Below are 224,403 nucleotides of genomic sequence, written 5' to 3'. Positions count from 1 at the left end.
AGATGATGTTTGATAATTAAGGATGTACTATGTGAGAATAAAAATTGGAAGCAGTCATCACTCACAGGCAGAAAACAAGGGGTCATTGATAAAGGGATGCTAACAATAGCTGACAGACGAAACCAAGAGAATATTTGTAAGAATTTTGTAAATAGAAAATGTATAAAGCACGAGGCACCTTTATGAAATTATGCAGAAATTTGTAAATGCAGTAGATTTGTCGTCTGTTCTAAACTACTTAATTTGAAGTAGAACAGACAACAAATCTACTGTATAATTGAGACTACCCATACGACTTTTTGTCATCATTACAATTTTATAGGTTGCCTCTGATGTGAATTCAGGGTTAGTGCAGCCTTTTTGATCTGCAATCTCAGCTGACTTGAAACGTAGCATAGATATTGGAGAGATGTGGCTGCATGATACACAGTTAAAATGATAAAGCCAAATTTTTGTTGATTGCAATTGTACATTTCCATGTTCCTGCGAGTGATTGGTTTCTCTTGTAAAATACAGTAATGGTGAAAATGTGTATAGTTAATGCCCTTGAGGTTTGAGACAGTTCAGGTTACTGTTGCTTACTTTATTAAAGTATTAGTTCTCTATCTACCCCTTTAGAAGAATTTGGAAGTTAGGACACTACATGTGTTGAAATTAGCTTGCACACATCAAGTAATACAAAAATTGCCTTCATTAGTAGCCGATTTTGTTTACACAATATTTGAAGCAAGCCTAAAATCTGCTCTATTTGTCGAAAATGCTTACCTTTAACCACAACTGGATATTGTGTGGGTCTGGGATTCTGGCCTTTGGTATAAAGCTGCTGATTGGACATGAGGTGTCGAAGCCTTTTGCTAATGACCATGGTTGCCCCTTCTTCTTTGCTTCATCTTGGAAGTCACGGGCAGTCATGTCAAGAGCAAGAACATAGCCCCCTATATAGTCAAAGGCTGATGATTCACTTATGCCGTTTCCTGCACGTTCAATGACCACTCCTAGTTCTACCTCATGATGCATAGTTGTACAGCCTTTAGGCATCTAGGAAAGCAAATACATCTTCTGCATTAGTTTTCCACTAGTATGCAAGTACAAAAGTTCTGTTGGATACAGGAGAATATTGCATCAATATACTTCCATTTTGTATTCTCTGATGATGGATTTTCTGGGATCTATGAACACATTGTTGGTTTTGTAAACTTGATGTGTATAGTGTATGCTTTAGTCATGTTGTCTCTCAGTGTTCTGCATGCCATGATAAGAATCTTCACGAACTGTAGTCTCTGTTCATATGCAAATTATTCTAACATTCTGGAGGACCTCCATTTTTTTAATTTTATTTTGTTGTGTTTCTATGAGACCACACCATATTGCCAAATTTAATGGGGGATCTTTTAGGGATGAGAACAATATTCTAATTACACCTGGGTCAAGATGTCAAAATTACCTTCCAATGATTTCTAGTACTAAAGTAGCCTTATTCCAGGGGTGCCCAACCTAAGGCCCGCAGACCATATATCTGGCCCGCACATTTTAACCAGACACAGCATAATTTCATTTTTAACATCATGATTCTGGCAAAACCACCATATGTTCCGGCCCATGAGATTTTATGGCATGTCCAGTCCAGATCTTAGGTAAGAAAAGATTATAGGCACCACTGCCTTATTCCTGTGAAATCGTTATGTAATCAGCAAATCTGACCAAAGTCAAAAATTTTTCTGGGACGTTTACTTAAAAAAAAAAAAATCCTGCAGTTTGAAAATATTCATTTTCACACAACCACACACCTGGGAAAGATTTTTTTTTTTTAAATCTCTGACCATAAAGATGATACAAATAGTTTGTCATTCGTTCATGAGCAAAACCGTCACAAAATTGACTTTTTAGTGTAATGTGCTGTAAAAATTGGTTTCTTACAATTTTTTGTTTTAACACATAGCTGAAACCAACAAATCTACAGCACTGACGTCCGTGCCGTGGAATGGCAAGCGACTCCAGAAGTTTGAAGGAAAATAATTTGACAAAAAAGCCGAAGCCCACTATAGCTCATCGCGCAGTTGACAGTTCGCACCTTCAGCAGAGTACCTCTGAGCATGGAAGTGAATACAAGTTCGAGCTCTGAGACAGACACCTCAGACTTCGAAGTCAGTGTCTATACTCTCGCGCCTACTCGATCCTCTTGGCAAACTATATGGCGGTTTGTCAAAGAGATGAAATTCAGCGCGATTCTCAGCAGCGGCTGTCGTAGAAGTTAGAGACCTCGAAAAGTGTGATGGAACTGCTAATGCTTTTGAGTCTTGTTCGATTCCACTTTCGATGGAAGGGACGTGTGGTCTTGCGTTGGGCGATAAATGTGGCGGTGGTGGAGGGCAATTCGACATTGGCAGCAGGTGGGGGCCGGTTACCCCCGTATACGTGTTAAAACATACAATTTTAAGACACCATTTTTTTCCTCATTAGTTAATTTTGTTAAGGTTTTGCACATCTCCACTGTGTACACATGGCACAAATGTTTTGCTGTTGATAATGAAATGACTGGCCCCTGTATCTCACCTTTATTTTTTGCCCCTCTGACAAATACGCAGTCGTTGGCTTCAAGAACAAAATAGGCTTTTCTGGGACTGGGTTCCCCAGCTCTACTGCATGTGCACTAAATAACAAAAATAAACCCACTCTTAGAACACGATAAGAACGAGTTTACGAACACGCTCTGGTAACTGTTCGTCCTAGCATGGATGTGTACAGCAATAAAAGTTCGTGGTCCTACTACAAACCAAGATCTGTACACACACATATTTTAACAATTTCGACGCATATAATCAGGCATGATGTCTCAAATATACAAACCCATAATTTCTTCCGACACAAACAATTTTCTTTCCAACTTCCCGAAACTTTGCAGCAACAGACATGGTCTTAGAGGTACGATCAAAGCGTGGACGTGATCAAAGGTTGTGTGTAGTGGAGTGATCTACCCTGACACTTGTTTTGTCGTCTGCTAAAAGTTATTCCTGGGTGTTGAAACGCCAATTCGTTTGGTATAATCCATTTTAAGTTTAGTATAGTCCTTAAATTGTTACTCCTTGAGGAGCATAGGGCTGTAACAACACCTCGCCAGCAGACCCGGTTTTGGGCAGCTACCTTCAGTTGGGCTTCAACTGTATTTTCGAATGAAGTTAGATTTTTGCCTCCTTTTCCCCACAAGGATGTTTTATTCCATATGTTTTGAGATCGGCATTCAACAGAAATTTCTGTGATGTAGCCAAAATCCACATGCATCGCCCTCATGATAATTTATAATCAATATACCTTATATTTCATCAAAGATAATTTTCACTTTTCGTTGTAAATACCCCATAAAACTCATATTATTATGTTTGTATGTAATTTTGTCAATTTGATTGAACAAGAAACAATTCTAATAGCAGTTTGTAAACTGTGAAAAAGATTTTGAAAAATAAAAAATCAGGGAGGTAAAGGAAAAGGGAAAGAGGAAAGAAACCACCAGTTATTTCAGAAATTCACAAAAAAGGTGGACAGCCTAGAAAGTTGGCATTAAGAGGAAACAACCAAGCTAAAAGTATAAATTAAAGTGCAAGCATATGCACGCGCACACACACACATTCCCCCTCCCAAATAATTACATATGCAAATGCATGCATATAGACATATGCCTTCCTAGGTGATTTGATGTCATACATGTTAATATACAAATGAGGATTTCATGTACTTGAGAAACTGGTATAATTTTGTAAATGTATCAAGAACTAAACAACACAAGTACATAATTCTTGTCTTGCATTGAGTGCCAGATAAAGTTTCTAACTATACAGCACATTAAGAGTGCAGCTTGCAGTTCATGGCTTTAATAGCAACAGAGACTTCAATTACAAGAAAAAACAATAAACTGCCTTTGAATTAAAATCTATAAAATCTTGCTGAAGCAAACATATAATTATCAAAACCAGGTTAAATTATGGATGCAGCTAATATTACAGCAATATTATATGCTGGATCAAATAGGAGTTTTGATTTTTGTCCTCTTCACAAAAAGACTGATAAAGTCATAAGGTTATTAGGTTTATTATAGTCATCATAATGCACTGATGTGTTATTTTCTTCTAATTTGTATTTATTAAATTCATTTAATTAGTCTTACAAAGACACTCAAAAAACACCATTCACATACATTTTAAATAATTTATCCATCATTCTTTTGCAAGCTTAAAAATACTGGTCTGAGGCACTGTTTAAAATTTTCTAACACTCCTTTCAAACAGGATCAAAGTTCTGCAATGCCACAAGTCTATGCCGAGGAAACTGCTCACGACACAAGGGACATTCAGGCTGAAACAAAAAACATGCATAATATAGATCTGTGATGTCATTTTAAATCCATTTTCAATAATCAGTTTGTTTTTACTTGTCCCAATTTATGAGGCAAGTACTATGGCTATAAAGACACAGTCTGTGAGATTCATACTCTTTTCTCTCCCTGTCAAGAGCTCATTTGCTGCAGGGTATTGATATTAATGACACTGCACTTTGCTGATTTGTGGAGCTATAGATTTGGCTGTGTATACTGAATCCTGTCTTTAACTATGTTTGTTCAACACACCAATGAGTTCCTATTACATCATTGATTGCTGAAGCATAGCAGATATGAAGATGCTGGGACACAATGATCAAGAAATTATGAAGAAGATAGTAAATGGTGCAGCTTGTTCGATACTGTAATCTCTTGCCTTGTTTTTCAACATGTCTTACATTAATAACTTCTTAAAACTTAAAATGTTTACTACAATCTATTTAACAGTTTTAAATGTGAGAAATATACATTTTATTCTCAAGTCAAAAGTATCAGTATCATGGAGCAAATGTTTGCAATAGCTGCTACAGAAAATGATGCAAAAATAAGAGAAGCCTTAAATTTCCTACCTTACTTTGGAACCATTCATGAATGCAATTCCAGCAGAAGAGATGGCCACATGGGGTTAGCGTTGATCTTCGTCTCAGACCAGACACAGACAGCATTTCATGCTGGGATGAACAGCTTCATCTGAAGATCTATGGAAATTAATAAAGTTCTGAAGACTCCTGCAGCATATTTTCTTCCTATTCCTCCCTCACACAGAATTATGATCCATAACAGTGAATAAATCCATCTTATAGAGTTAATAGTTATTTACTGCATTATTACTGAAGACCAATGTATTAAGCATGAATGTTTTCTCTACTGTGTCTGAAATCCTTTGTGATAGGCATGTCCTGTCAGGAGAATTTTTCCCCCTTCCATCAGGCCACCAATGAAAGACCAACAGATTCCTGAATGTTACTGTGTGTGGATGAATGCAGCTGTATGAACTATGAAGATATGAGTCTGTTTGGCGGATGCAGATATGCTGTGGTATTGTTTTGTGCTTTCATATCAAGCTGCCCAGAATTGCCCTTTGGGATAAATAAAATGTTATCTTAAAACAACCAGCACAGATTCCTGCAGACTCACAAAGTGTTGGTAGAATTACAATATCCTTCAGGCCTACTGGAATAAGTCTTCCAGAAATGATATAGGTTTATAGTTAGACCTGCTGCAAGCTGTGATAAGGCGAGGTAGCCAAGGAGGCGAAATGGCTTTGACAGAGCAGTATTTGTTTGCTTTGACATGTAGCGCACCTGCAATAAACAAATTTATCCAATAAGAAAACAAAGAAATCAAACTCTTAACTCAGTTCTCTCTCTTTTAAGCCTGCGGTTTCATTTCACAATATGCATACTTCTACAGACAGCAGAGTATTTTTATGAACAGAGATAATTCAGACATGACTGAAAAAAATGCAGCTTCAGAGAAACATCTCAGCATCCCCATGAATTTAACACAAACTGGAGACTAAATCCAGATCATGTAAGACATTGTTAACTTGTTGCTATGCTTCAAATCATAAAAGTTAACAATTAACATATTTTTTTATTCATACTGATTTTTACATGAATAATGCATCATTCCTTGATTAAACTATAAGCACAACACAATTTTAATAGAACAGGCAAAATAGCTGTGAAAATTAGTATGAATAGAAAAAATATGTTAATCATTACCTTCAGATAAACTCAAAAAATGAGATCTACCACTTCATGCTGTACCCAGATACAAAAAATATGCTATGAGATTGTCCTATTCTGTAATGTATCTAAAATATAGAATAAACACGGACACTTTAAAATGTTGACAAAATGTTCTTAACATAAAAACTCTGTAATACAAAATGGCCTATTTTTATAATTTATACAGGCCAGTTTAATATTTCTATGAGGAATATTCAAAAGAATGCACTTACATAGTGTATACCCGTAAAGTGTTTAGACAAGTGATAGAAAACTCCTCTGATGTAGAAGATGGACAAATGAAGCCGGTGGATGAAATTTACTGCTTGGCGGAGGACTGGAATATATTGCAACAGTTTTTCCCTTTCAGTCTCAGTGATGTAGAGTGGGAGCGGATCCGTTGATTGCAGGCGCCTCTCAAGTTTGTCCATTAAAACATTTAGAATGTATGGAATGCAGACTTGAAGAAAAATCATCAGTGTCCTCCTCTACATTCAACAGATTCCAAGAGACTTTTAAGTGCATACATCGTAGGTACAGTAACAGCGAGCAAATTTATTGGAGAAATTTAAACATCAAAACATTAGGTTTAAGCATGATTTATTATTAATTTGATAGCATGCAGATGCAGACATGCACACATCCACAAGTACAGCTTCTCACATGGGAGAAGTTTTGTGGGCTGGTGGCTAATACCCTTGACTTTGGAGTAGATTATTTGTCTGTGATGGGTAAACTACCCTGCTACCCACACAGCATACAGAAACCTTACTTGTTCAGGATGGTAAGAGGTAATGATATAAGAGGACTGGCCTCTACTTTCCACATCCAGTGGCATAGGAACCAGGGAAAGGGCAGCCGTCCCCTCAAAAAAGGCTATTGAGGGGACAAATACTTGAATGTTGTTCACTGTCAACATGGAGTTTGCCCCCTACAAAGCTGAGCATCTTCCACTGACATCATGTATCTCGATACCCTTACCACCACTAAGCTATGTAACACTACATTTATTTTGAGAAAGATGCTACCCACAAATTATTGTCAGTTTCTATTGAAAACCCACTGATACACTGAAGTTTACTCAAATTAATTATTTCAAGGTATTCATCAAATAATTAGAGGCTATGTAATATGATAATATACTGTCACATCCTATGAAAAATCTGATTCTCTATATGCAACTCAACTCTTACAGAGAAATTTTGATATATCATGCTTAACAACATGCATGTTTATCAAATACTTTTTGCTAATTATGTCTATTGTCACACATTTTTAAAATGGTTCAAATTTGCAATCTGACATGATGCCATTGCAGAATGAAACAATATATATATGTTTGAATGCTACACTTAAATAACTAAGTAAAATAAATCAGTTAAAGTCATTAATCCTTTAGGAACATATGATTCTGTAAAGGACCATTAAAAAGAATTTTTATTGTGTGTACAGAGATCAGGCTTTGTCACAAGATACCAATTCCCAAAATATGAGTGAATGACCTTTCATTTGTAAAATTCAAGACTTCAAACATTCCATTCTCATCCATGTAGAGAAATGTCATGTTAGGCCATATCTTACTGGCTCCACATATCTTAGCGATGTAAACATAGACATATTCTAGCATGATATCAAAGGTGTAATCTCTTTCTGTGCATGTTAACATTGGAAGGTGAATATCTCACAAACAAAAAAGGAGGTGTCTGCTCAGATATGGAGGAGAGGAGGGGGTTGAGGTGTCATGTCAATGGTTATACCAACACAAAATCACTGAAGAAACTTTTGTCTATGTAAAACATAAAAAATGAAGGGGCCCTCACATAAATCAAGGGCAGAGTAGAAGTAAAGCATTAGATGTGTTAGATGCAGCTTTTGGCCTCTCATGTATGAAACAATGGATTAGGATATGAAGACACGAGTCCTAATAGATGGACTAGAATATTTTAAAAAATACCTATCACCAAGACTTGCTGTTTAATGAAGAATCTACTTATAATGCTATTACCTACCCATTTAGAGGGAAGAGCTCGTTTGGTTTCATCCACCATTATAATATTCACATATTCTTCCCCAATTGTCTGGTATCCTGAAGTATATAATGAATACCACAATAGAACCTATTAATATTATTAATTTTAATTAAGTAAAATAAGAAACAAAAAACCACATGCTAATGAATACTCTTATTGAAAAACTAAATGCTTTCAGAATGCACTAGTGCTTTGTTAGTCAGCTAATGCACACTTCTTAAGTGCATTTTCAGGAATAATGAATACAAGAGACAGTTTTGAAACATACTAATAAACTGACCTCAGACAAATGTGGTGATTTTAATGTACCTATAAAGGAAACAATCTTATTATTAAATTAATTGAAAAATCAGTTTCAAAGTCTCAATGAAAATGGGAATAAAAACCTCCAAGAGTTGTTAGGGCAAAATACAGCACATCAGAAATTGTATCCAGTTCTTTTCTCCACTGAATCCATCGCAAAGGCCCTAAATAAAAATAAACATGATTTCATAGTTTATTCTGCAATTTTCCTATTTTTATAATAATAATTACTAAAATAAAAATTAATAAATAAGATATTAAATAATATGAAATATTGTAAAATAATAAAAAGAAGTTATTGCATCATGAAAGTGTGTTGCAGGACATGCTTTCTAAAAGCTTTAAGGAGGAAAGCTTCATGATCATGGTGTTGAACTGCAACACACTCACAAAACTTGCTATCACTTCTGTTACTTTACATTATTTTATACTTGTCTTCCTGTACTGTGATGTGCTACATTTGTCACTATTTCTTACTATGTTTTTGTTTTCTGTGTGTGTTGGCAGGAGGCAGAGGAAGGGATGCTTGTGAACACCCCTGCTGACTTTTTTTTAGAATAATGGATTAAAAAAAAACACTTTTGAAATTCACCCTGGGAGCTTGCATGATTTTCAGGTATTAATAGTGCACTGTTTGCATTAAAGAAAATAGATGCCAGTGGTCTCTTGGTTTTACCCCTCAAATAAATATTATTTTTCCTTGTCATCACCATGGGCTGACCAGGTGAAGAGCGCCTAAACTCTAGCAAGTCTCCAGTTGTTGAATAGGCAGAAGAGGAAATTTTCCCACACAGAGAGGGAATCTCTAGGAAAAAGCTCTCTTTTACTACAAAACTCCACAAAGAAGATACTGATGTGGCTTGTGTCCAGCAGATGCAACTCATAGACAACCTCTGCTTAACTGTAAGAGGCTACATCTTCCAAAAAAGGTACTCAAACAGATCTAGAAAGGGCAGTGATCACCTTGAGTGCCTCCAAAACATTTACCCACACAAACTATGGACTTATATATACACACAGACAGATCAGACAAAGAAGCCATTAGAAATGGAGAAGTGGAGTCACAATCTAGCACAGGGAGGGAAAGGTGAACTTGGGTGGTATAGGTGTGTCTTAACTTTAATCTAGTAAGGACCACCTCTTCCCAACTCACGAAGGTAAGTGGTCAGAAAGAAAGGAGGGGAATTGGTGTTTTACACCGTGCCAGCAGATGAAGCTATATTATGGCAAGGCAGCCAGCCCTGTAAACAGAGTCAGAAAGAAAGGGAAGGATGGCATGTAGTTTATTTTGGCCCAGCGTGTCCCAGTGGCATTGCCATAGGGGCTGAACGTAGGCCAAGTAGATTTACAGTCTGATGTTACCAGCGAGTGTAATTTGCCAGGAGACTGACATGCAGCCTTGGAAGCCTGATCTGTTTAAACATTGCCTGAGATACTAACATGGCCAGAAGCCCAAATAAAAACAATGTCTTTGTTACGATGAATGAGTGTTGCATGAATTTTATGAAATCGGACCACAAGAGGGTAGTTAAAATTGGAAAGAGCTTGGAGGGCAGAAAGGGAGTCTGAAATAATCAAAAAGTTGTGCTCCAAAAAGCGGTGAATGTGCTGCAAGGCTAGCAAGATGGCGTGAAGCTTCATAGTGAAAACAGGACAGCCATCCACCAGTTCTAGGGTGAGATTTTAAACGACAGACATAGGATAGCACGAGTTTCAGATGACGGAGAAAAAGTGGAGGCTCATCAGTTTCTAAGTACAAACTTTGTACAGAAGTGGTATGGAAGGCACCCAAACAGATGCAGAGCCAGATGGATCCATAGTCTAGATTGGAGCAGACCAGGGCAGACAAAGCAGGACTCTTAACAGTCTTAAAATGGCATCCAAATCAAGAGATATGCTGGTTTGACCATGTGGAAGCGCCAACCTAATTGTTGGGAATCGGTACCTGACTCCACAGAGGCTTGGAAAGGTAAGGAGAGGCGGATAGGAGATGGGCATTGGCCTGACACAGACTGATCCCAAGAAAAGTAAAGTCTCTAACATCTCACTCCCAAACAACCTTACAAAAAAATGGTTATGGAAGACTGGAAAAGGAGGGAGGGAGGTTAGCTTAAGAGACCCCCAAGGTCAGCTTTACTGAGGCCGACAATAATTAAAGCCAAGCAAAAGAAAAAAAAATGGCTCCAGTAGAATTCCTGCTTTAGCAGTCAGTCAATATGCACTTTACAGGATAGAGAGAGAAAAACAAGTGACTATCATAAGACTGAGAACAGGTCACTCCAGATTCGGACATCAAATATTTGCCAAGTTTTACACTGCAGAGTCCCTAAAGTGCACCTGTGGCATTGCCCCCATTGGCAGTGGCCGACCTCCTGCAGGACGGTTCAACCCATCAGCAACCATGAGTAGAGACAGGGCCATCATGGACATACATGTACCAGAGAAAGAAATCTTCAAATCCCTGCAGAGTCGGCGGTATTATTGTCTGAATGTTCAAAGAAGAAGTCAGCTCTCTGGTTAGTAGGATAAACATGAGAGCTGAAAAGAAAACACCCAAAAGCACACATCTGCCATTTGTAAGAAAATTGTATATCTTGATTCTCTTCTCTCCAAACTATCAATGCAATATCAAGCTGATGTCTTAAAACTGGTTAACTAATCTTCTGATTTCAGATGCTCTTCTTATACAAAAGGACTGTATTTTCTCTTGAGCACTTTACTGGCTTTTCTTTTGAAACCTACAAGTGATATATGTATTTTAAAATAGATGTAGCTAACCTTACACCACCACCACCCCATCTCACACGAGCCCATAATAATACAAGGATTCTTATGGCATATAGTTCTTTTTTTAACTACTACAACGATGCGCTGTAGATAAGCCTATTTCCCTTCTGCAAACCATCTTGCATCACAAGACACAAAACCTTGTCTAAACCTGCGATGCGGAGAATGACGTCTCCAACAGAAGAGCGAAGATACGAACGGTACAACTCATCTTTTTGATGTGACCGTATAATCTCTGCCGATCCAGCTTTGCGAAACATACTTCGCAGAAATTAGGGCTTATTTTAAATGGGAATGGAAATAAGTTTAAATTTATATCCTTCCTTCTCCAAGAATATACTCGAGTCACATCATTCTCATAGCATCAGGCAGCCGCATACGATGTGTTCAAAATACACTCTTTCTAGGTCTAGAAACAGTTTCTGTAAAAAGTTTTTTTTAAAGAATACTTGAGATGACTGTTTTCTCCAAACTGTGGATAGTTTTGTTTTACATTTAATCCCAATGACTTATTTTCAGTTTTCATGGGCAGCAGAGGCTTGCAGGGGAAGTAATTCTCTTTTTCGTTCGAAGTTCTTAGACGAAGTTAGTTGTAAAGTAAGTAAAATGTCATACTCTGTGTTTGTACGACGTTTTTTATGGCGTACATCGGCACTTTATGGACGGAAAAGTGTTTTTGTGTCGTTGTCTTGTCGCCGACAAATCTATATTTGTGGAAAAAAGTGTCAGAGACGTGATGGTCCTCGCAGTCTGAATGAAGACACGAGCAAACCTCATGAATTGACTGTAGAGGACAAACATACCACGGATGAACAAGTTCCGCTTATTGTAAGATTGCTGCGTAAAAATCAACAGCATGCGGATTCTAACCATCCGTCTACCAGTCAGGAAGTAGATAAACTTTCACTCGAAGATCTGAGAACGTCACTTGAAGACATTTCATGGGACACTCAAGCAAGTATAAGGCGGGGTCACTTAGGATCGCTTGAGGCTGAATTGCTGGAGGATGAATTAAATGAGAAAGAAGATGAATCTGACCAGCAAGAGTCATTTGTTAATGACAGTAATCCAGAAATGTCTTTCATTGAAGACATTTATCTTGATGACGATGTAGCAGAAACTAAAAAAATTTCTAAATCAAGAAAGGGTAAGCATTTAGTGAAAGGGAGCCCGGATCCTTCCGTACCCAAGAGTGGTGTTCCTTGTTCTGGATGTGGGGCAGACCTACATTGTCAGGATCCGATAATTCCAGGGTATATGCCTAGTGAGAAATTCAAATGCCTGACTAAAAAAGAGATGGAAACTAGCAGGTGTCAACGTTGTTATCTCATCACTGTGCACAATATGTATCTCAATGTGAAGGTCCCAGCCAACATATACCCAAAGATCATGAGTGAAATCAAACACACTCATGCTTTGGTCCTGCTGGTTGTGGATTTGTTTGACATGGAGAACAGTGTATTTAAAAACCTTCTAAATTATATTGGCAAGACAAGACCTCTCTTTATTGTGGGTAACAAAGTGGACTTGATTCCCAGGGACAGAAAGGGATATCTTGAAAAGCTCAAGGAGAGACTGTTCAATATATGTGACTCAGCTGGACTAAACCCAACTAAGAAAAACATCAAGCATGTATGTTTGGTCAGTGCAAAGACAGGTTATGGGATTGAGGAGCTGATTACAAAACTTATGAAAGAGTGGAAATTGAAAGGTATTAACTCTTTCATCACTAAGAGACTGTCTTTTGATTCATTTGCAATATGAGGGTATTATAATTACATATATTTTTTATGCAGTGAACGAAGCCATCATCCCTGGAAAGTTGGAATGTACAAATTCCAACATGGTAAAAAGGAAACGATTGCAAAGATTGTATATTGTAAGACAAAAGTAACACACACATGCACACACACCAAAAAATCACAGTGAAGAATTTGCAGTGTATCTTTAAATATTGCTTACTTCGCTGAAGTTAGTTTTTAAAAAAAGCATGCATGAAAACATAAAGATATGGGAAGAATGAGAAACAGTTGAAATTTACCTCTTCAGCCCTGATAAGAAAATTGCTAATAAAATTATGCCCCATGTTATATCTTCCATCATGCACAAACTAGACTGAGTAAGCTAGCAGAGAAGACTGCATGGCTTAAAGGTCAGCGGAAAGAAGACCGAAGTGATGAGAATCAACAAGCAGGAACTTTCAGGAATTTTCAGACACCTAATATCAAATCATGTACATTTTCAGGCACTGTTGATAAATTTTTGGTATCGATTTTGGGGTTTTCTAACATGATTTATGCATGTTTTTATATCATTGTAAACCCAGCCCTAAGCCCTAAACTCCAGTTTGAAGGATTGGTGGAATCTGAAGTTTTGTATTGCAGTGCATAAAACAGCACTAGCAATAAGATCACATCTGCTCAATTATACAGTGAGAATTATAAGAACATCTGGTTTTTTTCTTTATTTTGTGCTTAGTTGAATGTAATATTTACAACTAAAAAACAGTTTGAAAGAACTAGTTATGTCAAATAGTTTGAGAGAACTAGTTATACTTATAAAATGTTATGCTCTATATAAACAGGAGACGTATTTGTAGTGGGATGTACAAATGTTGGGAAATCCACACTTTTCAATGCCTTGCTGATGTCAGACTACTGCAAGAGTATTGCTCGCAGCCACATAAACAGAGCTACAGTCTCGGTTTGGCCAGGTAAGACTATTATTTGATATTTTTCAACAAAGTTAATTATTCAGCATTTGGTTTTTGACATTTTTGGTCATAAGAAACAGTAAATAATCATCTTCTTTGCAGGGACAACTGAACTTGCTCAGTTTCCTATTGTGAATCCAGAGCCTTGGCGATTGATGCTAAGAACTGCAAGAGTGATGAAAGACCGTGCAAAGTTTTCTGAAGAAGAATGGATGCAAAATTCACAATCAGATCGTAAAACTTCAGTCCTTAAAGGTAGAATCTTGTTTCCTTTTCTGCCTTACCTTGTTCCTTTTCAGTTGTTTAATTTTTTCTTTGTAATATAAAGATGCAGATGCTGTTTTACTTGTAAAATTATTGTTATAATTGTCAGAGACACACTGAATACAGACAATACACACCAGCAAACACTGGATCCCACTCATGTTCCTTCTCACAGCAAATCCCAAAGATCTGTCCATTGGCTTCATGTTTACTATTGTCGGGAGTTTTGAATTATCCTTAAGAGAAGGCAAGAAAAAGCTACTCTATGAACATACCAGTAACAGCTAATGAATAACAACAGTCCCGGCATTACACATCCATTACTCTCACCCTTTAAGTCATACAACCTCTACATACTAAACTTAATTCTCCATTACACATAAATTCAAATTCTACTGATTCTGAAGGTAACACCAACCTCCCAGACCAGTGTTCCAACACAGACAAAATAACAAAAGATCACGTTCAAGCGAAGTCCCTGTCCAACCACACACTCTCACATACACATATTTATCCCCTTGAATCTTTCCGCCAATGCTATCCACTTCCACAGCAGCTGGTGCTGGCTAAGCAGGAACTGCAGACTAATGAAGGTGATGTCACGACTTCTGTAATTCTTGACCGCTGGTGCTAGCTGTACAGACACTTAAGACTGACAAGGGTGGCTTTACGACTTCTAAAATCCTCTCTGTTCTCGTCTTTGCCTTCAAGTAATTCCTGAAATCCTTACAACTCAATGAATACACAATTTGAATGCATGTCTATTCTTCGTTACCACAGAAAAACTTTTCTTTCAATAACAAAATCTCCGACTAAATTTTAAGATTCGACCTTCTTTCACTGATCGTTACATAGATAACCATAATAATAATAAAGAAAAATACATATCTAGTACTTTGTCTAGGCAAGGAATCACTCCCATCAACCCTCTCATTCATACAGAAAATCTTTACAGCGTCTTCCTCCACGACTTGTTTGGGAATGCCAAAACTAAGTTCTCAACAACTACAATGAACATTTCGTTCAGTCATGCGCTCTTCCATAAGTCATGCTCACTATTAAGCATTTCTAATAGCATACATACAAGGGCGGCAACTTATGCTGCTTGAAAAATCAGGGGTGATAACCCATGTCCCTGAGAACAATATTTTACAGGTTCTGATTGTCTGTATTATTTGGTAGGTTTTGTACGAACTATTATGTGGAGTTTTTCGATAGAAGAAGGAAAAAGGGGTTATAACCAAAAGAGAAGAAAAGATCTAGTCATCTTGTACAAAATGAGTCATTGTTTTTCTTTAGGTCATGTAGGCATCACCGACTTCCGTGGTAAAAAAGCTATTGCAGAAGATGAGGCTAGAATGAAGAGTGAGACCATCTGTCAGGATATTGTCAGCTTCAGTCTTGACAAGGAGGGGAAAGTTCAGGAAATATCTGGCCAGAAACAGATTAAAGGTTTCAACCCAACAATGCCTGAGTACAACCCTGAGTCAATGAAGCTGTATTGGGCTTATGATACACCAGGGGTTATTAACCCAGAACAAGTGAGAACAAAAAGGAACTTTCTGATCTTTGCCTGAAATAAATGCTTAAGAGAGACTCTTGTATCACAAAATACTTTGTCTTTAGACTGTCAGAACATACTCAACTGTCTTTGGTTGGTTAAGAAGCTTCAGTCACTGGGAATGAAAAAGAATAGAAGACCCAAGTATCCAAGATTTATAGCCATCAGTATTTTTGTTTCTGCATGACCTTTTCTGTCTTTCATTTGCCGGTAACATACTATCATAAAGGTGTATGCTGTTTCAGTAAATGGCATCCTTGTAGTAAAGATGTTCATATCTGTCTTTTAATATTAGTCACTTTCTTTGTAGATCATCAACCTGCTGGAACCAGAAGAGCTGGCTATTGTACTTCCAAAGTCCTTTGTTCAGCCACGCTGCTTAGTGCTGAAGCCAGGCCAGGTTTTGTTTATTTCAGGAATGGGTCGTATTGATTATTTCAAGGTGAAAAAAACTGTTTGCATATTTTGCTATTTTGAAGGCTAGGGTCAACCTGGGAGAGGCATCATTACTGAGTGATTAGTGTTTGGTCACAGGTTTGAGACCTGCTTAGGCCTATAGCTGGAAAACATCTTGCCCTCCCAGCAGCAGAAATGGACATACAGAAGGTAGAAGGATAGGACAGAGTACCATTTTCAACAATTCTCTCCCTTAGACACAGTGGACCACATTCGCACTTATTAGATTTACCTTTTTTTTTTTTTTAAGAGTAATCTTAACTGAGTATTTTTTAATATATGTATCACTGCGTATGTCAATTTCTGATTTCTGATTTCATTTTGTCCAATTTTCATAATAAATTTGTTTAGTTTTTCTTTTTAATGATAATCATTTTAAGTTTGCAGGGTTTATGTGATTGAGTAAATGTATTGCCATAAGTTTCAGCATCCAGACATTATGGCTATGCCTTGCATATTTTCTGATGAGCTAATTATTAGTAATTATTGTCTGCTGTGGTGTACTAATTATTAGTACACCACAGTAGACAACTACACAGACACATGCATCACCACCAGTTGTTGATTATACACTGCCTGTGAGAGTCATAAATCAACAGTTTCATAAAGACTTGTGACCTACTCCTAAACTGCTGATAGCTGGTTCTGTCATAAATTCAGGGCAATACCTCCATCTACCTGACTGTTCATTGTTGCAATGAAATTCCACTTCATGTCAAGGATGGTCATGAAGCAGACAACTTCTACCAGCAGGCATGGGGCAGTAGTCAGCTGGGCGTGAGTGCCTTCAATTATTTCTCCTTAAGTTTTGTTTTAATACACTTTAATGTGTATATTAAAAATGCACAACCATAAGCAGCAAGTAATGTTTATGGTGGTGGTTTTACATGGCAGCATCATGCATGAAACTAAATGAAATTGATACTAAAAGAAAAGGTCCTTTGCAGTTTGACATTGAAATATATGATTATTATGTGTTGCTTTGTGAAAGAATATTTTAATATAGAGAAATTTTGTTGGAAATGTGTTCTCATCTCTATCCACAGGTGCCACTGAGACATAATGAGCACCTACTGAAGATTCCTTCGCTTGTTGGTCGGGAGTTTGAAATCACTGGCATTGGCTGGAAACTGGCTGCTGCTGATATTCACCTTTCGTCATTAGGTATATTGACAGACCTGTTTATCTTCTTTGTTAGCAGTTGTCATTTAATCCTGAGCCAACTTTTCTTATTTAAAAGAAAAAAATTCTTATTCAGGCAATTGATGTAAATAAACTTTGACAATCTGAACAAATTATACATTCTCTCACTGCATGAAGAACAAACAACATAACTACTGAATTAAAATTTTCTTTGTGTAGGCTGGGTGTCAGTTGCAGCTGGTCAAGGGATGGGAGTACAACTTCGAGCATTTACACCAGGTGCTAGAGGCCTTCACTTGAGATCTCCATCATTGTTACCCGAGTTTACTGGCTTTCGTGGAAAACGGAAAGGAAAGACTCCATTTTATAATTTTCCAGGAGCTAGACATAATAAAAGATGATGGCAAATGCAAGAACAATGACTGAATGTTACAGACCCTTTTTGTAAAGCTACATGGCATAGATGCATATGGTATTTAGTTGGATATCATGTGCATATAATTTGTTGCTTATGAGTGCATTGAGAAGAGAAAATAAACATGCATGTCAATGAAGTGAGTAAAATTTACTTTCTTTCATCAGCTTTTCTCCCTGATCTAAGACTTTTAATTTAGGGTTACAGCTGCTTCCCCCCTTCTTGCCATGATATAGCCTTAGTTTCTGGCACATGGTAAAACACAACCAACCAACCAACCCTTCCTCCTCCCCCTTCCCTCTTACCCCTAGCTGCTGTCGTTCACTGTATTAATACAAGAGCCAAGGAATGTATTAAAACAGTTTATTTTCATGTAGCAGTCATACAAAATATCAACTGTAAACATAGCACGATATGCACTGTCAATTTTCTTCAGAGATCACATTCAATCTGACTGGTTTATATAAAGGGTGGAATTCTGAGATCACAGGCACACGAAAAGCATTTACAAAGCACCTGTTCTTGTGATGACTTTATGATGTCTATAATTCCTTTCTCCATCCCCATTAAGTCATGAGAATCCTTTCTCGTGTATAGAACTAATTATTAGGTGCCAGAAGCTATATATGTTTCAGTTTTATTCTTTAGTTGTCAGAAAATGCATTGATGTTAAAGAAATTTAGATATTTTAAGCTTGAACAAATGTTAGTAAATTGAATAATAATAACCCTCTATATCAACATCATGCATTCATTCTACTTAGTTAAAAAAAAGGAATACACGTTGCGTTAAAGTATGTGGAATACACATTGCTAAATGCTATTCTAGATAATAATTACTGAATATGTAAGAATCCACCAATTATCACTTTCCTCTTTCTAATGCAAAAATGCAAGCTTCTATTCTTTTCTTCTGTATAGCTAGAAAACATTAACTAATGCGACTGGGTAAGAAATTTTTAGATGAACTGTTTTTAACATAAAATACAAAAAATGTCATTTCGTAATAAAAACGAAAGACACACCCTAACAAAACTAAAGCAATAGACATGTAGAAAGCAATGTACATTTTTCATAATTGAAGATCTTTAACACTGTTAGGCTTCCCTACACAACCACCGCCTCCCATCTTGACCAATCGGTGCTTGTGCAGTTTTGTCTTTCATCATCTATACAATACAATACAACTTTATTAATCCGCAAGGGCAATTACTATATGTTGATCCCCAGTCATATCTGCTTTTTGGGGGGACCACACTCCTGCTTCTTGAAATATTTTACAGGAAAATCCTCAGTACTTAAATTTGACATTTTTTTATGCTATAACATGCTCATATATTATCCTTGAATACCTTCAAAAACTGAAAATCATCTGCTTGGTGATTAAACAACCATTACATTCATGATTCAATGTTCACTAGGAAATAAAGCAAACATACATATAAGCTCAAATTTCTATGCTGCACACCACGACAGCTTAATTTACGTGAGAAGGCAACAATGTCATGTTCAACAGGTATTACATGTGAATGTTCACAAATATTACTTAGAACCAAACTTTTTTCCAAACTGTAAGGAACAAAATACCATCAACACAAATAAGTATAGAAAATCTAAATCTTGGAATGCATGGATTTGAAAATCCCTAGCAAAATCTCCATGTCTAATTATAGACAGGAAATTTGCTCAAAATGTAAAGTCCTCAGATAAGCAGGTGTGCCCATCAGAGATAAATGGCTGTTGAGAGCAAGGAAAGACCCAATCACAGTAATGTATAATGTAGTTCTTTGATCTAAGTGAGGACACTATAATGATTAAGCAGTGCATGGTAAAGAGCTTGTTGAACACCTGACCAGCTATCTTGGAAAAATGCTGGAAACAAGTGTTTGTGCTCTCCTTTCAAGGTGTTTGTTCTGTTGTCGGTGGAGGCGATGCTTGCAGGTAAAGTTGCTTGCTTGGCTGGTGGTGGTGTTGACACCTTGAATGTAAGAAATACTATGAGGACTGAGGCACGTGCATTCATATGCACATTCATGTGTTTATGTACTGACAGGACGGAGGCACAAGTTAATAGGAATGTTTCAAAACAAAGTGCACTTTCATGCACTGGGACACAACAATAAGATGTTGGATGTTGCCATATCAATGAGTTACACTGGCATAGAGGAAGAAGTATAGGCACTCTAGCACCTGCACAGCAGGACAAAGGAAATACTTATGTAGCTGTTGCCTGATTATTTGCCATCAGCTCTTTTCACATCTCAGGATTGTCAATTGCAACCCATTCTGTGTGATGGTGGGTGTATATATCAGCCAGGTGAGGCATTGATTATTAAAAAGTCCTTTACATAAATTTAAATTTCCTTCAACATAATCTTAAATGAAAATATTTTTTTAAGATATATTAAATTTCTTGGGATAGAATTTGTACATTCAATGATATGGAGAGAGTCTTGTGAAATGTTTGATCAGTTCTTTAAAGTTCAATCAGGAAATCCTTTGATAGTAAAATTTGATTTATGTTGACTCTCAAGTCCAGTATTCAGAAAAAGCACATTTAATGGTGACCTGCGACCTCTTCGCCCTGTCACATTAATGCCACTGGAAAAGTAATCACTTTGTAATAAATTTGAAATATATGGGCAGTAATTGGTTGCATCATATTTGCTGTAATCTATCTGGTCATTTAGGCATAGAAACACATTTTTCTCGCAATCCTTTCAAAGACATTTCCTTCAAAATAATTGTCATTGTTATTCTGCTTGTTGATGATTTTGTGAACACTGTAAGATAAATAACTTACAGGCATAATGTTACATAGTTGCACCACAGTCACAACAGCAAGGAATGTTGACTGACTGCACAGACTTAAAAGTTTTGCTGCTTTTGCTTTTAAGTGGGTCTAAGATTTTTGAGGGCATTGTATGTATTTTTTTAAAAATTAACAATGAGGGAAAAACATAAAAGCAGTAACAGAACTATTGCCAAAGAGAAGCGATTTCCTGTCATAGTACTAACAATATTACTGTATCCATTGACCGTGATACATCTACTTAAATCTGTGTTCATTATCAAGTATGGCTATGACAGTCAATGGTCCTCCATTGAAAGACACAACTGTCACCGTGTCAGAGTTTACATGACTCAAGCTATGTTAGCCTTGAATGAATGCAGAATGAAATTGTTTGTTTTTTTACGATGCCACCCGAGTTCACAAATCTCAAATCATCGGTCAAAATTTTTGTCTTTTCTGCCAGAACAAAAGGAGTGAATCACTGAATTTTGTCTTTGTTGGGATTTCGTTCAATGGCCTCGTCTTTCAAGTAGCCTACTCCGTGGGCATGAGGGCCCATATTTTTATCAAAGATGAAGTCCCAGATAACTTTGACCCATGAAGAATGGTAGGGAAGGTTATCGTAGTACTCGGGTGCCAAGCGCCGGACGTCGGGCAGGCGGGTGTAGGGGATGTACGGGAAGTCGTGGTGCTCGTTGTGGTAGCCCACATTAAAGAGAATGAAGTTCAAGGGGCCATAGTATGAGTGAGTGGCTTGTCCACCGCTGAAGAGATAGTGTTCGGAGATAAAGTGGCCCGCCAGTGGGTGCAGACCCAGGCCCAGCATGGTCCCCGCCACCAGGTAGACTAGCGGCTTGACTCCGAAGGCTCGCAGAATGAAGTAGTCGAAAACCAGTTGACATGCGGCGTTGATGGCCTCCCACCCAGTGATCGGTTTGGGGCTCTTATAGAATGGCCTCAGGGCATGAAAAAGCGGGTGAAAGAAGAGCCACACCATCTTGGTTAGTGGGTGGCGGAAGAGCCAGGCCTCCAGGCGGGTGGGGATGTCCACGTCCTGGAACTCTTCGCCCAGGTAGCGGTGGTGGTCGGCGTGGTACTTCTTGTAGCTGATGGCCATGGGCACAGCAATGGGCAGGTTGCACCACACACTCAGCAGGCGGTTCAGCCAGCCCCTCCCGTGGCCGAACGCCAGATTGTGGCCGATCTCATGGATGGCGCTGCCCAGAGAGTGGTTCAGCGTGCCACCCAGACAGTAGGCCAGGATGAAGATGACTGGCCAGGACGCGTCCTGAATCATCCAACAGACGAGAATCTGCGCTATGACCTCGACTGAGACTATGTATGCGATTCTGTAGTCATAGCCCATCAGCTGCTTGATCTCCGGGTGTTTGAGAAGTATCTCCTTACGGCGACATGTGTGGGGTTCCTCCGTGTACAGCCAGTCGTCGTTGTCACACCCAACCTTGAAATCCAGGGTCAGAAAGTTGTGGAACCACTTGAAGGGCTGTTTTACGTTTCCTGATGTGAGTGCTGTCTTGGCTGCGGTTTCCGCCATGATGTGTTCTTTTCTGAAACAGTACAGAAGGATAAGTCAGGCACTCACATGGCTAAACATGGACAAAACAGTAGGGGTTCTGGCAGTAATATGTATCACTTTTAAATACCTCACGGTAACATTGGAGAATGAAGCCCATAGCTTACCAAAAAGCAAGCAGCTGACATCTGGCAACAAGGGTAACAAATTTTTTGAGCGAAAATTCTTTTAGATAAAAATCTAACATTCACGACCTTAGCTCTGGCATGGAAGGACCTACTGGTTGTTTGCCTGAGACAGAAGCGACTCCATGTAAAGTGCAATCACCCACAGCTACATAAAGCTTAGTTTTCTACCGAAATTGCGTCTCTCTACAGCCACTCGGTTGTTTATAAACAAGTCAGTAAAGCACCCAGCTGGCGCACAGACCTCGGTTCCGATCGTCGTTTCGAGAAACTGAGTGGTTGACGGGTGGATTGACTGGGGATATCACGGTAAGAAAAGGTTTGTGTTAACAAACAATACAACTGAATTAGAAGGATGGTTGTAACTTTGCCTAACAGTCAACCAACAGAGAGAAAAACGAGCAAACGATGTAAAAACAGTAAAGATGAATGAGGAACCAAACAAGAAAACAACGAAAGACAAGGAAGGGCTCAGCGGCCAACTTTACAAACTGAACCTTTAATATCAGTTACAGAGTTACGAACCATTAATATTATTTACAGAAATGCATCAGGTAGAACAAACCTGAACAAAGAAACCATAAAAAAAAACTTCTGGCGCACCTGCTGGAGGGCGGGAAAGATAAAATATTTATTGAAGCACAACCGTTCTTTGAACCAAACAGGCGAGGGGTGGAGTGAGGGTATCACTCTTTAAGAGGTAATAATGAGTGGCAAATGTGTGTCTTTGACAAATAAAAACTCGCTGAAAAGGAAAGCAAGATGGAGAAAGAACAAAGTACCGTGTGCAAGGCTTTCTTTGCTGTCACGTCCAGGTCACTGGGCGATCACCTGCAGCTCAGGTACGGTGTAGGCCGCCTCCTTTGGTCCTCAACAAACGCTTTCTAGTCAGACAGTCTTATTAACCCGAGACATGCTGTGAAATATGTGACTACAGTTGGCAAAGTGGTTTAAAAGGTCACTGATTAAATCTGTTTACAAAGCGGTACATAAGAGTCTGCGTCTGGATACTCATCAGTGTTGCAAACGACAAGAAGGAATTTTTTTTCTTTCTTTCATTCCTGTGTCTGTCAGCAACACTTTGTTCATTGTCGCAGTGGATGGGAGGTTGTCTTCGGTATGACAATAGGAAACAAGAAGTACATGAATAACATGAATGGTCATTAAGTGCGTCGTTGCTGGCATACGGTTGATGACGGCTGCTGGGAGATAAAAGGGAGCAGACAGGACAGTAGAAATGGCTCTCAACATCTCCGTATATTAATGTATTACTGTCTTATCCTGTTTATCATGGCCCTGGACTAGTGCAGTACACTCTTATCCTGTTTATCATAGCCCTGCACTAGTGTAGTACTCTTTTATTCTGCTTGTCATCGTACTAGAGTAAGGTACTCTTATCCTGCTCACCATAGCTCTAAACTAGTGTAGTAGTCTCACCCTGCTTGTCATACCCTGTATTAGTGTAGTACTCTCTTGTCCTGCTTGTCATAGTTGTGTACTAGTGCAGTGTACTCTCTTATCCTGCCTACATGATGTGCTAAACATTGAAGTGACAAGTGATCCCACAGCCAGCCAGCTGCACGCTGTTGATGACTGCACGTTTTGCACATAAACAGATAAAACAAATCGTAAATCGAAACAAGTACTATTATCGAATGACAGAACTACTGGCGTTTCGTTGTCGTAAATCGAGACAGACATAACTGGCGCACGCAAAACAACTGCAATCCACCCATGCCACTTCTTCTATCACGACTCTTTCCTCTCCAATCCCGTGGAGGAAAATCTAGTTTGTCCTTCTGTACTCAAACTATATAGAATATATATATACTACCTTCTCACAATGCAATGAAATGCAATGCTGTACTTAACCGATGGACTAAGTACATGAAGGAACTGTCCAACTTACAGATGAAAACCGACGCTCACATCCTTCAAAACAAACAGACTAGAAAGTGAACCCACAAACCTACCAGTCTTATGGGAAGAGGTCGAAAGAGCTGTACACAGTTTAAAGAGAGGAAAGTCGCCAGCCATTGATAATGTGCAATGTGAGCTGCTCAAGCAGGGTGGGGAAAAAACTACAAAGGTCCTCGGTGTCCTGTGCCAAAGAGTCTGGGAAATGCAAGGAATGGACCTAAGAATGGGCACAGTCACTAGTTATACCTCTCCCCCAAAAAAGGAAACAACAAACAGTGCCAGAACTACAGAACCATAAGCCCTACCAGCCACCCGAGCAAAGTCATGCTTCAGGTCAAACAAAACAGCATCAGCAACACCGCAGAGGAACTGCTAGCGGAAGAAAAGGCTGGTTTCAGACCACGGAGAAGCAGATTTTGAAATGTCAAATCCTAAAGAAAAGCATCTTCAGCATCAGCGGGACCTCTACCACAACTTCGTTGACTTTAAAAAGGCATTTGATAGAGCATGGCACGAGGGGCTATGATATGTGATGCGAAAATTCACATCAGGACCTGCTGACTATCGTCTACAATAAGCCAGAGTCGTTGACCCTGTCAGCTGTCGCGACCATTTATGTGCTCCTCCCTCCCTTCTCCCAACGACAGATGTCGGCCAAGGGACGACCGATTATATATTCTGAAGGCTGAAGCTTACTGTTTGCTTTGTTGAAGGGATGAATAGTCTCACTACTTTTGAAAGCAAGCCAACGTACGCAGATCGATTTCACGACCCAATTCTGTAAAATGAAAGCCGCACACATGGTACCCAGATATTTATTTCGATATCCAGGTTTATAACAGCCGGCAATCGCCTTCCGTTGGTGAAAACCCTCATGCATGTGAACGCCTTCATCCAATATGTCCACGCCACGTGCAGAAACTCTTGATACTCGTGGCAACAGCTGTTAAAACATTTGTTCTGCCAAGATAACACAATCATTTTTAGCAGATCAGCGCAGTCTATTTACACAAAATATTAAATTCAGTAACACAAGCCGCGCAGGTCTTCAGCTGACAGCAATGGCGGAACAGGTCAATCCAATCTGCAGTGACATCAAGGACTATGCATGATATTGTCAATGAAGCAGCTACTGAAGATCATATCAACTGGAATATACTTGCCCTTTGGGGCCGAGTGGGGTGGCAGGGACATTTTCATTGCCTTATGCTATGGGCAATGTCAACCCATAAACATGAATATCGGCCCCCCAGAAGGTAAGAATTGAGAAACGGTTTTCCCAACACTCAGGTCGAAGAAGATGATACTCTAGCGTCGAGAAAGCTGTTCAGAGCTCGATGCTGCCAGAATAACTTCCGTGCTGAAATGGAAAAGAAATGCTAAGCGAAGTTTCTGTGCAGTTCATCATCATCGCGATGCTGCCACCCGACTGAGCCGACCTGTGGGCTGATGATGTGGACAAGAAGACTGAACGGCAAAGCTCGGCGTGAGAACAGCAGCACAGAGACAGCCTCGACACAGACACAGCAATGTAAATTCCAGCGTCTTAAACACAATTGCTTATTTCTTAATTTCAAATTTGCGATTCGCACCTATGATCAACTAGTCTTGGAAAATCCCACTCCTGCGCGCGATTGTCGTGCTACATCGTCTCGTGTCTCAACGAAGGTATAATGTTTGGTCTCACCTGTCCACAGCGTGACGTCACACGCGGCTGCAGATTTCAGCGGCTGTGGGAACTCGTCTTTGGATGATTTTTGTTTTGTTTACTGTGTTTGTTTGTTTTTGTTGCTGTTTTTTGTTTCGTAGTTTCACGTTCGAGGCATTAATAACTGATGCGAAAGAAGTATTCTGAGCATTTCTGTGAAATGCCTTAAATCTTCTGAGGCATATGAATTAGACACATTAAACCAATAATTGCTTACACGCGTATTACATTCTTGTAATGTGTCTCATTGTCACTCTAAATTAGTGCCCGGCATGTTTGTTATTGAATTGAATAAGCTTAACTCAAATAAAGTGGCGGCACATGCACCGTCAACAATAAAATCACAGCTGGAAGGCTTCGAGGAAGTAATGAAACTTGTGGCAAACAGTGGGTGTGATGACCTCACAGGAGGCTCTACCACGAGCTGGAGGAAAATACGTGTGGCCGAGGTGAAATCTGATCATCCGTCCCACGATCCCTTCTACGCGATAAGCGGTATCCCGTTACGTCACCAGACCAGGCGGTGTTAAGCTGTCATCTACCGGATTATTGTCACAAGATTTGTCCTCACTTTGCGTTGATATCCTCCATATTCCACATCCCGATCCCAGGTTTATGTGAGGTTTTACCATGTCACCTCGTTGGAATGTGCATCCGTCGGGCTCCCGTTGTGAGTTAATGCGCCATCGCGTGCACCAAGCATGCAAGGACCCAACGTCACGTGACTGCCTTGTGATGGCTTCATTTGTTGGTGTACCCTGCCTACGTGCACCAACTGCGCAATTCTCCCTCCCTCGGCATGAAGCCATTCCCTACCCATAGGTATCTTCGCTGTCAGGCGACACTGAAATTTATGACATAACCCTGGCACAACAACGGAAGGGAGGGGCCAGGTGATGGAGGAGGGAAGAGGGTTATCTTTCGCGGTCAAACAAGCCATTGTGGTGACACAGGTTGAATGCACAAGGACTCTGTGTCAGAGAACCTTATTTTGATCTAACAGGATCAACCCTAGAAACCCATCCCACACAAACACCTGCACCATTATGCAACATTTATAAACACCCGTAGACACACAGAATGGCGCCCGCGCCCACCCCACCTCCACACGTCCTACGTGCCAATTCCAAGGCCAGCTCAGGAATATAGCTATTGATATGCTTCACCTGGTTTGTGAGCATTAAGCCCATTCACCTTATTCACGCCTCATTCTTCAGGCTTTTCAAAAGGAGGCATTGAGGGCATTATGATCATGGCCGCGAGCTTCACAAATCAAGTCAAATCACGCTCCAGTGGCGTTTAGTACAAACGCTGACAGGTCATGTGGAGGCCGCACTCTTGCTTCCTTTGTTAGTTGAGTGTGTGGTACACCTGTATTGCTTTTGAAAACTGTTTCAGCTTAAGTCAGTCAAAATAACTAAACATGCAAGCATAGTTGACGACAATTATAACACAAATAAAGTGTTTGATTATTTAATAAATGCATGCTCTGCATATAACACATGGTAAAGTAGGGCTATGTGTGTCAGCCTTTGCTGACATTTATTTACACAAAATGGTAGGCTTGCAGTGAGTAAACAGCAAATCTAAATATTACAATTGACGGGTCTCATTTTTTTTCTGAGAACTACCTTGAGAAACATTTATTTCATCATTTGTAAATATATTTTCTGATCAATGTGCAGACTCTGAAAATTTCTAACAGTGTGAGTTACTCGCACTGCAGAAGTGCTACCACCTACAAAAACCAAAACAATCCTCACACCAACACACTACAACTGTCACATTTATTTACATCGATGTAGGGAACCTTTTTTCCCTCCAATGGTTATTTTGATATTTATACCATCACTCGAGAGCGGTAGTAGCATTGTTTGTCCGTAAATAACACAACGGATGAGACACTGTTAAGGCAAAGAATGATCGTCTGTCAAGCAAACACCTTTATATGGTCTGCTGACCAGATAGCGAGCTGAAACACGTTTGCACAGCAGAAAGTCCTGAAAGAAAAAGTTGTTTTAAAAACTGGCTGAGCTCTGATTCACCAGCACGGTTGCATTTTTTAGTTTATTCTGTGTCATCTCCATAAGTTTTAACTTGTGGGACAGCCTCAAACGAATACAATAAGAACAAACAAAGGCCGGGTCATTCAAGTACAGTGTACAGTCACATTTAACAGTTTTTAGCTCATTCCTAATGTTTTACTTTACTACAGCCTTTCATTTATATTCCATACCCCAAAACTACAACAGGTCCTCAACGGCTTGTGGGTAATAAACACACACACACACAAACATGTCCATCTATATATATATATGTACAAGAGCCCAAACAAGTTTTTGCAAGCATTTAATTCTAAATTTAAACTGTCGTGTCCCAGTCGTGCAGAACTGGCTGTTCAACGGATTTCCTCCCGCACTGATCCTAGGCCTGTATCCAAGCTGAAAGAAACCTTCATACAACATCTCGTAGATCTGAGCCTCGTTTTGGATGTCAAGGACCCTCAGGATAGTTCTAGTATTATAGTTGATACCTGCAGCTATAGTGCTATACCGATACCTGAAGTTTTACTGATACCTGTCAAGCACTGATCGACGTCCGAACCCAAAGGCGCGCCGGTTCGTACCCCGTGTGGCGCGGCAGCCTTCCCCAGTCGCCCCAGCTGGCGGGAACGTGTGCGGACGTTTTGCCGACGGACGTTTCACCGCCGGACGTTTCGGAGCCGGACGTTTTGTCGACCGGCGTTTCGCCGCTGGACGTTTCGGAGTCGGACGTTTTGCCGACGGACGTTTCACCGCCGGACGTTTCGGAGTCGGACGTTTTGCCGACCGGCGTTTCGCCGCCGGACGTTTCGCCGCATTATGTCAGAGAGAGAGAGAGAGCTTACTTACTTCTCAAAGAATGAAAGTAACTACTAGATTACACAATAATTCTTTATTTCAAACAAATTTTACACACAGACTTCACAGACAGTTCACTTTGATTGTCACAGATTATGAGCAACAGCTTTGAGAAAAAACATTGATACAATGGCGAGAGAAATGTGTGAGCTAACGGTTCACATGAGGAGGGATAGTGAGAGAGAGTTCACTGATACATTGATACAATTGCGAGAGAAATGTGTGAGCTAAGGGGCGTCACACACTTGACTTCGGCTAAAGGTCCCGCGTGAAATGCCGAAATGAAGTGCCCCGCGCCGAAACGTCCGGCGGCGAAACGCCGGTCGGCAAAAGGTCCGACTCCGAAACGTCCGGCGGCGAAAAGTCCGTGTACCGGCGGGAATGGTATCTGACTCCATCGAGGGTTAGGGAAGGTAAGACAGCTAGGGAAAGAAGATGTATATCACCCTCACATAAACCTGGCCCAGAGAAAAGTGAGGTTTCTAATACCTCACGGCCCAACGACATTAAAAGATTAGGGGGACGACCTTTACCTTACCTGCTCTTTCTCTCTCTCTCACAGGCTTCAATCATTTTTCTCCCTGAAAATAAACGTCTGCCTGTATGCCTGCTACTCGATCCATTCGCCACACATATGATATGCCCGGATTACTCCATTTCAAGATGACGTGTTATTTACAGTCGATAACCATCTCGCACACCAGATGTGTTTTATTCTACTAGGTTAGTTTCCTCCTTTACTTTTCTGTTCTTTTATTCTTCTCTCTTTTTTATTACTTTATCTCTTCCCACATTCCAAAGTCCATATATCGCACTTACTGCCGATAGAGTGGGGGCTTGACTAACTGGACACGTGTGGTGATGTATTTAATTACTCACCAGTCCCATGGTGATTACTCACCTCATTATTTGTACTACCCCACACAACCACAGTAGTGGCCAGAGTCGTGTTGATAGCTGTGGCTACCAGCCATGGAGACGATCTTCGGAGCCCGACACCACCTACTGTGCGAAGACGACATAAAAGTTCTGACGAACGTCTTAAGATACCGGGTACTGTTGTACCCCACTGACTGTTGTACCCTCCAGTGCACGAGACACAAAACCTTCCTAAAGTACTGAAGTACCTGTCCGTGCCGCAGGGCTTGAATAACTCGAACAATGCCACCTGTCTGACACTCGCCCCAAGTGAAACAAGAAACCACCATAAACTGTATCAGTGTATCTGCTAACTGCGTGAAAACTATTTGCTGGGAACATAAATCAAGTCGCATCTACGGCGCAACGCACACGGCACCATCATCTTTCAATCCCGTCACGTGGACCCGCTAATGAATTTCCGTTATAGCCAATCTGAAAATCATTAACGGACAAAAAAGCCGCACCAGCGACCTCGTGTGTTCTGTCTGGACTTTGTGAAAACTGTTCCTTGGTGAACTTATTTCCATTATGGCGACCTAGCAGGACAATTAGCTCGGTGAAAATTGTTGTCAAGGGTCTGACCCCAAGGGTCAAAGACGTCATTAGTGGGTAAAAACACACCAGAAATGTGCATGGATACTTTTAAGTTGTCAAGGCTACAACCGATGAGCAAATTACCATATATGAATTAGGCGGTGACTTTTAACTCTGTGTGTGTGTGATATCTCGAGAAACTGATGAGGTTTATTTTGCATCGAGCTAAACTAGGCTCACTTGAAAAATATAAAAATATAAATTGTACCCCGCTAGACTTTTAAAGTTCGGTAGTGAGGCATGTCCCACAACATCTCCTCACAGTTACAATAGCAAAGATCAGCATACAGATGATCTGATTCACGTGATCAAAGAGAAAAAGACAGGAGGGACGGAGTCTGTCGCGTGCTGCAGGAGACACCTGTACCTAATGCACTCAACATCGTCACCAAGGAGCACACTGCAGCCTCACACCTGGAGTGGGTACAACTGTTTAATCTGCTCTCACACTCTGTTCCTCCACCCGTCACTTACTCTTCTGTGTGTGCGCGTGGGGGAGGAAGCTTGCGCGCGCGTGTGTGTGTGAACCCAAAGTAAACACGACACAAAGAAACCTCTCTTGTCTTTTAAAAAAAAATGATCCTAAGGTAGAACAAACGCTAACTACTGTCACAGGCAACATCATTCTCTCTCTCTCTATGCAGTTCTACCTGTTTCACTTGATAGATTTTTTGGAGGGAGGGGGCGAGAGGGGGAGGGAGAGGGAGGGGGTAAGATAAGGAGAGATTAATTCTTAATTAGCCGCCGACACAAAGCAAATTAAAAAGGGGTCTCGCACAAACAAGAAGAAAATCAATTCACAAGTCACACACATGGCTGCAGGAGCATTTTTTATCGATAACGATCTCCGGCCTCAATGCTGCAGCATTTATCCGTTGCCTAGCAGCCGGTTACTTCCGTTGATAGGCAACGCGCATACAGCGCTCCTGGTTCTTCCGATTCTCGGGTGAAAGAAGTTACCATTTCCATGCTGTCCATGCAATGTAATCCTGCTTTAAAATCGTCTTTATTTGTCTTTCCTCCCAGCGATGCTTGCGCTACCAACCTGTCTACAAACTGAACATGTCGCGCCCTAGAAGTCGTTAAACAAGGTGAACCATCTGCAGTGAACTGATCTCAGCACTCAAAGCATTACTCCGTTGCTTGGCAACACCCTGCTTCTTTTGTCTGGCAGTGGAATTGATACAGCGTCTGCATGACTGCAGCAATTATACTGATAACCGTTTTTTTTTTTTTTTGAAAGAAACCACGTGATCTACTTTGAATTGAGGAAAAGTGTTGCAGAGGTGGGTTGTAAATCTTCTGCAGCTTACTGAGGTACACAAGACAATATTTGCTGCTTTATTGACATCGTGATCCCCGACAGAGGGTGGGAAAGTGCCTCGAAGGCAGGAGCTACGGTAGCTGTTGATGTTGCCAGGGCAAGATGAACCTGACATCTTTGTTAATGGCACAGTATCATAATCATAATCATGCATGCCACCGCACACTTGCCAACAATGAAGAGGCTGACAGCCTTGGAGCAAATCAGGCGGAGAGAACTGGGGCACAAGCTGACAGGGATGTCCGGAGGTGATGCGTGTCATTGAGACTGACTAAACAGATGACAATATGGAGATAAGAATATGGCGTGTCACTGACAGTGACACTGACAAAACAGATGACAATATGGTGAGTCATTGAGACTGACTATACAGATAAGAATATGGCGTGTCACTGAGACATTGCCATGATATAGCCTTAGTTGCTGGCATGACATAAAACACCAAAAAACAAACAAGTGTCACTGAGACTGACTAAACAGATGACAATATGACGAGTGTCACCAGATGACACTTGACACTTGTATGGACACGCTTGACAAGGGGCACGTACGACATGGCTCAAGGAGCGCATCAAAAACCACTCGGACCACTCGTATGGCAAGAGAGCCCTAAAACCTGACACAAACACGAGGTAGTTTGCGGTACCCCAGTGAATAGTGCAACAGACTGGGGTACCTCAGTAGGTGGCACCCCAGCTCACTGTTAGCGGTAACACAATACATATCCTTCCTGACAAAAAGAGAGAATAAAAGGTATAGTAGCACTGAGGTTGTCCTAAAAGACTTGACTACCGGCCTCAGCCAGAGCAAATAATTGTAGAGAGAGGATAGCAAAAGGCAAGACACAGTCATCAACTGGAAAGGGAGTGAGAAAATGGCTTTTACGCCGAGACAGCAACCAAGTCTTATAATAATATCACGGCAAAGCTTCAAGCCTTGTAAACAGGTCACACAAGGCAAAAAACAGTGAGCATCGGACGAACTCAGGGTCACCTGATCTTCACTGTTTTTGGTGACAAGCGCTTATCCCTGGTGTCATCAGTCTCCCCCACCCGCCTAGGAGGCAGCCAAAGTGTCTCCTCGAAACTGCGAGAGACGGTCGACAGGATCTTGTTAAAACACAGTGTCGCATGAGACAAGTTCACGTGTCGATCTGAACATGGCGGTTAACATTTGCCCACTCTGTACCCAGCCAGTTAGCCCCCATGTGGCACTTGCCTCCTGTCTACATAGCTAGTTAGCCCCTGTACAACATGTTAGCACTTGTGGCCTGTACCCATCCAGTTAGTCGGCGCATGACATCTCCGAATGCAGTGAGCTGATTCAGGTAACACGAATAAAACCGTTGCGCCTGACGACGGTGAAAGAAGCAGCCTACGACCTTTTGCCACGCCCTATACATTCTAAACATTCTCCTTTTATTAACGAAATCTTGCAGGACGACAGTCTACGTATTGTGCAGTCGGGTAAAGTACTCGTAAACTCTCCTACCCGGCGAAGTCGGTTAAGCATGACGACACCCATTCAACGTCCATGAAAGCAGTGAGACGATATTATAGAATAGTGCTGTGATAGCACGAAGAAGAGATATTGAGTAAAGAGCACCACTTCGCGAGGAAAGTGAGGGAGGGGAGAGAGAGAAAGACATGAAAGATGCAACTGCATGCAAAGGGATACCTCACTCACCGTAAGACAAGCGGAGGCCGTTTCCCACGTTTGTTAGTGTCGTCGCCCGTAATTCCAGACCACCAACAGGTGAGAGGATGCCAGATGGTCTGTACAGATCGAACGTTTCTGTAACTTTCGCCGCTACCTGTAGCGTGGTCCCGCCGCGCTGCTGCGCCGAGGACAGATATATGCACCGTGAGAAGCTTCTGCCGCTCACCTCTGACCCCAGGTCGCACAAACGCGCATGTCTCGTCTCGATTGAGCGAGCTAATCTCAAGAGACAGATCAAGGAGTCCGGTAGTACGTACAAAACTACCTAAGTTGTGGCGGACATACTGGGGCTGCGATTGGCTGGCTTTTTTATTTGCGATGCAAGTCACGTGATCCGTCACCACGCCGATACAGACGGCACGGTTGCGTGCGGTAGGATCGAGCGACCTGCAGGTGAGGTACGTTTGTGGCAGCTGGCTTGCAGTACATTCCATGGTCGGGTACATGTACCATTCTACCCGGTTTCAAATAAACGCAAGAAGAACGAACATGATGGTATTTCTTCTTGATGTAGCAGGACAGTGAGCAAACTTTATTAAGAAACTTTTTCTGGGCGAGCGCTTTAATTACTATATAGTATACAGTGATACCTCGGTTCTCGAACATAATTCGTTCCGGGAGGACGGTCGAGAACCAAATTGTTCGAGAACCGAAGCAATGAAACCCATAGGAAATAATGGAAACTGGATTAATTCGTTCCAAGCCCCACAAAATGCCTATTTACTGGTCTAATTTGTATATAATATGTAGAAAAACATGAGTCTCAACAAGAAATAAGAAATAAAAGTGTATTTATTAAAGCAAAAAAAAAATAAATAAAATGTACTGTACAGTACAGTAAATTGTGTTTCATTTACTGTACCTGTACCAAACTTTATGGCAGGAGGGAATGAATGTGGAGGGAGGAGGGAAGGGGGATGGTTATTGTCACTGATGACGCAAGCAAGGCGCGCTGGGCTGAAATGAACGCCATTCGGCTCATCTCGGACGTTCGGATGTTCGAGTTCCAAATATTTGTTCGGATTCCAAGACAAAATTTTCTCGAATTTCCTGGTCGAATACCGATTTGGTCGAAAGTCAAGGCGTTCGAGAACCGAGGTATCACTGTATTAGGAGTTCTGCTGATGACATTAAGGAATTTCTTCATTGCCAACAAATGCACATTTTCTATTATGCTAGTATCTGCACTCAGATCCCCAAGAGATAGATCATTATGGACTTGATATCGTCAATAAATGTTTCTAAATAGGATGGATTATGCACATTAAAGGGCCAAAGTATCTTGAGCATACATGCACAGACAATTTGAGCTTCAGAAGGTATTGTAGTGCATGTATAAAAACACATGTAAAGTATGTCAAGATATTTTTGTCCATTTATAGCATTTCCAAAGCTTTCTCCCCTCACATAACCGGTTTTCCTTTTTGCAATGAAACCACTATGCCTGACTTATTCATATTTATTGTAAGATTTGAGTTTCTGACAATACGACAAACATGCACTTTCTAGCTGGTTTTGAAGTCCAGTAGAAGGTAAAGGTAAAGGTCGTGCCCTATTTTTATTTTTTTTTAAGGTCGTTGCATGAGGACTGAGGTGTAAAAGACCTCACTTTTCGCAGAGCCAACTTTATGTGACATTGGCGTAGGATTGGGTAGGAAGATGCTCGGCTTCTTGTTGTTGTTGTTGTGAGGGGAGGGGGAAACTCCATGGTGACACAGTGAACGACGTTAATTGGCACTCACACATAACGGAAACAATAAGGGGGTGCGTGAGTGCAGCCATGCACACACATGTGCGTACTCAGTGGTAACATCACAACACAGCGACAAGACAACTCTCAACAAGAAACAAGACATTGAAAGAATGATTCATCCGATTATCGTGATCACAAGAAAGTGAGTCATTCAGAATAGGATAAACTTCATAATCATATTAATCACATTCAAGATTTGCAAGTCAGTGAGCAACCCCCCCCCCCCAAAAAAAAGCGTCTTCTTTGACACGCCTTGTTTTTACAGTAATCTAATGTTTCTTTTTCCTTTCTTTAGATCGGGGGCTATGTTTAAAAAAAAAAAACAACCTTCTTTTGTTTATTCTGCTACCCTCCCAAGTAAAGAGTTGTCATTCGTCTCTTTCTCTCGACCTAGGTTTATCTGGAGCCAGGTACCCGTTCCCGATAGCTGAATCGACTGGGGAAAAGTTTGTTGCGCAACACAGGATACCGAACCGGCGCGCGCCGAGTGCTGAGGTAGAGAGACCGAGAGTAGACAGCCATTGCATCACGTCGCGCCGCCCTCAACAACGTGACCTACATAAACACATGCAGCGTGCGTTGCTAGGAGACGAGTGACCGACATTTGATAGCAACCATAGCTGAACTCTCCCGCGTCTTCCGTCACAAGCACGTGCTGTTGATCCCTTTCATGAGAACGCGATTACATTTGAATCATTTGATTGCCTCAGAACCGCGTGATGTTAAATTTATCCGTTTGCCGTAAACAGGTGCTGAGAAAACAATGAGTTGCTCCCAGACGGACTTCCGTGCTCCTGGGAAATATCGATTCACTGCCTCTTTGTAGAGAGCGGCGCAGAAGCATGTATTGTTTATCCGCAAAATAACACTTACAGCAGACGACGTATTCGGTCAAAAGAACGATTGTCTGTCAAGCGAGCACACCTTTACACGGTCTGCTGACCAGACAAGCTGAAACACTTTTGTATAGCACAAAGTCCTATATATAGCTGCTAGCCTGGAAAAAAATGTCTTAGAAAGTCGACCGAGTAGCTTCAATAATAGAGGGAAGGGTCTCTCAACGGCCAAAGAAAAGAAGGAAAAGAGCGTGCGAGAACGAGAGCGAGAGCACAACGAGAACTAGCGTGATCTTCGAACGAGAGCGAGATCACTGCGAGAACTAACGCGAGTTTACGAGGTTCAACAAGTGAAGAGATTTAGATCTTCTGCTACATGCTCCTCTACGTCGGTATATAAATAATAACAACAAGAAATTGCGTCTCCAACGAAGGATCGAGCTATCAAAAATAGCAACATAAACAGCCTCAGATTTAATTAGCTTGTTCACAGTTTCCAGAGGTGACACTGTGCCTTCTACCTTATTTTCACACAGGTTTAGCAGCATCTGAATGTTTACGGCCTGCAGGATGTAATCATGATAATGAATACTACAAGATGGGTCATAGTGCAGCAAGGATACTCTTGTTCGCATACATATTAAATATAGTTAATATATTGATATAGGTAGAACAGACAAAACACACACACACACACAAACGATTAAGTATAAAATACAGAATTAGTGCAAGAAGACTATAAAAAAATAATTTGGTCTATACGTTGGGTCTACTAGGGTTAAAATAAAAAAAATAATAATACATGCAATAAAAAGACGAAGATCAATGTAAACAATCTCTTAACCCCTACTGATGGTGTAGGCCTATGTTTATGTGTGAGAAGGTGTAGATGTGTGTTGAATTTACACGATTGTATGAGAATGGGGCCTGTCTATGAGATGAACATTTCAGAGCTGTGTACACATGAATGGTCAGTGCATCGCACTCCTTCTACAGAAAAAAATCCGAAGAGTGAAAAGAGGCCTGACATGTCCCCAGTGGAAGTAAAAAAAAAAAAAAAACATTTAACTGCCAGTAGTGTTCGTAAAATTTAATGAAAAAACAGCCCGCTGACTGGCCTGTTACTTTCCACTGCGGCCCACAAATTGAGTTTGACCCTGGTTTAGACCATTCACCCTGCTGCATGTGTCACAGTCGTCGCAGATTTGGCTACAATTACTGGAGGCAGCGGTAGTTCTAGTAGTGGTCGTCTACAATTCTTTGAAGACTGATAACTTTCTTTTCCTTTTTTTTTTTTTTTTTTTAACCTCCTGCCTTTTCATTTTGCTTTTGCGTTCAAGGCTTGTGGTGGTACATGAGTAACTGAGATATTACAATAACTCAGAAAAAAAAAACTGGAATGAACAAAATTAAATAAGTGTATTTTTGTCTCTTTATATATTATAATATAAATATAAGAAATAATTTAAATCATAATCTTATATTAAATCAGACAGCAGCCATATATGGGTTTGATATTGGCAATTTGCATAAGTCCACACATTTTGTCTAACTCCAAACAAATTTGGACGGAGGTGGACTATCAGGCAAACAAACATTACCCAAATAAAGGCAGTACTCAAGCTAGTCATGAATGTAGGAGGGTGAATGAAAATGAGTCAGCTATAATTTACTCATGCAGGTCATATCACCGCGAAGGAGTAAAATCTATAATAAGAAAGATTTCTTATCAGGCCTGCAGGCTCTTTCACAACAATAGAAAGTCCTTTCATTTTTAATTCATTTAGTAAAACAGCAGCACACACACAAGCATGCACATCTGGACTAAGCTGCCTCCACTAGACCCATTAATGCAGAAGTTTTTGATTCATCCAACCGGCTTCACATTGGTGCACCGACGGTTTTTGGCGAAGCAAAATTCGTGGACTCCCTGGTCTCCCTCCCCCATCAGTTACCAATTCATATCTCCCTAGGGTGCTGTTCTCTGTATGCTCGTTCTAGTGTTATTTTTTCTTGTGCAGTGTTCTTATTTCATGTGAAATGTTTTTACTGTTGTTATAGTGCTGCTACATGGCTGATTTTAGTGTTATTACAGTGTCCCAAGACGCGATCTGAACCCAGAGCCTCTCGATCTTTACAGTGGTGACAAGCGAGTGTTTGAACCACTACACCTCCGCGCCCCCCGTCTTTCAAGGAAGAGAGTAAACTCGAGATTCAGCGCGATCTAGGAGTGGTTCATGTGATGTCAATGAATAATAGGGTGGATCCCGATCCGTGCTGGCAGACACACCCACCCGGGCGTGAAACGACCGGCGTTGCTAGCAGTGAAGGACAAACACTTGTAGGCCGCGTGACAAGGTCGATTTCGCAACCGACTCTGTTCAGTGCTGGCTGAGTACCCGGGGTACATGACTATACCCTCTTGTCCCGTCGGCCGGCCGTACCGTCTTATGAAACATTGTTGGAGTTTATCGATTTCTGACCGCGGATTGTGCAAGAGTAGCAGTCTGCTTTCTTGCCGATAGTTTGATAATGTGACATTCATGCTCTCTTTTGCTCACAAAGCGCACGCGAAGATAATGCAAGCCTTTCAGCATGTACCAATATTGTGTGCACGTGAGAGGGAAACGAATAGGAGAGAGAGAGAATGAGAAAAAACTCCACTGCACTTTATTGTTTTGACCTTTGCTCCATCACGAGGGATGTAGAAAATGGAGTCTGCTGATAGCAATGGGAAAACTGCATAAATAATAATAAATCGTAAGTAAACAAGATGTCGAAGAAAACAAATATGTTGCTTTTCAGGCGGTATAAAACAAAAGCAGCCTGAGAGATATAAAAAGTGAGGAGAGAGAACGTCTCTTTATCACGGGGAGGTGAGTAGAAGGAGGGAGAGACATTTATTCTTCAAATGGAGGACAAAGTGGGTCCTGTTGTTGATTTTGTTTACCTTAAAAAAATTGTATTATTAAAAATCTCATATCTTCCCGTTTCGATCTTAATTTTAGATATCGTGACAATAGGGGTGCAGGGTGAGAATTCTGTCATGTTTGTCTATGTGAAAACATCCGTCTAGAACGGCAGTTGACAACCATGTCTCTACTTCTATAAACTTGTTTTTAACACATGCATGTTGCGCGTGGAGCACTAGCATGTGTGATGACCTCCACATCCGCTATGTTCTATCCAAATCCCTATCTGTAGAAAGAATAAGGATAGGAGTGGGTGACCTGTGTTCCACTTAGGCCGCGCTGACTGGCTGTGTGGGTCAAGAGTACGGTATATAGTTCTGCTAGGTATTAATGTATTAGTGTTTGCGTGTCTACAGAGGGAGTGATCTTTCAGATTTTACAAGCTACACAACTTGTTCAAAACAAAGACATGTCTACCATCAGAGAGTGCACAGTGCACTTAATGAGGGGTCATTCAATGGACACATTGCGGCGTTCCTGGAAGTAAGAATGGGGGGAAGGCTAGTCGATTTAACTCAACAAGTCAATTCTATCACAGCGCTAAGTCGATTCGATTAAATCATCACTATGCGGTATTTCGGCCACGAAATAAGTGAATTTTGATGTTTTTTCCCCCCTTTTGGTTCACACACTTACATCTTGCTCTGGGAGTGTCAATATAAATCAGTTTTCACATTTTGAAAGCTTTATGCTTTCATTTGAAACATAGATGTTTTTTTCCCCTTGTATATTGTTCTGAGGTTGAGTCATGATTAAAGTGACTGGTGCATGTGCGGCTGAATCCCAGAATTTGTAAATGATCAAATTGACTGGAAGCCTAAGAAAGCACCTGTCTGCATTTGTTTCTAGGTGCAGTGTTGTAAACTGAGAGATAGAAACAGTTGTGTGTAAAGAAAACTCAACAGGAGATAAAATGACACATGTACACCTTCAGCAACAGCTTTTACAGTCAGGTAATATGTTCCTACATATATTTACACAAAAATAATCCAATCTGTTTTTCAGTACATTCAAAGACTGACACGTATATGTGGTTACCACTCTCATGTGTCATGCTATCAAAATCAAAAACAGGAAAATTACAGACTGGACCTGGTCATAGTAAAAGGTCCCATAATAACAAACTAAAACCCCTATATTTGCATTGGGAATTATATTCTCTAAATCAGACCAAGCCTTCTTAACAATTCTGATTTAATACATTTCTATGCAACACCACAGAGAGTTTAATCTGATTTGGATTGCAGCACTTCTTCTATGCAATAGGAGATAACTGAATAGAAAATTTTAAAGATAACTTCAAGATTAGCTGCTGGTAAGCAGCAAATGCTGAGCACTTAAAGAGTTTAGGACCGAATGAAACATCCTGTTTCTTCCATCCCCTCCACAACCTTAAACACTCTAGATAAGAAGTGAATGAAAACAATAGTCCAGTCTCTGTTTGAAGTGATGATTGGTACATCACAAAGTCAACTCCCTCATCACTTTATCAGCTTCGCCATGTTGATCATGATTTCAGAGCATCCTGTAGTTCTCCATTTTCTTTCATCTCCTATACACAAAACAACAAGGATCTAGGACAGTAATAAAAGGACTACAACAGAACACCAAAAAGGAAAAAAAAAGGACGCAAGCTGAAAGATGGTACATAAAATAACAATAATAATCATAATAAAGTTAATTTATAGAGCGCTTTATCCCACCATCAAAGGTTAGCTCATAGTGCTTGATAAAAAATATAAACAAATAATAATCCCCATTATTGTGTCTCAAAATAAACTTTCTCCATAAACCATAACCATGAATGCAAATGCAAAATGCAGTTGTCTCACCTTGATAATATCTAGCCCACCAAGTAGTTCTCCCTTCACATAAAGCTGGGGATAGGTGGGCCAGTTTGAGAATGCTTTCAGCCCCTGTCGAACCTCCTCATCAGCAAGAATATCAAATGTGTCATATTTCACTCTGTTTGAGAAGCAGACAAGATTTTCACAGACTAGGGCAAAACAAGTGTTAAGCAGCAATGCAACTTTGTTCACATACTTCTCACCTTCTGTTGTCGGACATAATTCTAACTGATGGGAGGAGATATAAAGGATATGTAAAGATCTTAGCACTATAAAAATATTTACTTTATACATATCCATGATCAACATCTCAACTAGTATAGCAAATCACGGAGGAATATCAAGAAGACAGCTAAAAATTCCAAGGGTTTCTGGCCTTGACATTTTTTATCTTTTTGTTATAGCAGACATCCTCATGGCTACCCTACCGGTCTATTATGCAAACACGGTCCACAAAATATTCATTTGAAAGCCTGTGTGTTTTTTGAAATGAAGGTTATGTGTTTAAAACTGATATGCTTTTTCCTTTCTACGTTGAAAAGAACTTATAGCCAGCCTTTTATTGTACCCACCCTGTTTCATTCAGAATCCCCACCATGGTTTTGCTGAAGCCACAGCGAGGATTTTCTGGACTTCCCTTCATAAACAGCATGACTGAAGCCCTGTTTGTGAGATCTTTCAACCTGAAAAAATGCACCCAGAAAACCCAGCAAATGAGACAGACACAAGGATAACTAATATTTATTTTTTACAGGTTAATTTTTCACGATGTAACAGGCTCATTATCTTACAAGATGATCAACAAACAAGATAATTTGATTCATGAAAAAAACCCGTTTATAGCTCCCTTCTTGTGCCTCTGTCTGAAACGAATCACCCATCATACAGAGTGCAGCCTAAGCTCATGGACAGGCATACCTTGCATTCAGATCAACAGAAGCAGGCAAGATGGACTTCAACTCTCCAGACTCTACCATCTCCTTAACAATGTCAAGCCCACCTATTAGCTCTCCATTAACATACAGCTGTGGGAAAGTTGGCCAATTGGAGTATGCCTTCAGTCCTGGAGAAATCACGTGACGGGTGATTAATTTACTTATTTTAATCTGCAATCTCTGATTATAAGGATTCTATATCAATATCCTTGGAGTGATTATATCAATGGGATATTTTCACTTGATAACATAAAACTATGGTTAAACTGCAGGGTCAGCATATTTGACTAGCCCATGAATGCTACTGGAGTGAGATCAACTTTGCATGTATGTACATTTATTATAATAATATACAGCATCTTTCCAAAGATTTGCTCAATGTGCTTTACATAAATCATACATAGACTAAATTATCAACAACCGTGCACCTATATTCGCAGGTGTGTTTACTTTTACAACATTCACTCATACACAAAGTAAACAAAGAATGCATTATTGAAAGCTTCTACGCAGTAGTTGAAAATATGTTTAAAACTATAGGGACAAAATGTTTTACAGAACTAGCAAGTTGACATCCCATTTACAATCTCCAATCTATGCTGTAGCATTCAACCTTGACCAAGTTTGCAGCACTGCTTTGTGACTTCTGATAATAACAGGTGCTTTCTTCAGCAGCAGCAGCAGACAATATACCCAAGAATTACTGACAACTTGGCCGTTCCTATATCATCAGTGCTACTCTCGCTTTCTTTTTAAATATATTTATACACATACACAAGGCAAGAGTCACAACCTATAATAACACTGAATTGTGACCACTGACAAAGATGCATAACTTCAACACCACTAAATATACTGCATGCACTATACATCAATTAAATTTCAATCTCCTTGCACTAAATAATCTATCCCACAATGTTCACACTGTACATTGTTTTAAAAATTCACCAAAAGATAGCAAAAGGGCCATTACCTTGTTTCGCTGTCATATAAAATAATATAAAATGTGCACCACCTTATATATTTACACACCTTGCCGAACTTCTTCGTCTGCCAGGATATCAAAGGTGCTGTACTTGATATTTTGCTGATTCAGGAGCTCCACAATCTGTCGGCTAAACCCTGAAATGCATTAGTTCTCTTGAGAACATATGACTAACTTACTTAAGTGAAGACTGGACCAGAGGAGAAGTGGATATTGAAGTGGTTAGAGTACTGCATTCAAGGCTGAAGAAATGAACACTATCTGGTTTGATACCTATGTGATGCAGTGTACCTCCCCCAGTTGACTGAGCCGTTGAAGAGGTACTTTCTCTCTGAGAGTTGGGGAAAGGGAGAGAAATGAAGGAGGGAAGCAGGGCATAACTCACATAAAATAGTTCTAAGGTTAGTCCAGTCACTAATACATCACTAACATTAACACATCACTAAAACTAACATATCACTAATAGCTCTTGTGACCAAAAAGGTTAGCTCATTGACATCAGACCGGAAAAATGTTATGGCAATACTTCAGCAATTATCAAGTTTGTGTGACCCACCTGATCCATCATATTTAATAATTTTATTTTACTACAAAACTAAATAAAGAAAAGGAGACAAAATCCAGTTACATGGAAAGGCAGATCACATTGGTAAAAAGATGTTCATTTAAAGATTTAACTTTACCATCTGTTTAGTTAAAGTTACATAATGAGCATGCATGATCTGCTTAAATTTAACAACAGAGAAAAAAAATGATAGTGTTACCACAGCGTGGCTGTTCTGCACTTCCTTTCATAAATAATATAACAGGGGCAGAATTAATCAGGTTCTTTAGTCTTGTATTCAAGTCCTGGTGACAGAAAATGCAATAAATTTTATAGAAGAAAATAGACTATTTCAATGGTGGATGTTAAATGGAGTGATTAACAATATGATAGACAAACCTGTCACTGCTGGCTATTGTAGTTCATGTGGCTTTCATATTAAAACACAAGGACTTGAACACTCTTCCCACTCCACACACACATACACATAAACATAAATGCACATGCGCAAGCACATATACAAAACACAATGTATGATGTGTACCTGAGCAAGTGAAGATCCAGTAATTGGCTGAGGATCTTGTTTGGGCAAAGCAGTGGCATGTTTTCCCACCTTCTCTGTCAGTTCTGCAGCTTTTGCTCCATCAAGCCTATCAATCTGAACTTTATCCTGTCAAGGAACAATCCTAGTAAGTACATTATTAAATACAACAACTAAATCAACTATAATGCAAGACGCAACCTATAGGAAGTACTCGACTTTGTAGCCATTTGCATAGTATCTTAAGCATTTAATCAATCATCTTCATCTGTTTAAGTTATCATTCAGTTTGAGGTATCTCATTTATCTGAAACAGAGAATAGGTTAATTTAAAAAAGAAAGAGTAATCTTACATATGACATATTAAACTATTAAGATAAAAAAAAGGTTAGCATACCTTAATGAAAATGAAAGTTGGAACAGCAACAATTTGGTATCGATGTGAAACATCTGCCAGGTCTTCTGCTGCCACCTGTTAAAAATTATTAGTGGCTTATCAAAAATATTGTCTCTTAAATTTGCTGAAGATGCAGTAGATGCTACTGCCTTTAGAAGGGAGATAATTACTTTTGCATGAACATATCTGAAATGAATTATGCCTGTAAAAGAAATAAAATTTTTAAAAATCTATCTAGTTTTATATTTCACATGTCCTGACAATGCATACTGCCCAGGGCTTAAATGGACCTTCTTGATGGTTACAATCTTTAGGCTAAAACACATAGCCAGCTATTTCACTTAATAATGTTGGTAAAAAGCAATAAGTAATAAGACGTAAAAATGATAATTAAAATTGTGTTTATAAGCTGCTTAAAATATTTTTGTCAGAGCTATGTATTTTTATTAAACCTAACCATGACAATAAAGAATTGTCCTTATTGACATCATTTATATGAACTGATTGTCATTATATGCATAACTTTTTTCCTCAGAAAATTAATGCTGGATTTAAGTAGATCTAAAAAGTGCCAAATTCAAAAAGCATGAACAGAGATTCAAATGTAACACTTATACAGTTATTAACAGGTCTGTATAAGAATATGACATGCCTGTAGGAAGTTGGCCATCCTACCTTCATAAAGATAACATTGACAAACTGCATGTCACGAGCAAGTTCCTTCATCACATCATCCATCTGGTTACACTGTGGTGCCCAGTCGGCCCAGAAGTGAACCACAACTAATTGGCTAAAACAAAATAAGTAGGAAAAAAGTAAGTGGAGTGCACAACTTAAAAGTAAGTTGCAAGTTTCGTAATCAGAACATCTGATCTGATTATCATGTAATCATCAGATCTCTTGTGCCACAATTAATAACGCTGCACATCCCAGAGCTCTTGACCACATTGTGAATTATCTCACACATAACACAAAATAGCCCCCAATGATGACCAAACAGATATGCTCCTCTGCAAAAAGAGCTGCATTACTTACTTCTTTGATGTTTAGTGTTAAATGTCTCAGATTTATAACTTATGTTTGGGGAAGGGGTCATTTGGGTAGAACTATAGAATAAATATTTTCTGACATCTCAGCAGGATGGGCTAGACTGGCTAATGAAATATGATTCTTATGTAAAATGTTAGCAAGATGATGGTCTAGACAGCATCATGATGCTGGCATAGTCAGCAAGATGGGCTAGACTGCTAATAATTAAGTAAAGCATCAATATATCATATGTGAGCCCTACAATTAAAACCCTAGCAATCTATAAGTTTTCCTATCTCTAACATTAATTTCATGAGAGTTTTAGCTGACTTTTGTTTTAATATTAAGTAACTAAAAATGTGCTAGCATGACACAAAGCTGATCATACATTAAAACACTTTCCTTTCGGCTCTCCAAGAAATATATAACACAAAAAGCAGAAGATACTCTTTTAGAATCTTAAGGCTTGTAAGCTGTGTAAGGTTTAAGCACGACTTCTTTTTAGTACAAGAAATAAAGAAGTAAGATAGTCGAGAGTGAGCCCAAGAATTTTATTTCAAGCCAAGGAGAATCAGTGAAACGGAGCGGGGTATACTAAACCAGCAGAAAATACTTGATTAACTGTGTTTACTGCTACATATCTTACCTTCTTGCACTGACAAGAAGGTTGTCAAACTCCGCCACATCTTTGACTATCTTTACGCCGGCCATGATGAAAGTACTAAGAGTAGTTTCCCCTTCAATCACGAGCTACGTCGCGTAGCGTTGTTTCTACGAGGACGGCGGTCCCAGTGTCTGTGATTTTTACTCCATTCACCCAAGTGTGTTCAGTTCTGATAAACTTTGTTTTACAGACAAGTTTCTTGACTATCGAATTGAGGTGTTGAAGATTTCTTTAAAATTAATATTCAGATTTATTTCAGCGACGTCTCTTTTTTGTGTGTGTGAAGAAAATTATTTTTTTAATTAAGTATATGGAACTTTACTACAAAGTGAAGGCTGTTATTAAACATGTGACACATCAGTTTTACAAAATCCCTCTGAGTTAGAGTTATCAAAGGAAATCAATTCAGGCAATCGTAAATAATATATATATATGGAATGGGTCAAGTTTTGACGATACAAATTGAAAAAGGTCTCGTGCAGCATGCAGTCCTCTCAGTCAGATGGATCGACACGCCCAATGCATGTTGGGTTAAAAATAATCATGATTTCTACACAGGCACAATCAGTTCATAGTGTCAATGAGTTATCGTTCTCGGGTCTGATAAGGGGGACGGCGAAAGAGAAAGAAAAAAAAAATCAAAGAGAAACAATTAGGATCTATTCAAATAAGTAGAGGCTAGAGCGTCAAATGCAGGTGGTTTCTAATGTTAATCGATGTTATGTAACCAACACTTAATTCACTCTTGATCTGATGGTTATGTTAGGGGTGGGCTAGTCGTACAAGAACACAACAAAGATCGAAATTGCCGCACAACTGTAGATTTTATTCAGTTTCACTCGTCGGCTGGCCTGCCGTTTCTCACTCTCACTTAATTCCAAGTCAAAAAAGCCTTTCTCAGATCTATCTCCGCCGAACATTCCAGGGCCATACATCCCATTTTTCCGCGGTTTCCTCACAACCTTTCCAGCGCCCCCGTGGTGCCCAGTGGTCACACCGACCCCAGACTGACAGGTCTTTGTGTTCCCAAATGGCTCAGGCAATTGCGTAACTTCTGGCGTAACATTATAATAGGTCAAGTCGTCATTGGCCGCGGGTGGGCAGATCAAGGCCGGCTATTACACAGCCGGCGTGAGAAAGGGACAGATATAAGAGTAATCTCCCGTGTAAAAAGTTTGTTTTGTGGTGGAACCACGGACGAATATTAGGTCGTTGTGGAACAGTCCGAAGTTACTACAGTCGCGAGCTCAGTCCAGAGCAGTGCAACCAGTGTTTAGTCCGGACTAGCAGGGGACTAGCTGTAAGTATTCGTGATCGTGTAGCTATAGAAAAGACAGGTGTCATAATAATAATAGCATGTTTTTGGTGTATAGGACCATTATTGTATTTCTTTGAAATAGTCCTATTACTATTTTAACTGTTTTTTTGCCATGAGGTTTTGCAGCTCAGATACTCGTGCTCAAAATGTATATTACCAAAGTTATGTGTATCACTGCATGGATGTGTGGCTTTCTTAATTAATTACTTTTTCCATTTTTGTTTTGTTTGTGAGGCTTTACGATAAGTAAACATGATAAAAAGGACTGACCACAAAAGTCCCGAATGGCAAAACCACAGGCTTATATAAATTTCATACTGAAGATTTTGTTGAGTTTTATGTTCAGTATATTAGATACTATTAAACTACATTGCCTCTACTAAAGTCCTAAAATACATAAAGGTTTCCTGTTCAGTATTTATCTGGAAGCTGAATAAAAGATTTTTACAAGTACAGTAATCCTTTGCGCTTCACCTTTTGCGGCTTCACTATTTCGCGGTTTTTATAAGAAATTAATGGGAAAATAATTCGCGTATTTTCTGCAAGATTTGATCAGTGGAAAATATAAATATATTATGAATTTTTAAATGAAAAGAAAAAGCCCAAAGTGTATCAAAATATAGCACTATACAATTTTTTACTTGGGTGTTTGGCAGAGGGATTTTGTTGGTTTATTGTTCTATTACAAGTACTGGTTTACTGTACAGTACATATTATGAGCTTGTTTTGTTTGCTGTAAAGGTACAATACATGTGCAGAACAGTGTGGGAATGGTTATTGAGGAGATGGAAAAGGTTTATTTAGCGTAAAAGTATGGGGGAGGGTTTATAAAGCCTGAATATAGTATATAAATAAATATACTGTTTCTAGTTCTTGGATTTTCGGTTATCGCGGGTGGTTCTGGTGCGCATCTCCCGTGATAAACGAGGGATTACTGTATACTGCAAGGAAAATGCAATACTGAGTTTCAAATTTTGTAGATAAAGATAATGGTAATACTTAAAACTCGGATCAATATGATTAACTTGACATTACATTCTTGAAATGAGGACAAGTGTCATAGCATAGGTGGCTTAACAACTCAGTCAGACAAATTCGCATTCTTTCAAAACACAATAAAACGATTGCCTGATGCTGCCCAGATCTTGCTGACAAAGGAATGACTGACATCCAAACATCTTTAGTTCTGTGTTTGTGGTAGATTAAAGGTTTTGTGGTATGCAAAGCATTTTTTAGCTTCAATCTCAAAACTCTAGATTTGATGAATGCTGTCTAACATGTTCACTATGTTTCGTTTTGCTCAGGTCCTTTGAAGAGAAATGGCTGGAAGGAGGCATGAATATGCTGGCCTTATGAACTGGCTGGCCTAAGCAAATGTTGCTGTAAAAGTTATGGTGGCTGCCACAACAAGCTATAGGTGCCATACTCAGTAGTTAAGCAGTGGGCCTATATTAGGGACTTCAACTGCAAGAAAAACAACTGCCATCATTAACCACAGTTAATCCAATTTACCTACTGTTGATCCGGCACCAGCCTGGTATCAAGGTCTGTACTGGAAAATGGATAGCCATGTGGCAATTAAGGTTAATTTCTAAGCAGGCTTACCTGTCAGCTAAGCCAAACTGTATGTAAGGAGTTTGCTAGTCCTAGGATAAAAATCAAACTTAAGTAGTTATTTCCCCCTGCTTGTTTCAAACAGACCTGCTTGCTGCCTAGGAGTTTTGAGGCATTTGTTGTAAAACGTTTAACTGTGGCACAAAGAAGCCTAATGAAGTGGCAGTTGGTAATGGCCTCATTGGCAAGCATTGCTGAGGAGTTTGGACGAGTTGGGATGGTCTTTAAAACTGGCTGAAAGCGCGCTTGGAGCATGTATAGTCCTACTGATAATATGTGTGGTTAAGACATTTTGACATATATTATGCACTTCAAAAAAAAAAAAAAGGTACATAATTAAATATTTGTTCATCAACTTTAGAAAACATTTAGTTGGTATTTCCAACAAATTCCTCCAGTGAGACAATTATTTTGGGGAGACATTTTACAGGAAGATTAAGTTTAAAATTTAAATTATTGAGTTGGGGTAAGAGTGGGTGTTTGATTCTTGTGGAATAATTGTGAAATGCACTTATTTGATATTTGTTGTATTTGTCATCCTTGCACACACAAATGTTTGGTTGTATTAATAAGAGTAGATTCATAGAATAATTCTGTTGTTTTAAAGATGCAGCAGCGAAGTCATGAATCTAGTGACGTCAAGAGCCTTATTAATGAGTTGTCTTTGCGGATAGGTGAAGCTAGAGAAAGGAAAGGTAAGCAGATTTGAGAGTTGGATGTTCCTGCACCCTACTCATGGTTACCTTAATTTTCTTCTGACAGTTTGTTGAGATGGAATGTGTTGGTGGATGCGTTTGTTAGTACCCCATTAAGCTAAAGTTATTCACATAATATGCAGCACTCCTTTCATTTTTTTGGCCTGTGTCTTTCTCTTAAGTGATGCGTAAACAGAAGAGAAGATTAAGAGAAGTAAATGGTTTGCTGATTCCCAGTCTGTAAGTGGGTAATTACTCGTTCCTCCTGCCCTTCTTCGTCATATATGCAGTTGCTTTGATACAGTGAGAAACTATCTTTGGCTGTTGTTATAAGCATTATTGTAATTCTGCAGATGTAGCGGGACAGCTTACCATCCAATCTTGTCCAGGGAATTCAGTAAATGGAGTTAAAAATGGCACAAACTGGTAAGCATTTTGTTTGTTTGTGATGCTAAATATGTAATGTGGCTGTAAAGCGTGTTTGAGGAAGCCGATATCTGTTAGATGCACTGATGTCTAAATTTGAGAGGCTTACACTTGATAAAGAAATGGTGCAGCAGGCTTGACCCAGCTTTCAGAAATTTGGTAGAGAGTTGGGAAAGGAAATAAGGGAGATGAGATGGGCTCTGCCCTCACTTTTTATATATTTCCATATTAAATGTGAAAAGGTAAGTAGTAATTTGCATGTTGATTAAGCTCTGTATTAATGTGTGTAATGGCTTTTTAGCAATATTTTCATTTTTCTGCATAGTGCTTTTGCCGCCTTCATCTTGTTAGTTCTGAGTTCAGATTTTGTTTTTGGGCATGATGTTCGATCTCGCAAAAGTTATACACATCTTCACAATATAAACACAGTGGCTTTAGTTTAATTTTCAGGAGATCGTTTTGGGGAAATATCACAACATTCCCATGCAAATGCCTTATTACTTTTTATTTCGTTTAGAAAGTGTCTGTCTCTTTAGTTGTAAATTTTGTTAATTTTTAGTACCGATCTTTTTCAGGTATAATCAAGCTTTTCCACCACTCTCAGAAATTGGCATCAAAACTCAGACTGCTTGTAGCTTGGATACTAAACATAGTGTTTGGTACTCTAAAACACCGCCAACATGCGAGCCTATAAAGGAAACATCACAGAAAAATGAAAGTTCAAACGTAACACAAACTGCAGAGATGTCCCCTAAGAATGGCCTGCTGCACAAAAGATCCAACAGACTACCCTGTGAAGGTAAAGAAAATGAATTGCTGCCAGGGAAAGGTGAGCAGAAAAAGAAAATCTCTCAGTCCATGAAAAAAGAGCATGCATGGCAAACACAAGGCAGAAAGTCTGTAGAAAACTTTGTGGGAAACTATAAATCTTTCGTCCATGATTATCTTCGCCGTACTTCAAATGAGAGCTTCTGTAGGAAAGCAGAACAAGATTGGATGAGTTTCATGTACAGTAGGCCCAAGTTTTCACCTAGACATTCACTCCAGCCTCTTGGGCAAAAAGAAGACAAAAGCTGGTACGCAGTACCGGTGGATAGTCTTCTATGTTGACAAATCCAGCATCGTTTGTACAGAAGAGGTGAATGTTATTCTCATAGCAGTCCAGACTCTCCTATAAATTGGCCTTCAAATCAGATGGCAATGAATATAATCCATTGACAGTGGCGTAGGAAGATGTTGGCGTTGGGGGCAAACTCCCTGCTGACAGTGAACGGCGTTCGCACTCGCACATTACGTAAAAAAGATGGGGGGGGGTACTGCACGCACGCACGTACACTGAGGTAGCATACAAACGCTGTTATTGTTAAAGGCAAGCAGAATTAAATAAGAAAAAACAAATTAAAGAATGACTCCCGGCTAACGCTTCACAACGCATACTGGCCAGGGTAGCCATCGGGTGGAAAAAAGGTAAATATTAATTAAGCCTACTCACCAACGGCTCGTGACACGCTTTGTTCTATCTCACAACAAACGCGGGGAAATGGTTGCTGGAACCCTCTTCTAGACACCACGCCAGTTCCAGCGACAGTACAACAGCACGTGGCAAACCGACTACTCCCAGAGACGGCACAGGTCTCCACCAGCAAAAAATTCATCTTCCGCCCGCCGTCTTCCCAGTCCACATATACCTGTGTGGCAGGTTTCTATAGCTTCGAGAAACCTCCAGAACCTTTCCCTACCCACAGGGCCAGCGTCCGCGAGATAAACACGTTACAAAGAGGCACAGCCCTATACCTGACTCGGTGTCCACACACCTGGGAAATAGCCCCATCCACCTCAAAGAGAACCAAGAGACCAGAGAGGAAGGGACGCAGGCTACCGTATAATTAAGGGCCATAAACTGGCCAGACCACCGTGGCCAGGGGACGAAACTAGGGTGGGAATGGCCGCAGGGCCACCCCTTCCTCGCTCCGCTACCCGACGGTGCTGAGCCAGCGATGCGACACGTTCTATGGCCATCTACCAAAAACGGACACATATATACAAACCAAACAGTATAACACAGATAACTTATGTTGAGTACCAGCCACAGTCGTTGATGATAAAAGAGTGCCCTTGTGTAGTTTTAGAAATGTTACTTTTGCACTTCCCCCTGAGTCGTAGATAGCAATAATACCAGTCTCTCTGTCTCTAAAGAAAACTACCAATATAGGGACTCGGAGTCTTTGCCTTACTTAGGTGAAGTCAAAGCCGTCAATTCGCACTAAACCGTTGGTGTCTAGTGAGATGGAAGTCCTCGTGCTTCGCTAGCTTTTCACAAAGTGTAAGGGTTCCTGTCTGATTGGCAAGACTGGGGTATTGGTATGCAACTAATTCGTTACTGGCTTTCTGTGTTCCCCATGACCAGTGCGGCCCCTATGGTTGTAAGCGATAGCAGATAATTTTAGGGCGACAGCGAGTGGGTGGGGGATGTTTTATGTTGGTCAAAGGAAAACCGCCAAAGAAAAGGCGTCGCATTATGGGGGAGGGGGAGGGAGACCACACTCGATGTACGTGTACTGTCCGGCTGCTTTCTTCGCTCAGGCTTCAACACAGCCTGCAATTAGCATGGCAAACAATACCAACGGACTGTCCCGATCTGATCGTCAGAGGTGTTAGAGCCTCCACTTGCCTCAGGGCCCGCTTTTGGTGACGGTGATGACCGTCTCCTCTCTACGTTCCCCTACCTTTCTTTGGTTCTTTGCTCTTTGTGAGGAATTACGTCTCAAATATTGGGGGGGCAAAAGGATATTCCTGCCCCCCCTGTATTTTCCTTGGGGGGGCGGCTGCCCCCGCTGCCCCCCTGGTTCCTACGCCACTGATTGAGTGATCAGGCAGATGGAATATCATTAGTGAAACAAAACATCCCTGACATTGGCAAAGAGCATCAACTGCGCTGCAATAATTTCGAAAGTGAATGGTTTGAAAGGACTGGAGAATTAGACGTGAAGGTAGTTCCAACAACAACGATTAAAGCTTCAGTGGATGAAGGTCATGGAGCAAATCTATATGTTGGAATGGAAGATGATGCTGTTTTTAAACAACTAAGAGCAGCTACGAAACCAACTCGCTGCAGGAAGCAGCTGTTCACTACTCAGACGAGTCGTGAGAGATCTGATCAGACCATGCCTTCCATTTTTGCAGATGATAAAACAGATTTGGTTGGCAGTTTACATGGGCTTACCATCCCTTATCTCTCAACAGATTCTGTATCTTCTTATGAGGATCACATACTGGTTAAGACTGATGTATTTGAACAACTTGATTCATCTTGCAGGTTGAATGCATCTGGCAGAAATGGCATGGATGTGTCAATACATCCAGATGATGCTGATATAGAATCTGTAGATGGGCCTTTTATGTTTTTAGTGCATCCTAATTTTCTTGGTGCCTTCGCCTAAAAGCATTGGATATGTTTTTTGTTTCGGCCATATTGGCAATATTACTGTACATTTTGTACTCTGATGTTTCTTTAAATAAATATGTATATGTTTGTGTGTGTTTTCTTTACACTTAATATACATACCCATGCAAATTTTTTCTTTTTATGTAAGAGGCCGGGTTTCTCAGATGAACTTCAAAACCTTTAAGAGCATAACGCCAACAATCTTCTTTTATAGAACATGTTTCATCTGAATACACCCCCTACTTTTATGTGAGCAGTCCGGTGGCGCAACGGTTAGCGCCTGTCACCAAGACAGTGAAGGTTGGCTGCATGCCCAGAGTTCATTTCTCGTCTCGGGCACGCTGTTCTTTCTCTGCACGTGGCATCTGTTTATAGGGCTGGCTGTTCTCCGTAATATAGCCTCAGTTGCTGGCACGGCGTAAAACACCAATCCCCCCCCCCCTACTTTTATGTGACACTTATTCTGCTCGAATGCCATTCTTTGCATGCATTTGTTTTTAATAATCGTTACATAGTTCGTCAGACATTTAAAAAAGTCTTCCAAACTGACAACAGAAAATAAAAATGCAAAAAGGAAGATATTTAAATGACAAAAAGTATGCATAGTAAGAATAACAAGAACGACGAAAAAAATTGGAAATAAACTATTTAACGTGTGCTCGACACCTCGTGTTTTCACAGATAACCTGGAAGCAATGTGGACATTTTTTTTCTATTACCCCTGACACACGCATGCTTATATCTAGATATACTTAATATATAACTAGATATATAACCTTATATATATATAATCCCCCTTCCCTACACAAACTTTTTTGCGATCCATTAGTTAACACAAGCATTTGACTGAACAGCACGACAGTTGCATCTCGCACTAACATTGGGTCATCCATACCAGCTCTCCGTGGCAGTGCTGTTCCAAATCCCCATGTCTGCCCTTAATTGGAAGAGAAGAGATTCTTCACCTCACATTCAATTGTAGAGGGCAGAGAAAATTTTTTATAAAACAGATCAGCATGACCAATATATTTTGTAGGCCTTTGTCTCACGTACGTTTGGATGATAGAAGGGGAGGGGGGAATGGTGTTTTACGCCGAGCCAGCAACTGAGGCTATATTACGGAAAGGCAGCCAGCTCTGTCAACAGATGCCACGTGCAGAGAAAAAAAACAGCTAGCGTGCCCGAGACGAGAAATGATCGAAAGTTAATAGTTCCCTCTTTAAAAGAATAATCCACCACCCACCCACCTACCTCTGTCTAAGATCGCTGTGTATAGAAGTGGGTCTTCATGAAATGGTTGACATAAAATTGTTCATATTAGAGAAAGAATAACAAAACAAAAAACAAGGTGCATAAAAAATTAGCTCCACCTAGATTTTAACATAGTCGATCATGTCAAACAAATGGTTTCTTGAAACTACTAGATTATATGATTTCGCTTGGCAGCCAATAGGTTTTCGTGAAAGGCTTGATAGAGAATTGATCATATTAGAGAACAAAAACATCCCAAAGCAAAACGCAAAAACAAAAAAACACACAAACTCCAAATTTTGAACAAACCAACTGTCAATCTTCAGGCTTCGTTCGTAACCACTACACTACAGAAGCATAGCTCACGATGCTCTCTAATGTAACCTACTTGTAGTTTAACATCGTCTGTGTTGTGTTGGGCCCTCATTTATTTTACCTTTACCTGTCATCAGTTTTAGGCCTTGAGTTATTTTGCCTGTCGCAGTTAACTTTATGCAGCCCTTCATAATGTTTAAAAGTTGTAGAATTAGCACTAGAACAAGTTTCATAGCTGGCAAAGAGCGTTGGCTTAGCACTCAAGTGTGCAAGGTCGCTTCGGAAGTTTTTCCCTTCAGTCAGACGTTTAGGAAAAAAAAAAAATCAGGATCATTTCTTTTTGCTGTTATGAATTTAAGCTTTCTTGGCTATTTTTTGAACTTTTACGAGTAGTGATTTGTGTATGAAGAAAGTGGTGAAATTCTTGAAATCTTGGATGATAATTAATTATAATAATACTGTAAATGCAAAATTTGTAAAGCACATAAGGAGCTATAGTATGCTAGCTCTTAACGCTTAAGAACAGGGATGCACAACCTATACGGCCCGCGGGCCATATCCGGCACGCGAAACTTCTGCCCACAGTGCAGGAAATCGGCATGTTAGTAATAAAAGAAGACCTTTAAAAAACGAAAAAAAGGAAGAAGAAGTATTTATCCCCACGTAGGGGCGTCTCTCAATCTTTTTTTCGATGGACGAACATTTCGATTCAGTGCTCTGACTTGGTGTCTCTACGATGCTGCCGGACAGTCAGAAGTTGGTTTCGGGAAAACAACTTCAAATATCCCACTAATTACTACATAATTAATGGTAGGCACAACTTGTTTCTAACAAAAATGGTATCTGCTCTATCTTTTTTTCCTTTTTGTATTTTTGCGGCGAAGTGGCCCGCGACACGGCTGTCCGAAATGGATATGGCCCGTGACATGGCTGTCCGAAATGGATATGGCCCGTAGGCCGAAAAAGGTTGGGCATCACTGCTTACGAACATGAACGAAACTTGGACAACATACGAGGGACATTAAAAACAAACAAAAAAAACAACAACAACAAAAACAAAAACATATGAGCTACAAAAGAATAAACAACCGTACTAAACGAAGAATAAAATCAAATATAGAAAACACAAAGAGGAACCATGCAAATATAACAAGAGCTGAGATCTATGTATGCGCGTCTTATTGAAAAGAGAGAAGGAGGATGGGAGGGGCATACCAAAAAAAAAAAAAAAAAAAGTTGCGACAGACGACTGACAGTTGTTGTCGGTAGTCAAATTTGTGTGGTTCGATAGAGATATCTAGTACGATCACACAATAGAACCTGCATGAGTGGGTAGGGCGTGGAGTTGTGTTCCGTTAGTAAGCTGCCTATAATTAATGAACCGGGTGATAGAGATATAGTTCAGGTTTTTTTTATTTTTATTTAATCGGTCAGAATGAAATCCAAGAGCTTATAAAACTAGCTTGTGACTAAATTTGAAGCTCGGCTCAGTTTAATGCAGACCGCTGTTTGAATCACGGACGTGATACTTCTCCGTAGACGAATGGAGTGTTGACCGCCGGGTCACTGATGTTAAATTATATAGTTCCTGTTATCTTCTTCAGCCCGGTTAAATGGAATGTCCTCTAAGGTTAGCATAACGATATTCGTCGCCGTTAGAGCAAGCCTATCACTTCTTTAAACTTTTGAAAATACGCATGTGCTTGTTTTAATCAGTTCTTTTTTAATCGGAAAATCTACAACCGTTGCAACGTACAGCCGGGTACTTAGCAACGCTACCTATGATGTTCCTAAAGTATAAAATAGTGCCCGCTATAAAATTATTGCGCTAAATTTCTAATATCTTGGAAACAAAATATTGGCGCAACTGAGACCTTAAAACTATAATGAGATTTTGGAAGAAATTTATTAATCTGATGTTTACTAAGCATAAATTAATTAATTTAGACCTTTATCTTTAGCCCTATATTCATCTCGCTCTTATTTCCGGTGTAAGCACCCACTCGTGCTCCAAAGGTCATAAGCTAGCGATCGTGTCAGTCGAAACTACACTTTCGCTGTCTTAACTGTAGTTTCGACTGAAATAATCATGATGGATCTGCTACTTTTCCATTACGTAAGGCTGTGAGAGGTGAAGATGAACAAGAAAACTGAAGGAGTTTTGGCAGTCCTCCATTTCCCAAATCCAGACCAATGTCGGCCCCACTAGTGGTAAGTTGCGTCAGTTATGTATTTTACGCTATAAAACGTCTAATGTGTGCTTGTAGTGTTCACGATGTAGTTCTGATTGTAGTTCTCACGATGCGAAGTATTAAAATTAATTTGTGTTTTGTCATTTGAACTTAGTTTGCTCGGTTTGTTTGCGCTCCTTCTGTACCGTTTCCATGTACTTATGCACATCCTTTTGCGTAGTCTGATCAGAAAAACTCGAAACATTAAGGCACATGAACACATAAAGTCTATAGTTTACCACAAAAATATTTGTGTTTAAATAAGTAGCGAGTGTGGTGATGTTGATTTTCTTCTTGTTTTATTTGACAATGTTTGGTTATTCGTTTCTGGCAAAATACTGACCTTGACCTTGCATTAGAAGTATGGCGTCTATCCTTGGTAGATAGTCACAAGGTCTGTAAGTACTCGTGATCGTGTAACAATAGAAAGACAGGTATCATAAATAATAAACTACATTAAAGTAAATAGCATGTTTCTTGTGTATAGAACCATTATTGTTTTTCTTTGAAATAGCCCTATTACTATGTTAACTGGCGTTTTGCCATGAGGTTTGGCAGCTCAGATACTCGTGATAAAAATGCATATTACGCACCAAAAAAAAAAAGAAAAAAACCCCCATTAACATTTCAGTCAGCTGTATCACTGCATGGATGTATATGGCCACTCTAATGCTGGTTTTTCCATTTCTGTTTTGTTTGTGAGGCTTTATGATAAGTAAACATGATGAAAAGGACTGACCACAAAAGTCCTGAATGGAAATACCACAGGCTTATATACTTTTCAGACTGAAGATATCGTTGAGTTTTATGGCAAAGTTCAGTATATTAGATACTGTTAAACTATAATGCCTCTACTAAAGTCCTAAAGTACATACAGGTTTCCTGTTCAGTATTTATCTCACAGCTAAATAAAAGATGTTTTATAGATTATATGATTGCTCTCTCTTTATATAATCAACAAGAACAGTAATCCTTCGTGCTTTACATTTTGAGGCATCACTGTTTTTCAGGTTTTTTATGAGAAATTAATGGGAAAAATACAATACTATACAATTTTTTACATCATGTGTTTGGCAGAGTTATTTGTTTTTTTATTGTTCTATTACGGGTACTGTATTACTGTACAGTACATATTAATTGCTTCTTTTTTTATTTACTGTAAAGGTACGTGCAGAATAGTGTGGGAATGGTAATTAAGGATATGGCAAAGCTTTATTTAGCATAAAAATATGGGGGAGGGTTTATAAAGCCTAAATATAGTGCATAAATAAATACAGCTGCAGCAAAAATAACTGCCATCATTAACCACACCTACATACACTTTCTGTTATAGTTAACCCTTTCCTATCTAATTTTTTCATACATTCAACATACACTTTTAGTCTTTGAGTCACAAAAAGGTTAAATATTCTGAAAAACACGAGAGGCACAGACTGGTCTGTGACAACAAGTATGACCATTTGAAAACTTGGAAAATAAATCTTTACATTTCACAATCAAAACTGTGCCTGCTGTGTCTTTTTGTATTATATGTGCTTTATGTGTGCATTTGATCAAGCTTTGTATATGTAATTATAGCGACTACTCATCAACAGTGACAACCTTTGACAAGCACATGCCACCTGTACTAAGCAGAGTTTCACATACAATATTTTGTCCATGTTCCAGCAGACTGAGGCCATTTTGAAGACTACATCGTTATAACTTTAAATGATATAAGAAATTAATAGAAACTTATCTAGCATAATTCTTCTTCTAAAAGTTGATATAAGGCTTATGCAGCATGTGGAAATCTCAACCTTTATTATAGTATTAACATTATTAATAAGATGCAATTAAGGCAGCGTTTCTGACTGTTACTGTAAGTCACCAGCGATATGCCCGGAATGTGTGGTCTGCAGGAAATAGTGGTGTGTTTTTAAAGGGGGCAGCCAATTTATAATAGATGCTAGAACACTGCACTCTTTTGTGGTGGAGAAAGATGAAAATGAACACTACAAGGGCTTTGGTCTTTGCAGTATGCCTGGCTGGAAGCCAGCTTTCAAATCAACTGTTGCTTACAGGAAAGACCCTGAGAATTGTTTTATATATATTCTTCTAGCCTCTTGCCAACAAAGGAATGACTGACATCCACACATCTTTAGTTCTGTGTTTGTGGGAGATTAAAGGTTTTGTGGTATATAAAGCATTTTTTAACTTCAATCTCAAAACACTAGATTTGATGAATGCTGTCTAACATGTTCACTATGTTTTGTTTTGCTTAGGTCCTTTGAAGAGAAATGGCTGGAAGGAGGCATGAATGTGCTGGCCTTATGAACTGGCTGGCCTAAGCAAATGTTGCTGTAAAAGTTATGGTGGCTGCAACAACAAATTATGGGTGCCATACTCAGTAGTTAAGCAGTGGGCCTATATTAGGGGACTTCAACTGCAGGAAAAACAACTGCCATCATTAACCACAGTAAATAAAATTTACCTTCTGCTGATCTACCACCAGCCTGATATCAAGGTCTGTACTGGAAAATGGATAGCCATGTGGCAATTAAGATTAATTTCTGAAGCAGGCTTACCTGTCAGCTAAGCCAAACTGTATGTAAGTTTGCTAGTCCTAGGATAAAAATCAAACTTAAGTAGTTATTTCCCCCTGCTTGTTTCAAACAGACCTGCTTGCTGCCTAGGAGTTTTGAGGCAATTGTTGTAAAACGTTTAACTGTGGCACAAAGAAGCCTAATGAAGTGGCAGTTGGGAATGGCCTCAATGGCAAGCATTGCTCAGGAGTTTGGGACTAGTTGGGATGGTCTTTATCACTGGCTGAAAGCGCGCTTGGAGCAACTGAATGTCCCAGAAAGTGAGCTGCATCTACGATCAATTGTCAAAATCTTTCTCATGAATCACAAAGACCTGGAGGATGAAGAAACACATAGTGAAAGGAACAAAGTTGTTCTTCCTCGCAAAAAATCTGCCTTCAGATCTTCCCGTTCCATTGATGAAAGTCGCAAGTCAGTTGCTGAGACCTACATTAATCATCTCCTTGAGAAGCAGGTAAGAAGTAAAGAAATTTCTTTGGGAGCCTTTTTACCAGATGTTAAATATATGACCATTTTTTTTTTAATGACCATGAACATTTACCATACATGTATAGTCCTACTGATAATATGTGTCGTTAAGACATTTTGACATATATTATGCACTTTAAAAAAATGTACATGATTATAAATATTGTTCGTCAACTGTAGAAAACATTTAGTTGGTATTTCCAACAAATGCCTCCAGTGAGACAATTATTTTGGGGAGACATTTTCCAGGAAGAGTTAGTTTGACTTTTGAATTATTGAGTTTGGGTAAGAATGGGTGTTTGATTCTGTGGAATAATTGTGAAATGCACTTATTTGATATTTGTTGTATTTGTCATCCTTGCACAGACAAATGTTTTGTTGTATTAATATTAATAAGAGTAGTTTCATAGAATAATTCTATTGTTTTTAAGAGACTTTTCTTTTAAAGATGCAGCAGCGAAGTCATGAATCTAGTGATGTCAAGAGCCTTATTAATGAGTTGTCTTTGCGGATAGGTGAAGCTAGAGAAAGGAAAGGTAAGCAGATTTGAGAGTTGGATGTTCCTGCACCCTACTCATGGTTACCTTAATTTTCTTCTGACAGTTTGTTGAGATGGAATGTGTTGGTGGATGCATTTGTTAGTACCCCATTAAGCTAAAGTTATTCACATAATATGCAGCATTCCTTTCATTTTTTTGGCCTATGTCTTTCTCTTAAGTGATGCGTAAACAGGAGAGAAGATTAAGAGAAGTAAATGGTTTGCTGATTCCCAATCTGCAAGTGGGTAATTACTCGTTCCTCCTGCCCTTCTTCGTCATATATGCAGTTGCTTTGATACAGTGAGAAACTATCTTTGGCTGTTGTTATAAGCATTATTGTAATTCTGCAGATGTAGCGGGACAGCTTACCATTCAATCTTGTCCAGGGAATTCAGAAAATGGAGTTAAAAATGCCACAGACAGGTAAGCATTCTGTTTTGTTTGTGATGCTAAATATGTAATGTGGCTGTAAAGCATGTTTGAGGAAGCAAATAGCTGAGTTAGATGCACTGATGTCTAAATTTGAATGGCTTACAGTTGATAATGAAATGGTGCAGCAGGTTAAATTTGAAGAAATATGGTAGAGAGTTGGGAAAGGAAATAAGGCAGATGAGACGGGCTCTGCCCTCACTTTTGAAATATTTGCATATTAAATGTGAAAAGGTAAGTAGTAATTTGCATGTAGTATAAGCTCTGTTTTGATGTGTGTAGTGGGTTTTTAGCTATGATTGATCTAGACAGCCTTTTGTAGCTTTTGTGTGAGACCCACCAGAGTGCAAATATATATTTGTAGATTAGCTTAGTTACTAATTACCTAACTAGTAAATAATCCCCTTTAGAGAGCTGCAACACTTGAAATATTGGTATTCTTATCTTAGCAAGTCAATAATTTAATAAACATTAATGCACAGAACAGCACGGGTGCTAAGGAGCATTCTGAGCATTGATGGCACAAAATGCTTAATGTGTAGCATCTTTATAGATTTAAGTACAAATAAAAAAGCACTAGGATTTTCTGATTGAATGTGGGTTTTTTTGTTTTTTGTTTTTTGTTTTTTTTAGAAAAAAGGCTTGTAAATACTGGTTTTATATTTTTCTTCATGGTGCATTTTTCCCCTTCATCTTTTTCACTCTGAGTCCTGTTTTCAGAATTTGTCTTGGGCATGATGTTCGTTCTCTGCATGTGGTATCTGTCTACAAGGTTAGCTTCTTTGCTGTGATATAAATTGCTGGCTCAGAATAAAACACCAATTCTCCCCATCCCTCCCTTTATTAGCACTGATACAGCTGCAATTGTGAGTCTTGGTACAGTGCCTGATTTCAGTAGATGACAAACTGCAAGTGCAAAAGTACAAACACACTGGTAATAATTGCCTGGAGTACAGTGGTGGTCCAGTGGCACAACAGTTAGTGCCTGTCACTAATACAGTGAACGCTGGCTGTCCTGGGTTCAGTTTAATTTTTTTTTTCTCTGCATGTGGCATATGTTTAATGGGCTGGCTGCCTTGCTGTGATATAACAGTTTTTCTGGCTCATCAATTTCCCCCCCCCCCTCCAATCTCTTAAAGAGAAATTTGCATAATCGTGAGAACTGTTCATTTCTCAGCTCTTCGTCCGTGCATGTAGATTATGTCATGGTGTCATCTGTTTGCTGGGTCTTCTATTTCTTGCTTAGTTGACTGTTGGTTCATTGTAGTCTTTCATGTGCACTCCATTGAGCTTGCATCCTGGGGGATGATGTGGCTTGCAGATTCAATTTGTACTTCATGTATGTAAGGTTTTATAGGGATTCAGGAGAATTAGAAAAGGTAACAATTATTATTGAGTGTTCTTTTGTCATGGGGAGTCTTTTAGGTTTAAAGTCTTTCACTAGAAAGAGAGGTTAGAGTGTACTGTTAATCAACAATACTTTCAATCTGTTGTCTGGGTATTAAGTCTTATCTGAAGTATTCTGGCAAAGGTTATAAAAAAATCTTCACAAAATAAACACAGTGGCTTTAGTTTAATTTTCAGGAGATCGTTTTGGGGAAATATCACACCATTCCCATGCAAATGCCTTATTACTCATTATTTCGTTTAGGAATTGTCTGTCTCTTTAGTAGTAAATTTTGTTAATTTTTAGTACTTATCTTTTTCAGGTATAATCAAGCTTTTCCACCACTCTCAGAAATTAGCATCAAAACTCAGACTGCTTGTAGCTTGGATACTAAACATAGTGTTTGGTACTCTAGAACACCGCTGACATGCAAGCCTGCAAAGGAAACATCACAGAAAAATGAAAGTTCAAAGGTAACACAAACTGCAGAGATGTCCCCTAAGAATGGCCTGCTGCACAAAAGATCCAACAGACCACCCTGTAAAGGTAAAGAAAATGAACTGCTGCCAGGAAAAGGTGAGCAGAAAAGGAAAATCTCACAGTCCATGAAAAAGGAGCATGTATGGCAAACACAAGGCAGAAAGTCTGTAGAAAACTATAAATCTTCCGTCCATGATCATCTTTGCTGTACTTCATATGAGAGCTTCTGTAGGAAAGCAGAACAAGATCTGATGAGTTTCCTGTACAGTAAGCCCAAGTTTTCACCTAAGCATTCACTCCAGCCTCTTGGGCAAAAAGAAGACAAAAGCTGGTACGCAGTACCAGTGGATAGTCTTCTTATGTTGACAAAATCCCAGCATCGTTTGTACAGAAGAGGTGAATGTTATTCTCATAGCAGTCCAGACTCTCCTATAAATTGGCCTTCAAATCAGATGGGCAATGAATATAATCCATTGAGTGATCAGGCAGATGGAATATCATTAGTGAAACAAAACATCCCTGACATTGGCAAAGAGCATCAACTGCGCTGCAATAATTTCGAAAGTGAATGGTTTGAAAGGACTGGAGAATTAGATGTGAAGGTAGTTCCAACAACAACGATTAAAGCTTCAGTGGATGAAGGTCATCAGCTGGAGGAACATACTAAGCAGTTGTTAGCAGATATTGGTCAGCAACTGGGGAAATGTACAGGCAGTTACCAATATGGAGCAAATCTATATGTTGGAATGGAAGATGATGCCGTTTTTAAACAACTACGAGCAGCTTCAGAACCAACTCCATGCAGCAGGCATATGTTCACCCATCAGACGAGTCATGAGAGATCTGATCAGACCATGCCTTCCATTTTTGCAGATGATAAAACAGATTTGGTTGGCAGGTATCTTGGCATTACTAGCCCTTATCTCCCAACAGATTCTGCATCTTCTGATGAGGATCACAGCAACATACTGGTTAAAACTGATGTATTTGAACAACTTGATTCATCTTGCAGGTTGAATACATCTGGCAGAAATGGCATGGATGTGTCAGTACATCCAGATGATGCTGATATAGAATCTGTAGATGGGACATTTTTGGGTTCAGATTACATCTGCAACAATACAAAGCAAGGGTTTAATCCATGTATTGAAGTAGATGTTGCTAAGCAGCACAGCTTGTCTGCAGATAGTGGAGACACTTTGGCATGTTCTGTGAATTCTGCCAGTCAAACGTTTTGCTTTAGTTTATCTCCAGGTCCTAACTTGGACCACCAACATTTACTAAACAGCACCACATCATTTTCATCTAAAGGTTCTAATGCTTGCATAGCCTCTGAGAGTAATGGAGGCTTGTTTGGATTTGATGTTTTAAATCATGCATTGCCCTCCTTTTCATCACCTTACATTGTTCAGCCAGTACAGTCAAGCCCACTAACAGACATCATTAAACCAGTTTATTCAGAAAAACATCAACACCCCTTCAGCTTCTCCTGTCTTGGATGCCTGAATTTGAACTACTGCATGTGGATACAGAGGTGCAGGGGTTTTGGTGGAGATGCAATGCACTTTTGGACCTCCTGTGCTTCAGGGTGCCTATACATTCCAGAACTTGGTCCTGCAATTACACAGTGTGTACATGACCATTGTTACACAGTCAGAGAAATGTCACCAGACAAGGAGACCTGGACTGAACCACCTACAGTCAGTAGCATAAGTCAAGAAAAGCAGGAGCAAATGAAGTTTTTGATAAGTGTTGGCAACATAATTTTTTCTCAAAATCCTACAGTACTAGATCAGGCACAGGAAAAAATTGAAGACTTTCATTCATTCAGCATTTACTGCAAAGGTTGTGTGAGTATGACTATGTATGAAATGTCAGTCCGTGGGCAAACAGTTGAATGGGGTGAGGTCCAGTCATTTTTATCATCTTGTATATCTGGGTGCTTTTCAGTGGAAGACCAAATGTCTGTCTGCACTCAAAATCAAAACCAGTTGCTGAGGCAACTTTCCTCCAAAACACCAACTGCTGTGAACAGTTTTTGTTCAGAAGGGACAGATGCAGTTTTGCTTAGTTTTGACTCAAAGGAAAATGTGAATAATCAAGAAGCACATTTACCTAGGACAGAGCTGCTACAAGATGGTGCAGATCACCAGCAGATTTCACAAGATTTGCATCTTACATCTTCTGATCCATTTTTTGTGCAGGATGTTTACAATGCCTCTGGACACACACCAGACAAAATCTTTTCCCCTACTAAAACATTTCATCCAAGTCCATTTTGCTTAAAGCCATTTGATCTCAATTCATGCGATATCAGAATAGGCAAAGAATCATTTCCAGTAGGAAATCGTGAAACTGCATCATCAAATGAATGTTCCTTTTGTGCGGTGTTCCAGCAAGAACCGGAAGACAGTTTAATAGCTTTTATCAGACAGCCAGAGGAAGCTGCCACCAACAACAATTTTTTGCATTATTTTCCTTACCCTGCATTTAGACATTCTTCGCAAGCTTCCTCGGGCAGCACCAGAGATCACAGCCCAGAAGTATGGAAAGATCCACGAATGTGTCTTCCTGCAGTAGAAAATAGTATACCTGTAATCCATTCCTCTGACAATTCTCAGAGGTATGGTACGCTAGATTGCATGATATCCAACCAAGACATTGTGGAAGGCAGTAATAATCGTGTTCTTGAAACAGGATGGGGAGCTTTTGGAGAAGCCCTCGCATGTCCAGTTGCTACCTTTGCAGAGTCTGAAAGCCAGGGAAGCACTGATGTACAGGGTTGTAACCATTCTTGTCCTGCCTCGCAGTCTTGTGAAGCATGTACATTGTATATAGACTCTCTTGTCACGGGGTATTCATCGGATAGTCTTCCAGAATTATCTAATCAGAAGCAGCATAGTTCCTGCCATGAGTGGAAACCATCTGTCTGGCACACATCGGACAAACTACAGAGCAGACAGCATGAACATCTGAATAAGTCACGACATGTTTATTCACCCCTAAACTGTGTAGAAAATCAAGATAAACAGTTAGTTCCTGAAACTTTATATAGTGAAATGTTCCAGTGGATGTGTACACAACTGCAGTCACAAAACAGTACAGCAGATTCAAAGCAGGACCATAATGTACCAAAGTTAGGAAGTTTTTCTCACCTAACACCAAGAAATACATGGGAAAAGATGGGATGTCTGTCACATTTAGGGTCAGATGATGTGTGGGAAAAACCAGCATGTTTTTCTCAATCGGAAGGTACGCTGGAAAATCCAGAGTGGAGTTTTAGTCCAAAAGGACAGATGAAGAACATGAAATCAAAGAAGTGCAAGGAGGCAGATGATATGCTTCAAACAAATTCATGTAATTTAGCACATCCATGGCAGGAGATATATAGAATTTCATCTCATTTTCATCAGCGATGCATCTCTGACAGCAGTCTTGTTCTGCCTTCTGAAAACTCTGCCTTCAGGGCTTGTACCCGAGCCCACAGCACTCCAGCCCTCACCCATGATTCCCCTTTCAGTATTGGGGCCCCACCAGAAATCCTTGTGGGTAAGAAGCATGACAAGAGTGCATCTTTACCCCTCAGTGTACCCCTTGATGTCATTGTTGGTGCTAAACAGAAAATAAATCTGCCAGTCTATCAAAAGCTTAAGGAGAGGGCCGAGGCTCGAGGTCACCATTTTCTTCCCATTCGGGATGACTCCAAATCAAACAGTAGAGCTGCTGAGGAGGAGATTTCTGTTGCTGCACCAGGAGATATATTTGGTGTTCCTCCTCCTATAGAGCCCCCACCTTGTCGGCACCAGTATCACTCTTCACATGCCAAGCATTCTTGCAAAGGAGCCTGTTGTTGCCCAACTTTCTTTTACAGTGGCAGTGACAAGACCACACAGACCTATGAAAACCATGCTGGAAATGAGCAAGCCCTCTACAACCAGCATGGTCATCTTGATAGTGGTGACGAGTCACGCCTACCAGCTTTCAGGAGCATTTGTTCTGTGGAGGCAGGTGAAGACTGTGAAGTGAGACCTGCAACAAAGAAATATGAAGAGAAGGACTGGAAGATGCTACAAGATGTGCCAGATGAAGAGGAGTTGTTGGAAGCAATATTGAGTGGGAGACAGGCTTCATACATGGCAAGCTTGAGAGAGGACAACTACCACCATCACGTTGCCAGCCATAGCTTGGATACTGGAGGTGACCAGATAGCTGTCTTTGAATTTTCACAGGTGAGCATACCCCAATACTTAACTCATGTAATTTGGGTGTATTTATGCAATTGTTGCAAAGTCTCAAAAGGAAAAAAATATAAGATTAAATTGTTTGTAAATTAGCAAGTTCTTATTTGAGTGGCATATTTGAGATAGGAATGGAGATGAAATTAGATCTTGCCTTGTATGCAGGAAGCCCTAATTGGACTATTATCATGATAGTGAGCGAAAATTTAGATGCCGGGGCCCCTGTTGCATCATCATATCATACAATAGCCGGTTTTCTGGAGCCCCTGCACCAGAATTTTCACTCCCTATTGTTAGCTTCCTGCATACATGAGGTCTGATCATTATTTGAAAGTTGTCAAGATGTTCTTACTTCATCATAACTGTAAAGCTAATGAAATAAATTGGTTTAAACCAGTACCATGAAACTAAGTGTAAGGAAATAATAAATTTAATGTCTTGCTTAGGCAGTCATTCCCAATGTGTACAAGGAGAGCCCGGTGTTTTTAATGCACAATTCATGTAAAGAAAAGTTTCAAAAAGAGGGGTTTCTACTAATTTTTAAAAAGTGCTCTGATAAACATTGGCAAGAGATTTTATTTTATGAAATTACTGTTACTACGACACTTGTGGATGTTTTAGGAGAGTGCACAGTCTGGTGGTCTCCCTTACCCAGAGCAGGCTGTTTACCTCGCAGAGGTGGAAGAGGAGCTCCTTAACAGTGCAGCAGAACTTGCAAGCACCCGATCAAGGCGGCGTCTTTGCAAGAAACCTCCAAAAGGTATTTTCTTATTACTAAAGCATTATGGTTGTTGCTTAGTGGTGAAATTTCCAATTTCTTTGCTGTCCTTATTCCCCCTGCCCTAACTCCAGTCCCTGCAGTCCCATGCTACAATAATGTAACCAGTAATATTTAAAAAAAAAACTCTTTGGAGTCAAGATGGACAAATATGTCTGCTCCTGTACGCAACTATTAACTCCAGGGTACCCACCCATGTTCACCATGTTAAATAATTTTTTACTCCAAAACTATAATTAAAAAAAATACAATTATTTAACCAGGTGTATTTATCGCATTTGAATTACATTCCTTAACATGGTAACAAGAAAACATTAATGTAGATTTGAATTTTTACATTTCTTCATTTCTACATGGTGTGTGAAACTTAAAATCCATAGAATGCAGAGTTAAACATCACAGTGATAATTGGGATCATCAGTTGTATGTAAGCCTGCATTGTTTTCTTAGAAATACAGTTGGATGTACTAATTTCGTTTGGATTTACAAGTGCTATTTGATGACAAAATGAGGTAGAAACTGTCTTCTCTCAACTTTAATTATAATTTTGTGCTTATGATTTAATTAGAAACTTCATGTCATGTTAATTTTTTTTTATGAATTTAAAAAAATTCTCGAAATTCATGCATATCTGGGTGTAAGAGGTAAAAGCCAAGACAGATAAGTCAGACAAAATGCTTTGATCCCATGAAAACAGTTCAGAGTGTTTAGAGCGACTGAACTTCGTTTTAGAGAGGTGAAAAGGGGAAAGCAGGTCAAATTGTTAATGCAAAATTATCTCTTTTCTTATGATACCATCTAAAACAGGTGTGAGATGATTTGATTAGGCTGCTAATTTGTGTTGAGTGACGTCTTGGAAGCGTCATATGCAAGAATTGTCAATCTCCAGAGTTTAGTTTAGTCCCTGTTACTCCTCGAGGAGCATAGAGCTGCAACAACACCTCGCCAGTGGACCCGTTTTTGGGCAGCCCCCTTCAGTTGGGCCCATATGGTTCCGACATCCTTTGCCTCGTTCTCTTCTATTCTTTTCCAAGTTTGCGTTGGTCTCCCAAGTCTCCTCTTCCCCTGAGTATTTCAGTCAAGTGCCTGCTTGACAATGGCGTCCGCTGGTTTGTGCAGGGTGTGTCCTATCCAGCCCCATTGGTGCTTTTTGATGTCTTGGCCAGTGGCATTCTGGTTATTTTTTCCACAGGCTGCTGTTGAAAATCTTTTGAGCCCAAGTTATTCCCAGAATATGGCATTGGTTGGTAAAGGTCTGGAGCTTGTTGATGGTGTTTTTCACTCTCCAGGTTTCAGAACCATACAGTAGGACTGCCTTCACATTGGTGTTGAAAATGCGGGTCTTACTGCAGACGGAAAATGCTCGGGAGTTCCAGATGGAGTGTAGGCTGTTAAAAGCATGCCTGACCTTGTTGATGCTTTTGGTGTCATCTGCCGCTTCACCGTCCTTGTTGACAATGCTTCTCAGATACGTGAAGCAGTCTCTTTCCAGGATCCTCTCTCCTTGAAGTTGGATTGGGAGTTCCTACTTGTTGTTGATTCTCATCACTTCAGTCTCCTTTTGTTGACCATTAAGCCAGTTTTCTTTGCTTCCTGCTACCTTACTCAGTTTGGTTTGTGCATGTTGTTGCTGTAATTCCACACCAATTGCTGCACTACACACCAAGATCCACATCTTCAACACAAATGTAAAGTCAGTCCTTCTATATGGATCAGAGACATGGTGTGTGACAACCACCATCACCAACAAGATTCATTCATCAGCAGATGTCTATACCACATCAGATGGCCTGAGAAGATCTCCAATACAGACCTGTGGGAGAGAACCAACCAAAAACCTGCCAGCCAAGACATCAAGAAGCAGAAGTGGGGCTGGATCGATCACACCTTGCAAAAGTTGGCCGACAATTTAAGAAGCTCTGGGCTGGAACCCACAGGGGAGGCGCAGGGTTGGGAGATCCAGACAGACATGGAGGAGGTCAATCCACAGCGAGGTGGAGGCAGCTGGCATGACATGGTCCCAACTAGAACCGGGTCCGATGGCGTGGCATAGTTGCAGCCCTTTGCTCCACTGGGCGTAATTAGGAATAAGAAGAATGTTGTTGCCGATGAGATAGGAGACTAATGCAATCTGCAAAGTCCAGGTCCTCTAGCTGTTTGGATAAGGTCCACTGGATGCTGGTGTTGTTGTCTTGGGTTGTCTTGTGCATAATCCATTCTATGACCATCAGGAAGATTGTTGGTGATAACATTCAACTCTGTTTTATGCTGGTCTTCATTACAAAAGGTTTAGTGAGTTTGACATCGTGAATAACTTGGCAGGACATGTAATCATACAACCTCTGAATAATGTTTATGAGCTTACAGTCTCCAGAGTGGGGGCTGTCAAAACACTGGCATCATGGATTTAGAGGTCATGCATCTCAGTGGTGAAAAAATGTATAAATTCAGCATTAACAAATGAATTCAAGAGTACTGAGCTATCACATAGAGGAATTATAAGTCATTTTTCAGTGTCATAGAACAATAAGTTTTGGTAATAATTAAGAACTACTGATAATGAAATTAAGGTGGGTGAAAAAATATTGGGAGTAAGATCAAAATGACAATCGATACCAGAGTAGATACTGGAAGTTAGGATCAGGGTTGTAGAAGAGAAAACCCGGAACGACAATTAGATCTAGAACCCATAAGATGGTGGGAATGGTAACCATTAAAATCCCATGCAAACAGAAAATATGGCAATTACCAAACAGTTGATCTAAACAAAAGAAAGGAACAAGAATGTAGCATGCAGCCAAAAGAAACCGGTTAATACAAATAAACAAATGGTGCTGCATGAAGAAAACAAAATTTAGAGAACAAAGCACCTCAGTCTGTTAAGTGCAGCCTAGTTTCCACATGTCATGATGGACAGGAAAGAGTAGCTTTCTTAATGAAAGTTGCTCATGTGTTGCACAAACGCACAAACTCCCCTATACAGAGTACAAAACAGATGGCATAAGCCAAAAGTGATTGGATAGTTTTTTTAACATGCGAAAGGTGTGATGATGTAATGTTGGCACTGTTTTTGTTGCTTTATTTTGAGAATTTCTTGATTCCTGCTGCAGCTAATGAGCTCAGAAATCTGTAATGAAACATAAATATATGGATGAAAGAACACACATAATTATTACTGTAATTGCATAATAAATTTTAACTTGTACAAAACTGGTGTGATTTGAGTGTTAGTAATACAAAAATGAAGTCTGTGCAGCTGCAGTGTACAGTGGATCTGGTTTGATCACTATATAGATAATGGGGTTTACAGGGTCAGGTTACTACAATAAACCCTGCTCCTTCTACCTGGAGGGCCAGTGCTATCGGGCAGATTGCAAGTTCTCACATGACACCTCCTCCATAACCTGTCGCTTTTGGGAAGAAGGACAGTGCTTCAAGGGCGACCTCTGTCCTTTCCGTCATGGCTACCTCAGGTAGAAACCCACTGCTTTCTGGCCAATTGATATATAAATCTTGCTGCAACTTCAACCCTTTGCAACTTTGATAGTTGTATGTCTTCTTTCCTTAATCCTTTCCTTATATTTCAACTTGACGCTTCTACGCATGAGTCAGATATCCAAGAACATAATGGCATAATCATGTATATGAAAAATAATCCTTCAGACACAAATCAAGCAAATGAATGCTACCATACCGTTAGTGTTAAACAAGCAGAAGCGCGCTTCCTGTCCTCTAACAAACTCGCCACCACCTATAAAGTAGTCCCTATTTCCCCTCAAATATTGCTAATTGTAGAAAATGCACTATTATTGTCTGACTTTTCCTATCTTTCGTACAATTTTTGTAAGATTTGCCGTATAGAGAGACTTAGAGACAGAGAGAGGTCAAATTGTTTTTACTGCCATCTTTGTGGCAGGGTATCCTGGAAGAATTTAAAACCTTGAAATAGTATTAGAGGTTAAGGTAATGAAGTTGTTTTAGCAAATAGTTCCCTTATTAAGTGGTCTTACTCCACTTTTTGCACTTTCTGTATTTCAGGATAAATTGAAAAGGGTATACAAGTTGGCATGAAGTACCACTTTTATAGCTGTACAGAGCACAAAGTATTGGTACAGAGTATTAAAATAGGCATTGTTTGTGTGATGCAATCTTAGCTTATCCCCTTGATTTGCAATGCAATCCTTCATTTATCTGCATGCATATAAAGATATAATTGGCCTCTGGGATAGATAAAGTATCTTATCTGGTTTCAGCCTGGTACATGAATACATTTACATTAACAAGTTATATTAAGTGCAGCCATGTTCCATCTCAACATGGATTTAACCTGTGTCTTTGGGCATTTTTATTTTGTAATGAAATTAACAATCATAAAGAAATCACTTTAAATTAATTTAATTTTTATTTTTAAACAATAGATGTGATTGGAATGTATCAGTAAACCCAAGCACTATTTTGTTTATCCCAGTTCCTATGCATGTGTTATTTGTTGGTGTGCTGTATCAAATTAATGAGGCAAATGTGAGATCTTTTTAATTACTTCTGTGCTTTGAATTATGTTATTATCTTCTGGCTTTCCACGCAACCATCCCTCAATCCAGGATGCTTCATTTCTTTTCATCCCTTGAATTAATATAATTGGTTTTTAGGGAATGTGAAGATGTTTCATTGCTGTATGAATTTGCTTGGTGTGAGGAAAAAAGGCATAAAGTTAAAATAATAGGGGTCATCATTAAATCATGAAATTTTTAATTAATGAGTTTATTATTTTAGCAAGGCTTGAGTTAAAGGCATTTAGGAACTTTTGTGCTGGTTGCAGAGAAGATACAGGAGCAACAAGGAAGCAGCGGGGATCAGATATACAGTTTGAACTGAAGAAGGATGACTTTCCTGCACTGACCAGTAGAAATAAAGTAAGATACATTGTTATTGGCTGGTGTGGTTAAGAAGTGTTTGTGTGCATGCATGTGCCATTGTTTATATGTGTAAGAAAGAATGTGCTGATCAGGCACCTGCTAACTCAAAAAAAGCTGGCTCAGTGTTGGATGATATTCTGTGCAGGATATTCGTGATCACAGTGCTCCTCCATCGCGGAGGAAAAAAGGCGTAAGAAAACCAGTTGTTAGACATCAACCACGTGGAAATTAGACTCCATCATTGAACTGCTGCTTCTTTTGCCATTGGATCTTCTGTGTTGGCCATCTTCGTATTTATTTATTGCATTTCCAATTGTGCCACAAAGGGTTCATTGATGATGTTTTAATCTTAAATGTATTGTTCTGAAATCAAGTGAAGTCTAGTTGCAGAAGTATTGTAGCATTTAAGGATTGTTTTTATGGGGGGGGGGGGGGGATAGGGTGGTTGGAAATAGGTGTGGCTGTTGAAGGATATGTCCTCACATGTAGCCTTTTTTTTTTTAATGAGAGATTAAAATTATATGCATTTCTTGAAACAAAGGATATTAATACTTTTACAAAATTTTTACAGAATTTCTGTACTTTCTCCATTGTTGCCATTATTGTAGACTGAATTACCTTCCTCCAACAGTTTTGTTTTTAGCAAGACATTTAAACAGAATTGCACGTCAGAACCAAAGGACTAAGATCTTGAAGAAGAAATGGACTTGATAGTCAAACAACTTGTAAAATGATATTTTTCATAATTTTTTTTGGCAATGGTAATGTGTTTCATCTTGGGGAGAATGTTTTATTGAAAGAAGCATTACTGCCCACTACTATGCATCTTTATGTTTTATGAAAAGTATTTTGAATGTTATGTTTTATGGAAGAATTGCATTTTCCTGCATGATAAGAAATTACCAAAAGTTTTATCCCTACCTAAATGAGCCACGTGAATTTAAAGTTTGGAAAATTGTTAAACCACAGAAACTAAATAGCTAAATATGTTCATAAAGTAATCTTTTTTCCTCTAGTTCTACAGTAAAAATTTTTAAAAACAATTAAAAGAATCTTAGTTTCTCTGGAAACCTTATATAAGTTGTCATTTGTCATACCTGTTTTGCTATTTCTTACAGGACTTTTTGTACAAATAAGACACCAAGCTGTGGTAATGGTGTAGAGTGGTTTTTTTTTTTTTGGTTACATTATTTGTTTTTTTCTCTGTTAGGATGTTGACTGTAACAATTTTTTTTTCTTGGCATTTTTCTTCACCAAGAGCTTTTTAGTTTCTGCCCTTTATGTTCTGTCACTCTATCTGTGAAGTTAGACTTTCTTGACGAAGATAGAACATGATATAAGAGTAGGAAGGAAATATTGATCATTTTGCCATTTATGAAAACATTTACAGATGTTTAGTTATTCTAAGCATTAACTGATGACTACAGTGTTTGCACACTTTATGGTGTTGAAGGGAATGAAGAAATAAGTGGATTGTTAAAAGGGAGAGATGTTGCAACACTGGACAGTAATAGTTCTTTATGTGTAGATTTTATTTTAAGTCAGTTGAGCAAAATTTTAGTTGTAATGCTGATAACTAAGGCCACTAAAAACATGAGCATTTTTTGTTTTTGAGTTTCATACATTGCTTGTGTATGATGTTTTAATAATAATAAATGCAAAATTTATAAAGCACGTACTCACACCCCTAAGGTGTATGCTCTTAGCACTTAAGAACAAGAACGAAACATGGACAGCATACGAGATACAGAAAACAAATAACACATAAACTGTAAAAGAATAAACAACAGTTCTAATGAAGAATAAAATCAAATACAGAAAACGAGGAACCAAAGAACAAGAGCTGAGTTATGCTTTGAAGATTTAATTATAGTATATCTCTTGTCATCAGCATACTTAATCACCATTAATTGTTCTCCCACTTCTTTCACATGTTTTAGAAGCAAGAACTGAAAGTGAAGCAGGTGAGAAGGGAAATGTTTACAGGCTTAGGAGGAATAGATCGCAGAAGTGCATGCATTGCTGTAATTACGTTTTCATTTCTCTAAATAGCAATGGAGCTTTTGTGAAGTTTGATGTGTTTGAAAGCAAGCTTGCTGGTAAACACCTGTTAGACAAGAGTGTTTTCAGAAGTGATGGCGATAATAGATGCTTCTTCACATTTGTAGCGATGTTAGCTTAGTCACAGCCTGCAGTACTTAGATGTGTTTTTTCCTCAGATATTCTGGCATGGGTGTTTTTCTGCTGTTCAAGTTATAATTTGGGTTTTTTATTTTTTTTACTTTTTATCTGGCTCATTGAACACATTTCTTTGCAGCTTTTCCATTAAACCAAAAAACATTGTTTTAGTTCTAAGGCACATTTCTTCTTTTCCCATGCATCTGTGAAGAAAAGGCTGAACTGCCTGAAGATGGGAGAGGATGGTTCGACCCAGGAGTGAGAAGCAACAGTGGTGACCCACTCTAGGGGCCTTGGTTTGCTAATTGCTTCTGTGTGATCCAACAAATATCCTTGACTTCCTCCCCTGACTCAAACCATTCTTTCCTGCTGGACAGTGAAAGTTCAGCCTACACATAAATTACGTAAACTCTGATCACCAAACTACATACTGAATACATTGTCATATGTCAGGTTTTCCTTGCAGAAGTCTTTACCAAAGATTACTTATTTGATTTCTCTTCAGAAGTTGCATGCTCATACTCTAGTGAAACTTAACCTTCATCCTCCCGAACTTGCCATTCATAGTTTTTAAAAACTTTTATATCAATTATCATTAATTTTATTGGTTCATTTGTTACATTCCATTGATGTGGATGCTGGAATGAGGGAATGGGGCTTTTTAAAAATCAAGTTTTAGAATGCATTATGTGCAATTTTTTTTTTAAGTTTCATCCAGTTTTTGCAGGTTATGTTAGCCAGAAAACATTACAGTAAAGCAGCCAGTTCTGGTGTAGGTGCCACATGAAGAAAAAGACTTCTGGTAAATATTTTATTTTAGGAGGTGAATCATTTTGTAGTCAATAGGTTTTTAGTTTGTATCCCCACACCCTTTAACACAAGATTAATTTGCTGTGGAACCTGTTGTAGCACTGAGTCTCAAATGTCTATGACTGATCACCTTTGCTTTTCTAAGAATTTTTTCAGTACACATAAACCTCTTAAATCTTTTCTTGTCATCCCAGCTGTATACAAGTAAAGAAGCTGCATGCATTCAACTTGCAGGTTTTGATGTTTGTTTGTTTTTTTTCTTGGCAGGCATAAAGTAATTTGTGTTCCGATAAAATTACACTTTTTTCTGTTAGCGATTTGTTTTTTTCTGTGAAAGATATGTTAGTCTAAGACTTTTATTGGGCAAATTTGAAGTCTAGTGTATCTTGTGAATGTTGAAAATGCCTGAAGAATGCGCATGTTACGTCATGTGCCTTTTTTTTTTTTCAGTGTTCAGGAAAATTGTATTGTGTGGTCATGTACATGGTAAAGAAGGCACCAGTAGCTGGTTGGTATGGAGATTATGAAGATACAATTATGAATGAACTGGAATTACTAACAGTCCTGTTTACCTATGATATATGGGGTATTTCACCACATATTGATATGTATAATTCAGAACTGTGTGTATTCTTAGAACAACCACTTGGTTTTCATATTTTATGAAGATTTACCATGTGGTCGTGCACATTTCAAGTTTTTAAATCAAATAAACTTGGCATGGGGCATAAAGAACATAGTACAAATGTAGACTTTTGCATAGTTTCCATATGCTTAAAAGTTCATGATGAGAAATAATCTGAAACACCATAATGTAAAATGTTTGCTCTTCTGTAGATGTGTTTTAGAAGGGGACTTCTGGTCTGCGACTAGCTCTATGAACCAAACTAGAATAAATGGCTAGGCTGTTGTTTTGTGGGTGATGACAGAAAATCTACTGCTTTTTAACAGTCTGCAGGCTGTACATTCTTGTCTGATAACTGCATTTTCACAAGTCAGAGCATTGGAAAATACTCAACTTCTCTCATTTATACATTTTCTAATGTTTTGCTATCTAATGTTTGAATGTTATCATGGGCTATTGATACAGTGTGGGGTACAAGGTTCTTTAAAAACTATTAAAATAAAACACAGTTCTTAAAAATACTCTGTACTAGGATGAAGCTGATCATAGAAGGAATGCACCCCTTTGGATTTTGCTAGAGAAGTTGTGGGAGGGGAGATGAAGTGGTAGCAAAGACCTTGTCCAAGTTAGTCGAAAGGCTTACTCAATTTGCATTTGAGCCTACTTGACAACCTTATGGGAAGATTACAACTATGTGTCACTAGTGTGATTAGCTAAAACATTTGTAAATTTGAATCGTACACCTATTTTTAAATTTATTTGTATATCCAGATGAAGGAATAGCATATGAAGTTACCAGTATTGTAAACAGGTCTATGCTGAGCTCAGATTAGGAAGGAACTTATAATTTCACGTTTAGGACAAATGCAGCATATATAGCTTAGGCTGAAGTGTCTTAAAACAGCAACCAAAAACCCTTGAAAGGTTGGGGAGAAGGGTGTTTGGCTCTGGTGCCTTCGTTTTTTTTTTTTTGTTTTTTTTTTGATTTGGAAGAAAGGGTAGATCATAAGGTTTAGCACAGCTGTCTTTGAGAAATATGCATTTTAATGCATTAGTATATGTAACAAAATGTCAGTAACATTTTTGTTTTTGTGGGAAGGGGTTTGTAATCTGTTAGTCACTGTTGCATCTTTTTTCCCAACCTTGTTGACACAAAGTAGGGTGATAACCTGTTAAATTAAATATAATTTAATGTCTCTGTCCTTTGTATGTTTGAGGGGGATGGCCGGAAGAAGCTTTTTTCCCTCTTTTGTAAATGTGTGGCTATCCCAAATACACACAATGTAACATGTGATACATATATCTATATTTATACAAATGCTCATGCCGCATCATTTGTTTCGAGGCATAGTAGCATTCATGTTGAGAAATTGGTGCTTCATTGATTATGAAGCTTTATCTTCACTAGAGGAGTGGAGTAATTCTGGACTTAATTATGCATCTTTTTAAGATAAGCAAACTTGTGAAACCTTTGTATGCCAAAATAACCTTTTGGTATTTTTTAAAAAAAAAGGTGATTGAAAGTCCAGCACCTATACTACACTGGTTGAAGTTGAAGACAATATGTAGTGTACACTGCTACAAGTAGAACATGTCTCATACTAAAGAGATTTAGAGGTGGCATTGCAATAATTACAGTTGAGAATGTTGCAAATGTCATGATAATTGGCTACAGAAAAGGGCTAAGCAACAGTCAGAACTTGGGAAAAATGCATGGGAAAAGAGGTCTGACAAGCATTGAACATTTCACTGTCAGAAGAAATGTTAATTATTTGAACCATATTAAATGGTTATTGTTGGGTTGGTTCATGACTTCAGCTTAGCCCTAGAAAACCTAGACACCATAGCAGTACAAGTGAATCGAAGGTAAAGCATGGACCTCTAAGGCCTGCCATATACCAGCATCAGAGGTCTGCAGGTACCCTCAGGGACTCTGCAGGTGATCATAATTATGCCTTTCTGGGACTGCAGCTATGGATTTAAGGTGTTGGTATCTTTTAAGGAAATGAGAGCTGAGTGGAGTGCTTGTTTGACAGGTTGGAGAATGAATTATTTTTACAGAAGTGTTCCAGTACAAATGGGACTGTGCTTAAGGTCTAGGTATCCTGCAAGACAATGAAAGCTGAGTGGTTGTTTATTCAATGAGGCTGGAGAATGTTGATTTTTTTTTTTTCAACGTAAGTGTTCCATTATGAAGACTTTGAATTGAGATAATTAGTCTATCATAACTCTGTGAAACTGTTTTTAAGTGTGTCGATAAACAAAAGGGTGTGTCAAGAGATTAAGGTATCACTTTACTGGTTTTAGATGCAGACACTAGGTTAAATCTTTCAACGTTCCTTTGTCTTCCCCTTCGAAGTGGGATGTTTAGACTTTGCTTTGTTTGAAAAGGTTAGATGAGTCAGTCACAGATGAGCTTTTGCTGAAAGACAATGACACACCATGGATGTCTGCATTCAATTATGAAAACATAAATATAAACACCATCGCATGTATGTTGTTATGGTCTGTAAACTGCTCTAGAAATAACCGGTCCATAATAGTGACTGAAGTTTTGTTGTTTTTTTTTTTTAAATAACCATCTGTTATTCATGCTTTTGTAGCCATGCAGATCTCAAAAATGTTTGACATAGCATCACAGACTTTTTTTAGGGGTTTTCTGTGTTAGCCCCATTTAAGCACCCCATCCCCATTTCCCCCTCTCACCCTTAATACTTCAGTATATCATCTTTTGACTAAATGCATGGAACGGGCAGAGTAAGATGTCCTCTGATTATTATTATTGATTATTGTTTAGTCCCTATAGTATAAAGTATGATTTTGAAAAAAAAAAGAACGGGGTGGGAGAGTTGCTGTGTTGTGGAAAAGGTTATTGATATTTTTATTATTACTAATCATAGCCATGTGCGTTCAGCTTAAATATGTGCATACACTTGTGAAGTTTTACTCCCAATGTTTACAAGCATGTACATAACAAAGCTCTTGAATGCTTCACATGCCTGCACATTCATGTGCCGGCCTGATGTGTGGCTGCTAGTTTAACTGCCAACAAGGTACCATCATGTTGGGTAGGACTTGCACTGTTCAGGTCTTTTATGACCCTATTAAACGTTAGTAGAATCTGAAAGCAAGCTGTGTTTTATCCTCCATTCCCAAAGATATGGAGTTGTAATCCCAAAGAAAGGTCTTTTAAATTATACTTGGTACAGATTGTAAACAAACACTTGATATGAAAACACTTCATGATATGAAACTTTGTCATGAATGGATACATTATATTGAAGATCTCTGGTGCACCTAATAGTGTTTGAAATATTCAAGTGTCGAGTCCAGTTTTTATTTTTGGATGGTAATGTTGACGATGCCTACCATCAATGTCATTGGAAATAATTGCCAGAAGCAGTGAACCTACAAAGGATGTTGGTGGAATAATCAGTTCTGTTTCTGGCATGGAGGGCTTACAAAATCCTATTACCAAGTAAAATGTCTATAAAATGATAAGTTTTCCATGCATGGTGAAAAACTGATTCCATTCTTGGCATAAACAGATCTGGGTAATTCCAGTTGCCAAGGGAAAAATTGTTTCACAAACTAATTTTTGACCAGTTATAATAGCAACTTTTTTGCATCCCTCCCCAGCAGCTGTGTATAATCAGTTTCATGGCCATTGATAGCAATCATTCATGAAGTCCTTAGAACATGCCATGTCTTTAAAGCACAAGATTAAGATCGTCAGAAACTTCCTTGCACAGTGTGAATTGTGCTTGCAGGGGATACAGTGTATGGTATTGTTTGTTGCTGTAAGACTACAATAAACTGATGTGGTGCAGCTTCACTTAGACCTTATCGCTGCAGTTTGGTTTTTGAGAAATTAAGATGTTTTCCTCTTTGAATCCAGCAGGTTGAAATTTCCTTGATGGCCTTATGGAGATTTTGCTCACCAGCATTATTGGTTGTCGTAATTGCCCTTTTGAAGTGCACATTGATATGTATATGATCAGCTTAGTGACCTGCCTCTTGTAATTGACATGGTGGGTGTTAAGTTGGTTGTGTTGCACATGGGCAGAGATTTGAATCTGTGGAATTGTATCAAGAATTTTTTTCCTGTATTTCAATGGGGATGAAACCAGAAAAAAAGTGGAAAGGTCAATAAAGGATGGAAATCCAAAATTTGAATCGTTTTGGGAGCATGTGTGCACGTCTGGAAAAATCACGACCGGTGTATTGCACAGAACTGATTTAGCAATTTACTATAACTAAAGTTTATGAATGTAAATTCAGAACATTTATATCATAAAAAGCAATTTGCTCAACATCACAATTTGCTTCTCCACAATAGTTTATTTTCTGCATACATTTACCTTATTATAGCGATAAATGGTTTCAAAAACAATGCCACCATGCTCAAAATGCCAAACTTAAGCCATTCAGCAGAAAAGAATGCTTCAACCCAGGGGAGGGTGAGGGTACTTGGGCTTGGTGGCAGCAGTTAGTGAACCATGACCATTATGGTTGCCATGCCATGTTTCTCTTCACCTCCCTCCATGGGTCAAACCATTCTCATCCAAATTTTAGGTGACAGTGAAGCAGTAACATCTAGGTGACATTTTAGTCAATAGAAGATAGTTTTGAGTTGGCTTTCATCACTGACTCCAAAAGAATGTCATAGAATTTTATTGTAAGAAATCTTGCCCAACACTGCATGCCTCTTTTTCAGTTTTGAATTGTCTATCTTCTGCAGATGCACAAACTGATTCCAATTTTTATTTTCATATCAGTTCTTATGTAGCAACTGCTATAACATCTCAAGAAAATCAGTTCATAAAATCAAATGAAGGGTACATGATCCATTGAAGGACTATTCCGGAACATGTTCTAAGACTGCACAACCACAGATTTAAATAAGTACATGCTAAAGGTGTATTTTATAGAAATGTTAATACATTTTCTAAAAGAGTAACATAAATATTACTTTCTTGTTTGCTCTTTAAAAAATATACTTTGAACAGTGAGATGTCTGAAAATGCCATGTTTCTGTACACATTTTCACCAGTCATTTGCATATATTACGCATTAGTCGGACTGTCAAAGGTTACTGATGACATGCTAGAGTAAATCTGTACAGGTCAGTTGAGCACAAACAGCAGAAAAACTATATGTACTTAGCAAATGAGCAAGAAACTCGCAACCATAAAGAGTTTACATCATTCTATAAGCAACTTTCTTGAATGTCAAAAGATGTCCTGTCACATCAACAATAGTATTCTTCATTATTACTGTTCAACACATTTTTCTTAAAGCTGCACTATTTGCAAGTAACTGTAACCCATATTCTGGAAAGGTGTTCAAACAGGATACTTTGCGAAAAAGAGCTTTCTGGGCAAAGGACTTGTCTCCACCCGCCAGTACATACAGTATTTAAAACTGAGTTAATATTAGAATATTGCCCATCCTTGGAAAATTAATTCCACTGAGGCCACTACCCTCTCTTAAAACACTGGCATAGTAGGGAGATTTGACTGTAGCAAGTTGGGCTTAAAAACAATAAAAGTTGACTTTCTGAATTGTTTCCACTCAAAATTTCAGGTAGCAAAACAATTGTTTACTTACAATTATTTCTAAATCACATCTCTTGGGCAGTACGAGGCTGCCATAATTATTTGGTCAAGTCACATCTCTAAATCCGATAAACACTTTGTCTCTAGCAGTCGAAATGCTGACACGGAGTTTGAGCAACACTATTTCAAATCTGAGAACAGTTAAAAAGTGTGAGGACATGCAAAAGGCTGCAGTTCTACATCATGAGTTAAGGTCAGAAAAAGAATATAGAAATAGCATGTGGCCTCTGAGAATCGGCTCACAACTTTGTTTTTAACATTATTTTAAGCAGATGGTTTGAAACATGAAATTCTGAAAGGAAGTGATTCAGAATGTCCATATCTATCATTCCTAGACCATGCTACAATCAGATGAACAATTCCAGACTTTATCCTGGATGAACTTTATTCGTTTTGTCTGCACAGTCATCCGTGATCGCAGCAAAAGATCGAGTCTTAGGTGCTCATTCTGCAATTATTGTATGACTTCATTTTTTGTCAATTTCACTGTTTATAAATTTGATGTACAGCAGACTACAGTGAAAACAATAATCTCAAGTAACTAAAGATGTAAATCAAATTGAACACATATATCTCTTTCTTCTTATTTACTGATATGCCACCATCTTCATTACTAGTTGTTGCTGTCATCATTTCCCTAGGTTACAGTTGAGACCAGCTCTCAAGATGAAGCTGGCAGTCATCTGCAGAGTATCCATTGGCCCATACAACTTGGGTCCAGGGGCGCTGGCAACAGCAAAACCTCCGCCCTTAGTTCGTTGTGAAACCTACACTCCTGTAGGATACACTCTATGGTTTCTTCTGCATCCCCATAAGAACACATTAGGGACGACACCATGTGTAGCTTTCAGTATAGGTGGTGCATTAGGTTTCCAACACTACTCATTACTAATCATCTGAACTGGGTAGCCAAACACAAAGTTGCTAATTTTTCGTTCTCATTTCATGCTTCCTTTTAACAGCCAGTATCAGAACCCTCCAAAATGCTTTACTTTCAGGTGATACATTACTCTATTGCGTTTATCATTTTTTTTTTACAATGTGGGATTGTAGATAATATCTGCTGTTCTCTATTAAAGAATTAGTTATTAGTTTCTTAAAAACATCAAACTATATTAACTTTATAAATTCTGCATTAAATGCTCACACTATTGATTTCTCTGTCCAATGTTATAATACAGTTCTGTATTTAAGGAGACACTCTACTTCTGCTTAGCAAACTTGACTATGTTTATAGCCCCAGCCTTACAATGTCGTAATCTTGTAAACTTTGCACTCTTCAGCCAGATCCCAGAATGAGTCACAGCTGAATGAAGTATGCATCATCAAAGTACAAACAAAAAAGAATGTACTAATGCAAAAAAGAGACATTTAAATCAGCATAAAAAACCATCCTAAATCCATGTATCAATTTCTGGTTCTTTAAGAACAACATGCATATTCACTTAAACCCCTTTAATTCAGACTTTGAAAAAAAAATTAGCTAGGCATCATTTTTGCCAGTTTCCTTTTTCCTCAAATTTAATAATTTTTTTTAAAATATTGACTTTTCCAGGCATGGGAAATCCACTGACTTTTCAAGTTTTTCCTGATCCATACACACTCTGAATTCATTTATACCCAACTTGCTAAACATTTGCCTTTTTCTTTTAAATAGGACCACTTTTTTTATATCATTAACAAAAATATAGTTTATAAAATGTAAGAACATTGGATTATGTTATCCTCCCTTGAGGTCTTGTGCAGCTGAACGAAGTAGGTTGAGAAGATTCTCTCTTTGAACCTGCAGATGAAAACAAAACCAAAACTGTTTCTGCATGCTTCTTCTTAAAATTGTCAGGAAAACACCACTGATAATAGTCAGCCATTTTGTTTAATCTGCTTTTTTGTTTGTCTTTGTTGTTCTTCGGTGTCCTTGCCTTTATATTTGTTTTTTTCCCCTCTTTCTTTTGGGTTGGTCGGCCACATCCAGTGGCCCCCAATAAACATGTTTTATATCGTTCTTATGTGTGTATACTTATTCATTCGCTGAAGAGTGATTGGTTTTTCTGCTCGCGTTGGGCTTGTGAGTATCTGCTAGTGTGACTGTGAGTGTGCCTGTGAGAGCGAGTCCCACAAAACCCCATTGCGCTACGTGACAGACACTCCCACTGCCTTGTTAAATATGTACATTTATCTACCTACCAGACAAACTAACTTACATGTGCATGCACATATCTTTTCATGAATTTAGCATGGTTAGCTTTTTCTTCCTTTAAATAGTGTGTGATGACAAAAACACTAAGTACTCTAAACACACCTAACATCATAATAATAATGAACATTTTTATAGCCCTTTCCAATGATTTGCTTAGTGCGCTTTACAGAAGTGATATACAAACCGATCCAGTAACAGATACGCTCACTTTTACATGAGACATCTACTCAAACAGACGTGTTATGCCGCTCATGGGCAGGATATGGTCGCAGTGAAGTCTGTTTTGAATAAAATGCATCCTTAGTCTTAAAAATCAGACTGATGAAGGTGATGAGTAATTTGTTCCAAATTGATGGGGTTTGGTAGGAAAAAGCATGTCAAAAGAAATCTAATATATCAGCAGTAAAGGACATCTCTCACCTGACAACCAATAAATCGTGTTAATGCTTCAATTGTTGTACTGCCAACCAGTTCCTGAACCTTCTTGACAAGGTCTGCTTTCTCATCATCTGTTAATTCTTGTAAAACTGTTATAAGTGAGTCATAGTCACTGCTGAGTCTGTAACCCAAAAATGACCCTGAAAACAAACATCATGACATCAGCAAGGGCACTCCTGGAGATAAATGTGTGCATAATTTAACACCTTCACTGAACGATCTTAAACTGTGATGAAAACAATGTATATATAGAGAGAGAATGACTTTTATAAATTTTCAGATTCTCTGAGTAACCACTCTCCAGTCAGATTTAACTCATAACAAGTCCACACAATGCTAGTCCATCTTCAACCTTCCCTACTCATCTTCTTCTGCAGAATTACAATATCTTCAGATCTTACCCAATTCCTCTTTGTGTTTTCTACACTAGTCTTTTACTATTCATCTTTCATCAGCCATCAGTACTGTTTATTCTTCTGTCCTTCATATGTTGTGCATGTCTTGTTCTTGTCTAAAGCGATAAGAGTATGCTCCTTACAAGTGCGAGTATGTACTATATAAATCATGCATTTATTTATTATTATTATTTTCTTCCAGTGTCCTAGGCTACCCTTAAAATTTTTTTCTGGAACATAACTTTGTACTTGTATCTAAACTCTGAAAAACATATTTCCTATCCGAAGTGTAAAATTTTCAAGTGGCATTTTTTTAACCCGAAAACAGGAGAGAAAGGGACACAAGTGTTGCAATTACCATCCATTAATGCATGAAAAAAATTACCACAACATACACGTCAGAAGTCAATGAAAGATTCGATAAGTTTATCTGTACCTACTAAACCACCAGCCATAGCACCAACGGGTCCTCCTACAATGCCTCCAACTGCTGTACATCCAGCAGCCCATGCTACTTGTTTGAATATACCTGACCAAAAACAGAGATGAGATGACACAAAAACTGCAAACAACACATTTCTAAATAGTTATTTCCCTTTCCAATTTTCTTTGTATTGTAAAATTATTATACATCTAAAAATATTCAGACATGGAGGAGATCGGTCTACAGCAAGGAGGTGACAGCTGGCATGACATGGTTCCAACTGGAGAGGGACATCCAGAACCGGATCCGATAACAAACTTGTATTACTGGACTGCTGGCAGATGATTTTTTTCCAGTTAACTGGTAAAACAACGGATGCTACTACAAAGCTTCCGGTTTATTCCCATTCTTTGTTTAGGCTTGCCGAGACTAACAGCGAATCACTTCACAAGAGGCTAAGCGTTGGTGTTGGCAGACAGCAATCCACCTATACACATCCATGATCTGATGGATTGGTGTAGTTACTGCCCTAAGCTCTAGTGGGGGTGAATATGAATAAGAAGTTAGAAGAAAAAAAAAAATCGAAAAATAAGGACCATTGAAAGAAATATTTTTAATGAATAGGTTTAGTACATTACAGGATATTCTTAAAATATGAGCATATCACTTCTTTCCATTTACAAACAGCAAGGCTTCAGTTCCTGATGTGCACAGAAAGATGTTTAGTCCAAGACATTACTATACCGGCAGATTTACTTAAAGACTACAGTTGACCAGAGAATAGGAAACAACTTGCAGGCATATCCATATACTACTGTCAGATGTTTGAGCTCTTTCTGTTAAGAGCTCAGTTTTTTGAAAAAATAAAGTCTTTTTATGGCTCTGGCTATCACTGTTATGAAACCTATGGACTTTCTCAGTCACAACTCTTCCAGGTTTCCAAAACAAGGCCTCATGGTTACAAATAAGAGTGCCTGACAGCTTCACCAAGAAAGTCAAATTGCACAGGCATTTCTGTTTCTCTTTTTTTTCACAAATGCCAACAGGTACGATACAGCAGCTACACTCTCATTTCTTTTGTTCACAAGTGATGATAAAACTTTGAAAGCTTTGAACTTGAAAATATGGGGAGACAACGACACATACTTTTAACTTATGTGCTGAATGTAGGGCATGCCTGTTTTTCTTCTGTAAACTTTATGTTTAAATCAATTTAAAATAATTATAATTACAATACATGCAAGCATGGTTAAGCAACTCAACAAGAATTTAAGTTAACATAAGGTTAAAAGTTATTTAATAAATGCATGCTATTCATGATAATGAAGGCATTAATGTGTCAGCCTTTTGTTAACATTTACATATTGTGATAGGCTTGCAGAGAGTAAACAGTAAATTTAAAATCTAAATGTTGTAATTGTCAGGTTTCAAGTTTTTTTCTGAAAACTACTTTAAGAAACATTTACTTTTTCATTTATGAATACATTTTAAGATCAAAGTCCAGACTACTTTTTGATCAAAGATCAGTGCTCATATGTTTTAGTAGCCAATACACTTATTAGGCCTCATTCTGGTTGCATGATGGTGCTTTCATAAGGTCCATGGCCATAGCCTAATAAGACTAAAGTGCTCAGAATCACACAGTAAAAATCCTGTAACCAGTGTGTTGGGGTGGGGTGAGGAGTGTTCAGGCTTCCTTCTCATTTAAACAATTTCTCATGCTAATAAAGCCCTTATTAGTAGTCAAAAAATGTACATCTATGATTTATTATATCTTCTATCCTCATAGCCAGTTATTTTACAGATTTTACTATCCCGTTTGAGAAAATTGTGATGTGAACCCGACGAATAAAACTAAAAGCTAAAATTATATTTATTCACAGGTTAAAAATAGAAATGGATTTCTGATATTTCCAAAACTTCTTTGGTGACAGCAATATAAACTGGCTGGTGAACAGTAAAATAAAAGAAGTATTTGCCCTGACCTTTTGCTGTTTTCCTCAACTCTGGGTTTGTCTTTAGTAAATTCATCAGATGATTGTAATAGGGTATGAATGCTATCCCCAGCAAGTCAGCTGCCATCGTTACTTCTCTGCATAAACAAACGCAATACCTAAATAAACAAACACTGTCTGAAGTATTGAAATGTTAATGAATTACGAATTCGATAATGTCACTGAACTTTTTCTGATCTAGTTTTAAACGCTAATCGTGTTAGCATAGTAACCTGATAAACAAGAAACTAACTATACTTTTAGAAAGACCAATACATCAGCAATTAATAGTAACAGCTAGGTTATAAAAAGACTACGTTACACGTCAGTGATGTAAAAAAAAATTTAATGTGATTTAAGAAAAGTGGTAAAAGGTAAACTATAAAAATTGAAAAATAAATGAGAAAAACATAATGGAACTAGAAGAAAAGTTGACTAATAAAACGGTTATACTTTTCACAAGATGACTGAAGCACGAAAATCGAAAGCACCTTAGCGAAACTTCCGATCGACCTTTTCTTGTTTCTCGACGGAGAAGAGTGCTTTGCTGTAGCAGATGTTGTCATGAATGGTCCACTTGACTAAAGTTCAGTCACTTTTGAGTCACAATCTTATCCGTCGGCACCATTCCAAACTAAGGTAAAGTGCCGGATATCTAGAGACAATAAAACGTGATCATTTGGGTGTTGCAAAGAGCTATCCGCAGCAGTTATCTGATGCAATGTCACAGCTCGTTAGAGTTATGCCCATGCTTACTCGGCACAACTGTTAGGTTTTTCGTTTAACATGTACAACTACAGAAAACTGATAGTCGCTTTAAGAAATTATGAATTCTTTGAGTGACGTATTCAGTGATGATGTTTAACTTGGTCATCGTAGTCGCAACAGCATTTAAGTTAGATTATTTTTTTTCCTTCTCTCCAATTTTACGTGACAGACTGTATCATTATCCCACCGTCGAAAATCAGTGACATCATTGAGTACATCACTCACCAAGACCAGATTGGAAACAGCGCATTAGTCCTGAAGAAGAGTTGTGCAGGGAAATGTGTGTGTAAGAAAGGCAGAGATAAAATGATTGGTCAGGTTAGGTATAGGGGTTGTGGTGGTGGGAGATGAAAGGTATTATTGGTGTATGGAAATGGGTGTGCAACCTTATAATATTTTCTAGTATGTCTTTGCACATTCATATATGTGTATATGAGACATAGAATTACAATTGCACAACTAATTTACAGTCTACATTTTGCACAATGATATTTTATTATCATGCATGTACACACATATTAGCAAAACTTTTTCCATATATTTCTGTAACTTTATTGTTAGTGTGCTTGACATTGGAAAAGGCTGCTATTTCAACGTTTATGTGGGATGGTGGCTGGAAAACTCACTTTACCTACCCAGCAGTGATAGGTACCTAATTTATACAAGAATGCAAAATGCAGAAGAGGGAAAGATATGACAATACTTTCCGAACAAGTTCAATATAATATAGAAGGCAGGCTTTCTAGGCGAGCGGAAATTACATACCTTAGCCAACCTGTGCAGTAGCAAATACTGGGTGGCCTATGCAAGTCATTTTTCTCATCTGCTTCAGTCCTCATCTGTCTCGTGCACCTAACTCTAACTGTTTTCCAATAATATCTTTTTACTTTCAACATGTTATTTATTTTCATATTTCGACAGTATTTACTACAGGATGTATTGGTTGACATATGTAACTACCACCGGGCTGCAAAGCCAGCCTTCTGTGCTACATCAATGTTGAGCTCAGCTCAATATGCTTTAGTGCAGATAGTGAACAACTGGAGCAGGGGTGGGCAATTAATTTTCCCAAGGGGCCGCAAGAGAAATTGGGATGGTTTTAGAGGGCCGGACTAATATAGTTAACTCAGTTTTACCCAATACTATATATATAGTATATATACTGGTGGGCGGGCCGGTCAGAGACAGGAGGCCGGCCCACAGGCCGGCCTTTGCCCAGGTCTGAACTGGAGTAATGGGCCTTTACCATTTACCTTTCTTTCTCCCCTCCCCCAGTTTCCCACCCCCCTCCTCCCCCACCTACAGATGATGTACCCAATGGAGATCCTTAAAATATGATTTTCATGTTTGTTTCAGGTATTTAGGCACAATGGCCAAAGTACACATTAAGCATGTCTTTGAGAATGATGCCATCTTACGTTCAGAGAAAGACAACCGTTTATATCGTGGTCTTGAACTTAACAATGGCATGAAGATTTTGCTGGTTAGTGATGCAGAAACTGACAAGTCTTCTGCAGCAATGGATGTTAACATAGGTTAGTGTATGAAAAATGACTGAACAAAACCTGCATCTTAATAATAATAAATTTAATTTATACAGCGCTTTATCCCATCATCAAAGGATAGCTCTGAGTGCTTGACAAAAAAATATAAACATGCAGACAGATTAAGAACACTTGTACAGACACACACAATATAAAATGCAAACATTATGTCTATAAAAGGATAAATTGGATGATGTAAGGTATATATCTATCTATCTTAGACATATTTCAGACATGTCTGCTTATGTTAACAGTATACCCTATAAATTTGATGGCAGTACATTTTTTCTATTGTCTTATTATGACTGAAATTACATAGTATTTAATATCTTCTTATGAGTAGCTTCTATCTAGAATCAGATGCAATAGAGCAATTATTATGATTATCGTTTTGATGTCTTTGTAGAGGCTATTTATTCATGATGGATTGTAAAAATGTGATTTTGTTAAAAACCAGGACACATGAAAGATCCTGCAAATATCCCTGGTCTTGCTCATTTTTGTGAACACATGCTGTTCTTAGGGACAGAAAAGGTAAGTAAAAATAAACTGGTATAGTAAATTTTGATGTTAATATTTTGATACTTTTTCTTAACTTGGTTTAATACAAAATGTATATGTACTCACTTGTAACTGATGACCAACTTTATTAATCCAAATGGAGAGTAGTAACTTGGAGAATATGCTTAGTTATGAAACAAGAACAAGACGGAACAAGTAATGGTTACACAATAAGACAAGCGGTGGATCATGTAAAAATGCAAGCTAGATTTTTAAACCCACAATCTTAGTCTCGCGTCTAAAACCATTCTTAAGACAGGCACCCACATGTGTTCTCATGCACACACACACACAGAACAGAATTTCATCTGCTGTTGAGCAACTGAACTGCTGAGAGCACAAGTGATTTCATTACTTCTGCATGCAGGCATCATGTAATGTTTGCCTGAATTCAATAAAACAAATTTTCCTGCGAAGACATATTCAGGTATGGACAAAATGCTGGAAGCTTTTCTGACAATTTGCTGATCAAAAGAAGCCAAATCTATCTACTTGACACCAATGACCTTACAACAAATATGGTTAGTACTGTTCAAACTGTTTCTAGCTTGGACAGACAGACTCTTAAACCAGCAGACAAAGGAAAAAGATACAATACTTTCTGTGAATGCTGATCAAAACTTGTGAATGTACTGTTTCAGTATCCTGAAGAAAATGCATACAATAAGGTGGGTTTGAATTCTGTATTTCTTGGAATGTTCCTTCTGATCTTTATTCTTGTTTGTTTTTAGGACATTTAAAATAAATTAACCCATTTACATATCAGTTTTATATATCTGTTGAATACCACTTTAGGACACATAGTAGTGTCATACCAATATTTTCTCATAATGCTTATCAAGGAGCAATGATGAAATAAGGTTAATGAACAGTGATGTATCTAGGGTGTAGCAGGTATGGCACATGCCCTGGGGACAACTTGAATAAATATGCCACTGAGTAGTTTCTGTGATAATTGTTATCTCATTTTGTTCTGTCTATTGTTTCTCAATAATTCATTTGTTATTTTAATTTTAAGTCATGATTTTGTAATTTAATTAGCTGTTGTCACCTAGGACTGAAAGAGTGAATGACGAGTACAGTGGCTGTGAGCAGCTAGTTAGGCAATGCTGTAGGTATTACATGACATTATCAACCAGAGAAAGAGCTTGTGTAAAGGCTCATATACATTATTGATTAGAGAACTTGTGTAAAGGCTCAGAATCAATTTAGCGCAACCCAATCCTTACTCAACATATAAGTAAAACCTGATGGCCGCCACTTTAATTAAAATCATCAGTCACAAACTTGCAGCTGCCTCCACCATATGCACACCATATGTACACCTTTGTTTACAGTTTTTTAAATTAAATGCGAACATTATTCCCCGACCCCACCCCAAATGCATTGTTTATCATAGAGGTATCAGTTATGTTGAGCTATGTGCATCTGTTGTCTTTTCTCTAATTTCAGTTTCTGAATGAACATGGTGGGACTTCTAATGCCTTCACATCATTAGAGCACACTAACTTTTATTTTGATGTCTCACCTGATGGACTTCCTGGTGCCCTAGACAGGTAAATTTGTGCCATATATGGATGTTACACGTGTTATAACAGATGTTTTTTTGGTTGACAACATGACTGTATTGTGTGTTTGAAAATAACAGCTTGTGTTGTAAAAAAAGGTAGTCATGACTGGGGACTGGAGGGGAAAGAGTGTCATCCTCAAAAAGTACTTTATTTATTGCTGTTATGAAATAAAATTTTCAATTTTTAAAAGCCTTACAAACATGGATGCAGACAGGTAAAACAGAAACTGTACTTGTGCTAGACTGGCTTTCTGCTACAGCAAAGGCCACTTTAGAGAACCTTGTCAGCTGAAACATCCATCAAGATCTCCCTGTGACCAGTTCAGGTCAAGGGACTGAACTCAACCATAAAAGGGGAGGAGGAGATGACTCAGAAGAATCAGTAATATTTCATTTAACGACTATTTTGTTGTTGTTTTCAGATTTGCACAGTTCTTCTTGAGCCCACTTTTCACATCATCTGCCACGGAACGAGAAGTTAATGCTGTCAATCAGGAGAATGACCGTAACCTGCAGAATGATGCCTGGCGTCTTTTTCAGCTGGATAAATCACTTTGCAGACCTGGACATGACTTTGGAAAATTTGGCACAGGTACAGAGAGTTTTAAGAGTTTTTAAGAGGTTAATTGCAGAATAATTAAATGAACAAATAAAAAATTATCAAAAGGGATATAGAAAATGTGATGCTTGTACAGTGGAACCTCGGTTAACGAACTTAATCCGTTCTGGAAAACTGTTCGTTATCCGAAATGTTCGTTATCCGAAACAATTTTTCCCATAAGAAATAAAGGAAATAGATTTAATTGGTTCCCAGCCCCTGTTGACTCGCTAATATTTGAAAGTTACAGGCTGTATAGGTATGTTTTAATGAGAACAGTTATAATGCAGTTTAAATGAAGTTAAATATAAAAACATTAACGAAAGCATTTAAACATCAGAAAACTTGCCGTCTTGACGACGTGGATGGAAGCAGGTGTGGGGAGGAAGGGGTGGAAATACTGCTTTGATTCCCCCTCCATGAGAACACGTGACATTATAAAATCGGGGGTAACCTTTTTCTGTAGCTTTGAGGTTAAAGGAAAAAAACTTGTCCAGTGTCTGTTCCTTCTGCATTTTTTGTAAAACTCTTGGGTAAGACGACATCACATATCCGACAGACGACTGCCACCTTCATACTTTGAAATCATTTCCTTTTTCAATTCATTTGTTGGCCGCTTCCTTGTCATTACCTCACTACTATTAATTGCTCTTAATCTTCTTTGGAATCATGATTGAGGACTATCTTATTAAAATAAAGCACAACAATCACTAAATAAGAAGGGTGCGCATAGATAAGGAACGACTGATCGTAACTGTTTCTCGAGCGCGAATGATGACATGCTGGTCGGTCACGTGTGGTTCACGTGGCTGTTCGTTATCCGAAATTTTGTTCGCTATCCGAGACAAACTTTTAACGAAATTTTTGTTCGTTAACCGAAATATTCGCTATCCGAAGCGTTCGCTAACCGAGGTTCCACTGTAGTCTGAAACAGTTTTCTAACTCATTTAGCCAAGCATTTATTCCATCAGTTCAGTTATACATCATTTAAGCATCTCATCTTGGCTTGCTTTATTATGACATTCCAGTCATAGCTCATTCTTATATCGCAGTCATAGCTGATTTCCCAATTCAGTCATTATTATAAGAGAGAATTGTATTGTGAGATTCTTGACTTTTGAGACATTAAGAAGAAAGGATGTTCTGATGCTTGTTTTATGGGGCATTTGCCTTTTGGTATGGAGGCTTATTATAATCATCAAATGATTATTTGATCTATTTTTGTGCAGGGAACAAAGACACATTGCTGACACAAACACTTGCAGCAGGTGTTGATGTGCGTAATGAATTGCTGAATTTCCACAAGCAGTATTATTCATCCAACATCATGGGCCTCTGCGTTGTGGGAAAAGGTATTAATAGATACATAAATTACATAGTCTTTATTTGATGCATTTCTCATTTTTGCCTTCATCATGATTTGTTTGGGGAAAGCAGTTTTGATGTATTTGTCAAATACATGGTGATATCTTGAACAGAAAAATTGTAAGTGTAAGTGTTCCACTTTTTTCCCACTTATGTTATTTGCCATAGATGATCAATGACTAATTTATAATAATTTTTGATGAAATACCAGAACTATTTAATTAGAATGAGTAGTTGTTTTTGTCATTTATTTTTCATTTCTTTGTTTTGCACTAAATAATAATTGAATTCTTCAATTATGAAAAATGTTTTGCACTCTTTTTGAGTTATAGCAATATGTTTACCATGTTTTTAATTTATTTTATTTGAAACTGTGTTTGATGCCTACCTTTTTCCTGTTTTTCGTATCAAAAAGCAGTTTTCTGTTTTAGGAAACAAACACCTGTCTCTAGATTTATTTTCTTATAATTTGGTTAAAGCCTACTTTGATACAGAACTGAATATCAACCATCCTTGTATCACTATATCTCAGCAGTTTTTTGGCTGAATAGTAAGGGTGATCTATTGGTGTATGCAATGAAGACAGGAAGGTTATTTTTAAATAGGTGAATTTATGATGATCATAGACAAACTTGAGTTACTTCTTGTTAAAAAAAAACTCAAATAGCTCATGTCTAAGAAAAGTTTTTGTGACAACAATCGCAGTGTAACAAAAGATAGGTAAAACACATCTCAGTGATTTATTTGAAAGATGAATTATATGATAGGAAGCCATGTACTCAGTGACAGTTTTGTGTCACAGAATCACTCGATGACCTAACAGAAATGGTTATACCGTTGTTTTGTGGTGTGGAAAACAAGAATGTGTCTGTGCCAGAATGGCTAGACCCACCTTATGGTGTGGAAGAGTCCAAGGTAACAAATATTTTGTCCATCTTGAGTAGGAAAGCTAACATGTATAGCTTTACAATGTAACAAGAAACATAATGTTGACTAATATGTAGCTTTACAACATAGCAATGCCTCAAAAACATGCTGTAGTTTTACATATAGTTTTACAATGTAACAATGGCTCAAAGAAAAAACAAACAAACCAAAAACTGCTGACTTATCACTGCAGCTCCATCATCTCTTTTCCTGTTGACTAGAATGTTTGCTAGGTCTCAGTTCTTACTCCAGTTCCAATAATTTACATTTAGCTATTTGTGTATGTCAGTAAATTTTATACCAAGCAAGTAACATATTTCAAGGATTTGCTGATATGTGCAGAAAATGGTAACAGCTGTACCAGTGAAAGATGTCCGTGACCTTGCAGTGTCTTGGGGAATTCCTGACCTTCATTCCTATTATAAGTCTAATGTGAGTATCATTTGTTCGTGATCATTGTAATTAAGAAAAATCATGTGTTTCATGTCGTGGCAAGCTAACATAAATATGGTAACTTTTTCCCAGCCTGGGCACTATCTTGGACATCTGATTGGACATGAGGGACCAGGCAGTCTCTTATCAGAGCTAAAAGCACGTGGTATGTTTTTTATATAATTACTTTGAGTGCCTTTCATGTTAGTGTAGAGCTAGGTATTTCAGAACTCTTCATGTACACTGTTTGATACATGCTTTAGAATCTCTTTCTTGATGCTACCTTAAAATATAAAATGTGTTTTGCAGGTTGGGTTAATACTTTGGTAGGAGGGCAAAAACATGGTGCTAAAGGTTTTGGTTTCTTCATCATTAATGTGGATTTGACTGAGGAAGGACAAGGTAAATAGATTCAGTAGTTTTGTTCCTGATTGTTATTCATTCTACCTAAATAATGTTCCTGGATTTCTATGAGGTTTTTTCTCCAGCACTTGAAAAGTTCTACCTGTTCTTTGGCTTCTTACCAGTATTATTTGAATTTCATTGTGTTTTTTAAATGAAATTGGTAATTTTCTGGAAAATTTCTTCAGTTCTTCTTTCCACTGTGCCAGATGATGTGACTTTATTGCAATTAATCTACTGATTACCTCAATTCCAGCTGACCAATCCTGTGATTGGTCAGATTTGAACAAGGAGCACACAAATTTAGCCATCATAAGAGAGCACTTTTGGCAGAGAGAATTCTGGTGTCTAATATTATTGTCTCGCTTTTGTGCACAAATGTTATTTGTTTCACAAAAGGTTTTGTCTGATTCTGTATTCGAACACTGTCTTAGGTAAAGATATAAGGGGAGTTTACTCATGTTGTTCAATTAACAGTCTTTGCTCTCTCAGTGGGTGTGCCAATTCTTACTATTTGGGCTGAATGCTCCGGCTCACCGATGCTAACATTAGTGGTTTATCCTGATAGGGCCGGGTGGGGTGGTGGGGGTGCATTGGTTGGATTTGTGTGCTCCCTATTCATTGGTCAAGTCTGACCATTTGTGAGTAGTCAGCTAGAATTGAGGTAGCTAGAAGGGTGATTTGTCATATGGTAAGTACTTGAAAGAAATCTTACTTTTCTAAAATTGGTTTGTGCCTGTGTGTAGATTAACTTCTTCTGCTAGAATGGCACAACTGTTTTCAAAAGTCCTTGTTAATTTTTGGAATATATACAAACATAGTTTGGAAAAGGATCTTACTCAAAACACTTAAATAAAAAGCAAAGAAAATCTTTGATCATTTCTAGTTTCATATGATAACAATGTATTTACAGAGCATGTCAGCGACATTATTACACTTATCTACCAGTATATCAACATGCTTCGTCGTGATGGGCCACAGGAATGGGTTTTCAATGAGTGTAAGGTGAGGCAAACAGAAGTAAAGGGAGCTTAAATTTGTGCTATTAAAAATTTGTGCAATTTTTATACAGCTTTTAAAATGAAAAAGGCTTGTGGTTTTGTAGTTCTGGCTCTATTTGCTGTTTACTTTTTTGGAAGGGGTATCAGCCACCCAAAGTCATGCTGAAGGTCATACAAGCCTCATTAACACCACCGCAGAGGAGCTGTGAGAATAACAGGCTGGCTTCAGACCACACAGAAGCACAGTTGAGCAGATTGTCAACTGTTGCATCCTTATAGAGAAGCATCTTCAGCATCAGTAGAACCTCTACCACAACTTTGTTGACTTTAAAAAGGCATTAGGCAGAGTCTGGCATGAGGGTTATGGCATGTGATGTGAAAATTCACATCAAAGAAGGCCTTGTTCAAGTCACCAAAGAACTATATAATAGTAACTATATAACGAATGGAGTAGAGCTGGAGGAGCTTACTTTAGCATCACAGCATCCATTCCAGATATCTGCTTCAGGATTGAGATGGTAACAGCGGCAATGGCTGAGGTAGATAGGATCTGGCATAGCCATAAGATAAGGTTCACTTCCATGTACAAGCTGTACAAATCTTGGTAATACTGATTCTTCTCTATGGATGTGATACGTGGACTCTGCTCGCCAAGACGAAAAGGAGAATCCAGGCATTTGAGAACAAGTACCTGAGGAGGCTGCTCTGGATCTCATATAGAGAAAATAGCCCACAATAGGCAAGAGTTACTGGCCCCGTCAGCTGCAGCGCCTATCCCTGGGCTCTCCCCAGCGACAGGTGCTGGTCAGGGGATGACTGAAAATGAAAAAAATAAAACATTTTCACTCTTAATTGGTCCAGATGGAATGGATCTGTCATTCATTCATTTGTCATTTGATCCACAGTGGATCTGTTGGTGTACATATAAAAATACAAGATGGGAGTCATTAGGTGTGAAAGGTTTATGAAAAAGTGACTTATTGGAAAATCATGAAGTCAGATTTTAACTATATTGATTCCAAGGAATAATTTTTGAAAGATTAGTTTTTACTATTTTTTCCTCAAAATTTTAGCACTTTTTTTTTTTTTTTGAAACATAGACAAGAAAATTATTGTGCCATTTTGTTCCCATCGTAGATACTTATTTGCAAAAGTTACAAGTTTTGTAAAACTTTATTTTATGAAAACAATGGATGTTTATGAATGCATTTAGTTATTGGGCATGAATGGCTGTGAATGTGAACTATAAAGCATTCTTGTGTATACCAACCTTAGATTGAATTACACTTTAAATATTTAAAATCTAGGCTGCTTCATCCTGCATAGAAGGTTGTATTGAGCATTTATGTAATTTTTATCTATGATGGAAGTTCCACCAATCAGTACATTCTGTTACAGGACTTGAGTGCCATGACATTCCGGTTCAAAGATAAAGAAAAACCAAGAGTTTATTCCTGCACACTAGCAGGTGTTCTTCATGTAAGGAGACTGATACTTTTTTCACTAATGCACTTGGTCTCTAAAACACAGCAGAGGAAGGGAATGATACCCACTAAGAGTATTGTTTTCTGTGAATATTATATGACACACGATCTAACAACTCTTATCAGAAAGAAAACTGGCTGGCTTTTATATAGCTGATATATAGGCATTATAATAATAATAATGAGGATTTATATAGCACCTTTCCAAAGATTTGCTCATAGAGCTTTACATAAATCATACATGGACTAAATCAATGACAACCATTCACCCACATTCACATTTAACACACATGCTCACTTCTGCGACATTCACTCATACACAAAGTAAATTAAAATATTTATCGGGCTGCTGCATTAACAATAATTGCTCTTAGAGGTATGACGATCTTTGCATGTTGTTCTGCCTATTGTAAATGTAATAGTTGCGCTTGATAATTTTTAATTATTTTAATTTTGTTTTAAATTAATGCACAGGAATACCCTATACCTGAAATGTTGAGTGCTCCTTACCTCTTCAACGAGTTTCGTCCAGACCTTATAAACATGGTGCTGGATCATCTGACCCCAGACAGGATGAGGTAATGAACATAAATGGATACACATATTTAAATAAAGTACTTGAGTCACACATCATACAAAACTTTTTATTCTCAGAAATATTGACTTGTTCACATGACATAAAATATAATCATATGAAAGGCATCTTTACTGTACACGTCTTCATATTATTAGAGAAAACTCCTGTCAAAATTTTGAGAACATGACTTTGCTGTAAAGTACATTTTTAAACATTGGCTTTATTTCCTTTTTCCTTTAAAGGTCCATGAACATGGTTTATCAACTACCTCAAATACTAAAATTTTTTATGCCTTTGAAAGTACACATTGTCTTGTAATAATTTTTATTAAAATTTTTCAAACTTTCAACCAAATATGCTTGCATAATCATAAAATGCAAGCTGTTTCTCACTTAAGTGTTGGCTGGTTTGCGTCATGGATAATCTCGCCACATGCGCAGTGACTGATGACGTATGCTTGCAGGAGAACAATCTGACTCGGCATTTTTGATCATGATTGCTGCATATTTCTGTAATAAAAGCTTTCTGCTGTATTAAAACACCAAAATGCCACAAGGATGTTCTGCTAGCGAGTGTCGGGAGTTTGCTATCAAAGGCTGTCCTTACAGTTTTCACAAGTTCCCAAGAAATCCGGAACTTTTCCTGCAGTGGGCAGTAAACATAAACAGAAAAGTACTTAGGACGAGAAAGCTGTGGAGGGTTTATGAGCATGAAAAGAAGGGGAAATCACCTACTTGTCACAATGTTCTTAAATTTTAGATAATAAAAATAACATTTTACATCTTTAGCTAGATTTTCTTTGCAAGAGACCATTCAAGCCTCACTAATTTTATATTCACAGAAATCATTTCTTTTGATTCAGTTTTCTAGACTGTCTAGTAGATGACTCGCGTTCATTCGATCAATGACTCCCCGCAATCTTTTGATTTCTTGCAAACAAAATCTTCACTTCACAGCATGAGAATCTGCTAAATAAATAAGGAAAAAGAGCATGTGCATACTTTTTAAAATTTAAGATTGTAATCCAACTTTCTAGGGCTTAACACAATCACACATAATATTGGCTATTGCGTAGTAAAATGAAAACGAAATCAGAAAATAGCTGCTTTGAGACTGATAAACACAATGTTTCCAAGATCCAGCATGCTTCAAGAAGGAAAGTTGCTGATACAGGTGTAAACATCAAGTTAATTGTATAATAAATGTATGAATGAAATGGATTTTAATGATGATAAGTGCTTTAGGCTGTGAATAAAGTATTTTAATAACTAGTCTTCAGAGAGTGCTATTACTGATGTGCAGGGTGATGGTGGTGTCCAAGAAATTCCAGGGACAAACAGACCAGGAAGAGAAGTGGTATGGGACACAGTTCAGAGTTACATCTTTGGATCCCACACTTTTAAAGGTCAAGATCTTGGTGGTTTTGCTTGATATGTTACAGTTTTTTGCCATTCCATGATTACTGATGATTTCATCATTATGCAGTTTTTAATTGAATAGTTTTTGAAACCTTTTTAAATATTACTAATATGTAATTGATTTCAATGGCTGACAGTTGTACGTTGCTTACAGGACTGGGAAAACTGTGGTTTCCATGAAAATCTAAGGTTGCCTGATCGTAATGAGTTCATTCCCACAAACTTTGAGCTTGTTCCACGAGAACCAGAGGTGAGAACTATCTTGAAATATTTAATAGAAAATTAATCAGATATAAATTATATCAGATTCCTTGAGTACTATCACATGGTCAGTAAATGAATTCTTATTCTTAAAAGTTATGAATGAAAGCTGTTATCTGGAAGCTTTGGGATTAAATAAAATGAGATTTAATTTGTGAGAAGACCTTTGAAGTAAGCGAAAGATGGCTTGATGCATGAACAGTAAGACAAAGTAACTTGCTGAAGATCAGCTCTGCATGGAAGATCAGTAAAGCACATAGGAGATTAGCAAGGGTAGCTTTGATGGTCTATCAATGGACAACATGTTAAAATCAAAGTTGCATATATAGGTTTTATTTCTGGTATACTTTGCTACTCCAAGGTTTAAAACATTAGTTCTGTGAAACTTCTGCATGTTTGGAATTTTATTTGATGAACTGTGAAGATATATTTTTAAAATGTGCTTAATTACTATGTTATTATAAGATTAAGACAAATGGTAAAGTGATTTCAATGAGATAACAATAAACAAGCATAGAACTAATATGCTGTTGCCTGCTGGTGGTCTGAGACATGATGTAAGCTTTTGAAAAAAAAGGTTAGGCAAAACAGCATATTTGTGTGAACCAATAAAACCTTTATAAATGTTTTCAGATTTCACCACTTCCAGAAATAATCCAGGTAAAGATTTTGGTTTTTCTGTGCTTTTCACTTCTTTTGTCTTTCTTTCATCTTTAACCACTGAAATAGAAAGTGGCTTTCATGGTCCTTGAATTCTTGTCCTGAATGAAAATTCTTTTGTTGATTAGAAAAATATGACAATTGCTTTTGATAAGTTTTATGTATAGGTTTTAAGTATATGATAGGTTTTATGGTTTTGAACCAAAAATTTCATTACACCTGAAAGTATGGCTCTTTTGGCTTCTCAAAGAAGCCAAGAAGTGATACAGCCCCTCCTTTTTTCCAGCTCAGATTTATCCCGATGAGTTCATAAAAATTAAACAGTCTGAAAGATTATTATAAAGATATTGACCATTCCAGTTTGCACTGTCTTGTAAAGAGCAATTTAGGGACTTGGGCTGATAACTTTTAAATACCTTTTTCAGCATCCAGCAACAAATACTGTGGTTATCGTGAAGTTTTTATGATTTCAGTTTGCAGTAGTCATAGACCTCATATATGTGAAACAGACAAGCTGTGTTTTCACAATTTTTATTTCTTGTTTTGGATACTGCAGAGTAGTGCCATGACACAACTATGGTATAAACAAGATGACATATTTCTGATGACATTGCAGGATACTGCCATGACACGACTATGGTATAAACAAGATGACATATTTCTGAAGCCCAAAGCATGCATTGGCTATGATTTTACAAGGTAAAATTTTAAGTGTCTTGTCTTTAGCATTAATTATCTTGTAAGATTATTTTATTAACGAAAGATAGAAAAAAAGTAAACAAAAATAAAATAGTGGAGAAAAAGTAATAAGTAAAATGGACAATTTTTGCAAGAACATTTGTGATTAGGCTGTTTCTGATTTTTTTTTCAGTCCATATGCATACATCGACCCTTTACATGCCAACTTGTGCTACTTGTTTGTCAACCTCTTCAGAGATGCACTCAACGAATATTCATATGCAGCTGAAATAGCTGGCCTACATTACAGTTTGGACTCATCACCTTATGGCATATATGTAGGAAATTGTGTTTTTTTTTTTTTTGTTTTTTTGGTTGTTGTTGAAATTCTGCATTTTTCATTGTAAGGCTGTGTAACAAATCATTAATGTTCTTTTCAACCTTTAAAACTGTATTAAAAATTTAAAAAGGTATTGCAAATTATCATTTAGTACATTGCCTGCATTTCACCACTTAAGCTTTAAACTTCCTCTGCACTCTTCCAATAATTTGCACAAGTAAAGTGAGGAGACTGTTATTAAATAATTTAGAATTTATTAATATTTTTACTAATGTACTCTCTCATCACAACTAATTAACTTAATAAAGACTAGTTTTAATTTTGAAAAACTATCAGGGAATTGCACATAGTGAGGAAGATTGGCAAATAGAGAGTTGCAGTAATCCAGCTGGGACAACACGAGCTTTTTGGTGGATGTGACCGAAGGTCGAGGAAGATGGGTTTACAGACTGCATTAATGTGAAATTCATGACAATATGGTCATGCTGTCAGTCTGCATTTGTGCTACTCCAGCTGGACCATTCCAACTCTCTTTCATTTGTTGAGCTTCTTAACAGCCTGCTACACAAGCTTCAAAAGACTCTTAAGCCATGCTGTCCACACTGTCTTATGTAAGCTCAAATCCAGTCATGTGACTCCACTCCTTAAGTTGCCTCTCTGCCCATGCTGACTACAAAGTGGTCTCACTGCTGCCGTTGTCTCCATGACTTGATTCTTGTTATCTAAGTTATTAACACCACATCAGCCCAGTCGGTCTTTCTGATCTGCTCAAACTGGCTGCCTACATGTGCCACATATCAAATGGGATAAGTTTGGCCACCACTCTTTTTCTGGCTCAAGTGTTTGGAATGCTTTGTTGCCATCACTTTGCACATGTATCACCTTTGATACTTCCAAGTCTGTCCTTAAAGGCCGAAGTTTTCCTATCTGAAGGAATTGAGTGGTATCGCCCGTGCTAGGAGTACAGGTAGGAGTTGCGGACTGCCAGCGGCCAGTCGTCTTCAATTACAACCCGGACAAAAGGCGTGGACATCACAGGCACCGCCGAGTAGCTTGGCCATAAAACCCGACCATTGTACTAGCCGCAGGCTCTGAGCGCTGCGAAACGACTTCTATCTGACCCTACTGTCAGAGTTAGGACTGAGTGTATTCTTGAACAGCGCAACTGACACAAACATAAAACAACTGAATTTTCAAACTTTAATTTTATTGCTTTTTTATCTGTCTTTTTATCTCTTATCTTTCTTTCCTCATAAGCGGGGATATCAATAGTCGGCTTGCCAAGTTTTGAGTGCGACGTGCATGTACACTAGTGTTCTGTAGTATTATTATTTATTTTCCGGTTGCTATGTACACATTGTTTCTTACACTCTCCATCTGGAAAATGACGTCGTGTCCATCTCATGAATTCCACGTCCTTTCAACTACACCATTTTCTTACCACACTCTGCACTACACACCGCAGTTTGGCTCTGGTGTGCATGTCATCCTCCGTTAGGACAACCAAAGATGATCAACACATGTCCACCCATTTTTGAAATCTTCATGGAGACTGAATGCGTATGCACGTGTGGGACCGTGGCCGCTGTTGTAGATGGTGAATGGCTCTGTGTTACAGGTGTGAATTGTTGCCTATTTGTAAAGGTACGAACATTGCACTCAGATGGTCAGTCACCAGGGGAAAATATTGAATATTATCATCCCTTATCAGTTATAGAGAGAGATAGACGAAAGCATTCAAAATAAAGTTTTAAAATGCGGTTGTCTTTGTGTTTGTGTTATTTCCGCTGTTCATCTCTTTCTCCTTATTTTTATTTTTATTTGATGGAGAATACATTCAATTGTCGGTCCTAACCCTGACAGTATGTTCAGTTGTTTCACTCCACCTTTCTAACCGCCAACACCAAGAACTCGGCTGAGAAAGACGGTTTATCGCTTGCGATCTCCACTTTGCCTCGGGCCAGGGTAGCAATTGACTGACCGCTGGTACTGACCCCGTGTACTCCTACCTTCCCTCGCACGGGCGAAACCATTTGAAAACACGCCCATTTCGACACGCCCTTTAAGACACACCTTTTTCAGGAATACTATCTTCTCTCTTTCCATATTTTCTATTCGTGTTTGCACGTGTCTGCTTTTTATGCAGGCACCTGTGTGTGTGTGTGCATGTGTGACAGAGATATTGTTGAGCCGATTGTTTATGTGAAAGTGCATCAAGTTTGCTGCTGGCAGGGAAACATGCTATAGAAATGAGTTTATTATTGTCATCTAATAGGACTTGAAGAAAGAAAATTTGCTATAAAAATTACATTTGTTTTCACTCCCAGTTGGAGGTTAAGGGTTACAGTGACAAACTGGACATCCTGTTGAAGAAGATCGTGGAAAGACTGACCACATTTGTCATTGACCCTCAGCGCTTTGACATAATAAAGGAAGCTGTAAGTGGTGATGCTTTTGAATTTTTTTTTTCACAGTTTAGAAACAATTTTTACACTTATTTAATTATTAATATCTGTGCAATAAACTATTGTGTCAAAGAGACATAAATTTAGAAAAAGACAAATACAGTAATGGTGCCCTTAAACAAAACACTAGTTGTTGCAAAAAAGCATATACCAAACAGGCTTGGCAGTTTTTTTAAGGATTATTTGCAGCAGTAACTTATTTCATAGTTGGAAATGTGTAGGTTATAAGTATTCTGTGCAAATATTGGTGTGTGTATGTGTAACGTTTGGGTAGGGACAGTTTTTGGTGTCAGTTTTGATGAAGTTTTGTATTTCAGCAAAATCAGACTGAGATTGCAATAAAGGGTTCTTACACTTTTTAATTGAAGAAATATGAAATTTTCTTTTTTTTTTTAATCCCTAAAGGTTTAGCAAAGCCTTTTCCTAAGACTGTAGTTTTTAAAGGCAGGTGTGGCATTTAAACATAGTACTTTGATGTTAGAGGTTTTATTTTACATTTTGTTATAACAGGATGTTATAGAATGACAGTAATTTATCTTCCACAAAGACATTTTATACCTTTGTTTCATACCTTTGCTGATAGTATGAACGAGGGCTGCGTAACTTCAGTGCTGAGCAGCCTCACCAGCATGCAGTGTACTTCACATCTGTACTTATGTCGGAAATCATGTGGACAAAGGAGGAGCTGCTCATGGCTTTGGAAGGTATTTGGGTTCACTAGTCACTTTCCTCCTCATAAATCCATCCTCATGAAATAGTGTAGAATCTGCCTTCACTAAAGAAATGGTCAGTTTATTTCTTGGAGTAGCATAAGATGGAAAACAAGTGTTTTACCAGAATCAAAACAGCAAAACGTTTAAGAGTTTTTTTGTCATGCAAATTTTCTGACTTCTCACAGACTCTTGTGATAGTCTCCCTTACTGGATTTAAAATGTTTAATTTATACCTGTTAAACAGGTAACATTATTACAATGGCAGGCAAGCATGCAGACTTAACAGCAGTCGGCACTTGTATTTAGACAGTTGCTCAAACAGTTTTTTCCTAAGTTTGTAGGTGACCTTCCTGAATTATTTTATTACATAAATTAAGGAATCTTCTTAAGCTTGCCTATTTTTTATTTTGTTATAGTTTGTTAAATATTTTACAAGTTGTCATCAACAGTGTATGGGGTTTGCAGACATTACGTGTGAACGATTACAAGCCTTTATACCACAGCTTCTTTCATGCTTCTACATCGAAGGATTAGTTCATGGCAATGTTACCAAACAGGTAAATATGAGAATTTTATAAACAAACATGCCTGCCTGCTTATTCATATGTTCACAGAAAGAGATCTCCAATACTAATATACAATTGTTTTTTTGCTTATTTTCAGATCATTCTTAATTTTCTTGTGCCATTTATATAGTTTGTTTTTACTCTTTTTTTTTAAACTATTCATTATAGATCAAGAAGAGCTAGACAAAGCTACTTTTCTGTAAATATTGTGACTTTATATCAAAAGAAATTCATTTTCTCAAGTTTGATTTAAGGTTGCAATTATAATTAATCTATCTATTATTTATCAATTTATAGGACTACCATGCTCAATTTTTGTGAATGCCATTAAGCACTTTAGTGTGTGTGCTCTAGAAAGCACTGGAGATCACAGGAATGCTGGAGACAATTCTAAAAGGAAACTGCAAGACCAAGACACTGGTACCCAGTCAGAACAGGCGATTCCGTGAGATTCAGCTTCCAGATGGTCAGTATGCAGCTCTAAGTTCTGAATAAAATGAATTTACAAACTTAATCAATGTTTATGAGAGACTTTGGTCATATTCTGATTTTGAGTAAATTGATTTTGTTTTCACTGAACACGATCATAAGGGAAGTCAATATTTTTAGTTATGATTTCTCTGTTTCTCCTTATAAAGTTATTAGCATTTGTAGAAATAAAAGGCAGAACACAATGGATGTTTCTCAGTGTCTTGATGTAAAAACCAGATCGAATCTATTCTTTCCTGATGGATGGTGAAAGTTTGGCTTTTAAAGGATAATGTGGGATAGATGTCAGACATCATGTATGTTTGTATTGAAATTTGTCATAAATTTAAGTGCATGTTGCTTGTCCATGACATACATGATGATGATTCTTTTAGCATGTTGTTAGTATGCCCTGCAGCTCTTTCATGCCAATTTTTACTAGTGTAGTATACATTGGACATGTCATTATGACTCATTTCTATTCCTAAATTTCCATGATGTTTATACAGGCTGTTACTATCTACATAAACGCCAGAATCTAGTGCATAACAGCTCTTGTATTGAGACTTATTACCAGTGTGGACTGCAGACCACAGAATCCAATATGTTGCTGGAACTGTTCTGCCAGATCATTGGGGACCACTGTTTTAACATCCTGCGCACTCAGGAGCAGTTAGGTGAGTGCAGCTTCTCCGTGTACGCATAATCTTCTCAGTACTTCTTCACAGCTATTGCTGCATTGATGTTTGTTGGTGTTTCTAACATTCTTTTGAGATTTGTGTTGTTGCATGTTATGCTTAAGATTTGTTTCCATGGTATACGTGGTTCATGTATCATGGTCTGGGGTATACTTGTGTAAGAGAAGAACATTCCTTTGTGGTACTGTTTGTCAAGGTTGCATTGATTGGGGTTCTGTTTGTCAAGTTCACATTCATTGTGGTATTGTTTCTCAAGGTTACATTGTCTTCAGTGGAGTGCGGAGGTCAAAGTCAGTGCAGGGTTTACGTGTCATTGTACAGTCAAATTATCCCCCCCATTATGTGGAGGGACGAGTGGAGGCTTTTCTTAAAAAAATGGAGGTAACTACATGTTTCTTGTAACCTTACAGATTTTTACCCCTGAATTTAACATTTTACCTAAACACTATATATTTTCTCTGCATTTAGATTCCCAGATCAGTCTACTGAGTAGAGGAAAACAAGTAAATCTTAAATTTAAATTTTTTATGTACTTTTATATTATTATTTGTTTCTGATAGGAAGAGATTGAAAACCTCACACCAGCTGAGTTCCAGAAACACATTTCTGCTTTGGCTACCAGGCGATTGGAACAACCCAAGCGTCTGTCAGTTCAAAATGCTAAATTCTGGTCAGAGATCATGTCACAGCAATACAACTTTGACAGGGTAAATTCTTATTGTGTTTACAGTGCTATTTAATATACAGGAAGAACAACAATCTGGAAAAGATTAGAAAGCCTATTTTGAGTCAGCTAGTTTGAAAATTGCTAGTAATTTAGAATCCAGAGCAAAGACGAAGAAGAAAAAAAAAATCTGTTCTGTCTAGGCCCTAGGGGAAAGTCTGATTGAAAAATGCAGTTGTAACAGATCAGAGGATGCTCTGGTAAAAGGAGATGGATCTGAAATAATTATTTATGAAGTTCTTCAAGGGATTGACACATTTGGTTGTCTTTATTTTTACTTATTTCTCAGAGAATATTAAAAAGAAGTTAACAGAATTTCCTGTAACATTATGTTTGTGTTTTATTCAATTTTCAGACAATGTTGAAGTTGCATATCTTCGAACACTAACCAAGAATGATCTCTTCAAATTTTATAAAGTGAGTTTTTAAATGATAGTTGATTTAGTGATTTTCAGTGGGAAAGATTGTGAAAAACACATCACCTAAGCTTGAAACAAGCAGTTTAAGAGCGAATGTTGCATCTAATCCCAATTACCCAGTTTTCTACCTGCCCATAAGGTGTTTAGTAACCAGTACATCTTTATGTCTTTTAAACTGCTAAGTTTAACAGTTCTGTATTAAAATCCACCTGGTTCATCTGAATGAAACATTGAAATATAACAACACAGTCTTATAGAGCACATTTAGTGTGTGCTTATATGTGTATGTTTGCATTAGTATAAAGCAAAGTTGTGATCAGATTTTTTTTCATTGACATATGGAGTAACACACTAAAACATAAGGTATATACTAGTAGATATACAGTACAGTGCTGAAAAAAAGTATATGCAGTCTGAAACATTCTTTTGTTAAAATAGGTGTACACAGGCAGAAAAAAGATTAATTTGTTAAGAGTTAAAAGAGGATTCAAGCTACCTAGAAATGTGACACTGGTCTTTTGATATATTTGATGACACTAGTGTGTATATCTTCTTTTAAATCCACATGAGGTGGTTGAGAATCTCTCCTCCTGAAGAAGAGCCCATGTAATGATCAGTGTAGGACTGAACAGGAAACGTCGGTCATCCCTTCAAGCATTGTCAGAGACATACATAGCACACAAGCAGACACTATGTCCATAGATATTTTTCCAAACAGCAAAACACAAGCCATTAGGCTTCTCGAGTTTTATGCTTCAACCCAATAAGTAAATTTTATTTCTTTGGACTTTTTTTTCCTGAATTAAGTTGGTCTTTACTCTTATAAACTCATGTAAAATGGGTGTTTTTTGTTCCTAGGAAATGATTGCACATGATGCACCAAAGCGTCGTAAGCTGTCAGTGCATGTCATATCACAGACACCAGACCAGGTTTCATCTGGAGTGACTGTAGATACAACTAAAATACCTGATGGGCTGCTACCAACGCCCACCATGCCTCAGGTGAGGCCTGTTTACTGTGTGTTTGTCTGTCCACGAGGATTTGTCATCTGTAGAGAATAAGCTTACCATGTTATTGCACATATTTATGCATGTGCATGTGCACACAGGTGTACCGTAAATTTTGGTCTATTGAGTTCACCTGTTTATAAGCTGCATCCACTAAATTTTGTTTAAATCTTTTTTTTTTTTTTTTTCACAAATAAGCCGGTTTATAAGCTGCAAATGTATATAGCTTGAAAGATGCATCGTAGGCATTTTGTCTTGTTTTTGGCATGATAGGGTGTGTGCTTAGCAACTGATCTGATTTCTTCAGTTGTATAAGGCTTTAATTTAAAAATATGAACAGCCAACACCGTAACAATGTTTACAGTTAGTACTTTAACCTTGAGCTCTTCGAAAAATTAATCAGAATCTGTTTAAGCCACAAGGTTTAAAGCTGGGGGAAAGAGTCACAGCTTCTAGTCCAAAATTTACGGTATATGCAAATGTAACAGACACAAACTGAAATGCTTGAATTATTTAAAAGAGGTGGTGGAGACAGTAAAGTATCCCAAATTTATTTTCTTTTAGGGATTAAATTAGGTTTGCACACATTTATTTCAGTGAGTTGTTAGCTCAAAAAAGATTGGCATAAGAAAGATTTATAATACCAATACTTATAGTAATTTTTATTTAAAGTCTAAAAAATTTATAGTCACTGTAACTCAAAGTAAATCCAAACATAACAATACTCTTATAGTAGTTTTATCATGACCTTGAAGATTATGTTTTAGTCGGTGAGCAAACATGTTTTTTTATGCATAAGATTTATATCATTTTATGTAAATTAATAATATGCTTCTAATGTGATTGATACTTTAAATATTTTGCATTCATTTGCATATTTATTTTATTGCAGGCTGTGATTGTAACAGATGTTGTGGAATTCAAACGGAGTCTGCCTTTGTATCCCCTTGCCAAACCATTCATTGATCTCTCCAAAGCACGCTCCAAATTGTAAATTTTCAAGGATTATCTTCGGATTCTTGTTCAAACATTGACTTAAAAAAAAAAAATATCGTTTGGGTGGATGGGAGGGAGCCATTTAACTGAACAAGCAGTGATTCTGGCAATTCTAGAAATGTCATTTTGTTGTATTATAAGATGGTGAAATTGTGTAATCTCATCACATGTGTAAGTACTAATTTTAAGTTGTTTCTAAAAGAATACTTGGTGGTTTAAAAGTATGACACAAAACCGCTGTGGTGTATGTCAAGAGCTCAGGGATGTAGGTTATTTCCCTTGGGAACTTTTCATACTTGTCTTGCAGCTGTGATTACAGTAAAGTGTTATGAAGCAAAGGTAGTGCCCCTTCCTTCAACCACATAAAATGAAACAGTCTAAAAGTTTCAGAGCCTGCAGTTAGCCTATATTTGTTGCATCACATCCTCTGTAGAACTGTTTTCAACAATCATTGGCCCCTACAGGGATTGACTGTTATGCATAACTATCTGTCCACAGAACTTGAAATGCATTTTCTTCTACAACAAAATGATAGCAGTTTAAAAAGTTTTAAATTTCCTGTATTAATGATTTAAAAAAAAGACATAATAATTTGCTTACTGTGAAGAAGTCAATTATTAGCTTCATGAGTGATTTTGGACTGCCTTCTAGTATTAGGAGAGATTTCTTTTATTGTAAAGTGTTTCACTCAAATCAGGGTTTCTATGTAAACCATACATCCTTTTAAGTTTATGTATGCAGAAGCGGACAGATCTTGTAACTTCATTAGCTTGATATTGTAGAGCTGAGAGAAGCACAAGCTCTAAATGCAGGAACATTTTTTTGATCATACAATAAAAATGTTTGATATGTGTGTAGGTGTGGTGTGTGGTGTGTGTGTGTAAATTCTGCAGCAAGTTTTAAAAATGTTAAAAAATGCACTTTTTTTACTAGTCCATGGCTTACCCAAATATTAGATGTACCTGGAGAAAAAACTATGTTGAAAGTTCGTTTGAAATATGGGGAAAGGGTGTCTCATATTTCCTTGATGTTGCCTGTGAGGGTCTTCATCTTTATGGTCTTTATCTTCAGTCTTTTCTTTTTGCAGCGGGCTGTCTAAGTATTTTTGTTCTGATTCAAAAGAAATAGAGAAATATTAAGAAGTAATCTAGTATCCAAGATAATGAGTGCTTTGGACTCAATTAATTGTCTTGACAATATGACAGCCGAGTCACAGTGGTTCTATTCTAAAGAATTAGATGATGTGAGACCTGATTAGAAGTTTATATTTACCTTTCTAAACAGATAGAATTATTTTGAAAGAGAGTAGTTTAAATATTTAGATATTTATTTTGTATTTATGTGGAACATTGGGAAGGCTGCCTAGTTGTTAGGGAATTCACTGTAGAGGTCACTTGTTTAAGGCCGGCTTGGACATGTGGCTGGAAAATTTCCTCTGCCCACTCAGCAGCTGCTCTACTGAAATGACTTGATTTATCAGGAAAGGCAAACATGATGGAAAGAGAGGGCTCTGCCTTCCACACACCATGTACTATGGGATTTACCTTTACTTCCGGTGGAACAGCAGATCCTTTTATATCTTTTTATTAGGGTCTTTCATTACTTTGTCCATTTTAATTGAGTGAAACAGGCATTAATCACAGGGCTGCAGAGAAAAGACCAGCAAAATGCAATGATTTTTGTGACCAGTGTTCACTACCTCAGTAACATTGCCTTGTGATGTAATGTCTGTAACTTTGCTTGTCATAATAAGTGTCATTTCGATGATAACCATTTCTGATTTTTGCCCATGCAGGTATTATTGTAAATTACTGTTAAACATACATTTGTTAGAACTGTAGCTGTACAAGAAAACATCACTTTTAGTTCTTGTAGGAGTAGTAGATACATAATGAAAATATGCAAACTATTAATCTTGATGTTTTTATTGTTGGGTTAAGCCTACGACTGAAAAGAGAATTTGCATCCCACATAGTCACCAAGATGTGGCAACTTCTTGTCTGGAAAAGTTCATCAGTTTTGAGATGATATTGTTTTGACAAAATCACGTGATAATTTTTGGTGCAGATTCATTACAGCTTTGAGGGCCTTTCACACTAATTGCAGTGATTAGTACAAGATCACAGTATAATAGATTGGGCAAGTCTGTATCTAGAGATATAAACTGGCCATGGGGACAGGTCCTAGTTAATGAGCAGATAAGATGGCAGATACAAATGGAATGAGAATATTTGTGTTGGTGTCCGTGTAATGCAGCATTTAATGCTTGTTTACAAATGTACTGATGCTCACAGAGACTGGAATATATTTACTTTGAAAAGACGGCTTGTCAAGTGCTGAGCACTTTTTTCCCCATGAGCAATAACGTCAATGTATTTGGTTGTGGCACCGACCAACAGTGTATAATATTTTGTGGTATGGCATATGTAAAACGATGAGTTTGTTTCTGGCTGCCCGTTTTTCGTTTAATCGCATCAATAATAACTTCTCCACCTCTTCCTCATTTGAGACCTTTGCTTTGTTACCGCTGTCGCTCCTTTGCTGCATCAGCTGTTTGAATGTCATTGTCTCATTAACTTAAGTTTGAATACTGTCGATATCACCGACATAACCATGCCTTACCGAATGGCTCATTCAAACATGTGGCAAGTTCGTACTTGGCAATAAGTTTTTTTTTTAATTCAGTTGTTATTCTTACTGTTTTCTTCTTTCCTTCACTTTGAGTACCAGACATTTTCTTGGGTGCCATGATGACCGTATTGCTTATGTACGTTAAAAAAAAAAAAAAAAAAACCAAAATAAAACAAAACAAAACAAAACCCCAAACCCAAGAAATTGTGAAGACAGACCCAGGACAAATCTTCACTGCCTGAATGCGGCACTCAAAGCGACGCTTTCCGTTATTTCACTACCAAGCATCACAGGTAAGCGTGACATCTCATGCAGGTTTTATGACGACTGTAGAGTGGTCGAGCACCGTAACAGAATTCTCTCGAAACTATTGTTCGAGGACCGAAGTGGTCGAGCACAAAGCAGTTCGAGTGCCGAGGTACCACGGTAGTGTAAGGGCAAGTGAATAACCGAGTGATTAGAGCACTGGCGTCAGAACCGAGGGGCGCGCCGGTTCGATACCCGTGTGGCACTACAAATTTCTCACAGTCGACCTAGCTATCGGAATGGGTACCTGACGCCATAGAGGGCTGGAGAAGGTAAGGCAGCAATGGAGAGATGTTCACTACCCACACATAAAGCTGGCCTGAGAAAAGTGGGTCTTGCCTCACATCCCAACAACACCATCCCCCACTCCCCCCACCAAAAAAAATAAAATAAAATAAAAGTTACAAAAGGATCAGACGACGTCTTTCAATTTTTGTTAAAACAATAGTAATACATTAATAGCTCATTTAGTTACATCTCAACCAAAGCTTGCGTGAGCTTTGTTGGCCAAAGTTTGCCAGTACTCTGCAATTGTGTAACCTCATAATAAGATTTTATGAGAAACCAGAGGAACTGATTTTTTTTTTTTTTTTTTTTTTTTGGAAAAAAAGAATCATGAAGGATATTTTAATTAGTTCTTGGGACAATAAGTGGAACAAGAATATAACAATAATTATTGCAGGAGTAATCGTAGTATGCACAGTTTGTAATTTTGTAGGAACAACCCTATAATATCCATAACTTGTATACAAAGAGAGCTTACTGCGCCTGTTTGCTGTCGCTTAGTGTGTCTTGGGTAGCGTCCCTTAGACGACACCGTTTTGGCGTATAAGGTGGGAAGGATAAAAAGTATATTCACCTATTTTGTAAATGAACTGTTTTGAAATACAGCAGGTCGCAGATAACGACTCTGTGTGCGTGTGTGCAAGCGTGGCAAGGTTAAAGAACTCGCCCATAGGAATAGAAGAGGTCAGATAGTGAAAGCAGCTGACAATGACCACAGGCTCTGCTACAATTAATAGGGAGAAGTTAAGCATCCTCGTATTCGGAGAAGTGGTCGGAGGCGTGATAAGGTGGACACTCACTTCCAGTCACTGGTCGTACCTGTGCAAAGTCTCGCAATGTCACTGTTGTCCAAGTTCACGCTCGCATAAACCGATGAAGCGAGGAGTTCTATGATTAGCTTATAAGAGTTGTCAAGGCAGGACCGAGGAAGGACATCTCTATCGTACTTTGTGAGCAGGACACCAAGATCAGACGCTTACCGACAATGAAAGGAACATATTTGACCTAAGTGAAACCAACGGCAGGGGTCTAAGACTCTGAGAGTTTACATAAAACTATCAACTCACCATGGCCAAGTGCAGCTAAGGATAACTGGATTGAGGTTCAGTGCCATGTCATAGAGGAGGGAGTGGCAAGAGGTAACAGCAACAGGCCATATCAACTGCTAAACACCACAAGTAAAACAAGTCAACACAAGACTTCATCGAAGATAGCAATGGCCACCTTCAAACAGAAAACATGGTTGTACTAAACCAATGGACTGAATATTACAATCACTTGTACAACTTCCAGTTGAATACGGACGCCAAAGTCTCCCAGGGAAACCTGAACGTGTGAGCAGACATGCGAATCATATGAAAAGAGGTTGAGAGAGCTGTACGCAGTCTGAAGGGAGGAGTGTCCCCGGTTGTTGACAAGATCCTCGCTTAGAAGAAGAACAAAAACTCTAACTACTCTGTAGCCAAAAATAAAAACTGGGAACGCAGAGAATGCCCCAAAGAATGGACTAGTCATACCTCTTTCACAGCAAGGAAACTTAGGGCTAATCAGCCACCCAAACAAAGTGATGCTGAAAGTAATCCAGACTACCACACTAGCACCATCGTTGAGGAACTGTTTGCAGAACAGTCTGGGTTCAGACTGGGCAACAGATCTTCAACTATCGCATCCTGATAGGAAATATACAAGCACACATACGCGCGCACACACACATATACACTTTAGCATGTACTGTACACAAGCTATTCCTCGAAACGACAGAAAAACCTAACACAACATCAAGACAGGTCGGTGTCAGTGATTTAATACACGAAAGAGAATTGAAAGAAAAAAGATTTCAAGATGAAAGCACAAAGAGAGTGAGTCTATTCTGAGGATGAATTAAACATAAAGGAAAATAACCGGAAAACAGCAGAAACAAGGACGTAAACAAGATGGGACTTAATTCGCTAAAAACGAAATTAATTAAGAAGCTAAAGTAAAAGAGAATTTTTCAAATATTTAACGAAAAAGGGTTTTCAAGTTCACATGGGTCATTCTAAGAGATTTTTAATATCATCCTACACCTGTTACTTTTATACTCGTATCTTCGCTGCGTCTGAAGATTTTCATTCTTTCAGCAAATTTTAAAATGTTAATGAGGGGTCGAGATGTTTTCCGTTTGCTTTATTTCAAGAACATGCCAGCTAAAGTCGCTAAACTAGGACAAAGTCGTTTCCTGGCATCAAGTTTTCACGTCTTTTCATTGTCTTCCGTTTCTACAGCTTGACCTCACATGCAGTCTGTAGCTTCAGGCTTGACCTTACATGCAGTCTGTAGCTTCAGGCTTAACAAAAGATTTCTTTGCTGAAGGATACATTGGCGACATAAATTAAGTAGTGTGTCAGACGACGAAGGTCGCAAAAGAGTCGCTTTTAATCGCGACTAAAATGTCCCTCTCAGGCATGGAGGCCGCCATGTTGTTTTGTCGAGGGACCTTCCAGACCGAGACACCTACCAGCCAACGTTTAAATGCAATTGCAAGTAACTGTTTCTTTTTCCTCTAAAAAGTTTGAATAGAAAAGATTGAGAATCTGAGTATTCGTCGTTTAATCACATAGTTTTTGACGTAACTTGGCTTTTTAAATATAATTTAGAAAACTTTGATTGGCTCCTTTGTGTACTCTGGTATAGGTTGAATGTTGGTCATTTAGCCGCAGCAGGTCTGTTACAAAACTTCAGATGATGTTATCCACGGTATAGGTCACAATTGTAGAGGTTTTCTAATTGTTTTCTTGCAGCTGCATTGTTTCACAAACAACGACTTTGAAGCAAGTTATACTTTTTAACACCTCCCCTGCAGTCACCATGGCAACTCACGAATGCCGAGGAGCAGCGCTGATCCCTGTACAAGAGTGTTTTGAAATGTCGAAGCAAATAAACTACCAGAACTGTAAGTTTTTCTCAAAGTCTTCTCCAGTGCTTTCTAAACCAGGCAGCAGAAAAAGTAAATTTGATTTTTCGTTCTTTTATGAGTTGATATTTTTAGAACATCCGCCTTCATTCCGCACGAAGATTTGCCTCGGCTTCTCTCCACGTGTTGTTTCCTCATTCCCGACCACATCTTCTTTTATCTTTTGTAACATTTACTGACTACATCGACATCCCACGAATCGTCGTCAGGTTCCAGTATTTAGCTGTTGTTCGCCATTTATGAATCACATTTTGATATTTAAAAAAAAGAATCCAGGGTTAGGGGAAGAGTACCTTCTACCTTCCTCTGCTGAGCACTCGGATCACTTGTGTAGCAAGTCGGAGTGATTAGAGAAAGGGAAAAAAGTCTACAAACTTTGATCTCAAAAATTGGATCCGTTATCTTTCGATAAATAAGGTATAAACGGATAATTTAGAGAGTCAACAGGTAATAATAATTGTCGAAGCCTTCAAACAGATGTTCCAGACGAGTGTGTGTCTAACGAGAAAACTACGAACAAGCTGCTTTAACTCCAGTATAGCTCTTACGGTTTTTTTTTCTGATTAGTTTCTAGGAGTAGGTGACAAGAAAAAAGTCGATACAAAGTGGACAATGATCATTGATCAAGCTCTGTTTATTAACACAAAATTAAACACCCAGTGATAAAAAAAATCCAAATATCACAGGCTGAACTATCAGCATTGCTCTTTGAAAATTAAGTATCCCTATGGAGGTTGTACTTTATAATTCTCGGATAACACAAATGTAAACACAACCAAATGTTTGGTCACTTGTAGTAGTTCTGCACGTACTACAGCTACACGAGTGGCCATGCTGATTAGACAGAAAAGCCAGCCATCATTTAGGAGAACTCTGCCAGCAGCATAATAATTTACGATATGACTTGCGGAAGAGCTTGCTGGAGAAATCAATCCCAGGCGAGAGAGATAGAGACAAAAAAAAAAAAAAAAAAAAAAAAAAGAAAGAAAGAAAAAACTTTAAAAGCCAGTTTCTTCGTCGAAGATTGTTTTTGAATGAGGAAAGAAATTTGTATGAGGCGTTCACCGGAAGGCCTGAAGTCCCTCTCACGCTTCTTGCTTCAAACCCCTGCACACCACTGGAGCGAGAGTTAATAGAGCGGAAGATGGCAAGAGCTTGGATTAGACATTTATTACACTGGGAAAGTGTTTCCTTCGCAGAGTGATCTAATGATTTCCGAATTTGAATTGTATACTTTAGAAACAGCATCATCAATGTATCTTTCTACTTTAAGGTTTGACTTGTTGCTGAGTACGTATCCTGTGGTGGAAACACTGCATTGCTTTACACAGGAATAAATACCACATTCAAATTGTGTTTGACATTAACATTTAAACATTTTTTTCTCATTTCCATTACCAGGCCTATCGGGAAATAAGATATGCAATGCTATTGAAAAAAATTGAACCTTTTTTCTTTTTTTGTTTTGGTCGGCGGTTCCTAGTGATTAAGGTTTGTTGAAGAAAAGATCCTACCCACTCACCCACCCACAAATCGCTGCACACTCATTGTCAACATTGTGCAGCCATACCAACAATTTACTGCCAGGGCTGAAATTCATTGCATATACAGATGGGTTAAACCGATAACCTCCGTTCTGCAAATATGTGAGCACCAGTTGTTACCCACTTTTGGCGGGTACATGAAGTTGGGTACAGACCCGCTATAAACTGCGGACCTCACACTGAGCTTTTGTGATCAAAGAATCACAGGAATGAGGACTGCCACAGCCTCATTTTGCTGTGCAACTCATTTGCTGTAGTTGACCGGCTGCCTCATTTTAAAGCTATTTAAGGCGGCAAAAGAACAAAAGATAAATCGGAAAAGATCAAAGTCAAAAGCTCTTTGAGAACGAGAAAATCGTCTGCCCAGCAGAGGACATGCGCAGGGGGTCTGGAAGGCCATCAAAGAACTTTCAAGTTTCTCGCCCACTGATTGTTTAATAGCTATCTTACTCCACATTCTGCTTCAGCAAGCTGATTAAAACACAGGACATTAACACAGACTATAAAAGTGCACGATGCAAAAACTTAACCCACCGGTTTCAATCACCAACTGACACTGAATTCCAATTCCAGACTGCTTTAAGCACATTCATTTCAAGACATCAGCTTAAACCCGTTGAATTCAGTGCACAAACTTTATGTTAAGAAGGAAGATTACATTATTTGGACGATTTCAGGAGTATGTGTTACTGGACACAGCCAGACTGTGAGGGATTTCAAGCTCAATGTTGTAATAAACTCTCCATTTCGCTTTCTGTCATATTAAAATTTTCTGGGTAGAACTCAGCTCAGTGTTGTTCCAGCAAACATCGTGGAGGCCAAACTGGTTTTCTGCTGTTGATCTGTTCGTAGACTTGATATTTGAAACTTAATAACCGGAAGGTGAACACCCGAAACCAGGGTGATTATGTCATCCATATTTCTACCAATATTCACCAAAGATCAAGGTAATTATTATTTTGTTTAATTAACTCTTTTTTGGCACTTTTGAACATATCTATTTAACCTCATTTTAAATGAGATTACTTGATAGCGTCGAGAGTAACCAATGGCAACAGAATTGTAATATGAGATCTTAGAATATCGACTGTCATGTTTTTATTATTGCTTGTCCTTTATGTCCATGTCTTCTGTTTTTATCTATGTTAGTTACTAATGAATATATTAACAGGGTTCCCAGGTCCTTGCAAGGTCCTTTTAAGTCCTTTTTCCTTGAATTTTCGCCAAAAGGCCTTTTAAGTCCTTTTATTTGCCATGCGGTCCTTTCAAATTCTCACACAGGTCCTTACATTTTCTCTGTGACCCTTTTAAGTCCTTTTATCGATAAAATATTACAACAAATTTATTTCCGGAGTAGACTTTGGCGCAAAATACCGACGATTTTTCGCTGCATTGCTATTTTAATCACATGACTACCCAGTCTCGCTCGCGGCGGAACGTCCGTTTCGGCCTTTCGCGAGTTCACTCTCGTCGTGTCGACCACATTTCTTTGTCTGCTTAACAATTTGAAAGATGCCGGGGAAGTGCTCTTTTCAGGAGAAGTGGCTAAAGGAAGACAAGTATAAAGATTGGTTAATAAAAGACTCGAGCAATAAACATTTGGCACGATGTGCTGCCTGCAAATATCTCTGAATCTTTCATCAATGGGCGAAAGTGTTCTGAAACAGCACATGGTTACCGAAAGACACCAAAGGCAAATAAAAAGTATTTCTGAAAGATGCGCGCTTTGTGTAACTGATTACTTTCGTCATCGAGAACATCCACAGCCCGCTCAAAATCAGACGGCACCGACCAGCTCTGCAAGTGTGTCCAGTAAGTTGACAATTATTTATCTTTAGCGATTCATTTAGTTAACGATGTGGGTACTTAGAAAAACACATTAAATTAAAGCGTGCACAACATTTTGCGGTTTTTTTCCACTCTTTATTAAGCCTATCGTCTAATTTACGGTGAAGCCAATAGCTTAAAGATCAGTAAATAGCAAAGAATTATTTAAATTAAAAAGTTGAGATTTTCATTTTCTCATGATTCGAACTACAAATAGAGTTTTATACAATCACGAATCTTACTACAGCTTTGCTGCAGAAAATTGATCTGAATTTTGGCATCTGATCAGGAAAGATTAAAAAGAAAGTATAATTAATAATGTATGCTTATTATCCTATTTTACCAGCAAATACATTATTTTTTGGATTTTTAAAATCAAACAATTTAACATTAAAGCTAAATCAGTTAGCTGAAAATAACTTTCATTTTCAACTATGCTGCCATCTTTATACTTTAACTTAGTTTAGTATTATTTATATTATCATGTCATTAATTATTGCTTTTTGAAACCTGTCTTTTATTCAGACAGAACATAATGTTTACAGACATAATGGTAACTTAAATGTTTTCTTTGAATAGGTTCGTGATGAGCAATGAACGATTGAAGGCAGAGATCCTGTGGACTCTCAGATTGTGGAATCACACTACAGTTTCAGATCTGCTGAAAAGTCTGCTGAACTGTTTCGACTTATGTTCCCAGACAGCCAAGTAGCTGCAGAATTTAAGTGCGGTCAAACAAAAGCCAGTTATCTAACTTCATTTGGGCTTGCTCCTCACTTTTCGAAATTGCTTCTGGACTGTGTAAATTCGTCGCCTGAGTATGTTCTTTTGTTTGATGAATCTTCTAACCATAAGACTCAAACTAAACAGCTGGATTTCCATGTTCGTTACTGGAGTGACAATGCTGTAAGGACTCATTACCTGACCTCGGAATTTTTGGGTCATTCCGCGGCCATAGACCTTCAACAAAAGTTCAGTAAGGTAATTAGCGAATCAAACTTCAAGCAAGCTAATTTACTTCAAATTTCTATGGATGGACCTTCTGTAAACCTAAACCTTCTTGAGAAAATTAATAACGACATGATTACCAATCACAATGTTGGTTTGTTAAATGTGGGCAGCTGTGGACTCCATGTTATGCACAATGCATTTAGGCGTGGGTGCGAGGCTTCTCAATGGGAGCTTGAGTCATTTCTTACATCTGCTTATATCTTGTTCAGAGACAGCCCAGCCAGAAGAGAAGATTATATAAAAGTAACTGGTTCCACATCTTTTCCAGCCAAGTCTGTGCTCACCGATGGCTTGAAAACAATTCTGTTGCTGAAAAGCAATTGTTATGCTTCCATACTTGGAAAAATTTGTCAAAGCTGCAATGGAGAAAAAAATAACATTGCCAAAGAACAAATCTTTTGATATTGTAAAAGCTGGAGTCTTATCTACCCCTTTGCTTCATGTCGTCTGGCTTTCTTTAGTTTAATTGCCAGTATACTTGAACCTTTTTTGAGAAAATACCAAGCTGATCAGCCTCTTCTTCCTTTCCTTTGTTTAGACTTACATGACATGAAAAATCTGAATGCACAAATTTATCAAGTCAAATGTACTTAATAAATGTGAAACTGCCTCCAACTTGTGCAGGTTGATATATGCAACAGTTCTAACCATGTCAATCTGAGCATGATCGAACTTGGCTTCAGGGTTGATAGACTACTGGCTGTAGCTAAGAAACAGTCATCAGTAAACGATGGAACTCTCATGGCCTTCAGAGCTGAATGCAGAGATTTTTTGAAAGCAGTTGTTCTAAAATTGCAGGATAAATCTCCACTGAAGTACACCCTAGTGAGAAACATAACTTTCTTAAACCCAAAGACCATGGGGGAAAAAGACAAATCAATACAAAAAATGAAAAAGGTTTTGTTGTATTGCCAAGGTGTGAAAAGGTTTGATGATGTGACTTGTGAAAGGTATTGTCAGAGTTCCGTAATTTTCTTGACAGTTCTGCAGGTGAGTGTGGTAGTAAGGCTTTTGACCCTATGACACAAAGACTGGATAGTTGGTTTTATGATGCCCTTGCTGGAAAAGCAGAGTTTCAGGTGTTGTGGTCTGTTGTCAGACAGTTACTCCTACTCTCTCATGGTCAAGCTACAGTGGAAAGAGGATTTTCATTCAACAAAGAAACAGTAGCTGACAATCTTAGTCAGACTGCACTAAAAGCACGCAGAGTAATTCTTTGATCATATTCACAGTGTGGGAGGGTGGAAAATGTTGAGATCTCCAAACCACTGATGATATCCGCTTCTAGTGCCTATGGCAGGTATGAACGTTACCTCTCTGAGCAGAAGCAGCAGAAGGAAACAGAAGAAAAGCAGGTCCACAGAAAGAGATTAGGAGATGAGCTGTAATACTCACAAAAAGGCTAAAGACCACCAGTGCCGAAGAACGACACCTGCTGGAACTGGCTGACAGACATAGTTTCCAGGCTGAAGAGCAAAAGTTTTTCACTTATTGAAAGATCTAACAACATGCGTTTGTTAGCCAAAGACAAGAAGAAGGAGATAACAAAGATTCAGTCAGACATTGATAGATTACAGGAAGAAATTAAAAGGTGTTGAATTGTGACATTCAGAATTAATGTTTATTTCAGTTTAATAAGCCTGCACAATTCTGTACATGTATGCTATGGAACATGTTAAAAAACCAGAACTATTTAGAGGAAATTAGGTTGTGTAAAGAAATTGTATTGTTTAGTATTGGTAAAGCTGTAGGGGTGACAAAGAATTGAATTTCATCAATGAAACTTTTGCTTATAGTAGATGGATTGCTTTGTCATTTTGTAATCTTAATCTTATGTGTATTAGTATATCATGCTGTTTATGTATATGTTTGCATGTGTTACATGTATGTGTAATAAGAATGCTTAAATAATATCTCAAGGTTAAAAATAAATGGGCTGTAATGCTTGACAGTTTCGACTCATTCCATCTTTGGTTTAGGCATTAGGATCACACTCTTTTCATTCCTCATCTGATCCTCCAATCCTTGGCATTCCTTGTAGTCACAAGAAAATGTTTGGTCTACACATCTGTACAACACTAGTTGCCCCTTCCGTATTCGCAAAAAACGCTCTTTTTTTTCAAAAGTTCTTTAGAAACTTACTCTTTCTTGAACTTTGATCTTCTAGTACTACTGTGCATAGCTCTATTTCTATCTCTCTCTTCCATTAGAGTGTGTGTGCGAGAGGAGAGACACGTGAACTGACTTTTGTATTACACCAAAGAATGGCTTTCAGGTTTTGCAATTATTATTACTTAGATTTCTAGAAAACTTGGAACATTAACGGTGTATGTTATCAGCGCGCTAAGGACACTTTTTAAGTTATCTAATCTAAATATGGCAGACAGGCATCAAAATTAACTCTTTGATTATTTATTACTAGAAATACATGTATTTTGAGAACATAGAGAAGACCACAGATTCATAAATAATACATCTTTCCGACCACACAAAGAGAAAAACTTAAGCATTGATGACTGTCACTTAGGTCCTTTCGAATGCATGAAAGGTCCTTTTAAGGTCCTTTTAAGGTCCTTTTTTGGCACCATCCCTGATCCCTGGGAACCCTGATTAAGTTATTGTCTCCTTACTGTCAAATATCCATTTGTGCTCGTGACTTCAATCTATGAAGCGACGGCCTGTTGAACTTATTTTCAGAACCTTACATGGCGCCAAGTATAATTTTAAATATAAATTTGACACTTTCTGTAGTGAAAGAAAATAAATTATAGATGGAGAGGCGTCAAGACGTCCCTTGACTGGCACCTGTCGCTGGGGGATCACATGGAAAAGGTTCGCCACTCTTGCTTTGGAGGATAGTCAGCAGATCCTGTACAGGACGACCCCAGTCGTTGACCTTAGTAAGCCAGTTCTTCTTCTGGTCACCGCGGTGTCGGCCACAGACCAAGGTACCTTGTAAAGTGAAGGACGATGAACCTAGGTGTTTGAAACTGCATACGGGGGATATCATGAAGAGTTTTGTTCATCTGGAGCTGTCTCATTATTGTCACATGGTAAATAAACTCAGTTGGTAATGCTGCTGTTTTGCGTTCTGTGGTCATAGCCGATGATTCAGACGTTTGGTGTTCGATAATCACAACGGTTGATTCCGACAGACGGGATCATACTGTGTTATGTGTACAGAATGGTCTGTATCGATTCCTTTAACACTTTCTCCTTCGTCATGATCGTACGAGTGAGGCAGTGGGAGGAGAGAGAGGAAGAATAAAACACAGAGATGGATTTCTTGACTAGATTCTGTAGCCCCTTCTGATATCAAGATCCATAACCAATGTAATCTGTAAGAAAGCATCCCAGGAGACTTCTAATTCATTTACTGCCAGTGGCTTTCCCTGGACATCCTTATCTCACGCCTGCACGTGTCCTATGACGAGGCGAGGCATGGCGTGGGTTGTCGAGGGGACCCGAAACAGTTGTAGTCAATGGAATTAACTGGCTGATTGATGTGTACGCATAGGGAGGACATCAAAAGACCCAGCAGGCTGCAATCGTCCATTTTCCATCTCTCTTGATCACAGAAGACACCACCATTGCTTCTCCTCACTGTGCAAGCCTCGCCCCTTCATCACCGTCAATGGCGGAGACCAGTTGCCCCGTTGCCGGCGTTGGGTTAACGTGGCTTCATTTCACCCTCGTCTGAAATATTCTGTGCCGAAACTGTTCAAATTTGCTCTCACGAGTATAAACAGACGGAAAAGACTGTCAAGTAACAGTAAAGTGTCAGTGGTTTATGTAAGGATGTATTCCAAGAGGTTAAGAAGTGCCAGCTGCATGTCAGGTACTGCCGGTAGGATTTGATGTTCAAATAAGATGTTGAGTAGTGTCATTAGGATGTGCAAATAGGATGTCATATAGTGCCAATAGGATGTTTCTTATTTGCCAACATAATGTTAAGATTGCCAACAGGATGTTGTGTACAACTAGTGAAGTAGGTAAGAATCGTCAGTCAGCCATTAAAAAGCGACGATGGAAAGAGACAGCAGGAAAAAAAATTAAAAAGCGAAGAAAATATACGCCATTGAAATAATATATTAAGTAAGGCCAGTGGTATAAGATCCATTAACGACACTAATGAAGATTATTAATAAAGTAAGACCATCAATAGTGACAGATGTTGATTATAGATTCATGTTGTATTGTTATAGACACAGTCTTCTCCCCTCCCACACATACTCAATAAAATAACGGACAGCCTGCACATTACATACAATGTAACACACAAATAACCATGCTCAACATAATCACACTCAAGATAACCAATAACAAACACAAACAATAATAATTAATAATAATGAAGATTTTCCAATGATCTACTCAGAGCGCTTTGCACGTTATGCACGCTTGGGGTCAGGACAGGGTCACAGTAGTCGCGGTTCTATCTTAAGTTTGGACTTAAAGGTGGTAAAATAATACATTCAAATACAAACTAATCTACATCAAAGACGTCCGTGTGAGGTGTAAAAAAAAATTCCTGAATAAATTCTTTCTCTCTCTCCCTCCCTCTCTCATTCACTCAATCTTTCCTGCTCTCCTAACCGCGCCTATTGCTATTACAAGCTGCAGCATTTAAGGACAAACAATGGAGGGTAGGATGACTTGCCTGCCGTGAGCTGGTTTTCGTGTCGCCCTTAGTGCCACATAGACTGAGTGACAATACCACACCACGGGTGGGTCGACACCGAGAGGCGCTGAACGACACAGAGACAAGAGCCGCACAAAGGTAATTCTGGGGAGACAGAGACGCCCACGTGCTCACGGTCCTTCTACAAGGCAGTGATCAATAGCCATGAGTTGCTTCTCTTGTTCTAGCCTCATGTTCGCTGCAATACAACGTCTCCTGAGCTAATGTTTCGCCTGAGTTCTAATGGTCAGATGTGGACAATGTCTCCGCTTTCATCACCCAGTCCGCTCTGCCTCCAGTTGCTGTTGTTATTTCCTGTAATATCCCTTCCTGGACGATATAGTGTCGTGATGAATACATCAATGTTGTATTAGTTGTTTTTTTTTTAAATCATTTGCCAGTCAAATGATACAATCAACGTCCCAACTCAGTTTGATTATTCGCTTGTTAAGGACACAGTAAACAACCCAGCTCGGCTTATTTTGATTATTTACTGGTCAAAGAAAACAATCAACTTCCCAGCTTGCCTTGCAGCCATTACTGCGCAACACCTGTGGTCTCGCGAAATTTAAGACATTTGCTTTTCCACCCACTCATCAAAAAATATTTTTACATCGATTGACAAAAATTTCGTGAAGACTGCAATCTTTGCGAGACAATGTATATAGGAAGTCAACTAGGTCAGAAAACTATTATGACAGATTTTGGGTAAAGTAACACGAGAACACCACACAAAAAAACTATTATCCATAAATGGAAAGTTTAACGAGAGAATGACATTTGAAAGAATTCTCAGCAAAAATAGACAGAATAATCTGTTTGGAAATGTGAACTTACGATGTGGTTTTAATGACTTCTTCTTGAGCAAGTACATTGTTTGGTTAGTCGCCTTGTGGGGGTATATCAGCTCTCTCCATCTCTCCCCTCCTCTCACCCAGCAACAGCCTCCTCCCCGCCTTTCCCGCCCACTGATGCCAGGAGTGACTGACGCCCACTTCACACCCGACAGCTTGTTGAGCGGAAATACTACAGCAAATAGTTCCAGCAACCAGTCGTCCACGAGGAAGAAAATTATCATCCCGACACTGTGCCAGCTGTCAGCTTCCAGTGACGTCAACTCCAGCATGGCGGAGACAGCTGGCAATCACGTGACAACTGGCGACCGCTGCTGCGCGTCACGGCACCGGTGAACCACTCTCATCGATGTGACGTGCGTTAGTGGCAGTTGACTACCGCCAGTCTTCTCGAGCATCCACTGTCTCATCTGCTCCTCGTCACCAGCGTCAGATGATTGATCCAGACAATCGACTCGGCTCGACCGTTTTTTTGAGCAGTTGGCGAGAGCTCACGAGCTTAGAGAGAACGACAAACATAAAGACTTGTCCCTGTTCATAAAAGCAAACATGGGACAAATTAAAGACAGCAAGAAAGTGTGTGTGATGAAAGAAGAAAGAGAAAAGGAGATAAAATGAAAGCCTGGAAACGACTTTTACGAAGCTGGAAGGTCAAAGGCCACGTATATTACTGTGTATACTTTTTGTCCATGGAAAGATTAACGACTGTATATCGTGCTCCTGAGCAGAACTCTTTTTCTGTTCTGATACAGAGCCAGTGGCGACTCATCTGTAATAGACGAAGCTTGGCAACATCATCATTAAAAAGGTTTCCCCATGAAAGGGAATGAGGAGAGACAGCGAGACAGAGGCATCGGTGGACACCACCTTAATATATTCATCTCCTCCTTCACGAGAAACAATGGTTGGCGTGGCTTTGCTGTATGATGTTTCACATTAGCAGCAGTGAACACTGATCACTGACAGTCCGACAGGATACAGGACATGACTGGGTACCTTTGGTAATATTATAATCACACATGATGTCAGCCATGCTTACTGCGAATCATAAGTATAGACTGACCACAATCATCAAGTCCAAGACTAAGCCAACAATACTGTTCCCACGCGTTTGAGTGATAAACGGCTGAACTCGTTCATTCGAATGTTTTACACTCCAGTGCATCTGTCATCCAAGCCCTGCGACATGGCGGGTGCATAACAAGCGGCCCCAGCTATTCCCTTGATGGGGATACATTCACAGAACCATAACTCAAGTATCCAGCAAGTGTTTGCAACAATGGAAGGTCCAACTTCAATCTTTGAGGACAGCCGATCTGTGATGGAGAAAATATGGTTTATGAACAGAAGATAGCTAATCCGAAAACTAGAATTTTGTAAGAACAAAATCCTCTTTTTGTTTTCTAAAAATGTTGATGGTTTACATCGGGCTTCATCTTGTGTCAACACCTTTTTCTTTCACGGATTACTTGTGAACATGTAACACTCCCTTCCTCCTCTGTCTGATCTCATTCATAAACCGCTCGCTATATTTGGAACGTTTGCGATTCAGGTTACAAAACTAATAACTGTTATTTGGCAGCTGCTGTACACTGTAATTGGTCAAACATAGATGTACGAGGAATTAATTATTAGCAACACCTTGACGAGCCCCCGCAGACGAAGGGAGAGGAAAGTGGAGACGACTGGTATTGAGTTGTAGTCAAGATGGAAGGTGGAGACCGTTGCCCTTCATTCGTTGCCACGAAGATGGAAAGTGAGGGCAGAGTGGTTCTTATTCACAATAACCACATCTACTGCATGTATATGAGAGATGAAAACACGTGGCAATAATGAAAGAAGCCTCTAGAAGCTTGAAGAAAATCATGATCATATAAAAAGTTTAAAAAATGTGATGGCAGCGGAAGTCTCTTCTGTTCTTCAAGATTTCGAAAAACGTCTCTGATGGGGTTTAACTTCGGAGGTTATTTTATTTCTTTCTCTCGCGTTTTTCATCTCTTCTACTGACATAATATTATGGGATGTGAGGAAAGGATAGGATCTCTGCTGCTGCTTAAATTTGTCTCTGTCATTAGCCGTTGCCTTCTCAGCCGTTGAGTAAATGAGAAGGAAGGATGAAAAATGCCGTTTAAATACGCTTAAAATATTTTCTTGGTTGAAATGGAGCCAAAACTTTAATCTTTGATAGAACTACACCTCTCTCTGTAAAAACTTCTACATTCCATTACACAAAGGACTTTCAAAGTGACTGGCAGACACTCGGTCTCCAACTCTACAGACTATACAGGTCACACGAGGGTCATGAAAGGTTGATGTCTTTAGTTGCCATGAATGACTCTAGCTCCATTTCTCCTGATGGGTTTCTACTCCCAAAGTGATGGAAACTGACCTTTCATAGACCATCTGGCAAGTTTCATACTCTGTCTTTCTATGTGCATGCGATGTTCATTGTCCTACACTGCAGCCAAGTCTTTGTTCTTTGTCGTTGTTGTCGTCTGTTTTTTCCTTGTCTCTTCTTTCCGTTCACAGCTGAACATTAAGCCAGTGACCAGACTCCATGAACCACAACTCGCAAACAACCAATCTCTTAGAGGAAGCTGGGGCCGAGGCGGAGAGAGGAAGAATTGGCTGCCAAACGTGAGTGAAAAAGTGAATGAATGAATTGCTCGTTCTGTGGAAAGCCTGTTCACCATCACACGAGTGTGTGGATTGTCTTGTCAGGGCCGAGTCTATCCAACTGTCTTCCCCCGACGACTAGAGCCGGTGGACCAATATAACCGGTACGAGTTAAAGGGTGAATGAATGAATAATTTCTCTCTTCCGTCTGTCGTTGGCTATAACTGCCGATTATTTATTATCACTGCTATGCATCAGGCCTCACAACACTTACTGTCCTCACGTGCTACCTCATATGAAGAATGAAAGTTTTGAAAACGTGTTTTAACAAGTTAAAAACTTTAAAAATTGAAGTAATGCCCACGCGTTCGATTCCTGCTGTTGAAAATAATGGTATCCATATGGAAACACACAGTCTTTATTTAAATTGTCTAATCCGATATTTGGAGTACAAGGTCCAGCATCTTCTACAGGCTCAGTGTCATATGAGTTGAACTTCACTTAGGTTTTCAAGAAGCATTGACAACCAAGAGCGAAAAATTCACAATCGAAAATAAAACTTTAAAACTCAAAAAACAAGGAAAACAGGATTTGCAAACAGGATTGCAGAAAATGTTGCAGAGTATGTCAGAAGCTAAATGAAGCGAGGCTGAGAAACAATGTCAAAGAAAACGTGTTTGCGAAACACCATGTGACAGTTTTCACAGCCATGTTTTCTGTTTGTCTTCGAAAGCTTTAAATCGTAAAATCAAGACACAGGCCGTGAGTGAGAGACAAATGAAGACGGAGAAAGAGACTGCCTGCAGTTCTGCTCTCGACAGGCGGCGCTGAGTTGTCTGCCGCTACTGTGAGATAACTCGCCAGAACGATTTGCCTCGTCCTCATTGTTTCCGTTTTCTCTAATTCCTTCAGACAATCCGAGCAGTTACTCCGGAAAGCCATTCCACCTCTCGTGGGCATGGCCTCGACAAGCACATCATTTATCAAACTTCATTTCCCGCCTCCACTCATTATCCCACAGTTTGCGAGGAAATCCGAAGACAAGCTATTTCTGACCAGCTGGGGACTGAAGATTTTTTTGGGGGGTTTTTGCTGTGTTTTCCAAATTCCTCTCATGGATTTTTGAAAATCCACAAAATGAAGAAGCCAGGTCATGTGAAACGTGTAATTGCTGGAGCTTAAAACAGAAAGGATGTTATGCAAATGCTCCGAATAGGGAAAATTTGCCCTCGTGAGGTCGCCACAATTCTGTTTTTATTGTTTTTCATGCTTTTCAATGTTATCATGCAATGTTATCAGAGAGATCTCGAGAGTTAAACAACCGACATTGGACAGACAACAAAGTCCATTCTGTGTGCACGAGCAGTGAAAAATCTCGGTTTTGCACGATCTCAGAAAAATGTTCTTATCGAAATTGTCTTGTACGATCTTACAGGTTTGTTTTCATCTAATTTGTCGTGGAATCTCGCAGGACTGAGATAGGATGATAGAGAAGAAGGGCCTGATATTCCACCGAGGTTTCATTTAGCACCATCCGTTGGGAGAGAGGAGGGAGGATAGATAGCCCATGAGATCATCAAACATCCACCCGTGCGTTTCATGTCTGGCGTGAGGTCTTTGTTTTCTCCCCTTGCTTGCATTGAGTGTGTTTGAGACTTGGGAACCCTGACATTTACAGGTTAGTTTGATATCGCCTTTAACTATCGATGTCTGCCAAAAAAAGCGAACCATTCTGGTTACAGTTGCCCTCGGCTGTTCGCGCATGCGTTCAACAGGTCAGTCGCCCAGGTCAGTGCAAATGGAAGTCGTCTTTTTGTTCACAGATGATGATTGTCCACTGAAATTTCTGCAGCTCACCATGGACATGCTCCAACTGACTATTTTTATATTTCCTCTGTGATGGAAATGAGCTCGTAGGAAGGACGTGGCGCTCAAAGACGTGAGACACCATTCACACGCCAAACAATACAAGCCCCTCCACAACTCCCCACAAACAGACAATAGAGAGAATGTTTCTACCATCACTCACTTCCTGGATTCCCAATGAGGGAGAGGCTAATCAGGAGCAAAATGAACGTGACAGCAACAAAATCCTGAACATCAGAAGCTGAAATCGATCTATAATTGCCTCCCTTTAGAAAGGAAGGCAGAATCGCTAAGGGAACTGGAAGGGGGAGCTAATCACCACGCGGTCTCAATTCAGCGCTCTGTGTTTGCGATGCAAGGGCAGCGAACTCAACAAGTCAGGCGTGATTAGACTCTCAATGCACAGGACAACCCACAGACATGCGCAGAAGCATGTTTTTCATCGACTGGGAATTGAAGGACGGGCGCACTCTTTACTTCATTAACCGCAGCCAAACGAGTCGTGTCGGTGTTAGCCGAGGGCGTTAGCAAAGCAGACGGTCAGCAGGATTGTCATGGTAGGGTCAACAGCATTGTCATGGTAGGGTCAACAGGATTGTCATGGTAGGGTCAACAGGATTGTCCTGGTAGGGTCAGCTCACTTGGAGATGGAAGATGGCTAGCCATTCAATGAGCTGTTATATAAGCTTTATATAAGGACACAGAGCTCGACTAGAGTAGGATATCGGACTGGTTAGTGAGCGTGCCTGCGAGTTTGGACTCCGTTGCTGTGATCACTAGACCATCAGTTCCCTCTACGTAGTAAAGGTATTACACAATTTTCTCAGTGCAGATCGATACATAAATAAATAAACACGTGATTTAATAAATGATCAAAGTCATCAGCCAAAAAAAAATCTTCGAGCAGCGATGCGTTCTCCTCCCTTCGCTCTCAGCCGCATGTGGCACAAGATGGAGGCTCCCACTTCAAGACTACCATTGCAACATCGCCTCGTAATTATTTCCCTAATGAGCGCACAGAAAAATTCAAAGATGGCCTTGTATTTATCAAGTTAAGCACCAAATTCTAGAAAATATTTAAAGGACAAAGAAACAAGCACATCTCCAGTGACAATCATTAGTACTGGACAAAAACAGCAGAAAGCTGGAGGAAAACGACAGAGAGACAACCCGCACCCTTCTCCTCCCTTCATCTGACTTTGGTTTTCAGTCTTTGATATGTCTGCGATCGCCGCCAGGGCAAATGATTCAGGTTCGAGTCCTGTCAAGGCAGCAGCTGACTGATTCCATCAAACATCGGTTATGAACTCTGGTAAGAAATACTAAACAGTCAAACTGGACTTGTATTTTATTCAGTTTTATTTGTTTATTATTTAATGCTGGAGTGGTTTGTCTTCCTTGCGCTGGAGGCAAGACGGACAGCATGGTGGACTTCCCCTCGTGTCACCCATACACCATCCACACATTGCAAATATCTTAACTTATGTTCCCACACATGACACATCTGAAGCTCACATTCCCACACCATCAACCCAACTAACCCACATTTCAACCCACGTGCTGACAAATCTTCAGCCCACGCTCCGTCAGAGAGAAGCAAAGGTCCTTTAATAACGATGATGAAATCAGTCGGATGCAAGAGATTTCAAATAATTTGTAGATGTTGCGGAATAGGATTGATTCCATAAAAACTTCTGTATGCACAGAAAAGAATTCTTCTCTTTTAAAGACCCAGAAAGTTCCTCACTTTTTTGTTATATCATAGAACAGTTGTAAGCAAATTAAGTTTATCGTTGATGATTAAATTTTGATGCGATTCCATCTTGTTTTATTTTCTTTTATTTTAGGTAAAAGCAGTTGGCATACATTACCTCACACATACACACACATACACATAAACACATTAAAATCCTTCCACTGACTGAGCTTTTTAGAGCTTTAAACTCTACTTTCGTAATAGCAAGCTTTTCTGTTCTGGGAACAATATAACAGAGTTTTTAAACTCCGAGCGACCATTTAAAACGAACATTGTGATCAGGAAAAGGGTCTTCAAGAAAAAAAAAAAAAAAAAGGAAACAGCTTAAACTTTCCTTTATTTGAAACCTGAACAGTCTCGCAGCTCCATTCGTCTTTGAAAGCTGATATTTAGGACACGGACGAAACCCTCCCCCTGTCGGCCTCTCCAATATTATTGTGTGATCTTTTTTTCGCGGAGAAAGACGGGAAGGAAACAGTCCTGCTATTGTCTTGCCTGCACATCGTGTGAAAGGCCTGCACACAAACTCCTTCCTTCGCGAAAGTTATTGTCCTTTGAAAGCTTTTGTAGCAAAGAGCAGGTGGTGTCAGGTTTATTTCGAGCAGAAGATAATTCTAGATGCAAAAGAGTTTTTCCTGCTTTTATGAGAAGGTCTATAAAATACTTTATGGGATCCTGCCAAATATCAGACGGAGACATACAACAAAACATAAACAATACTGAGTGCTGTCATAATAATAAAAAGACCAGCTCCGTGTTTTTACTCCAGTCAAGACTGTGAAGACACACGTGGACAATTTGGAGTCTCTTTGTCACTAAAATCACGGACATTTTTTTGGTTAATCCCACTATTATTCCTAACAGTTGTATATCTTCTGTTTCTCTAGGTGCATTAATTTTTTTGCAAGTTCTTAAAGTCGAAAGGTAACACCGACATTTCAGGACTGATCCTGAGATGAGATCGAGTTGCATATTTTTTGTGTGTTTTCAATGGAAGGCGAGGTATTTCGTTCCGTAACTTAAAAGGCTTTCTCTGTCAGTTTATTGCCATGGTGATAGGTGATAAATGGAGGGGGTTGTCTAGGTAGTAGGTGGTTTTACATCCTTCTCGGCTGTTTGCTGTCTCCCAGCCTCCTCCCGTCTCCCTCCCAACGCACCAAGTAGAGATTGGAACAGTCTGTTACACCAAGGACATCTGTTACATACCAGTGCTCGCATTTACTGATTGATTAGTAGACTAAAACAGTTTTGAAAACAGAATTGCAGAACACTGAGCTGTATACCCTTATCTCAATATATCAAAATGAGAATAACGGCTTATACGACATCACAGGGATTTACGGACCTCGTGTTTTACCCAAGCAACCAAAAGGAATTATGCCACAAATAATTAACCTGGAGCAAAATTCATTTTGAGAAGGAACTTCATGCAGTCAGAAGTAGTATCCAAAATTCACGGTTTGGAATAATTCCTAAGACCTGCTGAAAATAAATACAAGGTCCTGTAAAAGAAAAAAATTATCAGAACCAGGGAACCATGAAGAATAATGTTTATAATTCTCGGATGACATTAAAGAATTGATTTTCAAATGAAAAGCTGTTGATCATCTCTTTTTCAATGACGAAAAATGCCCCAGGACAACACATTGACAGTTTGAATTGTAACCACTCTATTGATGCTGTAATGTGGTTTTTCACAGATGAAGACAGTTTATCCCGAACTGAAATAGTTTTAAACTTTTTTTTACAAAGACAATCATGTATTTAAGAAACTTCAATTTAAACGTGTTACGAATTTTTTTTTAATAACAAAGAAATAGAAGCATAAGAGGTAGAAAGAGGAGTTTAAAACATTTTCAGATTTTCAAAACTACAATTACTCTTCTACATTTAATTTATCTGTACTCGGAAGACATTTTAAGGCAGTTTGTATCCTGAATCTATTTATTAAAAAATGAACTTTTAACTAACCTGCATATGTTCACTTAAAATTTATTATAGGAATGCGAATATCAAATACTTGTCTGCGTTCCGTACCCAACAGGTCAAGAGATTCCTTTCATAATCTCTCATTATTTTATTAATGCATAGAAACTTTTTAAACAATCGTATCAAATACGAGGAATGACATTTGAGGAAATTTTTAGGACAGCATTTTTTTAAATTCAGGGTTTACAGTAGGTGTCCCTGATGACAGTACAGGGAATGAAACAGTGAAGCACTGACTGATGTTGAGAGATGTTGACATCGATGTGAGAGAAACAAATTCACTGTATTTGTCAGGTTTCTTTCGTCTGCCGCTTGTGGATTAGGTTTCAAAGAGTTGCTTTCAATCCTGTGTGGGTTTCCCAGCATGCCTCTCGACAACTTGAATGTCTAGACAGTGAAAACATGTTTTTAGTCGCTCACTAAAAGGTGATTTTCATCGCTACATGAGCTCAAGATATTTTTATTCAGTAGATTGAGCCCAGGACAAGCTGTTATCTTCACAATCGTGGGTGAACAATGGCTTTGTGTTCGCAAAGGTTTACAAATATCTCCATACACAGACAGACAAGTCTACAAATATCTCCATACACAGACAAGTCTACAAATATCTCTAAACACAAACAGACAAGACAAGTCTACAAATATCTGCATACACAGACATTCAAGTCTACAAATGTCTCCATACACAGGCAGAAGGTGAAGTTAATGGCCTCACCATAGTTTAGGTATGTGGCTGAAGCCATGACAACGTGAATATCTCTGTGTACAAGTGTGACTGGTGTGTCTGTCACCTGTGCTTGGTGATGTCTGTACCGTGCATTTCGAGATCACAGGGAGTGTATCCCCCACAGTTGTCTCCTATTGACATCTACCACTTGCTGCGCTGTAGGAGACTTCAAATACCAAATGCCACGTGTGCAGCATAATTTGCAGCACAACAACACCTCTATCGACCTTTGTGACCCCCGAATGTAAATCACGAGACCTAAATAGCAACAACAAGTCGCTGGCACAAAAGTCCAAAGAAACAATTTTCTGCAATCGTTTATTTCAGCATCTGTTTCCATCGCCGACTTCACTCAGGCTGTCACGGGGGAGCATTTACAATGCGAGCCGAGCTTTTAAAAATTATTCTTTCATCCGCTCCACGGGGAGGATACAAGATTGAAGAAATCTTAAATGCCTGCAGGCACGCGCGTGCACATGCACAGTGGAGCCTACCCGTGCTGTGAGAACACAAACGTTGACATCAGTGTATGTAGTCCTTGAGTATTTTACCCATGATGCACGTGCACTCTTTATCAGTTGTTGATTTTACATCCTTACTTTTCTGTACCAGTGTCTGCTAACTCACAAGTCGCAAACCACTTGCCATCGAAGCCAGACCTCATTACAGGAACTTTCATGAAGCATACCCCGGGTGGGGATAGGGTACCATCATACACAAATATACAGGAAGATATTTTGGGGATGCTCAGATTTAGGAGTAAATCATGTGCAATGCGACATTTATGTTCTACATTTTGTCAACAGTTGACTTATCAAAATTAAATACACGATGTGAGTTTAGTATTTCATTTTATTTCCATCCACTAAGCCAGGCGGCTTGACACAGATTCACGTCAGGAACAAGCACAAGCCCTACAACGGTGTCACGTGACTGAAAGCCTTGACATGCGCAGTGTCTGAGGGAAATTTTCGGGGTCATTAGGGCGGGAGACGGCAGGTAGGTCAGGAGTGGAAAGGGAGCGCGTAATAATAATGACAGGTGCGAACTCTAGAACCTTCCCGTCCCTCTGGCAACTTGCCAATTACGTCGTTGCCCGTTGTAAGGTCATAGGGCACTTGGTGTCGAGGCCATGGACTGAGGGATATCTTACTGCCCTCGAAGTTTCTTTCAGTGAATCCTTTGGATGAGTCTTTATTTTGTTGTATAGTGACTTCCGGGACAGTGTGAAATATGTTTATTTATGCTTTTCTCAATTCGTCGCAGCAAAGCATGAGACACAAAGAGAATCTTGGTGGTGCCCGCCATTAATGGCGCATAAACTCTCAGCAAAAAGAGATGAAAGAGCGAGCTTCACTCCACCTCCAACCACAAAGGGTCCAAAAAACCTGCCATAACTTTTATGTGAGAAAAAACAGTGCATTAAGACATTTTCGCTACAAAATTACACAGAAGACATGCATGTGTAGCTTTAAAACATGGCCTTTGTATGAGTGTTTAAAGCACAATCACAGTGATTCAGTCGGTCTTTCTCTCTCAAACACCCATTTCTGCTTAACATTGTTCCTTCAAGTAAAATGAACGCCACCCTCCTTTTTCACAAGAGAACCAGAGGAATACATCAGGACATTGGATCCTGTCCCAGGAAGTAGGGCAAGGTGAAGGGTGAGACAACTGCGCAGTGGTTGTTGGCACATGGTGGGAAGTTAAATGCTTGCAGTTAAAACATGTGAATCACAAGGCCTCGTGGTCCATAAAAGAGAGCTGACTGTATTTCGGGGTAAATACCAACATTCAAGGTTTACTATGGTTTCTCCTGACGAGCGGCTAACCTTCACCTTAATGTAGACTGGGCTATCAAGTCTTTTCTGGAAATGGTCTGGACACAAACAAAGTTTAATTTGCAGTTTCTGAGAAAAATTTAAAGATAATATTACTTCAGTTTTTAAATCTTGACCTGCAGCTACAATAACAATTGTATGAGTTTTATTGGATTTTCTTCCTTGTACTATTAAAATCCAATTTTTGTAGTTTACATTTGATGTTGATGTTTGAAGACCACAACAACAACATACCACAGCTTCTTCTTTTGACGATGAATAGTAAATAACATGCTACTTTAGCTGGTGGTGGTTAGTAACATGCTACTTTAGCTGGTGGTGGTTAGTAACATGCTACTTTGGCTACTGCTCGGATACCTGGATCCTTTGTTAACAAGAAATTGCAAATTTACGTGGAGCAAAATGAAAAGTACGAGAGACTTCAATAGTCGGTACTAGAGAAAGTACATCTGATGCTACCATGGCCAATCCGGCTTTGTCTGAAAATGTTGCTGGGTTATTTAATATTCCGAGGCTAGAAATCTTTTCCCAAACCTACAGACCGAAAATTGAACAGTCGTGGCACGAAGCCCGGCAAGTGAGGTCTGGTGAGTCTTACACAGACATTGAATGATCTTTCTGTCTGGAGGTGGATCAGACATCCGCTAGTCCTCCGAACAATATGTAAATGAAATTTTTGGTCTAATAAAGCAGTGATACGAAAATAATTGGAGAGTTTTGCATGCCCAGAGTCAAAAGGTGAAGGTGTTATAAACAATTTTTTGTGCAGACAGCCATATGGTCTCACTGCAGTTGACAGACGATCCCCATAAATGGGGAAAAAATCGTGGAACGATTTCATCATCATCATCATCATCATCATCATCCATCCATCCATCATCATCCATCAATCAATCATCCATCAATCAAATCCATCCATCAATCATCCATCAATCATCAATCATCATCATCATCATCATCATCCCTGCTTTTATAGCACTTTTTCACTCCCTCACAAAACACGTTTTCACTGGTTTTACTTTTGGGTTGCAGATGACTTGTTTCAAACTGCTTCTATCGCAAATACTTTAGACGGGAACTCCAGGGACTGATTATCTTTAATAAAGTTCTTATCACCACTTGTTTACTTTAAAATACTGCACACCCACAAAAACAACCACTTTCGCCTGCCCAAGCTACCAATTTTAAACATAAAATAATGAAAACAAATAAGAAAGAATACAAATATAAACCCGGAAGGAATAATAAAGATGGTGACACGTCTCCTTTGATTATGGCTTTCTTTTACAACTGTCCGCTGAAGAAGTGTTCATCGTGTGATCACGAAAATACCTAAAAAAAACCATCTTAAATAGGGCAGTAAAAACCAGTAAAAGCAGTAGGAGGGTTTTTGTTGTTTATTGGCTGGGACCAGGCGGGTGTCGACTGTTATGACGGGTTGTTATCACCCGAAGGTCCACCCTGTATGGCGCAGTCTGCTTTTGGAAGTCCAAACCTCTGACTGAGGCCAAAGCTATTTAAAACGATTGTTGTAAGAGCAGATAGAGGTTGCTAAAATAGACCCGGATGCAAGCTATCAGGTGTGAGTATATATATAAAAACAACAGACAGGGACATATACAATATTGTAATCACGGTAATTCTAGCATTGAATCATTATCTCTGTCATCTTCCATTGGAGTGAGGTAACTGAACATTTCTTTAGGCTGTTGATTGAATTCTGTTCTCTGTTGTACGACATCTCATCTGTTCTGTAATGTTCTTATGGATGTGGCTGTAACATGAGCGCCGCCAGACTCAAGATTAAATTATAAAAAGCTTCATTTACAACGATGATCGGTTTTTTCATTGTCTCTAAACATTTTCGTCTGAATTGTGAAAAGCCTCACTTTGTGTATAGAACTGTCTATGGAATAGTACATCTAATCTACATGTGTGTACGTGTACTTGTATGTATTATGTGAACATGTATGTGTGTGTGTTTGTGTGTGCGTCTCTGTCTCTCTCTCTCACACACATACAGACACAGGGCGGGGGGAGGAGAGACTATTCTTGTCATGGCGCTGGGAACAATTCCTTTACTATTCCTTTTTTGTAAAAGATCCCCTCACCTAGTCACCTCACTCACCGACAGGAAGCAGCGCCCCCCGCTATGTCTGCGGGCGATAACCGACTTTTGAGCGAACATACCAGCGCATGCGCACTAGGTTAAGTACGTCGCCAACCGTCCTCGAGAGACGAGTAGTGACGACCTGACGAGGGCAGATAACAGCGCGGTCGCTGTGTTGTCAAACAAAGAGAAGGACCCGGACCTGAGGAAGAGAGAGATTTTCAAATGTGTCTCGGGTCGTAGTTTAGTGTGTGTGTTAAATCCCTCTTCATACGGTACGACAAAATGAAAAAGTGGTACGATCGCAGTTATTTATCTAGTTTCTGTCAAATTATTTCCCTTTAAAACTTTTCCTGACCTCCATTGTCAGAGAACATTAGAAAATGTTTACCAAACAAGGTAAGATCAAGGTACCGTCAGTCCTGTACCCTTCTGGGGCGTTTAGTGTTCAAAAACATTTTCTCTGGGAGTGCGAGTTTGTGGAGTGATATCCCTTTGCTAGGTTTCCTTTTTGTTACCTGTAAGCGGTCATGTAACCATTTAGCAAGTGAACCTTTTAACTGGTCGCCAAACTAAACTTGATCTGAATTTGAACAAAACTAAAGACGAGTGACGGCGCGCTTTGGTGTAACCGTCATAACCGTCAAATCGTAAACAAAAAGCGTTGGTCTCAAACTCTGAGATAAACATACACCAGGCTTGATCGCTGGTAGCGGTTCGAACATAAATGCATTTTATTCTGACAGAAAGTACAGACCTGTGTGTAAACAAAGCATTAAATAACACTAACTCGGTGTTTAAGACATCCGGAACCCACTGACTCTTGTGACCGAGGTTTCTGTGCGTGAGGTCATCGAGAAAGGTCGTGAAACCTCTTGGCTAACGCGAAGCTGTTTGTAATCGTTGAGACATAAACCATGATAAACTCGTCTCCAGTGCATGTTTGTTTGAACTCAAGATTGTATGAGTCCGTCTGAAAGGCCATGAACTTAAAAGTGGTGCAGAACAGTAGCTATAATATATATCCCATGTAGCACTGCGTGTTGAGATTATTTACAATAAAAATACAATACAGATTTATTGTATGAGATTATTTATTATATTTATTGACCTGTTTCCAATCTCCCTTTCCCTCCCCTCAAGTGCTTAAAAAGCTTGTGTTGTTCCAACTTCTGAACTATTCCTCCAGCCACATTTGACTGGAACCATTCACTCAGCCTGTCGTGAGAATCGCTCAAGCGAGACGAGTGGTAAATACCCGTTATCTGACTACGAGAGGGATCCCCGCTCATTACTGTCGATGCTGAGTCTGTTTGCTGGACACGACATCCTTCAAAACTATTTTTGCTACTTTCAGTCTCTCTAGGACTGGCTGGAACTGGCTGTGATCCGAGCTGATTGACCTCCCCATGTCTTTGGTAGTTGTAGCTCCACATCTTTGCCTACTGCTCAATATGAGTTCTTGGTCCTCATCATGTAAATCACTTGGTCCCACCATCCGTCACTGGGCCTGCACCTTCATTTGATGCTGATAATTCTTCTCAGCCCCAGTATATCTTCATCACCACACATCACACATCACACATCGGACTCAATGTCCATCAACAACCAAAAAAATGACAAAACTGAGATCCTTCCATCAGCCTCTGATAATAAGCAGAAATGTGTTCCATCTACTAAGTTTACTTCTTGCAAGGTGGACAACTTTCTTTCACAGATCGTCTGGAATCTCACTGTTATCATCGGCGCATCTTTATCTCATTAAATCTCACATTAGAGCAGTCTGTGGGTCCATCTTCCTGAAGCTTCTCAGGATCAGTCCGACTGATATATTCTGTTGGTTTCCTTCATCAAAAAAGTTCTTTTGTGTCATCCTGGTTAGATTACTACAACTCTCTATTCTTCGACCTCCCTAACAGCCTATTGGAAACCCTCCTCCTCGTCCTCCTCCTCCTCGTCATCATCATCATTATCATCATTTCACCTGTCCTTATTGCTCCCTTATCTTGCTGTTACCTTTCGCTGTATGTTTATCAATGCTACATGTTTTTAAAATGTAAAATTTAAATTTTGAGCATCTCAACTTCCATCATTTTGTTGTTGAAACATTAAAAGACGAGGCAGTCTTCCAAACATACGAGTGTAGGTAAACATAAGGACCTTTACTTTGTTGTTTTTTTCACCTTCATTGTGCTTTTCAGGTCAAAATATTCACAGCAGGCGGGTTCATCAAGAAAGGTGTTTAAATCGCCCTCGTTGTGTTTTTAAATCGAAAAGACTGTCGAGAATTTCCTGTTGCAAACAAGCACGGCCATTGAAATTCTGGAGTTTGAAATCGCCTTCAGTTGAAGTTAGGAAAGTGTGTCGCGATTACCTCCCTTTCATGTTTACACTTGTACATCACAAACAACCTTTGTGGACTTCGCCTACTGAGCACGTGTTCCGGGTCAAAGGTGATCGAGACTAGAGGAATAGTTCTGTTGTCTGGAGCATTCACAGGTCAGCTCAACCTCCTGGCATTGCTCGAGGTCATCTTTTTGAATCGTTGTACACCTCGGTATAATCTTCACTTCTTGCATGTACCCGGATGTGTCCTGTGGTAAGGTGCTACATGTCATGAGATTAACTCTGATAAGTAATTTTTTTGTTGTTTTTCCATGTGATGCAACAGTCTTACCAGGACATCAGGGGAAGGCAACGAGTCTGTCCTGTCTCGCAGATGACGGACGAGGACAGACAGGAGTGTCAGGTCTGGTTTCTCATCTTCTCTATACGACCTCGTATATCAAGGATCTAGGAGGATTAAGTTAATAACAGGAGATTATCTGTGGTACGGTGTTGTCTGCACCAAGAGATGGAAAATTCTGGTGTCTATGATAGGAGATCCGGTTCTTTTATTAGAAGTTTTTTAACTGGCAGCTCATCAGACCGTTAGAGGTATCTACACATCAGGGTCAGATGAGACACACTCACCACACGCTTCTTCTCTGGCCTCACGGTTGAGATTTGTCTGCCCCTTTCTTTTCCAACTGTGTCCAAGTCTGAAACTTTGAAGTCCGGCCTCAAAACTCACCTCATTGGGGATCACTGGGGTGAAAGCCGTTTACTAACGATTGGTTGAAGTTCAGTGCTCCGTCACTGGCTATGGAATTATATGTTAATTAGGCACATCTATGTACACACGTGACATCATGATTTAACGTTCATGTTGATGGCGATGTTTGTATCTCGAGAACGGAAGGAGGTATTTACCCACGTTTGGGGAAATCGTGCCTTGCACTGAGCCATACCCAAGTATTTAAAAATATTGCTCCACGCTAATTCCTCAAAAAATGAATTTCAAAATCCAGCGAGCACTTCTATTAACTCCTTAATTACTCATCTCGTCTTTGCGTTTGTCACGATATTATCTGTTGTGATTGTTTGTGTTTCTGTGTTGTATGGCTAGCTATTATTTCCTTTGTAGTCTTTCGTGCACAGCTCATTCAGCTCTGGTCCACACAGGGAAATTTGCTCTACAAATTATAATATTGCTAAATAAAAGCAAATTTATTTGATGTTCTCATGGATTTTCTGTCATACATACTTTAGAAGGCAAGACAAAGTGTCTGATTGTGTATGTTCGCTTGTGATGAGCATCTACGATGTCAAAATTAACTTAATATCGTTTTCTCTCCTTCATTTATGTGTGTTTGTGTGTGTTAGTGTGCGTATATGTTAGTGAGGACATGTGTGTGGGTGGGTAGGTGGTGGGTAGGTGGGTGTGTCAATGTGTGAATGTAGGAGTCACAGAGAAAGAGAGAGGGAGGGAGGGTGTATGTGCGGATTTGTATTTGCTGATCAATTTAAATACTTCTCAATAAAATTCTTTTGTCGACCTCCACGTACACAGGTATGTTGTGGTCAGGATACCACCCTGTTCCCTCGTGTTTGTGACCATTGCAGGACGCGGCCTTGTCCTAGGGACAAGGTCACACAATCCCTCCTTCCCTTTCCCTCTCAGTCCGGAATCCAAGCAACTACAAACCAAATAAAAACTCTGCAAATTCAATAGAAATAGTTTACATAAGAAAAACAGATACCACTGCCGTATGGAGGGACCTTTTGCCATGTGTCCTCCCACCACACGCCTCCATGTTTACCACAAGTGCACCAACCTTGACCCTAGCGCCCTCGGTATCGGGCTACGAAGTTCAAGGTCGGTAACAGCGGGAGGGGCTGAACTCGATGTGGGAGTCGCTGGATGAAAACAGGATTTGACAGTCGAAAAGAGAACTTAAATGACCTCAAGATTAGGGACATATAGCAAATCACATTCAGTGAATTTATTGCTGAATATTTCACTACACACACAGCGGACGCACAGAATGACACACAGGAAAGAAGGAATGAAAAAAAGTTCACACATTAAGAGAGGAAGAAAAGAAAGGAAGGACTATAAAAATGAAAAATTTCAGAAGTTTACGGAAAATTAGTGGCGTTCTTGCTGTCTCACACCACCAGTAAAGCATCAACTTCAAAAGCTTCTGTAAATATGAGGGGTAGATAACTCCAAAAGCTTCTGTAAATATGAGGGGTAGATAACTCCAAAAGCTTCTGTAAATATGAGGGGTAGATAACTCCAAAAGCTTCTGTAAATATGAGGGGTAGATAACTTCCAAAGCTTAGCATACATATGAAGAGAGGATAACTTCAAAAGCTTAGCATTTTGTACATATAAAGGGTAGATAACTTGAAAAATAGTCTCAGTCGTTGCAAAAGTAATTGTGCTCATGGATAATTGAGTGTTCTAGTATCTTCAGCACAGAAAAAGAGACCGGAACTCCTGCTTGGAAATTGTACCAACTAACAGACGGGTACCACAGTAATATAGCAACAGACTGACAAAAAACCCCAAAAACCCAACAAAAAAACAAACAAACAAACAAACCACTCACACACAGACACAGAGGGAGGTAGAAAGCTCAATAGTGAAGACCTCAAGAGAAGGGGGAGTGAGATGAGTTACAAATATCCCCAAACTAGTCCCCAGGTACAGTTTATGTGGCGTTTGAGGTTATCTTTTGAATCAGTCAAGTAATTTTAGCTCCAAGGACGAGGTTTGCTCAGGAAGGATTCAGAAAAAAACTGTTTTGATTGCCGGTGCATGTCCTTGACCTGCGAGGTTCGTTAAAAATGAACGTCGAGTTTGGTTATGCGCAGTAAATTGACAAAACCCATAAACGGCGCTCCACATCCTCGGTCAGCGCAACACTCCCTCGTGACCCGGATCATTAACATATGTTGACAAATTTTCAGAATAAAAAATATAGAATCTTATAAATAAACGTTTTCCTATTGCTGCTCTGCCACAGACTTGTTCTTCATTCCATACATCTACTACACATACCGACAATGTCCGTCACTGTCAAAATCAGCAACACTTTTACTAGAGGAGAGCAGTTCCAATGCTCGTTGAACCCACCTGAGTGTATTGTAGAAGCATTCCTGTTTTTATTTGTCCATACATAAAATGACCCGTAGAGCGCGTTGTGGGGAACGCTTTGTCAACGCCCTTTAAAAAGGTCTGCTCAATGTTTTTGTTCAAGAAAATCAGATTGGAAAAGGGGTGGTCCATAATATTTTTAACAGCTTGAAATGTCTCAAGTGCCAGGTTTTATGTGATCACGAGCTTTATGTGTGTGGCGACACTGTGGTCTGGCTGGTTTTTCTTCAAGGACACTGTGTTACAGTGCGGATGCACTCCTACAGAGTCACGTGGGCAGGGAGAGGAGGAAGTGAGAAGAAGGAGAGAGAGAGACTCACTGGATTTGTCTTCTGAAGTGTGAACCTGGTGGGTCTTTCCTTGACATGCATGCATACGAAATACAAAAGAAAAGTAAATAAATCCTCTGAAGTGGACCTCGGCAAGAATCAGGATAGGGATCTGGAACAGCAGAACCCTCTATGAAAGTGGCAAGTCAGTTCAAGGGGCCAACGAACATCAGGGCTCTCAGGTTATGCAAAACCAGATGGAATGGAAGTGACCAGACCAGACTCACATCAAGAGAAACCATTATTTACTCTGGCCACAAAGACCTGGATCCACTGCTGATATATATAGAGTCAAAAAAGGCGCTGATGGCCTGGGAAACCAGTCACCACAGCTCATGTCAGCAAGATTTAACGCTAAAGGAAGGAAGATAACCATCATCCAATGCTATGCACCAACAAATGCAGAGAGGAAGAGGAAAAAGAAGACTTCTACAGTTCCATGCAGTCTCTGCTTGACCGCACACCAAGAAGACTGAAGATCATTATGGGAGACCTAAATGCCAAAGTGGGAGATGATAACACCAACAAGGAACTCATCAACCAAAATGCAATGAAAACGGGGAGCAACAATTGGCGGGGGATCATGCTGCTGTCCATCCCCAGTAAAGTCCTATCAAGGATAATTCTAGAGAGGCTGAAGAAGGCTCTAGACAAGAGATTGAGACCAGAACAAGCAGGGTTTCGCCAGGATAGGTCATGTACTGACCATATTGCCATCATCCCTATCGTCATCGAATAGTCTATTGAGTGGCAGTCCTCCCTCTATCTAACTTTTGTTGACTTTGAGAAGGCATTCGACAGTGTAGACAGGGACGTCATCAGGAGGCTTATGATCCACTGTGGGATTCCACCTAAGCTCATAAACATTATTCAGGGGTTGTACGAAGACTCGTCCTGCCAAGTTATTCACAACGGGAAACTAACTAAACCTTTCGTAATGAAGACCGGAGTAAGACAGGGTTGAATATTATCACCAACAATCTTCCTGATGGTCATAGACTGTATTATGCGCAAGACAACCCAAGACAACAACACTGGTATCCAGTGGAGCTTCACCAGGAGGACCAGGACTTTGCAGATGACATTAGTCTCCTATCTCAACGGCAACAAGATTCAAAAACCAAACTGAGTAGCAGAAGACTGACTTAGAGGTAAACAGAAAGAAGATGGAAGTGATGAGAATCAACAACAAGCAGGAACTCCCAATCCAGCTTCAAGGAGAGAACATCCTAGAAACAGACCGCTTCACGTATTTGAGGAGCATTGTCAGCAAGGACGGTGGAGCGGACGACGACATCAAAAGCCGCATAAACAAAGGCCAGGCATGCTTTCAACAGTCTGGGCCTACACTCCATCTGGAACTCCCGAGCACTATCCTTCAGCAGTAAGACCCGCACCTTCAACACCAATGTGAAAGCAGTCCTACTGTATGGTTCTGAAACCTGGAGAGTGACAAGCACCATCAACAACAAGCTCCAGACCATTTACCAACTGACGCCTACGCCATATTCTGGGAATAAGATGGCCTGAAAAGATCTCCGACAGCAGCCTGTGTAAAAGAACCAACCAGAATGCCACCAGCCAAGACATCTAAAAGCGCAAATGGGGCTGGATAGGACACACCCTGCGCAAACCAATCTGCTGTTTAAGAAAATGTAACAAAACTGGATTGTGCTCCATCGCCACTCGCCGCCATGGCTGACACCCTGACCAAGTGGGATCATGTACAGGTTTTGTCAGGACCTTTCTCCCTCCGTTATTCAAACACATAAACTCCAGTACTGTCACCTTTGTAACATTCTGTTTTATTTTCCTGCTGTAGTACTTGGTCCCAAATAAAACATCACAGTAAGACTGCGTGGCCATGGCAACGCCAAGCCAACTACTGGCACCCAGAGACCTGTAGAGATGTCTGTCGCACCCGGTGCCATGGTTGCCGTATCAAGAGACTGAAGTCCTCCCCGCGGCCCAATAAGAAGTCGCTGATCGCGCACTTAATGACCTCATCAACAGGACATCAGAGCGAAATGACTAGTCTCTGTGGGCAGTGCCTGCGGGCACACAGCTTTGCTGGCTTCACATTAGGTTGTCTGTCGAGGTCTCTATGGACCCACCGTCAGCATGTTCGCATCCCTCCTGGCAAGATCCGAAAAAACATTGAGAGGTCAATGCTAAACCAATTCTTTGAGTTCAAGGTAGTGACGACTTTGCTACAGGTCAAATGCCAAAGTTTAGTTTTACTGGTAGTGGAAGTGATGTTGATGGCCAGCGCTCGATGTTAAATAAGTTTTTGACGTTTAAGGTAAAAGGTGATTGCCAGAGGTCATGCTAAATCAGTTCTTCATTTTCAGCGGCCATGTAATTCTCTATTTCCAAGGTAGTGGTATTATTGCCAAAGGTCAATTCTTCTCGCTCAAAGAGTGACATCGTTTTCATTAAAAAGAGTAAATTTTGCATTTTCATAACGAAAACTTTTCCTAATGTCAATCACGCATAGTTTGGAACTGCTAGAAATCGTCCTTCTAATAAAACTGTAATTAGTTTTACATTATTACATGATCGTTAATTTGGTGTCTGGCTGCAGGCTTCAACATCATCTATATTTTTGAGGATTTTTTCTCTGATCTTTTGTAATCTTTGGGGGAATCTGAGTTCATCTCATCGGTCCTTTGTTTCAAAATAGCTGGACTGGCAGATTTTTTAGAGGTTCGGCTAAGAAAAGCGACTGTGGATTGCATGTGTATTGTCTTACCTCTTTAAACCAACAACAATAGGCCCTCGTCTAGGTGTCGTCCCAAGGCTTCCTGTGTGAAGTATTGTGAAGCTATCTTTGTTTTTATTAATTTTGTTGCCTGCCCTCTGTCTGCCCATATGACGAGAATACCGTTCCTGTCCACACCATGTTATGAATGAACCATTATTTTTCTTTTATCGACATCACTCCTATTCGCTTTGTCATTATAGCTAAAATCATCTCCTCCATTCCCACATCAGCAGCAGGAAAGACCGCCTCCTCCATGAGTGTAGCATTTCTGTCTTTTCCGTGGTTTGACTGAGGTGGTTGTCAGAGCTAATGTAGAAAAATAATTAAAAGCTTCCCCTGTTTCAATCTGTGTTTTCTTTTGAATGCCTTACGCCTGACTGCTGTCTAGCTCTGGTAAATTGGCTTTGAAAGATGGACACCTTCTTTCATGACTGTTCCACCTAATCCTATAATGGCGCAGAAATCCCGTAATCCCATAATGCTTGGGGTTACGAGTGAGCAAACAGGTTCATGACAAGACCATGTCATTGAGGCAACGACAAACATCCGGCAGACCAGATGCAGCATGATGGCAGACCAGATGCAACATGATGGCAGACCTGATGTAAGATGATGGCAGACCAGATGCTGGCAGGTGCCCAAACTGAACATGTCCGCAGACCAACCAGCGACGAAAATAAAAAACACTTTAGCAGAATGAAAATGTGAACAGAAGGGTTTATGACAGTAGAGAAGCAAGTTTCCATGGCAGCAGGAAGAGAATTAGAGATGGGGACCTGTAATTGTCGGGTGAATTGGCCAAACATGATACGGACTCATCAGGTCCCGCTACCAGCGCCACAGTCGTTTTCTGCTGACGTAGAGCGTCAAGGCCCATAACCTGTCCGAGTCCGTCCATAAGTTATGTTGATGGCGCTGCGACGGTGATGGCAGATGCCGTTAGTGGTTCACCAGACAAAAATGTTATTGCGAGTAGAAGTGCAAAGGACCGAACCGTGAAGTATGTCTTCATCTCGCTGTCTCTAATTACGGAAATGGTGAATATGACTGGGATGGTGAGAGTGATCCCTGTACACATGACAGTGCCACAACGCTGGCGACACGACACTGCTGTCATGACACAAAGACACGACACTCTTGTCATGACACTGGGAGACTACAATCCTGTCATGACACTGGCACACGACACTGCTGTCACGACACTGGGTACACGTGAGGTGTTGCCGCAGCTCCGGGTTGTGAAGACATTTGCATGACTCTGCAGGGGATCTGGTACATGGGAATTCCAAAATCATTTTATGATGGGGAATTATTTTTATTTAACATTTTGTGACTTTTTACAATTTAAATTTGTGTAAACAGGCGTAACAGCAATTAAATTTATTCTGTAAACAGGCATTAAAACAATTAAAATTTTTATTTGTCTTTTTTGCATCATAATTTATTTTTCTATTTCTGTTTACAATTTTAATTTTTCGGATTTTTAATTTGAATTTTTATTATTAATTTTTAGTGCTTCTTTACGTCGATCTGTTTAGTTCTGTCTGTATGTAAAGCGCTTAGAATACGATTAATGCTGGAGAAAAAAGTTTTATTAATATACATTTTGTTTTTCTACTGGTTGCTCTTCTTCTCCTCCTCGTCCCCATCCTCTCGCATTCCTACAGTTCCCCAGACAAGAGGAGAGATAAGTCCGAAGCATTTGTCTCCTCTTTAAGTAAACAACCTTCTACATCACAAACTACACACAACAAGTGCTTCACTTTATAAAACTTGTTGCTATTCCTGTTGAAGACTCATTTCCTTTCATGAAAAAGCAAAAATGGCAGCTTAGAAGACCTTCATTTTGCCTTTTCACATCTCCAGGCTCTTTTTCTTGTGTAAACTGATGTGCACCTTTTTGAACAGGTTCTTTCTTATTGTCGCTCCTGCTTTGTTGTCAATGCTCATCTGAAAAGTTCAGCTCAGCATTTATTAATTTTGGAAGGAAGAGTAATGTCAACAGCCGCCATCTCGGTCCTACACCTATCATCTTTCATCCCTTCCTTGTACATGATCTTCAATTGGTCTTGATGTCAATCGTCATTTCCTCTCTTGTTCTGATGGAGTGGAGACATTTCTTGAAGCAATGGGAGGACTGCTTCTCGGCTTGTGTTCACAAAACAAGCAGACGACAGAACCATGCTCATTCTTGTCTACAACACTCTGAAGAACGGTGGGTGGGCGGGTGGGGCTATGGTGTCATAAATAAGGGAGAGACAGAGACTAAGTGAAAGAATGGAGAAAGAGAGAGAGATTTTCACTAAACTAATTTCATCGCAGTCCTTGTTTGTTTTAATTAAAATGCTTTTTTAGTGGCGAGCTTACTGCAGCCTGAGTATAAATATCAAAGAAGGTTTCGTTTGATCATGCCTTCTGTATTTCGATCTCACGGTGAGTGGGTGGAGAGGATTTTTTTTCTTATTTTCCAAAGTAACCAGTTTACTCGTGGAAACGCTTGCTCTGCAGACATAAGTCTGTTTTTCAAGACACTGAGAAAACAAGGATTTTCCTTTACCTGGTTCTGGAATGTAGGATACAGAGGTCTAATCATCGTAAAATTATGAGCATAGGTAAGAACCTATAAAACAAACTACAAAGGGAAAGTTTCTATTTAAGTCTCATTTGAAAAAAATTATAGTGCAACTTTACAGTTGATATTCTGTCTTTTAACGTGAGATAATGATGGCAAAATAAGCAGCATAGCTATATATATCTACAGAACATCCTATTTGAGAGAAAATACTTTTAAAAGTTTACTTCACGTGATTCATATAGGTACAAGACGATCTTCATTGTCTAAGTGACTACTTGCATGTACAAGAACTACCAAACTGATCTACTTGTTTAGGCTGTAAGTGCTTTCTTTTGGTAACTTTTCCATTATTTGTGTCTGTATGCATATATACTTTGGCTAGTCATTTCTTTTTGTTAGGCTGTAAAATGTAGTTGTCTACATGTTATGTCAGCACTGCCCATGTCTTTACGCCCACGAGGTTCATTGACTGCTGGACATATTTAGCCTCTGGATGCTGCTTCCATTGTTTACCTCTCCAAATTTATTTATGGGCGCGAACTTCAAATGAATAAAAAAAGTCTGTTTCATTTTTATCTGAGGTTTTCAGACTTCTTTCTCCCAACAAAGAGAAACGCAATGCTCCCTCGACTTGAAAGACGCCGCCAGTCCACTGCCATGAAAACATAATTCTTTCTTGGAGAAGATCCTTCAGACAGAATCGGTCGAATTCAGCGAATTTACTCGTTAAAGGCCTAGTGGAGGGCAACATTTTTTTTCTAATGACTGGGAAAACTTCATGGTTAGATACTTTTCCCCCAAAAAATCTGAGGAAATATCTCCCGTGTGTTACTGTAAGACACTCGTACGATCATCACCATGACTGAATACAGATATTATTATTATTATTATTATTATTATTATTATTATTATTATTATTATTATTATTATTATTATTATCCTGTTTCCGCTTACAAAGCCCCTACCTGACTCTGCCCAGATAATTTCCTTTTTTTTACAGGAACTGCGTGGCGTATGTTTCGCAACATGCAATGGAGTATGACAGGTGTGTTGCCTTAAAAATCACAGAAACATCTAGTTTCTAATTTCAGGACCTGTAGAGGAAGCACTTTTGTGAGTTATAGCCTTAAAGAGACAGCATTATACATGTTTTATACATCTTTTTTTTATTGTCTGCTCGCCACCTTGACGTGTTGATGATGTATTTTATCTGCTTCTCTCCCCTTCAAAAGGAAGGTGCTGAATTACTCCAGACACCGAAGTCTGTAAACCATACATCACTTACATAAAATACAATATCCTTTTAGGAAATTGATTTAAGATTCTCTCGAATTTGGTGCTGGAACTAAAAAAAAGTGTTTATAAACTTCTCAAGGACTTGGAGGTTTTATTCAATTTTTGAAATCTGACTTTAAATTAATTTTAAACAAAAAATAAAGAATAATTATAGCCTAAGAAATGTAAGCCTTATCCTGTGATTTTGAAGAAAGCAGGTTCTTGCCTCAAACAATTTTTGTGGTGGCGCCACGAATCCGCGCTAAAAACAGTGATAGTCCAGAAAGATAACTCTAGTTCAACAAATGTAACTGTTTTCCAGGGAACATTCATGTCCCTTAGTTCTTCTTTGATAAGTCTTAGGGCAGAAAAATTTACGATGGACTTCAAATGTAAAACCTTTTATTGTTCCCTTTAGATTTTTTCATATCTTCAGTTATGTTGCTACCTTGAACATATATATGTAATTGCTTTTCTTCTCTGGACTAGAGATATTTGTATGTGTATAGGTGTGTGTGTGTGGAGGACATCGCGCATGCGGAAGTTTCCACTAAATGCAAGAACATCCGGTCTCACTCCTTCTTTGCTAAAGAACTCAGCTTCTTGGTTACTGGGCAAGTCCTAGGCGACTCCAGCTTCATATCACGTGACATCAGAATTACATTTCCCAGGGGCTGTAGTCATGAAGCATGAAGTCACCTCATGAGTAGGATTACCATTGCACTGGAATCGTTGCGGAGTTCTGTTGAGGTATATTTGTGAATCGATGGTAAGGCCCTGGGGACAACATATGGACTTAAAACAAAAATGTCTTGCTTCTGAAGTTTTAAAGCCGGATCCAGACGCCCCAGATGTTGTTTTAGTCCTGGAGCCGGAGTTATAAAGTGGTCACAAAGGTGTTCTGAGGTAAAGAAACACAGTGTCCTCGGGGTCTGAACACTGGTTGGAAACAAGACGGTTTTTCTTAAGTTGTCCACCTTGCCCCAGGACAACTCCTAACCCTCGCCCCAGAAAAGATTTGTTGATTATCTGCAGGTCCCTGTCCGGCGTAAAGTCCACAACTGTGGTTAAGGATGGTTTGCCAAGGATGTAGGTATTGAGCAGAGGAAATTCAGCACAGTGGGTAGGGATGTCGGTCTGACTCATCAGGGGCGGTGGGTAAGATTATCAGGATTCCATCTCCTGAGACGGTCCACTAGTAGACATCTGTCTGTTCTGAAAGCTCGAGGTCTCACTTGACAAATGTGAAATGACCTTATCTTAGCATTTCCGGTCCTTTTAATTCTGTGAACTGCTGTCACTCTGAGGCCTGAGACAGAGAAACATTGTGCAACGGAGTTTATCGTCTGCTGACCTGTCTCCGATTGGACGGCATGGGACATGGGGAAAGACGATGATTGTCGTCTGTCCACGTTTATAACTTGACCTTTGCCTTGACTGCATCTGTTCTCTTTAAACAACCACGAAGTCAGCCTTGCAGACACCTGAACCCCTTGATGGTGCTATGTCCTTGTCCTTTATCAAGCACATCTTGTAAAATAAAAAAATTAGCCTTAATACCTAACAAAATCTGAAGTGCACTTCAACTTTAATTTCAGATAAATGAAACAATTTTATTTTATTTTTTTATTTGAATCTCATTCCTCAAATCCAAACTGTACATCACTGTCGACACTTGATTTCCACACCATTCAGAGTTTGTCAATTATCTGCCTCCGGTGTATTTGCCTCACCACTCCCTGATAAAGAACAAGCAATAAGGAGAACTCAAGAGGCCCGCAGTTTTCCCCCGGCAATGGATTCAATGGGACTTGTAGACTTGGCGATGAAGGTAGATGGTGGAACACCTTTAAAAAAATATTTACAAGCCAGCCTTACATTGTTCTCAGAATATTTAATTTTTAATGTCTTCAGTTTCAGTTCCGGTTTTTTCAAGCCACCCTTAACGCGTTCTCAGAATGTTTAATTTTTAATGTCTTTAGTTTCAGTTCAGTATTGGCTAATTTCTCTTCATTCTCACTTATTCATCTGAAGAACCGGTCCGATCCATTCCGTCCTTTTTGCTACTCTTCGTCCCGTTCTCTACAATGATGATGAGGAGGAGGAAAAGAAGAAGGATGACGATAAAATTTGAGACGATTTCAACGGGTTTTTTTTCAATTCCGCGCTTTTTCTCTCACTTCTTCTCGACAGGATAAGCATTACCCAATCATTTTCAAGTTTGTTGTAGAGGGGTAACCCTGTACTTGAAGACGTGTCAAGTCTTCCTGTGTGGGCGTTTAATATATGTTGATGTTAATGAGCAAGGCACACTAATGATATGCTAATGACATGCTAAACGTGACTGATATTAATGGCCACGTGGGTACACGCGAGTTTCGTCACACCAGCTACAAGTGCGGACGTGCAAGCGGTCATAAACGTCCAGCCGTTAGAACTGTCGTCGTCATCACAGCACCATCCCCACATCCCAACGTCCATCTCATCTTTCATTTTGCATGTCATCGCCACTCCCATCCAGTTTCCGGCCGTCTATCTTTTCTCGTTCTTCTTTCCGTCTCCCTTTTGTTACATATCCCCAGCTCTCAGTGTGTGAGAGGGAAAGAGGAGAGTATCTCTGATTGTTTGGCTTGTGTTCATCCCTCCTTCTGTTACTCGGTGAGTTGCGTTCATTTCGCTGCATTTGCAATTTACTCTCGGGTCCCGAGGACTGGTTGACCTTTTGCATGCAGTCAGCGGCCACTGGAGGTAAGAGCCGAGTCAGCAGGAGCGTGTCTGCGCATGGACGGAAGCTGCTGTGAAGGCAAAAAAAATAAAGAACGACTGCGTAATGACACGTATTATCCACGCACCCTGCGGTCCTGTGGAGAGCACTGCACGAACTGAGAGATGATCTGTAGTCGGGTGTTTATTGTTGTTGGCCCTGACTCCAGCAACACAGTCAGCGATATATCTGTGGGTGGAACTGTATAGCTTTGTACATGTGTGATTGCTTACAGCATGTACTGAAAATAGTGTGTGTGTCTGTTTAGTGTGTGTGTGTCTGTGTGTGGGAATTATTCATGGATAAATGGAGTCGCTGATCGGCTGACTTTAATAAAGGCAAAGACTCTTACATGCTCCAAGATTATTTAAACTTGACTTAAAGATGCTGCAATTCAGGGTATGCGCTGGTTGGAGTTGCTGAAGAGAAATAATTTAATCCCCCCCGTGGTTCCTACGCCATTGGTTGAAGCATAGCCAACCATACCTCTCGAGAAAAATCTCAAGCGATTGAGGTTAGGAACGGAACACAAGCGGTCCTCCACACCTCCGAAACCATTTCCAAGTGGCGATGACCTCCCTCACATCCTTTCCCTGCACCATCTTCTCATCTTTGCGACCGCCAATCTTCTTTCTGCACCCTCTTTACCCGTCTCGAACCATCCCGCAAAGTTAGCGGGGAGCCGTAGTTAGGAAAACGGTTTTGCCGGAGAATTGGATACGAGGGCTTTGTCTGAGAGCAGACGGCGCTGACGTCATCGCCAGCGAGCAGAGGTCAGTGTCACGTGTCTGAACCATTCTCAGGTTCGTTCGACCTGTACCCTAGGTGCATCAACCGTGGTAAACAGCTGCAGTGGATGATGAGGATGCGGACGACGACGACGATGACCGCTACGGACAATGGACAAGAATGGACTTCAAGAGAGCGTGTGAGCAGACAACTGTGAACGTTCTTGACCTCGAGGGTCTTGTCTCAGGCGTGACGTCAACCAGAGGGCGTACGTGCCAGACAGCAGCGGAGGAGACTGGACCTCCTTGTGTTTCTCACCTGAGGCACAGGTAGCAAAGGTAACGACGTGCCAGTAGCGGCGTAGTGTGGCTGGTCGGATACCCCCGGGGCCACCTGTAAAACTGAGGGGCGAGTCAGTGATGTACCCCACAACACCACGTTGCACCCAGAGCCAGGGTCTGGTGTCTGTTGTTGTGGTGTTGCAGTTTACAAACTCTTCTCGTCTCTAGTCTCGACCCTCTCGCCAAGGCCGTTGGCATCACTCGCAACCTCGCTGGAAACTGTTACAGAAAAGGTCACATGTGATATCACGTAGGTTGGATCACGTAGACAGGTCATGACCCCCGTAGCCAGGGCACGTCATGAAAGAGAATTTTGCTGGAATGTCTCGCATGACCTGAGAAGTAGGGTAGGTCTACAGTCATAGGTGTGTCAAAGTAGATTGGAATGATTGATGTCGTGTGTGTGTGGTTGTGGACTGTGGTGACCGAGGGTAGGCAGGAAAGAGTGAGAGACAAATTGAGAATTAATGACCTTAAATATGTGTTCTACCAATCACTGATGCACTAGCGATGATTAAACAAATTAGTAATCAATTCTCTCCTGCTTGACATTCTGTAGTAGTCCAAGCTCTGTTTCAAAGAATTTTCTTTTTTTATTAGTGGCACCAACACTGACAGCGATGTTGCGAGTTCAAAGTAATCAAAAAATTTTAAATAGTTCTAAATCCTAAGTCCTCGCCAAGACCCAAGACCCACGAGATTCGTTAATGTCATTCAAAGACGATTTGTTTTTAGTTGTGAACACTGAACACACTCCACGTTCAAAGTTGTTTCTGTTTATCAAGGTTTATTTGCATCCATGCTCCTTGCTTAATGGTTAACTAATTGCTTGTACCTTGCTGCCTGAGGTCAAAATATTTGTATCCTTGCACATTCAATCTTTCTTTTTTTTCGAAACCACTTCCTTCAATATTGTGACTCATTCGTCTACAAATATTTTCACCATGTTGTCCTCACGAGGCCTCTCTGCACTGTTAGCAAACATCACCGGAAGTCGCCTTACAGCGAGTTTAATAGGTCACCACTGTAAACACGAGCAAAGAAATGAATAAGTAAACACATAAATCAAGCATTCATCGTTCAATCTACCAACAAAATTATCAGTCGTCCACCCGAGTTCGGTTTTCTCGGTGTTTCAGATCCGCTTACCTTCATGTCCTGACCCCGAGTATCAGAGTGCATCATGTGCTAAAGTGTACCTGACCCCGTGAGTCAGACTGCTCTATGAGTCAGTGAGCTGTGTTCCTGGTTCGAGTATCATTGGACCGTGAAAGGCGGAGTGTTTCTTGTGGTCGCTAGGTCCGCCACGGTTCCTGTACATTAATCTTTCTTACATATCAACGCCTGATGTCAGATTGGAAACCGTCCAGACGAAACACGAGGATGTACTCTTACAAAACTTGGCAATGAGAAGCTAATTAGTCAAAACTCGTGACATTTATGCTCGTCGTGGGGGTCACAGGGGTCAGCTATTGACGTAGATGATGTCTTCAGCGAGGTGGTCACGACACACGGTTTCTTGGAACTCTGGAAAGTTTTGGATTTTGTGGAGGATCAGCTGCCGGTGGAAAGCGAGGACATGCGGGATTAGTCAGCGTCGCCCTGAGGATGTCGCGAGAAATCACGTGATCGTCTCAGTCTACGAGACTCGCACGTGCTCACCGCTACTCCGATGACGTCATACGGGATCTCGGGCGGTTAGCCTAATGAATTAACATAATGAATGAATTAAGATAAAATTGCGCAACATCATGATGTCGGTAGGAGGAAGAAAGCGTTAGCTTTAACAATAGTCCTTTCTTAACCGAAAAATTATCTTCAAGACTGGTTCGACCAGGGAAAGTGTGCAGCAAGAGTTCAACAGGTACACCGTTACAATGTCCGACTCGATAAACATTACAGAGAAAACATTGCACTGTACTGTCTGTGTAAATGTTAATCACTGAATCTGACTCACTCTATTTATAAGTATTGTTCAGTATATGTGAGCCTTCTTATTTGCATGACTATTCCCACTAAAGGTCACATATTGGCACTCATACTTTCGTATAAAATTATAAAATGTGTGTATATATATATCTTCTGTACAAAATGACAATGAAAATGAGAGCAGTTTGAGGATCTCTAGTATGGCTCTACTTTCCCACCTGTCGGAATCCTGTGATGAGGTGAGCCAGTCACGCGCAGAGCTTGAATACCCCGCCCACAACGGGTTCAGTCAGGCGAGACCGGGGTCATAGTACTCTGTGGTTGCCACGTCTATATTTAGCACGCAGGCCGTTGACTTCCACACGAGGTTCCCATGGCACCACCCGAACAAGTGGAAAAAAAAGTTCTTCACAGGCAGTGAGGTTAGCGAGGGTGGACAGCAAAATATTTTTTAATCGAATGACACTTAGAAAAATTTCTAAAATGAAATATGAACATGGAAAGGAAAAGGTAGGACAAAACGCAGGCAATGAATGGACACGCAGTCATTGTGACCTCCTGACCTCTTTCGCCTGCGTCACAGACCGTCAGGGAGGGGCCTGGCGCTCTGCGACCTCGCACGTGAAGAAACGTCCCATGTGAACGTCCTGTATATGTGAAATTATGAATATTGCCTCTTATTACTTCTGTCTTTATGGCCTACGTATTGCTGGCAACATTTCAGTTTCCTCTCGGTTTTTGCGTGTCGTAAAGCGAAAAAAGACGGGCAGTGTTGTCCATAGGAATCATTGCCATGGGAAAGTCCCATCGGGATGGGATGGGACAGCACACCATGGTAGTCGATACTTGATATTGCAAAATAAAATTTACTGTTTATTTCATTCATCAAGAATCAATCGCAGGATTGTTAATACCATGGGAATCCCCATGGGAATCGGGATAGAAAAATATGTCCCATAATCGGTTGGTTGGGGGAGTCACCTTTCTCTCTTTCTCATGTCTTCATTCACATTTTTATTCGTATGTTCATTCACTTGTTTATTTGTATGTTCATTTTCCTTATTTTTCTCACATATTTGTTGTTCTTTGCGAACATCGCAGTCAGCACCACCATCATTATCATCATCTGTTAATCTATGTACCATCTGAATTTACACCCATGAAGCTCTGTGGTATCTAGCCATCACTGTATTACATATCTTGTATTAGACTCATGTACCTCTGTAGTATCTAGCCTTCACATAGAAGTCAAGAAGGCGAGTGTATCAGCTGTGTGTCCAGTTTCCCCACCAAGGATGTCCAGACTGGCTGATAGTAACTCTGGTCACTCGTGTCCTGCTTCCGCAGCTCAGGGCTGGATGTCATGTCGGGTGATTTTTTTCTCTCTCTCTCTTGCCCTACCTTTCCTCTTCCAGGTACCTAACCTTTTTTTTTTCTTTTCACCTTGAACGACGGGAAACTTGACCTGACCTGTAACCCCGGTTGGCATGCGCCATTGACCCACATTCTCCACGGATCTCAACGAGGCATCTTGCACGTTAACAGGGTTAGGGCAAATGACCGGGCGGCCGGCCGGCGGATTTTTTTTTTTTTTGTCCTCCTAAACTCAGGGTCAGAGCTTATACCGCGGCTCCTTATCGTGTGAGGGACCTGACATTCAACACGAATATTTCCTCCCGTGGGTAGCAGCGCCATCTCCTGTCCTGTACCCCACCGCCAGCCATGCATTTCTTCGCATCTTCGTTGCTGTACAGCAATATACTAAGGTTTTACACTTATATTTATCAAGATCAAAAGCAAGGTGGACTGTCAAGGTTTTCGAACTGCTCCTTCACTGAGATGCTCAGAAAATAACAGTCAGCGGCCGGTCCAGACAAGACAGGTGCGAGAACAATCAGATGATGAGCGTCAAATGCGGGGATGAGGTTGGACTGGCGAGAAAAGGATTCGCACAAAAGTTGTTCCTTTATTTTCTTATTAAACAATCAGATTCCAAATGTCACGCTTCACATGCTGGATTCAGACAGAAACTGAAGCTGACTTTGAATGCCCCAAGAGAGGGAGGCTGGTCTTGTGCCCTTTGGAGTGAGAGCCCGTGAGAACAGTTCTTCTCTCTGAGTGCACTCAACTACCGTCGCCTGATCGCCTGATGGTGTGGGTGGGTGAGGCCTCATCGCTCGATCACCTACTTTTCTTCAGGGTACGCAACCATCGTAAAACAAGTTACGATTTCTCGGAATAGCTCCCTGACTGTGGGCCGACATGACGAGTTCTTGTTGCTGAGTTTTTATTCTGCCGGCCATTTGTGTATTGACAAAGTCGCAACAATCAACCTCCGCCTCTCTAGCTTTTAAGCACTGTTAACGACAACTCGTGCAGGTCTTTCTCTCTCCTCACAACCTGTAATTAATTACACACTTTCTAGTCTAATAGTCACTTGATACCTGCCTTGTCACAGTTTTGCTTTCTTTTGACAGATTGATCGCTTTTCTACATCTTCCTAGTTAACACTTTTGCTTATCTTACAGTTTCTTTCAGTTCAAACTCATTAACTTGCGCCATTATCACCATTCTACTGCGTTGCCAGGCAACATGTCAGATTGATGTGATAGTATACCTCACAACACATACACAGTGGCGTAGGAAGATGAAAGGCTTGGTGGTGCGTGGGGAAGACCTCCTTGCTGACAGTGAACAGTGTTCACATTCTTGTCCCTTCAATATCTTTTACTAAGGGGTGGATGTCCCCCTTACCCCATCTCTAACTCCTATGTCACTGATACATTTTTATAAGTTTAAATGTTGTGTAAAACCAACAAGTTGAACTTTTTCAAAAGAGATCCATTTTCAGGGAGGAGTATTAAATCTCACATAAGATAAATATCACGATTTTGTCAGTCATGATTTTGAAAGGTGAATTCTGGAATATCTTGAAGGAGAAGGATGATAATAATAATAATAATAATAATAATAATAATAATAATAATAATAATAATAATAATAATATTTAATAATTCGTCCTTTCCTGTTACTGAGAGTAGATTGATGCCCCTTACTTTGCCGCTAACCGGACAGGTTGTTCTTTTTAGGTAGCTTTACTATGATGCATTCCTCCTCGTTTCTGGAACATTCTTTTCGTCCCACACTTGTTACAAGTTTTCGCAGTCTCTATCGCTATTAGTGGGGTCTCACCCGCGCCTGTTGTCTTCAATCGTCGAGGGCCTTATCATGCTTCCTGAATGAATGGCGTCCTGCGTCTTACGCCTTTGAGTGCTTGCGTCATTTTCAAGAAAATAGATGTCATTCTGACGGCGTCATTTTCAAGAAAAAAGACGTCACAGAGGGGCAGCTGATCGGGTGGTTGTATCATGTCCATGTTGAGGTGCGAAAATAACCGGCGGACAGCCATTTCAGAAAAATAACATTCTGTTTCTACCATCCGGTGGATGATCTGTGTCATTTTCGTTGTCTTCTTGCATCTCCTTGAATCGCGTACTTTCTCCTTATTTCCACCCTTCTGACCGCTGTCAAACATCAACCGCCTCCGTTATAACCGCCTATCACCAGTCCATTCTCTAGACACAAATCAGCAAACCGTTGTCATTTTTTTCTTTAATTCCAAGAGCAGGATTCATATCCAGCATTGTCTACTCCTTCCTTCGCGCTTAGGTCCCCTGTCACAATGAGTGTCATGCTGTGGTGTTTTGTCTGGCTGGTCTTGAAGGATGCTGTAGTAACGGTCTTTTTCGTCCTCTCTGGCTTGTTCTGTTGGCACATAGGATTACAAAGCTCTGCGCTCTACGTTAGACTCGACACAAAATATTTGTAGAAATAATCTTCTCTCTCACACACACACACTAAACAAACAAAATTACTCAGGTTTCAAAAAAATCCTGCTTTGTCAAGATGGCGTCACCGGAAATCCGAAAATAATTAGCGTTCAGAGGCTCTGGGTGTGCGGAAGGTCGCCTGGCGAGGACAACAGAAGACGTGCAAGTGAAGCGCGACTGCGCCTGGCGACAAACACATGGCGAGGTCGAGTCCCGAGTGTCTGACCTCATTAGTGAAGCCCTTCTCACGCAGTTCGATGTCAGGTTCAGAAGGATCAGCGATCAACGTTGATCCCAGTTTCGTCAAAAAAATTCTTAACTGGGAGGGCGAGCTGGAACGATCATGATCGTGAACGAAGCGCAGGGAGAAAAGGAATCCGATGATGTGCTATGGAAACCTGTCGTCTGCTAACAGTTGACTGTCTGAGCTCTTGCGTGAAAACAGAAAGAAAAGTTTTCGAACTGAAAAGACAAACAACAGCCAGTAAGGACGAGTTCGTGATGTTTGTTTATTTTGAGGGAAACCTGGCCCATTGATTGCTGGAGACCAATCGCCAACATGTCCTCCGGTAACAACTCTTCGACTGCAGGTGTGGAATGACTGTCTGTGTAATTAACCTGATGATTAATTACAAACTCATGGATGGCAGGTCTGAACATCTCACCTCCTCAGTCGCGGGGTTCAGACTAAAAACTGTTTTCAAACTTCAAACTCTTGTCCATCTCTTTTTGTCTGATTCTCTGTGTAGGCAAAGTTAGTTGTAAGTGGTTCACGTTTCTACTCCCCATGGCTGCTGGGTGGAGAAATAAATGTTCAGTCACAAACCAGAATAAATGAGAAAGAATAAAATTTACTCCAACGTTTCTTTCCTCAAAAATAGGAACGTGTATTAAAAGTAGAGTTAATTATAGGCTGGCGTCAATATACCAGCATCCTAGTGACCTGGTGTCGTGGTAATAGCCGTTTGCTTTAACGACTGGGTATCAAAAGGTTTTTGTAACAATTTGAGTCATTCTGACTCTTGCGTAACCATCTTCTCTTCATCGACGACCTTTTGCTTACTTCCCTCGTTCTCTATTCCTGGCTTAACGATCTGTGAGCGGTGCGCCGGTCCTACCCTTGGGGACATTTTCGCTCTGAATAGAGTAAAGCCTATTTCCAGACATCCGTTGACACAAAATAATGTGTGGACGTGACTCTCGTGAGACGAGTTCACTTTGAGTTGCCAACCTTGTGATACTACACGACCTCAGCATCCACATGACCACCTACACTGTGTTGTGCTGGCGGTGTTGATGTATTAAGATTGGGGTGGGTGGGATGCTAAATCATCCAAAAGGGAATGACCAGCCTGCATGCCACAGTGAGGAGCGGGGAAGCAGGGGGAGGAGAGACGGGGAGACAGGGGGGAGAAAGCAGGGAGACAGGGGGGAGACGGGGAGAGGAGCCTGTCCCTCCTCCCCAACCGCTAAGCATGAGACTAATTCAGTTGCACTCTCTCGGCCCCTGAATCAGCAGAACTATTTGTGGAATGCTCCTTTCTGGTCGGAGGGTCGATAGCGAGCGTGAGGGCCACTCCCACGCACACATACCCGCCCTCGACCACCTTTGGTGTTGGCGTGTTCATTCACCTCGCTTCATTCCCACCGTCGCCTCGTTCAGACTCGGAAAATTACCGTCGGACCGTGTGAGCAGTAGTGACGGAAGAGTCGTTGGTGGGTGGGAACCTTCACCAGCGGTGGTCCTTGGTTTGGAGAGTGGAAAATTTTTGGACACGCTCGCGTACACATGCATCTTTTTGTGTGTGGTGGTGGCGGGGGTGGGAGTATTGGTGGGGACAAGAAAGACGATGGTTGACGATGAGCGCCTTGAAACGTTTGCTAAACGGCTTTGTCGTTTAACGATGTCCGGGACTGGACAGAATGCCAATGGAATACAGAGAACCTCATTAGTGTTTGTATTTATTTTTTTTATATTGACACACACTTGCGTGTAGGAAAATCCCCGGGTGCTTAATAATAATCGTTCCTTTCGTCGTCTGCCTGTCGTGTGGGTGGATGAGCCTGAGAAAGCACTCGGGCAGCTGACGAACTGCAGTCAAGCGCAGCGGCTCGGGTGGGCGGTGGTCCTTGCAACTCTGGGTGGACGTTGATGTTTGGATGTACGGGTCACTAGATGGTGCGTGAGAGTGTTGCTAGCGACTGTAATAGTTCTTTGCGGGTTTGTATTTGTTTGTTTGTGTTTTTAAACCATTGGCGATGTGTCACACCAGTTCACGAAGTACTTCAGTGACGCTGCACAGGTTTTGGATGTCCATCGCCTTCAATGGCAACTGTGCGAGTCCTCTTAGTTCTTCAACACTTTAACCACTCTGTTTAGTAATTAATATTTAAAACCCCTTGCATGCATAAAACTCCCGTGAATATAAACATATTCAGCACTATTCGTCAGTAGTAAGCTTATCTTAAACACTTGCCTCGTCTTCAGAAGTGCCCTCTTGTTTGTGTCTCGAACGCTCGAGATTATTAGAACTATGGAGGCTTCACGATGGGTAGAAAAAGGATTGTGAAGGATATTTCTCTGTCTAGCCAGTTTGCTGGATTGTTTGCGTCGCTGTCAGTGCGTTGGTGTGTGTGTCTGCATTCCGACAATGAGTTAAGTGCTCGGCATGCTTATCGTTCGCATGTCAAAAGGTCAAATCTCGCCATCCGCTATCCACCTCACAGCAAAAAAAGAAGAAAGCACCTACTGCATTAACTTCAACACATATTTTGACCCTTATGCACTTGTATCATTCCTGGGGCCGTTGCTATGGACAGGAGGTCAAGGTACCTTGTGCACAAAACGTCGCTAAGCATCAGAAGGAAGGAAAAAAAGGAAAAGCGATATCTGGATGGCGAACCCTAGGTGATAGCCCACAGCATTATACCTCCTTCCGTGCGTGTTTGTACACGTGTATCTCGAGGACTAAAGATATGTATAAAATTGACCCAGATTTGGAGTAATAGTAGAAAATAACAGTAACTAGGGCTGACGTCACGCTTGGACGCAGATGCGCCTGAATAGCACATGGTTCCAGTTCTCCCATTGGCTGAGATCTTCATTTTCTCTTCTGCTTGCAGATTTAGTATCTTGAAATGAAGGTTACCCAGGCATGTGAAAATAGCTGTGACCTCAGAGCACCGGTGAGACCCCAAATACCCGACCTTTATCACGCGCTGACTTTGAATGAACACAAGTGGCGCCTTCCCTTGAGCTGGAAGCAGCTCCTGACATTTTCAACACTCAGCTGAGCCCGCCAGCAGCTCATTATGGGGACCAGTCCACATGTACTGTGAACAAAACGACCGTTACTCATCATTTGGGAAGTGAGGTGCTCGAAAACCCACTTATCTCGGGTTTAACTTGTTGTAAAGCCGTTACCTCTCTTCATTACCTTTCACGAGGCCGATACTCGTGTAGAATGGGTTAACCTGGGTGAGTTTGCTGCGTCATCGGGGTATCCAATTGGGTTCAGATGGTCGAGACCAGGGTAGGAACCTTTTCCATCTCCAGGCCGCCGACGAGAAGCATACGTGTCTGTCCTGTCATGTACTCGTGTTTGTCCTGTCTACCCCTTCATGGACGTTCCTTGCTTGTCCTTTAAAATTTCATTTATTTATGTTGTTATGAAAAAAAAGCTCATAGATTTTATTCAACTCGCTTGCTGTTGCCCTGACTGGGCCGGATCCAATGATTTCACGGGACGGACGTTACTCCCCCTGCTCTAGACACTTCTTACGGTTGGGTGGGAAAGGTGAGAAGTTGTTGTGTCTGTGGGGTGGTCTGTGGAAACCAGTTGTGACGCATACTTAACAAGAAAAAAAAAAAAAAAAAAAAAAAAAAAAAAAAAAAAAAAAAAAAAAAAAAAAAAAAAAAAAATAAAAAAAAAAAAAAAAAAATTCTAGGTCACCTTTGAGTCATTTGTTTCCCTCTCGCCTCACCATATCCCTAGGTGTGAAGTACCTTGACGACCCGACCTGCCCCGCTTGAATTGCAAACCACTTTTCATGCAAGTATGTAAGTGGTACAGCAGGAGAAAGGCAAATAGAGCGTGACGAGGTGTAGTAATGTGTCAGGTATCTTTGAAAGGTAATCTTTGTTCAGCATAAGTGGCGTGGATGATTCTTGTCAAACCCTTTGTGTCACCTGCAAGTTACAGGGTCGCCCAAGGTCTCGTCTGGGGACAGTCTACCTGTTGTGTTTTTCTTTCACCGGAAGTGGGTGGGTCGTCTGCACACAAGACATCACATGCTCGTGGCTCTAGAAGACAGTTGTAGTAATCTTTTTTTGCGTTTTGTCAGCTGCATGTTCACTCCAGTGACCTAGAGGCCGCTGGTGCAGTCAATTATAAGAGTCTGGGCACCGCCAAATACAAGGCCAAAACAGTGCTCTCCCCTTGTCTGCTTCTTCATGTCCCGGGCGGACATCAACCCCACTACTTCCGGTTGCCGAGTCAGCAATACTCAAAAAAAGTTGCCAACGTAACGGACATTCGCAAATTCGTTTTGGTTTCACATTATGCAATACGTTGGAGCTTCCCTGCCCCGGGTATTTTCATGTTTAAGTCGACCATCAGCAAGAATTTTTGAAATAATAAAATTAATTAGCCACTGAGTGCTGCAACATTGCGAGTTGCAGGACTCATTGGGCAAGGCTCGTGTAAGTAGCTTGTCAAGAGATGAAACTTATTTACACGTGTAATAGGTGTATGAAGGAATAAGTTGTTAGCAGCAGGTCTGTATACAGGTGCTCGAGGCTGAACTCTGTGACTGTGAACCTGTATCTACACTCTGACGCAAGAGACTGGCTCTCATGTGCTCGCACCTCGTGAACCATCATTAGGTTTCGGTTTTGTCGCAGCAAGGAGAGGTTGGGTGTCTGCAAGAGAAGCACACCTTCTTTAATAGCTTGCTGTTCTCCGAACTCCACATCCTGGTTCGCTCCAAGGATATTTGCTCGTTCTACATCTGGATGATCTTTCCCATACCCCTCACATCAGTCCATCAAAATGCAAAATACACAAAATTGCAACAGGACGTCATAGGTCTTCAGCCGCTCCCATTGGTTGGACAAGAGTTTTTTTTGGATATGAGATGCACTTAAGAAAGTCACAAAAATCATCACCACGTCAGAAACAGACTGCAAACAACTTGCTTTTATACATAAAAATGATTTCTCTTACATTTTGTTTTCATCGATTTAGTTCTCTCTTTTAGATGAGAAAATACCATCTGCTTACATTTTTGTGTCATGTGATGATTATTAAATCTTGTTTTATAATAAATAACTGTAGATACATGTCAGTGTGATAATGTTCACCTCAAATCATAAGGTAAATGTTGATATAATGCTCAAACATGAAAGGAATGCCGCCCCAAGCTCATGTTTAATTATCATCATTTCCGCAAACACGTTGGCGGTGACTAAGACGACTTTTATCATCTCTCGTATGTCAGAGGCGGGATTACCTACTCACAGGTCACCATCTCAGGTGATAAGGTCAAACACCCCGATGGATGAGTCAGTTTTCTATCTCTGAGCGCTCTTTCATTCGTCACTAGGCTAGAGACAAGAAAAAAAGTGATGCAATATCTGAAGGTAGTCACATTTTCCCACCATTGTATGCTCTTTAGTGAAATAGAACCAAAAATTAAAAAAAAAGTAATAATAGGCTTTTTCATATCCTAGAAACATCTAGGCATTGGAAGCCAAGCTGGCACATTTCCAAAACCTCCCCAATTACCATAAAATATAAAGTCGGAGTAGAATCTTCCGGGAAGGCGGAGGGCATTGACGTGTTCTCGCTGGCTGGGAGGACAGACAGGTGTTTGACATGTCTGCAGCAATGGAGGGACGGGCTGGCGCTCGCACTGTCGGCTCCAACAAAATTACCTGTCAGGTTTTACCGCAGTGGTTTACGAGGAATGAGCTTATGACGAGGGGTGGTCGACGAGGTAGGAGAGTTTGGTTGCCGAGACTGTGGGGGACGAGGGAAAGGGGAGTCTGGGGAGCTGCTGTAGTGGTGGACTGGGCTTGTCCTGGTTTTCCCCGGCGTATCCCTGGCGTCAGCTGCATATGAGAACAGATAATTGCTTTGTTGTAAGACTTCACAGACACTCAGGGAGTTCGTTTCTCGTCTTGCCCTTCGGTTTTTTTTTAAAAATATGTTTTTGTCCTTTTTCGTCATTTCTCGTTTTCTCTTTTTTTCTCGCCCGCGCACGCACACAAAGTACATGCAATCAAGATTTAAGATTTTTAATTAACTAGTACACGTAGTGAACTATGCTTTGAGACCAGCTTCCATTATTATTATTATAAAAATTTTTTTATTGCACTTTGAGCCAGCGGTGGGTAAGTGGCTATAAAAATCTATTATTAATATATTATTATTATCTCTCTGGATATGTGACAAGTTATTATATTTAATTGGTGGCAGGACAGAACTCATTCGGCTCTCTATGTGATGCGGCAAAGGTGGGTCTTCGCGCCAAGACCAGACATGTTGTTACTAGGATTCTCTTAGCTAACCCTTTTTGAGGAATGATATTAGCTTTCGGACTGTGTGACATGATTTAATAAATATGTAGGAACTCAATTTCTCTACAATCACATGCTGTTAGTCTTTCAGGTTATCAGGTTTCAGTATACCACGTGTATATGGCGAACCACATCAAGAAAGACAACGAAATCTTAAAATCGAATAAATGATGACGACGACGACAATCATGATGATGATTACAACGACGACGATGATGATAAACATTTATACGGCGCTTTACATAAATGATATAAGAAAGTAAACTGAGTTCGGAAAGGTACGGAGGACAAGAGCTGAAAACATGGAGGTAAATGTGACTTTTTAATTCATAGACTGGAGGCAGCCATGTTGTGAATCAACGATGAAATCATGATCAGACAGCGTCATTCCTCTGACCACGTGACCAAGTTAAAGAAGTTAAAAGCTTAGGAATATATCTTCCAGCTTCAAAAAGAATATTTTCAATGAAGCACCCAGTGACTCACTAAGAGTATCACAGAGCACCAAGCTTAGAAAAGTCTTTAAAAAACTTAGCAGCCTTCAGCGATGATGTCTGATGATAAGAATGACAAGATCAGCAGTGATAATGCGTTGCTACTTTGGTTCGGCATCACAGACGATACTTACATTGTATATAATCAGTTAACTTCTGGTTTATATCCATCCAGCCTAGACAAGCTATCTCTCTGAGTTTATTTCAGGTGCCAGAGATAGCCTTCTCCCAGGTACAGAGGTAACACATTTTTCTATGATTCTATCTTCATAAGCATTTGAAATATTCGTGAACTTTTACAGTATTTTCTTTAACATGAAGTTTGCTTCATTCTTTAATTCATCATGGAGTCCTAACTTCGAAGTAGTGTTTGTCCTCCTGCCGTTCTAGTATTTTTCCGAGAAATTCCGATGCGAGAATGTGATTATCTTGTCTGTCTTCTCTTTGATTTATCTCACGGAGTCCCAGACTTCCCTCCCGTGACCTTTTGCGGTTCACGAGTTCAGCTTAACCGCTTGTGGTTTCGTCTGGCATGCTGACCCCCTGACCCCACGCGTGGTGCATACGTCATCGTGCTGCTGCTTCCTGTCCAGCACGGAGGTGTAAACCGAGAACCAGGGAGTGCCATGAGGTAGGGAGCTCTCCTGGCCCCTTTTCTTTCCTTTGTTGATCTGCTACCTGATACGGGACCTCAAGGGTTCGCGTGCGGCGTCATCAGACGAACTCGCTGACCCTAAGAAGCAGAGAATACAAAGACTGCGCTTCAGTTTCTGCGATCCTTGCAAGACTTGAGATAAGCCCTCGTGCTGGGAGCTGCTGGTGGTAAATCAGGCGCTAAACGGATTCCCGACCCCCTTCTTCTCACACGTAGGACAAAACCGTTGCCTACAAATTACATTAGCCGTCCTCGCCCCAACCACAGGGGAAAAAAAATAAAGACAGATTGCCTTTTATAATATCGGTGACAGGAAGTGACGTCAGCCATCTTGGAAAAATTGTTAGTCCTTGTATTATCAGCTTTAAGGACCGGAGAAGGTCTTTGGCCGTCTGCAAAAAAAGCTCACTTTTGCTTTACCTTTGTGTATATATACATGTATCACTCTTGAATCGTGTGTGTATACAACGCACACAATCCTGTATCTAAAAGACTGGAATCGTGTAAATACATATATATATATTTGAGATTCTGGAATCATGGAGTATAAAAATATATCAGGACAACTATGACAATGTCCCTGACTAAAACACAACTAGCATACAGCTAGCACACAGCTAAGACGCAGCTAACACACAGCTAACACACAGCTAGCACACAGCTAACACACAGCTAACACACTGCTAACACACAGCTAACACACAGCTAACACACCAAAGCATACAGCCAGCCAATCAATCATCCACCCAACCCACCTTTGACGTCTTGCCGGGTGAAAGTGGACTAGGGTGGGCTGCACCTATAATTGTCGAAATGCGGTTAACCGCTAACGGAATGAGAAAGGAAGAGGGAGGAGGGAGGGACTGGAAGGAGGAAAAAGAGAAAGAGAGATGGAGAGAGAGACAGCTTGTCACACTAGCAAGTGAAGCCCCTCCATGTGACAGCGTGTTTAGACAAGTCTATTTCCTGGGACAAAGTGGACAGACACTACATTTGCTTGATGACAGGAAGTCAACTATTTCGGAGACTTCTGCCGCAGAATTCATTCAATGAGGGTTAAAGCAGCAAAGTTTACCAAACTGTGCGACGGTTTAAAAATAATAAAGAAAATTAACAAAAGAAATCGAAAAGAGCACTTTTGAATTGTCTGTTGAGTCTTTTCATCAAAACTTTCACAGAACGCATCACTGAATCTAGAAATTACTGTCGTTCGCGTAAAATACATTGAAAACTCATTGTAAAAATTATAAAACCTTGCGTTGTTTGCTAAACGCTGATGAAAGTAATAGAATGTTTATGGAAATTTATTCATTCTTGACACGTAGTCCCGCCATCGTGAAACAATATGCCGGACATTTAGTCCTTCACCACATTCACCATGTCGCCTGTCACCACACTCTGTGGGTACCGTGGAGGAAAGTCGACGACGAAAAGGACAAAGGAAGAACTGGACGGCCAACCTGGAGGAGTGGACTGATCTTTCCATACAGGACCTGTTCACCACTGCTCAAGACCCACCCAAGTGGCCAATCCTTGTCAACTGTATTGTCTACCAGGTTCCCATCCCCCCCAAACGACCGGCTACACTTGGGCCACCTTAAATGGTGATCTTCAGTACCAGTAAATACATGAATGGATGGATGATGATTATCATATATAAAAGAAAAGTTTTTTGCAAATAAATAATAATCACAGAATTTATAAAGCACACTCCCTGTGTGCAGACGAGCTCCATGCGCTGTGCACGACAGACTACCAACGATCCGACAGGTAAACAGACAGCAAAGACACACAGGCTTCAACAAACAACAAACATAAACAAATTGCGTGGATGAAGATAAAGAAGAGAGGAGTGAGCGGAAGACTGCGCTTATTTATGGAAGATAGATTACAGATTACTCTGAGGAAGGTTCCCACAGTATCAAACTGTGACCTCTTCACAGTTCGCGAAAGATGACCCTGGAAACCCATTTCATCATGTTCATGTGAATGTTTGTTCAAGGTGTTGGCAAAGAATAGACGAGTGTTGTTCTTCAGCTACCTCGTACTGTAGTGTCAGATGATCACACAGTCAATCTTTGTGTCGATATTCACGAGGAGACTAATCGCGCACTCGAACGTCGAAGAAAATTCTCATTGACATAAACACATTTCATCAGACGCGTACACCGGGTAACCTTTCGCTCGAGGCAAGGTCCTTCTGACAGTAGAGTACGTGTTGCATCATCGTTAGAATGTTGTAGTCCTTTGCCTGAGGTCAGATGTCAGCAGACTAAAGGCGAGAGACAGAAAGAAAGACTGAAATTGGACTTCTGGGAGTACTATGATTTTTTTAACGAGATACCAATGCACATTTACAATTAAAAAAACTTGCATATTTTTATCAAAATATATTTTGGGGCAGATACGTGATTTTGTAGAAAATCAAAACCAAAAAAAAAATAAAAAACAAAAACCTGCTTCTTTAATGGCTGTACTGTTTACATACTGACTTTGGTAGAAGCAGTATTGTTCAAACTAACATTTAAAGGGGGATATTAATTTTTTCATATTTATTTAAATGTAATACAAGAACTTCGTATTGTAATGGATATTGCCTAAATATGCAAGCTGGAGGTTGTACAGGTCATTGTACGATTCAGTTCTCGGTTTAGCACTTCAGTGCCTTCTGTAAGATGGTGACCATTGTCTTCGATGACAGAAAATTTGTGGTGACCGAATAGTGAGAGTAGTTGATAGGATTTTCGCTGTTCTAGTCCTTTATCTATGTTAGGTTATTGCTCCTCCATCCAGTTTTCTTCACTTTATCCCCTTCTTGATGTCTAAGCTGACCTTTCTTGTGCTTGGTCATTGCTTCGGAGCAGCCTCTCTCTTCAGTTCCCTCGTTTGGTTACAAAACCTTAACACATTATTCGTGATCCAGGGTTGTTGCATCTTCTTTTTGTCTCCATAGCAATGGAACCTCTTTGATGTTTCCAGCGAGGATGTCTACATGTTGATGGCGGCAAATTTACTACCTTGACGATCTGCGCAATAGAAAAAGAACAGAACTTCAACTTGTACGATATGTGCGACTAATACAGAGCAAAAATATTATTGTTACAGCAGTGGACGGTTTCTTAAAAGTTCTTGAGAAAATCAAACATTACAATTGTATATAAGTATATGTAGTATATATATATATTTTATATACTTCAACAGTGGTTAAACTCGTTCTCGTAAAATAGGAATGTGATTCCAAAAAGTCACGGAAATATTTTGAATATTTTTGAATAACAATTGATGAACACTGATTTCAATCCTAAAATCCAGACGAAGAATGTTTTATTAGATATTGTCGGTTTTATTTGCGCTGCGTGTACTCAGATGACAGAGCCATCTCTCACGTTGAAAGCCTTATCACGTTAAAAGTTAATTTTGTCGAAGTTTCCGGAGCAGTAAAAATATTGACTGACACTTGGCGGCTGTTCATCAGAACCTTCAGACCTGCACGAGCGCAAATGTTGCTGCTGGCGGTTGATGCGGTCGATGCCCACGACACAGATCACGTGACTGGAGACGGCGGCGTGCCTCGCAGCAGGGTGGCGTCTGACCGGCCTCTGGTCGATGACACCCGTTTCTAGAAGGGCCACCCAGGTACTCGAAGGTCGAAATTAGCATGTGGCTGAAAAAAAAAAAGTTTTGGGGCGTTGAATTATTTTTAGCCACGGCGAACAATTCAGTGAGAGGGAAATAATGAGACGACACAAAGCGTTATCGACTTTGACAGTTCTGGATGTAGTCTTTCTGTCTGTCCTCATCACCCTCTTCTATCTTTGTCCCTCCAGCTGCCCTACCGTAACCCTCCTTTCCACCTCACGAGTCCGTGCTTGCTGTACTCTACACTGCTGACGGAGAACTGGGTGACCAGGTAGCACGTAGCGTGTAGTTGTGCGCTAAGCTCGGGAATTGTTCTGCCTCATTAGCTCAGATCACGCTAAAGATGGAATCAAAGTTTATGTCTGTCACCTGACTGATGATTATATCCACATACACGATCCTTCCTCCACTTTATATCATCTTGAAAGCTTCAATGTGCTATAATGTGTGTTGTTGTTGTTTTTTTTCGGAGGTAATTCCCCATTTCATTACTTCCGGGAATAGCTGTGTATTCGTGAGCCGTGCGTGTATCCGAGTGTGAAACTGTAAACGTGAGCAAGGAGGCAAACTCAAAATGAAAGTAGACTTTTGATAGCAAGAGCTGAGAACAAAGCTCTCGGCAGACTCTCGTGACGAGGTTGATAGCAGACACGAGTGTCAGCGGCCAGGCGGCGCTTCGATCACACGTGAAGGCAGCAGCCCCACAAAGTGACGCCAGACGATAAGGCTAAGCTAGAGTACGGAATCACAACGCAAGCCATCATCAACGATGCACCGAGGGAATCAAAACAAGCCAGGCAAAGGTGGGAGGGTACTGCTGATGACAGCAAGGTCCTCGCAAGCCCTTGAGGGCTCCTGCACGTCTTCATATCCCGCCTTCCCTCATCTCCTCCTCCACCCCAACCCTCCCTCCATCAATCTCCAGCCGTTCACACACACACTCTCTCTCTTTCTCTCACTCTCCCCCACCCCCTTTTCGGGCCTCGCGTGCAACTGACGGCTGACATGTGACTGAAACGTCATAGCGCCGGAGCAGGCGCCGAGTGCCCACGAGTATGCAAATAAGCTCGTGAGGTCCGAGCGTCGTACGGCGGTTTTGATTGGCTGCCCCGTTCATTGAGGCGCTGGGGTAGGAGCGGCTTGAAGGACCTACGTCACGTGTGACTTCCACTCCGTTTCCTATATAAACTGCCATTCATGTGCATTGGTGGAGAGAGGGAAGGGTAATTGTCTCTCGTTACACCGCTCCTGCCATTGCTACCGACGCCCGTGATTTTCTCACCGCCATTAACACAGCAAACGGAAGAAACCAGTCTTCTTTTTCTTTTTTATTTTTCATTGCTGCTGTCGTTAGCTAGACGCTCACCAGAGAGAACTATCAGTCTCACCTTGTGTACAGTTATCAACTGAAGTTGGATTACAGATCATCGACATTTTATTTGTAAGTATGACAAGGATTAATTGGATTTTTTTCTTTTCTGAAAAAAAAAATGTTTTAACTGCTGCTGAAATGTTTCAGTTATTTCGGTTTCACAACTGTTTACGGAACTAAACTTTTTTCAGCGTTCATAAATTAAATCTTTTGAATTCGACGAGTTGAAGGGAATGCAAATTTTATTTTGATAAAGGAAAGATCCGGAGGTGTTGTAGCCTGACCCTGGAGCTTTACTTTAATTGAGTTTTATTTTGCCTTTCTATAAATAACGCTACGACAATTTTTACAGGCAAAGATAGAACGGGTACAGTCTGTTGATATTATAGTTCTCAACATAATTAAGAACAATACACTTGATTCATTTAGTTCTTTTTCAAGCAGTCGTGATTTATTTATTTTGCCACCCGTTGTATAAACTGCGTGATTGGCTGTCCATCTGATTTATTTTTATATTTTGTTATTTATATCTTTTTCTATATCTCTGTTGTTGGCCTCAGCTAAACATGATTTTTCCTCTCTCTGTTGTGTCCTATCACTACTCAAAATTTCCTGAGTGTCTTCCATTGTTGTACCTTCGTTGGAGAATTAAAACAAAATTTTTGGTTTTCCTATGCCGGCACTTGAATTTTCACTCTTTCTTTTTTTTTGAACAGGTGGCCTGCCATCCAGTTAAGTTCTGCGGACATTCTTGACAATGGTTCAACTGGCAACGTCCACCTGTGTATTACTTCTCGTCTGCTTCCCGTTCTTGACCTCAGCCATCTTCAAGGTATGTGGTTTTTTGTCTTCTCTCTCATGTCCCACATGTTCCTTTCTTCCTCCCTGTATTTCTCGTCTCTTCTTTCTTCAACCATGACTTCATTATTTTTTCAGCACAACTATTTTATTTTGGTAGACATCAGATTTTAAGAATAAAAATAACAATTCTTACGATTCCTACACACATACACCCCTTAGTATAATTGTCGTCGTCGTCATCATCATTGATCGAACGTTGTCTTCTCCTTTGACTTTTCTTGTAAAAACGTCGGCAACAAAATCTCGGACATAAACTTTGTAAAAAGCTCCAAACATTTTGTCTGTGTGTGTGAACCGTCCTTGCGAAGAAGAGTGTAAGGTGGAGAGAGGGTGGTGGCAGGTCGCTTTCCGATGCATATCCTCAGTCGTAAAATTCCTGTCTCTTTTCTTTTCGTGATTTGAGGAGCGACTGATTACTAAGCGGGGCATTTAAATGCATGGGAAAAGCGAGAGGAATGCTCGTGTGAGACGTTAGCTTTCACTAAACTAAACACTTAGCAGTCCGACCCCACCCACACCCACACCCACACCCACAGCTAGCGACGCCTGCAGCCAGTTATTGATGCCGAGACTTAAAGGCTGACCCGAGCGAAAAATCATGTTCACGTGATTTAGTTTAGTAATATAAAAGATATAAATTCCCAAACTTTTGTGGTAAATGTCACATCTGAACATTTGCGTTAGTTCTAACGCCGCTTGATAAGAGGTCAAGACCTCATTTTCCGAAATATTATTGTGTTTGCTCCTAAACTGGACAAAGCCGCATTAGCATTCAATAATGTTAGAAGATGAATGTAGGTGTGTACTTGTGTACACAAAAATTAATAAAATTGACGACACTTGTTGGAGGCAAACGAATAGCAGCAGCATGTTCTGCTGACTGTGGCAACTGTGTAGTAGCCTCATGTCTGACTCGAGTAAGCCTTTAACAGGCAGAGACAACGTCACTGGGTTCCGAACGTCACCGGCAGCAGCGCTACCAACCGCGGATGTCACAGACTGACTTCACTCTCCATCAAAAGGATCCGTGCAGCCAAAGAGGCATGGCCCTGAATTGAACTCACGGTCAAAATGGAAAACTCTGGGTGTGTGAGGCAAGATTTTATGAGGTCTACGGCTGATGCAGAGAATATTAAAGGAATGAGATTTCTCAAACAGCGAGGAAATAAAACGCAAAAATACTAAGAAAGAAATCTTGAAAAATAAACGAAGTCTTTTTAAGAAATTTTGTTGTTCTTTAGTGTTTTCGATAGGTGCAGCCACATGATTTCTCACCAGGGATAAAAAAGTCTCATTATTGTTGAACCTTTAAACGCTGAAGTGCAGTGCGTGCACTGTGTGTTGCTACACATTGTTACAATTCTCTGGAATCTGGGAAGTCACTCAAACCCTCACAGTTTCGGATTCCAGTATGGGCTCCTTGGATTGAAGAAATCGAATCAAGGAAACTTACTGTAACCTCACATCTTCCATCACCTAACCCTCCCGGGAGAATTTCCAGGTCACGTGATGTTACAGATTGACCATTCAGAAACGACCACACAGTCACAATTTAGCTTTGAAAAGGATAGTCCATCGAACGATCTAGAATCACTTTCTTTTTCGAATAAAGTTTTTATTCATAAATATTCTGAAGAACTAGTCTGAGAAGATCGTTCATCCCAAGCTGAGTAAAGGATCCGCAGTGATTTTTTTCGGACTTTCTCACATTACTGGAGAGTATCCGCCATGTCATGCAAATGCGGAAGTCCTGTAACGAACACTAACCAGGAAGTCCTTTGAAGAAGGAGCAACAGACCGCAAGAACTAGTGGACCTGAGTGGAACCAAACGGATCTGACTCCGAACACAGAAAATTTCTAATAGTAAGGAAAAACTTTTCAACCATTAAAACACTTTTCCGAAAAATCTGTCACAATTAAACCGGTTAATTTGAAGATTATGAAGCATAACAATAGACTGGATATAATGAAGTGTATCATACTAGATATCATGAACTATAAATAAAAAGGTAACGGATTGTACATCTTTTTACTTTTGAAGACAATGTAGCTAATCTTCACTTATTTTAATTTAATCCTAAAAGATTTCTCTGAGTTTCTTGTAGAGTCCAAAACTTCGGCATTCTACACAAGTAGAAGTCTCTGCCAAGGAAAAGTAGGTGGAAAGACCTGGAAAAAAAATATTTTAGAAATATCGTGCAAAGAAGAGCGCGTGTGATGGATGGCAGTGAACAAGGGACTCATCAGAAATGTGGAAAGAGAAAAAATGATGGACATTGAAAGAATCCACAGTCTCCTACTGATGGGGACGGTGGAGGATGTGTAGATGTGATGGATGTCGTGGTATTAGTAACGGGATTGATATACACTCCAGTAGAGACATGTGAACGTGAGTTCTGGAGTCAGTTTATGAGTTTATCACGCACACTGATCTCATTAAACAGTTTCAGATATTTATTGAGGAGATTATTTACACCGGATACTGTCAGTTCTACACCAAGACCAGTACAGGGAAACTCATTTCTCGTTCTCTTGCATCACTCTCTCTCTCACACACACACACACGCAGACACGCGATAAGCCAGAACCAATCGCTGCAATTGCCGGCCTCGTATCTCGAGTTTCCTCGTATCTCGAGTTTTGAATGAAGTGGGACTCGCTAAAACACTGATGTTGCTGACATCTTGGCCGTTAGATAAGAAAAAAAAATTTTAAGGTGGGGAAAACGACCTTCACAAACAAAGACCCAGTAAATAATCTTCAAGAGGCTGCTATCTCCCAGGGTCAAGTTGGGGGTCACGAGTGTAACCTAAATTTGGATCGCTGCAAGCCCCGTGGTGTTGCTTGTTCTTGCATCATCCTAACATCCTAACGACCTTTACAGAACGGGAACTGAACCGCTCTTTACAACATCTGACTGCTCGTGGTCGGCTTCTATTCTAGCCATGGTCAAAGCTAGACACACACACGAACACACACACGAACACACACACAAATACACACACACACGCACGCGCGCATTTCCTCTGCGTTGGTTTTATCTTCTCGGCTTCTTGTTGGAAGTGTGCTAGTAACTAAATGTCTGTTCTTAAAATGATATATACATATTCTCTTTGACTAAATATATCTTCTTCTTTGACTAAATATGTATTGACCTGTGAATAAACATCTTAAGTAAATATTAAAATTGTTTCCCAGCGACATGTTCAATTTTGACGAACGTTCATCCTCTGGTGACCTCATGTTCATTTACTTGTGACTAGATGACTATCTCGCTGTGATATAAAGTGTAGGACTCTGTGAACAAACATTAATTTCCCCGAATTGCTTCCTGTGTTCATTCCTTTGTAACTCAATTCTCATCCCGCTGTAAATAACTGTTCATGTTCCTCGGTGGGTGAGTGAGGACAAGATGAACTCTACAGAAGCTTCTGAGGCAGAAATAGATGGAAGGTGACAAACTATCAATGGCAGGCGCTGTATCCTTCTCCCCTTCTTCTAAACTCGCACAACCTCTCATATCTGTCTGCTCCTTTTTCGTTACATTCATTCAGAGCTCGGGCTAAAGTAGAACAGTTCTCTCTCTCCCTCGCTCGCTCAATCCTCGTCGCTCGGCGCGGACTAGCTGTATCGTTATCAGAGGAATGTCACTTTGCCACAACTTAGCGGCCGTCCCAGGGTCTGTATGTCAGTAGGCCAACACATTCCACTTGCCGACAGTCGCTCGATATGTATCAGCACGAACGTTGGGGAACGAAACTTTGCCTAAAGCCGCCATGTTGAGAGAGAGAAAGAAGCTAGTACGATCTGTGCGGTTAGGACAAGGAGCAAATCTGAAACAACGGTTACTTTTCTCAGTGATTGTGTCCGTATGCGTGTCCTTAGAAGTCCAGAAGCACACATATTTTATTAAAAAAAAATAAAATTTGAAGAGACTTAAAAAATTCAACTAAATTTATTCCACACAATGAACCCATTTGCTGTTGATGCTCATCTATCTGCTATCTGACCCTTCATCCCTCCTTCCGTCCGTCCATCTGAGTGTGTGCTCGATTCTTCCTCGTCTCCACCATCTGGTCTGAGACCTGCTGCTGCTGTTGCTCACCATGGTTCTGTCTCTTGTGTCCTCAGACCAGCCGCGGGGCCCGCGTCAGCAAGCGCGTCCTGAACACGGAGGGGGAGGGTGCGGGGTCCGGTCTTGGCAGCCGGAAGTTGTTCTTCAAGAACCGCAACTTCCGCACTGTCACCGTGGCCGCCAGACACGACAGCATCGTCCTGGACTGCGAGGCCGCCGGCTCCCCGGTCCCCACCATCCACTGGCTCAAGGATGGCGAGAGGATTGTGCAGGTATGTTCGTGGATCAGTACAGGTGTACAGGTGTGTGTGTGTGCTCGTTATCTCTCAAATCAGCGGAAAACAATAAAAAAAAAAAAAAAAAAAAAAGAAATAAAAGAAGAACGACTTCAGGTGGTCACTGTACACCAATGGTCAAAGACTTTAACGGCTGTAACTATTTCGCTAGTTCTGGGAGAGTTGGGGTATAGTGTCACGTGACCTCACGTTACGTTACATCACAATCCGTGTTATGTCACAGGGCAACTTTGAGACGCTGGAAGATGACGTGGCTTCCTTGGAGGACATGGAGACGGAGTCCGAGGAGGCTGGAGACAAGTTGCGGTTATCCTCCACAAAGTCTCGGTTGTACCTGGATTGTCTGAACAGCGCCGCGAGGGCGAGTACACCTGTGTGGCCGAGACTCCCTACATGAGGAAGACACAGTCCACGATCGTCAAAGTCAGTAAGTGACCACAAGCTGACCACAAGCTGACCACCTGGCATACAAGACTCCTACTCTTCACATCCTATAACTTAGGGGCAGGCGGACGAGGCATCTGCCTATATTGACGAACGTTACAAATAAATTAATTGTAGGCTTATGTTGTAATGTGTATCAGCGTGCTGTCAATGATAAAAGACGAGATATCCCTGAGGAAAAAAGTGACTTTAGATCCCAACTAAAACCGTGTGATCGTGGCGTGAGGGCCCCGCACATGCCCTTTGCCTCGGGCCCCGCGGGGGCTAAGAACGGGCCTGACTGCAAGAGTTTTATTTCGTGAGAAAAAGTTTCATTAGCAACAAAATTGATTGCAAACAAATATTATCATGATTATATTTGTGGTTAAAAAAGATATATGAGCAGAATTTATTTATTTTATTGATCAATTAACTTTTAATAGAAAGCTATCCTCATGCTTAGTTATAAAATGTTAAGACTAATTTTTTGAACCATTAATGTTAATTTTAAGATTATAAATTTGAAATATTAACTGCAGAATTTTAAGATAACAAAATTATTTTATTTCAAAATATATATATAGTCAGATATAAATCAGAACAGTGAGCTTACTACATACTATCTTGTGGTTTGTCTTACAGCAGGTCATCGGGCCTCCAACTTTGAGAGCTGCGTAGCTAAACGATCTGTCAGAGGTAAAGTTTTATTTGTTTATTTACCCTTTGTCCTTGTTTCCTCATGTTTTCCTTGTGGGGTAAGATAAGTGAACACATAATACAACCTTTTCCCACGTTCAGGTTGTTTTTTTCTGTTGTGGTAAACTCCTGTCAAAAATACACTATCACAAATATCCAAATATTTCAGTTGTTTTAAGAAAAACCCGATGTATTCTCAAAATGTTTTTTCGCACACAATTGTATACACATATATTTTGTTTATATCTTTGCAAGAGTAAGCAATACAGTGCTACATTGTACACATTATAAACGCTACAGGTGAACCTGCAAGAATCTACATGTGGACCGTGTCTCGCCTGGAATATGAATCCACCACAGTCCAGCTCTTCTGCAGGACGTCAGGCACGCCAACACCCACCATCACGTGGTACGACAACATGAACAACACCATCGACGACTCCGAGCAGTTCAGTGTAAGAATTCATTTTCTCTTTCTAATCTTAATGGGCGAAAAATCAACACCAAATTTCACAAATTTCAGTTGTTAGTTCAATGTTAGGCTCATTACGAAGTTAATTAGTCAGTAATAGGTTTTCATGAAAGAAACTGGTCAGGGAGTGGTTTTCGTGAAGGAAATTTCCAGGAATAAGATTTCGTGACAGAAACTGTTCAAAAGAGGTTTCCATAAAAGAAATTGGACGGGAATAGGCTTCCATCACAGAAATTGTGCGGCATGAGGCTCTATGAAGGAAATCGTCGCACGCAAGGCCTGGATAGTTACAATCAATGATACACGCAAGAATCATTGAACAAAAAAGATATTTTCTTCTGTCAGTGGAGTCTATTGAGTTTAAGTCTTCCCTGGAAATGACACAATTACAGGCTAGGGGGATGCTACTGGGGAGCATTCATTTCCGGTATGCCTGCTGCTCTCGGCGCACCACTGAAGAAATGCGGTCTTGGCGCTTGTTGTAGAGGCGACTTGTGTTTCAGACGATGAGAATAGATAGTTGATGACGAGGCAGGGTGTTTCTTAGTCCGTGTCATTTTTGCTAGTGACATATATAAATGTTAATGCTCAACATAGATTTGTGAAATGTAAAATTAAGCTTTTGCTGAATATTCAGTTTAAAACATTCTTCAGAAAATTAGAAAAGTCCGATCATTTCGTTTGTTTAGTAATTATGCTTATGATGTACATATGTATATAAGTTATATTTATTATATTTATTACATCTGTTGTATTTTATTTCAGATAGTGTGTATACTGTCATTTTGCAAATTCACTATTCCTTTGTTCAGAATGCCGTTAATGGCGACCTGCTCATCAGGGACATCTCCTGGCTCAACAACATGGGTGTGTACCGGTGTTCTGCCGAGAACGAATATGGAACACAAAGCGTGGAAACTTTCTTATACCCTGTAAGTTCTTGAACGACTGCTGTCATAGTTACGGTCTTTAGGAATCTGCAACACTCTTGATTTAAAATCAAATCTTCTGTATTTGTCTTTTCGCGCTCATTTTTCTTCTCCTTTGCTTGGTTTCAAATCTTCACATTTTTTTTTTTGGGTAGAGACTAATGAAACATTAATTTTAGTAATAATAAGATTTTGGAAGGTTTTTCAAGCACACAATTTTTTTGGAAGGTTTTTCAAGCATGCAATTTTATTTAAAAAAAAAAATTAACAGGCTCCATTTGGATTGTGCCATTCCCCATTTCGTTGTCAGACCTTTGCCCCTTTCCTTCCACGACATGACTCAGCCAACTGAGCACCAACATTTCCGTGTATCCATTTGAGTTCTTTTGTTTCAAGTCTCTAATCAACTTCTTCTATTGTGTTTCAGACACCACGAGAAGACAGATTTGGAGCAGCAGAATAAGGACCAGACGGCGTGAACAGTGCGCTTCGTTCGTGTCCAACTATTGCCGCTGTGAACACAGCTCATGACAGAAGAAAACAAACGTGGTGGTGGCCTGGGGCAGCGACCATCCCCATGTGGGAACAGAGTTCAAGATGAACTTTAATCAGCAACATTTGCCAGTGGATTTTATTTTTAATGACAAGAAAGAAGTCCTTGGGTTTATTGTTGTCGATTTTATAGCTGTAGTACTTTCTGGTTTTCGAGGAGGTATGAAATCTTTCGTCAGTCGGGACTTTTGCCGAAGACTGAAAACACAAAACAACCAGAAATGCATTTTTTAAAATGACGCACATTGGTGACAGTTGTAAGCAGCAAGTTTGGACCAACTGGTCCTGATTAAACTCTGACCATGTTTTTTCAAGCTCTGGAGTTTGCCATGAGCGCTGCTCCCAGGCCAACACTGATGGCGCAGGCTTTGCGCATGTCTGAATGTTTTTAAAAAAAAACCCATTTCAGATTGTTGTGATCATGTTGATGTTGCCGATTTTTATTTTAAAACTCAGTTCAGCTATTTTTAGCTTGCCTTGCTGTTTCATGCAATGATGATGTCGTTGTTTAGGTTGTTTTTAGACGGCGACTGGTGTTGCAGATGTTGTAGAAGTCGTGGTGATGGACATCCTGGTTCAGTTGTTACGCGTGATGTGTTCATTGTAACTGCCCCTTAACCTGGAATACAAATGTGGTTTATGAAGCTCCAATACTTGCAGACACTGTGTAGCAGTTGCAGGTAGTATAGCAGGTGTTCATTTCCGTTCAGACAAGACACAGTTTCTGGAGTCCATCACAGGTACTGCCAGTGACCACGATTCCATAAACTGTGTGGAACTTTTATATGTACAGTCTCAAGTGTTTCTCTTGCAGCCACTTTCCACGCCAGCCACCATATCTTTAAAAAAAAAATCACATTTCTTCCAAATGGAATTATCTTCTCATTCATTCAGTTCTTTTCTTGATGGAAATGTTTTTCCTACCTCATCACCATCTTAATTTGTTTCCCATCCCATATAAATGCCAGATGAGCTATATCATGCTAAGTTGTTGTGGAGCATTGTTAACTTTATTTATTCAAAACCTTGTCCACTTTGTGTTGATATTATTTGAATTGTCTCTTTTGGGCATATAATTACCATTGTTACTGTATTCATTTGGTTTCTCTGTATTTGTTACACTGCGTTGCTTAGTCAAATGAGCTCTATTTTTGAAGAAAACAGACTGAGTGTGACTGATGAATGCAATTGACTGCAGGTAACAATGAAAACAAGAGCAAATTTTCTATAATTTTTCGTTTGTTTTCTTCTAAACAGAATGAATCGATTTGTTTGCGTGTCTTTAACGCCTTGAATGTTGCAAGTATTTACTGTATATTTTGGTTAACCGAGGAATAGGAAATGTTTTAAACAGACTTAAAGTCGACTCTTTCTGTCTCATTTCCTCTGTCTATCTTGTCTGTTGTTTATATATATATACATCCACACATGCACGCACTGGATCATGCACATCACACGGAGCAGACATACTATAGTCTATAACAGCTTTTGGCACGACCTCGTACAGTGTATAGCGGCCTTTAGCAAGACATCAGTCAAGATAGACAATGTTACAATCTACTAAAATCTAGAGCAGCCTTTAACGAAGCAAATAAAGGTACAGACAGAGTTTGTTAGGATGATAAGTGACTATAATTATGTTATCATGATCGACAATTACCTTTACAGATAGGGAGCAGAGATATTTGTAGACAAAGGTACAGGAATGTCAGCTGTCTGCCATGATGGACAATTCTCAGGATGGTGTTAAAAATAAAAATTGCATACAATAAACAAAACAGCGTTTTAAAGCCTGGCTTATTTCAAAAAATAAATTTTAATAAAAGTTTACGTGCATTTGCAATAAATACAGGGAGAGGCTTCCAGTTTGGTATTGTATTTGAGCTGCCCCCTTCCAAAGTAAGAAATCACACGAGGGTGTCAGGAACAGTCGGCTAGAAACTGTTTGAAGGAGTAAAAGTAAAATAACCAGCATTGGCCTTGACATCAGTTGTTAACCTCTTGCTAGTCTCCCAGTATTGAAAAACAAAAATGAAAAAAAAAAAACCTCATGAGCCTGCAAATCATTGGCTGTGTCATTGTAAGTCCTACATCAGAGATGGGATACATTTTCTTTGTGTGGACCGGTCTCAACATTCTAAGCCTACCCGACTGGCCGATAAGATAGCAAAAACTCACTCTGTGACTTCACAACATACCTAGTGAAAATGGAATGAAAAAAAAAATATATACACAGTGGTGTTCACTTGCCGAACCTAATGTGAAAAGTGAAACTATTTCCGATGTGCCATTCGCAGAACTGCGGACAAATACTCGTTCGTCACCTGGGAACGCGCGTTGGACTTACATTTGTTTCAGGATCGAGAAAGTCTGTTCGCACACTTACATTGATGCCATCATTATCACCATTCCTTTAGAAAATTATTTCAAGTTCGAAAATATGTCCTTACTTAACGATTTGAAGAAGTGGACAACGGGGATTAAAAGAATATTTCAGACACTGTGATCACTGTAAATCAATCAGCTCAAGGTGTAAACTATCTGGCGCACACTCAACTTATACATATATATATATACACGTATATACATGAAAAACCCAAGAAAAGAAAGATGCCCGCTTTGATAGACATTTTCAGTATCAGTTGAGCAGATGTCTGCCAGATTCCAAGTTCAACCGTTGGTCCCTTTGCCTCTTTCTCAAAAGAAGCCCCAGGCATGGCATCAAATAATAATAAAAAAGTAGTGATCTGCGTAGATAAACTATCAAGTTTGATGTTTCTTCAGATTGTTTGTAGATTATGCTAAAAGTGCTTCAACATTCCCTGGCTGGTCGTACAGACCGGATCGGTCTGACCCCAAACAAAATGAACTCTTGCGCTTTAAATATTTTTAAAGCATTAAAGAGGATTATTTTTTCTCATTGGGTAATGTGACTGCCTGAAGTCGTCTAGCCTTATAACAGCATGTGCCACCAGATGCACCGAGTGACGATCCGGTGTCTGGTTTTAGGACGCGGCGCCATGTCACAATAACTCGATGCAAGGGTGTGATTCAGGACAAGAGAAACATGTGGAGTGAGAGTTGATAGTTCGTGTCGAATTCTCTGAAACTTATCTTCTATTCTTATTTGGTTTTCTTGTACAGCTTGCCTTGCTTTCTTGCTTTTGGTCGTTCTCTTCCCGTCACAGATGTGTTTATTCCATGTCTACCCGCACCCGACTTCCCCATCCCCAGCAACCATCACAGCTACATATATGTTGCTGCGACATACGAGCTGTTTCCACCGACTCAAAAATGGTCCTTGTTTTGGTCCACTTCTTGGTCCACGTTTTGCTGAATTTAAGCTCAAAGGCAAGAGGAATGCTGTGGACAATTTGATATTGTAAAAATGTCATCTATTTTAGTTTTCTTGATATTTGCATAGTTTTGAAAAATAGCAGATTTATTCCGTTGGTGATAGATGTTCATATTCCCTTTCGATCAGTGGCTTTATTTGGGATAAAAATTGTTGAATTAATGACTTGAGCAAATGGTCATGAAGGACTATTGAATGACTTCTAAAATAATAATGTAGTGAACAGACGGGCGCATGAATGTTTATGTAACAAACGCTTTTCTCTTGCCTGAAGTCTGAACATTCAAATAATGTTCGGGACTTAAGTCTGCCTCTTCAACTTTATTTCCTTTTCTATAGAGAGAGACAGAAAGAAAGAGAAGGGCTTTTTCAGAAGCTTCTACATTTTTCTGAAGTGGATCAATCTGTTATCACCACCACAGACTGAAGACCTTAATGATGCCAATTATGTAATAATAACAGTATATGACTATTAGGCAACATGCAGGCAATTCACATGCAGACATCTGTGATAGCTGTAAATAATAACATTTATTAATTTGACTAAACTACTTAAAATATTTATTACTATCTAATAATCATAATAATATAAAAACTTTTTGTACTATTTACATGACATAGTAGTTGTCCAAACACCACGAAGATCGTGATGAAGGCATCCCGTGGATGTAATCATTGCCTAAAGCTGTCATCCATGTCTCTGTACAAACAATCTAACCTCAGGCTTTGAGACCGTTCAGTAAAAGCTAACAATGTCTACAAATATAGACAATTTATCGTGATTGTCGGTGGTTAAACAGAAAGCTTGGCTTTGATGTGAAATGTCACGGGTGACGGCGCAGACGTGACATTTGTAAACCGCTCACTTCTCACACACGTGACTTTGCATTCCGAGAGAGAGAGACAGAGAACATTGGACATGAAGCAGGTGGCAGCTGACACTGGGAAAAGGCAGAAGTCTTCACTGCCCCAGTGTTCGGCGCAAGAATTCGGTCAAGAGCATCAGGCGAGAACCGTTATCTGAGGAGGTCAACACTCACTGCGACCTCAGCTCCTACACCACGACTCACTGCCGCCAGCTGCAGCCCGACACTTGTTAGCTGAGCAGGAGTGAGGCACTTGTGAAAGACAAATCTTTCATTTTTAGCAACATTTTAGAAACTAGGCTTTTTTGTGTTAACAGGTATAATGTTTCAAATAAAAAGAAGGAAGAAATAGACTAGAAAACAAAAATCAAAAGAATACAAAATAAAAATAGGGAAAAGACGCCAGAAAAGGAAAAAATGGATGTTTTGTATTTTTTTTAAACTTTCTTTTGATGTAGAAAGAAAACGCTTACAATGCTTCCAGTTTCTTTAGAAAGACTGAAATGAAATACAGTACGATAGCTTTTATTGTCTACTCTACTTCTGTCCACACTAGAGATAGAAGTAGTACACACCACTTTCATCATTTCGAACAGCAAAGCACTCAACATACACTCTGTTACACTCAATAACAAGTAGCACATAAAGTTTTTCAGAACCGAGAGCCAGATGGCCAATCAGAAAGCTCAGATGGGTCTTTACACAACTGTCCTTTGGGAAAAGAGAATTTATTATCGTACTACTTTACGAAGGAAATGTCACTGATGAAGTAGGAAGGGTCCTTACTAAGTTGATGTCTTTGGGTTGTTCTCGTTGCCAGCTGGCTCTACTTGGAGCTGGTTACAGTGTGACATTCCATGCACAAAGTCACGTGGTACGCTCTGAACATCAGGTACGACCTCTCCCCTCTCCCCCCACCATCGACCCTGATCGAAAAGCAACAATCTTTCTTAGCGCCATCTTTGGAACCCAATTCAATTTCCCTCGCTTAATCGAAGCTTACTAGTAAACCTGTCTTACAGTTCCCGGTAATGGAGCCTGTGAGTTGGGTCACTTGCTTAGCCCCCTGCATTGATTCTCTCCCTTAGCCAACACACGTCATTTCCTGTCTGATAGAAGGCACGCAGGCCACTTACAATAGTCGCCATTATCCTCTCCCCCTTCTTCACCAAAAATGTTACCCGAGAAAAATGAAAGGATTTGCCATCATCCTTCATTGTCTTTTTCTTGTTTTAGTTTGTTCTTTCTTTTTAGATTTCTTTCTCTCGTGGTTGCACTGTCTGATCTTCAGATATTAATGAGCAAATAAGCAGAAAATACATAGATGAGGTAAAAGATTAACTGAACTCTTTCAAGTCCGCCATCGATAGTTTGTATAACTTAAGAAAAGACAGCAATCATTTAAACAGAAAACTGTAATCCTAAACAAATTCATCTAACAATTTTTTTTCCATGATTTTGCTGACACCTAGAAGGCTTGTCTTCACGAATAGGACTTGCTGACGCCAAGAGACCCACTCGTGAGTTTTCCTCCCTACAGCAAAATACGAACTGACTAATTTTTAAACTCTTTCATGTTTAGAACCTTTATGGGTTTATAAGAGATCAAAATGTTTGAAACAAAGACTACACCAAACTACAAAAAGAAAAGAAAAAGACTAAAGGAAAAAAAAAACTCAATGAGTGATTTGGGTTTTTTTTTTTTTTTTTTTGTTTTTTTTTTTAATACGAAGTTGGTTTTGAGCAAAATACACTTTCTAGTCTTCATTCAGTTTCAGAGACAACTTTAGGTTCTTCGATAGATTGGAAGAAAGGAGACGATTCCTTTGAAGCTTTAACCAGAATCATTGTCGGCGTTTCACAAGGAACTGTTCAAGAGAATTCAACTGTTCAAGAGATGTCAAGCCATTGACATCGGGTGATATAGCCATTTATTTAAAAACCAAAGTTTTTATCTAATTTATCCTCTTTGTATATTACGTCTTCATTTCGATTCGATTTCTCCAGTGTATGTTCATCATGCCTTCAAAAGGACTGTTACATCTAGAATTTCTGCATTTTCATTTAATTTCAGAAATACAGTTTCTTCAACGTAGAATGGATTCTTTCACATCCTGTCGACTTGTAGAGTTTTTGTCAACTTCAGGCAAGGACTGGCAGAGTACACGAAAAGCAAATTATATTTTTGCAAGAAGTTAATAAATCTGGATCGAACATACAATAAGCCTTTGATGCAAGGCTGACCCGCTGTCATTTCAGAAATAATGAGATTAAAAAAGAAACTAATTTGTCAAACAATTTAAAAAAATGATGCCCTTGAAATCCTAGTATGTACGGAAATAGAAGCAGATTGAAAGAAGGATTAATATTAAGAAAGACGAAATGAAGAATGGTGTTCAGGGCTCAGCTGCACAATACACTAAATCTTAAAATTGCTTAGTTGAAGAAAATTTCTTTTCTACATTTCAAACAACTCCTAGCTGGTCTAAACTTGCTAAAACTGTTTTGAAACCAATATCCAGGGTTATCAAAATCGCCTTCAGATAAGAGCTCGAGGCGTTGATAAGCAAAAAAGAGACTTGATGATAAAATAAAATGACGACGAATTGTTTCCGTGGTTTAGATTTCAACAAAACTTTATCTGCAGAACTTTTGAATGACCACTGACGAAAGCACAGATGAAACCTGCGATTTCAAGAAATAGCTAGTTGTAAGAGACACTTTGAATGTTCATCTATCAACATTTATTAAATGTTTCCTACAAAACAAAATTTGAATATATAATTTACTCCCTACGATACCATGGTACTCTTGTAAAAGAATTCTACCGTCAAGGCAGTGGTCGAGTCGTCTCGTCGTGGTCGTGTTGAGTTGACATTTTAACTAAATATATTTCTGACCTGAATGTGTTTAAATTTCGAAATGCGTTGTGCAGCTGGCCCCAGAATGCTAGCACGGTCTTATCTCACTGGTGTCGAGGCTGCCATGCTCGTGGATATAAATAATGTAGCAGTAGGTTCATGGAGCCAGTGGAGGGTCAGCAGCATCGCTCAGCAAGAATGCTTGCTCTCCTCACCTGCCTGTGACGTCACCGAGCAGCTGCAAACACGTGCGATCGTTGTTACCTACATATCTACCTGTCTACTATCGCCTGGCACTCTGACTTACTGACCCGTGTGGCATGACATTCGCCCTTTAACATAACGTGACATGATGAATTGAGACATGGAATAAAATAATAATTGTAGACTAATTTTTCCTTCTTGGTTGAGAGCCCAGTGCTAGAGCAAAAGAGATGCTCGAGAAAAGTAACATAGCATAATATAACACACGACAAAGATAACAGCACAATATAACATCACAGACATGCTTATCACTAGCAGATGAGAGACAGACATTGGTCCCACTAGGACAGATTTCAATGATGACAAGATATAGATGTAGGTGCCTGCACTGTGTTCTCTACTCACTACAACAGGGTCTGCTATTCTATAAGCAGGTATTATTTCTTTTCTTACGAGTTATCAGCGCGTGCAATGCCAACAACCATTCTCCACCTCCTGATTTTATTCTTTAAAAAATTAATAACAAAAAAATTTGCAGCAGCTTTCTTGGGTCAAAATAAAATTAACAGCGAAAAGTTCAAGGTTTTGATCAGGATTGATGCTGATTCCACGACTCTGAAAATCACTGGTATGTGATCCAAACTCATTCGTCTGTTGTCTCAATAAACTCTCGCAACGATTAAATGGAAACTCAACGGTCTAAAGTCTAATCACGATCCAGTGGGACCGGAACACTATCCAGTCAGAACTTTTTGAACATATCCAGTGGGAACTCCAAGTCTCTTAACGGATCCAGTGGTAACATCACTTTGTTAAGTGTAAACCAGAGTGACTGATTGCCGAGTTAAAAAAATGAAAAATAGAGGCCGAGTGGCGAGCAGTAGGCGCTGATGGCAGGCGCGATACTTGAGGCTGTGGACCAAGGGAGAGCATGCGGTCCAACAGTTGCGAGATCTTGCTGCTCCGAGTAGCGTCCCTTGGCAAAATAAACCCTTTCGTTGCCAGATGCCTTTTACAGGAGTAAAATGTTTCTGGACTTGGACGTCTATTATTATTATTGAGGTATGCGCTAATACATCAAAGTAATACCACCTTACCTATCACAGTCATGTTCATTTATGGGGAATTAGAGATGTTCGTGTGTTTGGCGATGTGATGGTGAGTGCGCGAGTGACTATGTTTGCATACTCATTGATGATTATGAGAGTCTGTTTGCATACTCATTGATGATTATGAGAGTCTGTTATTGTCCGGGAACTTGTATCTTGGCTACTGTGAGGGAATGGGAAATGTTAGCTAGACCGCTAGAGTAGACAGGCGAACACATTGACAAGCAGGTAGACAAACAGGCAAGTAGAGAGACAGGTCTATAGTGTGTGTCTGGGTGTGTGTGTGTCAGTATATAGACACATACGCACGTTGTATAATCATATCAGGAATATGTTTAATTTTTTTAATTTCTTGGGTTCACGCATTTGAGTTCATTGACATCCTCTTTTTAATTTTGTTATATTAATGAGCTTATCTGCTACCTTTTGAATTTTACTTTTCTATTATCAAGAGCAGGCAATCACATGGATTCACTCTGTTTAAAAGAAAGCGAGACAATGCTTAATTTTTGCTTTATTGTCAATGCTACAGTCAAGATGTTTTCTTTTAAATACAGGTCATTTAGCTAAGTAACAAAACACAACAGTTGCAGAGAAAGCAAACTGAATAACATAACGGTAATCAATAAAGACAATTCAAATAATATCAACCCAAAGTGAATAGAGCTTTGAATAAATAAAACTAACAACGGCTCATCGACAGCTTAGCGTGTGGTTGCTCATTAAGGGTTTGCATAAACAATGAAAGTTGTCCCGGACTGTGTTGCTGGCCTTCCAACAGACACTCGTATCTATATAAAGCCTCCAGAGAGAAGAAGAAGGAGGGTTGGGCAGAAGACAAACCCCAAAGCAGCTACAACTGAAACATCAACAACAAAAAGACCTCTTGTCTTCCTTCAGATTTTATTTCTTTTTGAAAATTCTTCACCAGACATGTGTCTGCTTTCATCAAATCTTTGTAGTAGACTTGAAGCTGCTTGTCGGTATTGTCTGAAACAACACAAGAAATAATTATTGAGTAAATAAACTTGATGTACGAGACTTGACACAAAAGAGCTTAAATTACAAAAGCACAACTTCTTTAAAATATATGATTAATTATATAAAGATTTCATACTGTAAGAATTCTAGAAGGTTGCTCCCTGTCAAAATAAAGACTGCTAGTTTTTTTCATTATTTTTTAAATGTTTCACACGAAAGCATCTTGCCAGAGTAAGTGAATTTTTGTCAGGAGGACTTCCTTCAGAACATCTAAGTTGGGCTGTAAAGATTCTCATACGGATGGTCGGGTTACTAAAGTAGTTCAACATTTCATATAAAGTCAAATGGAAGAAATTGGTGGGTTTAGAGGAGAGTGTTCAGTGAAGGCGAGAAGTAGTAAGTGAAGTCGAGTAAGTAGTACCAAAAAAAAATAAAAAAAATAAAATAACAAAAGGTTAAAATTCCTAAATACCGATTACTTTATGGGAAACATGGAAGAACTTACAGCATGTTATTCTGGTGGAAGAATGACATAGAGGAAGACAGGCATGGCTTGCGCTCCTTTCGAGTTTATAGCACCACACATATACACACCCTCGTTCTCAGAGTTAATGTTTCGGATGATCAAGTCCCCACTACTATCAATCTGAAAAAGAAACCAGAGGATTTCTGAATTTCTAGGAACGGATACTCAGACACACAAAAAAAAAAAAAAAAAAAAAAAAGAGTAACAAATTTTATTCTGTTTACATGCTCCTTGTTCACATGTGCAAATGCTTCATGCAGGATGTTTTGCAAGATTTACACACAGAACAAAACACTATTCTTAATTTGACTAATCCTAATTTTCTGCGACAGGACATTCCGTCGGCGCAAATTCATTTCAAATATTTCAGATTTGATGCTGTAGTAGATGATGATGATGATGAGAATTAGAAGGATAATATATGTTGTTGTCTACCTAATTCTTGAAGTGGCTCAAGTTTGGTGATGACGTGCTCATTAACTAAATTTTATAAATGGTTCTTCATCCATTGTCATTTTTATTTTTACCAAATCCTTTCAGCAACCAAATTTTCCGGTAAAACAAAGAAGAACATGTATTCTCCAAAATGAAGATTTCGGTGAAGATTAGAATGAGAATTCTCACAGTGTACTTCTCGGAGCTCTCGATCAGGGTGCCGTTGGTATCCAACCACTTGATTTCGGGTTGTGGAGTACCGTATCCTCTACAGAAGAGCTGCACGTCCTTGGATTGATACTCCAAGCGCCCCCTAGTCCACATGTAGACTCTGGCCTCCTCACCTGTGCACGGTTATAATGTAAGTCTACAAATATTTACTCTTGTGAACACCATGAAATGCGGATTATATGTGTCTGTATGTCAGCACAAAAGGAAAATTTTCAGAATATATTTTATTTTTAAAACAACTGAAATATTTCCATGCTTATGAAAGTGAGGTTTTAAAGGTTTATTATAGAAAAAAAAAACCGATCAGACTGCTCGATGAAGAGACTATGAGAAGTCCCATCCCCCACACATGAGGAAAGGACACAATCCGCTAAAAAGTGACCTGACCTTATGACCTACCTTCGGTAGGCTGTTCGATGAGACAGCTAGTGTAGCCCCTATCATCAGCTGCAAGGCCAATGATATCACTTCATTAGAAAATAGTCTCTTCTGACTATATTTTGCATTATTCAACGCTTTTACCTTTTTTGATGATTCTGAAGTTATTCTCGACGAAGAATACGTTTCCGCACTTTACAAAACAATTGCAGGTCAATAAGGGTGGGCAAGGAAACATTCAGCGACACAATACCCGTAGAAATGTATGATAGTAAGGACATTGAACACGAATTTTATACTATGCTTCATGGTAACAAATTTATTATTGAACTAGAAATACAATGTCACATATTACATTAAAAATGAAATGAAAATACACCACAAGCGTAGAGGCTTCTGTGATCCACCCTGTGTTGTGGTACGGGTACAATAGTACATGACCAAAACTACTGAAATAAGAGAGGAGAAAAATATAGAGTGGGAAAGAAAGACACAAAAAAAAAAATGAGTAAGACTTTTGTAAGATAGAAGGTCTCATACCAAAAAGAGGATAGTAACGATGTTGGATGAGATTGGAGAGGAGGTGTATGGGGTGGGGGGTGTAATCAAGGGGAACTAATGAATCTGTGTGAGTTTGGCGTGATATTATTCTCCTTATATAATATTTTAATACTGTTAGTGCTCCTTTATGGTAGTGACACATTTTCCTATGCACCTTTTTTGATGGTGATAAAATAAAGGAGCTTGAACTAAAAAAGTCTTGAGAACGAGATTTTTGTCTGCCCTATGGTCAGCTTAAGGTGACTTACTGACGGCGAGGTTCATGGTCATGCTAATCTCCCTGCCGGGTATTAAAGCCACGCAGGTGTATTCACCACTGTGGCTGCTGTCCAAACAGTTCAGGTACAGATGGGATTCTGTGCTGGATACCTGCATTTTCTCCTCGGTGTTCGTCTCCAGCTCCACCACTGTTGGCGAACCCTGTGACATAATTCTTGGAAGTGTCACATAGCCCTTATGACTGTGACATAGCACATAGGGCTGTGACATAGCATCTAGGACTGTAAAGTAGCCTATAGGACTATGACAAATCACCAGATGCTAGGCCTGATCTCTCTCTCTCACACACACAGGTAAAGCACTAAAACCTCACCCGTATGACTACGCCGTCCTTCAACCAGTAGATGGTAGGTTTGGAGGAGCCAACGGCCAAGCAGCCCAGCGAGATGGATTCGAATAATGTGGCCCCGATTTCGACGCCGGTTCTGTTGTCGGCAAACTCAAGCCAAGATTGCTGGTTCGACCGCAGTAATCTCTCATTGGCCAGCGACACAAGATCAGTCTGGACAGGACCACCACCGCACGGTGAGCAAGGACATGAAAACGTAATGACATGATTTGTCGACAGGAGTAATGATAAAACAGACAATGGACGAGTTGATGGAAAGACCGAGGGATAGATGGAGGGAGCGCAGGTAGATGAACTGATGATTCTGTAATCAATTTTGAGTGTTTCAATATTTTGCGCCACAGCAACTCAGTCTGGTCACCATATATGGTTGTTTTGGTGATGAGGATAGGTGGTGGTGGTGACAACGATAGTAACAACGATCTGCTGCTGCTACTATGTCCATAAAACATTGAAGTCAGAAGAAATGAGTAATAAAGGCGTGAAGATAATACTAAATAACTGACCTTGACGAATGCTGAGGTCAGAATCGGGAAGCAGACGAGAAAAAAGACACAGATGGATGCTGCCAGGTGAACCATTGTCAAGAATGTCCACAGAACTTTTCTGGGTTAACTTTGCTAACACCTGTTTATAAAAAAATGAAACTTTATTACAGTAAAATAATTGTAAATACTTTAGCGACGGTACGGCAATGGAATGTAGTGGGAAAGTGTTTCGAAACACAATAAATGAGAGAGAAATAATAATTTTCATCAGATTTTAAACACAAATATTGAAGGAATATAAATACAGGAGGGATACACATATAGGGAGAATATAAATACAGGCTGGATATAAATACAGAAGGAATGTAAATGATGAGATAACATAAGAGATCCACTGGATAGCTGGTGTGCCACCTGCACAAACTGGTACAGGTGGAAAAATAATTTTTAAAGTAAATCGTGAATGAATGAAACTAAATACACCAAGTTATTTATCTTAATTATTTTGATTGCTGTAACATCACTAGACTTTATTGGTACCAAGACCAGCTACAAATATCGAAATATAATTATAGAAAGGCTAAAGGAAATAATTTTCAACAAGAGCGTCAAGGTTGTTCTGATTCCTTTTTCCATATACAGTATAAAAAATCCACAAAAGTCCTTCACTTCGTTTAAATTATGGAAAGTTTGTCTGTGAACACTCTTGAAACTCATGACTGAAGAAAAAACAGTTTAACATCCGTTTTGTAGACATGATTAAAACACATGAGGAAGAATTGCAAAAGAAACAATTTAAATTAGTCTCTGATGCTTACAAGTCCACTGTGCCGAGGGCGTTCAGACAATCAAGGCGTCAGTAGCGATGACAACAGCAATGTGACTGAAGCCAGTCTTCTCATAGACACATTAACGACAGTTTATATAGGAAACCCGATGTAGCTCCTTCAAGCCGCTTCTGAGGGAGCCAATCAGGCACTCACATCTCACGAGCTCATCTGCATACTCGTGGGCACTCGGCACCTGTTACGTCGCTATGACGTTTCTTGCACGTGTCGACCGTCAGGTGCACGCGAGTGGTAAGTAAAATGGAGAGAGGGAGACAAAACTGGAGGCTGGTTGGCCGTATGGGAGGCCTGATGACAGCTGTCATAATCAAAACCCTCCTGTATTCGTCGACGTGGTGGACGCTTACGTTGCGATCACGTCCTCTTGCCGTATTTTGCATGCGGTCTCGGCTAGCCAGTTTTTGTTTTTTTTTAATCCCATCTTTCCTCTCTGAACCATCCTTGACATGCTTTCGGCCAGTCCCCGTCGATTACATAGGAGTTCTTGCTCAGATCATAATCAAACAACCTGTAGGGTAGATTTTCTGCTGGATGTCTAAGCAAGCTTTTGTCGACCTTCACCGATACCATCATCACATCCTTGTCCTCTGGCATTTTCTCACACTGCCTCAAAACAGCCATTATTATTAACTCTCTTTAAAAGACGCTATACTTAAGTGTCAAAGAACTGCAGAACTAACATCCCATTAGTGATCTTCCCCTTTTGTCTAAGACCGTGTGATCCTGGACAAGTTTAGTGAGCACCTTACTCGCCACTTTCTTCTACCTGCCGACACCATCCTGGTAAAGAGACAGTAAAGAGCAGCCGGTTGAATTTCGTTGTTGTTGATGTTTTAAATTACTAAGCGCTTTTCGCAGAGAAGAGATTATGGAACCTAGAAGGGAAGTGGTGTACAAATACCATCTTAGCTCCAAGATTCAAATTTTTCTAGTTTATTTTATTGTAAACGCTCGTACCATTGTCATTTTGCAGCATTAAGAGACCGGGTAAATAAAAATTTCATGATATTTTAATGCAGGCAGCCCGTTGTTTGTCGTGTGCATTCAGGTTGAACCTTGACTGCAGTTTTCTAGAAATTTCGTGGTCGTTTGCCTGTGACGGTGGGTGTTCTCTGCTCCATAACAACAGATGTCGCTGGCTTCGGATGTCTTGCAGTCACAGAAATCTTCACATTTATGATAACTGGGAAAAGGGTATGTACATGTAGACAAAATGTGTTCACAGATGTGTGTGCGCACACACACACTACATAAAGCATTGTGTGCACGTGCCACATACACTGCATTCATGTATGTACCACAACTATGACTATACATGTGCAACACATACTTCCATCTTTACATACTACAAATCAGTACTAATGTACTACTGTATATGGATTAATTACTATGTGTGTACTAATGTACTACAATATATTTATTAATTACTGTGTATGGGTACTAATGTACTACTGTATGTGTGTACTAATGTACTACAATATATGTATTATTATGTATGGGTACTAATACACTAGTATATATACACTAGTGTATTGCTGTGTATATGTAGTACACATACTTATATGCATGTGTATGCACCTTGTGTTTTATGGTATATATGATGTACTACTGTATGAAGTTCATATACTATTTTGTATATGCATGTATCTGGGATAACTGGGTTTTAAGCAAGAGTTTGGACAGCAAACAACAATAAAAATAAGAAAGTAATACAGATAGAGCCCGGCTTACGAAGTCTATCTCGGTAAACGTTATGGGACCCTTGAATTTTCGGCTTTGGATGCTGCTAGGGACTCGAGAGAAGGAACAATCGAGAAGTGACCACCTCTACATGAGGAGGAGGAGAAGGAGGAGGATCAGTTTCGTGCACCCAGCAACACATTTTGACCGCCTGCTGCCTTCCAAGTGATTACAAGCATGGAAGGTTTCTTTGTCTGGGAGATGGCCGAGACCAGTAACATCTGTCGTTATGGAGCAGAATTTGCATTCTATGGAATGCTAACTGAGTGATTTTATTTTTGTTTTAAAAGGAGTCACAAAGCTTTCTTGCTGCGTAGAAAACTGTGTGGCATTTAATGATGTTAATATAGAGGAGTGTGTGGAATTTAATGATTTCAGTAAAGTTGTTGGCATTGCAGGTTCAAATGATGTCTTTCCTGCACGTTGAGAAATATTTCATAGGTGGAGCGCTATTTAATATTTGAATGACTGTACAGGTCTTTCATACAGATTTCACATTAAAGTATATTATAGAGACGCAGATAACATTAACAGTAAAAATATTCACAGACAGAAAATAAACACAGAGGCTACCGGAGTCGGATGTCTTACCCGTAAAAAGACTTTAATTTTTAAGATGTAGAAAACGTTCTTACGAAGATCTTCTTCTGTAAATTCTTCAGTTATTTGTTCGTACGTTTATTTTTAACAGATTTGCATGCAAGCAAAGAACTAATGATAGGATAATGTGTAATGATATGAGATAAGACTTACCGATTTCAAAGTAATCCACCCTTTCCATTCTCAAGATACAGGCCCAGAAAATCAGCATGCACAGGTAAAGGCCACTCACACAGACGTCAGAAATGTACATAGATACGCTTATATTGCGATGGCCTTAGCCTGTGGAAAGTTGGGAGTATATATGTTAATTAGGCATGTTAATTAGGCATGACGTCACGATTTTAACCTCTGTGTGTGTGGTGTTTGCAGGAAGCTAGCGAGAGACTTCACTACATACAGCGTTGGCTGCTGTCCTTTAGTATATACAATCGTGTCATTTAGTATATACAATCGTGTCGTGTAGTATATACAGATACGACCTTTAGTTTTACAGTCATGTGCTTCTCCTGCTATTGTTTGCTTAATTATCCTCCAGTGGTTCGAGCGACGATGAAAAAAAGTTCTTTAATGATCAAAAACATCAGCTACACAAACATGTGATTCCCATGGCAACAGTCTGGTGCTAATCTGTGCCCGTAATGGATTGAACGAGCTGTGGGACAGAGAGAAGAGCTCTTGAGACAGCAGACCATGTATCGGGATGTGGACCAGGGGAGAGCATCGACAGACCTAGAGGCCTCTCAACATCTCGCAGTACTTCCCCTTTGATTGGAAACCAATCTGTTCCCAGCTGCACAGTGTGTTAGTGTGTTGGTCATTGTACTTGTGTGCTAGTCGGTGTGCGAATGTGTTGGCTGGTGTGCTATTGTGTTGTCGGAGTATTAGTGTGTTGGCCAGTGTGTTGGTCAGTGTGTTGACGAGGGTCGATGTGGAAGTATATTGTGCTCTGTGTGTGTATGTGTGTATGCGCGCTTTTATCAGACACTTGACACGTTCTTTATGTTGGTTTGTTTTTTAACAAGAGACCTGTTATATTGTATTGTTGTTCTGGAAGAAGGTGTTCTAAGTCATGCTAAGAGAAAGACAGATGAACTAAGTTTAACCTATCAACAACCGACAGCCAGACAGACTAGTTCACAGAAAGGCAAGCGACAGACAAGTTTTATTTTAAGCTTTAAGATCAACACTCGGAACCTTTTTCAAAAGTATCAGCTTGTCGTCTTCTGTAATACTCAGGCCTGGGTAGTGAGAAGTCAGCCACGAGGTAGGGCTGAGATAACCTTTGACACTTGACACATTTTGCAACTGATGCTTTCTCTGCGTGTGCGAGCTCTTTGCATTGCTTTTAGATTAACCTCAAGTTTGTATACTTTCAAAACAAAATTTTTCAAACCTCTGTTGATATTCAGCCTCCATTTGTGTTGCATCAACCAGAATATTTTTTCAACCAACTCCGGAACTAGTGGGGTGGCGAGCAGGGGACACAACCCATGACTCCGTGCAGGGTGGGATGGTACCTCGGGAGATAATCCGTAGTTTTCACAATCTTCAAAATTCCAAGTACTCAATTTGCCTCCCTTTTGGGGAGTAAAAGTAAATTTCGACTTATGATTGTTATTTTTGTATCCCTAATCCGCTCCACTATTTACAGTATTACAACACTATGTCATTTATTATCGCGAGATGCTAGGAGAGCCCCGCAATTCTATTTGCCCAAGGCCCAGCGCCCCACACACTGTCGCCCCTCCTACAGAGCAATAGATGGACTGTCTGGAGGGTCTGAGGCTGAATGCGATATCTGTAATATTTGTTTTTGTCTTGTGCAACCCGGCAACTCCCTGGCAAACGTCTGATGTAACTTTGTAACACTTCTAATGTAGAACTGTTTATGTTTATGATGCATCAAACACAGAATGAATTTTATATGATTATGGTTACAGTGCTCTCACTCTCCCGACTTCAGCAAAAATATATACAATTTTAAGTTACTTTGTATTTTATTTCATTTTTGTCTTTCTTTGTTTGTTTGGTTTATTATTATTATTATTATTATTATTATTATTATTATTATTATTATTATTATTTTGTTGTTGTTGTTGCTGCTGCTGCTGCTGCTGCTGCTGCTGCTGCTTTTGTTGCTATTTTTGTTGCTGTTAGGGGATGTTTTCTAGAAAATACATTGAATTTTAAGTTATTTTGTATTTATTTTCATTTTCGTCTTTGTTTGTTTGTTTGTTTGTTTGTTTGTTGTTGTTGTTGTTGTTGTTGTTGTTGTTGGGGGATGTTTTCTAGGAAAACTAACGGTAATTTATTTTTCTCGAAGACAAAGCCACACATGAGATCAGCCTCAGCCCGCTCCCTCTACTCACCATTTCTTACCTTTACTCCCTTGACCACCAGATTGAGATTAAGGTTGGGATGAACACAAGGCGTCGCGATCCCCCGACCACTTCAGCTGTTGCTAGGATGACGTTAAAAACCCCGCCAGCCATCCAGCCATCCAGCCTTGGGATTGGTTTTTTGTCTACAATGTAGTCACGATTGTTTGTCCTGCCACAGTTGATCTTCGGTTCACCTGATTTCATCCCTGAGGTCGTCTGTCTGGCAGACACGAATACCGAGATGCCTTGAATACTTAGACGGCTGAAACACCTGCCTCCTTTGTATAAACCAACATTATTTGTAATGGCCTCGGTTGATATGCATGGCGAATGTCACAGATTTGATCATCTACTACACTAGTAAATTATTTGCATTTATTTATGACATTTTTTGGAAATTGTTTGTGGTGTTCCATTCAATCTCATGAGCATTAGGAATTTAATCGAGTCCTTGATGAACTTCATATGCTCCATAGGATTCTTGAAGTCTGTGTTATGCAGTGTTATGTTTGGCTTGAATTCATTTGCACCATTAATTGTTACCTGGCTCACTTGGATAGCTCCTTGAACTTGAATTTGTATCTGATTGTGTTGCAAGCAGGGTAAGATCAGATTCTGAATGAACTGAGAGATTACTTAATGACCAGAAGATACAGAAATGTACGAGGTGCAAGAAAATGGAGATAAATGCCCGTAAACAGGATCTGTACTACATTTTAAGTCAACATAAACAGGGTGACATTTGTGAAAATTTGCGTACTTACTATAATTTATTTTTCTCATGCAAACTAGTACAGGGTAACAATAATGTTTGTATGATTTATGTAATTATTTTTATTGAATTGATCGCAAAGAAATATAAGGACGTTCAAGTGTTTACGAACATCACCTGCACGAAGAGAGGACACAGCAGTGAGCAAACCGCCCTCATTCTTGGTTGCCATCTGCGTTATGGGATATAATCGTAGACTTTACATCACCGTAGTGTAAATCGACCGAAATTAACGAGAAAATTATGAGTTTGCAGGTCTGCACAAGTGTATACAAGAAAGCATAACATCTTCACACTACTAACATTATTTCGTAGTGAAGAAACACACATTCCACGAAGCCGGAAAAAAGACATCACGAGCGAAGTGATACAGTCCACCCATCACCTCCTCACCCACGTGCATGGCGGAACACATGCATCCCTGATGGCGAGGGAGGATACTCATGGAGCTTCTCACCTGCGAAGTACAGCACGTGACCGGTCACAGGGATCCTGAGTGATTGTCAGGGTATAAAAGGCCAAGACTGGGAGGCCAACATTCAGTTTGACTCACGTGCAAAGTTACCTGGACAACACAGTGACGAAGTGCAGGTGCGAGAAGTGAGACCGAATCCAGAATCCAACAAGATGGCTACTTCCATTCTGTTGACGAAATTTTCTTTGGTCCTCATGCTGCTATTGTTGTCGGAGGGTCAGTATGAGTTTCACTCATTAGGTACTCTCTGTGTGTGTCAGGGTCTCGCACACTTCTCTCAAGACCTCACGTGGTATCCTCGTTGTCATCCTTTTCTTCCTTTCCTAATGTTGCTACCTCTGAAACATCACCTTAATGTTTTCACCCCTTGTCTCATTTGTATTATTTTTCTTTTTCTTTCTTCTCAATATAAAATCTTTTGAATATTTGAAATCGCCCTTTCTGCTTAAATTTTTTTTTATTTCTGTGCTTTTATGCTGTACATTTGATGTTTCAGTCCTGCTTTATACTACAACACTACTTTGTCCTTTTTAGAGCTACGTTGTCCTTCTTGACACTACTTTGACTTTCTTTGTAGTACATTGCCCTTCTTGACAATATTTTGTCCTGTTTTAAGCTACTTTGTCCTTGACATTACCTTGTCCTTACTGGTAGTACTTTATTCTTGGTATTATTTTGTTTTTCTTGGCACTGCTTTGTCTTCTGTGCACTATTTGGTCCTCGGTACTACGTTTTCCTTTCTGATACTTCTTTGTCCTACTTGGTACTACTGTGTCCTTCTTGACACTGCGCTTTCGTTTTTGGCACTATGTTGTCCCTCTTGGTTTTTACTTTATTCTTTTGCATTCTCTTTTGCACTTCTCTTACCCCTGCGTTTCTTCTCCCTTTTCTTCCCAAATGTTTTTTCTGGCCTCTTGGCGCTTTGCAACACTCTCTCTCTCTTGATTTATTTCTCCATACATAAAGTTATTTTTCTTTCTGCATCAACTCCAATTCTTCTAAACACCATTCATTATTCTCTGTAAATATTACGTCAAACACTTTTTTCTAATCTCAGTTTTTGTTTGTTTTTTGTTTATTTATTTATGTTTATTTTTGTCTTCCTTTCTCGTACTTTATTGTATTCGCTTGCGACTACATTATTTTTAAATACTTTTCTCTTACCATTTGTTTTTTTTTTGCTTTTGTATTTTGCAGGTGAATGTCTTTTTTTCTTTTTCTTTTCTCCTGTTTTATCTGTATTGACTTGAGATTTTTTGTCTGAGAGTTTAATGTATGGATGTGCTATTTCAATGTACTGGATATCCTTTACACAGTGTTACATAAAAATTCGCTGGGATGAAAGCTGCTGACTCGTTAATAAAACATAACTAAACTACCAAATTATTATAATCAGTCCTCGTTTTTAAAAAAAATAAAACCTTGGCTCTGTCTTTGTCTGTAGGTGGCGATGGCTCCCAAATAAGATGTTCAAACGGTTTTATAAACAACGAGAACAGCTGCTACAAGTTTGTTGACATGGCTGTTTCTTGGGTTGAAGCGACGGTGAGTAGACCACAACAGGTGTGCAGGTGTCAAGTCACACCAAAAAAGTTCCAGATTTAAAAAATCCAAACTGTATTCAGTTCTCTCCAATCCATGTAAAAGATAGAAATGTAAAGTACACATCTTCATACGAACGCATGCAGGCAGACAGAACTCCATGTCGCCCACTCTGTCATTGTGTCCCTGACATGACTGTCATGACTGACGTCCAGAACATTGACTGCAAAGCTTCAGGTTCTTCTCGTGAGCAGGAACACCTTTCTGACTGCTTGCTTGAGAGTGGAGACGACAGTCAACTTTCAGGTCTGATGTTCCCATAAGTAAAGTATTGAGAAAGGGGCCAGAGAGACCCTAGTGTCCCTAAGGATGCACACAAGACGACAGGACAATCGCCAGCCCAAGTTGGTGTCACCAGGATTATCACTGACAGCTCGTTAAAGCGATTTATCGTGTTTGCAAAGTACAGCAGCCATTTTGTTTCTGTTCGTTCGACGCCAGAGGACAAACAATCGCTCGGTGAGCCACTCCCGATTTAGCGACACAAAAAGAACGAGGATGGAGACTTCATCGTCCTTTTTTCATCCTGAGCAAATTTTGTGAAGACTGTCCACTTCTTGGTGCTACAGGATTGAAAACATGAAAGCCCCCTTTTTTGAAAAGAACTGAGTCGAACTTTGATCCCACGTAGTTTAGGTCGTAATCGCGAACTTAGTGACGTAACAGACCCTACTTCCGGAAGACTGAAAAGTTGTTGAGTCTGAGCAGTGGGCCCCGCTTGCATGAAACAAACCAAACGCCCTTCGCAAATTTTAAACCTACAGGTCAATGGTGTCGGAGTAAATTTTAATCTTGATTGTTTCAATTCAGACTCATCAAATCTTATGCACTCACCTGCACGTGTTCACACACTCACAATACACGAGCGTATGTAAATAAACACACAAACGCACATACACACACAAATCTGTGTAATTCAGACCCACAAATACTCTCTTTGATAGAAATGTTACTTGCTCGTGCCTTCTGAAAAAATAATAAATAGAATGTTTCACAATAAAAGAGAATCTATGACTCTACATGAAGGTTGTATTTACAGGTGTTTTGCAACGCCATGGGGGCCCACTTGGCGGAGGTGGAATCTCCGGTAGAAGAACAGTTTCTCTTGCATCGTGTCTACTTTGTACAATGTAAGGTGCTGTTACATACCTTGATAAACTAGCTATTGTCTAATACCTTGATAAACCAGCCATTGTCTAATACCTTGATAAACCAGCCATTGTTTAATACCTTGATAAACTAGCCATTGTCTAATACCTTAATAAACTAGCTATTGTCTAATACCTTGATAAACTAGCCATTGTCTAATACCTTGATAAACCAGCCATTGTCTAATACTTTAATAAATTGACCACAGGCTTCCAGTCTTTTCTGTGGGCCTGTCTGTTCATCTAAAGAAACTCATTAAAAATATTCTGATTATACTTTTATGTAATGACATAATCATGGCATGATTAAAATTCTGTTGATACGTATGATTGCAAGAAAATGTCATAATTAAACTTATGGCTGCTCCTCTGTATGATGACCTAGGCGTGCCATAAATACAAGGCGCAGACCTGTATGGTAAGGTGACCAGACGTTTCGGGGGCGAAAGCGGGACACGTGCCGATGATGGTGTCGTCACCGTCAAAAAACGCCGAAAAAAGTGATTTTTAAAGACAACCGGGACATTTGATGGACTTGCCAGAAAGCCAGAAAGCGGGACATTGGGCGTCCCGCCCGATATTCAGGCGGGACACGAGGTCAAAAGCGGGACTGTCCCGCCAAATGCGGGACGTCTGGTCACCTTACTGTATGGCAACCTAAGCATCATTAAAGCTACTAACTAATTAATGACTAATTAATACTCTGAGCTGCAACATATTTTAACATGTACAGCCGAGCTGAGGGACAAGCCGCTGTGGCTGGGGGCCAGTGACGTCATGAACAACGACGAGTGGGTGTGGATGCACTCCAAGCGCGTGATGGGGTACCGCAACTGGAACATGAACCGACCAGAGGCCTCACCTAGTGGACACGGTCACTGCCTCGCCATTCAGACTCAACCTGTCTTCGCCTGGGTGGAGACTGCCTGCGACCAGAACCTCAGGTTCATCTGTGAGCAAGAGTAAGTGTGATTCAATACTCGTGGTCGCTACACGGTTCAGTGAGAATGTTAATAACTGTCAATGGGAAAGAATTTACCCGGTAAGTTATATTAAGTTCTTTGAGAATGAAGCTCACTGGGGCTAATAAATGTTTTGTAAGGTTCAGTTAGCTGTTGTGTAAGTTTTGTTGTTGCTGATGGTTATGTACGGTTCAGTTGTGCTAATATGAAAGTTTAGTTGAGAGGGATGGCGCTGAAGTAGGACTAATGATGTGTTGAGAAGAATGAATGTGAATCAGCAAATAAGATGGGTGGGTGAGTGCGTGTGTGGGTGGTTTCGCGAAGCACGTGAGGAAACCGAATGAAAATATGTGTTTGTTAATTTTGTTCACTAATTTTTTGTATATGATAATTTATGTCGCAGAGCTCTGTAAGAAGTCACCTGAGACCTGAGTATCCTGCTTTGATTGCCGCTGGCGTTCACCTGGCGAAAGTTTCGTTACTGTGTTATCGCCTCTGTCACTGACACGTGACCTTTCCAAACACATGTAGAACTGTATCTGTGACTGTGCGACATGAGCAAGATGAAAATATAACACAAAAATCAAAACGTGAAAGTGTAGAAATACTTTTTTGCATAGAACAGACTTCCAGCTCGCCAAGATGTTCGGGTATTAGAAATCATTCTCAGTATACACCTTGGGCAATTGTCATCTTCAGAAGAAATATAGAATTGTAAATCTGAGATATCTGCTTCACCTGTTTGCTTTCCTGTCCTTACCCTTACACAGACACAAACAAACACAAATACAAACAAACAAACACAAACTCAAACACGCACTCGCTGCTCTGTCGTAAGATAGTTGCAAACTTAAATTGTTGCTCGGTTGTTACAATGATTTAAAAAATTATTTTGTGTCAGAAATAAAGGAAGTAATTAGTAAACAGCATCTTAAGTTTTCTTTCGTGTGTTATTGTGCGTTTTGATATCGGGTTGGGGCAGATTGATTATTGCCACAAGAGCTTTAGCTCTAAGAAGAGTATCGAAGTAAACCAATATCACACAACAATTTTAAACATACTCCAGTTATTAACAAGCACAATAGAAAGCGACTTCTCTCACACATCAACACTACCAAAAAAAAAAAAACACGAGCTGCAGGCTAGCTCACTCCTTGCCTTTCTGTTTTTTTGTTTTGTTTTGTTTGTTGTTGTTTTTTTATTTTTTATTCATTCTCTCGGTTTCAGTTTTCTTTGCTGCCTTCAGCCGTGCAGAAAACATGATGGCAGTAATAAATTATCTCCTTCGTTTGACGAGTTTCTAAAGCAATAAGCTTATCTGTAAAGTGGTCTCGTGATACTCTCACGACAGCATTCTATGACTTCCCCTCCTTCTTCAATTTACGACATCAACGTCTGTTTTGCTGCACCGCCCTCTGGCGTCAAGTTTGATAACCAGTTGACCAGCACGCAATAATAATAATAATAATAATAATAATAATAATAATAATAATAATAATAATAATAATAATAATAATAAGGGTGAACAACCTAAAGATGTTTTCAGCTCGGGGCCAGCGATAGCTATGGTGATATATATTTTTATAGATATTTATAGTCATTGGTGTTTCATCTGAGGAACTTTATTACATTTACGACACCTGACAGCCGCACACCTGACATGACACGGAGCCATAAACCAAACAGAAACTTGAGAGAAAGACAGACCTAACCTGTAGGGCCATTTGATGGCGATCATGGAGCACAGGAAGGAATAAACTTTTAATGTTGCCACCTAAACTGCTTGCATCTTTACTAACAGTGCGAGGCTGGAGCAAAGAAAGAAAAGAAACTCGTAACCTAGAAACTTTTTCTATCAAATCTCACACCCAGAACTCTATTAATCTATCGTCAATATATCGTTAATCTATCGTCAATCTATCGTTAATCTATCGTTAATATCTCTGTTTACACACTTTTAGTTAACGCACTACCCTTGTCCAGGAAATCTTGTCATCGATTGTCACCCACGTCCTAGAGGTCTGAACTGTTCACCCGTTACTCATTTCCGATGACAATGCAATATTAAATTATTTCTAGCAGTCCACAAGTAGTAAAATATTTTTAGTTGTTTTTAAATTTTGTATGAGAACATAGACTAAGCTAAATGGGAGATAGGTAACTGCTCTGAAGGACAAGTGAACTATAGGTTATCTCCTCTAATTCGGCCTATAAAAAGGACAAACTCACAAAGCAAAAAAAAAAAAATTGTTAACAAAATTCAAACATATAACAGACCCACTTATTTGATGAATGCATTTCAAAAAAAAAAAAAAGACAACAAAAACTCCCCATTAAACTAAAAAAAAAAATTCATGAAAGCAGTCAAACAGTTGTAGTAAATGTTGGGTACCCGTCTAGGGTATCAGAACATCAGGAATGTATCAAACTACACAACAGACTTTCCCTTTGTTTGCTGCTAAAGTTCGTGTGTGTGTCCCACTGTCTGCGTGTTGTTCAGAGAATAAACAGGTGAAAAAGTATTGTGCAGAAAATCCCTCTCATTGTGTCTGTGCGCCCCGTGCTTTGTCCCTTATGTTCACCTAGGTGTCAAGGATTTGATATAAATAGAATGTAACTTGAAATATAACAGAGTAAGGGGCATTGAGACTGTATTTTAAAAAATCCCGAGAATTAAGGAACAGATTTTTTTAACCCTTTTTAGTGTGTTTTAAATAAAAGTGTGCTTTACAATTTTTTTTAACTTATTTTGTTCCTGTGTTAACGTTTTCAGCCACCAGAGGATGCAGGATAAGTCAATACATGTAGTTGATTTCACTTTAAAATAATGTTGAATCAAAAGAAGGGAGTTGTAGAAACACGAAATATGAGAATAATCAAGTATTCGAGAATACAAATCTTTTGAATAATCGTTTTATTTACTGCACAAGAAAGGCAAAGATGTCTACGCCCTAGCGTGAGACGCCCATGGCTGTCCCTCCCTACAAATCTTGCCACCTCTTCGTTCTCCTCTCAGGCACACTGTTCTCTCTCTCTCTGCAACACCTGGTTACAGTGCAAGCTCCTTGCCGGTGATATGTCCTTAGTTGGTGGCTCGGCGCAAAACACCTTTTCCCTCCCCACTTCCCTGCCACTCGTCGGACTTTGGTACTGTCCCCACCCCACCCCCCAGTGAAAGTGTGCAACGAATCAGGCTGAAAATTTCGGTCAAGTCGTGGAAAAAGCAGTCAAATACGATGTGTCTTTAGAATATTCATAGCAAGGTAAGAATCTGTTTTTCTTTCAATAAAATCAAACAGAACAAACAAACAAAGCGTCAACTAAAGTTAAATTACCAGCTTCTCAGTTTGCGTGTACTGGCTCGATGAAGTACATGTGAACAGTGTTATCATCTTTATCATAGGTTGATGTGTTGGACACATTCTTGTGACAAAAGTCATTGCGTGAAGGACTTGGAGCTGTGCGGTGGTCTCACGAAACATGGTTAAAGCTGTATCTCGTTATTTTGTAGAAGTTGTTAAGCCCTTTGATATATTTAATATATATTATTAATATAAGTTTGTACAGTGATCTTTGTATCTTTGTTCAGTTCAAGGTTTAATGGCCTCGCACATCGTTATCACCCACTAGTTTCACCTGTATAGTGTAGGCCTCAGTAAACAACTTCTCTTTTCTAAAAATACCTGTACCCGATATTGCAGCTTTGCATACATTCTGTGGAGTTGCCCAATGAGGCGGGTATGTCAAAAGAAAACAGTTTTATTTCTCTTTTTGCGAACCGATAAGATAAAAAAGAAAATATAGGGACTTGTTTATGCAGTTAAGTTAGGTTGCTGAGATCCTGTCAATGCAAACACAGGGGTAGTGATAAGATAGAAAACTGCATGTGCACTTTGTACAATATCCAATCATACGAGAGAGAGGGAGAAAGAAAGGAGGGGAGAGACTTGGGGGAGGAATGAAAGGAAAGGGGCTGACGTACGTTTCTTGCGTGCTTGAGTCTCCAATGAAGTCCTTTGTCAAATGTCAGATGGGTGATACCCTTCCTACAACAGCCGGAGCTACGAATACGAATAGTTTTTGTGAGGCCTTTGGGCCTGTTCCAAATGATTGGTATACACTATATTACATGGAAAATATATAATACACCAGGGCTTCTGCTAAGGCTCAATTCTTTGGGGTCCCAGGGACCCCTACTTCAGATTTGTGTGGGGTCCCAGGCTAACTCTAAGGGATCCCTTTACAATGTGAAACAAAAAAATCAACAAATCAACATACTTTGTTCAACTGCCTTTCAAGCACACAGAGCACTGTAATGTCTAGTTCAAAAAGGCGAGATTTCTGTGCCATGAAGTATGTGCAAGCATCTGTGATGAGCTTATTATGCTTACTGTACTTGGGGTGCTCAATTTCTTTCCGTTTCTGAGACGATGATTTTAACTATGCTGTCAACATCTTGGAAATAGGTTAATGGAACTCTTCCCGGTATGGGAAAAAAAACTCAGTGCAAGGGAAGTAACTCTCACCTTGTAGCAGACGACAACAATAGATTGGGCTACGATGTCAGACACTACACTTACCCAATTTTGTATCTGTTCTTCGCCCAAATTTGAAGGGGTCCCCTGGGACCCCACTGACGAAAATTGAAGGGGTCCTCCGAACTTTTAATGCGTACTGTTCGCAATTTTTTGCGTAAGCAGAAGCCCTGATACGCAATAGATGAAGAATATCTTTCAGCATAGAGTATCATTTCTTTTCTTTGTTGCTAACTTTAAAAATTTGGCAAGGTTACACAATATTTTTTTTCATTTTTTTTCACCTTAGCATCAGTAGTTTAAAATTATTAGGTTTGATGTAATACATTTTGGAAATGAAACTTTTTCTTAGATCTATCAGACATGGACAGCATAATATAAACTGAAACACATTTGACTGGAGAAATAAATGTCTAAATTTTTTATACAAATTCATTTGTATACCTCCATAAAGCCACCTTTTATTCGCTGCTAAGAATACCATTATAGAAAACCCAACAATATTACTCTTATTTAAAATTAACATTTAGGATAAGTGTTACTGATGTTGTATGTAATGTACTAAGTTGATTTTGTAGCCCCATTACAATTTCTGATATCAATACCATTCTCGTCTGCAAATAAAAAGATAAACGTTTCTATAAAACCATGTCATAAAGCCGTCCCATGTTTTCTGTTGTTCATAATTTCTAAAGGTAGTTCATTAATAAAAGTGAGAAAGATAAAGGGCTACACACTCTCCTTGCTTAAGGCCCATTTTACACTCAATGTAATCCGTGAAGTAGCCTGAGCATCTGACAAGAGCTTTAACCGATTTGTACATATTTTGAATGAATTTGTGTAATTGTCCACGTACAACATATTTGGAAAGGATTGGCCACAGTAATTTTCGAGAGACAGAATCTAATGCTTTTTTAAACTCAATAAATGCAACATAAAATTTACAATTTATAGATAATTGTTTCTGAATGATATAAATAACGTGAAAATATGATCAACTGTATAACGGAATTTCCTAAATTCGTCCTTAGTCTCCCACGATATCATTGAATCCCATCCATTTTTAACCTGTTATTCAGAATACAATTGCGCAATTTTCTGTTAAGATCATTTAAAGACACCCCACGGTAGTTATTCGGGTCCAAGTAGTCTCCCTTCTTATGAAATGGCTGAATAATAGATTCAGTCCACTGTTCTGGATATAGGTGCTTTTATCAAACAGTGTTAAATAATTTACAAAAAAATTGACAAAAGCACCATCCAAATATTTAAAATCTTCACCAATTGTACCACCTGGACCTGGCGCTTTATTATTTCTTTAGAGATTAAATGGCTTGTAGAACTTCTGCTTTGGTCATAGGGCTATCTAAGTCTGTATTTCCCTATAGTGTGTTTAGAGTGGATGGGTTCTCTATCTCACTATTAGTGTCAAGTACTGTCCTAAATGACTATTTTATTGTTGAACATCTGCTTATATCCTCGTCGATTTTGTTGTTTGCTTCTATTAGTAGATCTTGTACCTCAAGGGACTGAATAGCTTGGTGGAATTTCTGGACATTACCGGGGCTCCGTACCATCTTGTTTACATGCATACTTCTTGCTTTAACAGTATTCCTTCTAATCTGACCAACTGGATGAATTTAAAGACTAAATTCTACTATAAAAATGTTGACATTCAACCCTATATCTGCTACTATCATCTTAAAATCAGATGTTTTTATGAAACAGTTTGTTTGAAGCAATATAATAATCTATTGTACTATTTTGACAATCTGATAACTATGTGTATGAGCATAAGTATGAGCTTCGCTATTACATACTCCATTTAGTATAATCGAATCCAAAGTAGAGCACATTATCTAGTCTAGTCGGCTATTTTTATTTACCTCATATTCCTCTGATTGTCTGTATTCGATTATAGTTTAATCATTTGTAGAATACATATCACACAACGTACTGATGATACAACGTACTGATAAATATATATACACACATGCAACAGTCTGAGTGTACTCATCACTCATCCTGAGCCATCACTCATCCTCTTCAATCAGCTCACAGAAACCATTAGGAATAAAAAATTGGACAAAATCGTTCACGGCCTCATTAGGAAGCAAAACACATCAACAACCTGATTATAACATCAATCGTCCTTGGTGGCACCAACAGAAAGCAGTTCAAGCTAGGTAAATCTGCTACCAGCCAGTAGGAGGTCAAATGTGTTTTAAATGTTACACCTGCCTGAAGCCGATCCAATCCCATACTGAGCCGCTATCCATGAGGAATATATAATTATATATATACCTATAATATATACCTATTCTGTTGACTAGCCCATAACTTTGCTTTGAATTTGACGAAATGGCTGACCTCCCGTTATCATGTGTAGATATCAGAGTTCATCTGACATAGCAGGTGTATGAGATAGACCACCCGGACATACGTGGGTACAATCACACTCTCACTATTTTGAGTTCTATTTTACCCTCTGTTTTGCTCCGAGATAAGGCCACATGTATGCAGCAAGGTGTAATATTGATGATATTATGCACGTGGTTTATGAGCAGACAAACGTCCATTGTTAATACTGTATTCAGTGTGAGGTTGTACTCCCTCATTGTTGTAGAGACAGACCTGCAGGAGAAATGGCAGAACTGACAGAATACAAGCCGCACGAGTCGGGTGAGACCAACTTCGGATACCAAAATCATGATGAGGACGCGGAGGTATGAGGTCACCGATTCATATTCATGTCCTTTTCACACTCAGATCGCCATGACACTTAAAACTCGTACATTGTCATCTCCATACTCACGCCATTGTACAAGTGAATGTTATTTCTCTAATCATAATTTATTAGTTATAGCACACCCATAAACTCACCCATCCGCCCACACTTTCCGTTCTCATTCTTCATCCCTCACCAAAAAAGCAGGTTTCTGTCAGTGCGTGCGTGTGTATGTGTGTGTTTGTTTGGAGCCTTAACGGGAACTGTGCTGTATAAGTGGTTTATTGCTGTTATTGTTGTTTACCTTTATATATTGTGTATTACGTTACTGTTATGCATTTTTATGTTTAATTTTGAGTCTAAGTGTTGTAGTGATAAAGAAAGCGACTAACACTATTCTAGTCGATGGAAAGCGAAACAAACAAACAAAGGTTTTATTTTGAGCAATATTCTTAACATTGTCAACTGGTTCTTAAGAAAAACTCAAGTTTTATTTCTGGCAAAGAAAAATCAAGTTTACACAGAGGTGCAGCCACCAGAAAACCCCGGTTCCAGCCATCCACAAGGTCGATGTTCTGCCTTCATTGGGGTGGCTCAGAGAGCCCTGGGTACCTGGGTCAAGAAGAATCGCCGCCAGCTGATAATAGGGATCAAGGCCGTGGTCTTCCTGCTCTACTTCGCGTACTTTGGGTAAGTGTGAGCAATGAGGAACAGCATGGAGAAGAAGGTATAGCTGGATGGCTAACGGGTGCATCTATTTTAGTTGACCGCCATCCAGCTAGCCCATGGCGACTAACCGTTCACTTGCCCCAACCCTGTAGTTGTAAGTCGTTGTGCAGCTGGTGGCGAATGTCGGCTGAGTTACAAGATGCGATACCTGTCCCAGGTACGCCATGTATTACCGGTTTGGTGACGAGGGGTCCATCCGTCTGCTGGCCTGCACGGTTCTCGGCGTGCTCATCCTGTTGCTGTCTTTGACCTCAGATGCGATCATCCAGAAGTTGGGCGCCATCTGCGCCAGCGTCAACTTGAGCAGACGACAGCGCGCTGGCACCATCCTACGCTGGTACGTCCACCTACATCTGGTGTATCCTCTGTTGATAACTACCTTTCATCGCGGTTTTTACCAAATGGCTGATAAAGTCTAAACTCGGCTGTACAAGCTAATTAGTCATCGGATATTGATGATGATAATGAGGAGGAGGATGGAGAGGAGGAGGAGAGGAGGTTCCTGAAGATGCTTCGCTGTTGTATGTCTGACAGGGTCCTGTACGTTCTGATGGCAGGCTTTGCCGTCATCTTCGTCATCGTCGACATCGCACTCCGAGAGCCCCGGAACCTGATGTCACTGACAGGCATGGCGTTCTTCGTCATCGTGCTGTACATCACATCCACAGACCCAGCCAGAGTAACGCCCTCTTTTCTAGTCACTTCATTGCTTCCTTCTTTTCACGTGTACCATTTCTTTCTTATTTTTGTCCTATTTTACACGATTCGTTTTTCCTACTTTTCTACCAACTCGCATTTATCGCTTTATATTTTTTCCTCTTAAACTGCTTCTTTCCCTTGATCTCCAGCTTTCTTTTCTTTTATAGATAGAGACAGACTGTTAGTAAGTGACCAATGTGGAGGTATTACAGTCCAAATATCAATTCGGCTTTTTTCACTTCTGTCTGGATCACTCGGTCAGACACGAAATTATATGACATACCAAACCGGCAACAAGGCTGTTTTCAACTATGTCTGCGGGTTGCAGGTGAACTGGCACCCTGTGTTTTGGGGCATGTCCTTGCAGTACATCTTTGCCCTGCTCATCATCAGGACAACATGGGGTTACGATGCCTTCCAGTGGCTGGGTGACAGGGTTACCGAGCTTCTCAAATACTCCAATGCCGGCGCTCAGTTCGTCTTTGGGGACAAGTACACTTATCACATGTTTGCTTTTCAGGTCGGTTGTCCTTACAGCAGGTCGACTTGGAGCACTGACTCACCTTAATCTTTCTTTTGTGCTAATGAACATATCAAGCTTATTTTAAATTATATTTTGTTTAGAGTGTAAGTTAATTACCCTTTCAACTTACAATAAGTTTACAACATGCACTAAAATTAATTTAGACTAATTAACAAAGTGCATATTCAAGTTAGTTTAGTTTATTCCTTGCTACTCCTCGAAGATGATACAGGAATGTCGCAATGGGCCTTAAATAGTCTGAAAATAGTTAAACGTTGGAATGGAATAACGGTGTTAGAATGTGACATGCATGACGGAATGTGATAAAGAAAATGTCCGGATGTGCAACCACGCATTACATTCTTCTGACATCATTGATTCATCTTCATGTATTTTCTGTCTTTAATTTACCTGTATCAGCCAGTAGTTCAGGTGATCGTGTTCGCTGATTTTCGTGTTGAATTACCTGCATGTTTCTGCAGGTGCTCCCAGTGATCGTGTATTTCAGTTCGCTGATTTCCGTGTTGTATTACCTGGGAGTCATGCAGTCTATCATCGGAATCATCGGCCGTTTCCTCGCATTTTGTCTGGACACGTCCGCCACCGAGTCACTCAACGCAGCCGGTAACATCTTTGTCGGACAGGTGAGCTAGCAACTGCTTGCTTCATTGGCTCTAAGTTACAAGACGAAAATTTTGTTGCCTCAATCAGCAATGTCGCTGAGATGTCCTCAACATTCGCCGTCGGCACCGGTAGCTCTAAGATGCAGGCGGAACTATGCAAAAAAAGAACACGTTGGTGTTATCAGTGTTGTCGTCGACGAAGAAAACGATTAATATGACGATAACAATGAGGATGTTCACAGGTGATAAAAAAGCATGGCAATCAAAGATTGAGAATCTGGAACTTAAAAGTTTGGTTGTTTTGTCTGCAGACAGAGAGTCCCCTGTTGATCCGGCCCTTCATGGAGACCATGACCAGGTCCCAGCTGCACGCCGTCATGACGGGAGGGTTCGCCACTGTCTCCGGCTCTGTCCTCGGGGCCTATGTCTCGTACGGGGTGAGTGGCATGTTAGATTTCTATGTAGTCAGACAATTGATAAGTTTGTTACAACCAAGGTACTGATGCTTTTTTGTAACCAACAAGACAGGAAATCTTACAGATTAACGTTAGTAAATATCGAGTAGTTCTTATAACCATCAAGGTTTCAGGAAGGGAGCATTTCTACTCTCCTGAAGCTTCAAATGCTGCTTTCCTACAATAATAATAATAATAATAATAATAATAATAATAATAATAATAATAATAATAATAATAATAATAATAATAATAATAATAAAAGCGTTTAAAGAAGAGTTCTGGCGAAAATTAGAGTTGAGAAGGGTTATTTTTGTATAAATTAGATGGAGAGGCTGTTGTGAACTTTCTTCACTTGGAAACGATCTCCTGACTTTTCCTTTTGTCCCTACATCTGAACTCTTCTTTCTCTCTGTTTAGGTCAACGCCAGTTACCTACTGGGGGCGTCAGTCATGTCGGCACCAGCAGCTTTGGCCATCTCTAAACTGACCTGTCCAGAAACCGAGGTCAATAAGATCGACGAGAAGGAAGTGTATAAAATGGAAGCCGGGTAAAAGAAAGAACATTGCTGAAGTTGAATCCCTTGCAATCTTTTTCCTTCCTTCTGACACCCTTTTGTTTCCTCTTTCTTTGTCGCCACCTTCTTCCTATTTCCATTTGTCTATTATCTTCCTTTTCCTTACCATCTTCTAAATATTCCTTCTTGTCAACATCATCACCGTCAATTCTTTCCTACTACTTTTTTTTTAACCTTGCCGTTCCTTGATTCCTATTCGATAACACGCGAATTCTCATACTCACATATCGACATGAGTAATCAAAATCAGTTTCTTATAATCGTGACCGTCGCTGGCTGCCATAAATCCACCCCTACCCCTTCACGTCAGGTCGTCGCACAACGTGATCGAGGCGGCCTCCTCCGGCGCCTCAACGGCCATCCAGCTGGTGGCTAACGTCGCGGTCAACGTCATGGCCTTCCTGGCTATTCTCGAGTTCTTCAACGCCACTCTCGTCTGGTTTGGAGACAGGGTCGGTGTGGATGGCCTGACCTTTCAGGTGAGGACGATTTTTACTTTTATTTTAAACACACACACACACGCCCTCAACCACTATTTCAGTGTTTTACTTTAGTCATTGAGATGCTGTATTGTCATGACCTCGCTGACCCTTTCAGTCCCTTAGTGTTCTGACGTGTTCCGCCCTGCGGCTCCTTTCTGTCACGTAGTTTCTGTGTTCGTACGTGTTCTACCCGATGGCCTTCCTGATGGGGGTAGATACCCAGGACTGCCGGCGCGTGGCCCAACTCATAGGCTACAAGACATTCACTAATGAGTTTGTCGCTTACATCGAGATGGGAAAGCTTCTGGACAACGGGAAAGTTTACAGCAACTACACCGCGACCTTCGGCCCAGATGCTCCCATCGAACACAACGGGCTGGACGTCACCCTCACGCAGTGGGGCACGGTTCTAATCGGCGGTTTTCTGACGGTAAGTAATTGGGACAGGACGTGGGAACTACACGTTCAGCTCGAGACCTTTCTAACAATTCCTTGTCATCAGTTTTTTCATTCACTTCCCTAGTTTTAGTGTGTTGGACCTTTAGCAACAGCAGCGCCCTTTGTTGAATATTCTCTGAATATTTTATGATCCTAATATTAAATTTGCATTTTCTAGAGATTTGATATTGTAAATACTGAGGTTAATATGGAATTACTTTTTTTAAAGGGGAGGAAGTAAACACGTGCATGCAAACCAATAACAAAACACAATTAACCACTATCCACCCACCCGATGGTCTGTTCTAGGCACGTTCCGAGCTGATAACCACATATGCACTGTGTGGTTTCTCCAACCTGGGCTCCATGGGCATCCAGTTGGGCGGCCTGGGGGCCATGGCGCCGAACCGCAAGACGGACCTGTCGCGCCTCGTCCTGCGGGCCATGATCGCCGGCAACGTCGCTTGCTTCATGACGGCTTGCATCGCAGGTAAACATCCGACACACCCGGTGTTTGTTTTTGATAAAGCTTTTCCTTGAAAAAGAAATGGTTGACATCAGGCAAATTGGCCGATGTGTCTATAACACGGTCGCCAAGAACATGACCTACCTACGAATGGCCCATCGAGCGGGAAACAGCTATCTATCCATATAGGTCCACAAAACTGGATGACACCACCTTGAAGTTCTTATCTGATCCAGAATGAAGGAATTGATATGCTCGGAATGTGCCGACGGCAAATGATTTTGACTAGTTTTGGACTACTTACTAATACACTCCTAAAACCTGTAGCAAAACTAAAACCACCTTCAAAGTACCTTGCCTAAAAACATGACCATGCACAGAAACCTTTCCAGATTTCATCCTGATAAAAAAACGAAAATAATTTAGATCTCGAGAAATATATCTTCTCCGAAGTTAAACCTCTTACCTAAAATTAATGTTTCTAAAAAGTGCACTCTCGTTGACCTTTAACGATGTCCAGCTATACCCTTATGTCCGTACTTGACGTCTGAAGCACACCTACTCAAGCGACCAGTTAGAAAAAGATACTACACTGTAACACTGATTAAAACATTACATTACAATAATTCCATTCTATCTTCCTGAAGTCATTTATGGTCCTAGGATTAGCAAGGGGGCGTCCATTAAAATAAAAACCCAAATGTTGCACCCGGTCACCTCGCGTTAAATTAGCCATGCTAGTGTATGCGTTGATGTCTGATTTCGGGCAGCTTCAAATATAACTAAAGATGCATTTCGCTCAAGGGATAACTTTCAAAACAAAGCTAGACTTTTAAAATTACTGTGTATTTTTTTTACAGGTTTATTCTTTAACCAACGGTGAAAGAAGATCGCACCATCAAACCGACATTCGGGGATGATTTTGCCGCATTGTCAATGTTCTCGAAAACTTTCTTTGGAAGCTTATTAGGAGAGTAAGCACTGCCAATATCGAAAGTTTCATTCCATGAAACTGTTGCCAAAATGACATTTTAGTGGACACAAAACGTTTGGCAAAACATGAGCAGTTACACATAATCAGCAATGTCTGGTTATGATGACAATTGAACATTGTAAATGCCTTCATTAACATCGAGACTAATGTGTTTTGTTTTTTTTCTTTTTTACCTAGGTACAAACCATAAAAGACTTATGTCTAGGAAAATGACTTTAATTAAGGCTTTTAGATTTTCGCTGATTAAATAAGGTAGACGACTCATGAATGTATTTTGCTGAAGACTTTCATCTGAGTTGTTATAAAAGGTAAACACGGTGGAGGGAGAGTGCGGTTTCCCCTTCCACATACTTTCTCAGTGCATCGGCCTTATCTTCCAGCCAGCATGTGGTTCCAGAGTGCAGGTCAATACGAACCCGCGTTTGTCCAGTTCTTGAAATAGCTAAATAAGGACTCGTTTCCGAACTTTAAAAAAATTGTCAAAGAAATGGTAGTGATGTTTGCATCGACGTATGTGTGCTAACAGACTTTTTCAATCATGTGCGACCTGCGTTCACGGATGACAAGCATCTGGCCGCAGTTCTGCAAATCGACAGGTCGGAAACACGGCCAGATTTTGAAAGGCTCTTGGGTGAATTCAAACAGCTTCACTTTTCACTTTAAATTTGTTAAGTGACCACCACAATGGACGCATGCTTTCATACCATTTTCACTAGGTCTGTTGTATAGTCACGTGGCGTGGGTTTTTGGTATGTTACCGGCCCAACACATAGTACAGAATGTTGAGACTGGCCCACAAAAAAAGTCTTGTCCACCCGTTGATTAATCATTTGGCAAAAATGTTCATACTATTATCTTAATTTTACTATGCCTGTAAATCCTATATGTATTTAATGCTTTCACAGTTTTAGATGTATTTTTTTCTAATTTTGACTATGTTCATTTTCTTACTATTTTCCCGATTTCTTCTAAAGCAATTTATAATAAACCAGTGATTATACAAGCAAAAGCCATCAGGCACATCACAAAAGTAGCATATCCTTTAAATAAAACCAGTTTACCAACACAAGATGTTACAGTGAACATTAAGCAATATTTCATGACAAAATAAAATTTTGCTGCCGGATATGCAGAAAACTGCAATAAACAGGCTAACATGCTGAACACACTATTGCAATTATCCTTGATGTTTCACTCAAATAACTGGCAACGCTTGGTATGTAACCAAGAAGTACACTGAAATGTCAAAAAATTTAAGTGTTTATTCTCTAACAATGTAAAATACAAATCAACGATTTGCCTCTCCGTCAGATTTAGATCATGAAACACATTTTAAAAAACGGGATTGGTTATTCAGAAAGATAGTGACAAGAGAATATGTGCATTCATACAACTGGGAATTTTTTCCAGTTATTTTTATACTATTGGCGTCTTGAACTATTTTAACGTGATCAGTGCACTTTACAAGTCTCAAATTTAAGTCTGATGACAAGTACAAAACAATCAAGACCGCATCAGTCCTAATTGTACAGCGCTCTACAGACATATTCAACAAAACCATCATCGTTGATCTTAAGCAGGAAACCTGCACATTAAGCCTTGTAGAGTGATGCACGGTAGCTGAATCTATAACTGCTGTTTATAAGGGAAAAAAATCATGGCAACCGTTTATCTGCAACCTGGTAAGCCCATTTTATATTTTATTGCACCTTTCATCATTTATGTCCCTAGCCAATTGTGTTTGGGTGTCTTATACTATCTAACATAAAGAAGACAAATCAAGCTGAAAAATTTGTCTATTTTTAAACACTTTCACTGGCAAGAAGAGAAGAGCACAAAAGCACTTATATGCACTGAACACTAATCGTGGTACAAGAGACAGGAGCCACCTAAACCATACAAAAAAGTTCAATTCACTGCAGGACTGTCAATGATAGACTAGCACCATAAACCTTCTGGGGTTGCGGTTGAGCATAACACCATTTATTCACTCTGCACATCCCTCTGCTTCCACAATGGACAGATTGGTGAGGTCCAAAAATATTCCTCGTTCCCGCTGGTTGGGATCAAAATCTGTGCAATCAGACACGAGCTATAAACAGTTCATTTATTCTCTGGCATTAGAAAATAGGACAAGAAGAAATGACTATTCCAAACTATCAGTGGTCAGTAAAACAAGTAGATAAGAATGTCAAATATTAAAGCCCCATTTGAGCATAAAGTTTTAACAGCTGTTTTGTCAAACATTAAATTCTTTCAAGTTTGGTGAAACGTGTAGTTGAAAGCCCCACCCTCCTCAATCCTTAGGCTGTGGCTGAGCAAGAAACCCTGAACAGTATAAGATAGCATTTTAGAAAATGCCTGCAAGACATGAAATTATTCAGTTGAAATTAGCTGTCTATTTCAACAAGACACATTTCTGTTTCCACTTCTTTATATCTTAGATAACATGGGTTCCACGTCTTAATTATGTGAAGATCATGAAACATCAAAGGGCAACACAGTAAAACAGCGCTATAAGAGTCACCAGTATGCTTTCAAGTTGTGCAATATTATAAACTTAAACAAAAATATCCAAACTATTTTTAGTCACTTTAACGATTTGAATGATTGCATCTGTAGATACACCATCATTTTAAACAGCTAAGTTATTACTCTTATTGTTAATTATCCTGTCATAATCCCACAAAATACAATTTAAAAAAAATCTCATTAATCAAAATCAGAAATGATAGCTGTTGACTATTTAAACACATCTCCTTCACAGAGCCACACAAGGAAGCAGAGGGAAATAATTCTTAAACCATCTTACGTTTTTGATGATTTCTTGGAGATTTGAAAAGTTGCTGCTTTTTGTTCTTGAACAGAATGGATGTTGGGGGATCTTCTCTGCGTAGTTTCCTGTGGTGCCAGTCACAAATCAAAATATGCAGATGCTAAAGCCAGTCTATGTACACTATTTTATTAGCAGGAAAGAATCTACAAAGCCCCAGCTTATTCCAAGAAAGCTGAAGACAATCTAGAACAATCATTCATGCATAGATACACAATAGAAAGACTACTTGTTTTAAGTATAACATTTTTGACAGTGTTTACGATAGTCAAAGAGCAAGTATCAAACTTGAAACAGAAAATTAATGATTTACTGCAGCATTGACAAGGAAGTACTTCAAAATGGCTTAAATATGTACAAATGAATTTAAGCAGAAAAGAAATAAGCATATGCTTGTGTTAGGTCGAAAAGTTTGGACCTTTTAATGTAAATTATATTTACACTTCCATTGCAGTACCTACTTGTTTAGTGGAGGTTCTTTGTAGGATACAGCACTTCCAGCCCTCCTCGAAGGACGCCCATTTTGTGCACTGAAGTACATACATAAGATAAAACTCACTACTAGTTCATGCACATTTTACTGCTGTCTTCAACTCAGTTTTGATCTGCTCATAATCATAAAATTAATACTCAAAGGCCTGTACCAATAAACCTTTATAATTTTACTGAAAATCCTACACAACATTATACCCAAATACAAAGCCATCAACAATGACCAAATTGCTAAGCAGTCTTTTGAATCTAATGATTCAAAGTATAATTAAAAGTAACATAAAATCTCATGTTCACATCGTGTTTGCTTCACATTTTTTATTCTCTAGATAGAAACTATCAAAGTGGAGAAATAAATGATACAGACTGCAACAACATTGTAAATTAATCATTGAGTGCTACTGCTAGAATTTTAATGAAAAAATTTTAATGCTTCTTTAGACACTATGTTGTCTCTGTTGATGACCCTATTGTGATCTGTCACAACAAATAAAACAAAAAAGTGGCATATGAGCAGCAATTATAAGCTAATTACCTGTCATTATCAGAGTCTAGGGTCTGCAAAGAGTCTCGGTCTCTGGATGTTCTTGCAGAGGAAGCAGTAGAGGAAGAGGCAGACACACAGGTGCTTCTCTCTTTGTTAAGTGAGTGAGCAAGCTTGGCCTTCCCTGCATCATGCTTTGAGACTGGAGATTTCTGGACTGTGCTTCTACAGTGGAAGGTAGGTAAGACTAGTGGAGATGACTTGGTACAAGGCTGCTTAAGCTGGTCTGGTAACGTAAGTTTGGTAGACTGGTCTAGATCTTTAAGCTTCTGCTTTACCTCTTCTAGCTGTTGGTGGTAGTCCACCTGTGAGCAGACAAATATATAGTTAAGAAAAAATACTTACTGGCTCATAAACCCAAAAGAATGTTCTTGTGAAGCTTGGGGAAGGGGGAATGTGTTGAGACTTTCTTTAAAGGTCTCGCAGGTGCATTTTTTTTCTGCTGACTAGATAAAGCTCAGTACAAAAGACCATTTTCTAAAATCTAAGTAAATAACCATCTCTTCTATTCTTGAGACAAAAGTGTATAAACATCAACATACACAGAAAGAGGTCAACAATTAAGACATCAGGACTATACATGGATATGGTTATGTTGTTCACACTTCAGCTAATGAATGAACTGAGATGATATGTTAATTAAGCATATCTGTGGACACACATGCACACCTACACCTTCTCACAAATACATGTGAACATACTAAGGAGAATACCCAGTCATACGACAAAAATAAAATAAACAAACAAAAAACACCCCACTAGACCTTCAACAGACTCAGCGCACAGGGAAAATTACATAGTAAAATCTATTAAAGTACAAGTAATGTCACATTTCAGTATCTTCTTTCATGAAACTATTAGGAATCATTAATGTTCAAGTAACAATTTTCAATTATATACTAAAGCCAAAAACTGCTTTCTTCTATTTAAAACATATTAGTTTCAAATTATTTTGGAAAGAAAGAAAAGATCACAGTAGTTATTGTTAAGTTTCAAAAACCAAAGTAAGTCTTATATGACTGCCACCTGTTCCTTCCCCAACTATGTTGTATGTGACAACTGTCTCCCGAAGTTAGCTGATCAGTGCCAAGTCAGAAGCAAGGGTAATATCATGCCAATAAATTTAAGAAAAAGGCTTATCAGTAACTGTCCCCTGAATAAGAGTGTGGACCATGAGTTTTCACTAGAATGGTACTAGATAATCATACATTATCTTCCTAATCAAAGTGGTGACAAACCACCCCAGAAAAACTGTAGTGTGAAGTACTGGTTCTTCTCCACACTTCATTCCAATTTAGATTTCCATTCCTGCTACTCTAGGCAGCTACTGGCATTATTAAAAAAAATTTTTTCTTCCATAAACACTCTGGTATAAAGGTGGAAATTTTATCTGCCAAAACTAATATTTTAAAATTTATCAAATAGAATCAAGATGTAGCTCAAAGACCAACTGTTTACTTTAACCTCAATTCTGCCTTCAGAATGTTACTTTTAATTTTATTCTAGTTATGATATAACTATGATCTATCCTTTCCTAATAAAACAGAAAAAGAAACCACCTTCTGTAATCTAAATGTACATACACTTTGGTAGTGTACATGTCCTACCTGCAACAACTACAGATTTGCTCACACTACAGCAGCAGTGGATTCCTAAGATAATTATACTAGAGAAAAAATAAACTAAAGAGTACAAACAGCACACAGGTGTCTTACCTCTACAGCAAATTTCTGAGCACCTTGCTTTATTTTCTTG

The 224,403-nt window shown here is 39.6% G+C and overlaps 13 protein-coding genes across 23 annotated transcripts in view; 7 read left to right on the top strand and 6 right to left on the bottom strand.

Moving 5' to 3' along the window:
- The window catches only part of LOC112564088 (acylpyruvase FAHD1, mitochondrial-like), a 5,081-nt gene extending 1,963 nt beyond the window's left edge, over positions 1-3,118 (bottom strand). The window contains exons 1-3 of the mRNA XM_025238682.1: positions 2,848-3,118; positions 2,554-2,650; positions 766-1,038 (exon numbers count right to left, since the gene is read on the bottom strand). Of these exons, the coding sequence (XP_025094467.1) occupies positions 766-1,038; positions 2,554-2,650; positions 2,848-2,912 (435 nt within the window). The 5' untranslated portion in view covers positions 2,913-3,118. The remainder of the gene's footprint in view (positions 1-765; positions 1,039-2,553; positions 2,651-2,847) is intronic.
- Positions 3,119-4,219: 1,101 nt separating this feature from the next.
- Positions 4,220-11,516, bottom strand: LOC112563924 (peroxisome biogenesis factor 10-like). The gene is given in 8 exon segments (XM_025238398.1): positions 4,220-4,347; positions 4,939-5,018; positions 5,021-5,067; positions 5,507-5,673; positions 6,336-6,590; positions 8,112-8,188; positions 8,519-8,599; positions 11,374-11,516. Coding segments are annotated over 8 exon segments (891 nt in total). The 5' UTR covers positions 11,483-11,516; the 3' UTR covers positions 4,220-4,272.
- A 188-nt stretch (positions 11,517-11,704) lies between these two features.
- LOC112564083 (nitric oxide-associated protein 1-like) lies at positions 11,705-17,914 on the top strand. Of its 2 annotated transcripts, none has more exons than XM_025238667.1 (8): positions 11,705-12,933; positions 13,807-13,935; positions 14,038-14,190; positions 15,499-15,740; positions 16,071-16,202; positions 16,877-16,993; positions 17,263-17,380; positions 17,579-17,914. In XM_025238667.1, exons 1-8 carry the CDS (start codon positions 11,727-11,729, stop codon positions 17,758-17,760), a joined length of 2,280 nt encoding a protein of 759 aa, XP_025094452.1. In that variant the 5' UTR covers positions 11,705-11,726; the 3' UTR covers positions 17,761-17,914. The 2 variants fall into 2 exon arrangements, with proteins under 2 accessions (XP_025094452.1, XP_025094454.1); XM_025238669.1 differs by having other exon boundaries at positions 11,801-11,819.
- Positions 17,915-18,120: 206 nt separating this feature from the next.
- On the bottom strand, positions 18,121-33,824 carry LOC112564085 (sphingolipid delta(4)-desaturase/C4-monooxygenase DES2-like). 4 transcript variants are annotated; one of them, XM_025238674.1, is made up of 2 exons: positions 33,340-33,824; positions 18,121-22,135 (listed from the first exon to the last, which is right to left on the bottom strand). In XM_025238674.1, the coding sequence occupies exons 1-2, from the start codon at positions 33,816-33,818 to the stop codon at positions 21,046-21,048; spliced, it is 1,569 nt and encodes a 522-aa protein (XP_025094459.1). In that variant the 5' UTR covers positions 33,819-33,824; the 3' UTR covers positions 18,121-21,045. The 4 variants fall into 4 exon arrangements, with proteins under 4 accessions (XP_025094459.1, XP_025094461.1, XP_025094460.1 ...); XM_025238676.1 differs by lacking the exon at positions 33,340-33,824 and adding an exon at positions 29,716-30,171; XM_025238675.1 differs by lacking the exon at positions 33,340-33,824 and adding an exon at positions 26,486-26,653.
- A 4,785-nt stretch (positions 33,825-38,609) lies between these two features.
- Positions 38,610-46,005, bottom strand: LOC112564847 (glutaredoxin-3-like). Its single transcript, XM_025239919.1, has 10 exons — positions 45,858-46,005; positions 44,858-44,972; positions 44,183-44,257; positions 43,789-43,914; positions 43,465-43,549; positions 42,748-42,837; positions 41,699-41,843; positions 41,353-41,463; positions 40,766-40,898; positions 38,610-40,485 (listed from the first exon to the last, which is right to left on the bottom strand). The coding sequence occupies exons 1-10, from the start codon at positions 45,920-45,922 to the stop codon at positions 40,441-40,443; spliced, it is 990 nt and encodes a 329-aa protein (XP_025095704.1). The 5' UTR covers positions 45,923-46,005; the 3' UTR covers positions 38,610-40,440.
- An 872-nt stretch (positions 46,006-46,877) lies between these two features.
- On the top strand, positions 46,878-51,491 carry LOC112564848. The gene is made up of 5 exons (XM_025239920.1): positions 46,878-47,175; positions 48,498-48,738; positions 49,415-49,502; positions 49,856-49,928; positions 50,504-51,491. Exons 3-5 carry the CDS (start codon positions 49,415-49,417, stop codon positions 51,036-51,038), a joined length of 696 nt encoding a protein of 231 aa, XP_025095705.1. The 5' UTR covers positions 46,878-47,175; positions 48,498-48,738; the 3' UTR covers positions 51,039-51,491.
- A 5,419-nt stretch (positions 51,492-56,910) lies between these two features.
- LOC112563492 lies at positions 56,911-80,773 on the top strand. Of its 5 annotated transcripts, none has more exons than XR_003099067.1 (11): positions 56,911-57,150; positions 59,435-59,676; positions 59,829-60,209; positions 60,672-60,759; positions 61,113-61,185; positions 62,901-67,287; positions 67,918-68,056; positions 71,385-71,547; positions 72,113-72,127; positions 72,894-72,987; positions 73,136-73,170. XR_003099067.1 is itself a non-coding variant. In XM_025237408.1 (11 exons), the coding sequence occupies exons 2-11, from the start codon at positions 59,470-59,472 to the stop codon at positions 73,220-73,222; spliced, it is 5,541 nt and encodes a 1,846-aa protein (XP_025093193.1). In that variant the 5' UTR covers positions 56,911-57,150; positions 59,435-59,469; the 3' UTR covers positions 73,223-80,773. The 5 variants fall into 5 exon arrangements, 4 of the variants coding, with proteins under 4 accessions (XP_025093193.1, XP_025093194.1, XP_025093192.1 ...); XM_025237408.1 differs by lacking the exon at positions 72,113-72,127 and having other exon boundaries at positions 62,901-63,703; positions 63,782-67,287; positions 73,136-80,773; XM_025237407.1 differs by lacking the exon at positions 72,113-72,127 and having other exon boundaries at positions 56,912-57,150; positions 73,136-80,773.
- A 1,821-nt stretch (positions 80,774-82,594) lies between these two features.
- Positions 82,595-88,251, bottom strand: LOC112564176. Its single transcript, XM_025238817.1, has 5 exons — positions 88,123-88,251; positions 87,661-87,767; positions 85,688-85,780; positions 84,839-84,996; positions 82,595-84,004 (listed from the first exon to the last, which is right to left on the bottom strand). The coding sequence occupies exons 1-5, from the start codon at positions 88,233-88,235 to the stop codon at positions 83,942-83,944; spliced, it is 534 nt and encodes a 177-aa protein (XP_025094602.1). The 5' UTR covers positions 88,236-88,251; the 3' UTR covers positions 82,595-83,941.
- LOC112564175 (insulin-degrading enzyme-like) lies at positions 88,183-112,809 on the top strand. The gene is made up of 29 exons (XM_025238816.1): positions 88,183-88,308; positions 89,794-89,972; positions 90,439-90,515; positions 91,184-91,210; positions 91,995-92,098; positions 92,535-92,704; positions 93,940-94,062; positions 94,878-94,990; positions 95,345-95,434; positions 95,528-95,600; positions 95,744-95,836; positions 96,750-96,841; positions 98,236-98,316; positions 98,796-98,899; positions 100,201-100,303; positions 100,471-100,566; positions 101,211-101,237; positions 101,854-101,936; positions 102,109-102,253; positions 104,583-104,693; positions 105,304-105,424; positions 105,899-105,990; positions 106,354-106,465; positions 106,977-107,144; positions 107,422-107,546; positions 107,726-107,873; positions 108,245-108,306; positions 109,167-109,310; positions 110,209-112,809. The coding sequence occupies exons 1-29, from the start codon at positions 88,238-88,240 to the stop codon at positions 110,308-110,310; spliced, it is 3,036 nt and encodes a 1,011-aa protein (XP_025094601.1). The 5' UTR covers positions 88,183-88,237; the 3' UTR covers positions 110,311-112,809.
- A 60,931-nt stretch (positions 112,810-173,740) lies between these two features.
- LOC112563923 (zwei Ig domain protein zig-2-like) lies at positions 173,741-182,393 on the top strand. Its single transcript, XM_025238397.1, is given in 9 exon segments — positions 173,741-174,139; positions 174,787-174,902; positions 179,064-179,279; positions 179,527-179,656; positions 179,659-179,730; positions 180,369-180,422; positions 180,723-180,877; positions 181,707-181,826; positions 182,251-182,393. Coding segments are annotated over 8 exon segments (858 nt in total). The 5' UTR covers positions 173,741-174,139; positions 174,787-174,827; the 3' UTR covers positions 182,287-182,393.
- An 8,878-nt stretch (positions 182,394-191,271) lies between these two features.
- LOC112565355 (neural cell adhesion molecule 1-like) lies at positions 191,272-195,942 on the bottom strand. 2 transcript variants are annotated; one of them, XM_025240763.1, is made up of 8 exons: positions 195,817-195,942; positions 195,017-195,137; positions 194,475-194,663; positions 194,131-194,302; positions 193,343-193,390; positions 192,902-193,056; positions 192,257-192,397; positions 191,272-191,760 (listed from the first exon to the last, which is right to left on the bottom strand). In XM_025240763.1, the coding sequence occupies exons 2-7, from the start codon at positions 195,089-195,091 to the stop codon at positions 192,263-192,265; spliced, it is 774 nt and encodes a 257-aa protein (XP_025096548.1). In that variant the 5' UTR covers positions 195,092-195,137; positions 195,817-195,942; the 3' UTR covers positions 191,272-191,760; positions 192,257-192,262. The 2 variants fall into 2 exon arrangements, with proteins under 2 accessions (XP_025096548.1, XP_025096549.1); XM_025240764.1 differs by lacking the exon at positions 193,343-193,390.
- A 5,878-nt stretch (positions 195,943-201,820) lies between these two features.
- Positions 201,821-206,094, top strand: LOC112565396 (perlucin-like). The gene is made up of 5 exons (XM_025240834.1): positions 201,821-202,033; positions 203,262-203,362; positions 204,459-204,549; positions 205,301-205,529; positions 205,933-206,094. Exons 1-5 carry the CDS (start codon positions 201,970-201,972, stop codon positions 205,940-205,942), a joined length of 495 nt encoding a protein of 164 aa, XP_025096619.1. The 5' UTR covers positions 201,821-201,969; the 3' UTR covers positions 205,943-206,094.
- Positions 206,095-208,264: 2,170 nt separating this feature from the next.
- Positions 208,265-219,436, top strand: LOC112563540 (solute carrier family 28 member 3-like). 2 transcript variants are annotated; one of them, XM_025237569.1, is made up of 13 exons: positions 208,265-208,792; positions 212,691-212,790; positions 213,298-213,482; positions 213,679-213,858; positions 214,056-214,200; positions 214,549-214,740; positions 215,226-215,387; positions 215,678-215,803; positions 216,242-216,372; positions 216,710-216,878; positions 217,048-217,311; positions 217,629-217,809; positions 218,646-219,436. In XM_025237569.1, the coding sequence occupies exons 2-13, from the start codon at positions 212,710-212,712 to the stop codon at positions 218,666-218,668; spliced, it is 1,839 nt and encodes a 612-aa protein (XP_025093354.1). In that variant the 5' UTR covers positions 208,265-208,792; positions 212,691-212,709; the 3' UTR covers positions 218,669-219,436. The 2 variants fall into 2 exon arrangements, with proteins under 2 accessions (XP_025093354.1, XP_025093355.1); XM_025237570.1 differs by lacking the exon at positions 208,265-208,792 and having other exon boundaries at positions 212,569-212,790.
- The last annotated feature ends 4,967 nt before the right edge of the window (positions 219,437-224,403 follow it).

The sequence above is a fragment of the Pomacea canaliculata genome, linkage group LG5 (genome assembly GCF_003073045.1).
Source record: "Pomacea canaliculata isolate SZHN2017 linkage group LG5, ASM307304v1, whole genome shotgun sequence".
Lineage (NCBI taxonomy): Eukaryota > Metazoa > Mollusca > Gastropoda > Architaenioglossa > Ampullariidae > Pomacea > Pomacea canaliculata.
Note: the sequence above shows the minus strand (reverse complement) of the source record. Positions and strands in the feature narration are given on the sequence as shown.

Excerpts from the sequence above, each read along its gene's own strand:
- LOC112563540 (XM_025237569.1), top strand. The coding sequence starts at position 212,710 with ATGGCAGAACTGACAGAATACAAGCCGCACGAGTCGGGTGAGACCAAC. Across the intron at positions 214,741-215,225 it reads ATCACATGTTTGCTTTTCAG|GTGCTCCCAGTGATCGTGTA; the intron begins GTCGGTTGTCCT and ends ATGTTTCTGCAG. Across the intron at positions 216,373-216,709 it reads GTGTATAAAATGGAAGCCGG|GTCGTCGCACAACGTGATCG; the intron begins GTAAAAGAAAGA and ends CCTTCACGTCAG.
- LOC112565355 (XM_025240763.1), bottom strand. The coding sequence starts at position 195,091 with ATGGTTCACCTGGCAGCATCCATCTGTGTCTTTTTTCTCGTCTGCTTC. Across the intron at positions 194,303-194,474 it reads AGGACGGCGTAGTCATACGG|GGTTCGCCAACAGTGGTGGA; the intron begins GTGAGGTTTTAG and ends ATTATGTCACAG. Across the intron at positions 193,057-193,342 it reads CATCGAACAGCCTACCGAAG|GTGAGGAGGCCAGAGTCTAC; the intron begins GTAGGTCATAAG and ends AACCGTGCACAG.
- LOC112564175 (XM_025238816.1), top strand. The coding sequence starts at position 88,238 with ATGGTCCACTTGACTAAAGTTCAGTCACTTTTGAGTCACAATCTTATC. Across the intron at positions 92,099-92,534 it reads CTTCCTGGTGCCCTAGACAG|ATTTGCACAGTTCTTCTTGA; the intron begins GTAAATTTGTGC and ends TGTTGTTTTCAG. Across the intron at positions 108,307-109,166 it reads ATCTCTTCAAATTTTATAAA|GAAATGATTGCACATGATGC; the intron begins GTGAGTTTTTAA and ends TTTTGTTCCTAG.
- LOC112564083 (XM_025238667.1), top strand. The coding sequence starts at position 11,727 with ATGACTTATTTTCAGTTTTCATGGGCAGCAGAGGCTTGCAGGGGAAGT. Across the intron at positions 14,191-15,498 it reads TAAAACTTCAGTCCTTAAAG|GTCATGTAGGCATCACCGAC; the intron begins GTAGAATCTTGT and ends GTTTTTCTTTAG. Across the intron at positions 16,203-16,876 it reads GTCGTATTGATTATTTCAAG|GGCAATACCTCCATCTACCT; the intron begins GTGAAAAAAACT and ends TCATAAATTCAG.
- LOC112564848 (XM_025239920.1), top strand. The coding sequence starts at position 49,415 with ATGCAGCAGCGAAGTCATGAATCTAGTGACGTCAAGAGCCTTATTAAT. Across the intron at positions 49,503-49,855 it reads TGAAGCTAGAGAAAGGAAAG|ATGTAGCGGGACAGCTTACC; the intron begins GTAAGCAGATTT and ends GTAATTCTGCAG. Across the intron at positions 49,929-50,503 it reads GTTAAAAATGGCACAAACTG|GTATAATCAAGCTTTTCCAC; the intron begins GTAAGCATTTTG and ends GATCTTTTTCAG.
- LOC112563492 (XM_025237407.1), top strand. The coding sequence starts at position 59,470 with ATGTGCTGGCCTTATGAACTGGCTGGCCTAAGCAAATGTTGCTGTAAA. Across the intron at positions 59,677-59,828 it reads ACCACCAGCCTGATATCAAG|ACCTGCTTGCTGCCTAGGAG; the intron begins GTCTGTACTGGA and ends TGTTTCAAACAG. Across the intron at positions 67,288-67,917 it reads CTGTCTTTGAATTTTCACAG|GAGAGTGCACAGTCTGGTGG; the intron begins GTGAGCATACCC and ends TGGATGTTTTAG.
- LOC112564085 (XM_025238674.1), bottom strand. The coding sequence starts at position 33,818 with ATGTACCCGACCATGGAATGTACTGCAAGCCAGCTGCCACAAACGTAC. Across the intron at positions 22,136-33,339 it reads CGGCCTCCGCTTGTCTTACG|AAAAGAACACATCATGGCGG; the intron begins GTGAGTGAGGTA and ends GTACTGTTTCAG.
- LOC112564176 (XM_025238817.1), bottom strand. The coding sequence starts at position 88,235 with ATGACAACATCTGCTACAGCAAAGCACTCTTCTCCGTCGAGAAACAAG. Across the intron at positions 87,768-88,122 it reads CTTCAGTCATCTTGTGAAAA|AGAAGTAACGATGGCAGCTG; the intron begins GTATAACCGTTT and ends TTGTTTATGCAG. Across the intron at positions 85,781-87,660 it reads GTTGAGGAAAACAGCAAAAG|GTATATTCAAACAAGTAGCA; the intron begins GTCAGGGCAAAT and ends GTTTTTGGTCAG.
- LOC112565396 (XM_025240834.1), top strand. The coding sequence starts at position 201,970 with ATGGCTACTTCCATTCTGTTGACGAAATTTTCTTTGGTCCTCATGCTG. Across the intron at positions 202,034-203,261 it reads GCTGCTATTGTTGTCGGAGG|GTGGCGATGGCTCCCAAATA; the intron begins GTCAGTATGAGT and ends CTTTGTCTGTAG. Across the intron at positions 203,363-204,458 it reads TTTCTTGGGTTGAAGCGACG|GTGTTTTGCAACGCCATGGG; the intron begins GTGAGTAGACCA and ends TTGTATTTACAG.
- LOC112564847 (XM_025239919.1), bottom strand. The coding sequence starts at position 45,922 with ATGGCCGGCGTAAAGATAGTCAAAGATGTGGCGGAGTTTGACAACCTT. Across the intron at positions 43,915-44,182 it reads CAACTTTCATTTTCATTAAG|GATAAAGTTCAGATTGATAG; the intron begins GTATGCTAACCT and ends GTTCCTTGACAG. Across the intron at positions 42,838-43,464 it reads TGCAGAACAGCCACGCTGTG|GGTTTAGCCGACAGATTGTG; the intron begins GTAACACTATCA and ends AATGCATTTCAG.